This window comes from Vipera berus (assembly GCF_964194415.1).
Source record: "Vipera berus genome assembly, chromosome: 1".
In the NCBI taxonomy this organism is placed as follows: Eukaryota; Metazoa; Chordata; class Lepidosauria; order Squamata; family Viperidae; genus Vipera; species Vipera berus.
The window spans coordinates 145856645-146145002 of NC_138202.1; the positions used below are offsets into that span (position 1 = coordinate 145856645).

At 39.1% G+C, this 288358-nt stretch overlaps 3 protein-coding genes across 4 annotated transcripts; all 3 read left to right on the forward strand.

The window, feature by feature from the left end:
* Positions 1-5575: 5575 nt before the first annotated feature.
* On the forward strand, positions 5576-57217 carry EPC2 (enhancer of polycomb homolog 2). 2 transcript variants are annotated; one of them, XM_081312586.1, is made up of 14 exons: positions 5576-5957; positions 27176-27335; positions 30040-30185; positions 33380-33586; positions 34928-35076; positions 35797-35929; positions 37435-37626; positions 38096-38185; positions 43514-43659; positions 43756-44099; positions 52150-52286; positions 53456-53612; positions 54076-54409; positions 55205-57217. In XM_081312586.1, exons 1-14 carry the CDS (start codon positions 5805-5807, stop codon positions 55275-55277), a joined length of 2421 nt encoding a protein of 806 aa, XP_081168712.1. In that variant the 5' UTR covers positions 5576-5804; the 3' UTR covers positions 55278-57217. The 2 variants fall into 2 exon arrangements, with proteins under 2 accessions (XP_081168712.1, XP_081168713.1); XM_081312587.1 differs by lacking the exon at positions 55205-57217 and having other exon boundaries at positions 54076-54146; positions 54250-54321.
* A 7454-nt stretch (positions 57218-64671) lies between these two features.
* On the forward strand, positions 64672-167388 carry KIF5C (kinesin family member 5C). Its single transcript, XM_081325165.1, has 26 exons — positions 64672-64999; positions 89105-89195; positions 97642-97715; positions 104097-104201; positions 111213-111261; positions 115181-115236; positions 119447-119534; positions 122268-122392; positions 123671-123775; positions 124735-124883; positions 128861-129009; positions 134187-134362; positions 141511-141579; positions 143593-143799; positions 145073-145219; positions 146806-146994; positions 147102-147219; positions 148613-148689; positions 149798-149907; positions 150585-150686; positions 154920-154980; positions 156460-156531; positions 158510-158614; positions 161190-161406; positions 163790-163891; positions 166354-167388. Exons 1-25 carry the CDS (start codon positions 64874-64876, stop codon positions 163882-163884), a joined length of 2862 nt encoding a protein of 953 aa, XP_081181291.1. The 5' UTR covers positions 64672-64873; the 3' UTR covers positions 163885-163891; positions 166354-167388.
* A 5284-nt stretch (positions 167389-172672) lies between these two features.
* Positions 172673-276433, forward strand: LYPD6B (LY6/PLAUR domain containing 6B). Its single transcript, XM_081314894.1, has 6 exons — positions 172673-172770; positions 213790-213848; positions 262617-262767; positions 264230-264328; positions 266985-267115; positions 275857-276433. The coding sequence occupies exons 3-6, from the start codon at positions 262653-262655 to the stop codon at positions 276019-276021; spliced, it is 510 nt and encodes a 169-aa protein (XP_081171020.1). The 5' UTR covers positions 172673-172770; positions 213790-213848; positions 262617-262652; the 3' UTR covers positions 276022-276433.
* The last annotated feature ends 11925 nt before the right edge of the window (positions 276434-288358 follow it).

The window sequence follows — 288358 nt, forward strand, 5'->3', positions numbered from 1 at the left end:
TACCACAGGTCGAATACCAACAAACAAATGGTTCAAATCAAACAAATCAGAGTCCTTACTGGAGGCACAAATGACCAGTTTCAAATGATCACGCTTTGGACATATTATGCAAAAACCTGGCTCTCTGGAAAAGACACTGAAAAGGTGAAAGGAAAAAGAAGAACATGGTCATCAGCAGAATGGTCCTACTTAAAATAGCAATGGGTGTATTGTTGGAAGACCTGAAACACCCAGTTAGACTGTCATGAAGAAAATCTATCTGGTCGCTAAGAACTGACACAGATTTGATGGCACACAATCAATTGGAAAAAATGATATTTTTTATTTTTTATTTTATTTTTATTTTAATTCCATTTATATCCCGCCCTTCTCCAAAGACTCAGGGCGGCTTACAAGCTTAGCAGTAGCCTTCATTCTATGTATATGCCTGCTTATTAGGGCTTTCACACACACACCCCAAGCGGCATTATTACAAAGTCAGCTTAATTGCCCCCAACAATCTGGGTCCTCATTTTACTTACCTCGGAAGGATGGAAGGCTGAGTCAACCTTGAGCCTGGTGGGATGCGAACCTGCACTAATTGCAGGCAGCTGGTGTTACTTAAGGAGGCATTAGCCCACTGCCCCACCAAGGCTCTATATGAGTAGTTTGACAGTAGAATGAACTGCATTGAGCAGTTAGTGACTTGGGCATCCCTGGATTTCTTAAAACAGAGGCTGGAGAATCATCTACCAAGCATACTTTAGATTGGATTTATTATGACCAGAGGTTCGATGGCCTAAATGATCCTTTCCAACATTAAGATTCTATATTAAAATTGCCATTCTATATGGTTCTTCCATATTCCAAAATAGCTCTCAGCAGTAGACTTCAACACAGCCTCTTGTCCAGCTTGATGTGAAAAATATTGTTCCAAGAACTTGCATAATGTTTTTACTTTCCATATTTCCCACTCCAAGTTTATTCGCAATCACCAAAAACTTCATTGTGATTTTATTTAATAATCTATTTTATTTTACGGTGTATTAGAAAGTATTAGGAAAAAGTGAAAGCAATTATGAAATGTGCCATTTCAAAATGTGTGGTGGAAGAATAATGTGGTTCTCAAAAGACTGTTGCGGGTATCAACTGCCCTGAATGTTAAGAAACTAATTTTCTTATCGTGCTTATACAGAATTTAAATCAAAGACTCTATAAATCTCATTCTAAAACAGTTTCAAATGGCTAGTACAAGATGCTTTATAGTTCATTCTTCCTTGCCCATAGAGTTCACCTCTTCCTAAAGGTAGTAACTTGCCACAAGCTATTGAGTGGGTCCACAGTACAGAATAAGGTTCATATGAACTCTAACTACATTTCATTCCAAGGACTGCAGTTTAAGTGATTTGTCCATTGAATGTTAAACATACAGAACCTTTAGCATGTTTTGCCTTCCACAGCAATGCCTCTGGCAAAACCTAAGCAATAATTACACAATATGCGCAGGATACATTGTTCATATTGCTAAACATTGTCCATGTTCTTTATTGTAGTTCATGCAGTTATAGGTATTACAGGTATTATTATTGTAAGCTTTTAAAAACTGAATATACTTTATATACTTTTGCAATCTTTAACTGAAACTAATAATTCACCACTGCTGGTCAAGTAGTATGTTGATAGGTTTTGTATAGTTATTGTCTGACAATATTTATTATTTTGATTCCCATATGTTCATATAAACGTCAGTTGTGCCGCATGTCCATTAAATATAATTTAGGAGATTGTAAACGTGTGTCAAAACATAGTGATTCTAATAGGAAAAGGATACAATATAATAAAGTCGCAAATTATGTACGAACATAAGTGTTATGTCATTTACATTTCAACATTGTATTAATTTAGTTATTTAGGAATTTGTTTTGGATTGGTTGCCATATTGACTTGTGCAGTAGAATAAAGATAATTTTTTTTGATATAGAACACATTTTTGTCTAATAAAGGAATTCATTAGTATAATGAAATTGGTTGAATATTTTTGCTGTTAGACACTATATTTTAGTACTCATCCAAGATGCCATATTGACTTGTGCAATAGAATAAAGGTAATTTTTTTTGATATATTACACATTTTTGTCTAATAAAGAAATTCATTAGTATAATGAAATTGGTTGAATATTTTTGCTGCTGGACAATATATTTTAGTACTCATCCAAGATTACTGTTATTATTTTTTGACATGTAATTATATTCTACCATAATCTGAAAATATAAACATTACGCTTACCATAGTACTAATATGTAACTATTAAATTTATACTATATGATCACATTGCACAATCTTGCTTCCACACATTTTCATACTTAAATCAGCATGTTAGACATGATGCAGTGCCCTTCTATAATTTGAATAATTCAGAGCTGTAGCAAGGAAAACTGGTAGAAAAATTTTGAGACCAAGGGTATTGGTGGCATAAAAAAGTTATCCCATTAGAATACAATGTTTCCCATTAGCTGCTGTTCTGAGGAGCAATAAGACAGTCTTCCCATTGGAATACCGGTATATGTGCAAGTTGGTAATAAAAACTGAAAGATTAGTAGTCTTTGCATGTGAAAAGGGCTACTAAAACCTGGCTACCTCTACATGGCAGCAGAGAGATATGGAAAACGAATTCTTTGCCGCTATCTGCAGGCCATTTACACTTTGCAGCCCAGATCTGATAACTTTAGGGTTTGCAATCAAATATAAAGTTATGCAACCAAAGCACAAGTAGCACAGCTTGGCTAGTCGTTTGTCAATATCTTGGTTTATGCTTTGCCTAATCTGATGCAAATATATGAGTAGGAATATGCCATGGAAGGTATTTATAGAAAAATAACCAAATACATGTTTAATGTGATGTTTAAATTACCGATGAGTTTACTTAATCATGCTGGTCCACCACCAAGGAAAATGCTGGAGGGAGTGTTAAAATTGGTGCACATTATGTCTAACAAAAGTTTTATTTTTAAATTGTATTTCAAGAGTTTTCCCAATAGTAAATATATACAAAGAAGACATAAATGATCCAGTATCTACTGAACATATTTGGAATTTTTATAAAATAGAACACAGTGTCCATTCACACCACACCTACTAAATAATTGTGATTGTGCTCTTGCCAGCTGCACACATATAAAATATAAGACCACAATATAAAATGTATGTACATTTTAAATATCAGCTAAATGAATGCAAACTAATAATTGCTAATTCTTTTAATTTTATCATAGCTATATGTTCATGTTGTCATCTACTTTTTAGCAACCAAACGTGGGTTGTAAATTGAGAACTATGGAGGCCTTGAACAGGCAACTAGTTATTTCTACTCTGCCTGGCTAAGGTGGCCAGTCCAAGGAGCCCAATAACCTAGTCACTCATATCTGATGGAATACTGCTTCTGACATTGGTGTAATGCATTACCACTGATAACCTCATCCTTCAGGAATTTAATCTAACCATCTTCTAAAGCCTTCTATGCTGGTGGCATCGCTCATATCTTTTGCAGCCAATTCCATGTACTGTGTGAAAAAGCACTTTCTATTGTTTGTTGGGCTCTAATATTTCAAGTATCTCCTTGTCTGCTATCTCCACCTCATACCAACTTTCTACTCCCTTTTATTCTCTCACATCCCCCACACTTTGAAAGCTGGAGTCTTCTTCACATCTGGAAGAGATAGTTTGCTCAACCCCTTTGCTTATTTACTGATCGTTGCTCCTTCTCTTAAAGACACTTCAGAGTTCAGAGTGATTCCTGATGAGTCTTTTATTAACATGTATGCAGTCTTGCTGTTTTCTTGGCAATAGTACCCAAGTCACTCCTGCCTTATGAGGTTTTCCATGTTCAGAATCAAGCCTATGATTTTAGTGTTTACTGGATGGTCTGCATCCAAGTGCCAACCAAGTCTGATCTGGCTTAGCTTCAGACATGTTTAGTCAGGTACTGTCACCTGCTAGACAGTATCCTTTTTATCAACATGCACTTGGGGCACATATATTGTGGCGTCCAATTTTTTGTTACCTGATATTTTACTGAATAATCTATAGCAGAGTCCTTGGTGCTCTCTGAGCTTGTCTATAATTTATGTATCCAAATCTTTATCTATAACTGGCTAAGTTCACACTATAGATCCTAGAATCACATTACAGGTAGCCCTTGACTTACAAATTTGTTTAGTGACCATTCAAAGTTACAACGGCACTGAAAATAGTGACTTATGACCATTTTTTTTACATTTACGATCATGGCAGTATCCCCATGATCATGTGATCAAAATTCAGACGCTTGGCAACTGGTTCATATTTATGACGCTTGCAGTGTCCCAAAATCACGTGAACCTCCTTTGTGACCTTGTGACAAGCAAGTCAATGGGGAAGCCAGATTGTTAACAACTTTTGCCAGTAACTTAACAACTACAGTGATTCACTTAACAGCTGTGGCAAGAAAGGTCGTAAAATGGGACAAAATTCACTTAACCAATGTCTCATTTAGCAACAGAAATGCTGGACTCAACTGTGGTGGTAAGTCGAGGACCATCTATATATCCCCATTGCCACTGCCCTCTAAATTTGTACAAATGTCCAGGTCCACTGAAGAATTATAGCTAGCAAATTTAGAATTGATGGCTTGGCTAGTTCAGCAATACCCTGCAGCAAAAAGAGGAATAACTACCTAGTACCTAGGACAGGGGAAACTTGTTCCTTCCCAAAACCTCCTTTTTACAGAGCTACTGCCATTCAGGAGGAACTCCCGTCCTTCAAAGCCGAGACGCCAGTCCATTTTCAGCTTTACTCAGCCACAAGCCCATCCCCGATTTGCACGAGCCCAAACTCTGGCCGACCGCTACCTGAAGCGGGGTGTATATAATGATAATGATAACTTTATTGTCACTTTGAATGTACACCAATCGGCATACATCAAAATGAAATTTCGTTGCATACAGCTCTCAAAGGGTCACCACCTCCGATATATACTTCTATATATATGAGAGAGAGAGAGAGAGAGAGAGAGAGAGAGAGAGAGAGAGAGAGAGAGAGACTGTGTGTGTTGGTGAGGTGGGCGTAGCCTGCTCCAACATCATCCTCAGGACCAGGTGTGCAGTATTTGTGCAAAGACCTTCAGGGCGGGAGGGGGCAAGGCTAGCTGGCGAGGGGAGACGGCCTCTTCCCCTCGGAGGAGCTCAAGTGAGGCGCGTCTGAACGCGCCCTGCAGGTTACGCGCAGGACCGACCGGGCGACGTTTTCGCCTCAGCAGCCGAGCCGGGAGGGGGGGGCAAGGGGGGGGCGCCCGAGAGAAGCAGAGGTCTCGCTCGCCGCTGGTTGCCGGCTGGGAGTGCGCACGCAGCCGCCTCGGCTCCTTCCTCTTCTCTCTCTCTCTCTCTCTCTCTCTCTCTCTCTCTCTCTCCCTCCTCCCTCCCTCCGGCTCGCTCCACCGTCCCCCTCCCGTCCGCCTGCCTGCCTGCTCGCTCGCTCTCCCTCCCTCCCTCCTCTTCTTCCCCCCCCCCACGTTCCCCGCTCTCGCGTTGGTTGCCGGGATCGCTGGCCGCTTTGGTTAATGTCCGCCATGTTTGCCATGGCGCAGGGAGCGGATCGAGCGACCCCGGCGCGGATCTAGGGCTGCGGGCGGCTCTTCGAGGGAGCTGTTCCGGGGCGGCGGGGCTCTCCATGGTGTGTCGGGCCGGGGTCGGGAGCGGCTGGGAGGCGGCGGTGAGGCCGTAGTGAGGGTCCCCCTCGCCCCCCCACCTCCCCCAGCCCGGCCCCGGGGTGTTGTTGTGAGGGGGAGACAATGAGCAAACTCTCCTTCCGAGCCCGGGCGCTAGACGCCGCCAAACCGCTGCCTATCTACCGCGGCAAGGACATGCCCGATCTCAATGACTGCGTCTCCATCAACCGTGCCGTGCCGCAGATGCCCACGGGCATGGAAAAGGAAGAGGAATCGGTAAGGGAGCCGCGCAGGGGGGGCCCACCATTGTTTATCAGACGTCCCCCTCCCCTCACGGGAAATAGGCCATCGGCATTCACTAAGCGCCGCTACGCACGCTTCCCGCCGCAGCGGCCCACGTTCCCGATGGGGCCTACGTAAAAGGCGCAGCGTAAACTCTCCTCCGTCGCCGTAAGCGGGGCCTTGCTCCGCCATCTTCTTGCTTGCCCAGGACTCGCGAAGTGTTTTGATTAGCGGGGGGGGGGGGGAAAAGAGGGGGAGGCCTTACGCTGGCGTAACTGGAGGGAAGCGCAAAAGGCGTCCCTGAATGCAAGAGTGTGCGCGCCGGCCGCTATTGCCGGTACTTGTCTTGTGAGCTGTTACAGGAAGCTTGTCTTTTCGCCGCGGTCGGTTTTCGATTTTGAGCCGTGCCTCTGCGACTTGGACCGGAGGGCTGCTTGAGCTCCTAATTGTCCATTGAAGGAGCGTCCTCGTTTCAAGGCATCAATTCTTCATAAGACAGACTTTGCCCCCTTTTTTTTTTCCCCGGTTCGCTTTGAAGCTGGCGGCTCCTTTAGCAGCCAGTGGGGGTAGCTCTCCGACTGCGTAAAAAGTGGCAATCGTACGTTTGGGGAAAGGGAGCAAAGTCTTGAGCCCGTTACATTTTAATGAAATAGCCCTGTGCCCTTTTGTCTTGGGGCTTAAGCACTTTAAAAAAAAATTTTTTTTTTTAGTCTGACATCTTACGCTTTCCGAGCCATGCTTTAGGGAAATGGGCTTAAGCTGTCAGTTGCTTTAGCTAATGTATAGGTCAGGCTATGCAAAGTAAACATCTTGAATTTCTATATAATCTTACGTCTGTTAACTAACATGTCTGGGGTGTTTTATTTTCACTCGTTCTAATGCAATTCTTTGCTTAGGCATCCGGAAATCTTTATGCATGCTTACAGTAAGGGGGTAAATTTAGCTTTGATTAATTTTGCATAGACCTGTAAATTTCAGTGAGAAATACTTTAAAGGCCAATATGCGTCCATAGAATTATAACTTGAGATCAGTTAGCAGGGGACTAGCTTGTCTGATGTCACTAACAAATGGAAACGAATATTTTCCTTTAAGCTTGGGAAATATCTTTCCTTAAAGATAATTGTAATTACTAAGTCTAATTTGCTGCAAATACATGGTACTAATCTCTGTCACATTTTATCCTATTATGAATTTAATTTTAAAGCTGTATGTGTAATTTTTCCATGGACTGTTGTGCAACGTTTGTATTTAAATATCTCTAAAGAAAATAGCTGCTGTCTGTACTCTTGCTTAGGTAAACAGTGGGTTCTTTGCCCTAAAAACTGGACTTTATATATTCTGTCATTTTATTTTTTTGCTTACTATGCACGAATTGCTTATAACATGGCTATGTTTGCATACAGAATTCATAGTAAATGTCCTTAGGAATTTCTTCAATGAAAAGATATCTCCGCCTTATTGCCAGCCCACATTGTATTTGATTGGATTTTCAGAGGTTGGGGTTGTCAACATCAACAAAGGCTGCACTTCTTTGTGATTGGCTTTCTCATTAGCCTTTTAAAATAGACAGCTTTGTAGTCCTTGATTGGTAGCTTGTAGTTATATCCTAACCTGTGTTCTCTTTTTTTATTATGAATTTTACAGTGGAGCTTTCATGTTGCTAATTCATTACTAGCTTTTTGTTAGAAGTATGTTTGTAAAGCAAACTATAATATTTACACTTTTTGTTGATTTTGTTTTTCACTGTACAGAATAGTTGAAAACAAAATAACATTCAAATGTAAAATTATTAACCTGCAAAAAGTGGAATTGTCTAAATAGCTAGTTTAAATTTGTGTTAAAGGTATCTTAAACTAGATATAAAATGTGATCTATGGATGTAATTTTAATAAATCAATTTAAATAAAATTGCCATAATGTATGCTAACATTTTCTGCTATTTTGAAATGCATACAAACTAATAAATGCATACAAGGACATTTCCATTACAATCCATTAATTTTACTGGAAAGTACTTCCAAGTCATAGGAAGAGAATTTGGAAAATTATAGTAAGATCTAACTATATTTACTAAGAAGTATTCCCAAAGTGTGTGGCGTTTATTTTGAAGTACCCAAAGTATGTGGCATTTATTCTGAGGTATTTTAGCATATTTTTGTTTTAAATACTCTGAACTTATTAAGCAGATTATATAAAGTAAGTAAATACTAAATCAATCATGTTTATTCTCATTGAAAGTTTCTCCAGACGTGACTACTGAGTTCTGTCGACTATTCTGCCTATTCTACTGCAAGTAGTTGTCAGGAAAAAAACACACAACAGGATCAGATGGCAAATTACCAGAGAAAAAGTCTACTTTGCTAGGCTAAAGATTTTAGTGGGGGGTTGTACAAATAGATTTTGGGAAAATCAAACCTTATGTTTTAGTGAAAATGGCTTATATATTCCTTCTGCTATCAAAGCGATCTGCCTCTCAGTACCAGTTTGTAGGAAATAACTGCTCAGTTATTACAGCTTTCATGTCCTACTTCTGGAGTTTCCAAGGGTGTCCAAGTGATTCTTGTGGGGAACCAAATGTATGATTGCATGAGTGGTAGCTGCTTCAGCAGGGTGATTCTTAAAATGCACCTGATCATCTGTAAATAGCTCTCCATCAATGAAAATCATAAGCAAGACAAACTGGTGTCTTTTGGCAGACTTCATTTCTGGTTTGCAGGTTAATCCAGGTAACAGTATGATAGCAGCAAATGAAGGGATTTTTTGTAAAGAGAATCTATACTTATTTTTTTATTTTTTTATTTTAATTCCATTTATATCCCGCCCTTCTCCGAAGACTCAGGGCGGCTTACAAGCTTAGCAGTAGCCTTCATTCTATGTATATGCCTGCTTATTAGGGCTTTTGGCCCCCCCAAGCAGCATTATTACAAAGTCAGCTTAATTGCCCCCAACAATCTGGGTCCTCATTTTACCTACCTCGGAAGGATGGAAGGCTGAGTCAACCTTGAGCCTGGTTGGATGCGAACCTGCACTAATTGCAGGCAGCTGGTGTTACTTAAGGAGGCATTCTATTATTATTATTATTATTATTATTATTATTATTATTATTATTATTATTATTATTATTCTATTATGTTCTCATTGACTTGTTTTGTCTGTTTTTTGAGAAAAATACATGGTGTATCTTACGTATAGTATACTCATAGGCCTGACATGGAGAATATGAAACAGGATTATTATGAAGTAACTGGGAATGTGGCATTGAATTTAACGAAGGCTCATAAATTAGAAGATTTTATTTAGTCAGGATGAATAGATTTGATTCTCCCTGTTTTCTGCTTTTAAACCTTCACAAAATCAGAAAACCATCTGATTTATAGAGTCTAGATGTGTTTCAGAAGGAGATTTTTTTTTAAAAAAAAGCTATAATGGAAAGGAGGGGAATACTGGATTCAGTGACCAACAACTGCTTTCAATTCAGAGTGACCTTGATCTATTACAGTAGTTTGGTTAATTGCCCATAGCATCTTGCAAATTGAAGATCCTTAGTTTTATGACTCATTCCACTTTGTTGTTCGGTCTCATTGTGAGTACTTGTATAAACATAACAGTATTTTGTGAGCTGCTGTTAGTTAGATGATCTAGTTTATTGATGGACTGATTTGATGGAAAACAAAAATCAAACAATAATTTGACTGACATTTCCAGAGCTTCATTGCTTTTAGGAGGGTCATACTCATTTTTTAAATAATTAATTCCTTTGTACAAGTATCACTCAATTATCTGCCCAAAATTTAACACGGACCTTCCCCAATATAGAAACTGTATGTTGGCAAATTTGATGTGTTACTCTAAATAACAAAATTATAGGTATTGTTAGTTTTTATATGAATAAAACTTAAAAAGTGCAGCCTTTTCTAATGAAAAGCTTCACATCCTTTAAAAAACTTATTTGTATTTTTTTCCTTGCTAGACAATAAGGTAAACACTTTTTTTTTGCAAATCCACTGATTTTGATTTATTATCTAAATACTAGCCCCAGCTATGGGTTGTAATCCCAATTAAATTTAAATAAAATCTACATAACCCCAAACTACTACAATCACTTTTTTGTTTTCTTCTATAATATTTTAGTTGTATTTTAAGGTTCTGGTTTAAGATTTTTGTTAAATAAACTTTCAAGTTGTTTGTTATAAATGAATTCTATAGCTGGCTATATTTAGACAGGGGAAGGTTTTTTCAGATGTATTAATGTAATGTGCTATTTTATTGAATAACCTGACTGTACAGATGGGTTCAGCAGTCATTTGAAATTATGACTACTGAACAAGGGGAAATACAACTGTTTCTTGTAGTTGTGACCATCACAGCATACCCATGGTCACTAAATTCTGATTTGGACACTTGACAACTGGCTCATATTTACAGTGACCACAGTGTTCCTCAGTCACATGATCACCATTTGTGGTCTCTGCCTGCTTTCAAACAAGTAAAGTCAATGTGGAAGCTGGCTGGAGCTTCCAAATGGTGATCATGTGTCTGCAAAATGCTGCAGTCATATGGTTTTCATCTAAGAATGACAGGAGGGATTGCTGCAACTGTTGCCGTAAGTCTGTGCAGTAATATATCACATTTTACAACTGTCACTTAGTGTTGGAATTTTTGATCCCAATTACCACTGTTAAATGAGATTATTGTAGCTTGGTTGCCAACCCATTTTGTCAAACATTTTAAAAGTACATACATTCCTATTAATACGTTCAGTAGTTGCCATATATTATTTTAGTAATCTATTTTATTGGTGAAAATCAGTAGTCACACATTTTGTAACCAAAGATTACTTGTTTAGAAAGTTATATAGGTAGTCCTCAATTTATGACTGGTCATTTAACAACTGTTTCAAGTTACGACAGACATTTAAAAAGTTACTTATGACCTATCCTCAAAGTTATGACCTCCCCCCCTCACTCACATGATCTCATTGCCGGCATTTGGCAACCAACTCACATTTACAACCAATTGCAGCATCCCACTGTGACATAACTAATTTGCATTTTTTTTGCTCATTTCTGGCAAAAACTATAATTTGTTGGAATGTGAGTTGCTTAACCACATGATTCACTTAATGACCATGGTGACTTGCTTTACTACCATCATAAAAACAGTCATAAAATTGTAACCAGTCAGTGGTGCCTCACAACCAAAATGTTGGTTTCAGTTGTCATAAATCAAGGGCTATATGAATGCACCAATTGTAGTTATTCAGCACATTGTGATTTAATATATGTAAATTTAGTCAATAAAGTGTAATTCTTAAATCAAATTCAGTTTCCCATTGCATTATAAATTCATCCATTGAATATAAATTCATTGAATATGTACAGTTCGAAAGACAGAATGGAAAAGGCAGTAGCAATAGCACTTAGACTTATATACCACTTCATAGTGCTTTAGAGCCCTCTTTTAAGCAGTTTACAGAATCAGCCTATTGCCCCCAACAATCTGGATCCTCATTTTACTGACCTAGGAAGGATGGAAGGCAGAGTCAATCTTAAGCCCCATCAGGATCAAACTCCTGGCAGTTGAAAGTTTTAGCCTGCAATACTGCATTCTAACCACTGCGCCACCACAGCTCCTAAATGAAACCCTTAAATATATTAAGCGTGTGAATAAGGTTCTAGAAGGCTGTATTTTCAGTGTTGAGCAAAAATTAAAAAACATGGGGGCATAACCTCAAACTACAGGAGAAGTTCAAAAGTAATGTTAGAAAGTATTACTTCACAGAAGGTATTAGAAGATTGGAACCAACTTCCAATGGAGGTAGTGGGACATTCATCAGTAATTGGGTTTAAACATATTTGGGATAAACACACATCTATCATCCAACAAAAATTAACAAAAAATAAAAATATAAAAATGAAATAAAATAATAAAATAATAAATACATTTTTTAAAAACCCTAACAATAGACTTGATGGATCACCGGGTCTTTTTCTGCCATCAGTTTTTTATATTTCTGTTTCTATTTATTTCAAAGGGATATTATGAGCAAAATTACTGGGATAATATAAGTTAGTAAGGATGAATGTCGTAAATAAATACATTATAAAAATATAAAATGGAATAGTAAATTTGTAGTATTGCTTGCAATTTAAGATAAACAGAAAACTCTAAAATTCTGCTCTTGACTAGCCCAATAATTTGATATTATAAGAGTTTTGGGAGGAAAATATTAGTGTCTCTGCTTATATTGATACAATTAGAACAGACATGTGAAACTTGCGACATCACATGATGTCGCGCAACGTATTGGGACGGTTTTGCCATTGCCGGCAATGGGGTGGGAGCAGCTTCCGGATGACGCGTCCGGCCCGCAGGCTGGCAGTTTGACACCCCTGAATTAGAAGGTTAGACAAGTTGATTTATTAACTTAGCAAATGTGTTTTGTATACATTCATTTATTGGGCTCTTAAAATATAGAGGTGATTATATGTCATGTAATATAGGAAAATAATTATTGTAGAGTTTCAGATAAATTGCTGTACCCCTATATAGCCAGTCAGCCAGATCCCAATCATGAGTTCCTTTCAGTTGAGAACTCACCTGATAGAAGAGCTGAAGATCCACGGCTGTCATTATTCCATCCTTAATTACTTCCTAGCTGTCCAAAATGGATTATGGCCCCGGGCACATGTAGAAATAAAGCTTTTCTAATTTCAGTATCTCTTAAAAGCATTCAGGGAGCCATCATAAAATATTCAGTTGTCCCCTTTCTTCCATTGTTTGTTTTAACCAGAATAATGTGTTATGTGTGTACTACAGCTAATCTTAACTGGAATTGGAGCTCCATATTAAACACTAGTTTAAGATTAAAGATATCTGAAAGAATTAGCTAAGCCAGCAAAAAGGAGTATACACTTTGAATTTAAATTTTAGTTTCTGTTTTAGCTAAATTAAATGGGTTAAACTAAAAGTATCCCATAAAATTTAATGTTTGTGCAATATACTGAACCTTAATCCAGCCAATCACACTTGAGCTATACCAGCTTAGTCTATACAATATGTTCCTGATTCAGAAAACAGGATCAAGAAAGGTGGATATTGCAGGCACTATGTGTTATATGAACCTAGACAAAATAAAAAAGTTACATTTGATTTGGCTTAGACTGCAGCATGTAATTTCCAATAAAACATTGTGTGAGTAAGCCATTACTTTGACTATCTGCAACATTTACAATATACAATTTTGCTAGTATATGGCATCTGCCAATCTGTCTATATTATGTCAGAGGTTACTTCTTTTACATGAATGGTATATTATGGAAAAATTTGGTGCATCTTAATGTAACCTAAGTCAACATTCCACTGGAAATGTAGTTCCAATGATTTAATTCAGTTATTTCAGTGGATTGGGTTAAAAGATTTTCATTTTCAATTTTGAAACACAGGAAAAAGCCAATACTCGACATAGAAGCATTCCATATACAATTTCTATAGAAAATAATACTGTTAATCTTAAAGTAATTAGTCAAAAGTATGTGCATATTTTCACAGAAGTTCACTGAATATGGTGGAACCTATTCCTATACAATAATCTGCAGATGATTTAAGATTTGTCTGTTAAAAATAAGGACAGCTGAAAATTGTAATGCAATACAATTGCAAGATTGCAATTTGATATTATTAGGATCTGCTGTAAATTGTTAAATGTCATCATGCTTTTTGAATACATTGATTGTAGTACCATCAAATATGGCATGTAGAAATGAAGCAACTCCAGAAGTCTGTCATTTTAATTTTAGAAGTATTTTTTTGTCTTAAACTCAGGTAAAAAGTATTTGAGAGGAAGAAAGTTTTGACAAACCAAGTGTATTAAAAGTAGATACAAATGAAAGTACACCCCCTGAAAACATGCTGAGGAATAAATTGCTGAAGTTAAGAAATTTGCAAGGAGAGGTCTTGCTCATGTGTTGCAAAAATGTATCTGGATGAAATGTTCCCTATATATTTCAGTTCTTATCCAGGCTCTATTTAAAATTGTAAATATACTGTAGATGCGTATTCATAGTCACAGTCCCTATTTTTACATATTACTAATAATCCTTTGTTTACAACCAAACGCTTGATGTATAATATTAGCATGTTAACTCTTCTGTGACAAAACTCAGTTTGTGTTGACTTGGTTGGGTCTCAGTTTCCTATTTCCCAAGGAATTAAGAAAATAAAACCTTTGCACAGCATGAAATTGTTACAAAGCCAGTGGCAATATTTGGGAACATCTAAATTGATAATATCCTTGAGGATAGAAAATCAAACCTTGGAGATGAAGGGTGTGAGAGAACAGCTGTATCTCATGAAGCTGTCTGGTAATGGGAAACTTCCATCAGGGGAACAAGAATTGACAAATATTAATTTGTCCTATAGTATGCCTTCTGATTGGTTTAAAGTAGATTCGGGCAATGTAAAAATGAGAGAAATATATGAACATTATCTCCCTTTTTCTAGTGAAAAAAGTGCTTATTGGGTTAAAATACTTTGGTAGCAAATATATCATTGAATAGAGCTAATGTGATTTATGCTGCGAAGGAAAGTTGGACTAGAAGGTCTTCAAGGGCTCTTCCAGCACTGTTTATTTTTCATTGTAAAAATTAGATTCCTCTGGAAGATTGCTGTATGATTCCTACATGAGTTTGTGTGTGTGTGTGTGTGTAATACACATTATGTCATAACATGTTCGTTTTGTAGATACATGGTACCATCCCCCATTGTCCCTACCTCCTTTTCCTAACGAGTATATCAGCATGTTTTGAGATACACATTACTCATCCACCCTTTTAAAAACAAAAATGAAATGCTGTGCACAGCACATTATATACTTTTCTTTGGCAATTGTACCCACAAACTGCCCCCTCAAAATGAAAAAAAATAGTCACACAAATATATTTTATAGGATTTTCTTGCTAACATTAGATGAGCTTATTCTAATACTTTAAAGACATCTGCTATAGCAGACATGTCAAACACAAGGCCCGGGGCCAGATCCGGCCCGCGAAGTGGTTTCATGCGGCCCGCGAAGCCATCCTGGAAACAGTGAGGGAACGGCCCCCTCTGCCTTGGCCCTGGCCCAGAGACCCTCCTCCTGCCAGAGACCCTCAGATCTGTCCCACTCCTGCCCAGGCCCCCATAGGCACCCTTGATGCGAATGATGTAGAGCTGGCCATGCCCACCCAGTAGGCCATACGCACTTTAGCCACGCCCACCAAGGCCACACCCACCCGCCCCCCTGAGGGCAACCGCAATGCTGATGCGGCCCTCAATGAAATTGAGTTTGACACCCCTGTGCTATAGTAACTTACATAAGCAAATATCATGATTTTTCTTCACCAAACTCCTTTATATCAGTTTTGAAATGTGATTTAAAATTGTGGCAAAATTCTAGTAGCATTTTGAGGAATATTATTATTTATTTGCCATCTATCTTGCCAGGTGACTACTCTAGGTGTCTCACACCCATTAAAAAATGAAATAAAAAGGAAGTTTAAACAAAGTGAAAATAAAATAGAACAGTAAAATATGAACTATATTCTTTTATATATGAATGTTGAGTCCTAAATCAGCATTGCTATTTACAGGGAGCTTTTAGCAAAAATGTATCATTTAGATTGTAGATATATGCATATTGCTATATTTATGCCATATACAGGTATTTGAAATTTTACATTAATGTTCTCTATGAAAAATAAAGCTTGGGAAGAGAGAATGAAATATAGACATACAAGCTATGGGTAAATGTATGGAAAACACCATTCCTGTAAGAATGAAGTGAGCAACTTCTTTGTAGTAGGAGCTGTACTTTTTTTAAAAAAATAGAAATGTCCTATAAGAGTTGCAATGACAGTAATGTAATGATGTCACTGAATGGACATAAGCAGAATGTTCAGTGTTGGGGGTGTAAGTCATCTATCTGCTTTGCCCTTTAATACTTCAAAAAGGAGCCCCAAATTTAGATCTTGTAGTTGGCATGGGCATCCCCAGAAGGGAGGCAGAAGAGAATAAATAATGAAATCTGTTGCACTACAAATTCCTTTTTGTATGTATATTCCAGTCATTCTTCCTATATTCTTTTTTTATTTATTCCTTTATCTGCTGGTGGTAAAGCATAATTACCTCATGTAGCAAATTCTCATTGCTACAATATACCTTTGCAATGTATGGCAGTGAAAGCTGGACCATAAGAAAGGCTGAGCGCCAAAGAATTGAAGCCTTTGAACTATGGTGCTGGAGAAGACTCCTGCGAGTCCCTTGGACTGCAAGGCGATCAAACCGGTCAGTCCTAGAGGAGATCAACCCTGACTGCTCTTTAGAAGGCCAGATCCTGAAGCTAAAACTCAAATACTTTGGCCACCTAATGAGAAGGAAGGACTCACTGGAGAAGAGCCTAATGCTGGGAAAGGTTGAGGGCAAGAGAAGAAGGGGATGACAGAATGAGGTGGCTGGATGCAGTCAATGAAGCAGTAGGCGTGAGCTTAAATGGACTCCAGAAGATGGTAGAGGACAGGAAGGCCTGGAGGAACATTGTCCATAGGGTCGCGATGGGTCGGACACGACTTCGCAACTAACAACAACAACAATATATCTGATGGTGTTTTTTTTAAAAAAAACCCATGTGTACTTGCTACTTGACCTTCCAGAAATGTCATAGTGACTTAGCAACTTAAAGTGAAAACTGTTATTGTTTAGTCACAGTTGTTTCCTTTATTTTCCTTACCATATTTTATCTATCTAAGTGACAAAGAGGGACGCGGTGGCTCAGTGGGTTAGGATGCTGAGCTTGTCGATCAGAAGGTCGGCAGTTTGGCGGGTCGAATCCTGAGTGCCGCGTAGCAGAGTGAGCACGTTACTCGTCCCAGCTTCTGCCAACCTAGCAGTTCGAAAGCACGTAAAAATGCAAGTAGAAAAATAGGGACCACTACGGTGGGAAGGTAACAGCGTTCTGTGCGCCTTTGGCGTCTAGTTATGCTGGCCACATGACCACGGAGACGTCCTCGGACAAGCGCTGGCTCTTCGGCTTTGAAACGGAGATGAGCACCGGCCCCTAGAGTCGGAAACGACTAGCACGCATGTGCGGGGGAACCTTTACCTTTACCTTTAAGTGACAAAAATCACAGTATACATAAAAAAGTGTGCCTTGAATAGTATCTGAAGCTCTGGTTGGCTGCAAGTCCAGTGGTGTAGTAGTTAGAAAGCCTTCTCCTGAGAGTTGAGAGGATCCCTTGAATACTGGTTGTGTCTGAGGTAACAATTGGTATAAATCATAGTAATTGTCTACACTTTTGGTGATTTTCCCCTTTAACACCTGTGCAACAGCAGATTCTTTGGAGAAGAAGAAAGACTAAGATATTTCCTGCTAACCATAACCACTTTTAATATCCCCATATTTAATGGCTTGCTATAAAACCTAATTTTTATTAGAGACGCTGCAAAACTAGGGTCAAAGATTGTTGGCATCATTCTACACCTGTTTTTTATGTGGGATTTACTATGCCTTATAAAGATTATATGGAATGCTTCAAGAAGCATGTTGGTGCAAGTAAAGCACTCTTCCTTAAACTGTTGAGGCAAGCAAAGCATCCCTTTGTCAGAAGGTTCAGTGCAGTTGCTTCAGGGTTCCTGGATTTACCTGCATTTATGTGCAAGCAGAGACAACACTTTTGTCAGATTTGCTGACCAAGTAAAACAGGTGTGCATACTCATGCAGGTGGAGTTGACCTGGGGAAACTGTCAAACTTTCTTCATTGACTGAAAAACGAATATAGTTGTTCATTCAAAGTATTTTGCTTTCTAATTACCTTTTTCACTGTTTTTGCACAGGCTTAGAATTTACAAGTTAACACACTTTTTTCATTTTATTTCTGTGTTGCATTTCACAGAATTCGTCATTTTCCTGAAGCATAAATGCTACCTTTGGTTGCTATAGTGAACTATAAAAACAGTACTTTTACTGTACTTTGGTGTTGGACTTTGTATATTAGTGGATTTTAATATACTTGTTTTGCATTGAAGAACTGAACTACACTATGAGATATTATTGAAAAGTGAAGATTACATAGCAGGAATAAAATGGCCGTAAAGGATAGATGTTTATAGTAAAGGGACACAAAGGGGAACAAAAATTTAAAAGGACATGAGACAGAGTTCAATATAATTATGGAAACTTGTGAGAAAAATAAGTTCAAACATTTCACTGCTACCTTCTCATTTAAATCTTTTTTATTCTAGAGATAATTTTGCAAATGCAGACATGGTCTCCTCAGATCCCATAAATAAAGACACAGCAAGAATTACCTGGCAGAGGCCAAAATATACCTAGACGTTGTTGGAAGAATAAAAACGGCTCAAAAAAGAGGAAGGACTTATAGAAAAATGAATTGAAATGCTCATACAGAATCAAGACCGCCTATTGGGGTTTGTGTTTACCTAGATGTCTTATGGCAGGGGTGTCAAACTGCCGGCCCGTGGGCTGGATGCGTCATGCGGAAGCCGCGCCCATTGCCGGCAATGGCAAAACCGTCCCGGTACGTTGCGCGACATCATGTGATGTCACGAGTTTGACATATCTGTCTTATGGAGACAGAACAAATAAAAAATTGTATGAGAAAATGGATACAAAAGCTCAAAGAAACAGTCACAATAAACAGTGGGAAAAACTGCAACAAATCTATAAAGTTCAAGAGAAAACTTGTATAATAACCTTCAATAATTGCCAAATAAACAAATCACGTAATAATAGATGCTGGAAATGTCATGACAGAGAAAGAAGATTTTACCATAGGTGATTGACATGTCAAAAAACTCAAAAGTACTGGAAAGAAGCACTAGACAGATATTAGAATTGGAAATGAAACCTCTCTTGTTTTATCTAGGTCTAATTCCACGCTATCCTAATTCCAAGATTTATCAACAACCTCCCCAACCCCGCAACCCCCAATTTATTAAAATGTATGTTCATGGCCGCAAGGATAAACCTAACAACACTAGAAATATTATTGATGATATCAGACTAGGAATTTAAATTTGGAGAATGTGTAGTAATGATAAAATTATCCGCGTATATTCATAGCAAGCTTGATCAAATTTAAGCGAGAATGGCTTCCGTATATATATTATATAGCATGCAGCAAGACAGATTTAAGCATTTAGGAGAAAAAGAATTGACAGATGTGAAATTAGACATGAAAAAATTTAAATGTTTATAAATATTAAATATCAATTGGAGCAAAATAAAGGGACAGTTAGAAATCAAACCTATATCTTGTAGTATTTCTTCTCCCCTCTCTTTTTATAGCATATTTAACAAAATAGCACTCAACTCAGAGACTGAAAAAAGTTCTCTAAATTCTTTTTCCTTGTGTTAAAAATAACTTTTTTGGTTATTTTGGACATAATGAACATTAGCTGCTCAATTCCTTGTAAGTTCTTTCTTCATTTATTGATATATCTTTCCATCAATTATTTTTGTTTACAAAAAGCTATTCCTATTATTCTCTAGTTAACCCTTCTCTTCCTATGTAGAAGCTGACTTTTTACAATAGAAAGTTTTCTCTTTATGAGAGTCTAGAATTCATAAGCTTATTTCCCTAGGAGTTACTCTGTACTTAATAGGTTTTTAATACAAAATTAGGCATGCACACATTTCCTTCTACTTGCAGTTCCTTATTAAGAACTCTTGTCAACCTTTCTTTGCAAACAAGAGAGAAAGGATTTCTAGAATTTCTTTCGGAGTTCTACACCAATTCACATAAGCTGGTTTAAACAGCTCCATCCTCTGTATAGCAGTAATTTATAAATACCGGGCAATAAGACACAGAACTCAGTGGAACTTACTAAGTGATACTTAACAGGTGTAAACTTGTGTTCAAGTTTGTTTGTTTTTTAGTTGCCTGCTAATTGGAAGGAAGGGATCATCTTACATTTCTGGGAAGAACAAAAGAAACAGTTGAAAAGATGAGATGCAGGCATTGCTGCTAAAAAGCAGAGAGGTTTTTAAAATGTTAGTCATGGTTTGGGAAGGATTGCTTGCTTAATTTAATTCTTTTTATTATTTTTATAAAGAGCTTTTCTCCATTCATATCTGGTTCCCTTTTTTTCCTCACCTCATCTCTATCCTGTGTTGTTAGCAGCTTTCTCTTTCTGTGCAGCCTATTGTCCATTTCTTTCACTTCATTCCATTTTATTTATTTTTTGTTACCTCTGCTTGATGAAATGGTAGGTGCGTGCATTTAATGGGTTTGAGAGAGGCTTGTGTATGTTGTATGTATGTATATAAGGTTGGTAGGGCTGTGGAAAACATGCAGAAGGAATGTTTCTCTGTGTGCTGGTTCACATATTAAGCACTCTGATTTTGAATTTTTAAAGCAGTTGCGTTATTTGTAGGGGTTGCACATCTTCTTAGGAAGCTACTCCCGAGTGTTTCTCGTGCAAAGAAGCTGGAGTCAAGTGGCTGTGCATGTGCTTGCATAGTTAATTGCATACCAAGAAATCTCTGGGGTATGATTACTCTACCTCATATTCCTTCTCTTTATAGCTCAGAAAATAAGGTTTTAGATATTTAGGTGCATAAGGATACATATTTCCTTAATGATGTAAAAGGAAAGCAAGCCAGCTTGAAAAGCAAAAATGAAGATTTATTGAAAAAAAGATAAAGTAGGGCAGTGAAGGAAGCATAAAACTCAGTTCCCATATCAGAAATGTAGCTGGATTAGTGTGTTGGATAAATGACTCTAGCCAAATACTTTTATTCTGTTTTAGCATATGCATTGATATTGGAGGATGAATCAAGTTGACCAAGTTAATTTCCTGTATTTGAAGGAGTATTGTCATACCTAAAGTGTATTTATTTTGGTAAAGCAATGATGTTGCTATCATGTTTAATACATTGAACACTGGATAAACAACTGTTTAGGATTGTGAACATACTGTCCTCTCAGTCTAAAATTTTCTACCAGGAATGTTATACGTACTTTCCTTGTAAAATGCTAGTGCTTGGAATTTATAATAATGCCTTATATTGGCGGATTATTTGGTTTGCTAAAAATAGTTTTTATTTTTCTTGAGATTGAGCAAATTAAATAGTATATTATGTGATTAATAATATGTTTCAATCTGTATGGTAGTTGCTTAACTAATACTTATAATTATATTGAGGTTTGGTCTGTGTTACCAAAAATCTTTCAGAATTAAGCACTTTTTAGTCTGTTCTACAATTTTGGATCTATTTAAACTACAATCTTAGCAGATGTCAAGAAAGAACAATAAAACCTTGAAATAAAGCATAGAAATACGCGAGACGTATCGGGACTGTTTTGCCATTGCCGGCAATGGGATGGGTGCGGCTTCCGGAAGATGCGTCCAGCCTGTGGGCTGGCAGTTTGACACCCCTGCAGTAGAGCAATGTTTGTTCATTAGTTGTATGTTTAAAAAGACAATAGCTTTTTACCCAATGTTCTACTTAGTCATGCTTTGTTAGAAATAAGGAAATCTGAGTTGATATTACATTTGTTACAGGTTCTGGAATTGTGTGACAATTTAGATTTGAAGGTGAAAACTTAATTAGGAACACATGTGGGTGATCATTATTGTACCTCTTGGCAACTCCTTAAGAAGCTGACTTCACACAATGGATCCCAGGAAAAGACATGTTTAAGGAGATGTCCTTAACTACATCCACAGCATTCCAAATCACTTTTTTCCCCTTTGAAACTGGACCACTGCGCCAACTTTAATAGATTCTCTTTTGGGAAAGCAATGGGAGAATACAGATTGGCAGCCATATTTTTCACTCTATTCAGCAAATAGCTTTGGCTGTATCATAGGCGTCTCACTGAACTCATTTCATGAACAAAAGGAGGGCCAAGCCTCATTCTAGGCCTTATCATTTTAGCATTCACTTTATTTTAGTCTTCATAAAATCATTATTTTTAAATTAGCTATGCATGTCCCTTGATAGTTCTTTGCTTTGTTTCTGTCTTTGTATTTTGCCGTTAGTAAGGAAGGACATATTTGTCTCGTATATGTTGAACTTTGATGTTGTGTGCGGCCGATCAGATTGCCGTTGAATAGGCTTTCCAGTTTCATATTGGTATAGTTAGGAAAGACCCATATTGTAGAGATACATATCGATGCCATTAATCAGTTTTCTGGGTTTATGTTGTTCCAGAGCTGCATCTTTACAATTCTTTTAATGTGTAGTTGGCTTTTGTAAATGACTACTATGGTAGATATTCAGGTTATAAATGCAAATGTTTACGGTGCATAGAGAAAAAATATAACCAAGATACTATATTGACTAAAAAAAGGGTAGGGCATGTTCAATATCCCAAAGCAGAACAAAAAAAAATATATTTCACTAAAATAATGCTTATAGAAACACACATAAACATGGACACACAGGACACAAACAAAACATGGATATTGTGGAAAACAAGTAGCACATTCAGTTCCTCCATATAAAATGCACACAAAAAGTCACACCAGAAACTTGTTTAATGTTGTCATTTACTTGAAGCATGATATTCTCATAATGAGGGTAAAATGCCGGCAATCTATTTCCCCATCTAGCCTACCATGAAATTCCAATTTTAATTGTCTTTTTCTTTTGAGAAGCTAGGAATGCTTTGATATGAAATTGCTTTCACCAATTGTTTTCACTTTCTAAGAATGCTCAGCTCCATTTAGATTCAGAGCTATTTTTGTAAATACATTTTCAGTCAAAGCTGTGTATAATGCTTACGTGATTGGATGAGGCCTGGAGAAAGCTCAGTTCTAATTTCATTAGATGAATATGAACTATTGGCTCATTAGCAAGAATAGGCTTGTTATATGCTAAACTATAACACATTATGGTTGGCCGCTATAATGAACTGGGCTGTGGGTCTGCATTATTTATGGACTTATTTTATTATTTGATTCTTTTCAGTTACAAGGTGACCTTCCAAACAGAAAATTAAAACAAATATAGAGTTTTAAAGCAATTGTAACTAAAGTTACTGTGCTGGACTTCATTGATTAATGCGAGCATTTTGAATTGAATTAGAAAAGAAATGTTTGGAAGATTATTTATGAATAAGGTCCAGTCAGCCTCATTAATATTTAAGTTGTTCAGAAGATTAGAAAGAGTATAATTCAAGACAAACTTGATCATTGATCATAACTGGTAATAAAACTGGTTTTCTTTTTAAGAAAAAGTATAATTATAATTGATTATTGAACAAGCTGGGTACTTGGATTTCAAGCCTCAAGTCTTATTAAGTGTAGTTTGTGAATAGAATTGTAGGTTTGTACTTTAAGATGAACATGATGACATATTTTGAATGTTTTTTTTTAATATGAAAGGTAAAAAACATAAGGAAATAATTAGAGAATCATTTAAAATTATTGCTAATACTTATATTTTAGAAGTATGTACAAAATTGTGCCACATGATAGCCCAGAGGTTCAGGTAAATGTGACTTGTGATTCAGCCAGACTAAAATCTGGAATATCTTGGGTTGTTCTGAGAAAAATTCCCTTTTAATTGGAGCTTATGTTTCAAATAAATAAAATTAATATCACTAAATTTAACTTCTACATACATTCTGTCTTACTGCTTAATTGTTTACAATTTGATAGAGAAAGAATTTAGTGGAGTCTGCTTTATTTTGAAACTGTTGCACTATTGGGTAGAGTTGAAAATTGTATTGATGAAATTCCTTGAATTATATTCTTCGAAATAGCTCATAAATTGATTATAGGAGATAGTTTTCTGTGAGTTGGTTCATAGTTAGCAATGGTAATTTGCAGCAGAATTACAGTATCTTTTGCAAATCATGAATTTAATCCCTGTTTCATTGTGTAATAAAAGTTTCTAATGTCTACGTTACTTTAAAAATGCTAATTTGTTTGAGGGTTTTACTTTCAACAATCTCATAGATACATATTTTAACCTGTATATATTGTACTGTTTTAATTTGCCCTGTAAACCGCCCTGAGTCCCTCGGGAAAAGGGCGGTATATAAATCGAAATAAATAAATAAATATCCTACTAAATATAGATTACCATATTTTTCGGACCATAAGACGCACCTGACCATAAGACGCACCCAGTTTCTAGAGCAGGCAAACAAGAAAAAAAAATTCTGAACCAAATAGTACTGGTATACTAAAACAGGGCTTTTCAACCTTTTCATCCATTGTACCACTTTTAGGACAAGGCAATGTCCGAGTACCACCAGTCGCCCAGCAAGGTGTCAAAAACTTGACACCCCACCAAAAAAGGAAAAAAAATGATAAAGTACAGGTAGTCCTTGACTTACAATGATTCACTTAGTGACTGTTCAAAGGTACGACAGCACTGTAAAAGTGACACATGACCATTTTTCACACTTATGACTGTTGCAGCATCCCCAGGGTCATGTGATTTACATTCGGATGCTTGGCAATCGATTCATATTTATGATGGTCACATTGTTCCAGGGTCATGTGATCGCCTTTTGCAACCTTCTGAGAAGCAAAGTTAGTGGGGAAACCAGATTCACTTAACAATCATGTTACTAATTTAATTTCTCTCTCTCCTTCTCCTTCTCTCCCTCTCTCCCCCTCCCTCTTTCTTTCTCTCTCCTCTCTCTCTCTCCCTTTCTCTCCATCTCCCTCTTTCTCTCCCTCTTTTTCTCTTTACCTCTATCTCTCCCTTTCTCTCCCTCTATTTCCCTCTCTTTCTTTCTCCTTCTCTCTCCCTCTTTCTCTCCCTATTTTTCTCTTTACCTCTATCCCTTTCTCTCTCTCTCTCTTTCTTTCTCTCCCTCTCTCTTTCCCTCTCCCTCTTTCTCTCCCTTTCTTTCTCCTCTCTCTCCCTCTTTCTCTCCCTCCCTATTTCTCCTCTCTCTCTCCCTCTCTTTCTCTCTCCCTCTCTTTCTCTACCTCCCTCTCCCAATGCCCCTTCCTTCCTTCCTTCCCTCCCTCTTTGTCCTTTCCTCTCTGCATTAGAGCAGTACCCACAGAGGCGGCCCAGCGGCCCGGCTTTCTCTTTCAGAAAGCAAGCTGAAATGGAGCGAGGGAGATTGCCAGAAATACGAATTGGCCGATCTCGCGCTCCTGCAAACTCCCTCGCTCGGTTTCAGCTTCCCTTGCTACAAGAGAAAGCCAGCTGAAACGGAGTGAGGAAGATTGCCAGAAATGCAAATTGGCCGATCTCGAGTTCCTGCAAACTCCCTCGCTCGGTTTCAGCTTCCCTTGCTAAAAGAGAAAGCAGGCTGAAACAAGGCAGATTGCAGCAGCGCGAGATCAGCCGATTCGCATTCCTGGCAATCTGCCTCACTCCGTTTCAGCCTGCTTTCTCTTGTAGCAAGGGAAGCTGAAACCGAGTGAGGGAGAGTGCAGGAGCGTGAGATCGGCGTTTCTCAGCACGTGCCGATTCGTGCTCCTGGCAAGCTCCCTTGCTTTCCACTTGCAGAGGTTGGGGCTGGCCATACGGATCACCTTCGGACCATAAGACGCACCCTCGTTTCCCCCCCCCACTTTTGGGGAAAAAAGTGCGTCTTATGGTCCGAAAAATACGGTATATACTTGGTAGTCCTTGACTTAAACCACAGTTGAGTCCTACATTTCTGTTGCTAAATAAAACAGTTAAGGTTTGCCCCAACTATCTTTCTTGCCACAGTTGTTAAGTGAATCACTGCAGTTGTTAAGTAAGTTAGTAAGATGGTTATTAAATGAATTTGTGTTCCCCATTTGCTTGTCAGAAGGTTGCAAAAGATAATTGCATGAACCTGGTACACTGTAATCATCATAAATATCAACCAGTTACCAAGTATCTAAATTTTGAACAGCTGACTGGGGATGCTGCAATGGTAGTAAGTGTGAAAAATGGTTATAAGTCAATTTTTTCAGTGCTGTTGTAACTGAACGTTTTCACTTAACTAATGGGTGTAAATCGAGGACTACCTTTTATAGCACATATGCTTATCTTTCTTGTGTATACTTTAGGGAATCCTCTCTTGTCTTCATGTGTATTAAAAAGTTTTTATAGAAATATTGTGAGAAGCAGTTTAAATTGGAATGTAAAGAGTGTACAAAGGATTCAAAATAAATTATGTAAGATCTTTTGAGAAACTGAAAAATCTCTTTTTTGCACAGATAGATAATTTATATTTGTGGTATTAGAGTTCATGTCTGATGAAGTGGGGGAAAGGGGTTTGCTTTAAAAACAAATCTTGGAATTATTTTTTTTACTTTGAGAGGGAATAACTTAGTTTCTATGTTATAAGGAGAGAGATTTAGACCTGGTCCTTATTAATATCTTAAAATATTTAAACTTTTCAATATATTGATTACTAGATGTGCTGTTTGAGCTTTAAGTTCTGCAAGAGTTTCTGTTTAAGTCTCTTTTCCCAAAGATGCTTCTTTCAGGAGGCAGCTGGACTTTCTTATGTTTCTTTTGAAGACGTTTTGCTTCTCCTCCAAGAAGCTTCTTCAGCTCTGACTAGATGGTGGAGAGTGAGCAGATATAAATTCTTCCACTCTCCACCATCTAGTCAGAGCTGAAGAAGCTTCTTCGATGAGAAGCAAAACATCTTCAAAAGAAACACAAGAAAGTCCAGTTGCCTCCTGAAAAAAGCACCTTTGGGATAACCATACCTGGATGACTGAGAACATCCATAGACATTAAGTCTGTTTTGTTATTTCTCTCTTACATTGCAGAAAACGAACATGAGCCTTTGCTCTGCTTTCCCCATTCTTCACACATCTTTGTTTTTTGTTCTTCTCACAACATCTGTTCTTGGGAAAAGCTTTACAGTGGCCTGTTGGTCTTAAAACTGCTTTTTAGAATGCCTGTCCACACATACTTATGTTATTTGTGTTTTTAGAAAGGTAGGTAAATAATTTTCCCAGACTTTTTATCTTGAAGATATTTTGAATTAGTGGGACAATCAAGAACTTGGCTCAAGCCTTTGCTGTATATTATCTGGATTCACCCAAGACCCTTCCACCAAATGTAACTTACATCCTCATGTGAAAATACCTAATGAAGATTTTTATTTCTCCAAAATTGTCCCAAATTTAAGGACAAGCATTGTATTTTACTGTCCTAAAAGGAAGCATTCACCAAATTTAGACTTTTTTTCTATTTGGTAGAACAGGATATTGCTTTTATAAAAAAATAGTATGCTTTTTTTTTTAGGAACACCATTTGCAAAGAGCAATCTCAGCACAGCAAGTCTTCAGAGAAAAGAAAGAGAATATGGTTATTCCAGTTCCTGAAGCAGAAAGTAATGTCAACTATTACAGTCGTTTGTACAAAGGAGAATTTAAACAGCCAAAGCAGTTCATTCATATTCAACGTAAGTTCAGCATTAACTACTGTTTGTTTATTTTTTTTAATTGCCTGTCAAAACCACAGAATGGGAAGGAAGGTATTTTCAGAGAGATTTGGGTGTTTGTCTTGGAAGAGAAGGAAGTTATTATTAAATTCACATTGTAAAGGAACAATCTGTTTTCTTATTTTTGTGGACTAAAGTACTTATACATAAAATTTCTAAATTTCATGTTCTGATATTCAGAAAATTGGTTTGTCTTACTGATAACTGCCCTGATCCCAAAAGAAGTGCAAAATAACCTGCTTAAATTTAAGGTCTTTCTGCAGGTTTCCTGTTTGTTATGAGGCAAGTAGGAATTCTTTAAGAAAATTTACCTGACTTCTAGCCTGTTCTCCTTTTAATACTTCTGAAGATCTTTCAGGTCTTTTATATCTTTAAAATTAGTTTTAATATTGACATTTCTGCTCTGCTATCATTTTTATATTATCCTGTCCTGTTACGTTTTGTTTTAAAAGAATTCAAAATACCAAGGTTCATGAACAGGTGTGTGAATTATGTGTGCATATTAATGATGTGTAAAAACAATGTATTTCTTGTCCGCTTATCTTTTATCACTTTTGCTGATGTTAACTATCCATTAGGGAAAGATGGAAAGCCCAAAGCTAAACCTTAATTCTTAAATGGAGGGAAGCAAATACTGAGATTTAAACTGATTATTTCAAGAACATAATTTGCATTCTTCCTTATTTGGAACTCTGCTTGTGTTTAGAAAATTTGATAAGAATAGATTTTATCATGATAGATGTGTGGTGATTAAAGTGTAACTTACTTATTCAGAGGCTTTCTCTCATTGGCAGATATATGAATAGTTTTCATCAAAACTTTATTACGGCTTTCCAAGGAAATTCATAAATTGTCATTTTTTGATACCAATGTAGCTGAATATTTTGCTGATTATGGAAGACAGTTGTGGTATTTTTATGTTTATTTTTCACTCAGAAACTTCTTTTAACATTTTTAATGCAAAAATCATCCATTATATATTTATTTTTAGAGTGGAAATGGATAGAAAGCAGGTCTGTTTTTCTACATAATTACTCCAGTGAACACAAGTTAATGTTTGAAATGCACATCTTTCTGGATATTTGTCTCTTAACAATGCTTGTCTAATGGCTAAGCTTTATGTTATTTTCTTTTGTTTTTCTAACTTCAAGTTTGGTTTGACTAGTTGTTTATTGCAAAACATTGAATTTATAGACAAGTGAAAGGATTATATATGATGTGAAGGGCTAGTGTAATATAAACCTGTCTGCAAAAACCTATAGTTTATTATAATGAAATAAGATATAGCATATCTTCGTAAAATTGAAATATCTTTGTTGTGTCATTCACATAGCATTCACAAAGGGTAGGTCACATGACCACCGGAAAGCCCATTTTTTGTAATTCTGAGAAGAAATATAAAGGTGTATGGGCAAAAATAAAAAATAAAATAGAAATTTGGGGAAGCAAATAAGACTGTCTGGGTTTTTTTTCCTTGATGCCTTGTTTGACTTCATTCCCCCTTCCATTGCAAAAGTTGGGTCATGAAATTCTTACTGCAAAAAAAGAACATGAAATAAGTTGAAATATTTTATTTGTAAATAAGAAAAAGCATTGTTATGAAAGTGTTCATAGAGAATTAATGATTCGGCACTGTTCAGTAAGACTTATTTTAATATTTTAAGCCTTAGAATAGACTTACTTTTAAAACCAAAATAATAATAATAATAATAATGGGGAAAAAAATCTGTAAACTCAAGGTCTCAACACTGGATGAGGTGAGTACCCCCCAGGAATTGGAAGGATATTATCTCTTGCTCTAAAGTTTAAATCATAGCCTAATAAACTTGTCAGATTTCTCTGCTGTCAAGATGCTCCCTAGGCCAGAGAGGCCCTTCTCTGGTGTTGCCTAGCCTATGGCATACACTTCACAAGAAGTATTTGCTTTCAAATATCATAAACTTTAGAAAAGAAGCTGACACGTATCTGTTTCCCAAAGCCTTTGTTAATTTAATGAACTGTATTTTTGTTTTTTATTTTAGTTGCATTGATTTCGTTGTTGTTTTATATTCAAAAATTTTATAAAAATGAAGGCAGGATATTTAACCGTAATATGGGCGCCATTTAATTTAATAGTATATACAATCAGAAATAAATACACATTTTTAAAATCAGTCTTTCATAAATACCAGTAAAGAAATGATAAGTAAAGTCATCATTATAAGGGTCATGGTTGAATTAAAATTATGATATGATTTTCTCTAATCTCTGCTGTAATTTATTGTGTGGTTTTGAAAATGTGTTTACAACAGTCTGCTGACTTAGGGTATTAAGATCCAGTGTCTCACAACTTGGTATGTTGTAAATGTTTTGCAAACTGTACCTTTTTTTCTTTGCATTAATCCTAATGATTCTTTTTTTTCTTTTTTTTTAGTAAAAATGCTATGTTGCTTAATACCTATTTTTCTGCAAGTCAGGTGCTCTGGGGCTCTGACACACATAATCTTTCTTAACTCCTCCTCAGTGGTGGAGGGAATGGCTTGACCAGTAATGAAAATATGTCTTTTGACTCCAATACTTGAACTAAATGGCCAATTCCCCCCCCCTCTACATATAATTTATTAGCATACTTATATCCATTAAAGCATGCCATTTTAAATTAAAATATTTTTTCTCTGTGTTTCAGCCTTTAATCTGGACAATGAACAACCTGATTATGATATGGACTCAGAAGATGAAACATTATTAAATAGGCTTAATCGGAAGATGGAAATCAAACCACTGCAATTTGAAATTATGATAGACAGGCTTGAAAAAGCTAGTTCTAATCAGGTATCATGAATTCAACACCCCCACCCAACTCTTCATTATAGCAGTTGCAGATAAGATTGAATTTTTATAAGTTTTGCGGGTGCCTTTATTTACAATGCATGAATAATTTCTTTTTACTAGAAATGCTAAACATATATCCTTCATATTATATAAAGAAATTAAGAAGAAATATTATGACATAAATTATTCAAGGAGTACTTGTATACATCCATTTGTCTGGGGAGTTTTCCTTTGTTTGCTGCTCTTTTTTAACACTTTGTGTATATCTCTACCATAATATTTAGAGGCCTTGACTTGTGTGTGGAAATTGTTTCACTTTGAGAGCTATTTCCTATACCACATAGTAGCTGTTTCAGACAAGGAGACAAGATGATTTTAGGCAGGTAGTGATTTAGCCTACTATGGCTGTGCTCCAGTTGCAGCTGTGATGAATGCAATGAGAAAGCAATGATGTCCATAAATGTCATATTTGAAGTATTGGGGAAACATTATTTTACCCGTTATTTCCTTCTTTGATTAATACATGTCCATTTCTCCAGTATGAAACATACATATATTACTTAACCCCCAACTTCTGTATTCAAATTTGTCTTGAATTACTTAAATTATTCCAGAATTCAGTGTCTTTTTAATTATTTTAAATAAGTTGATGTAGAAAAATGATCCCTTTTATGAAGCTAAACATTTTTTAGCTGTTACTCTACTTTAAAACGTGAAACCTTTAGATACATTAATCCTCAGCTTGATATTGCCAAGTGGTAAGATTTCAAAATCAGAAAAGCTGGGATCCTTACGTTGTAATTTGTGTAGAAAATGAGACCAGGTAGCGTGAAAGGGAAAGAAGTATGCTGAACTGATTGGCTTATTTGTATTAACATTGCCGCTGCCTTTTACAATATAGATAGCTATAGGTCTCCACTCTTCGGATTGAAAGTTATTTACTTTAATTCAATAGAAAGTCTACTGGTTCATAATAAAAAAAAAATCAAAATATTTGGAATATATATTTGCTTTTAAAAATACCAGAAAGAGAAAGGAATTGAGTTAGGTTTTGTGTAATATTTTCATGGTAAAATGTATATAGCTGTTATAAAGTGAGAAGTCTGGTCTTTCTGCTGTGAAGTGAGTTTTTCATTAAACAAAATTTATATTTGAAAGAACAATTGTTTGTGGTTATGATAGTCAATAGATCTCAAATGCATAAAAAGGTAAAGGTAAAGGTTCCCCCGCACTTGCGTGCTAGTCGTTTCCGACTCTAGGGGCCGGTGCTCATCTCCGTTTCAAAGCCGAAGAGCCAGCGCTTGTCCGAGGACGTCTCCGTGGTCATGTGGCTGGCATGACTAGACGCCAAAGGCGCACGGAACGCTGTTACCTTCCCACCGTAGTGGTCCCTATTTTTCTACTTGCATTTTTTACGTGCTTTCGAACTGCTAGGTTGGCAGAAGCTGGGACGAGTAACAGGCGCTCACTCTGTTACGCGGCACTCGGGATTCGACCCGCCAAACTGCCGACCTTCCGATCGACAAGCTCAGCGTCTTAACCCACTGAGCCACCGCGTCCCTCTCAAATGCATATCGGTACAAAAAAAGAATCATAATTTTTCAGGGATGGGTCTTGAACTTTTAATAGACCTTGTGGCACAAGATACCTAAAATCAATGAATCTGCCATTTGGAAGTTAAGAACCAATTCATACAATTTATTTTTGCATGTAAGAATTCAGAATTTCAGAATTTAGGACCACCCTGAACTGGGTGCTTAATTTTAAAAAGGTAACAAAAATAAGATCAAATTATTTTACTTTATCTAAGAAATATTCTCCTTGAAATAGATAACAAGTTACCTTTAGAAACTTTTGAGGGAGGATGAATGTGAGTTATAATTCATATCGGCTCAGAAATCTGATTTTGGGAATAGATAAGTCTTTAGAAAGAAAGACTAAGATTTGCTAGGTAATTGGCTTGAAAGGTTTTCTGAGTAAATTCCAATCTAACGTTAATTACATTGAAGTCCCATTTAAATCAGTGATATAAATAGGTTGCAACTAACTAAAATCTCATGCATTGTAATGGGACTTAGAAAGGACTAATTGTAGTTTGATCAGGGTACTTTGGGGGTTTCTTCCATTTTTGCCGTAGCGGAAAAGCTTCCTAGAGACCATTTCTCCTGCAGACTTATTTTTATTTCCACAACAGCATAAATACTTCATTCTTTCAGTGTTTTTTTTCCTGTATCTCAGTTTGAACACAGTATGAACATCGTGATTGTCTTTATAATCATTTTACATATAAGTATAAAAGTTTTATCAGTCTAAATATTATAGCCTTAAATTGCAATAACACGCCTATATGTAATGAAGGATTGACATTTCCAGTTCGTTTTTCCTTCAACAAAAAGAAAAAATGATTTAGCTAAAAATAGATTTTAAAATAATCTGAACATTGCAGGCTATTCTGTGTTGAAAGTGAAGTAATATTCATTGAAGGGTTTATGTGTATAGAATTCAGGACAGATCTCATACTGATTAGAAGGCTGGAAGCATATTTGCTGTAAATTGTAAGGCATTCATACATGCACCATTTTTATAATATAATATTCAAAAGTACTTGCTAAGCTCCTAAAAAGAATAAAATAAAAAAAATATGCAATAACTCTTGAAAAACCTTCTTTGACATAGGGAAAATTTAACACCTTAATTTAAATACTTGAGAAGCTGATGGATAAAATTACAGTTATTTGGTGCACATTTAAAATTGTAGACAAGTTAGGTTTTAGTTCTTGATAATTTATACCCTTGTTGATAAGGGTAATTGTATTGTATTCAGTTGTGTCATTCCAATGATTACAGTAGTATTTGCTACTAGAAGTATGACCAATTTCCTTGTGCATTTTTTTTAAAATGCCATGCAAGAGCTGTGGAGGATGCATCTAGGGAATGTATGATATGCTATACATACATAAGCACAGTTAACATAATACATTTCTCTGGATGTGTCCAGAGAATATGATGGAAAAAATAATTGTAAGTACATGAAGAAATTTTGGAGAAATGTATTATGTTAACTGTGTTTATATACATACAGTATTGTTTCTACTTTTCTTCATACAAAATTCACATCTTGAATTATTGTGAAGAACAGCTACTAAAATCTCTAATGTGATTGTTATAGAAATATGTTTTTGTATCTTTTTTAGCTTGTCACACTTCAGGAAGCTAAATTGCTGCTAAATGAGGATGATTATCTTATTAAGGCTGTCTATGACTACTGGGTAAGGAAACGTAAGAACTGCCGAGGGCCATCCCTCATCCCCCAAATAAAACAAGAGAAAAGAGATGGTTCTACCAACAATGATCCCTATGTGGCTTTTCGGAGGAGAACTGAGAAAATGCAGACAAGAAAGGTAATTTTCTCAATTCAGTAGTTTTTCGGTGTGTTGCTATTGAAGAATGGCCCCAAATGTCTACATAGCAATGTGAAAAACTGACTACAAACTTCAGCAACCGTTTGGCTGCAGTTTATTGCTGTAACCGGTTACTGAATTTAGCGGGCATTTCCCCCCATCCCCAGAAAAGTTGCATGTTGTTATAGTTGCTTTGTGTGTGCTTTTTAAATACTGCTTACACAGTAAATTACTATCCATTTTGAAAAATTATATCTTATTAAAAGATGTACAATCTGTATAAAAGTGAATAAATAACACAATATTCCCCAGAAAATAATTTAGTGCTCTTAATATGTGGGTTTTTATAAGGAGCTGCTATGAGAATTGAGTGTCCCTTTATCTAATTGTGAGACATTTACCCTCATATTTTCCTGGTGGATCAGACTGTACATAAAACATTTATTTTATGGATCGCAGACAACTTTATATCCAAACCACTATTTTACCTTTTCTTTGAAAGGCAAATTAATTCATTAAGGCGTGTGTTAAATTATTGTATGCATATACATTCAACAAGCACATACACATATGAATTTTAAGAACATGGATAGCAAACCTTAGTAGGCTGTTTAACATACGCTTTTGCTGAATGGAATTTGTGAGAAAGTGACACAAGAGGGCTTTATTGTGATAGCTGTGGGTGTTGGCTTACCTAGGTCAATTTCTTTAATTGCCCAAAGATTGTGGAAACTCATGAGATACTACATTATAGTACTAAGATACCTCTGTATTTATTGTATTTTCATGATTTTGGAGATATTTGAATTTGGGTATGCATGACTCATATGAATTCATAGGGTGCTTCAGATATTTAATTTTAAAGCAGAATTTTTTTAAATAGCTTCCTTTCTCAAATAAAATGGCAAGTAGAGTATATACATGACACAGAAATCGCTAGAGCGTATGAAAAAGGATACATTAATACAAACAGACATAATATAAACAGATATAATTTAGTATTTATTTAGTATTTAAATTCACCAAATATTTTTACATATTTGTTCATTAAAGATTGGATTTAAAAGTGTGTTCCGCAAAAAGAATATTTCTCTCTTAGGCAAGATGATTCTGGTGATTCCTCCCTCTCTTCTCAGACTGGCATTTCCAATTCTGCATGGTTTTTTATCCCTTAATTGTTCCAGAAGCTGCAGTGAAGAATGACAGTTCGGCTTCAAATAGTCTGGCTTAACCCCTCCAAATATTATTCAGTATTATTAAAAGCTATATAAAGTTAAGTTTAAACTTGGTCTGACTACATGTTCAAGATATATTTTTCATTCAGATACTTCTTTCTAACAGAATCGAAAAAATGATGAAGCCTCTTATGAGAAGATGCTGAAACTAAGACGAGAGTTCAGTAGAGCCATAACAATTTTAGAGATGATTAAGAGACGAGAGAAAACAAAACGAGAGTTACTACATTTGACATTAGAAGTTGTAGAGAAAAGGTAAAACTTTTTCCAAGTTGATCATTCTTATCAAGAAAGATCATCTCGCATTCCAAATAGTATATGGGTGGCTCTCAACTTAAGACCGGTTGCTTAATGATTGTTCAAAATTACAAAAGATCACCAGAGAGCTACTAATGATCTGTTTTCAGAGTTATGGTAGACACCCACACCCTGTGGTCACATGATTACATTTTGAGGTCTTGGTTACTGGCTTGCCTTTATGGCCAGTTGCAGAATTCTGCAGTCATGTGACTGATTTACTGTGTCTTTTTGTTATTTTTGGTGTTTACTTCTGGTTTCTGGCAAAAAACCCCACCCATTGGGGAAAATGATTCATGTAATGACTGCTGTATTTGCTTAACAAAGATAATAAAAATGGTCATAATTTCAAATTCAGGAAAATCTCTTATACCTCAATTTACAGCTATAATTCTGGGTTCAATTATTATCACAAATTGAAGATTATCTGTAGTGTATTTAACCTGTTAAATGCAGTTGCCTTAATTAACAAATATAGCAGCTTGTGTAAAACATTATACCATCTTTCATCAGCCGTAAAATGATCTTAAGCAAAGTAATATTTCTCATCTGCTCTTCTGTTTTTTAAAAGATGATCAGAACATATTGTAGGATTTCTGCAAAATAAAAACATTTTTTAAAAAGATTCATTTATTGTGCTATCTCTATGATCTATAAGCTCTCTCACTCTTTTAAAAGATATCATTTGGGTGATTATGGAGGAGAAATACTTAATGAAGTTAAGCTTAATTCAACTGAGAAAGAGATGAACACCACTCCTGCAGCACTTCATAATGGAAATCATCACAAAGTTCAAGAATGTAAAGTTAAGGTAGGTAAATGACTTTAGTGGTTATATTTATTGCTTAATTAGAGGGATGTTTAGCTAGTTAATGTGGGAAGTATGAGAGGCTTTTCAAACATACAGTTAATGGTTCTTTTCTCCTATCCTGGTATGTTTATTTCCATTGATGAAATCGAAGCAAAATAAAAATAAATTTAAATTGAGCATATTGTACGTTAGACAGTAGATAAATGCAATCAATTATATGATACTAGCTGTTTGAAAATCAACTTTAATTGATCTGGGAAACTGGCAGTTTTTGAATTTAGAGCGTTAACAACTTCAGATTCAGTATTTTTAATGCTAGTGCAGCTTCTACTGTTTGTGCCAATCTCACTGATATCTTTGTAAAAATATCAGTTAGTATATTTAAGCTTGCATATATAACCCATTATACAGCATTTTCACAACTTTATGCTAGATAGTTTTTCTTAATTGCATCTACTTATACAATTGTTAGTGAAAGAGAGGGAAAGTTTTTTTGTAACCAAAGATATCGGGATGGTAGAACAGATAATTTCCAGAGGATGGTGTATGTTTGTGGTGTGTCAGGGTATATGTATTAAGTTTCAATAAAGATTTCATATTTTTGTTAACAGCACAGTATCTAAATGCCACAAAAAATTTTTTTTCGGTGTTTGGAGGCTTTGGATTGCCCACCCTACATTAAACATATCTCTGACAGAATAATATTGCCTCTTACATTTTCCACACTAGTATTTTGATTTAGTTTTGCTTCTAAATATCCTGATCAATGCATCATTAGGATTCTTTAAAAATCATTAAAATATGTTTGTGACAATTTTATGACTACAAAATTTTTTAAATATATGTTAATTATTTGATGATCTATTTAACATTTTTAACAAAATCTTCTGTCATATCCATGTAATGGTGGAATTGTACTTATTTCAAAGATTAATTGCCATGCTTACCAGGATTTAGGTTTCCATTATTTGTAGGAAATATCATTACATTGTTTTTGAAAATTTCCAAATATTTTTTAAAATATTAGATTTGTTTAAATGTTGGTCTTTATTTTTTAACTTTGATGACATCTAGTGGTTATTAGATTGTAGGCATTTATCACTCTTTATTTGGGCTATTTTTATTTTCCATGCTAAGCTCATCTAAATCTTTAAAAAGTAATGTTGCTTTAGCTGTTTTTAAATTACATTTGAAGACAGGAGAAAGATCCTTTTGAAATGATGTTTTTCACTGGAGATAAACAATACATACTAGACACAAATTCTTTAGAAATACTAAATGTTTAAAATGTTAGTTAAAATGATAGTTTAAAATGATACACAAGATAAATACAATAAATAATATGTCTAAATCTTTGGATAATATGTGATCTAAGTACTACTTATTCGGAGTTTGTAAATATAATTGGGGAGCAATTGGAGAAATAGTTGTTTGTTATCTCATGAAAATCATGTAATGATTAACAATGTGGGGGGTTTTGTCCAAAATTTACTGTATACAAACAGCATGCTCACCATTCATCTCTAAAAGAGGAAGTGTCTGATGTTGTCCGTCAAAAGAAGAAATATCCAAAGAAGCCTAAACTTGAGAGTGTAATAAGTCCTCCGCAGTCTACTACTGAGCCCTTGCCTGTGATCAGTAAAAGTGATATCAAACAATATGACTTCCACAGTTCAGATGAAGATGAATTCCCCCAGGTAATACATGTCAGCCACATTATAAAGCAGATCTTTTTCTATATGTAAGTGGAAGAATCCTGATTTATATTTGGATAGAAACATGGGTGGGTTGAGGGGGAAGCAGTGTGAATTTGAAAGGTTTTCTTTCTAAAATTAAAAAAAAAAGGATTTGTGACTAAAGGTACATTTGGATAAAATACCATACATTGTGTTAACATTAATTTTGAATCCAAAGAAAGGTTAGGTTTGTGAAAATAAGTAAAACCTACCTAGCTGAGTTTTTGAAAATTCACTGGGCTCTTTGGGCGTTTAATCTCTCTGAATGTAATACAAACTTATCAAGAAGCCTTTTCAGAAGCTGTTATTTTCACTTTTAAGTTTCTATTTCCTGGGTTTTAAAATATTGAATTGCATAGCGAAGGAAGGAAATATTCACCAGGAATGATAAACTAATCTCGTTTTTAAATTAGTTTTCTTCGGCTTCTAGGTATCCTCACCAATATCTGAGCCAGAAGAAGAAAATGATCCTGATGGAGCCTGTGCATTCAGAAGAAGAGCAGGATGCCAATATTATGCTGTAAGGATTTTTACTTTTTTTAAAAAAATGATAATTTTGTAGCACAAACTATTGATTTTTGGCCGAAAGAGAAACATATTTTTGATCTTTTCTTTGTTAAAATTATCCTTTTTTCTCTACTTCCTTTTTACTCCAGGTATTTAAAAAATATTTTTATTTATGAATGAACTTGCTTCATATCATGTTAGCTGCAGTTTTGTTAGTGAAGGCTATTGAATTTGACAAGTTGTGAACCTGAAGATGTTGTTGAAGTATTTTAAAATACAGTATACTAGAGCAGTGTTTTTCAACCTTTTTTGGGCAAAGGCACACTTGTTTCATGAAAAAAATCACGAGGCACTCCACCATTAGAAAATGTTAAAAAATTTAACTCTGTGCCTATATTGACTATATATAAAGTAATTCTCTTAATTTTATTGAAAAGTTTTAAAATACAATTTTCCTTTAAAAAACCCCCCTTCCCCCTCCCTCCTCCCCCCTACCTCCCTTCCTCCCCCCTCCCTCCTCCCCCCCCTACCTCCCCCCCTCCCCCCCCCTACTTCCCAGAGCTGAATACAAGGTATATATATATAAAAAAAAGCAAACCTAAGCAACCATATACTAACAACTATAAATTCTAAAATCCATCACTCTCTAGCTTATATAGGATAAAACAAACCTTAACAATATTAAATATATATATAAAAAAAACTAGAATAAGAAAAGGACACTCTCTAGCTTATATAGAATGGAACAAACCTTAATAGTATTAAACATATATTAAAGACAAAAAAAAAAGGAAAAAGAAAAAAAAAACCCTTCTCAACCCTATACTTATCCTAAATAAACTCCATCCATTTTATCCATTCCATGATATAACATTCTTACAAATAATTTTCCAAATTAACCAAGGATCCCAAATCAAAAAACTTTAAAGTCAACTCTTCTGTAATCGACCGTTCCTCTTCCAGTACCACATCTATAATTATTCCAAACACAACAAAAAAGAAAAAAGAAAAAAAAAAAGATTGCAAACAAAACTTGAACTTTAGTCCAAAAAAGCTCAGCCTTTCCACAAAACCACCAAATATAAAAATATATTGCGTCTACACCCAAATCTTTTCCCCCCTCCCCTACTTGACTACTTGACTATATCGTAAAAGTTCCAAAGACTTCTGCGATTCCTGCTACTTTCTCTTCTTAGATCGTTTTGCAGCAGCACGCGTCACCCTCTGTTTTATAGATTCATCCGACGAGGTTATATCTTGATCTCCTCCAACACCGTTGTCTTCTATCTGACCATCTTCGGCCTCTTGATGCACTCCTTCTCCAGATCCCTTTCCAGCTTCCAAAAGTGTTAATGGCGTTGCATTTAAAACATTATTGTAGAAATCACGCGCTTGCATCACAGTAACCAAACGGTACTTTTTACCTTCGTGCGTCACCATCAACCCCACTGGGATCTCCCATCTGAACCTTATATCTCGCTGCTTGAGCTCTTGCACAAGAAATGTAAAATCCTTCCTTCTCCTTAGAATCTTTGGAGGAATTTCTTTTAAGACCAAAACTTCTTGATTAGCAATCATAACTTTAGTATCATAAGCAGCTTGTATAACTTCATCTCTAGTTTCCCTTTTTGCAAAATATACCACCACATCTCTAGGCAACTTCCTCTGTCTGGCAATCCATGAATTCACACGAAACACTTTGTCCATGCCTCCTTTTATTTCAGATGCTGGCTGTTTCAACACTATTTCAAAAGCCTCAGAAACCAGCTGCTTTAGATCTTCCTTAGTATTCTCCTTTAAGCCTCTAATTCTAATGGCAAACTGCATCTGGAAATATTGAGCAAGACACAGTTCCTTTTCCATTTTATTTTCATTCTCCAATACTTTTGCTTCTAATATAGCATTCTTTTGAGTCAAGTCTTCTAGCTTTTCCTCCAATTCTTCCACACACCGAGCCACTTTACACACTGAAGTCAAGATGTCTACCCTCATTGCTTTGAGCTTCTGTTCCATCCTCTCCTCCATTCTCTCCTCCAATTTCTCCAATTTCTCCTCCATCTGTGCAAATCTAATATTAATTGATTCCAAAATTACCTGGGTATGTTTTTCAAGAGCATCTTGTAAGTCCTTTGATGTCAATACATCAGGAGGATGCAGCGCCTGCAATAATGATTGTTGCACGGGAGAAGTTCCAGCACTCCGAAGAGTTTTAGGGGGTGGTTTAGCCGCCATCTTTTACCAAATATGACGCACTTTCACTTCAGATTTGTAATCCAAAAAAGTCCATCAAGCTGGAGAGTAAAACATAGTAATCCTCTTTACCATTTCCTCTTGTATCGCTCTGCCTGCTCCTTTAAATCATAGTCATTCCTTCAGGCAGGGGTGGTCGCAGACGGCTGGCTCTGCTCCAAGAAGTCAGGAGCAGAGGCGACGGCCAGCTGGGAGCAGCCCAGGCTACGGGGGAGTTCAATCCTTCAGCCGCCCAAGCCATAAGCTCAGGCGGCCCTGGAGAACTCTACCCCTACCTGGGAGCTCGCCCCCTCCTCTTCTCCCGAGGAGGGGGCTTCGGATTCGCCCGAACAGCTGATCGGCGCTGTTTCGGGCGAAAAAAACAACAGCTGAGCCGCGGGCAGCCCGGGAAGGCTCCCTTCGTCGCCGCGGAGCCACCGGAAGTCCATAAAGTAATTCTCTTGAATAGGAATCAAATAAACACAAAGAAAGTATTTTATAATTACTTTTCAATTTTTCCCACGGCACACCAGGCAACATCTCGCGGCACACTAGTGTGCCGCGGAACAGTGGTTGAAAAACACTGTACTAGAGGACAAAATTGCTGGTTGCTTTTAATTATTGATATAGACTTAATTGAATTACAGGACTAATTGAATTATATCTTGGGCTGTATAGTATCAATGTGTGTGTGAGGTGGGCGGCTATATAAATTTGTTTAATAAAATGAAACAAATAGTTTTCCTAATGTTAATGGATCAGTGCAGTTAGTCATTCTTTCCCTATAAGAATACTGTGTCTATTCTTGGATTGGGATGAAGTAGATGGTGTCCCAGATAAGGACCATGGGGTGCCTTGGAGAGAGACTGGGAGGTTCTATAGCAGGGCTTTTCAACCAGTGGTACACGTACCACTGGTGTTACATTAGTACCAGGCAGGTGGTACGCGGCCCTGCCCAGCCTAGCCAAGTGTTGCGGGGGAGGGAATGAGCCAAAGTGGTGCAGCGCAGGACTTGCTGTGAGAGCTTCCTCAGGAGCTGCAGGGCTGCTGGAGTGAGGCAAAGGTCCCAGGATCGGTACTTCCGGCTCACCTGGAAGAGAAAGGAGGACGAGCGGGGTGGAGACAGGAGAGGCTATAAAAGGAGGCAGTTTGGGCAGGAGAGGGAGAGAAAAAAAAAGATGCAGCCTTGGGAAGAGGAGTCAGCTGGAGCTGCACCGAAGGAAAAAGGAGGAGGGGGGAGAGAGGAGAGGAGATCAAACAGGCTGGCTGGGTGCCGATCTAGAACTTATGTGGCCATCCGTGGACACATGTGGCAGGGACAAACAGGCAAGCAATGCAGCGGGGGAGGGGTTGCCCTCCACGAGGAATGAAGGCGCCATTGGCTGGAGGTGAGGCACGGAGGGAGGAAAGAAGGAAGGAGATGGCAACGAGAAAGAGGGAGATAGTGGGAGGGAGGGAGGGAAACAGAAAGGAAGGAAGTGTTGGAAGAAAAAGCTGGGGGCTTGCTTTCCAGCCAAGAGGCTATACCTTTAAGAGAAAAAAATATATGAAGTACCGCTGTTTGAAATAGAGGAGAGGAAGCCAGCTGCTTAAGAGGAGATGTTTATTGGCAGAAGTGAAGTGCTGTTTCAGCAGTTCGGTTCTGGATCAAGTAAACAACAAATGGAGAGTGGAAGGATTCTTATGTGATTTTATGACTTCGAAGTTCTGGGATTTCTGCAGTGTGTTTGGCAATTTCTATTCTGGCTGATGGCTTATGTCCTGTGTTGGATTTTGGGGTGAGGGGTTACTGGTTCTAATTCTGTTGCTCTGCAATTGTTAGCTCTTAAGTTTGGCTGCAAGGGATTTTGAAGTATTTTTGTCCTGAATGGATTTTGCCTATAGCATTTTTACTTATGAATGGAGCCATCTGGGGAGGCTGATGTTGTGATTCAGGGTCAGCCTGTGGGTTCGGCAGTTGGGTCGGACGACTCAGAGGAGGAGGGGAGTGTTAAAGACCTTGCTGAGGGGGTTGAAGATCTTGCTGATGAGAGCCCTCAGCCAGGCCCCTCCCACTTGGTCACCACGGAGACCCAGCTGTGTGAGCCTGACAGCGTGGATGAAGATGACCCACAGCTGGCCCTGTTCAAGGACACCCGATGCAGGAGGCAGTCAATTAGGAGTAAACAGAGGAAGGCAATGGGGCTCCTCGGAAGGAGGCAGAGAGAAGCCACGCCCTGAACTGTATTTAAGGGGAATGTGTGGGAGGGCTGGTTTGCTGAAGGCAACCGCTTGGATAGTTCCTGTTTCTTAAAGCTCCTGTTTCTTGGTTGTGTCTTGTTTGTTTTTGTAGCTATAAATTTGGCAGGCATAATTCCAGCCTCTTGCCTTCTTGTAAAAGGGGTTGTCCCTGCCTTTTCTGCAGGGCTGGTAGCAGGCTGGTACAGAACAGCTGATTTAGCCAGCAGCCAGTACTTGCTACATTTGGTTTTGCTTTGTTTTTTTCCTTAAGTGTGGGCTGCTGGTTCCTTAACTTTCCTTTCTAGCCACTAGCTAATTCTTAAAGGAATGCGCCTTTTTAAGCTAGTTCCCTCAGCGGCTTGTCTTTTCTGTCTCTGGAGACTTTTCCTTGTTTGATAAATATATGGAAGAGGGAAAATATGGGGGCGGGGGGGGGTTACATGGCATGGGCAAGGTTATTTGCAGGACCAACTCTCACTGAGAATATTTGTCCATTCTACCAGGTCAGATAAGAGTGTGGGCAAACCCCAGGTCCCTTTCCTTAAATGCTGCCTTGTAGCGGTACTCAGAAGTGTGCCTTTTTTCATAGTAGCCCCTACCCTGTGGAACAACCTTTCCCCCCAGATTTTAGCAGGCCTCCACTCATAATCTAGGAGGCTATAAAGAACCAACTCTTCCTCCAAGTGCTAGGATAGGGTGAGCTTGGAGGATGGTTTTGTTGAATGCATTAGAGAAGAACGGCCAAGGTGCCAGGTTTTTGCTTTTTTGCTTTTATTGTTTTTTGGTTTTATTGTTCTGGGTCCCCCAGAACTGTGTTTCTTAAGAAGGGCAGCCACATAATTCTTTTAAATGAAATCAGCCAACAATAAATTTTCACTTCATTCTTCTCTAGGCTCATTTGGACCAAACTAATTATTCTCATGAAAATTCAGAACTGGCAGAATTGGATAAGCTAAGATATAGACATTGTCTCACAACGCTTACAGTTCCAAGAAGATGCATAGGATTTGCAAGAAGACGAGTTGGAAGAGGTGGAAGGTAAAATAAGATATTTTCCTCCAGTTGAATACTTAGTGCAAGTATTTGTATTTTAGGTTGTTGGTAACATTTATTTTTTATTTCTTTTAAAATCAGGGTACTAATGGACCGGATAGGCACAGAAAACGATCCTGTCCTGAAGCAGATTGATCCAGACATGCTGAATAGTTGTTCAAGCTCTTCCCAAAATATAGACATTTCTTCTAATTTTTCACGGACCAGTGCTTCCAATAAACATTGTGGAAATAAACTTTCCCTTTCTGAAATACTAAGCAATATCAGGTCATCTCGACTGCAGTGTTTCCAACCAAGGCTACTAAACGTACAGGACAGCGATAGTGAAGAATGTACCTCAAGGAAACCAGGGCAGGCTGTGAATAATAAAAGAGTTTCTGCACCTTCTGTAGCTTTATTGAACACCAGCAAGAATGGGATTTCAGGTAGGCAAAGATTTACAATATTAACCTTTAAATAGATTTCTTTTTATTTTATATTTGAAACCTGGCTAAAAAAATCTGTCACTAGCATATATGTCTATTACAGCTGTAATAGTGGGGTTCAGGGGAAAAATACTATCACTATGCAGGGTTGTACTCTTAGTCGTATAAAATAGCTTTAATTTTAAAATATAGTACCAGGCATAGTTTTAGTAATGTTTTCATGGGAGTCAGTTTCATCCCACCGCTATGTGCAAGTGTCTATACTGGCCAATCCAATATTACAAGAAGTTTCTGCATCCCCTTCTTTTCAGTTTTCTGTTACTCGAAACTGAATTAGCAATACTCTCTCTTTCAATCTAGTCCTTAACGTAGCTTTTTAAAAAATATTTTTTAAATTAATTTTTAACACTGCTCAACTCCCAGCAACTCTGGTTGTACTCATCTATTGTACTCATCATTCTGTAATAACAACTAAAACCGAAGATAGTAAATAAACGTACACATGGTAAACTGGATTATTAGAGAAAATTCAATCATTAAGATTTTTCCCCTCAGAAAATGTTTTGGAAAGCTTGAAAAAAACAAATGTTTACAGTAACCTTAAACAATTGTGCAGTTATCTATTACCCTCTGTTGCCATATCATTCATATCTTAAGTCTTAAGACATCATTACTGTTTTTAAAAAAGATAAGGGCATCCCCTGCCAGTTGTGTCTAACTCTATTGGGCAGTGCCCATCTCTAATTCACAGCCAAAGCCAGCATTGTCTTGAAGACACTTCTGGCCAGCGTGACTGTACGCTGTGGCACATAGAAAGCAGTTCCCTTCCCACTGAAGTGCTATCTATTTTATCTATTGCATTTGCATGCTTTCAAACTGCTAGGTGGGCAGGAGCTGGGGCAAGTAACGGAAGCTCAGTCCGTCACACTGTGCTTAGGTCTTGAACTGTCAACTTTTGGGTCCACAAGCCCAGCATCCTAACCATTTGGCTCCTGTGCTGTTTGTTTTAGACATACATTTTAGGGAAAATATTAAATCTTTCATACAGTACAACAGTGTGTCAGGTAAAACAGAAAAGTAAGTTAAATACAGTAGATTGAATGTATTTAAGAAATGTATGCAATAAAACTAGACAATGAATCAAGCATGAATGGTGCCGAATGAAATACAGAGGAATGTGTCCAGTATGAAAGAAGTGGTTTAGTCAGATAGAATGAAAATTTGAACTGCAAGACCAATAATGTTGCAATTAGATGGAGTTGATGAGCTCCTCAAAAGGAGAAGAGCTATATATGAAACAGTGTATGAAGGTAGTAGAAGCAAAGATGGTTGCACACAGGAGCATGAAGTATAATGAATGGTGTTGGTGAAAATTCAATTTGGCTATGTGTCTTTTTCTTACGTTGTGCCTCAGTTTTCTCAGCTTACCATTCCTTGCACTTTTTTCTGCACTTGGCATAATGTTCTTTATCCTGAAAGGAAATAATGTGATGGGTGGGCAGGTAGTTAGGTAGACAGATAAAGAGTACAATATGCAATACTTTCTTTTCAAACTTCATTGAAACTTATTTACAGTTTTATCAATACTGGTTACATCTTAATATATCTCAGTTGATAGAATTCTGCCTTCTAACTTTGTATCCTTCATCATAAATTTGGAAGTCCATCAGGGAGAAGGAAATGAAGATAATCTGATATCACAAAACATTTTGCTTTTGTTTCAAATTTTTTGATAGCTTTGTGCTTTATGTAGTAAAAGTTATCTCATGGTAGCTTAAAACCATTATACGATTACTGACACAAAACTAAACACTATTCTATTAATGAAGCTTATTCCTAGATACGTCTATGACATTGTAAACTGCCCAGTAAGTGCTGTAAAACACTGTGGGGCGGTATATAAGTCTTAATGCTATTGCTATTGTAGCCTGAAAGTATAAAACCCTTTCAGGACAATCTGCTCAAAAGTTCTCCTGAGTGAAATGAAACTTGTGATGGACAGTAGCTGATTTTCCCAAGTTATGAAGCAGAGAGTATTAGGTTGGTACATAGGATTACAAATTCAGACTGCAGTCACCTGTTAGGAATTACTTTTGACTAAGCTCACTCATTGAATCTACGATTTCTGTAGTCATTATTCATAAGCTTTAAAAACCTATTCAGAAAGAATTATAAAATGTTTGATAGCATTAATTATCCCCTCCTGCAGTGTTCAAGGCTGTCGAGCACCTGCATTTTTTGATGGAGAGAACAACTTCCATATGCTTGAGAGCTCCAGTAAATCTTCTAGAGCATTTTGAGAACTGTACTCCAAAAAGTGGATACGACCAGTACCTTTTGCTTAATGAGGATTCAGGCTGCTTAAAGCATGAAAGGGTGTGCAAGTTAAAGTACTCGGTTTATCCCTCCTCTTTATTAGTTTATAATATATAATACAAAAATACAAAAGCGAATAATAGGAAAAATAGGGGAGGGAAAAGGGAAGAGAAAAGTGTGGAGAAGAAGGGAAAAAGAAAGGAAAGGCATTGACCTCTGGCTCCCTTTGGTACAGTTGAATAAGAAGTAACATTGAAGCTCAACTTTTTACTTTTACATAATAGTATAAACCTGCCATTTCTATAACAGCAGACTACCTAATCAGTAAAACTGAAAATCAAAGTTTCATTTTTCCCCACCTTAAGCACAAAGTCCAGATGAGTGATTTCCAAGTAGAAACAAAAGTACTTGTGTTTTTTTCCCTTTCCTTTTATCAAAGCAGTCAATTTAGCCATCTTTGCTAATTCCATCAGCTTTTGCAACCATTCATCCATTGTGGGAATTGAAGTGTCCTTCCATTTTTGTGCATAAAATAATCTTGCTACTGTCAACATATATAACATCAAAGTTCCAATTTTTTTCCAAGTCTTTTTCCATTAAACTCCAAAGAAAAGTTTCTGGTTTTGTCTTTATATTCATTTTAAGAATCTTCTGTATTAGAATATGAATCCTACTCCAATATTTCTTTGCTTTATTACATGTCCACCATAAATGATAGAAAGTCCCTTTTTTACATTTGCATTTTCAGCATTCATTTGAAATACCTTTATACATTCTTGATAACTTGGTAACTTATCTGGTGTTAAATGCCAATGATATATTATCTTATAAAATCTTTCTTTTAAATTGTAATTTTAAGCCTTTCGTTCACATATTTTCCCATTGTTCAAGCTTAACATTATATCCAGAGCTCCTTGCCCACTGAATCATACAATGCTTTACATATTCATTTTCAAATTCAATAACATTTTATTGACCTTATCCTTTAAACTAATTAAATAAACAAAAAACACACTTATCGATACCCTAAAAGTAGAAAAACTCAGGTCCTACCTGAGGATGGCTGGAAAGCTGGAAAAGGAATGTTTGCTACTCTGACGTAAGTCTTTATATAGTTTCTTCATACAAATTCAGCCAAGGTGATTTAATGCTGAAATTAAAACTAAATAATAAAGAATAACCTTTTGGCAATACTGTTAAGAACAGAGCTTGGGTTACTTAGCTGGACTTCTTCTCTCCTGTCTTTTTAAATAAGCTTAGAAGAGATGGAGGAGGGCTTCCCCCCAAATGGGCTTTGTAGCATATAGTGCTCTGTTTTATAATCCATACATGTGCACTTGGTCATAATTCAATACTATTTTAAGTATAGGTATTTTACCAATTTGCTTCTTGACTGCTCATCATGTGTTTTGTAAGAATGGTAAAGAGAAATGGCTTGATTTTTTTTAATATATTGCCATGAAGAAAATGTGACTTCATAAAAACAAATCATGGGCTAAGGCTATGCTTTTTGCAATTTATATTTGATGCCAGAAACACATCTTTTGCTCCATGTTGAAAAGAGAGGATGTTAGTTAGCAGATAGCATTTTAAACTGTGATCTGGTATCCAAACAATACATTAGGTAGGTTTTGCATACTAGTTACTAGATAGAATTGTGATAATTACTAATATTACTTGTAAAACTGATCAACCCTGTTCTACACCACAGTCAAAATATCATTATTATTTTTGGGTAACAGAAATAGTAACTTTTGTAGATATGAAAACTTATAGAGATAAGAGTGTGCCACAAGTTAGGGCAAAAAGGTTAGAGCAGAATTTACAATTGGAAGTTAAGTGCAATGCCATTAACAGATGTCTGTCTTTCAAAATGTGAATGGCTTTGTACAGTCAGAAATGTTCATGATCTCCCCTACCAATGGATGTTTTTTCTTAACACCATCTTGATTGGATTGCATTGCTAATTCTATAGTTTTTGTTAATCCTAATGTATATTTGTGTGAGATAAATCTATCTATCTATCTATCTATCTATCTATCTATCTATCTATCTATCTATCTATCTATCTATCTATCTATCTATCTATCTATCTATCTATCTATTTCAGCCTATCTCAGCAAATGACTGGGTGGCTGACAGTTCAGAAACATATATTATAATTAAAATTTAAAAAACATTTTAAAACAATAAAAAACATTCAAACAATAAAAAAACATTAACACATCTAATTTGAGTAAGTATGACATCTGGCCTGTTAACAATAAAGCCAGGAGGTGGGGCCCTTGGCCTTCAAAGCTTTATGGAATGCTAATAGGATTGGGGCTACTTTAATTTCTAAAGAGAAGATGCTTCACAAAGGGGGGGGGGCTGCTGCAGAAAAAGCTTGTTTTCTACTCCCCATCAGCCAACACAGGTGACCGAACTAGCAGCTGAGAGAGCCCTGTCCTCTTCCTCAGGTTCAGTGGGTTTAAACTTCCCAGATTGGTTTGCAAGATGTAGCCCCATCATCTCCATAGACTCTGCTCTAAGGCTGGAGTCCAACATAAAGCAGATGTGACTGATTTTATCTGCCAGATATGCAGCATATTCTTCACAGTGGCCGTTGAGGTAGACTTAACCATGTTACTGACTTAACTGCAGTGATTCACTTAACAATGTGGCAAGAAAGGTCATGAGATGGGGAAAGCTCACTTAATAAATGTCTCACTTAATAACAGAAATTTTGCACTCAATGGTGGCCATACGTTGAGGGCTAAATGTACATTTTGCCCTTTTTCTTCATTCTTGGGTCTTCCTACGCAAAGATCTGAACAAAGATATATACAGTTGAATTGCAACTGCTCTGATCTTGAAATCTTTCCTTTCAAAGGAACATTATCAGGGTGAAGAATGTACTTTACTGTCCCATTCCCATTTTTTAAAAATCACAAGTTTTAATAGATTTTGGAGAAAAAGAATGGTGAAATGACCAGAGTTGCAGGACTATAAGATGGGCAACATGTAAAATAAATATATAAATAAAATACTGCAGGAATGAGTAACCTGAAGCTCCAGAGCTTTTATAGGAACTCCTGTAATTAAAGTAACTAATAAACTAGTTATATTCTAAAATGCCTTACAGTACAAGCTGCAGCAAAGAAGTCCTGGAACATTCTTTCCCCAGCTCATGAAAATAGAAACAATCCTGGCCCTATCCATGCGTATACCTACTTTGGGTCATCTTGCTTTCTTAAAAATATTATGTGCACCCCAATTACTAAAAGATTGCCGAACTCTGATCTAGCGACAGAGAATATTAAAGCAATTTATATCAAAGGAATGGCTTTTTCTGATTTTAGCTTTAACCTTTTTTATTATATGATATATTTTACAACATAGTTGGGCTTCTTTGCCCCTGGTGCTTATATAAAATTATAAGTGACAGAACAGGGTCTGGAGTTGCAAAATATCTGAAATATTTCTGGTGTTGTAAATGGAATTGAAAACTGAATGGAACTGAAATAGTTGAAAACATTTCTGTCATATATTATAGGTATAAATATACTGTATGTAGGTATAAATATACTGTGTGTAGGTATAAATATAGTAATTTAACTGCAACAATAAATGCTTTTGAACCAGTTTTAGCCTCATTAGTTCAGTTCTAGCTTATTTTCATTGATTTGAGTAATTATTTAGAAAGCTGTGGTAACTTCTGGAATAGAATATGTTCTTCATAAGAAAATTATATTGACATAACTGACCAACAAAGCTTATCACTTTCTAAACAAGCTAAACTCAGTTGGATTGCACAAGCTAATTTTATTTATTTATTTATTTATTTATTTATTTATTTATTTATTTATTTATTTATTTATTTATTTATTTATTTATTTATTTATTACTGGGACTTATATGCCGCCCTATCTCCCGAAGGACTCAGGGCGGCTAACAACAATAACATAACATACAATAAATACAGAAGTTAAGATAAAATTAAAATTAAAGGTCCCTGTACAATAAATTAAAATTAAAATTAAAATAAATTAAAAATTAGAGTTAAAAAATTTAAAACATAATTAAAATCCCTGTCAGTCCAGGTCAGCCAGGTGGAAAAGGAGTGTTTTGAGGCCGCGGCGAAAGGACCGAAGATCCGGGGCCATCCGGAGCTCAAGGGGGAGTTGGTTCCACAGGGCTGGCGCTCCCACAGAGAAGGCCCTCCCCCTGGGGGTCGCCAGCCGACATTGTCTAGCCGACGGTACCCTGAGGAGGCCTTCTCTGTGTGAGCGTACTGGGCGATGGGAATTCGTTCCCGGCAGCATATGGTCCTGCAAGTATCCCGGGCCTAAGCCATGTAGGACTTTAAAGGTAAGTACCATCACCTTAAATCTCACCCGGAGGGCAACCGGTAACCAATGCAGCTCACGCAGGAGGGGGGTAATATGGGAGTATCGGGGTGCTCCCATCACTACCCGTGCAGCCGCACTCTGCACCAGCTGAAGCCTCCGGGTGGTCTTCAAGGGCAGCCCCATGTAGAGAGCATTGCAGTAATCTATACTGCTATCCCAAAATTATTTCCAGACTCAATTATACTTGTGGTGTTTTTAAAATATTAAATTGGAATAATCTGAGTGAAAATGAATGTCTGCAGAAATACTCTCATCAAGACAAGTGGGAGTTTGCACGAACTGTCAGCTGTTAAACAAAAAAAGATCAAATGATACAATTTAGCACATAGAGGAAAATGTGAAACTGTATCTCTACTTGTGATGCAGTAGTTATATGTATTAAGAAGTCCATTTGTTGTAGGTATTAATTTCTTAACTGGGCAGGTGTTGTAACTGTGATTTGCCTACATAACATTTTCCTCGGTTATTTTTTTGTGCCTTTATGCATTGTGAATCATAAGCTGGAAAATCTACGTTTAAATCATCAACACAGATAATTGGTACAAGAAAAATAAGTACATTAGATTTTCATACCCATTATTTTTGTGATAGACCTGCTTATAACCTATTCTCTGTTTCCCTGGGTTAAAAGGAGCATGAGCGTACATTCAGACAACATACTAAACCTTGAACTAACTACTGCTATTTGTTGGCTATGGTATTGAGTGGTGGGAGGACTGAAAAAGGACTGAAGATAAACTCAATGCTTAACTATAGGCTTAGGAAAATACAATATGCAAACGAGCCTATTGATAAGGAATGTGAAGGACTTCATTTGCTTTGTCTCATTAAACAATTTACTTTGAAACTACCCTAATTAGTTTTGATGGCCACCAATCCAGTAACTTTAGCAAATACTGCAGTATAAACATCTAAAATATATCCATAGTTTTCAAATCATAGTAAAAAAAAATCTATGTTACTCAAGGAATTCATTGAGTTCCAGGGTACTACAGATATAATAAATCAATTAATGAATGATAATTAGTTGCAGTTGGATCTGCTGGTTTTTTTTTGGTGGTTTGGGTTTTTTAAATAACACTTTACAGATGCTTTTCTTAACCTGTATATTCCTCTTTTTTGGGACACCATCAGCTAGTTAATTTATAAGAAATAGACCTTTAACTAACTACCGGTAAACTACTGAACAAGTTTAAAATGATTGTTCCGTAAATTCATTGTGCTATGTAATGTAGCTATTTAAAAGATGCTTTGCTTCCCAACCCATGTAACTTATACAGTGACTTATATGACTTTGAACCCTTAAATTCAAACATGTTTTCTTTCTTTCTTTCTTTCTACAGTAACGGGGGGTATTACAGAAGAACAATTTCAGACACATCAACAGCAGTTAGTTCAAATGCAAAGGCAGCAACTGGCTCAGCTCCAACAGAAACAGCAGTCTCAGCATCAATCCCAACAGACATATCCAAAAGCACAGGTAACAAATGCCTTTCTTGAAAATAGCTTCTCTTATATTCTAGAAACCCATGTAGAACCAGTTCTGCTTTTTTCCAGTTTTTTTCTCTCCCATTTTTTTTGTCTTCATATCTACTTCAAATAGACCAGTTTATGATATACTTAACATGCAACCTAAATAGAATAGATAAATGCAGTTTTGTGATTGTGACAAAAAAGGACTGCCATAGTCAAATTTGTCTATTGATTATTCCCATATGCTATAGTGCATTGATTATATAAACCAATACCGTTAATGCTCGTGGACCTGTCTTTATCTGTTTTTAGAAAAAAAACCTGTTTTCTTCTAATTCATATAACTAGCCTCATAATTCTTCCAAAGAGTAACTAACATATTGAGTTGGTGGCAGTAAAAAAAACCTTAAAGTGTGAGGGCACCTTAAAGAATAGCAGATTCACAGTGTTATTCTTTAAGGCATGAGCTTCCTTGGGCTACAGTCTGTGGTGAAATAAAATAAATCTACTAATTTGTAATGTAATACCAAACCCTAATGATTTATTTTTTTAATATTTAGAATTCGACATTCATTTCTGAATCAGTTTTCTCCAGCCCCTTTGTAATGTTGATTCAAAATTAATAGTCATAATTAATATATGAATTAATGCCATTCCTATGACACTATTAATATATGAACATAATGGAATATTTTGAATGTTTTGATATTTTTGCATCTATGTTATGGTTGCAGTATAGCATGTTGCTCAGTATCTTTACTTATACTTATCTGGGTTTCTTTACCCCATGTACGCAATTAAAACTTAATCCTCTTTGGAAAGGATGTGAAGACGTTCCCATTTAAATAAAGGTGCTTTTAACATTTCAGCACTGGACCACAACTTTTAAAATGGTAAAGGTAAAAGATAGAAAGCAAAAACTTTTAGCTTATTTAGTGGACAGAACTTAATCTGAAGCCAATGAAAGCCTATTGATTTACTCGAAGCAGCCCCTTCCTCTCCTGCAGCTGCACCGGTACTTGCAGTCTAACTTCATGGGAATTAGAAACAGTTCTGTCATTAAGAGAACATCTCTTGGGTCTGGATAATTTTTTTTACTGTTTATATCAAAAGTTAATTTGATAGTATCTTACAAATAGTCTGTAATTATGAAAACTGTTGTGTAAAATTTCCCAGGGCTCAAGCACTTCTGACTGCATGTCAAAAACGCTTGACTCGGCCAGTGCCCATTTTGCTGCATCTGCAGTGGTGAGTGCACCCGCTCCCAATCGGGGTGAGGCGACAAAGGAACAGAGTGCCAGCCACAATATCAACGGTGTTGTTCAGCCAACAGGTATATTTTTTGTTGCATTATTTTCATGTTAGTTTGTAGCAGGATGTTGCTAATGCTTACTTTCTAGACAAGATCAGTCTGAGAAAATGTTTCATAGGGCAATAATGGCTGTTGTTTTTTTAACTGAAGTCATGGAAGTTTTTGATCTTTTTATTATTTAATAAAAATGATAAAATTCTTGTTGGGCATTTGCATTCTTATATACTTTAATGTATTACAGTGTGTCTTTGAATTTAAGAAATGAGCCCTAATGTTTGGATATAGATCTCTTTCGTTATTGCTTCGTAGCTTGCTCCATCCTGGTGCCCTCCATATGTGTTGCCCTATAACTTACATCCCCCTTAGCCCAACTTCTGGAATATACCATATCCAGAAGGCATTAAGATGGGATGGTGATCTTGGTTTTATTTCATGTTTCATTTTGCTTGAAACCTATTGAGTACATCTGTTTTGTTTTGAACAGCAACATCAAAAACTCTGTATTCCACCAATATGGCTCTGTCATCTAGCCCAGGGATCTCAGCTGTACAACTTGTAAGGACAGTCGGTCACACCACCACAAACCATTTAATCCCAGCATTGTGCACAAACAGCTCTCAGACACTTCCTATGAACAATTCTTGTCTCACCAATGCAGTGCACCTGAACAATGTCAGTGTTGTTTCTCCAGTCAATGTACATATCAATGCAAGGACTTCAGCACCATCGCCAACCGCCTTAAAACTTGCCACAGTTGCTGCCAGTATGGATAGAGTGCCAAAGGTGACTCCAAGCAGTGCCATCAGCAGCATAGCAAGGTGTGTGCCTCTTGCTCCTCCTCCTCCGTGTCCTCCCTTTTTTTTTTAAAAAGAAAAGTGGATTTACCAACAAATCCTAAGCCAAGAAAGGCTGAATTAAGTAATGATATTTGATTTGTGTATCTCAGGGGTCTTCAAACTTATTTATTTTTATTTTAATTCCATTTATATCCCGCCCTTCTCCGAAGACTCAGGGCGGCTTACAAGCTTAGCACGCTTACACGCTGGCTGAGGAATTCTGGGAATTGAAGTCTACAAGTCATAAAAGGGCCAAGTTTGAAAACACCTGTTATATCTTGTTGGGGAAAAATGTGGGTTTTTAAAATTATTTTGCTAGCAAAATGCAAGAAGCTATAATGACATAAAAGATCTACCCTCATAAGTGAAAGGTTAATTCAGCCAATTATTTTATATTACAAATCTCAAGAAAAATCTGAAATCCTATAGGTTATGTATAGGATTTATACATTATTTTATACACTCTATAAATGTATAAATCTTCTACACTTCTATATTTATACATTGTTTTACACTTCTAATGAAAATTAAGATTCTCTGATTTTTCTTTTTTATTCCATTTCTACATGCTGTGAGAGAGACCACTTACCATTTGGGAAATTTGCATAAATTGTCATTTTCTTCCTAGTAAAGTTTTAGCTTGGTTGCGTTTTAAACATTTCTCAGATAATACATATGAGAGATACTAAGTTAACAAAATGTCAAATAATAAGAAATTATACATGTAATTCATTATTAAAACTATATATTTATTTGCCTTTCTCTTTTCACTTTCAGAGAGAACCATGAACCCGAAAGATTGGGTTTGAATGGAATAGCAGAGACGACAGTAGCAATGGAGGTGACATAACCTAGCATAGTAGCTCAATGTATGCTGATGGTGTCATTTATATTCCAGCTGAATGCAAAACAAAACTCTGTGGATCACAGGGGATTAAAATGGACCTAAACGGACTATCATATCGTATATTAAGTCGATATATAATGTACATTTTGTAAAATTGGGAAAATCACTACCTTGTAAAATAGTTTATTTGTATCATCAATATTATTTCTGTTACTTGAATAGTAGATATTCATCATCATGCTTTTGCACTTGAATTTGCAACTGAATGGATTTAAAAATAATTCTTTAAATGGGATCATGAGCATGAAATGGGATCCTGCATCACTTGTTTTAACTATTTATTTTGCCATGTTTACATTTTGTATCTTGTAAAAAAATAAATCCAACTTTGTGTCTAAAAAAAAAGTTAAAGATTCATAGCTAGGAAAAATTCTTGTAATTTTTTTCTAAAGGAAATGTAAAGTTTTCACTTGGTTCATTTTGTTTCACAATTTTAGATGGACTTTTTGGTAAATACTTTAGTGGCATTTCACTGTCAAATATGAAGTTCAAGGCAAAATAGTATTTTCTATTACTGTGCAGGGGAAAGGGATGGATCGATACATGCAAATTTAATGTAGTAACCCACTTTTCCATATATTTTGAATGTATATTTCTATTTATAATACCAATTTATAAAAAATAATTACACAGAAAACCTGACTAGTACAAATTATGCATCTAGCACATATTAAACTGTGCAGATATGAAGAAAATTTTCAACTGATTATATTTTATCTGAAGTCTGCATAATTTAACCGGCTTTTAACTGTAACACACCACATAAATGATATTTTACCAGGTATGTATTGCATTATATATCATTGCAATAATTATTGGATGTCTAGATATCGAGCCATCCCAGGTAATGGGGGAGGGGGGAGGGTCATGGCAGATTGTCTTTCAATTTTGGAAAGTTTTCCTGTGGCTACAAGGCAAGTAACGGGTTGGAAAAAGTCTGACTGTAAGCGTTGGACACCTTCGTAGTGTAGTGTTTTAGTGACTTTTTTTATACGGTTCTTGTAAATTAGATATGTGTAGTGGTGTTTCAGAATGTTTGTTTATGCACTAGTTCAGACAACTTTCCCTGTTACTTGTTCTTGATAAGTGAAAACTGCAGGGAAATAAAAATACATATCAAAACATGGGCATCTTGCATACGTGTTTATTTCACAACATGGAAAACAGTTTGTAATTGTGGGAAGCCAGTAGTTATCAAACTGAGACACCAGCAATTTGGCATGTATAGGTACAGCACTATCTCAATAGAATGATGACTCTAGAAGCAGGCATGTAACCTGCTGGATCAGGAAGGGTGTGTACAAAAACATGACAGATGGAATTGGATGTTTGCATCCAGCACTTGGGCTGCCTGTGTGATTCCCAGCATTGAGACGGGTACTTTGTAAACATCATGGAACACACTGACACTGCTTTCTATGTGATGAGCGCCAGGCATGTACAGAACTCTATGAGCAGCACATGGTGTATCTTGTCAGTTTCTGGACTGGGGCTTGAAGCTGTAAAAATTTGAGTTTTCCTTCATTTGTACTTGATGTACATTAGTGCATATTGCACATATAATCGCTACCTCATAGCTGTAATTTATGCTGTACATGCTTTTGCATAATTATCTGAATGGAAATTTACTATTTGATTATATGTAAGTGGCAAAAGAATCGTAACGATGCTTCACTAATTTTAATCTATCTTCCTCAAGTTATATTTTTGAAGTGAGTCTGAACATATTTAAAGTAAAGAGAAACATGAATTTGGCTTCTTTAGGTTCAATATAATTTTATTATTTTTATGTTGTGCCTCTTTTACAAGGATAAATCGTGTGTATACCATGTTATTAATACTTCCATTGGTCGTTATTATATAAAAATCTATACCTCTTTTAAAGTAAAATGGATTGAGCCTTTTTGCTTTTTGGCTATCAGGGTTTTCCAAAGATTAAAAAAAGTAGCTAGAGAATATTAGCTAGTGAATTTTTTGCTCCATGAAGTCAAAGAGTTAATGATTGCATTTGCATACCAGTCCAGTATGCTTTAACACTTATCCATTTGCTCAGGAAACACAATCTAGGTAACTATTTCTCAGTCACCTTCCTAGAAATTAACCTTTAAAAAGGTTGGGAACCATATATGTGAAGTGAAGCAAAGCTACACAGCATACATTGGATGGAAAAAGTCAAAGACCCTTGGATATTCTTTACCTACAGGTTTACCCATGATCTGATTTGAATCAATAAAAATAATTTACTAATAGCAAATGCTACAGAATGCCAACACATAGTTGTGTCCTTGGCCCTTGATATATCTAACTTTGTAAAATTTTCATAAGACAAGTTTTGTTAAAATTTGTGACACATGTGAAAAACTGAGGAGTCTGCAGAAGTGACTTTGAACTGTTGGGTCGTATAGAGAAGTAACGACCCAGCATAACAGTTGTAAATTAATGCTGCAGTAGATTAACTTGGGATAAGCTCTATTTGTTTCATATTTTTTTGCATCCTGCTCTAATCTAGACATTGGGCAGCACACAACAGAGACTAAACAAAGAAATCCCCTAGAAAATTTAATCCTTGTTAAAAGTACAGTGGAATAGTATTGTTTTAATACCTGTGTGAAATACTACAAAGGAAAAGGCTGCTAAAATTTCCAGAGGCAATGAGTTCCAAAGTACAGGGTCAGAACAGAAAAAGCCCGCTGCCTGGTCCAGGTCTATCTCACCTTACCTAGTGGGAAAACTTGTAACATTTTCATCTTTTTGCAGGATGGATACATTCAGCCTTGACAAATGACATCTGATCCTACACCCCCCCTCCCAGTTCTGAATCAGTGTTTTGAAAGCCCAGCTGGTGGCCGTGAAGCAACTTTAGCAGTAGTGTTATTTTTACTATGGTAGGATCGTACTGTTGGTAATTTAGATACTGCATTTTGGACCAGCTGCAGCTTCAAAGTAATCTCTTGAGGGCTGATCCACATAAAGCATTTACAGCATTCCAATTCAGTGTTGGTTGAAATAGGGTTACATGGCCAGGTAGGATTGTAATTGGCATGCTAGGCAAAGTTTGACTAAATCCCCATAGCCTCCACCTGTTGCTCAAGTAATACCTACAAGTCAAGATCATGAACCAACCCCTTTAGAGACGGGGCCATTCTGTCCTATCCAGTAACTTTCCTGAATGTGTATTGCTGAAAAACATGGCCTTGGATTCAGTCTAACATCGTTTTGCTCCATTAAAACCCTGACAGAAGCCAGGCACCAAGCTTTCTAGGGTATCCTTGCTTTGGCCTGACCTCTCCTAGGGTCTTAGATGTTAAATAGCTTGGGGAAGAGAACTGAACTCCCAGGTACCCTGAATTGAAAGAATTGCTGGGTCAAGTGTTGTCATAATTACTGACTGGAATGACCTCAGGAGCTGAAACTTGAAGCAGTGTTTCTGACTCCTCAGCCTTGTATGCAGCCTGGAAAGATACCACAAGCCAACAGTATCAAATGCCACAGACAGACCTTACAGGACTAATGAGGTGCACTTTCCCATCACAGATCCAGATGACAGTCATCCACCAGGGCAATCAATGCTATTATAACAAGAGAGAATTCATTTCTTGGATTATCTGTAGCTAAGCCACCAGGAAAAATTGGACACCAAGCAGAAATTGTTACAAATAGCCGTTCCACAGAGGCTTCTTCCAGAGAAGGTATACAACCATTTTCCTAATCCAATCACCCTCACTGCCTGGCTCTCCAAGGAAGGCACTGAGGACACTTCCTTAAAGTGCACAGGTGGCAGAGTTTGCACCATAGAGGATCTGAGCCTATTCTCAAGCAAAAACAAATCCCAGATAACAATACAAGACCTTTGCTCTGCTCAACACAGTGGATTCTGTCCACTGGCATCTAGCCCAATGTGGTATCGGCTACATTATTCATCAAAAATCTTTAAAAATAATTTGGCACAACAACAATGCCTTATCTCACTTTTGCTAAATGGGTCCAGGTCATTCTCAACAGGGGCTTCATGAATGTAATAAGTGCAGGAAAAATAATGCTTCACTATTCATCACCATGTATATCCTTATATCTTAAAACTCAACAAGACTGAATGGAGTCAAGCATTTTTCTCACATATCTTCCAGTTTTTATGTCAGTATCTAATGCATATGTCTTTCTGACATCTGAGACACATGGACACACACATACCTTGCAAGAAGTATTTTTGTTTAGTCAACAAGTCACATTTAATTCCTGGTGATTATGTGGACATATGCTTATCAACTTGTCCTGACTTAATAACACAGAGTTCTTCCACATTTGATTGCATCCATCCACCCTATTTTTCATCTTCTCCTTTTCTAAATCTTTCCAAACACAACCATTTATTTTTAGAATTAATCATTTTAGCATAGCTGCTTTAATACAGCAGTATCACAACTCTATAAAGGATCACCACAATAAAAATATGTTTTTATGAACCTGGAAGTTGTGCTTCCAAAATTTTAATTGATTAATAAAAATTAATATAGTTTCAATAATTATTAGTAAATATCCATTAATAAACACTTTTACTTAATCTAAAAATATCTTGCCTCATCTTCAACATGCCATGTAGCTCCAAATATTTTTTAAAAATACTTTGATATGGATTGCAATTTAGAAACAGTCTATAAGTTAAAAACCTAGGAAATCCCTGAGTACAAACCATTCTTTTTGGAAAATCTTATTTTGCATTTGGCCTCAAGTGATTACAATAGGAAATATTGTGAATGTGAAATTTCAACATTTCTTTCCATCTCAAATTTAATGCAGTAAGCAGGTGACAGTTTTGAATAGCTGTGAAGCAAATGATTGGCCAATCATGTAGCAGTGTAATATTCTGAGAATTAAGAAATGTACAAATGTCACCAAATTCCAAAATACTTTAAAACAACCTGTATAATATGATCAGAACAAAGTGTCTTGTTCTTTAGCAGTTATAAATGATCATGGGGAAAATTGGCAATGCAAAACATAAGAGCTTGGCTATTTGCCTTTGAGATTTGGCCCAAAATGAACCAAACTCTTAAACACAATCTTATTTGCACCCTTAAATAATGTGATAAATAAAATCTACAAACTGACATTCAAATAGATGCAGAAACTTATTTATAACACTAATAGAACATTTTTTGTAGGAAATCATTCTGGTTTATCTTGACTTTGTTATATGAAGTCATACAAACTATGGGTTTGTTAAACAATTTTCAATAATTTTGCCTTTCAAGGCAGAGGTTATATGACTATACAAGTAGTCCTTGACTTATTACCGCAAGTAAGCCCAAAATTTGTTGCTAACTGAAACAGTTGTTAAATGACTTTTGCCCAATTTTACAACCTTTTTTGCCACAGTTGTTAAATGAATCACTGTCACTAGTATGCAGTCCTAAGCTTATTTACTTATGAGCCAGCTCTATAGAACTCGTAGAGTTTACTTTTAAATAGAACTGAAGATTCTGGCATTTTCATTTCCCTGGCTGGGTCTTTTGTTCAGCTTTTAACTGCAGACACTTTAAAAACAGATTAAATTTCCTCCTCTTAAATTTGGTTTGGTTTGGATGAGGATAGACAGTTTTGAAATTAAAAATCTCTTTTGAATCCCCTTTTATAATCCAATATGTATAAAACTTCTTTGAAAGCAAATCTTCCTGTGTTCAATGAAGCTCAGTCCTAGATACACTATTAGTGAACTATATTCAAAAAACACATTAATCCTTAGTTAGTTGAATTAGCCTAATTGCTTGGCTTCCCACAATTTAAGAAACCATAAATTGGCCAGCCTAGACTGTTGTTTCAACATAGTAGGCTTGACTGAATATTTCTCAGACTGCAAAAGGATACATTGTTTCTAGTAATTAGTAGACCCCCACATCTCTAGCTTGTTTACCTGTTTTAATTCTATATTCATACATTGTAATAAACCACTGTTTATTTAACCATGATTTATAAAATACTTGGCAGTTCATATAGCATACTAAATCATGAAACATGCTTTACAAGCCATTAATGACTTCATTTTTATGACATGATGAGTCACAAATAAACCCTCTTCTGACTTATGCTGTATGAATCCAGCCTCAGGGCAAAAAGTAATAGTTTATATATTTCAACATGGTACATAACAATTCAAGAGATAATTAAAAGACTAGAACCCGAAAGACAGCCAATCATTGCAAATAATCACATAATAAACTACAATTCCACAAGAACCAATTAAAACTATTTAGTATTAAAATTAATGATACATGGAATCTCCTATCCTAGCAAATAGCTGTACAATGAATAATGAAAAATCCATAATGAAAATAATGAAAAAATCATAAACAATAAACATGTTGTAGTTTAGATTTCACTTGTTTAGGGCCAGATTTTACAATATCATCCTACCTGTGTGGCCACCTTCTGCTGTATTCTGACTGAAATGCCTTTTCAACTCTTATTCAAGATGGGATAATTGATTGTTGTCCAAAGAGCCTTAGGATGCTCATTCCATACTCTAGAGCAGGGGTGTCAAACTCAATTTCACTGAGGGCCGCATCAGCATTGTGGTTGCCCTCAAGGGGCCGGGTGGGTATGGCCAGGGTGGGCGTGGCCTACTGGGTGGGAGTGGCTAGAGTGCGTATGGCCTACTGGGTGGGCGTGGCCAGCTCTACATCGTTCGCATCAAGGGTGCCTATGGGGACCTGGGCAGGAATGGGAGAGATCTGAGGGTCTCTGGCAGAAGGAGGGTCTCTGGGCCAGGGCCAAGGCAGTGGGGGCCGTTCCCTCACTGTTTCCAGGATGGCTTTGCGGGCCGCATGAAACCACTTCACGGGCCGGATCTGGCCCCCGGGCCTTGTGTTTGACATGTCTGCTCTAGAGTCTAGACCAGGGGTAGGCAACCTTGGCTCTTTTATGACTAGTGGACTTCAACTCCCAGAATTCCTGAGCCAGCTGGCTCAGGAATTCTGGGAGTTGAAGTCCATGAGTCATAAAAGAGCCAAAGTTGCCTACCCCTGGTCTAGAAGCAGGTTCTGGAAAACTCCAAGTCACAAGGTCTCAGGGGAAGCAAGTCCCAACCTGAAGCAATTGTGAACCTCCCTGAACCGCCCGAACATGTTATATCAAAAAATAAGAGATGATGCAGGATGGGGTCATAAGACCCTTAGAAATAAAACTAACCATGTGAGTGTGTTGCTCCTTTGCTCTTATAGGAAGCCAATGAATGGAATACTTGCCAAGGAAATCTCTCAAATCAATTGCAGCAATATCACTTGCTTTAGGCCAAATTAATAATCTTTTTTTCTCTGGTTTTTTTTTTGTGGGGGCAGGATTTTTAACTTAAGGAAATTGAAAGAGGAAGAAGGAACAAGGAGAAGGAATAAGCAAGGCGGAGCAAGGAGAGTTAGTTTGGTCTACTATAGGGGTGTCAAATTGGTGGCCCGCGGGCCGGATGTGTTACAAATGTGCCACGCCCACCCCAGCTCTGCAAAGGCAAAAAACGTCATGATACATCATCACATGATGTGATCAAGTTTGACACTCATGGTCCTGAGCCACCCATGCTGGAATTCTGGGAGTTGAAGTCCACGAGCCATAAAAGAGCCAAGGTTGCCTACCCCTGGAAGTTAAGGCATATATACATACATAATTGTCTTTTCAGGAACTGGAGCCAATGCAGTGGGAGGCTAGAGTAAACCTTTGCTCTCATTTTCTTCCAATATGATGGAATGTTAAAGGAAAGAAACAAAATGTGATATGCTGGGGAACTTTATTTCATAATCTGATCCAGTCTCTCATCTTGATATTCCAGAGGCTACAAGGGAGATTAATCTCAAAGTAATCCTCTCTTGGGTTCAGATGAAACAGATCTTCCAGAGACAGCTACCAGTAAGTAGCCCAGTGGCAAATTTGGAAACAAGGTGTGTTATTAACACATTTCACCTCATTTTATCCACAAAAATGGTCCATGACCTGCCTTAGTAAATTGTAGGCACCTGACCTAAGCTTCCAGATCCTGGTTTGTTTGATCATAGTTAACAGAATACATCACAAGTTGCTGGGTTTAACCAGCATGTATTAACCTAGCAAAAAAAGGTATATCTTACAACCCACATTATAGCAGAAAAGTGAGAAACCCATGTCCAAAGTCAACCCCAACCTGAAGGCACCATTTTAAAAAATGGCTGCCGTAATAGGTGTAGCAAGTCATAAAACAACTTATTACTACAAGGTAAGGTCCCCATTAACCCTGTTTAGTGTTACCTGTGCTGGGAAGCCCATTTCCAATCAAAGCATCGGAGCATAGTCACATACTATTTTTTCCCCCCAAGAAATGCCCAGGGCACATTTTGATAAATAAAAAAAGTTAGAGGCTAGTGCAGCACACCTTATTTATTATTATTATTATTATTATTATTATTATTATTATTATTATTATTATTATTATTATTATTATTATTATTATTATTATTATTATTATTTATTATTATTATTATTTATTATTATTATTATTAAACAAAACCTATTTAAAAAAATAAATAAAGAGCACTAGCTCCCAAGAAGTTACCTGGAACTCTTGTCCCCAAGGTGCCCCACGACCCTAGACCAAGGAACAAACTCTGTGGGCTGCTCAAGTCTCCCCCTGCGTTTCCACTCCTATTTTAAAGCCCTTTTTCCGCTCAGCATCCCAAGACGAGCACCTCCAGCGCCCGGCAAGACGCGCCGCTGCAACGGCCAGCCTCCCCTGGCCTCGTGGCCCCGCCCCTCTTTTCCCCCGAGTCCCTACCTGGTGCTTCCCGAACTACAGCTCCCAGGATGCGCCGGTGATTTCTCCCCTCAAGCCAGTGAGCTGGGGGAGAGTTGATGTAATGCGGTGAAGTCACAAAGCCCTTGGGGACGGGGGAAGAGGGCGGAGGGGCGGAGGAGAGAGGGAGAGAGAGATGCAGGATGGTGGCGGCAAGAGCAGAAGCGCCTGCCACGCTCCCGCGGCGCTCGGGAGAGGCGTGAGGGGAGGGGGGAAATAGATAAATAAAACCTGGCTTCGTTTAGCAGCCCCCCCTCCGGCCGCCCGCCCAGCTTCGAAGCAGCGGCAGGTCTCCGGGCGAGGCAGCTGAAGCGCCGGGACCGCGGCCTCTCCCTATTCTTTTCGCCCAAGGACTGGCCCCGGCCCGGAGACGCTCTCTGCCCTCCGCCCAGCCTGGAGGTCGTGAGGAGCCGGGAATGCCTCGGCGCCGCCGCCGCTGCTGCTGCTGCCGCTGCTTTTTCCTTCTCCTTCTCCTCCTCTGACCAGGCTCGGCTCTCTCTCCTTCGGGCCATGCCTCCCCGCCGCTAAAATAACGACGGCCCCCCCTCCCTTTCTCCTCCTCCTCCTCCTCCTCCTCCAAAGGTGGTGGTGTGTGTTTTTGTGTTTGTTTTAAAAAAAAAAATCCCTGAGGTGGGAAGAAAGGTGCCCGCCGCCGCCGCCGCCTCGCCCAACCAGCCGCCCGCCCTCGGTCCGCCGCCGCCGCCGATCCGCCCCGCTCGCCCGCGTCGAGATGGCGGACCCAGCCGAATGCAGCATCAAAGTGATGTGCCGGTTCCGACCCCTCAACGAGGCGGAGATCCTGCGCGGGGACAAATTCATCCCGAAATTTAAAGGCGAGGACACGGTCGTCGTCGGGGTAAGTCTCTCTCTCTCTCCCTCCATCACCCCCCCCCGGACGCCTTTTCGGCGTTGGCTTTTTTTATTCAACCGAACGAGTTGCGTTTTCCTCTTTTTTTTTTTTTTGGCTCGGCTCCGAACTCTCTGCGAAACCTGGCGAATTTGTTGTGTGTGTGTCTCTCTCTCCCCCCACCCCACCTCCAAGTCCCTTTAGGTTTATTTCGGGGGGGGGGCCTGAATGGCGTGCCGCTGCACCGCATTGTACTCCCTCCTCCGTCCATTGTTCCCAACATTAGCTGCTGTAGTGCAGCGTTTCCCAACCTTAGGAACTTGAAGATGCGTGGACTTCAACTCCCAGAATTCCCCAGCCAGCTATGCTGGCTGGGGAATTCTGGGAGTTGAAGTCCACGCATCTTCAAGTTCCTAAGGTTGGGAAACGCTGCTGTAGTGTGTGTGTCTGTGTGTGTGTGTGTGTGTGTGAATGTCGCTTGGAAGTTCTCCAAGACTTCTTTCACCTTGAGCGCCAAATTTGGCTAAGAGAAGGATGGTGGTGGGGGGGGGGGGGGAAAGGAAACTCTCTGTACTGCCTGCCTTCCCATCCCCCCCTCCCCGTCCCGACCCCAAACTTGGAAATTGGGTTTAAACTCACAAAGGACAAGAACCCTTGTTTTCCATAACAGGAATGAAAAGCTTTGGATAAGAAGTGGGTTTACAGTGGCAGGTGATTCTAAAAACAAATGGTTTTTTTTGTGGTGCAGTGTGAAATCACTTTGGTGTTTCGGGATGGGTGCAAAGTTTTCCTTGTTTTGGTGTGAGCGTGGGTCGAGACCGTCACAAAGAGTCATGTGGTGCAAAGAATAATCTTTATTGGGGCCCCAGTATTGTAGTCTGGCAACCACACTGGGAGACGCTCAAAGTATTTTTGGGTTGCTGGCTTTGATGGAGCTGGATATCAGCGGGGGGAATGTGTCACACGAAACGCAAGCTTTTAATGTTAATCTCATTTGCACATTTTACTGAATTATTTAAGGTTTCAGTAAAAGTCCAAAATGAGTTCCACTGAAACTCAGCTTATTTAGGAGTAGACATAGCTTGGGTTGCATTCGTAAACAGCAGGGTGAAGGCTAACGCGTGGGCAAAGTATATTCTACACCTGCCTGATTTGGATGGCTTCTGCAGGGGGTGGGAAGTCTTCCTTGAAAGGTGTTCCAGAGCTGAATTTCCTGCTTTCATAACTGCAGCAAAAGCAATGGTGGGGAACTGAATGGAGTCAGCCTCAATTGACTCTTTCATCTGCCTTCCCTCATTGCTACTGCAGTCTTCCAATCCTGAGCATTGATCAAGCTGATGTCATCTGGATCACTGGGCATGCTCATTTGCTTGTTCCCTGATGTATTTGATGGATTGGCAGGTGGAGAGAAATTGCTAAACAAATTACAAGAGGGTAGAATAATTCCCTCCTTCTCACCTTCATATCCACCTTTCTGCCATTTCAGCTTGATCTGTGTGGCGGATCAGCACTAACTTCAGTTAAAAGCCTGCCAAGCTGCAGTCTCTGCAGATAAAAGCAGGATGTATATACCCTATCCAGTGATAGTCTTTAGTTGTCTGCTGTGTTCATTTCCTTGTCTTGCAGTGCAATCAGTGGAGAATCTCCTTCTCTTAGGAAAAGTTCCACTTCTTATCAGCTCACATAATTTAGATTAACAGCCTTAGCTAATAGTGTTAATTTGTCTGAAATATGCTGATGGAACGTAATTTTGATTTTTAATTTTATTTGTTAGAATTGGCTCCCAGTAGGTAAATAATGGGCTTGTTGTGTGAATGATTTAATCTGCTACTACAAATTAATAACTATAAGTCTCACTTCAAGTTCCAATGAGATGATTAGTAATGGAAAGATTACTTTTTGGAAACTTCTTTGTCTTCTTGGTAATGCATAGTTATATGTGCATAAGAAAATGATTGCTCTCTTAATGTGTTGCGGTATATGCTAGAGATCCTTTAGACTGGTTTCACAGTTTCATTTCAACCTGGATGCGGTTTGCTTTTTCTTGAGCCACTAGTAATTGAGAATTTGTAGCCAACATTTAACCTCTCATTTCAAAGGAACTCTGTAGACTTATAATAAACCACATGGTATTTATTTATTTTTACTTACTATTAAATCTCTTTGCCACCCATCTCACAGTGGGGCTTCTCTGGTCAGTATTGTGAGGGATAGTTTTAAAATGTGCATTCAGGGGCATCAAAAGTATTAGGTATTGTTAAAAGTAATGGCTGTTCCTATCATGCTTAAGAGAGTTTTGTAACCTTTGGCAAAAACTCAGGGCCGATTTAAACAAAAGGAAAAAAAAATCTCCTTGCCTCCCAAAGTAGAATCTGGAGACATTCACTATAGCTATAAATCTGGGAGACTTTGGGCTAACTGTAACATTTTTTATACAAAATGTAATTAAAATGTCTTCACCTGTCATGACAGCTGCCAATTTAAACAGTTTTAACAAGGAACTAAAGAAATGAATGGAAGATAAATTTATCTGGCACTGGTAAGTTTGATAGCTTGCATGTCTTAAATAACAGTTGCTAGAGTTCATCTGTGAAGGGGGATTTATCACTTTTTCTTCCATTCATGAACCCCTGAGACTGAGCTGGCTTCTGAGTGAATCTAAATAATAATAATAATAATAATAATAATAATAATAATAATAATAATAATAATAATAATAATAATAATAATAATAATAATAGTAGTAGTAGTAGTTTAATTTCTATACCGCCCTTCTCCCGAAGGACTCAGGGCGGTGTACAGGGCGGCATATAAGTCCCAAAAATAAATAAATAAATAAATAAATAAATAAATAAATAAATAAATAAATAAATACAATAAAAAATACAGTATACAAAAGTTAAGATAGAATTAAATATTAAGCCCAATTACAATAAATAGGCTTTTGACACATCCGAAGGCTGGTACATTTAAACTGTTTGTTGGATAGTCCTACTGAGTCAGTGATAATGTGTGCAGTAATTTTTTTTTTGCTGATAAAGGACAATATTTGTAGCTCAGGCTTGAAATGAGGGGTCCTTGGTGCTCTGGGTAGTTGGTGGTTTTGTTGAAGTGCACTGATGATGTTCCCTAGTTTGGATAATGAGATGTCTGCAAGAAAACAACCAAGCTCAGAGAGCACCAAGGACATTCAAAGTGTTTTTTGCTTAATCTTATGATGTGAAAACCCTAATTCCTGCCCCATTGAGGGAGTCCTTTTAAACCATCTGTCCAATTCAAGTGTGGTTTGTTTAGAATATATTTGTTATTTTATATTCTGGTTATCTAGTAAAGAGGTAGACTTCTATTCTTTCTGCTAAGCATTTGTTCAGCACAACCAGTATAAACATTTGTATTACGGTAACTCTTCACCTCTCTTTAGTTTACAGTTAATGATCTTTTCGTCCCATCTGCTATCTACACACAAATTCATAAAGCATAATCTTTTCAGTACTACTGTCAGCAGGAAGTCCATTAAGGGATACTAGAAATAAAAACACATTTCAGCCTTCATCAAATAAACCAACTTTATGATCCTTTTTATATTTAACAGTTGCAATCTTTAGTTTGTTCAAATTCTGTAACACCACAGAATTTGATTTCATTTTTTTTGTGCCTTCTCACAAGATTCTTCAAAGCCTTAAGATGAGCCTCTTTTGTAAATCCAATATATAAAATATCCAGGTCAGTTTTTTAGTTTATTATTTCATTTTCCATTTTGATTTTTAAAACATCAGCTAGTTTCTTTTGTATGCTTAGTATGATATCCTTTTGTATGCTTCCATGTAAGCATAGGTTCCATGCTTATAACTTGTCATTTGTAGATTTACTTTTGATGCCATCTCTGCCTTAACAAATAACACTTGATCTTCATCTGCTTTTTCTTTCATTACATCTTTTGGATATAGTCTATCCATAGAAGCAAACATCACTATTGATATTGTTGACACTAAGTTTTAATTCTATTTTTCAAAAGTGTCATTCATTCAAGGTTATGTTTGGTATCATTTTATATATCACAGTTAATTAGCTGTTATTGTATTGTATATTTTTTTCTCCTTTAACTAAAATCTTTAGTTCCTTCTAGTGACCAATTTTTAAAATTACTTACCTTTGTTTTGTCTTGCAAATGTCCAAACAAATATTTTTCCCATGGGAAGGATTCTTTATGATTAATTCCAAAATTTTATTCCTTATTTATCTGGACCTTTAATCCATTTGTAATATTCTAGGATCAAAGTGTTATTTAGCTTTTTGCTGTTTATTTTTCCCCCCAAATTATTATTACAATTTTCTTTCACTAAGGATTGAAGTAAAACCTATTTTTAGACTTTTTGAGCGAAAGCCCTCTCATCTGTTAAAAGTAGCTAGCAAGCAATTTACGAATGTAATTATGGTAGAAGTTTGCGAACTTAATGTCCTTTAGAAAATGCCAACCACAGTTGTGAGTAAGATGGCTATTCCCATCTCCCAGTGCTTGAAACCTGCTGGGGATTGCTGTCTTGCAGTTTACTTGTAAGGAGCATATGTTTGGAGTGCATGTGGGTGATCTCCCATCCTCTCCTTATCCAAAATGATTCAAAATAACTGCTGTTGTCATCTCCACTTTTCACAGAGTTGATTTGTCCTCATTTTCCCCCCCTCTCTTAGGTTCAACTTTTGTGGGATAAAGGAATTTATTTATTCCTCTTCATGGAGTAGATAATAATGTTTGGATTTTCTTTTGCCCTGTTTGCTTTAACCACCTTCCCACTTCTAGCTTTACAAGCAGGCCTGCCATGCTGTATTTAGGAACATGTCACTTTTATTTGGCTCCTTTTTCTGACCTAGTTATCATCCCTGCTTCCTTATCTAACATTTATTGCTGTCTCTTCTTTCTTTAGCATTAATTTTCACTTGCAGCTTCTTCAATTTACAATGTAATTATGCACTTGCCTCTTAATCTATTTCCTGTTTATATATAATTATCTTTTTTCCTGTTAGAACTGTACAATTATTTTGAACTTTGGTTACATCAGAGACAGTTCCTTTTCATACCATTATTTTCTGGCAATGTGTATTGGGTGAATTTGGTGCTCAGTTGCAGAAGTTAAAATCATCTGGTCAGTTCCAGTAAATCAGGGGTGTCAAACTTGCAACATCATGTGACGTGTCGTGACATATCATGACTTTTTTTTTCATTGCCAGCAATGGGCTGGGTGTGGTTTTGCCATGATGCATCTGGCCCGTGGGCCAGCAGTTTGACACCCCTGCAGTAAATGGTCTAATTTTTTTTTAAAAAAAAATTGTTTCAATTGCTAAAGGAAAATAAATTCCCGGTGGTTATTTGAACCATCTTGGGTTGAGGCTCTATTTTTCTTATATTGTATAATAAATACTCACTGGAATACTTGCTGAAATAGTCTATAAACTGTCTAGGACAAAAATGAGATCTAGAAAAATTCTTCAGTACTGACCTAAACAGTAAATATGCCAGATTATTCCATGCTTATCAGCAGCATTAAAATGGAGAGAGACCTTTATAATATATTTATCTTCTTTTATTAATGATTGTTAGATTCTGTGATTGTGCTAATGAGCCATGAATGAAATAAGCTTGCATAGATTGCTCATTATTATTTTTTACTCAAGTTTGTGAGTAATTGTTGATTAACTGCCTTATTAGAAACAGCTTACATTGTATGTTGTTGTTAGCTGCGAAGTCGTGTCCGACCCATCGCGACCCTATGGACAACATTCCTCCAGGCCTTCCTGTCTTCTACCATCTTCTGGAGTCCATTTAAGCTCACGCCTACTGTTTCAGTGACTCCATCCAGCCACCTCATTCTCTGTCGTCCCCTTCTTCTATTGCCCTCGATCTTTCCCAGCATTAGGCTCTTCTCCAGTGAGTCCTTCCTTCTCATTAGGTGGCCAAAGTATTTGAGTTTTAGCTTCAGGATCTGGCCTTCTAAAGAGCAGTCAGGATTGATCTCCTCTAGGACTGACCGGTTTGATCGCCTTGCAGTCCAAGGGACTCGCAGGAGTCTTCTCCAGCACCATAGTTCAAAGGCCTCAATTCTTTGGCGCTCAGCCTTTCTTATGGTCCAACTTTCACTGCCATACATTGCAACTGGGAAGACCATAGCCTTGACTATACGCACTTTTGTTGACAGGGTGATGTCTCTGCTTTTTAGTGTGCTGTCTAGATTTGCCATGGCTTTCCTCCCCAGGAGCAAGCGTCTTTTAATTTCTTGGCTACAGTCCCCATCTGCAGTGATCTTGGAGCCCAGGAAAACAAAATCTGTCACTACCTCCATTTCTTCCCCATCTATTTGCCAAGAATTGAGAGGGCCAGATGCCATGATCTTGGTTTTCTTAATGTTAAGTTTCAACCCAAGTTTTGCACTCTCCTTCTTCACCCGCAACAAGAGGCTCTTTAGTTCTTCTTCACTTTCTGCCATTAGAGTGGTATCATCTGCGTATCTTAGGTTGTTGATATTTCTTCCGGCAATCTTAATTCCAACTTTTGATTCATCTAGCCCTGCCTTTCTCATGATGTGCTCTGCATATAAGTTAAATAGGCAGGGCGACAGTATACAGCCTTGCCGGACTCCTTTCCCAATTTTGAACCAATCAGTGGTTCCGTGTCCAGTTCTCACTGTTGCTTCTTGACCCGCATATAGGTTTCTCAAGAGACAAATAAGATGGTCTGGTACTCCCATCTCTTTAAGAACTTGCCACAGTTTGTTATGATCCACACAATCAAAGGCTTTAGCATAGTCAATGAAGCAGAAGTAGATGTTTTTCTGGAACTCCCTAGCTTTCTCCATGATCCAGCGTATGTTGGCAATTTGATCTCTAGTTCCTCTGCCTCTTCGAAATCCTGCCTGTACTTCTGGTAGTTCTCGATCCACATACTGCTGAAGTCTAGCTTGTAGGATTTTAAGCATGACTTTACTAGCATGAGAAATGAGTGCAATGGTGCGATAGTTTGAACATTCTTTGGCACTGCCTTTCTTTGGAATTGGAATGTAAACTGATCTTTTCCAATCCTGTGGCCACTGTTGAGTTTTCCAAATTTGCTGGCAAATTGAGTGTAGCACTTTTACTGCACTGTCTTTTAAGATTTTGAATAGCTCAGCTGGAATACTGTCACCTCCACTAGCTTTGTTGTTGCTCAGCTTTTCTAAGGCCCACTTCACCTCACATTCTAGGATGTCTGGCTCGAGGTCAGTGACCACCTCATTGTGATTATCTGGGACGTTAAGCTCATTCTTGTATAGTTCTTCTGTGTAATTTTGCCACCTCTTCTTAATCTCTTCTGCCTCTGTTAGGTCCCTGCCATTTTGGTCCTTTATCATGCCCATTTTTGCATGAAACGTTCCCTTCATCTCTCCAATTTTCTTGAAAAGATCTCTTGTCCTCCCTATTCTATTGTTTTCTTCTATTTCTTTGCACTGTTCATTTAAGAAGGCATTCTTATCTCTTCTAGCTATTCTCTGGAATTCTGCATTCAATTGGGCATATCTATGTTTTTCTCCCTTGCCTTTCGCTTCCCTCCTTTCCTCAGCTATTTGCAAAGCTTCCTCAGACAGCCATTTTGCTTTCTTGCATTTCTTTTTCTTTGGGATGGTTTTGGTTGCTACCTGTTGTACAATGTCATGAACCTCTGTCCATAGTTCTTCAGGCACTCTGTCTATCAGATCTAATTCCTTAAATCTATTTGTCACCTCTACTGTATATTCAACAGGGATATGATTTAATTCATACCTGAGTGGCCTAGTGCTTTTCCCTACTTTCTTCAGTTTAAGCCTAAACTTTGCAAGGAGAAGCTCATGGTCTGAGCCACAGTCAGCTCCTGGTCTTGTTTTTACCGACTGTATAGAGCTTCTCCATCTTTGGCTGCAGAGCATATAGTCAATCTGATTTCTGTGTTGACCGTCTGGTGATGTCCATGTGTAGAGCCGTCTCTTGGGTTGTTGGAAAAGAGTGTTTGCTATGATCATCGTATTCTCTTGACAAAATTCTATCAGCCTGTGCCCTGCTTCATTTTGTACTCCAAGGCCAAACTTGCCTGTTATTCCAGTTATCTTTTGGCTTCCTACTTTAGCATTCCAATCCCCCATGATGATAAGGACATCATTTTTGGGTGTTACTTCTATAAGGTGCTGTAGGGCTTCATAGAACCGGTCAATTTCATCCTCTTCAGCACTGGTGGTTGGGGCATAGACTTGGACTACTGTGATATTGAATGGTTTGCCTTGGATTCGAACTGAGATCATTCTGTCATTTTGAGGATTGTATCCCAGTATTGATTTTCCTACTCTTTTATTGACTATGAAGGCTACTCCATTTCTTCTGAGGGATTCTTGCCCGCAGTAGTATACCTGATGGTCATCTGAATTAAATTCACCCATTCCTGTCCATTTTAGTTCGCTGATACCTAAGATGTCGATGTTCAGTCTTGTCATCTCTTGTTTGACCACGTCCAGCTTTCCTTGATTCATGGATCTTACATTCCAGGTTCCTATGGAGAAAAAATCTTTACAGCATCGGACTTTCCTTTCACCACCAGACACATCCACAGCTGAGCGTCCTTTCGGCTTTGGCCCAGTCGCTTCATTCTTTCTGGCGCTACTAGTACTAGCCCTCTGCTCTTCCCCAGTAGCATATTGGACGCCTTCCGACCTGAGGGGCTCATCTTCCAGCGTCATATCGTTTTGCCTTTTGGTACTGTCCATAGGGTTTTCATGGCAAAGATACTGGAGTGGGTTGCCATTTCCTTCTCCAGTGGATCACGTTTTGTCAGAACTCTCGGCTATGACCTGTCCGTCTTGGGTGGCCCTGCACGGCATAGCTCATAGCTTCATTGAATTACGCAAGCCCCTTCGCCACGACAAGGCAGTAATCCATGAAGGGGTTACATTGTATATATTCTTGTATATCCACCAGTTATGAAACTAGTCTGGCACCATGTTACTCTGGCATTATCTAGCCAACATTAGTCAACAATAAAAAAGTAAGCAGGCTCACACTTGGTTGTCCTAAAAGTATTCTGGAAGAAAGTAAAAGCAAGCTACTTTAATATTGTTGCCAAGAATTGCCTCAACCCCACCCCCCACCCCCATGTATGAAAGGAGCATCCTGAGCTCAACTCAACATGAGGAAGTCTTTACTTTTTAAATTGCATTTGATTTTGCCTTTTAATACAGTTACTTTAGGATTACTGTGTGACTGCTGCTGTCACTGGAGGAGGTGATCACAGGAGCAGTTGTATTTTCTCATTAAGCATCCAACTGAATAGATGTATTAACATATTAAGATTTAACATGTTAAAGGAAAGTACACAGTGTTATCTCTTTTGAGAGTGGTCATTATTATAAACCTTAAAAATTAAATGTAAATACTCTGGATGCAACCTATACTTTCAAATTCCTTGTTTTTTGTAACTTTTGTTTTACAGAAGATGCAAAAAAGAAATTCCCAGTAATACTGCTTTCATTGTATCCACTAATTATCTTGGAACATCCAATATTGCAGACTCACCATTGTGACACAAGGGGAACTCTCGCTGAATCTAGTGAAATTTCTGAATAGACATATTCAGTGTTGCATTATAGTGGTGTATCTCATCGTAATTCAAATAAACATATGGGACTCGTTTATATGGATGAGTGATAGCAGCATATTATTGTCTGGAATATATAATTACACCTACCTGGATGCTTGGTCTGATTTAGTCTTACTGTTTCCATGGTTTGGAATGTTGGTGGTTTTACCATATTTTTACTACAGTTCTGAATTTTATAATGTAAGCTTTGGAAGGACATCCTTGCAAGATGGAAATGTAAAACTTTGTGTGTTGAAATATTATACTTTTACATCATTAGTTTTTTTTAAAAAAAGTGATTTTCCATATTTGGTAGCAATTTTGGAGAGAGAGAAAATCTTTTGAATTCATAAGAAATACATTTTATAATATGAAGGCCAAGCTTTAAAAACCCATTTATTAGTGCAAACACATTGAAAAGTAACGTGTATCTTACGGTATACATGCTATCTCCTTAAATGTTGATTTATACATTTGCACATTGATTTATAAATTTGGACAAATGAGTTATTTGTAAAAATAATAAAGGCAGGATACAAATAAATACAGTTTTTGTGGAGAAAAGAGAATAAATAAGTAGTGATCTGAGGAAATACAATATAACTGTTGGAGATAGTCATGGTTTCAGTCTTTCTTGGCACAGCTGGACTGTAATCAAGTAAGCAAGTCCATAATAATCCAGGAACTCCTGCTAAATAATTAAAGAGGCCATTACACAGCAATCCTTGGATTTTTTTTCTGTATCAGAAGTACCTTAAGTTCTATTTATAGTGAAATCAAAGTTAACATTTCTGCATCTCTTTTTGCTGCTTGACCCATGCAGTAGACTGGATGTTATATGAATGGATGCTGTTGTTTTCATTCCTCTCTTTTTTTTTTGGCAATGGCCAATGGCTGGTTTCCCCTGACTGTGTAAGAACTGACTCTGGCTCAGAGCTACCTGTAGATAAGAGAGAGTCACAAAACATATTGTATAGATGCCAGTGAATTTATGTAATATTTATTCATTGCTAGGATGCTACAAAACAGTGTGTCTGGCTGAGGAATTCTGGGAGTTGAAGTCCACAAGTCATAAAAGGGCCAAGTTTGAAGACCCCTGCTACAAAACTTTGATGTTTTTGCTACTCATTTGGAAACTCTGCATTTAAATAGTTGGGTATGATGCATTGCTCTGCTGACTTTTAAAGTTGCCTTTAGGATTTGCATGCTTGTTTGCTTTGTTAAACTTGCATATGAACAAAAAAGGAAAGGATCGGAAAAGTTATTGCATTTCCTTGCATTGAATGTGGTCTCTTTTCTTGCTGTCATATCAGACTAATCTCTATTTGTCCAAGCATCAGTCATGACTTGATATTAATTTACCCAACCGAAAAGCAATGATCTCAATAAGATGTAGCATTATTTCTGCAGTAGTGGATTCCTGCACTGAGCAAATGATTGGATTACGGTAGGTGTTTTCCTAGATCCCTTCCCTTGCAACCATTCTTAAGTAATAGAAAATTATGAACTTTACATTTTTAGATTTGTTTTGCAATTATTAAAACTTCATTTAACCAAAAACAGAGCACATTTAATGAAGGCCACAGTTGGTTTTGAGTACATGTGTGACATTCTCAGAATTTAACAGGAGCCTGTAGAATCCCTTTGGGTAATATATCTCAACAAGAAGACTGAAAACTAAGGTATATACAGATAATCTTTGATTAACAACACATTTGGGACTGGAATTTCCTTTGCTAAATGATGCGGTTGTAAACCTTGGATGTCACATGATTGAGTTGCTTAGCATTGACAGTTCTGGCACTTCTAGTTGCCATTTTTAAGCAATTCCATCCCCCTTTGTTGAGCACAACATCATATGATTGCCATTTATGATCTCCTGCCAGCTTCCCCATTGCCTTTATTTGTCAGAAGCCAGCAGTGAAAGTCGTAAATGGTGGTCACAGGATGCTATAATGTAATTCTGAGCTAGTTACCAACTGGCCAGATTACAGTCACATGACTGCAGGGACACTGCAATGGCCAGAACATACAGGACTGGTTATAAGTACCACTTGTTCAGTACCATCATAAGTTTCGTCCCTGAACAAGTGGTTTTTAAGTGAGGATCACCTCTGTTTTGGAACTCTAATTGATGTTGACTATGCGGTCTTCCCCAATCTAGTACCCTGCAGATATGTTGGGTTTTAGCTGTTTAGGCATTCCTTGCCTCCCTCATTTAAGTAATTAACAAAATTACTATTAAAGAGATTTTCTCTTAATGCTCTATACCCAGGGGTGTCAAACTTGCAACGTCATGTGACATGTCGCAATGTATCGCGACTTTTTTGCCATTGCCGGCAATGGGGTGTATGAATGAATACTGCATTACACTTTTTTCTTCAGCATTTTATTTTTATAGGCAAGTTAAGCATTTTTTTTGCAAAATTTATATGAAATGGCCTTGTCATACTTGTAATAGTATGTACTTTACCTATCTAATATTGTAATTATATTACCTAATATCAACCTAAAAATTCCCTTGTTAGCACAGCAGACAATAACGTCTGGTCTCTCCCCCCCCCCGATGTACGTACAGGCCGGTTACAGTTCTACAATTACAAGTCTGCTTTTGTCCAGTGCTGTACCACAGTGTGCTGGTCCTGGAACTGAGGCAGCAGTTTTTCCTAATTGCATAATCCCCTTCAAACCAAAAGGGAAGTGGAAAATTTGGGCAGTGTTTTTAGGAGAAGTCCTTACAGTAGATTTTTTTAGTATGTCATCCCCCTGCAGAGTGCCGAGATTAGTACACAACTAAGATATAAAATACAGCTCTCTGTTAGGTTAAGAAGCGTAGTATAGTATACGCTTTCCAGTTCTCTTCAGCCCTACAACTGCTGTTAGTAGAGCAAGTGTCTACACAATGAAAAAAAACTGCAGTCCCAGGGTCTTCTATCACTGTGGTAAATCTTTTCTCAGCATGAGAAAACAGAAGCCAAAGCAGAACACTTGCTAGTACAGTATAGCTAAGCAATTTTAGGTCTGACCTAACTCACAGGTCCTATGATTAGTTGGCCATATATGTTAACTTCAGCTGTGAAACATGTTTTTAAAATGTCTTCTTTCACAGGCAGCATTCTATACTTCGAAGCTGCTTCTGTGCAGCAGACATAATAGCATGGACCACCATTGCTACCAGGAAAGATGGAATAACATAGTTCCTTAGGAACAATTATCATTTTCTTTTTCTTTTTTCAAAGGGTGCATGTGAGCCTTCCAGTTAGTTTTTGACTCCTGGAGACTGCCTGGATTAATTCTTAAGAGTTTTCTTAGCAAAGTTTTTTGGAAATCCCTTCCAACTCTGTTATTCTGCTCTACAGTGGTGTACCATTTCCATCTTCCTAGGGCTGAGAAAGAGTGACTGGCTTTGTGCTAACACAGGACTAGAACAAACAATCTTCTGGTTTGTAGCCTGATGCTGTAACCATTATCTTCTAAAATTTTTATTTATTTATTTATTTTGATTTATATACTGCCCTTTTCCTGAGGGACTCAGGGCGGTTTACAGGGCAGATTAAAACAATAAAATATATACAAGTTAAAATAAAAATTAAATTAGATAGCCCCCAAAATAAAAAAAAAACCTTAAAAAACCTCAGTCCAGGCCGGCAAGCTTGAATAGCCAAGTCTTTAGGTCATGGGGAAACGAGTGAAGGTCGGGGGCCATCCGGAGTTCCACCGGCAGCTGATTCCAAAGGGCAGCTGCGCCCACCGAGAATGCTCTCCCCCTGGGGGCTGCCAGCCGGCACTCCCTGACCGGCGGCACCCTGAGGAGACCCTCCCTGTGGGAGCGCACAGGATGATGGGAAATTGATGCTGGCTGCAGGAGCTCCCAAAGATAGTCCGGACCCATGCCACTTAGGGCTTTATAGGTCATCACCAGCAGCTTGAATCTCACCCGGAGGGCAACCAGAAGCCAATGCAGCTCACGGAGAAGAGGTGTTACATGGGAGTATCGAGAAACCCCCATCACAACTCGCGCGACCGCATTCTGCACCAGCTGAAGCCTCCGAGTGGTCCTCAAGGGCAGCCCCATGTAGAGAGCATTGCAGTAGTCTATCCGGGAGGTCACAAGCGCATGAGTGACTGTACATAGGGCATCTCGGTCCAGGTAGGGCCACAACTGGCGCACCAGGCGAACCTGGGCAAAAGCCCCCCTGGCCACGGCTCCTATATGATCTTCCAAACTGAGCCGTGAGTCCAGGAGGACGCCCACGTTGTGGGCCCTATCTATGGGGGGTAGCACCTCATCCCCCATAATTAACGATGGAATAGAATGGTCAATCCGAGATGCCGGTATGCACAGCCACTCAGTCTTGGTGGGGTTAAGTCGAAGCCTGTTTCTCCCCATCCAGACCTGGACCACCTCCAGGCAACAGGACATCACATCAAGGGCATCACTGGGTTGGTTCGGGGTGGAGAGAAAAAGCTGGGTATCATCAGCGTACTGATGATACCCCACCCCAAAACCACGAATGATCTCACCCAGCGGCTTCATATAGATGTTGAACAGGAGGGGAGAGAGGACCGACCCCTGAGGAACTCCACAAACGAGAGGCCTCGGGGCCGACCTCTGCCCTCCTGCCAACACTGACTGTGAGCGGCCCAGGAGGTAGGAGGAGAACCACTGTAGAACAGTGCCCTCCACTCCCAACCCCCTGAGACGCCGCAGCAAGATACCATGGTCGATGGTATCGAAAGCCACTGAGAGGTCTAATAGGACTAGGACAGAGGAACAACCCCTGTCCCGAGCCCGCCAGAGATCATTCACCAGCGCGACCAATGCCATCTCTGTGCTGTACCCGGGCCTGAAGCCCGATTGGTACGGGTCCAGATAATCAGTTTCCTCCAGGAACAGAGGGAGCTGACGTGCCACCACGCTCTCAACAACCTTCGCTACAAAGCGAAGGTTGGAGACAGGACGATAGTTGTTCAAAACAGCTGGATCCAGGACAGGCTTCTTGAGGAGGGGCCTCACCACTGCCTCCTTCAAGGCGGTAGGGAAGCTACCCTCCCTCAAAGAAGCAGTTATTACTGCATGGATCCAGCCTCGTGTCCCCTCCCGAGCTGCATATACCAGCCAGGAGGGGCACGGGTCCAACAAACTCGTGGTGGAACTTAGCCTCCGCATGATCCTGTCCACCTCTTCCAGAGTCACAGGATCGAATTCATCCCAGATAATATTTCCAAGACCGCTCGTCTCACCCCCATCCGACTCTGCCTAGTCGGAGTCCAGACCGGCCCGAATCTGAGCGATTTTATCTGTCAGATGCTGGCTAAACTCCTCGGCCCGCCCCTGCAAGGGCTCCTCCCTCACCTCCTGATTAAGGAGGGAGAGAGTGACCCTAAACAGGGCGGCCAGGCGATTATCTGCGGAAATGATGAGGGCGGCAAAGTAGTCAGACTTCGCCGCCTCCATCGCAGCGAGATAAGACCTCGTTGAGGTTCTTAACCGCAATCGATCAGATTCGGGCCAGCTGGATCTCCAACAGCTCTCCAGACCCCGTCTCCTGCGCTTCATCTCCCAGAGCTCCACAGAAAACCATGGAGCCCAACGGGATCTGCGCTGGGTCAGGGGTCGCAAGGGTACAATACGGTCAAGCGCTTTGGTGGCCGCCCTTTCCCAGGCATCCACCAAGGCGTCGGCCGGGCTGTGAGTGAGGGAGATAGGTATAGACCCAAGCGCCGTCTGGAACCGTTCTGGATCCATTAGGCGCCTGGGGCGGAACCACCTGGTCGGCTCCGCAGCCCAGCGGCGAGGGGTGGCAAAGCGGAAGACCAGCCACAGGAGATAATGATTGGTCCATGACAGGGGAACAATAGTTGGTGTTGTAATGGCAACACAATCGTTTTAGTGACAAAGTGTCTGGCCTAATTAAGAAAGTCCATAAGGATGCATTGCTTTGTGCATCATATTCTTTACTGCATTTTGGAGGATTCTATATGTGTGTACACACACACACACACACACACACACACACACACGTGTGTGTGTGTGTGCGCGCGTGCATGCGTGTGTGTGTGTGTGTGTGCAGCCTTTTGGTCAACAGTCTGACACTCCCTATTCTCCTTCATGCCAAAAAGATTGTCCAACCCCATCATAAATGTAAGTAGCATTTCCTCTTCACAATACATTAGTCAACTTGTGTCATTTGGTAGTGACTGCTGATAGTAACTGATGGATAAAGAGGTCATTATTACTTGCTTATAAAAAAAAGCAAACATGAGAGAATCTGTGGCTAGTTATGCAAGTCATGCTGAGACTACCAACTGTAGCAGCTGAATTCTAAGACTTATTGAAGGCTTTTAAAAAGTCTCTTCACTGAAAAATTACAGAAGTGCATTTTTAGAATTGATCATCATTAGAAGCTCCCTATAACTGGACAGCAAAAGCAGACTATAGACTTCCCTTCAGTGCAATAAAGGGTTAGCTCCTCTTTAAAAGAAGATGGGCCAATGTTATAATACCTGGTGTAATTGCTATGAGATGGTTGTTTGGGAAGTAGTAAAGAAAGCAGTGTAAATAAAAATTAATCGGGAAACATTGCCTTTCATCCCTAATAAAACAAAAATTAACTTCTACTTATTTAGTTACAGAAAATGTTTTTAGTATACAAATAGAGCTTGGGAAGTGTTCGTTGTAATAAGCAAGAAGAAAAAACAGATTTTTGTGACTTTGTGAACATGTTCATAAATTGTTTGTAGAGCTGTAAGTATTTTAAATAACAGATGACAAAATTCAGTTGATTACTAGCTTTTGTCAAAACTGGTAATAGAAAATACCCTATGGGAAATGGGGAGGAGGTTTTTAATCATTTTTAAGACCCTTATTCCTGGTCTTCACACTGGCCATGGATGGAAACTAATCAAGGAGAGTGCAACCTAGGACTAAGGAGAAATTTCCTGACAGTTAGAACAATTAATCAGTGGAACAACTTGTGAATGCTCCAACACTGGAAGTTTTTAAGAAGAGGTTGGACAACCATTTGTTTGAAATGGTATAGGGTTTCCTGCCTGAGCAGGGGTTGGACTAGAAGACCTCCAAGGTCTCTTCCAACTATTATTGTTATTATAACTTTAAAGTTCCAAATTTACAATTTAAAATGAATTTGGAGGTTTTCTAATTCTGGTTTATAAATGGGTGATGATGATGATGATGATAATTGCTTTCTCCTTCAAAGCAAGTAGCCAATTGATTAAGGTGTTTGGCATTTTTTTTTGTTTTTGCTTCAGTGACCTGCCTCAGGACTTAGCCATTGTCCACAGTGCTTTACGACCCTCAGCTGGGTCCCTGCTGCTTCCTCCCTATTTACAATATTGATTTTTCCCCTCCCTCCTAAATGAGAGAACTGACTGAAGGCTGAAAATAACATAGCAGGAATGAAGAATGAATCCCGGTGGTTGAGCTTAGAATAAAACAGGAAGAAATAGCATGCATGCATGCATGCATGCATAAATAATAAATAAATAGAAACTATAATTGATGAAGTCCTGAAAAAAAGAAGATGATGTCCAAACACAATAGGAGGAAAATAGAAGAAAAATAGTTCCTTTAAACAACATGTAATGGACAGGGCTTGCTACTGTGAGGGGGGGGGGGAAGGCACTACATAAATGAAATTGCATCACCATAGATTATTGAAAGAAGACATCTACATTATTCATGAAAAGATCAGTTCATGCTCCGAAGCTTAAGCTTTCTGTGATTGATTATTGAAGAACAGAGGATGTGAAGTCAGTTCTGATCTTCCTGTTATTGGTATAGAAAGACATAAAACTGCATGCTCTCTGTCCTGGCACTGTCTTTCTCCCCCAATTTTATGCTAGCTGCAAAATGCTGCAGGCTGCAGTTCCGCTAATCTGGGTCCTAGGGCGCTAAAAGGATTGGGTTTATTTGGTGTAAGATCAAAATGTAAAAAGGTCTTTGATCTAAAATCATAAACAATTCATTACATGAAAGCAATGTGTCTTGAAGAGCATTCCCCAACTATTCATATCATGTTTTGGGACAGACGGGTCCAGAGCAGGGGTGAGTGCGTATGCGTGTTTGTATCTTCCCTTGTTTGCTAAATTCTGTTATTTAGGTTAAAAAATGCACTTGTTTTATCTAACACTGTATTAATATGACCATTGCTTCCAGGAGCAAGAAACATCTACAAATTTTGGCTGTTTTATGTACTTTTCATTTGTCTTCACTACTTATTTCAATTCCAAATCTTGCTTCTTTCACCCAGTCTTCCGGACTATGCAGAGGACGTCAGGGAGGTGTGGGAAGATTTTTTTTTTGTTCTGAAATGCAAGGAATCTAAGATTTGCAACTTTGTAATGAGTCCGGACCTGAACACTTGAGAAAAATTCCTCTTCTCACGCTACTTAGGCTTGGATATGATAATAGTAAAAAAACAAAACAAAACAGCAAGAGGAACCTCCACAGAAGTGTGAAATGAAATAATTGTTTCTTACCATTCTGAGAAGAAACAGAAATAATACCCTTTCAGAGGTTGCTGAGAACATTTCTTGTTCCCAGCAGCCTCTGATAAATATTTTGAGAACTACACAACTTTCCCTATTAAAGAAAGAAACTGGGGTGGAAGGGGTCCCCAAGACTTGGTCCATAGACCGGCATCAGTTTGTAGGATGCCAGAAACCAGGCCGCGCAAACAAGCAAAGCCCCATCCATGGGATGCATACTGTACACAAAACCACACCCCTTCCGGTCCATGGAAAAATCTCCACGGAACCAATCCCTGGTGCCCAAAAGATTGGAAGCTGCTGGGGTATGTATTTGATAAATTACATGGTGCATCTTGTCTAAATTATCATCCTATACCATAGTTATTTTGACCTCAAGTAGCTATGGTCAGGATTAGTCAATCCATAGATTCCAATAACCATTAGAAAATTGTAAACCCCTTGCTTTAGTTCTGCTACTTGATTGCTTGATAAAGAGAATTTTAATATTTTTGTACAGCACACCTAATAACATATCTGAATCAGAAATAGGAACATGGATGTGGTGGTGCTGGTTGTGCTTCCCCTAACACATTCTGTCAGAACTGTGTCAAAACTAGAAATACATCTAAATCATCAGTAACAACAAAATATTATTTTAGGTAGGGATAGATTGTGTTTTAAGAAGCTTAAGGTGTGTTGTGATTCAGTAATTTAGACTTTTCTGAAAATTCTTTTTTTGTACACCATCCCAAACTCTATCCCTACCATGGCTTTCAGGCACCTTGCAACTAGCAGTTTTGTTACCTTGTGCAAATCCTATAGATCAGGGTCCCCAACCACCGGTCTGCAGACTGGCAACGGGCCACGGCCTGCCAGGAATTGGGCCACGCAAGCAAGCAAAGCCCATCTGCGTACATACGGGATGCAGGCAGCGCATGAAACCATGCCCCCCCACCCAGTCTGCAGAAAAATCATACTCCATGGAACCGGTCCGCAGCACCCAAAAGGTTGGGGGCCGCTGCTACAGATGATTTTTTCCCCAGAATACGTGTAATGAGAATTGTTCCATGTTTATCAGGCTAGATGCGGAGTGTTCCCTCAACTGTTTCTTCTTGCGATGGAGGGTGCATTTTATTTATGTATTTATTAGATTTTTTTGTCCCATCTTTATTACTTTACAAGTAACTCAAGGCAATGAACATGCCTTAATAAACCTTCTTCCTCCTATTTTCCCTACAACAACACTCTGTGCTGAGGAGAGAGTAACTGGCTCATGGTCACCCACTGGCTTTCATGCGTTAGGTGAGACTAGAATTCACAATCTCCTGGTTTCTAAGTCAAACCTACACACCTGTTTACTTTTGTGTTGTTAGAAATGCTCATGTTGTTGGTGAAAAGTTTTTTCTATAGAGTCGTTTGGCAGTTGGACATCCCATCAATTAAAAAAAGAATTTGTTCCCCATACTGAATGCTTTTTTTAAAAAAGATTCCCTACCCTGGCAGTGAAAATTAAAAGATAAAGAAAGCAGATACATTTATTACAGTTTGCTCTTCCACAAGATTTGGAATTGAATTGTTTCCACATTTGATGCCTGGCAAGGATGTTTTGACATATAGATAACAAAAGTTCTTATCCTTCACTGATGGTGGAGAATTAATAATAGAAACAGTACAGTAAGGGCTGCTGTACATGAGGGGGAATAAGAAATTTTTATTTCAGTAGTATTTTTTTAAGACAAACCTTTTAAATGTTTCCTTATTGTAACAGATAAAATCTGACACATACGTTTTCATACATCTTTGTCAAAAACATGTATCTTGTGATATAATTCTATACACTAATGATGAACAACAGTAAAAAGCTGATGACAGCAACTATAGCTGGTTATAATATAGCTCTTTGTTTAATGTATTTGGTTTTTATCCTTTATCTTAGCCTTGAGGAAAAGAAATAGGATGGTAGATAACAATTTATGATTATGAAATTCTTATAATTTGCATTTGCAAAGAAGTGTGTGAGCATCCATTAAATGGATTTTTTTTCAGCTCATCATAGCCTCCAGGGAAGGGATTGTGTCTAAGAGGTGACACAGTTTTAATGACAACCTAAGATGTGAAAACCCAAAAGGAGACTTGAGGGTGACTTATTGATGCTATTAACCTGGTGAAAACCGCTTGAGGAATTATGTTTTATCTTTACAACATCAATCATCTTGAATAGCATGAAAGGTTAACGTGATGTCTTTCCTTGGAGCAACTGACATATTTAATTCAGGAAGCGACCCTTAATCTAGTTTAGAGTTTTAGTTAGTTTCTTAATTAGCATATTATATTTCACCTTTCTTCTGTTGCTCATAAGGCACATAGTAGATGTTTCTCCCTATTTTACTATTCTCAAAAGCAGTCTGGTGAAACAGATTAGGCTAAGAATTGTGTTCCTGTATCAAGCAAATTCAAAGTTTACCAGTAGGCTTGGTTCATGTATCACCAAAAGCCATAAACTGTAGCTTAAGTATTATAGCAGAGTCCATCCATAATACAAAGCATAATACAAGGCCAACACTTACTTTAAAAGTAATGACTGTTAAAGATTTTAACTTGTTCCTACTGACTGAAATTACACACTGTACAAACCCATAATGTGGTTCCTTTGGTTTTGCCTTAATATGCTATGAATCTAATCAGGTTGCCTATTGTGCATGTGTTAGTACAATACATGAATGTGGCCATTGCAGCTAATTATGCAGATCTTGATTAAAACAAACTATAAAGGTGAGCTGAAGTCTGCTGATGAATTAGTGGATACATCAGCAACAATATTGAAAATGTTTGCCATTGCCATTTTACCCTTAGCGCAATACACGCCTCCAGTGGCTGCTTCAACATTACAAAGAAAGAATTCAAAGTTCAATTCCGATTGGAATTCTAGCTGAAAAACTGAGATAGAAGGACCAATGGTCTATCAAGTGTAAGGTAGATTTCCATATTCCTGAGACACAATAAGATTTGTTGCCCAAACTCTACCATCTCACAATTCAAAAACTCAAGTGCTTTTAATAGATCGCCATTCTGGCTGTCTGAACATTTTTCTTATAATGAATCTGTACTGTACTTATTTATGTTTCTTCTGTGACAAGGTCATGTGTGAGCCTTCAGAATAACCAGGGATGGAAAAAAACAAAGGAGGAAGAATTAGGCAAGGACAGTGAAGAGAAATTTTATATACATAGTCTTATTTATTCCCTAGATATAATTCCTAGCTGCGTAATGATATTAATGCTTTGTTCCAGGAGTTGCCTTGACTAAGAAAAGGTGCATTGCATTCTAGCTATCCATTTTCATTTAAAGGTTCCAATCAAAACAAACTTAGTTTTTTTAAAAAACTAAATTAATACAATGAAAGAATGATAAGGAAGAGGGGGGGAACCTCACATTTTTATGTTTCTTACAATTGTGTATCAACTCTTGAGAAGAACCTTAAATAGATGTCAGTGGAAACTGAGAACTGTACAAAAGAGATTTTTAATATTTTGATCAAATCACTTTTCCAAATTTAGGTTTTAAAAGGAGGAGCAAGGGGATGTGAAAAAACAGTGTAATGTTCCTGCTTTCTGCTATCTGATGTTTCTTGCATACAGGTTGAGTCTGATAAATAAGATAAAGTAATCTTTATTGTCATTTTTTACTGTGGGCACAACGGCTCACATCAAAAATGAAATTTAGTTGTGAAGATGAGTAGTGTCCCAGATAATCTTACGGACCCTGTTCAAACAATGCTTCTGTGCTATGTCCTGGATGGGAGGGAGGGAACTGCCAATGATCTTTTCGGCCATCCTCACCACTCTCTGCACCGCCTTCCTGTCTGAAGCAGTGATGCTTCCAAACCAGACTTGTGATGCTGTATGACAGGATGCTCTCAATCGTCCCCCTGTAGAAAGTGGTCAGAACAGGGGAAGGAAGATGAGCTTTTCTCATGTGATGCAGAAAGCATCACATGCGCCCACAGAGATCCTTCTCTGTGGGCGCTCCGGAGCTGTGGAATCAGTTGCCGGTAGAGCTCCGGATGGCGCCCGATCTTCGCTCCTTTCGTCGCGATCTCAAGACGTTTTTGTTTGTACAAGCCGGCCTAACCTGATGGGGATTGGTGGGGTTTTTATTTTTTTGTACTCTTAATTTTATTTTTGGGGTTTTATTATTGTATTAATTGTTTTAACTTGGGCAATTATTTAATCTCTTTTTAATGTTTGTACTTTGTATTTGACTTTTGCCCTGTGAACCGCCCTGAGTCCTCAGGGAGAAGGGCGGTATATAAATATTATTAAATTAAATTAAATTAAATTAAAGTGCAGGCGCTGCTGTGTCCGCTTCACCAGTTTCTCACTGTTGAATGACCAAGCCAGCCTACTCATTAGCTGCACACCCAGGAATTTGATGCTAGTAACCATCTCCACAGGTGAATCATTAATGCACAGAGAAGTGTGGCTGTGCCTGCCTTTTCTGAAATTGACAATGATCTCTTTGGTTTTACCGGTATTTAAAACTAGACTGTTTTCCTTACACCAGTTCACCAACCCCACAACCTCCTTGCTATAAGCTTCCACATTGTCATCATGAATAAGGCCCACTATTGTTGTATCATCTGCAAACTTTACAATATGGTTGGTGGGGAGCCTAGCACAACAGTCATGAGTCAACAGGGTGAACATCAGTGGACTTAGGACGCAGCCTTGAGGAGAACCTGTGCTCAAGAAAATGGTATTAGAGGTATTTGTTCCAGCTCGCACATGTTGGGGCCTGTTGGTAAGAAAATCAAGAATCCAGTTGCACAAAGGGGTGTTTAAGCCTAAAAGGCCCAGTTTGTCTACTAGACGCTGGGGAATGATTGTGTTAAATGCTGAACTGAAGTCGACAAACAACAAATGGACATGAGTATTTCTTTCCTCTAAGTGCTTCAAGCTCGGAGAACAGAAGAAATAGCATCCTCTGGAGAGTGATTTGGTCAGTAGGCAAACTGAAGCGGGTCAAATGCTGGTGGGAGGCTAGATACAATAAAGTCCTTTATCAGCTTCTCAAAGCATTTCATAATGTAGATGTCAGTTCAACCGCACGGTAATCATTGAGGCTTGTAATTGTGGACTTTTTGGGGTCTGGCAAGATGATGGCCATCTTAAAACACGATGGGACCACTGCCTGCTGCAATGAGAGATTGAAAATATCTGTAAGAACACAAGCCAGCTCATCTGCACAATCTCTAAGGACACGTCCAGGGATGTTATCTGGGCCTGCTGCTTTCCAAATGTTAACTTTCCTCAGTGTTTTCCAGACAGAGGTGACATCAAAGCTTAGCACTTGCTCATCAGGATGGGGCACAGCTTTCCTAGCAGGAGTGCTATTTGATGCCTCAAATCTACCAAAAATTGCATTCAGTTTGTTTAGGAAGTCCGTGTCGTCCTTGCATCTCGGTGGATTCACCTTGTAATCTGTAATGGTCTGGATTCCTTTCCACATTCGCCTGGTGTTTGTAGGGTCTTGAAAAAAGTTCTGAATTTTCTGGCAATGGGCTTGCTTTGCACCTTTTATGGCACTTTTCAGATTTGCTCTGGCTGTTCTAAGTGTCAGCATGTTGCCAGATTTAAAAGCCACATTCCGTGCTTTCAGCATCTTGCGGACCTAAGTCATCCACAGTTTATCATTCACCCTCACAACAATGCTTTTCAGGACACAGACATCATCTATGCACTTCTGGATATATGCAGACACTGTGGTGGTATACTCCTCAACATTTGTATGTTGATTATCAGTAGCTGTAAGTCTCTAGAATAGCTGCTAAATACAAAATGTTTCATAAAAATGACCTGTATCGCTAATCATATTTAGTGTATCTCTTAGTAATTTGTAATCCACAATGAGTATGTGTTTGTTTCATACGTATGTTTTGTTTTTAATCATATTTTTGGCTTTTTTCTGAAAATGCCTTTTTTTTTTCATTTCAGCAAGGGAAACCCTATGTTTTTGATAGAGTATTGCCTCCCAATACATCCCAGGAACAAGTTTATAATGCCTGTGCCAAACAAATTGTTAAAGGTAAGAGTTTTTTAAACAACTATTTTTGTGGTAGAGTAGTTGGTGCTGAGCAGAAGTAGGGAATACGTAGAAAGCTCATGTAAAAGGGACGGGCAAATTGTAAAGGGTCTGCTGGTTTTGGGTGTGTGTGTGTGTGGGTTGTTTCTCCTGATGTGTGAGTGTATAAATTTATAGAAATATTTTTAAAAATAAAATTTAGATTCCTCTGGAAGCTGATGGATGTTAACAAGGGTTGATGAGCCTCCTTTTTCTAAGTGGTAGAAGACATGAAAAATCATGCAAATAATTAGAATAATGACACTCTTTTTGATGCCATGTCCAGTTCAAGAAAATTCAGGAGATGACAATGTGACTATTTGCACAGAATAAATGAATGAGCATGCTGGTTTCTGTCAGGGTTTCATCTGTAACACTGATGTATTCTCTTAAAAAAATTGAGTCAATAAACTATCATTTGTTTTCCTTGCTATTATCTGCTCTGGGATAAGATCTCAAGTAAGGGCCATGTTCTGGAGAAGGCTGATTAATTTACATAAACCAGCATTCTCTGGTGTTGATTCTCCTGTGAGATTATAGTAGTGCTTATGACCATGGAGTTTCATGGCTGAATATCTTAAATGTATTACAATTTTAATGTTACAGGCTCTCTCCGAACCTCCTTTTAGCTACATGTATTACCTTTTTTGTTATATTTCTTAATTTATGTAGTATAATTAGCAAGAATATTTTGTATAATAGTGAACAGAAAGTAGCTGAAGCAGTATATTATGCATTAACTTGCAGATTAACCAATATTGAGACAGTTGGTTAGAGCTCTTTATGTAAAATGATTTACTGTAACTTCTCCATTATGCTGTTGACATGATTATAGTTTATCCCTTAGCTATTTATACTGCAGATGTGAAACACTTTTCATAGTTCCAAAAGAAGAGAAAATGTGTAGCTCAGAGCTGAACTATGCAATCCTTGGTGCTCTCTGAATTTGGTTGTTTGCTTGTAGACTTTTCATTACCCACTTAGGTAACATCATCAGTGTGAGTGAGTTTGGGTTTGTTCCCTGTTTACTCTCCCTTTTGTGAATTGGAATTGAGTGAGTGTAATATAAAGTTAGGAAACAAGGCATTACGGATGTATAGCTCATAATTTAGGCCATCTTTTATGAGATAACTCTGCTATTTAGTGTGAATGGTTTATTAAACTGAATGATTAAAAATACTTATTTAATTCTAATTGTCATCCATCAAGTAATTAGCACCACATTAGTGAGCTCTATTAGGGCAGTTCACTGAGGAAAAAATATATTCAAGGTTCGAAGTACGGTTCTTTACAGGATAATTTCTCACTACATAATTTCTCACTACATGATTTCAAATAAGCGTTACTATTTGTGTAATGAGTTTGATTCTGATATGTGTCAAGAGTGACTTTTAAAATTTCCGATAAAATGAAACATTAGTGAGTATTAATCATTGTTAAATGCTGTGGGCATTTAGTATCATTGCAAGGTTTGGTTTGTTCAGATAACAAGATTTACATCTGCAATTTTTCAGACCTGCTTGAAAACGTGAGACAATTCAGTTAATAGCTTTTCCTTTCCCTCCCCATGAATCATTTAACATTTTCTCATATTCTCAGGGAAGCTGGACTCTTGGGTCCATTCTTGTAATTGGTGTGAATCTGGTAACACTTAAAAGTTATGCTCATAATAGAGGGTCTTTTTGTTCAGTAAGTGCATTACTTATTTAAGGTTAAACCAGTACAGGCAGTCCTCGATTTATGACCACAGTTGAGCCCAAAATTTCCATTGCTAAGTGAGACAGTTGTTAAGTGAGTTTTGCCCCATTTTATGACCATCCTTGCCACAGTTGTTAAGTGAATCACTACAGCTGTTAAGTTAGTAACATGGTTGTTAAGTGAATCTACGTTCCCCATTGACTTTGCTTGCCGGAAGGTCGCAAAAGGTGATCACATGACCCCGGGATACTGCAACCATCATAAATATGAGCCAGTTGCCAAGCATCCGAAGTTTGATCAAGGGACCAAAGGGATGCTGCAACGATTGTAAGTGTGAAAAATGGTGATGAATCACTTACAGTATTTTCAATGCCATTGCAACTTTGAACAATCAGTAAATGAATGGATGTAAATCAAGGAATACCTGTGGTATAAGATTGAGGTCAATAGAAGAAGGGGATGACAGAGAATGAGGTGGCTGGATGGAGAAATCTCCAGTATACATAGGCTGATAGCATTTTGTCTTTTTGTTATAGCTGTTTACAGAACATGTAACTATGTTCAATTTTCACTTTCACACACAAACATGGATCTGAAGTAAATCTGGAAACTGAACTTGCTGCAATCTTGAATTTTTTTTGTTAAAAAAGAAGAACTTGGAACAAATTTACAGGTGTAATTGTTTACTGGATTCTTCTCGATCTCAGTGTATAAAATATTAACAACCCAAATAGTTTATTTGCATAGCTAACTCTGTTGAATTGTGAGGGAAATTAGTCTTAAAGTCAAAATTTATTTTACTTTGTCATTGATATGTAGGAGAAAGTCTAGCCAAGTTAGGGAGAGGACTCAAATGGGGAATTAGTTGGGAATCCCTACATGAGCACAAGAAGGTGAAGTTGAACTCCCCTTGAATGCCATTGAACCTTATCTAGTCTCTACCAGGTGCAAAACATCAGTTTGAGAAAATTCCTGTTTGTAGGGTTGAGTAATAAAACAGCTAATTGAACCCTTCATGTGTGGGTCTGGTTGTTTGTGCCTTACAGATAGTAGCTACTGTATATAGCCTTGTATAAGCCCACCAGCAGATAAACGTATCCTTGAATTTTTAACCAAAATTCCATAAAAAATGTGCAACTGACCTGCATTTTTCATAGCATTTTGGTTAAAAATTGGAGGGTTTGCTTAGCCATAGGTAGGCTCATATGGAAATACATGGGTTATATAGGTACTTTAAAAAGATATGGTCAAATATATTCATGGACAAGTCCATCTGTAGATACGCCAGACCCAATTTTTGGAATGTATTTTGGCATCTAAAATTCTCAGTTTATCTGAAAGTACATACAGTAGATACTAATATACTGTATCTGCAGTAGATACTAATATACTGCATCTGCTGCTTTATATAGACATAAAAAAATCTGGACTCGGACCCAAGAAAGTCTATTTTTTAACAAATAAATTAGTTTCCCCCCTAAAAAAATTATTTCCATGACTTCTAATTACTGCTCTTTATGTAGTCTATAGTCCTGCAGGTATAAAGTATGAATTGTCCTTGCCCTGATAAAGAGTCAGGAGGCATTTGGGAAAGCATTAACAACCCCTCGGTTTTGCTCAATTGATTAGGAAATAGGCAGCCAGATCACCAGGTCAGAGAATGGGCATTAGAGAAAAATTAAGGGTTCAGAAGTGGGGCTAGAGTTGCCGGTCCCTTTTCTTCCTGTTCTAAAATAGTGTCTCCTGTTTTTCTTGGTCCAGTGGGGATTTTAAGTGGGCAAGTCCATCTTGGCTAACATAGCTCCACTTTTTTTTACATTAAACTTTAAAAAGTCACAATTTGTAGGAGGTGAACATGCTAGCCTGATGGTGGGGTTAAATGCACCATCAGTTTGGAATCATTACATTCCAATCTAGCACCAATTTGGCTTGATCATTAGTAGATCAGATTCTTCCATTTTAGTTAGCATGTAATAAACTTTTAGTGCTTTGAACCTAACTCCAGTTCCTTATTACTTGGGCCTGACATAATTAACATTCTATATTACTTCATAAAATTATATATAAATTGGGAAAGAACTAGAAAATAAGCAGCCAAAGCACACTTGAAACAAAAAACAAAAAATAACTTCACAAAAGTAAAATTACCCTTCTCTCTCTCTCTCTCTCTCTCTCTCTCTCTCTCTCTCTCTCTCTCTCTCTCTCTCTCTCTCTCTCTCTCTCTCTCTCTCTCTCTCTCTCTCTCCCTCCCTCCCTCCCTCCCTCCCTCTCTCTCCCTGTATTTTAAAGAACAGGAAAAAATATCAGGCTGTTAAAATTATTTAATTGTCCTCAACATTATAATGCAATATTGAAATAATAAATTAGTACAGAATCATATCGGCCAATCTCCTCTCCTCTTTGATACAAAGAAAACTCAGAGGCCGATAATTGATGAATTTTGTTAAGCCTACTTAATAGAATATTGTGCAGAGAAGCTCCAGTGCTCTTCTCAATTTCTTGAGGACAAGAGATGGTAAATACATCTCAGCAGCATTCAAATTATTCAAAGCCATTTTAAATTATTTTAGCCCAGCTCCTCTACAGTGTGCAGCTATGTTTCCCAACTATGTCCCACTGAGATAGAGCCAGTCTAAGTTTCTTCATGCAGCAATGATAATACAACAATAACAATTTGATTTACAGTATAATTTTCAAATTGAAGGAAGTTAACATAATTTTCATAGCTTGAACTATCTTTTCCTGTTCTTTAAATGAATGTAATGTAAAATAACTTAGGAATACAAGTATTTTTCCATGAAGATATAATCATCTTTTTCCAACAATCCCATTTTGATATAGCCAAGGATCTTAATAGACTGAAATACAATCTATGTACATTAAATATAATATATCTAATATAAACTTTTTCTCAATGTAGCTGTTAAAATCTTAGCATCAATAATTAAGAGAGACTTTGGTCAATAGCAGATACACTCATAAGATCATTATCAGACTTCAACATTATGATAATGTAAGCTTTGTTGTATGAAGATGGCATTTTTATAAAAACCTGAAATATCTTTGAAAATATAGGAAATATTTCACCTTGATTTTGTTTATATGGTTATTTCATCTAGTGCACAGATTTCATCGCATCAGTAGTATAACAGATATTTCTGAAATGTTGGGAGTGCAGCCAACTCAGCTGACTGAACATCTAAAATTTCTGGACTTTAAACATGTCTGCTCTCTAGCTATATCTTCCCATGTAGGATATAATCTTATAGAAATTAAAAAGAAAAAATATAAGTAATTGCTTCAGAGGAGGCTGTCAGAACTCTGTATTAATCAGTGAGTAGATGGGATCAACAAGATTGTATGTAGGTATATACAATTATAGATTTCTAATATTTGGTAATTAAAGGTTACTTAGCCTGGGATGCACGAGCAAAAGAAATTAGGGGTAGTATTACACTCCCCGGTCCTGTCTAATGTTGTTGTTTTTGTTTTTTTGGTGTCTAGGATGTTTTGGTGTTTTTCTATTTGATGCACTTTTCAGTATGTTGTAATAATGTTCTTGTTTTTTTAATTTAAAATTTGTTTAATAAAATTAAAAAAAACACAAGATTGTATGTAGGAGTACAGCAGGCTGTTGGGATGATTCCTAAGCAGGATTTTAGTGCTTGGATATTTTTCTATCCATGATATCTATCCATTTTTCTGAATACATCTTTAATTTTTCATTCAGGTTAAAAGGTATTAATTCTGAATTCATAGCTATAAATCTTTCACAAAATTATGCAACTGCAATTTTTATTATTAAATTTATTTGCTGCCCATCTCACAATTTGAGTAACTCTGTGCCTTGTTAATCCAGAGCTGTGTTTTTTTTGAGGGGGAGTGGGGGATTTAAATCTGTTGCTTCATTGAGTTTCCAAATTGCTTAAACTAAACCTGCAGTGCTCTATAGATACATGAAGTAACGTTCTTTGGTTTATAAAAGTTGGCCAGGTCGTGAATAGGAGATAGTGATGGCTATTGAAAAAGAAAAAAAGAGAGCAATTGATTAGAAAACTTTCAAAAGATGACCAGTTTCTTTTCAACATTACCACCTATGTTTCTCTTACTCTTGAATACCTAATCTTTTGGGTTTTAAGGGCTGTACATGGCTGAAAAGAATGCAAGAGCTGTAATCCATTAGGAGGATAGGATGAGGAACAATGGATGAAACCAGAACACAGACTAATTAATTAAATTGAAATGCTATTACTTTGTCTAAATAAAAGGAATTAATTTCCAAATATTTGATAATTTTATTTCTTGGTCACATTCAACACTTCAGTTTTAAAAAGTTTTGAAGATCATACCCTAGAGAGTGAAAAATTGTTAGTTCAACATCTCTGCACAAACTGTTGCTATTCTGTTTGTGTAAAAATCCATTGGGATGAGTAGAAAATAATCTTGCTTAAGTCCAGAATTTGCATTGCTCAGCCAAGGTAACGTTATAGATTCTATTTCACCCTGTTCTCTCTTACACACTTTCTTTCTTCTTGTGTCATCATGAGATAGTGTTTAGAGCCATTACATTCACACAGAGAAGAATATGCATGTGTGCACACTATCCCTATGAATGAATGAAGAAACCCTGCTGAAAATACTGAAATAATTCTAAAAACATATCTCTTCAATGCATTTTAGCTTGGGAGAGTCAGCACCACTTCTTTGGACAGCTCCTCAAATATAAAAAAAACAACACCCAAATCCTGCTTTTAACTGCTTTAAATCATTATTATTTAGCACTACATTTATCCCCAAACAATCTTTGGTTTACTAAAACACACCGGTTAATCAATTTATGCAGAAATTGGAAGAGTTGAACATATTTTATTTCAATAAATATGTCAACAGCTTGTGAAATCAAAGCATCTAGCAGGTTACCAAAATTGTTTAATATGCTTACAGCACATTTTTTGTTTATTTATATTTTGATTTTAAAATATCCTAAGGTTTTTGGATCTAATGAACATGATACTGAATTCCATTTCTCAGAAATTTAAAGGCATAGCACTTTATCTTACTATTAGACTTATTGACAGTTCAAAAATAGATAAGAATAATTTGGGATGTTATTTTACTATTTATAATTAAACACATTCAGCAGAAGGGTAGATGTAAAACTCAGCATATTTTTTTTTGTATTGTAGATCAGTATTTAAAATGGGCAAACTTATTTAAAGCACAAATGTCTAGAATACAGCTGCCCTTCAGTGTTATTTTGATTTGTATGGAAAGCTATGTCAGTTCTTGTTCCCTGTGCATTGCAGAGTACAGCATGAAATTGCTTTCCTTTCCAATTACTTGACTGATGAAATCCCTCTCCATAAACCTGCATGCTTTTTAAAATCAAATTAACTTTCACAAAATAGTGTGTAGCCAAGATAGTGAATATTTGTGAACATTTCCTAATTGTAGGTGTTACAGATATTCGGATTACCACATTTTATCTGAATTATAAGTAACTATTTTTTATCCTCTTATCTACAGTGTTATTGAAATTAAGCTGACAAAACAATTTTAAATGTGGGAGGTAGGGTGGGGTTGTTTTTTTTTTGTAGTACAGGAAGAACAGTACACAGTGTAAGATGTAGATGTGACTGTGTGCATGAATTTGTGGCTTGTCTTCACCAAAAGACATAGGATGTTACAAGGTAAATTATCACTCTCATTTTCTTAGATTATATATATTTTTTCCTATCAGCCATTGTCCTCAAGGATAGACTTTTAGTAACTAAAGCCATAAAGCCAAGGAGCCTTGGTGGAGCAGTGGGCTAATGCCTCCTTAAGTAACACCAGCTGCCTGCAATTATTGCAGGTTCGCATCCCACCAGGCTCAAGGTTGACTCAGCCTTCCATCCTTCCGAGGTAGGTAAAATGAGGACCCAGATTGTTGGGGGCAATAAGCTGACTTTGTAATAATGCCACTGGGGGGGGGCGAAAGCCCTAATAAGCAGGCATATACATAGAATGAAGGCTATTGCTAAGCACATTGGTTTGTGCTTAAATTGTAAGCCGCCCTGAGTCTTCGGAGAAGGGCGGGATATAAATGGGATTAAAATAAAATAAATAAAATAAATATATTCTGGCCAAATTCCATTTCATTTAAATCTGCTTTCATCTTCCAGGATGTAATTAAGACATTCTAACAGTTAAAAAGTAGACATTTTACCAATATCTTTCATGGAGGTAGGGGGAAAAAAGGTGCTGAGATACTTGCTATGTGATCCAGGTTTGTTTCCATTCTCCCTGGAATCTGAGCTGTAGTAAAGTCTCTTCCTTGACCACCAGCCTTTTCCTAACAATCTTTCCTCAATCTTGTCCTTGTTTTCTCAGATCAGGTTTTTCGGGATAGAACTGTGAAGTAGTTTGTCATTGCTTTTTTCCATAGGGAACTTTTTTACCAATGCTTTTTTACTGAAGGGATCATTATTTAGAAAATCATAAAGGCTGTTACTGCCTATATTAGATCTGGATGTTGAGAAATATTTATTTGTGTTTAACTTTCTTGGCAACAGGATACACTTTCCACTAGGTGTCTGTAACTGTTTTCTTAATTCTTTCCTCTTTTCTTATTAAATAATGACTAATTCATATAATACCATTTTTCCTTTGGTGATTTGTACCGGTAGCACTTCATAACAGTAAGAGATTTCTATTGTGTTTTTTTTAACAGATGTTCTTGAAGGCTACAATGGAACTATTTTTGCATATGGTCAAACATCTTCAGGAAAAACACATACTATGGAGGTAAGACTGAAATTTAAAGTTGATGTAAAGTTTAAAGCTGCCTTTCACTGCTGATGTGCTTGTCCCAGGAAAAGATGCAGTTACTTTAAAGAGATGCAGTTAGATGCACAGGTTTAGTTTTCTATGAACTGTGTAAAAATGGAATATCCTAGATCAGAGCTTCCCAACTTTTCTGGGTTGGTGGCCCGGAGGGAAAGGGAGAAGCAGGGAAATATGCTCTCACATTCCCGGGGCCCAGTGGCCAATAGGCCACAGCCCGGTACCAGGCCACGGCCGATAGGTTGGAGACCCCTTTCCTAGATATCAAATCTCTTCCAAATTGAGACGGGTAGAAATAAGGATTTTCCACAGTGGCCAGGCTGCAAACCTGTCTCCTGATCATCTGGATAGCTGCGGGAGGCCATGATAATGTCACCAGAAGAATTGGGAGAATTTGGGAGATGTAAGGGGGAAAAGTAAAGGTGGGAGGCCCCAGGGGACAAAAAAGTTCTATACTTATCTTTATCCCCACAAAAAGGAATGAAATTAGGCAACAATCTTTCACTATCAAAATAATTGGATTATAGTGGTGTGGTTGTGGGGTTTTTTCTAGATTTCCAGGACATGTTACCTCTACTTCCATACTTCCCAAAAAAAGGGCCATTTTGCCACCCAATTGCACCTTCTTAAGATGTGAATGAGTTTCCTGTGGTCCTAGGGCTACATCTTACCTATCCGTTTTTAAACTATATTTTGGTGATTTGTTTGCATTTTACATCATTAAGAAAGAAGCAGTCCCTCAAATTATCTGAAGGAGGGGTGAAATAAAGCCGCGTTAATAAATAGACATTCTGTTTGCCATAAAAGGGAGAACAATCTTTTTTTTAATAAAGCAATTGATTTTCCCAATAGAATGTCTCCAATTCTCATTAACACCTTTCCTTGTTACCTTTCAGAGAACAGATTTGTAGTAGTGTCAGACAAAGGGATTGTCTTCAATTTCTCTATAGGGAAATGACACATAGATCATGTTGGCAGTTACAGGCTCAGATTGCAATAGGGAAAAAAGGAGAAAGGCATCAGTAGCCTCTTTTTATATGTGTCTCATTACAAGGATTTAAATCTATCATTTGGTAGATGCTTTTAAATCCTCTTTTTAATTTAATCCTTCTTATGTAATGTAAAACTTCCTTTTCAGAGGGAAGTCTCTGCAAGGATGGGGAATTACTATGAAATACTTCTTATTTCAAATGTTAATCCTTCAAGATTTTCAAGCAATAAATAGCACATGGGGATTTTGTTTGCCACGTCCTCCAAAAAGACTATAGTAACATAAAAGTAAATCTGACAATCTGCCTCTGAAGGTATTATAAAAGGACCTTCATTTTAAATTATGCACTCATATTCTAAATTGGGCCCTTTTTAGAAATTCTCAAATGGATATAGTCAACAACGAGTCATTTAGTCTTAAGACACTTGGGAAACAGTAGCCAAATCATTTCTTCCTAACCAAGTATATATTGCAGTGTAATATGTAGTGTCATCACAGTCCTCTATCTTGTTAGAGGAATGTTGTCTATTACTGGAATACCCTTTTATTTAAAAATGTTTGCTTCCCACGTCTTCCTTGCAGACAGACAATTTAAAAGACAGTGTCAGAGTCAGACAGCTATTCCATATTCTGTTTTTCGTTTTTAATTTTCTTAATTGATTAGGTTCAAATTCTGTGACTCTCCATGCAAAAAAGAGCTGCAGCTGAGAAATATGAAAGGGATTGATGTGCTAGATTTTTTTGTGAAGTAGTGTAAGGAGCTAGGAATATTACACTGCTCAGGTATTGGCATGCTTCTCCATGTAAAGCACTGAATTGGATCAAAAAAATGTCTCAAAAATAGTTTAAAATAATAAATGCAGTTTTATGTGGCAGCAGCCATTCTAGAGTTAATCTAGAAGATAAAAAAATGGAGTCTACCTAATTGCATTCTTAATTTTACCTCCCCAAATATATTTATAATTATCAGTACTGCTTGACTGGCTTGGTTGATGTTCAACTCAGAGGTTAACATGTTCTGGATGGTATAACTTCTGCCCTTTGATTATCTAAACCAAGGACTATTTTTCATTTTTACCAGCTCTGCATATCTTCCAGTAGTCCAAATATAGTTATAGCATAAGGTCCCACAGAGACCAATTTGGTAGCTACTTTGGTGTTTGAATAATTTTAAATATTTTGGAATTACTATTCCAAGTAAATCTTCTTTATAGAATAACCATTTTAGAAATGTTTTCTAATAAAGATATAAATAGATGGTTAAAAATTGAAATATATGCATGATGTAAGTGAGTAGAATGGAAACTTTATTGATTTAGTCACCTGACCATATCAAAATTATATAACCAATACAAATGTGCAAGAAAATACAACGAAAGCAGAAGATATTTATAATAATTTGTCACCCTTACAATGAGCCCTTTGATTTACAATAAGTCTTACTAGTGACATGCAAGTTTGTCCCTTATAAAAAGTAAGACAGTCTTAGAAATGCTGTAAACATGAATGGCTATTAAGAATATTGATGTTTGAGATCAGGTCAGCCATGGCAAAAGGAATCTGGATTCTCTAAAACTGCAGAAAGAATTTCTGATTAAAATGTATTTTGATTTACAATTTGATCCAGATACATTAGTAGCCTCTAAAACATGTAGATCGCAGTCAGTGTTAAATTGTGTTCTGAATACTAAATCTACAATGTTTTAAATAAGCAATTATACATTGTATTGTCAGGGTGGATATCAATTATTTGCAATAACTTTTGAATTAAAAAAATGGGTTATCCCATATTAAATCAATGATTAAACTCTTAAAGACGATTATCTTAAAGGCATATCTTAAGCTCTCAAAATGTGACTAACAACATTTTTTCATGTTTTTGCACTATCTTAGATAATATTTTAATAGGCTTGTCAACTTCATTATTCTAGAATGGTGATGGCGAACCTTTTAGACACTGAGTGCCCAAAAACCACCACCACCCCTTGCAGGGCCACTTACTGCCTCCATAGCAGACCGCCCATGCGGCCCTGCAGTGCCATGCCGGCCACACCCTCCTCCCGCACCCCTCAGCATCATCTACATGTGATGGGGCGTGAGGGTGGAGTCCTGTCCCTGCTGCCCGGCTGCCATGTCCTTGGCTGCATTGCTCCGCGCAGGCCACGTCCAGGGGCAACTCTCCTCCAGGGGGGCTGCTGGTGAGGAGGGGGCCACGTAGGGAGGTGGGGCTGGGGCAACGGCATGCGTGCCCACAGAGAGAGCTCTTGAGTGCTGCCTCTGGCATGTACAGTCATGCTCAAAATTGTTGGCACCCCAGAAATTTTTCCAGAAAATCAAGTATTTCTCACAGAAAAGTATTGCAGGAACACATGTTTTGCTATACACAGGTTTATTCCCTTTGTGTGTATTGGAACACAACAAAAAAAAGGGAGGAAAGAAAGCAAATTGGACATAATGTCAAACAAAACTCCAAAAATGGGCCGGACAAAATTATTGGCACCCTTTCAAAATTGTGGGTAAACAAAATTGTTTCAAGCATGTGATGCTCCTTTAAACTCACCTTGGGCAAGTAACAGGTGTGGGCAATATAAAAATCACACCTGAAAGCAGATAAAAAGGAGAGAAGTTCACTTAGTCTTTGCATTGTGTGTCTGTGTGTGCCACACTAAGCATGGACAACAGAAAGAGGAGAAGAGAACTGTCTGAGGACTTGAGAACCAAAATTGTGGACAAATATCAACAATCTCAAGGTTACAAGTCCATCTCCAGAGATCTAGATTTGCCTTTGTCCACAGTGTGCAACATTATCAAGAAGTTTGCAACCCATGGCACTGTAGCGAATCTCCCTGGTCATGGACAGAAAAGAAAAATTGATGAAAGGTTGCAACGCAGGATAGTCCAGATGGTGGATAAGCAGCCCCAAACAAGTTCCAAAGGAATGCAAGCTGTCCTGCAGGCTCAGGGAGCATCAGTGTCAGCGCAAACTATCCGTCAACATTTAAATGAAATGAAACGCTATGGCAGGAGACCCAGGAGGACCCCACTGCTGACACAGAGACATAAAAAAGCAAGATTACAGTTTGCTAAAATGTACTTGAGTAAGCCAAAATCCTTCTGGGAAAACGTCTTGTGGACAGATGAGACCAAGATAGAGCTTTTTGGTAAAGCACATCATTCTACTGTTTACCGAAAATGAAATGAGGCCTACAAAGAAAAGAACACAGTACCTACAGTGAAATGTGGTGGAGGTTCAATGATGTTTTGGGGTTGTTTTGCTGCCTCTGGCACTGGGTGCCTTGAATGTGTGCAAGGCATCATGAAATCTGAGGATTACCAAAGGATTTTGGGTCGCACTGTAAAGCCCAGTGTCAGAAAGCTGGGTTTGCATCTGAGATCTTGGGTCTTCCAGCAGGACAATGACCCCAAACATACGTCAAAAAGCACCCAGAAATGGATGGCAAGAAAGCGCTGGAGAGTTCTGAAGTGGCCAGCAATGAGTCCAGATCTGAATCCCATTGAACACCTGTGGAGAGATCTTAAAATTGCTGTTGGGAAAAGGCGCCCTTCCAATAAGAGACCTGGAGCAGTTTGCAAAGGAAGAGGGTGTGCAACCAAATATTAAGTTAAGGGTGCCAATAATTTTGTCCGGCCCATTTTTGGAGTTTTGTTTGACATTATGTCCAATTTGCTTTTTTCCTCCCTTTTTTTGTTGTGTTCCAATACATACAAAGGGAATAAACCTGTGTATAGCAAAACATGTGTTCCTGCAATAGTTTTCTGTGAGAAATACTTGATTTTCTGGAAAAATTTCTGGGGTGGCAACAATTTCGAGCATGACTGTATGCCATAGGATCGCCACCACTGTTCTAGAACTATAAAATAAGAAAGTGGGCACTCAAGATATAATGATATGAAATTGTCTTGCTATTCCTCCATTTTGATTTAATATATGCAAGCTGATTAATTAGGTTTAACAAAAAACCTAATTTGGTTTTGGTTTGAATGTAATTTTGAATCTTATGCAAACATTTTGGAAATTTCTGTTCACATGAAAAACAAGAAATTCTATTGTTCGCAGATGATGATAAAAAAGCTTATTTTTTTACAGTGGAAAACTAGTGCCACCCTAGAATTTCAGGAAATTGCAGGTTATCCAGATAACCCAGATATTTCATTTCTTATCATGATTTTCCCCCCTCTAACCTCCATGTCAGAAAAGAGTTCAATCAATTTTATGTTTTATATTCTTAATTCTGAAACCGAATAAATGTATATTGAATTCCTCACATTGGACTATAATGTGAGGAATTGAGATAGAAATTTCTGAAAATTGGTTTGCATCAATCTGCTTCTTTTGAAATCTGACGTTAGTACTCTTGAGTCCTATGCACTTTATTCCCTGCAATTTGTCTCCATTCATTTTCTCTTATATTCTTTATTACCAAGCACTTTGCGAAGTATTTGAGTCTGCCTGAACATCCTGTATGTGAATATCTTTTCGTAGCCCTGCAGAGTAATAATCAGTGAATTTTTATATCTTTTCAGTTTTAAATTCCATGTGTGCAATGAAAAATATTAGGTTCTGATGTTTGCAGCATTTTTCATTTTGTGGGGAGGATTTGTATGATGTCCTTTGTTCTTGAAATCATTCTGTGTATCCCTGGTTACATGTACATATGTTCAAATTAAGAGCCCGGTATTTCAGCCAGAATGACCACGATCTTAAAATCATGAGGTGAAAGAGGACAAACCACATTTTCCATTTCTTATTTTCATATTACATGCTTTTGGTATGTTTCTACTATTGATGCCAATAGAGTTTCATTATTGTAGCCCTGGCTAATTTCTACTTCTGGGGAAAAATGAAAAAAGGCATGTAGTCAGGAAAAATATTTTTATCTTTTTTTTTCTTTAAAGGTCTGAGTAAAGCAAAGGAAGCTGATTGTGCAGGCAGACGCTGCTGGCATTAAGCCTGACCAAGCAATCAGCAGATTTTATTATACTTCCATCTTCCATTCTTCCATTTCTCATTAATTTCTTACTCTTAAGTAATTCAGTTTTAGTATTTAAGATGGAAGTCTCCCTTTTATTTGTTTTGAATAGCCTGGCTGACATTATTACTCTATGTTAAAAAATAATGACTTGGTTTTGGCTTTGCTAGAGCTGGAGGTGAACAGTGGATTGATATTGGACTCCTTCGTAGAAATTCTGTGGCACTGTTTAATACCAGTATATTAACATCAATATAAATTAGCCATCTTAATTAGGCTTTTGCTTGAATAAGTAGCAGATGACTACTTTAATTTCCACAAAATGATATGATTAACTTCATTTTCTTTTTGCACTTTTAGGGGAAGCTGCATGACCCACAGCTGATGGGAATAATTCCAAGAATTGCACATGACATCTTTGATCACATTTATTCCATGGATGAAAATCTAGAATTCCATATAAAGGTAACATCATATAATGATCAAACTGTGTGTGTGTGTGTGTGTGGGGAAACCCCATTGTGAATGTGGTAACCTCTTTCCTTGACATTTACTATTCTCCTTAGGTATGCATTTTTGTTCCTCAAAGAATAAATTTGGGTTTATGGTTTATCACCACACAGTTGCTAAGAAAAGATTCTTCCCTCCCATGCATCCATTTTTTGGCACAATGACTTTTTATATCTGCATTGTCGGTACTAAAAGTGGATATTGAGTGATTAATTTCCTCAAATGTAGCTTCAAGAAAATTAAACCAAGTAGTGAAATAAAAAAGAAATCTCAATCAGTGCAATATCTGGACATAATATCTCTAGTAACTCAGTTTTCTAGACAAAATGAACACACTTCTTTTGGAGTATAGTAAGCATCAGCAGTATATTTGGAGCTAGTTCAGTCTCTATTTTATTATGGAAAGGAAATAGTTACATGTCACTCCAGAACATGCTATCAAAATTTAGGAGTTTAGTACATTCTGCCTTTCATTGAGCTACTGGATGATCCTGGGATTATGCTTGATTTGATAGAATTAGCATTGCACTGTGTAGATAAAATGTTTTTTGATTGGCATAACATTGAGGTATATTCATAGTAAAATAACAAGCACAATTAAAACAACAAAAAAGCAATTTGTTTTTTTAAAAGAATACACTTTATGTAATAGCAATTATTTGGATTGGGCCATTTTTTTATTGCTTTGCTAGAAAAAATAATGTCCTCATCAATAAGAGTGCACAAAATGTTACTTAGATTACACATTTATGTCAAAAACTTGATCTATATGTATTTTAAGACAGAGTAATATTCAGCATTTTTTCTAAATTATATAAACATTTCTTGATGGATTAGCACCACTAGATTTTGGATTTAAAGAAACAGAACTTCTTTGTAAGATAGTCATTGACTCTAATAATTTTTTATATACCATAGCCTTTTTTAAACTGTCTGGATGTTAAATAAAACACTACACTACATATGTTTTCCATAACCTCTTAAATGCAAAAATAGAAGAGAAATGTATTTCTAATTAGGCTGTTCAGATATTCTTAAATTTATCCTAAGTGAGGTCATATAATAAAATCGACTTAGCTTCATATTGCTAGGACAACATATATAAATGAACATTAGTCAGTAACTGGGCAATCTGAATATACAAAAGGAGTGTCATTTGAAAACAAAGATGTTTTGGCTCTGAAACAAATGTTTATGCAATGTATGCTTTTCTGGATAAAATGTCATTGTTGAAACATTGCTCTTTAAACGAAAATAAATGAATAAGAACTTATTCAGACACGTAGATATCCTTATATGATGAAAAAATGGGAAAGGCAAAAAATTAATTATATGAAAAATATGGATGTGTGTGCGTGCGTGCGTTCTCTCTCTCTCTCTCTCTCTCTCTCTCTCTCTATCTATCTATCTATCATCTAAATTTCTTCCAGGCTCTGTTTTTTGTGGTTTGATTTCTGTTGCCCAAGCATCTTCTTATCTTCCTGTTTTCCTCAAGGGTAAAAGTGACAGATTTAGTTTTTCTCTCAAGCTTTTTAAACAATAACTTTTAAAAATGGACTTACAATTTTGGGAGAACTTTAAATTCAGTTTGCTTAAAGTTTTCATATGATTTCTTGTCATTCTTATACATACTGATATGTAGCTCTTCCTTAATTACTTGAAAAAGAAACCTTAATTAAATTAGGTTCTGTGGTGGGAACGTTCTCTTAGAACAGGGGTCAGCAACCTGAAACAGTGAAAGAACCACTTGGAACCGGTTCCCTCACAAAAGGAAAAACTGGGAGCCGCAAAAAATGTGTGCACATGCGCGTACATGCACACATGCGCAGAACAGGGTTTGACTGAAGAGTGGAGCCAAGGCAAGATATGCACCTACCCTGCATATTTGAATTGGTTGAACTTTTTTAGTCCCACTTTTTTTTTGGACTGCACATGGCAGAGGACTGGGAGCCGCAGGAGACGGCTGAAAGAGCCGTATGCGGCTCCAGAGCCGCGGGTTGCAGACCTGTGTCTTAGAAGAACTATAGGGCTTCCATATTGATATCAACACTTCAATATAAATCAGTATTTTGTCCACATAGTTGTCAAAAAAATGATGTATTACATATATAAAAATCTTAGGCTATTAGGTACATAGTTTCATGCTGGATGAAAGGGGTGGAGGTTTTAGATAAAATGATTACATTAGCTTGCTAGTTATAAATTTCTGATGACAAGACACCTCTGGCAGAAACCCAAAAGTCAAGTAAAAGTGATGATAGTAGACTTATAAGCAAACTTAAAATGCAAGCACTTTGGAGAAATTCCAAGTTAGACTAGGAATCAATAATTATTCATGCTTGTTAATAATTTATACAGAAAGAAGTACAACTGTATAATAATTTATGCAGTTTTTTAAAGAACACAGTGAGATTGTTTTCCAGTCTGAGGCCAACAGGTTTTTTTTCCTAGATCTGATAAAATTTATGAGCATTTATTCACTCCCTGTTTTGTTTTTTAAATACAAGCCAACTGAGCTAGACTCTCAAAGTACAATTATGTGCATGTTTACTTATGAGTAAGTGTCACTAAACACAATAAATTTATTTTCAATAAACCATGGAGTAATGAGCGAAATTCTCATATAATTCCTCCTTCATTCTGCAAAATTTTTCCCAGTTTGCTTTGTATCCATCCCTCTGAAGCTTTGCACGGGTTCGCCACAGGGCTGTGTGCTTAGCCCCTACCTGTACTCACTGTACACATCCACTGCGATCGTTAATTTTGCAGATGATACCACCGTAGTGGGTCTTATTACAGGTGGAGATAAAACAGCATACAGGGGGGAGGTACAAAAACTATCCTTATGTTGTCTAGAGAACAACTTGCACCTGAACATTGGCAAAACAAAGAAGGTGGTGCTAGACTTCAGGAGGAAAAGAGAGGAACCTGCCTCACTTTACATCGGGGGGGGGGATGTGTGGAGAAAGTTTCCTCCTTTAAATTCCTGGGAGTCTACCTCTGTGAAGAGCTTACCTGAAAAGTCAGTACAACCCAGGTGGCCAGAAAGGCCCAACAGAGACACCACTTCCTCAGGGACTAGTGGAAGAACAGGGTAGAACAACGGCTAATGACCTTCTTTTACCGGTCTACTATAGAGTGCCTTCTTGCACTGTATTGTGGTTTGGTATGCTGGCCTGACAGCCGCGGATAGGAAAATATTACAGAGGGTGGTGAGCACAGCACAAAACATCGTGGGCTGTCCCCTGACACCACTGGATGACATCGCCAGGGCTCGCTGCCTTGCAAGAGTGAGGAAAATTCTCAGGGATGATTCACACCCTGGTCGGTACCTCTTTACTCTCCTACCATCAGGTAGGAGATACAGGAGTATAGCCAGCCGTACCAACAGGCTGAAGAACAGCTTCTATCCATGGGCTGTCAGGCTCTTGAACGGGAAATAACTTTATGTATGATTGACTTGCGAGGCTGGTGTATTGTGCAATTAGCTCAAATGGTGTAACAAGATGGTGAGTTTGTTGTCACTGTGAGTTGTGGTGGGGGCACGAAGGGAGGCTCAGCCAATCTCAATGTATACATGGCTGTACTTTGACGGGTCGGACACGACTTCGCAGCTAACAACAACAACAACTTTGACAATAAAGGTTCATTCATTCATACTGGTTGCAAATTATATTTTCTAAGTTGGAAAGAAGCTTTTAAATGACAGTTGTGATCTTTCAAGGTATTCTCAATGCAGTCTCACAATCTTTGTTTGGGGAGATTGACTATTGGAAGATTGTCTGTTTTTATTTGTTGGGTTGTTTTATTGAGCTTGCATATTGGAAGATCTCTTAAAAGATTTCTTCCAAAATATTTATTGTGGGCGTAGGACTTTGAAATATAGAACTAATGTTTTATTTCCAATTTTGGGGTGTTTTTTTTAAAACCCTCTTTTTGCAGTTCCATTCTTGCAGATCTTTCTATATTGAAGTGTTGAATTCTCCTTATCTCATTTAGTAGTATTCTAAATGTTATTGTTGTAGGACACTGTGCCCCTTGTCATGGTTGAACCTCCTTTTACCAGAATGGGATAGCTCGCCATGGCCAACTCACTGCTGCCAGTTCACTATAGTCAACTCACCATGGCCAGCTTGCCATGGGACAATTCAACTATTTTATTTAATTATTTAAAATAATAAAAAAATATTTTAATATTTGTCATTCCCATTTCATTTTGTCCCTCCTTTTGCATCCTTTCTTTAATGATTCTATTTCACTATTTCTTCAATATTATATAACTTTCGTCCTGCGGCGAGTTGACTGTGGTGAGTTGGCCATGGTGCATTGGCTATGGTGAGTTGTCCTAGACCAAGGTTCTTCAAACTTGGCCCTTTTATGACTTGTGGACTTCAACTCCCAGAATTTATCAGCCAGGCATGCTGGCTGAGGAATTCTGGGAGTTGAAGTCCACAAGTCATAAAAGGGCCAGGTTTGAAGACCCCTATCCTAGACCCACTCTTATTGCTGTCCTCATAGCTCCCTAGCCTTTAACTGCCCTCTTCTTAAAATCCTTTCAGTTGATAAGCAAAACAGTCAATAATAATCCTCTCTTGATCCCAAATCTGCTTACGGCTCAAAATTAACAGGCTCTGTTGCTCAAGTCTTCCATTTTGATTGTTCCTAATTCCAGTTACATTGGGGAACTTCTTGTTGAATGATGGGAAACATATTGTGCATGTTTAAAGACACCCTTTGTATTGCTGTGCCTTTTTTTTGCTGTAGTCCTGAGTCCTACAGCAGAAGGAACTATTTAATATGGTAAAGCCCTGATGTATATTGATCCAGTCTTAGGACAATGAACATTTTTTCTGGTGGAACATCCTGTACCTTTTGATGCATGCATAATGTAAAGGAACATAGAGATGAGATCTTTTCCCAAGAGCGTTAAAAAAGTACTTGTGGAGTCAGCCTTTGCTATAATTGCCACCCACAATATATGCAATATAGCTCCAAATAATCTCCATAGACTATACATGTCCTTCCTTGCTCACTGACAGGCAAAAGTCTGAGTTCTTAGTATGCCTTTTCCCCCTCTTCCTTGTAGTGAGACACTGTGAATTTTATAAGAGGAATATATACGGTACTTAATGCTGCATTTAGCTTGCGTATTGTTGGATGCCGCCCAGAGTTGCTTTTGGTGAGATGGGCTGTTATAAAAATTTGATAGATAAATAAATAAAATGTATGGTTTGAACTCTTACCAAGTCAATCCTATTAAGATTTGCAATCTCCTTTAAAAATAATAATTTCACCAGTTATTCCTTTCTGAAGCTTTAATTTTATCTCATAATTCTTTTCTGCTACCTATATACCACTGAAGCTATTATTTTAAAAGGAGACAAAGCTTTGGCAATGTTACAGATAATTTATTAAATCCTTTATATAGCCAACTAGGATAATGCTTTTTTTTTTTAAAAAAGCCTCCCATTTCAATTTTACCCTTAATCAAATTCAGATCAAAATGTAATGAGTATATCCAATCTTAGTTGGATCATATGCCAGAATATATTATGATATAAATCTGCTGTTTGCGATTAGATCAGCTCCTGTCTTTCACAAAGGAACCATTGAAGGGTTATTGGTAGTGAATTCAATCCTTTTCTTGTCCCTACTTTATTTATTTAAAACACTTATATAGCCACCAATCTTTATATATGTTGTCTCTAATTATGCTAAAAATATGAATCCTGGGTATATTCATGCTAGGAATAGAAAGTAATCGAACTCCAGGATAAATGTAAAAAAGTGACTGTTTAACAAGCTAAGCTTTCGTCGGGCCACTGCCAACCTCATCAGAGTGAAATGCCAGGGTGTGAAAGTCTGCTTATAAAGCCAGCCGTTTCAGCGCTCTGCTCATGGAGTGTGTCACTGGTCCACCAGCCCTGGTCGATCGTATTTCTTCTAATTGCCTCGCCTCAGTCTGTGTGTTTTTGGATTTGGACGTCCTTGCCTCTCTCGTCGTTGCCTCCCCTGCCTGCTTTAGCCATGTCCAGATGTATGTTGTTGCCAAGTCATCCTCTAGTTCCTCTTGTCCTATAGCCAGGGTTTTTTTTGTCATAGAACGCTCAGAACGGAGTTCCGGCACCTTTTTTTGGATGGAACCTTGTAGGGTAGGCAAGACGGGTTGTATGACATGTGTGAGTTCCGGCACCTTTTTCTTTTACAAAAAAAGCACTGCCTATAGCCATCCTCTGAATCCAAAAACACGCAGACTGAGGCGAGGCAATTAGAAGAAATATGATCGACCAGGGCCAGTAGACCAGTGACAAGCTCGATGAGCAGAGCGCTGAAATGGCCGGCTTTATAAGCAGACTTTCACACCCTGGCGTTTTACTCTGATGACGTCGGCAGTGGCCTGACAAATGTTTAGCTTATTAAACAGTCATTTTTTACATTTATCATGGAGTTCGATTACTTTGTATTCCTAGCGCACATACACACACACACACATATGTATGTATGTGTATATGTATGTGTGTGTGTATAATTAATGATATAATTAATTATATTATTAATATATAGCTAGATATGATATATAATTATATCTAGCTACTGTATGTCCAAAGGACACCAAACTTTCCAAAGTTACTGGAAACAGTACTGTGATTAATCAGCCTGGATAGTGGCTTTTAGTTGTTACAGCCTTAATATTTTAATGTCCATAACAGCAGAAGAAAAGAGATTGAAAGTAGGACATAAGGTGATGCCTCTTCTATTCTGGCCCATTAAAGAAACATGTTGGTCTATGGAGATGGCATATCCTAATGCCCAGAAGCAATCAACAAAAACTTTTCCTCCGTGCTTTCTCTTAGTTTGAGTGAAACTGCTGAGTAAATATATCCCCTATGTTTTCAAGGAAACTTTAACAATCTATTCTCTTCTTTTTCAAATGAATTTGTAATATTGGCATGCTTTCATATTTAGGTTTCCTACTTTGAGATTTACCTGGACAAAATAAGAGATTTATTGGATGGTAAGTAAAGCAGGATTTTATTATTTTAATGCATCTATTAATAGTTATCTGTGGTAGTTTATTTTGTTTTGTTTTCTAAAATCTGTCCTTAGCCCTCTGTTAAATCTGTCCCTTCTCACAAAAATTGCCATTTCTCCCATATTGAACATTTTAGGATTATTTTAATCACTAAACTCTGGAGACCCTCTTTAAAATGGGCGGTCAGAATTCAGAAAACAGGGTTGCTTGGATGCTTGTGCCTTTCATTGGGATCATCAGAAACTATTACTGAAAAAGAAAGAATTCTTTAAAAAAAGAATTAGAGATAGATGACATTTGTATCTAGAATTAATATCCAATCCTTAATATTACAATTAATATAAAATTACATGTATGATATATTCATATCCTCAACCAACTAACACCCCATGAGTTTCCCTATACATTTGTTCCTTAAACAAAGCGCAGATCACGAATCCTTGTCCTTGTCCATAATTCTTCTTCTATAGATGTACGATGACTTCCCGCCCCACATACATACATATCTCAATGACTTGGCTAAAAAAAAGAACAACCTGTGATACAGATCTATTACATATCCCAAATTTTGCCCATTGTCACCTCTTGAATCTCTCATTAGGAGTTCTGTGCTAAGTGCATGTAATCTAATTCTCCTAAGATTCTACCTTCCCCCTTTAATGTTAAGGAGAATACTATAAGCATAAATAGCATGCTTTCCCTTGTCAAATGCAGGTTTTCACTTCCATATCTTTCTCGTTCTTTTGCAGGAGCCATTCTCAAGGATATATTTCTCATCCACAGTGTCTGTCATTCTGTCATTCTCCCAGTCTCCTTTTCATATTTGTCTTTAGTGTAATTCCACAGTCTTTTGCAATACTCTATAATGTAATTAATTCTATTCTACTTGAAGCAGTTTCCATATCCCCACTTTTTTCTAAAAACTTTCTGTTCCTTCTGTCAGTCTACTTTTGTTTCCCTTTCTGTCCACTTTCCCTAGGATCACTCACAGTGCTACCAAAATGTCTCAAACTAAGAATGTGTGCTCAACTTGTAGTTTCACTAATTCTCTCAATCATTCATCATAATCAACAAAAATGATATCTGTCTATCTAAAGCAGACATGTCAAACACAAGGCCCGGGGGCCAGATCCGGCCCGCAAAGTGGTTTCATGCGTCCCTCGAAGCCATCCTGGAAACAGTGAGGGAACGGCCCCCACTGCCTTGGCCCTGGACCAGAGACCCTCCTTCTGCCAGAGACCCTCAGATCTGTCCCACTCCTGCCCAGGCCCCCATAGGCACCCTTGATGCGAATGATGTAGAGCGGGCCATGCCCACCCAGTAGGCCATACGCACTCTAGCCACACCCACCCAGTAGGCCACACCCACCCAGGCCACATCCACCCGGCCCCCTGAGGGCAACCGCAATGCTGATGCGGCCCTCAATGAAATTGAGTTTGACACCCCTGATCTAAAGTATCTATCTCTATCTGTCTGTGTCTATCTATATCTATCTATCTATCTATCTACTGATCTACGTACCTACCTAATCTATCATGTTTCTATCCTTCATATACATATAGACTTACATTTAAATTGTGTATTTGAAAGAGCTAAGCCATTTTAAGTAGATAGTCCTCAATAATCCTGATCTCCAAACGGTCCAATAATGTGCTGTCTTACTTCATTCTCACCCATCCAGTCATGTGATCTAGCAGAATAACTTTTTCCTATTGACCATTTTTATTCAGAGTGTAGTATTGTTTTCCTGCGCATTCATATTTGCTTTTTCCATTATAATTTCCTGGAGTTTTACATGCATTTATTTACTTATTTTTTTATTTACATCTCGCTGCAATCTATGAATCTTAGCAGCTTCCATAGAATATAATATAGCAAAAAAAAAAACAATCTATGGTTCGACAAGAGACAGCCTAGACATCAAAGAATAGTGTTCCTGTTGCCTGCCAGAAAGCTGTGAAATTCCCCAAGTGCTCTTTAGAAACCATTTGCAACCATGAGAACAAATAAAAATACAACAAATAACTAAAAAAAGCAAAGCCCACACATGATTGGGAGATCCATCTGGATAAACACTTTGGCGATGGGGAAATATCCCAGTCCATGGATTTCTATTGGCATCCATAGTGGATGTCAACATTTCTTATGTTCTGTCACATATTTTAGCCTTTTAGCCTTTTCATTCATAATTAAACTTACATCGTCACTTCTGTGTTTTATCCAGTCCACATCACAAGATCAGATTAGCTTTGTACAAAGCTATTCTCTCCCTCCACTTTCTCTTAATTCTACAATTTTATATCTTATCATTCATTTCCTTCAATATATTTTTAACAGACACTCCCTTTAACAAACATCCATGCATATATTTACTTTCTTTCTTCCATACATTTTTGCAGATTGAGTAGTTTACAATACATCAGATAGTCTGAATATCAGGGTAATTGTCTGTTCCAGTGGAGGGAGATGATCAGTTATCAAGCTTGGTTATGAAGTCCTTGTTAAGAAGACCCCCTCCAAATTGTAATCTTCCATATCTGCTACTTGTCCCCTGATGGATCAATAGATATTGACCTCTGCCACCCTGCTTGGCTTTGGTCAATTAAGATTTTCACATAACACTTTTTTGTAAGATAGAGAATATGTAGACTAAGTTGCCAACCTTAATGAAATCCTTACCATGTGCTATATTCCTATTTAATGATAAGTTAGTTTTGGGCTATTATGTCAGAAATGTTCAGCTAGATTCCAGTTTTGCAGTGGAAACTATGATCTTTAATCTAAAAAAATCTCTTTTCTATATATTGCTACTTTATTATTGAGAGTGATCTCCATAATTGTTTTGCTTTAAATGGATTACTTTCAGAAGCATTTTACAGCTTTATATAATTATCAGCCAGGAGTTGTGGCAGCCATTTAAAAGGAATGCAATGGCATAGTTAATTTGTTTTCCCCCCTATTTTAAATCCCAGTTCTTTGTTCAAGAAGATTCCTGATCTCATATGAATAGCAAAATGCTGTGTTCTTTCAATTTCCAGTTTTGCATTCTGTTTTATGGATTTTTTTTTAAAAAAATGATTGTTTTCCAGGACATCCATTTGGAAAAGCTTGACTTAACTATTTTCTAGAAATCATTATTTCATCCATATTTTCTATTTGCCTGATGTAGCAAGCCTTGGTTTAACATATTGGCAGATTTCTCAGAGGGCAGACATACAAGTGATGATATTTGCGCTGAGAATGAAACATCTGAATAGGATCTAATAGGCACTTAATACAAAAAAAGACCACAACATTATTTTTGTTTGCACTGTGCCTGGAATTCCTGTAACCCTATCTATAGTATCCTGGCATCATTCCAATCAATAGTGGAACTGGTCTGTATCTTGTTTTTGCCTTATATGTGATATGCAATTCTGTATGCATCATAACAAATAAAGCTTATGGCCGTTTGACACTTACCTTAATTTGTTTGTATTTCATGTTTCTGAGCCTTTCCATGTTCCTTAATGTCCGGCCTGGCATGATAGCGTTAATTGGGGTCCCAGTTTGTTTTCACTATTGTTTTTATTATTTTTATTGTTCATCTGTATACCTTCCTTCCTCTGTACACCGCCCCGAGTCCCTCGGGAGAAGGGCGGTTTATAAAAACTAATAAATAAATAAATAAAATAAATAAATATGCAAAATATTACTTATTAAATCATTCCAGTTGTTATTTTGTACCTAAAGCAGCTAATAGGGTAAAGCCCATTTGGTTTGAAATATGCAAATCCTAGATGAAAACACTTATTGGTGATTTCTTATGTGGAACTGTTTGAACTATAATACATTCAGATTTTCTTGCCAGTCATCCAATTTATATGCATCATTAAGTGATGGTCCTTTATGTTTCTTACAGTTTCAAAAACAAATCTTGCAGTACATGAAGACAAGAACAGAGTCCCATATGTCAAGGTAAAAGCACTTCTACCCATAAAAGGAAAAAAAAACCATTTCAAATGCACTTTGAATTAGTTTGTGATCACATTTACTTTCTTTTTAAAATACGTGTGTCATCTTTCTGCAAATACAACCAAGGTGACTTAACACTAAGAACTCAAGGTAGCCATTGAAACAAATAGTAAAATATGCTCAGGGTTGAATAGATTAAGAAATCCTAAATAAGAGAAGCCAAAGCCATAACATGAATAATTCCATAATAAAATTGCCAAAACAATAGTTGCAGTATTATACAAAATAATGTAAATGGAAAAGCATAGTAATTAAGTTTAGGGATGTCTGTCTCTTAAAGGTTAAGTATAATTTTTTACTAGTAGAATATTTCTGTTTCTCTGAATGTCTCTAACAATGCATCAATACGTCATACTGATTCCGGATGAAGGGAAAGAGTAGTTTGTTTTTAATCAACTGGAAAATCTATACTTTAATTTTGTTAACCTCCTAACAGCTCACAAAAGCATGCTAGATTTTCAAGGTCTTATTAGCTAGATTAATGTAAAGGGAAAAGGGTGTTAGGCTATAGAATCCTTGGAATTACTTATTTTATTTTAGCATCCCATTTATCGATAAGTTTGTTAGAGCAAGGATTATTTGATCTTCTTGCTGTTACTTTCTACCCTGGGATGGGAGGAAAGGAGAGATATTACAGCCCTGTAATATTTTGCAAACTACAAACTTCCTTCCTAGGTGCCATTATTCCTTTTGTATAAAAAGTTGTTTGTCTGAAGTATTAATGGACTATGAACAAGTACTCTGTATTGTAGCTTCAAAGGTCTTCGTTTTGATGAAATCTTCAAATGAAGTACTTTCTTGAAACTGCCTCCTAAGCAACATGGTTCCTTTGCAATATTTCTTCAGTGCATACCTTACTGAATTTCTACAGAAGTTTTTTTTAGCCTCTGTATACAGTTTATTGAATTTCTACAAAAATCCTTTGTCATTATTTCTTCGTGAGTCTGCTTTGTAGACCTCTGCAGAGCTCATGCTTGGAAAAAAAAGCTGAGGAAAATGTTTTTATCCTTCTACCAAGAGGAATCCCAGGTTAGTCACCTCTGGTAGGGCTTATCCCACTGCACGCACTGGAGGTGGCCAACCCAACACCCCAGAGTATCTCCATGTTGAACTATTTCCAAGGGTTAGCAAGCAGTTGAAAAAAGACAGTGATGTGATATGACTTGTTCTTTTGTGCTTCTGACATTCTCTCCTTTGTTGACCAGTGGATAAAAGAGGCCAGCAGTGCAGAAAAACTCCTTTCACACTGCTGGGCTCTCGCAATAACTCACTAGTACCGTAGGTCAGTGGTTGTGAAAAGTCATCAGTGTGGAAAAGCTACTTTCATACCAGTCACCTTCTCCTGATTCTAAAGCTACCCAGCCCTAAGCCCTTCAGCCTGTTGAGTTCTTCGATGAAGCAAATCAGTTTGCTTTAATTGTTTCATCAAAATTATTACTTAAGTGTTACTGGACATAATTAAGGGTTTTTTCTTTATTTTATTTTTTCCAGCATGTCGCCAAATGTTCTTTGAGATTAATTTTTCAGGATCCATAGTGCCCTTTATCTTAAAGCATTTTCTGAAACAAAAAGTATTTTTTAAATTAAAACAATTCTATTGGAAGTTAAAATGATAGAATTGTATCAAAAGATTATTGAGTTAGTTTAGTCTGGCATGGCATTCAAGAATAATTCATCCATTGTACAGTGAGGTTTGTAAAGTAAAGTGCTTAGCAGGATTATTTGAATTGCCAATAAATAAGAAGAATCTGAACTGCCTACTTAGGAAAGCTGCAATAGGTCCTTCTTTTTATTCTTTACCTAATTCATGTTTACCTGTTTGCACATAATCTCATATTTGACAGATAATTAAGAGCAGATAACCTGAAATAGCAACTTGTCTCCCAAGTCATAAAGTATTTTAATGTCAAACTGTCCCCATCTATACTCTTGAGACAGAGTTTGATGTGTAAAATCATACTCCAAAACCTGTGGTGTCTTATTTAGCAAAGTTTCTATCATTCTTGAGAAATTTGCCTATCTGTCATGAAGAAGGCTTCCATCACACAAGCTCCCCCCATTTCCTAACCCTTCCCACACCTCCTTGGCATCCTCATGCACCCTCCCCAACCTGCACCACACCTCTCAAGCACTCTTGCACTATCCCCAACCTGTCCAAATTATCAGTGTAAGTCAAGGATTACCTATATTATTTAAAATAAATTTTATTCTTTTTAAAATAAGAGAAAAAGAGAAACAAAACACAGAGACGCTAATGGGCTAATGCCTCCTTAAGTAACACCAGCTGCCTGCAATTAGTGCAGGTTCGAGTCCCACCAGGCTCAAGGTTGACTCAGCCTTCCATCCTTCCGAGGTAGGTAAAATGAGGACCCAGATTGTTGGGGGCAATTAAGCTGACTTTGTAATAATGCGGGCTTGGGGGTATGTGAAAGCCCTAATAAGCAGGCATATACATAGAATGAAGGCTACTGCTAAGCTTGTAAGCCGTCCTGAGTCTTCGGAGAAGGGCGGGATATAAATGGAATTAAAATAAATAAATAAATTATCAAAAAATATACATAACAATTACTTAAAAAGTGAAAAAACCAAACTACGTGTTTTTGCAACGATAAACAGTTACAATTGTATATATATAATTACCTAATGATCTATCTATCTATCTATCTATCTATCTATCTATCTATCTATCTATCCATTGACACTCTTGCTATAGAAGTGAAGACACTCTCCCATTGTGTTAGCAATATAGAAACCTCTAATTCTTTACATCACTCAATTCTTCACATGTGCATATAAAATTGATTTATACATAACAAATAACTTTAGTAACTAAGAGTAGGTTTTTAGTTTTTTTAAAAATAACCAGTTCTGTCTGGGATATCTTGAGAAGCTGAAAAGGCTGCTGGTCCAAATGATATTGTTAACAAATGTAACTATTTCCACTAAGTTACATCTAATAGATATTTGCCTCTTAATGCAGCATATGCTACAAATTAATCCCTATCATCTATCATTTGGTCCAAATTCAGTATTCCTGCTTTCATCCAATTTTTCCAGGTCACCATCTTTCCCCCATTTTTTAAAGATCTGGCTAAGCTTAAGAGTGATTTAAAACAGATGCAACCAAAAAATATATGCTTAGATATGAAGATAGATTGCAAACCCATGAGACTGAAATTCAACCTAGTGACCTTTTGGATAAATGAACTCCTTTTTTTAGAATTATAGTTGTGGAGGAAAAAATCTACATGTGAATGGTATTGAAAATCCCCCAAGTTAGTCCAACCTGGATGCATTTATGGAGGGAGTACCTGTATTTGCTTTTGACTAAATGTGTTTGCTGAGATATTTTCTTCATTTTTCTTCCATAATATTCTCATCAAAATTGTGTGGATAATAGTTCCTTTATCCAAAACTTTTTTTTTGTTTTTTAATAGTCTCATTTTGTTAATCATTCCTTTGAAATTAATTAGTACCATTAATGCAGGCATGTCAAACTCGCAACGTCACGTGATGTTGTGCGACGTATCGCAACTTTTTCCCCATTGCCGGCAATGGGGTGGGTGTGGTTTCGGCATGATACATCCGACCTGCGGGCCGGCAGTTTGAATTGCCTGCATTAATGCATAATGAATATAATGCAAATCATAGGATTTCCCCCCGTTTTTTAGTAGGATAAGCTTCAACATATGTTAGAACCATGCATAAATACCCAAAACAAACTAGAGATGCACAGTGTGCATATAAATCGGATATAAAATATAGTTTCCCAATCACATGATGAAATAGTATTCATTCTCTTGAATGGTGAGAGCCTAAAGTATGCTGTAAGATGGGTCTACAAAAGAATCCGTGGATGCAGGATTAGTTATCCACACAGCTAGGAATTGTTTATCAAGGTCCATACCCGCACGAATCTCTGTGGGCAATCATGTCAATTTTGCAGATTGGTTATAGGTTAATTCTGAGCAATGAAGATATTGGCCATATACTGTACATGGTCCTCTTATATATTTCTGCAGCTGTTTCTGAAGATTTGAGTTCTTTTTTATATAGGCTTATAAATTGAGTTTTTGAGAAGCTGCAATTACTGGTTTAGGTTTGTTTCCAGTGAACATTTTGCCTAAAAAAATGTTGAATTTCACATTTCTAGGGCTGCACAGAGAGATTTGTCTCTAGTCCTGAAGAAGTTATGGATGTCATTGATGAAGGGAAAACAAACCGTCATGTAGCTGTTACCAGTAAGCATTCCTACATTTCTAAGTTGGCAGTTACATTCTAAAAACATAATTTCAATTACTCTCATGCTGAAATTAACAATAATTTTACAATAGTCAAGAAAATATACGTTTTCTTCATCAAATTCATTAGCATCTTCAAGTTTTAACTCTGTAAGAGCAATTAAATAGATTACTAGTTATGTGACTTGAAAGTTTTTTTTTTAAATGATGAGTGACATTTTGAAGCTTAAGAATGTTGGTCTTTGGATTTTAAAATACTTACTGAACAAAGTGCACTGCAGATCCTTGCTTCAAGTGGAGATCAGCATTTTGTTTTAAAATAAACGTTTCATGGAATGTAGCCTTTATTGCTGAGCAACCAGGAATATTAAACCTCAGTAATTGTTTTCAAGGTCAAATATTTAAAAATGTATGGCCATTATTTTCTGAACAGTTAAGTAAGCAATATTCCACAGTTGTATTGGCAAAAGCATTTCTTGCAATGATTAGTGGATGCAACTGTATAAGTGCACTTGATTATAAATCATTGTAATGTTTTACAATTTAGAATGATGATAAAACATTCTAGGTTTTTTTGGAAGTTTTTAACAAGCATGTAAATAGAAGACCCAAAGGTAGAAATGTATAATCAAGTATGCCAGGCTTGAAGGGGTCTCCCTAATACTCGTTGGCTGGCTACTGTAAAGGATGACACTGGAATGAACATGGTGGATCTGAAGGAGGCAGTGTGAGACAGAAGGGCATGTAGAGTGCTGATCCATAGAGGGACCAAAGGTTGTACATGACTGAATAAATGACAAGTTGAATCATTCCTCCCTCTGGGTACTTTGATTCGGACATAGCCTATGTGTGGAGGTGAAATGACTGTAAAATTAGATTCCCTTACTGCCATCAGGCCTCCATTATAAACCAGTTTCTCATTTCTACATCAGATCTTTGGAGGAACCAAAACAGGATTGAAGGGGAAATCTGCATCCTGGCTCTGGCTAATTAAAGAAAGGGAAAAACAAAACTTAGGGAGTTGATAGGTTAGCCATGCTGAATCAGGTGTTATTTATTTATTTATTATTTAAACTTGTATACCGCCCTATTCCCGTAGGACTCAGGGCGGTTTACAGGGAAAAATTAAAAATACATACATACAAAGTTAAAATCGATTAAAACTAAAATTAAATTAAGTCCCTGAATTTAAACTAAAACCCCATTAATAAATAATTAAAACCCCTCAGTCTGGGCCAGACAGCTCAAAAAGCCAAGTTTTCAAATCCCTGAGAAATGAGTGAAGGTCGGGGGCAGTCCTAAGCTCCGTGGGAAGATGGTTCCAAAGGGCCGGCGCGCCCACAGAGAACGCCCTTCCCCTGGGGATAACCTGCCGGCATTCCTTGACCGTCGGTACCCTAAGAGGGCCCTCCCTGTGGGAGCGCACGGGACGATGGGAAGTTGATGCCGGCAGCAGGTGTTCCCTTAGTTGTTAGAAGACAACCAGTAAACTCCAGGATTCATTCAAAATAAGTCAACATCAGGACAGGTAACAAAGGAAGACTAGGTTACACACACTCAGTACAAAAAGAGATATACCCTCCTGACACAATTCTAGCCTTATATTCTAGACGGACCTGGGTTCTATGCTTTAATTATGTACTCAAGTGCCTGTCTGAATTTGAAAACAATAAAAACAACTTATTTTTAACTGTGCTGGAGTTATTCTCATTCAGGAGTCTAACAACTTCATAAACAGCCCCCCCCCCCGCCAAACATGTCCTCTTCTTGCCCTAAACACAACAGGCTACTTCAGTTCTTCCACTATATAGGTTGTCCTTGACGTCTGACCACAGTTGGGATCAGAATATCCATTGCTAAGCAAAGTAGTTATTAGGAGATTTGTCCCTGATTTTATGACCTTTTTTGCCACATTTGTTCAGCAAACTTGTTAAGTGAATCATGTGGTCTTTAAGTGAATCCAACTTGGCTTTGTTTGTTGGAAGCCAGTTGGGAAGGTTACAAATGGTGATCACATGACCCTGTGAGGCTGCAATTGGCATAAATGCATGCCAGTTGCCATGTGCCTAAATTTCGAACATGTGACTAGGGCAGGGGTAGGCAACCTTGGCTCTTTTATGACTCGTGGTCTTCAACTCCCAGAATTCCTGAGCCAGTCTGCTCAGGAATTCTGGGAGTTGAAGTCCACGAGTCATAAAAGAGCCAAGGTTGCCTACCCCTGGACTATAGGGGGATATTGTGATGGTTGTTAAGTGTGAGGACCAGTTGTAACTCACTTTTTTTCCAGTGCCATTGTAACTTCAAAAATGAATGGCTGTAAGTTGAGAACCACCTCTACTTGGATTTTCAAAAGGCTTTTCACAACGTCTCTTAATATAGTGAGCAAGCTGTCCCCGATTATAAGGATAGGTGGTTTAATGCAGAGGTCCCCAACCTTGGGACTGTGGCTCAATACCAGGCCGCAGGCTGTTCAAGACCGGGCCGCAGGAGAAATGGGCAAGTGCAGTTACGTGAAGCTCCACTTGTGCGAGCAGAGGGCGCTTGCACTCACACGGAAGCTCCATTCAGAAATGAATTCTGAAGAACTGCAATGACAGACAAGGGCCAACTTTAGTCTTCGCTGATAAAAAGAAGGAAATCAAATAAGGATGATGGTTTAATGGAATTTAGAAGAGAAAGATTAAAAAAAAACTCAAAAGAGCATGATTAGCTTATTGCATTTTCTCTTCATAGACATGAATGAACACAGTTCTAGAAGTCACAGTATCTTCCTAATTAATATCAAACAAGAAAATGTGGAAACTGAAAAAAAACTCAGCGGGAAGCTTTATCTAGTAGATCTTGCTGGGAGTGAAAAGGTAATGATCCTGTTACTGCTACACATAAAATTCTTGACTACAAGGTAGGACCTTTTGAAATTCATGACTCATAAATTACACTTGAAATGTATAAAGGCTTTAGATTGTATTTATTTCCTTATATTTCCTATTCATAAAGCTTCCATCTCTATCTGGGAGGGGCTAGATGATTGCCTGAGAAGCAAATAGATGGCCTTGGATATAATACGTGCCAATTCAAAACACTGCTTCATTGTGTTTAGATAGGGGATAAGCCACTCCTAAATATCTATTATCCTAAATAAATGAGGTAATATCTAGCAAAAAGGTGACAGCTCAAACTTCAGCTATTGCTGCAAAATTATTTGGTAAAATCTTTTCTGTCAGGATAACTGAAACATACCGGTATCTTTCAATTGCGGTTTCAAATTTATTTTTTAAAATGATTTCTGTTTCTGAATGTTTCTGAACAATGTCACCTCCAGATGTGTTAGATGATCTTTAAAATATAAAGGCCATTATTTTCTTTCTTGTTTAGGCGTTGTTATTCTTTGCTTTTTTTACTTTTTTCCCTAGATCCACTTGTCTAGTAAAAATTTTTAGTTGGCACATCAGCGTATTTGTGTGCATATCCTACTATTTATTTAACTCCAAATCCTCCTGAAAAGAGATGGACATATTTTACACAGGCTTTTCAGTTTTATCTTCAGATATATGAAGTTATTATTGGTTACTATTGTACACAGTGAAATTTCAGTTTAACTGAGTTGACATAATTAACATTTTACTTAATTTGCTTTATTCATATTATTTGCAAATTATGTAAATTGGTGCAGTAGATTTACATGAGATGAAAACAGTTACATATTTAAAATAATGTAAACTGTTGCAAATAACATATGTTACATTAATTGCCCAAACTACTTCAGAAACAATGGACACATTTGGGAATAAACCCTGAAACAAGATCTGCTGAATGGAGGTCTGGAAAATTGAGGTTTTATTGTAAAAATATGAGAATGATCTGAGAATGCAAGCCAGTGTTTAGCTATAGTCAGATAGATTTGGCCTTCTAAGCTGATTTTACGGATATTGGAAATGTAAGTGAAATTCATGAATGTGAGTGAAATGTAGTTAACTTAATGCTGTTTTGGATGAACTGAAAGTATTGTAGATATTTCTGATGTAATGGACAGTGTTATGCATTTCTTCTAAATGTAACCTCATCATTGTTTTTTCCTGTCTTTTGAGAATATGAGCTCAGTTCACTTGGAATGACGTGTTTTCTTTTTCTGATAGGTCAGCAAAACTGGAGCTGAGGGATCTGTTCTTGATGAAGCCAAAAATATTAACAAGTCTTTGTCTGCACTGGGTAATGTGATTTCGGCATTGGCAGAAGGAACTGTAAGTTTCCTTCCTTCCTTCCTTCCTTCCTTCCTTCCTTCCTTCCTTCCTTCCTTCCTTCCTTCCTCCCTCCCTCCCTCCCTCCCTCCCTCCCTCCCTCTTGCAATTTAATCTTAAAATAGATAGAAGAAATAATCAGCATATTATCCAACAGCAAACGGCTGAGCATTGCCTGTGATGAAAGTATATTGGATCCCATTGATAAATACATTCATGCATAACTATTTACTTCTCAAATGCAGGTATTTGCATCGTATTGTTACAGTTGATGCCACTAGGATAGCTAGTCTAAGCAAATGGCTTATGTGGAATTATTTATGCATGGGTTGTGGTGTATGTAGACACCCATCAGGTTGTACAAATAAAACATTTGAACAAACAGAAGATGCAGTTGAATGGAGATGAAAGCATGGGGAGAAAAAACAAAACATGAGGCCCTTTTTCCCCTCAACCAAAATAATGAATGAAAATAATATTGAGCAATTAAAATATTTATGTGTTTTTAAAATTATGTACCAATTGAAAATACCCTGAAAATATATCACACCTACACTCCCACATATATATACCAAGATACATAATTTATATTTTGGACGGTGTTTAGGTACAGAAATCCAAATCATAGTATGGCTAGTTATATATTATTGTGTAAAAGTAAAACGTTGGGGCTGTAATGTTATTAATCTTCTACTGTGCTAAAAAGAATCAGAAGTCAATGACTTTTTCCCCCTTTCCCTACTTCTACCTTATACTTTTTTCTTTTCCTCCTTTCTTCCCCTAGTTTCCCATTATTTTCATTTTGTTTGTATTTTATATTGCGATGAACCAATAAAAGATTTTTTTTTTAAAAAAGAAATCCAAATTACAGCATTGCCAACAAATCTCAGTAACAACCTCTGGGCGTTTGTGTGTGTTTGTGTATGCATGTGTGTTTCAACGTCTTTATCTTTCTTAATTAGAAAACACACGTCCCATATCGAGACAGCAAAATGACCCGAATTCTCCAAGACTCCTTAGGTGGTAACTGTAGAACCACCATTGTCATCTGTTGTTCCCCATCCATTTTCAATGAAGCTGAAACCAAGTCTACTCTAATGTTTGGACAAAGGTGAGCAAGCATATCAGTCTTTTTTTTTAATGCCTTTTATTACTGACCTTTACTTTGTTATCAAAACAGGTTAAAAATCAAAGTAACTGAAACAGATTTTAAATATAAACTTGAATAGAAAGATGCCATGCATTGTATGAATACAAATACAAAGGAACTGTGTTTTAGACTTTAAGAAAGAAAATCAAATCAGCATACACAGAGAAAGAGAGACAAACACTCCTCTATTCTATTTCTTTTGAAAAAGACAATAATGTAATATTTAATTGCTATTTAGCGTGCTGTATTATTTAGTAAAATATGCTGTGAAATATGAAAGAGGGTTGCACAAAGATTTCACAGCAGAAATTACATTCGCCAATTAAAGCTGAATATAAAAATATTGATGGGCCTGAAAAATTCCACCAGCAAGCAGCAATGACATTCTGATAGTTCTGAGAAAGTGGTCAAGAAAAAAAATTGTGCATGCAGCAAAAGAATTTCCGTTGCGATTTAATTTTATGCATCAATGCTTTGCTGGCTCAGGGTCTGATGGGACTGTATTGATTTTTTAGCAATTATGTTGATGTGAGTAGCTATTTCTGCCATAAATTAGATAGGTGAGTATCACTAACATTTTCTAAAACCTGTAAGAATATGCAGACTTCTAATTTTCCAGCCAGCATCAAACCACAATAGCACTGTTAGAACTTAGTTAAATTTCTTTCAGTGGCTTTGGTGGCACAGAGAGTTAAAGGTCTTATATAAAACGGATTATAAATCCAACAAATGAAATGAAACATAGTTCTCCAATAAAATGCAACATAATTAGCATAACTGAGAAAAATGCAAACCACAATTCTATTTATTGTTAAAAATGATGCATTAAATACATTAAATTGATTGAAATTGTTGCAATACTTGCATTTGGAGGGATATGTATATTATCAATATGATAGTATTTAATATGAATTAAATACATATTAATTTAATTTAATACAAAAAAAGTAGAAATGGCTAGAAATGTTTAAAATTGGAAAATTAAATGGAGAAAGCATAATAGATTTGTTTGTCCTTACTCCTGGATGGATATATATGCATATGCAAATATATATACACACAAACATATACGTACACACACACACATATAAAATTTGGATTGCTAACAAAAAAAAATCCTCCCCATATTTGGGTCGACAGGGTACATCAAAAAACATATATATATTAGTTTTCATTCAAAACTAAGCTCAGAAAATTAGTATCAGTTTTCCCAATCATATTCTCATATATATATATGAATGGCTGACTATATATCAGTATGGCTGACTGATGAGAACAAATAAGTTTGAAATGATCATATCGGTCTCCCTTTGTTCTTTGTTAGCAAGCCAAAAAAAACAAAAAAATTACACAAATATGAGCTGCCACTGCTGTGGCTACTGCCTGTAGCCCTTGGGCTAGGCTGAAACAGGAAATAAGATTTGTCCCATGTCTGGGACTAAGCAAGTGTATTCTGAATGCTTAACAAACATTTATCACATATCTTCCTTGCTTCTCAGCTAACGGAGAGAGAGAAAGAGCCTGTGGCCTAGGGGTTAAATAACTGCTTAAGACGCAGTCGGCTGAGGTTCGAATCTCAGAAGGGTATGGCTGACTGATGAGAACAAATAAGTTTGAAATGATCATATCGGTCTCCCTTTTTTCTTTGTTATCAAGCCAAAAAATTTACACACACACACAAACACACACACACACACACATTATAGCTATATATGGTGTGTGTGTGTGTATACACACACCATATATAGCTATAATGTTTATATGACTGTAGATACTAATGAGCAATCAATGAAATGACAAATTCTGGTTAAATCATTTTAGTCCATTGCTTTGGGAGTGAAGAGATAACATAATCTATAGGCTAATTGTCAGGCCTCTGACACTTTTTGAAAATATGTCTTCTTTCATTCCTTGGTGCAGAAGACTGATTTGTTTATTCACCATAAAGGAATAAAGAAGACATTGATATAAGAAGTGGATCTTTTTATTGTGGGGACTTTGAAGAAAAATAAGCCAAGAATCAGCAAAAAGAACATAAGCAAATTCCCCATTCATAGATACTGCTGTGTCTCAAACAAGTTAAATTTGCCTTCTGTTTTTAGCATCTAACAGTTGCTTAATTCTGCATTTCAGCTGGAAACCTTTTGCTTGATCTGTGAAGAAGGGATATATTTAGTTTTTATTTCAGGATGCCTTGGAATTTGAATACTTTAATATAAGCTTCATTTGAGAACCAAAGAGATTAACAGCCTTTGTTCTTGCACATTCTCTGATTTGCTCTTTTTGCAATTTGTGTGTATTTGTCTTGGAATCATAGAGCGATTCCTAAGAGATCATCAAGTCCAACTCCCTACACATTGCAGGATTTATTTTACCATCCCTGATAGATGATTATCCAGTTTTTCAGCAAAGCCTTACTAAATCGTAGTTACTTGACAGCAGAGAGCTGAAAATGGCCATAAATGTGGGCTGATTGCCCAATGCCCAAAGTGCAGTCACAGGAATCTGCCCCCCCCCAACATAGGAACTTAAAATCAGGGTCATAAATAGCTTTTGATAGTCTGTTGTAACTTCAAACAGTTTACAAGCAACCAATCATAAGTCAAGAACTATCTGTATGTTTTCCTTTTAAATTTTTATTTGATTGCCAAATCTTGAGCGTGTGTGTGTGTGTGTGTGTGTGTGTGTGTGTGAGAGAGAGAGAGAGAGAGAGAGAGAGAGAGAGAGAGAGAGAGAGAGAGAGTTATGCAGTTATAGAATTCATAGTATAGATCAAGGGTGTCAAACTGCTGGCCCACGAGCCGGATGCATCATAGTAAAACTGCGCCCACCCCATTGTCGGCAATGGGGAAAAAAGTCACGATATGTTGCGACACATCATGTGACATTGCAAGTTTGGCACCCCTGGCATAGATAAACTTGAGCCTATTCTGTAATTCATAAAAGACTCTAATCCTCATGTACTGTATAGAAGCTCTGATGATGAGGGCCAGGCCAGGTGCCTTCAATCAGTTTCACATTTCCTCCCCTAATTCCCTATTATTGTCATCTAGCCATCTCTTCCTAGATGTTCCTTTTATTGTGCCCTACCTGTCCGGGGCTAAGCTAAGCTTTCTTGTTGGCAGCACTTTTGGGGAAGAGATAATACATGGATGTTCTCGGAAGTCTGCCAGTCTGGAAACCTGTCAAATTAGACCTCACATCATTGCAAGGCAAGCACATATAGGGCTCCCTTACAACAACTTGAATATTTCAGCCAACAGAAGTGACCTGGGTAGTGTTTTCTGTGAGCCTTGTTCACCTGAGAAAGGAGAGATAAAAGCCAGAGAGGATGATATGCAATTGCTTTATTTCAATACCTATAGTAGCCCTATAAAAGGGATGCGGTGGCTCAGTGGGTTAGGATGCTGAGCTTGTCGATCAGAAGGTCAGCAGTTTGGCGAGTCGAATCCCGAGTGCCGTGTAACAGAGTGAGCACCTGTTACTCGTCCCAGCTTCTGCCAACCTAGCAGGTCGAAAGCACGTAAAAATGCAAGTAGAAGAATAGGGACCACTACAGTGGGAAGGTAACAGCATTCCCTGCGCCTTTGGCGTCTAGTCATGCCGGCCACATGACCATAGAGACGTCCTTGGACAAGCGCTGGCTCTTCGGCTTTGAAACGGAGATGAGCACCGGCCCCTAGAATCGGAAACGACTAGCACGCATGTGCGGGGGAACCTTTACCTTTAGTAGCCCTATGGGGTGATCAGAATATTAAGCATTAGGAGATAAATTGAGAGACTATGTCAAATAAATGACAAAATGTGAAACTACTCTACACATTACTGAACCTGGGGACAAATTTGTACTGTAGCCGTAACAGTGGTTTATATCTGAATATTTACTTATTAAACAGAGTGCATTAGCTAAGACTGTGTTCGGTTTGTTTTCTGGACAGAGCGAAAACAATTAAGAATACAGTTTCTGTGAATCTTGAACTGACTGCTGAGGAATGGAAGAAGAAATACGAGAAAGAGAAGGAGAAAAACAAGACATTAAAAAATGTTATCCAGCATCTGGAGATGGAACTAAATAGATGGCGGAATGGTGAGTCACTGCTGAGAATCTACATTAAAAACCAAAGCCAAATATTTGCAATGGTAGAACAATGTTAAGTTTTATCTTTGTATGTCTGGAAATGTATCAGTAAAGCTCATTCCTAGGCAGAGGCCCAGTTCTATTGTGGTGCTTGTTTTCTTCATTAACTGTAAAAGGTAGAACAAACATTGGGTCTGCACTATCCCCTTCTTGTGTGCAGTACAGGCTTGGATTAAACAAGAGCTTTAGATGTAGAAAAGCCTTGGTTAATAAATTAGAATAGTAAGGCAGAAGTTATATTTTAATTTGTCATTAACTTAAAAGCAGAAATGGTCTAGGACTCAAGATTTAGATGAAGGCATGCTCCATACTAAATACATTGCATTATAGTATAGTCTGATTGCTGTTCCTGGGTTTGTAAACCATAATATAACCAAGAAGGTAGCATCTTTTATTTTATTATAATAGATAAGAAGAATACAAGTTACAAATATATGTTCAGAAAACATTATTTCATGATTTAAAAAGCTATAGCTCATCAGCTAAACACTGTAGAACTTATCCTTTCCCAAAGTACGCCTACAGTCTAAGAGCCTGCTACTCCATCACCCTTCATTGGCTATTGGTTTGCCCTTGATAACATGCTAGGTGTGGAATGGATGGTAGCACAGAATTTAGCTATATGGCAAGAAATGTTTAATTTGCGTTACTACAGAAATATAGAATGCAAAACCCAGAAAGAAAATAGGGCCCGATCTGCTAAGGTATTCACTCTGTCAAAGAAGGAGATAAAGTTAGTTTAGCATGGTTGGCTTGGGATAAAGTGCTGTTGGCTTCTGTTAATTGTAGCATGGTTTTCTGAGCACTCACAAGCATTCTGTTTAATGATCTGTTCAAGGACTTTGCTCAGGATAGATGTGAAGCTGCCATATCTGTTATTTCCTGGTTCCTATTCCTTTCCTTTAAGGGATGCGGTGGCTCAGTGGGTTAGGACGCTGAGCTTGTCGATCAGAAGATCGGCAGTTTGGTGGGTCGAATCCCGAGTGCCGCGTAGCAGAGTGAGCGCCTGTTACTCGTCCCAGCTTCTGCCAACCTAGCAGTTCGAAAGCACGTAAAAATGCAAGTAGAAAAATAGGGACCACTACGGTGGGAAGGTAACAGCGTTCCGTGCGCCTTTGGCGTCTAGTCATGCCGGCCACATGACCACGGAGACATCCTTGGACAAGCGCTGGCTCTTCGGCTTTGAAACGGAGATGAGCACCGGCCCCTAGAGTTGGAAACGACTAGCACGCATGTGCGGGGGAACCTTTACCTTTTACCTTTTATTCCTTTCCTTTATTAAAGATAAAGATAACATTTGGAGGATTCTCTGATTTAGTATTCTAAAATAAGTTGTGTTCTATTCAAGTTCATAGACATATTTTTTTTCTAATTTTTTATATTACTGAATAGTTCACCTTTAGTAAAAATGTTATCCTTGTAGTTTACACTTCTGGAATTTGAATATCAGAATCAAACAAGGAGCATGGTGAATGTTGTTAACTTTAAAGTGTACACATACATGTTCATGAATACAGTTAAGGCACCAGGCTACGAAGCAGGAGACTGGCAGTTCTAGTCCCACTAGGCATGTTAGTTTGCTGGGTGACTTTGAGTCATCACTCAAAGAATTAGCTATGTTTCACTGCCTTCACTTTTTATAAAAGAATAATAAAAGGGGCATACAAAATCTACAATAAATAAATTGCAATTCAGCAATTTGGGATACATTATATCCCTTTTTTAAAAATAGAAGTTTTAACATCATCTTTAATGTTCTCTGGTTAAGAGTAATCATCTATTCAGCTCACAATTTCTACCTCCCCCTTTCCTGCTATTTTTAAATAAGAATAATTCCAAAGTTTCAATTTCTCATGAGATCTAGAATTTAATTTCCCCTAATAAGGCTCAAGTATGTCAGTCTTTATTATATGCTAGGACCATCATAAGATTTCTCTTACATTTAGAAGCAAAAATATGTCAGGATTTTAAAAAATACTGGATAATAATGATGAGCTCATGTTCAACTATTAATTGACATTTTCCATATATGTTGGAATATACGTTCTTATGCATCATTTAAATAAAGATCACCTACAGTATGTTTCTAGAGCTATTCATGGAGTTAATGGTGTTTACAGTGCAATCTTTCCCATATGGACTCAGGTTTTGAGTAGGGCTAAATGCCAAATGAACATATAAATATGTACTTCACATGTAGCCTAGTTAAGTCCATTTTAGTCATTATTGTAGCAGACTCTTCAGGCATGGTTATAGTGTGTGTGTGATTTTTCACTAGTCTTTGAAGTTGGCTTTTAAAAGCAAAAAGATGGACTGCTGCCAAATTCTTTCTTTTGATACTGATTATCCCACTCTTTTTTCCATTTGTAATCTTGCTTCTGAAGTTATTTGGGTGTTTGGGTGTTTGCTCTTCACTAATACCAAAAGCTAAAAAAAAATGAACTTGAATAGTACACAAGTAATTTAGAATACTAAATCAGAATATCCTCCAAATGTCATTTTTATCTTTAATAAAAGGAAGGAGAAAGACCCAGGAAACTGCAGACATTGCATTTCCTTTTCTAAGTATTTTTTTCCTCTTAAGTTGGGTTTAGCTGATTCCTAATAACTATCTCTAAATCTATTGACACCACTGAAATCTTACTCCTTTCTGGCGCATGCTGGCCAATCACTTAAAGGAAACCACAATTAGAATATCTTGTGTGTCGTGAGTTCTCAGTTTATCTTATGAATATTGCATCTGCAGAATTGTAATAGTTCTGCACAGTTGGATATCTCACTGTAAATGTTTCGGGTAAATCAGTGGATTACATACGATGTGAAGTCCTAACAAGAAATGCTTACAAATTTACCATGGATTGTAAGAGAAAACGTTCATCCAGGGGGATCTCGTTACCATGGAGATGCCAATGGAAGACATCAATAGGCAGGAGGAAAGTCCTTGCAGGAACTCACCACTGGGAGACATGCACAAGCTAGCCCCTTTCTTGTAATTAATGCCACCCAATTGCTGAACAATTTGGTACCTGTTCAGAATAGTACAGGTGAAACTCGAAAAATTAGAATATCGTCCAAAAGTTCATTTATTTCAGTAATGCAACTTAAAAGGGGAAACTAATATATGAGATAGACTCATTCCATGCAAAGCAAGATAGTTCAAGCCGTGATTTGTCATAATTGTGATGATTATGGCTTACAGCTCATGAAAACCCCAAATCCACAATCTCAGAAAATTAGAATATTGTGAAAAGGTGCAATATTCTAGGCTCAAAGTGTCCCACTCTAATCAGCTAATTAAGCCATAACACCTGCAAAGGGTTCCTGAGCCTTTAAATGGTTTCTCAGTCTGGTTCAGTAAGAATCACAATCATGGGGAAGACTGCTGACCTGACAGTTGTGCAGAAAACCATCATTGACACCCTCCATAAGGAGGGAAAGCCTCAAAAGGTAATTGCAAAAGAAGTTGGATGTTCCCAAAGTGCTGTATCAAAGCACATTAATAGAAAGTTATGTGGAAGAGAAAAGTGTGGAAGAAAAAGGTGCACAAGCAGCAGGAATGACCGCAGCCTGGGGAGGATTGTCAGGAAAAGGCCATTCAAAAGTGTTGGGGACTTTCACAAGGAGTGGACTGAGGCTGGAGTCAGTGTATCAGGAGCCACCACACACAGACGGATCCTGGACATGGGCTTCAAATGTCGTATTCCTCTTGTCAAGCCGCTCCTGAACAACAAACAACGTCAGAAGCGTCTTACCTGGGCTAAAGAAAAACAGACCTGGTCTGTTGCTCAGTGGTCCAAAGTCCTCTTTTCTGATGAGAGCAACTTTTGCATCTCATTTGGAAACCAAGGACCCAGAGTCTGGAGGAAGAATGGAGAGGCACACACTGCAAGATGCTTGAAGTCCAGTGTGAAGTTTCCACAGTCTGTGTTGATTTGGGGAGCCATGTCATCTGCTGGTGTTGGTCCACTGTGCTTCATTAAGTCCAGGGTCAACGCAGCCGTCTACAAGGAGATTTTGGAGCACTTCATGCTTCCTTCCGCAGACGAGCTTTATGGGGATGCTGACTTCATTTTCCAGCAGGACTTGGCACCTGCCCACACTGCCAAAAGCACCAAAACCTGGTTAAATGACCGTGGGATTACTGTGCTTGATTGGCCAGCAAACTCGCCTGACCTGAACCCCGTAGAGAATCTATGGGGCATTGCCAAAAGAAAGATGAGAGACATGAGACTGAACAATGCAGAAGAGCTGAAGGCCGCTATTGAAGCATCCTGGTCTTCCATAACACCTCAGCAGTGCCACAGGCTGATAGCTTCCATGCCACGCCGCATTGAGGCAGTAATTGCTGCAAAAGGGGCCCAAACCACGTACTGAGTACATATGCATGCTTATACTTTTCAGAGGTCCGATATTGTTCTTTGTACACTCCTTGTTTTATTGATTGCATGTAATATTCTAATTTTCTGAGATTGTGGATTTGGGGTTTTCATGGAGCTGTACGCCATAATCATCACAATTATGACAAATCACGGCTTGAACTATCTTGCTTTGCATGTAATGAGTCTATCTCATATATTAGTTTCCCCTTTTAAGTTGCATTACTGAAATAAATGAACTTTTGCACAACATTCTAATTTTTCGAGTTTCACCTGTAGAAGTGATTTTGTATCTGCAGAGAGAAATGACACCTTACAAAAAAAATCATCCCTAACTCAGGCAAGAGGCTGCATCATATTTCTGGAACCAATCCAAAGAGTCAATCTGTCTCTTAATAATGAACAAATCTAGCCAAAAGAGAGAGAGAGAGAGAGAGAGAGAGGGGGGGGGGAGAGGGAGAGGGAGAGGGAGAGGGAGAGAGAGAGAGAGAGAGAGAGAGAGAGAGAGAGAGAGAGAGAGAGAGAGAGAGAGAGAGAGAGAGAGAGAGAGAGTCTTCTGTTTAGAAACATGCTGTAGGGGAACAAATTATGTCCTTGAATAATCCAGCTGTATTTATTTATAGTTCCAGATGTCTAATTGTTCTGACTGGAAAATTAAAATCCTTGAAATTTATCTATAAGTACCAACAGAAATGGTGAAGTAAAGGTAAAGACTGAGGCTTACTTTCTTGGGATCTGATGTGTCTTCAGGAGAGGCGGTACCAGAGGAGGAACAGATCAGTGCAAAAGACCAGAAGAACTTGGAACCATGTGACAATACGCCTATCATTGATAACATCGTTCCTGTTGTTGCCAGCATCTCAACTGAGGAGAAGCGGAAATATGATGAAGAGGTTACTAGTCTCTACAGACAGTTGGATGATAAGGTCCATTCATAATTTTCTTCCAATTGTTTGTTGTCATACACCATTAATGTTATTTCTTCATAACTAAAATCAATGCATGCTTCAAACTGTACAAAATATAGTATATGCCAGGGATAGGCAACCTTGGCCCCTTTATGACTTGTGGACTTCAATACCCAGAATTCCCAAATCAGCCATGCTGACTCAGGAATTCTGGGAGTTGAAGTCCACAAGTCATAAAAGAGCCAAGGTTGCCTACCCCTGGCATATACTATATTATTATATATAAAACACTACCAGTATTTTCATTCTCACAAGCTTTCTATTCAGTTCTCCCAAAACTGATGAAATAAAATGGTATCTTTTTAATCCCAAGTAATCAGTCAAATTATCAAATAATTTCTTACTGAAAGACAAAGAAAGTGATAGATAACCATAAAGCCTATATAACTTGCATAAGGCTGCAATAATATATAAGGAAATCCAGCAACTTTGGTGGATTACAGATCCAAGGTTTGTTTTTCTAAAGTAATACAGTAAAACTACTCCTAGAATGTGTATCTATATCATATCTCATGTCAGTAGAATATTAATTACCTTATCAAAGACTTCCAGTTCAGCTTTCCAGTTTCCTCTATTTACAGATGTTTGTCTTTCCTATTTCCTTGTGAGAATATTTCTTCATGGAAGTCCCTGCACGTAGGCTGAAGCAGCACAATTATATTTAGGTGACTGACTTTCATGATAAATGTGTACATGTCACAATAATGTCCTTTTTAAAAATAAGATTTAAAAATGAAGAGAAACTCCTTAACTGGTGACAGTTCCAATACTTTGAGATTCAGGGGTTAACATGAGCATTTCTCGGCTCATAAAATGTGAAGAATTTCATCTCTTTCTTGCCTTCCGGTATAAGATTAAGATGTAAAGAAATCAGAAAATGTTATATTAAGTTGAATATGAGAAACGGATAAGGAGATAACTCATTCTGCATCCTAATAGTCTTGATAGCACACATTTAAAAATGTTTTGTGGCAGTTCTTTAATTTCACTTAATAAAAAATAAATATTTAATTCTATACATTGGCTGGGATACAGATAAGCTGAAATAACTGCTTTGATTTCATGTGGATTTTTTAAAACAATGGTACACAGCCTCTTTTAGGAGTAGAGTAAGACTTGGAAGAGTGGGTGTGTAACAAAGACTAGACATGGTCAGGTCATAGTAGTAGGAGAGCAAGGACAAAAGCTACGTATAATTTAATTTAGATAGCAATGTAAAGTAATGTCTCCTTCTGACTTCATGTACTTGTCTGTATTTTAGCAACAATGGGAGTATGATTTACCATTGCTTTCTTTGGGACCTTTATTAGCTTGTCACCAAGTCTGCTATTTATTTCTTTTATTTATTTATTTTATTTAATTTGTATACCGCCCTTCTCCCGAAGGACTCAGGGCGGTGAACAGGGCAATAAATACCAAAAATACAAAAATACAAAAATTAAGAACAGATTAAACCATAGTGCCCAAATACAATAAATAAATTACTTAAAAACAATAATTAAAACCCAAACCCATCAGACCAGGCCGGCTTGTTCAAAAAAATAGGTTTTTAGATCACGTCGGAAGGAGCGGAGCTCGGGGGCCATCCGGAGATCAACCGGTAAACGGCTCCACAGGTCAGGTGCACCCACAGAGAACGCCCTCCCCCTGGGGGCCACCAGTCGGCATTCTCTGACCGGTGGCACCCTGAGGAGGTCCTCTCTGTGGGAGCGCACTGGGCAGAGGGAAGTTGATGCTGGCCGCAGGTGCTCCCTAAGGTACTCCGGACCCATGCCATGTAGGGCTTTGTAGGTCATTACCAGCACCTTGAATCTCACCCGGAAGGCAACTGGAAGCCAATGCAGCTCACGGAGCAGAGGTGTAACATGGGAGTATCAGGAGACCCCCAACACAACTCTCCCGGCTGCATTCTGCACCAGTTGGAGCCTCCGAGTGGTCCTCAAGGGCAGCCCCATGTAGAGAGCGTTGCAGTAGTCTAACCGAGAGGTCACGAGCGCATGAGTGACTGTACGCAAGGCATCCCGGTCTAGATAGGGCCGCAACTGGCGCACCAGGCGAACCTGGGCAAAGGCCCCCCTAGTCACAGTTACTATATGGTCTTCTAAAGAAAGCTGTGAATCTAGGAGGACTCCCAAGTTGCGAGCCCTATCTACGGGGGGTAATAACTCACCCCCCATAGTAAGAGATGGAATGATCTGAGTTTCCCGAGATGCCGGCACGCACAGCCACTCAGTCTTGTCAGGGTTGAGCCGAAGCCTGTTATCTTGAAATCTCCTAATGTTCATCCATCCAAACCTACTTACATTTTGGAGATCCAACAAAGGATGCTGCCAGTTGCTATAGGCTACGTAAATGTAGTTGGCTTTAATTAAATATGGGTTAATTTACTTGTAGAATAATTTTCCTATTATACGACATTAAAAATCACAAATTTTGCAAGGTGTTTGGCTACCATGCTCGAGGACTTCAAAATGGGGACCCCCAGCCCTTATAGTTATTTGAAGACAGCCCGCTGTCTTGTGATCAGAAATAATAACCTCTATATAGAAACTCTTGTCCAATATATCCCTACATTTTGGATCTGAAATGTTAATAAAATCATATGAGTATTCAGAAATATACGCAATAGCTTTATTAAAAAGACATGCAAGGGGGATGATTATTTAATTAAATTAAATGGTCTATGCCTATAAAAATGGCTTTCAGATTTATGTACAGGTATTGTGGAGACATCTGGGTATTTTGCTTTCACCAACAATATTTATGTTATGGGACTTTTGTATACTGTTCTACAGGGAGAGAATCTACGTGAAGGTTAGGAGTTAAAAATGACTTGATGACATATAATCAATCAATGCTGCTCTAATAGCCAACCAACCGTGAACATACCCTGACATCAACTGGGAGACAAACTCTGCACCAAGTGGAAGATCAAACAGATTCCTGACAAACCTAGCAGACAACATTGTCACCCAAAAAGTAGAGAAGGGAACTAGGGGATTAGCCATTTTGGATCTAATTCTCACTAACAGAGATAGAAGATGATAGAAGATGTTGAAGCCACAGGAACCTTGGGAGGAAGTGATCATGCAATATTGGAATTCAACTATGGAAGCACAAGCAATAGAACACAGTCAAACTAGAGTCTTGGACTTTAAGAGAGCTAATTTCAATAAACTTAGAGAGGGGTTGGGAAGAATTCCATGGATGAGAATCCTCAAGGGGAAAACAACTCAAGAAGCTTAGGAAATTTTGAAAAGTGAGATAATAAAAGCCCACTCTAGCATAATACCAATTAAGAGGAAAAATAACAGCTCTCAAAAGCAACCAGCATGGCTGCATAAAGAACTCTCTGACAAATTGAAAGATAAAAAGGACAAGTATAGAAAGTGGAAAGAGGGGCACATAACTAAGTCAGAACATCAGCAAATAGTCAGAGCCTGCAAAGATGAAATGAGGAAAGCTAAGGCTCAAAATGAACTAAGGCTTGCGACCAAAGTCAACAATAACAAAAAAAGCTTCTTTCAACATATAAGAAATAAGAAAAAAGTTAAGGAAATGATTGGTCCATTAGTGGTTGAAAGTGGCAAGAAGGTGACAAGCAACAGGGAAAAAGCAGAACTATTTAACTCGTTTTTTGCATCTGTCTTTACACAAAGAAAAAAAACAGACCAACCTATCAAAAATAGTGCCATAAAAAACAGAATAGAAACACAAGTTAAGATAGGCAAGAAAATGATAAGTGAGCACCTGTCCAGTCTAGACGAGTTCAGATCACCAGGACCAGATGGATTACACCCCAAGGTTCTCAAGGAACTGGCAGATGTGATCTCAGAACCACTGAACTATATTTTTCAAAGATCCTGGAGCACTGGGGAACTACCAGAGGATTGGGAAAGAGCTGATGTAGTTCCCATCTTCAAAAAAGGGAAAAGAAATGGATCCAGGAAATTACAGACCTATCAGCCTGACCTCAATACCTGGGAAGATTCTGGAAAAGATAATCAAACAACGAATCAGCGAGCACCTAGAGGCAAACAAAGTCATTACTAAAAGCTAACATGGGTTTGTCAAAAACAGATCATGCCAGACAAATCTTACTGCATGCTTTGACCAAGAGACAAAATTAGTGGATCAGAGGAATGCTGTGGATATAATTTACTTGGACTTCAGTAAGGCATTTGATAAAATAGATCACAACCTTCTACTTGATAAGATAGAAAAATGTGGGTTAAACAGAATCGCCACCGGATGGATTCGTAGCTGGCTGACCAGCCGTACTCAGTGTGTGGTCCTCAATGGAACCACATCTACATGGAGGGAAGTATGTAGTGGGGTGCCCCAGGGCTCTGTTCCGGGCCTGGTGCTCTTCAACATCTTCATCAACGAATTGGACGAAGGGATAAATGGGGAACTCATCAAATTTGCAGACAACACCAAGCTGGTAGGAATAGCCAACACTCCAGAAGACAGGCTTAAGATACAGGAGGATTTGGACAGACTTGAACACTGGGCGCTATCTACCAAAATGAAATTCAATGATGAAAAAAGTAAGGTTCTACATTTAGGCAGGAAAAATCAAATGTACAGGTATAGTATAGGTGGTACCTTGCTCAATAGTAGTAACTGTGAGAGGGATCTCAGAGTCCTAGTGGACAATCACTTAAATATGAGCCAGCAGTGTGCTGCAGCTGCCGAAAAAGCCAACACAGTGCTAAGCTGCATTAACAGAGGAATAGAATCAAGATGACGTGAAGTATTAATACCAGTTTACAATGCCTTGGTAAGGCCCCACTTGGAATACTGCATCCAGTTTTGGTCACCACGATGTAAAAAAGATCTTGAGACTCTAGAAAGAGTACAAAGAACAACAAAGATGATTAGGGGACTGGAGACTAAAACATGTAAGGAACGGCTGCTGGAATTGGGTATGTCTAGTTTAATGAAGAGAAGGATGAGGGGGGGACATGATAGCAGTGTTCCAATATCTCAGGGGCTGCCACAAAGAGGAGGGACTCAAGCTATTCTCCAAAGCGCCCAAAGGCAGGACAAGAAGCAATGGATGGAAACGAATCAAGGAGAGAAGCAACCTAGAACTAAGGAGAAACTTCCTGACAGTTAGAACAATTAACCAGTGGAACAACCTGCCTCCAGAAGTGGTGAATGCTCCAACACTGGAAGTTTTTAAGAAGAGACTGCTCAGCCATTTGTCTGAAATGGTATAGGATTTCCTGCCTGAGCAGGGGGTTGGACTAGATGACCTCCAAGGTCTCTTCCAACTTCATCATCATCATCATCATCATCATCATCATCATCATCATCACCATTATTTTATAGTCCTACCATAGTTAACATCAAAACAGGAACATAAATAAATGATGCTACTATGCTTAATAAATATCCTTATGCAGAGGCGTTATAATTTATGTAATAATCTATTGTCACCCAAGAGTAACCTCTCTCAATTCATCTCCCTTCAAAAGCCTGCCAAAAATATTCAGGTTTTTATTGCCTTCCCGTATCCTAACAAGATCAAGGGAAGTCAAAGTCTAGGTTCTCTAGGGAAGGGGAGCAGCTAGAAAGGAGGCCTGCCTCCAAGAACCTTATACATCAGGGGTCCCCAACCCCCATGCCATGGACGTAACCAGTCCATGGCCTGTTAAGAGCGAAACTGTGCATGTACGGGTTTCTCAGTTGCACGCTGCTCCTCCCTGGGTCCATGGAAAAATTGTCTTCCACGAAACCGGTCCCTGGTGCTGAAAAGGTTGGGGACCACTCTTATACCTGACAGATTATAAATAAAGGATCCTCTCTTCCTGATTGGACGGACAGAAACTATTGGAGATAATTAGTCTCATAAATATCCAGGTATTTAGCTATTCATTCAATGCCCATAAACCCACCAGTGACTCAAAGTCGCAGTATTATATGGCCAAACCAGGTTATTCAGTCTGGTGCATTCTGGAACATTCTTTTAGTTTTGGAGTGGTCCTTGTATAATTCCTTAAGGTTGGAACATTTTGATCTTGCAGCAAATAGTACAGTAAAGAAACATGACACATTTATACCTCCATGTTGAAGTATGGTAAAGTTTTACACCACCAAAGGTTTCATTACATGAAATTTCACAAAGAAAACAAGGAATTCTCAATAATATACATGAAATATATGATTTTTTAAGGTAAGATAGAATTGAGGTGTCTTTGGAACCAGCTGCTGATTTAAAATACCATTAACTAGCAGAATGATGCAGATGATAGAATAAAAATCAGATGACTCCATTGTTATGTCAAATTATGAAAGATATTTTTGTGTTCTGTAGAATTAGTTTTGTATTCATTACACTGGGGAGTAGATAAGATTGATTTATAGTTCTACTGGCTTGCATCTGTTAGAATGATATGTTTTAGTGATAAAGGTTGGAACAAAATTCTATACTCTGCAATTTATGTTTAATGTTTTTTCCCCCTGCTATGCAACAATAGTACATTCGGTTTCCATAGTTTTTTACATTGGGAGGAAATATCGCATCCATTTTTATATTGATATATGAGCTAGTGAGACGGGAATCAGAAATTCTCAGGATGGACATAACCAGTGCTTTTTTTGTAAAAGAAAAAGGTGCCGGAACTCACACATGTCATACAACCCGCCTTGCCTACCCTACAAGTTTCCATCCAAAAAAGGTGCCGGAACTCCGTTCTGAGCGTTCTATGACAAAAAAAGCCCTGGATATAACTGTTATATAAATACTGAAGATATTTGCCTCAGTCTTAATGTTAGGGACAGAATGGCCAAATTTCCATTGGCTTGAAAAAAGGCCTAGAATTTAGTACCCTGGAGGAAAGGGAAAGAGAGAGGGGGAGATGAAAAGAAATAGCTTGGCTTCTGTGTTTTCCATATTTATGGCTTTTCTGTTGTCTGCAATAAAGCAATTAAATTAGCTGAGTTTGTTCTCTGAGCTTCTGCTAGAAGCACATTCCTGAATACGGAGTGAAGTATCTGGAAAGTGAAGATTTATTGCCATGTCTACTGTGAAAGCTAGCTGATTTCAAGGCATAAAAATGGTAGAAATAGAAAAAGTAACCCTTTTTTGTCCATTGCAGGATGATGAAATTAACCAGCAGAGTCAATTGGCTGAGAAACTAAAACAACAGATGTTGGATCAAGATGAAGTACGTATTTTATTTATTTACTTATGCATCCCCCCCCAGACTAATACAACACAAATACAAAATTTAAAACACAAAATAAAGCCAAAAACACCTGAAAAGGTTAATAATAAGAAGAAAGTATCGATGACTTTAACCAAACCATAACTATTGCTAGAAACCTGGGAACCTTTATAGTGCCTGATCAAATTAGGTTTAACAGAGTAACAAAATAATAGAGTTGGAAGGCATTTTGGAGGTCTTCTAGTCCAAACCCCTATATAGGCAAGAAACCCTGTACTATTTTATCATTTTTGCAGATGACACCAAACTGACAGGAATAGCCAAAACCCAGAAGACAAACTCAGGATCCAAAAAGATCTAGACAAACATGAACAATGGGCATAATCCAACAAAATGAGTTTCAATGTGAAGAAAAGCAAAGTTTACTTTTAGGTAGGAAAAACCAAAGGCACAAATACAGATTGGGTAAAACCTGGCTCAAAAACAGTAACTGTGAGTGGGACCTTGAAGTCCCAGTGGAGGATCACTTAACTCGTGAGCCAGCAGTGTGCAGCAGCAGCCAAAAGAGCTAATACAATCCTGGGTTGTATAAACAGAGGCATAGAATCAAGATCACGCAAAGTATTAGTACCACTTCCTAGTGAGGCCACACCTGGAATACTCTAGCCAATTTTGGTCACCATATCACAAAAAAAAAGATGTTGAGAGTTTGGAAAAAATTCAGAGAAGAGCAACTAAGATGATCAAAGGCCTGGAGACTAAAACATACGAAGAATGACTGCAAGACTTGGGTTTGGCTAGTCTAAAGGAGAAGAAATAAGGGAGACATGATAGCAATATTCCAGTATTTGAGGGGCTGCCAGAAAGAAGAGGGGGTCACGTTATTCACCAAAGCACCAGAGGGCAGGACAAGAAACAATGGTTGGAAACTGATCAAAGAGAGAAGCAACCTGGAATTAAGGAGAAACTTCCTGACAGTGAGGAAATTAACCAGTGGAATAGCTTGCCCCCCAGAAATCATGGGCCCTCCATCACTGAAGATTTTTAAAAAGAGGCTAGACAGTCACTTGTCTGAGATGGTATAGGTTCTCCTGTTTGAGCAGGGGGCTGGACTAGAAGACCTCCAAGGTCCCTTCCAGCTCTATTCTATTCTATTTCAGATAAATGGTTGTTCAATCTCTACTTAAAAACTTCCCATGATGGAGCACCCACAACCTTTGAAGACAAGCTGTTCCATTGATTAATTGTTCTGTCAGGAAATTTTTTCTTAGTTCTAAGTTGCTTCTCTCCTTGAGAAAGAAGACTGTAGCGCCTTGATCCTAAAGACAACAACATTTCTAACAATCAGGTTTATGAGTGCCAGATACTAGGATGGATATAAAATGGGCAATGTGACAATATGTTTTATATAAAGATTGGCTGTTCTCTATAATCTAACGTTTTGTCAGTTCACTAATGGGTGGATTTCTGGAGTTTTCCTTATAGCTATGTTTTTCTTAATTAGGCCTGGTATTTATTTCTGAACAATGAAAAAGCCAATGTGTTGCCAACATAAGTAATACAGAGAGGAAACAGATTGTCCTAGTATTCTTAGTTTTTTTTATCATGGATGAATTTTTTTGTGGATATAATAAAAACATTTGTCAGCATGGTACATGTTATGTTGAGTCTGAATTCTTTCAGAATTTAATTACTAAATTATGAATTTAGTTACTAAATTACTAAATAATTAGTTGCTAAATTAATTGCTATATTATGAAGGTGAAATTTTGAGTATATTTATTTGGTTAATATCAAAAACCTATTGGGGAAAGGTTTTTAGCTTCTAATAGAATTTTTCCCCCAATCAGGTGTATGTTACTACATTATCTGTCAGATTACTGGAAAATCTTTTTTAAAAGGTCATTTAGCATTTGTATCCTTCCTGATTTGAAATAAAATTGAATGTAGCACTTTGGAATTATTTTAATTTTCTCGACCATTTTTGCTACTTAATCTCATTTTCCGTTTCAGCTCTTGGCTTCTACCAGGAGAGATTATGACAAAATCCAAGAGGAACTCACTCGCCTTCAGATGGAAAATGAAGCTGCAAAAGAGGAAGTTAAAGAAGTTCTCCAGGCTTTGGAGGAACTTGCTGTTAATTATGACCAGAAATCACAAGAAGTAGAGGACAAGATGAGAGCTAATGAACAGCTGACAGATGAACTTGCACTGAAAACAGTAGGAACAATCCTTATTAATCTTCATTCCTAGATACATTTATACTAATTTATATATGCCTTCTATGAATCCCAGCTAAGACCTCATTAAATACCCTCAGAGAAACTCAGCTGTTTGAAGCGTTCTTAAAGTAAAAAAGAGAATTTTCTTTAGCAAACAGCTAAAGAATCAGGGTTGTGAAAATTGTTAGCAGGTCACTTGTTATTTTGCCATATTGTCGTTGCAGTGAATCAGGGGTCTTCAAACTTGGCCCTTTTATGACTTGTGGACTTCAACTCTCAAAATTCCTCAGCCAAGTTTGAAGACCCCTGTACTGAATGTTAAAATGGTGAATGCTGAATTCTTTAAAACATGTGTAGTATAATAATTTTCTGCTGGAAAATATATGAGAAGATCACTATTATTACCTTGTTTCCCATTGCAAGCTCAACATTTAACAGCAGAAGAATTTGGATGCAGAAATGGCATTCTGTTTCCTTCTAGTGCAGGCGTGTCAAACTCGCAATGTCATGTGACGTCGGGACTTTTTCCCCATTGCCGGCAATGGGGTGGGTGCAGTTTCGGCATGACACATCCGGCCCGTGGCCCGGCAGTTTGACATGCCTGTTCTAGTGGCTTGATCTGCTTCAGCTACTAGCAGGCTAGCAATTTCTGTATGTGTACCTCCATGCAAGTTTTAAAATGAAAGCTATTTCTACTTCCACTGATTCTACCTTGAGTTTCCAGAAGATGTTGCTGGGAATTATTTCTCTGCCACATAATAGCTAGGTTATGGTTTTTTTTCATTTAATGCCTGTAATGCTTACCTTAAACTGGGGCTTATAGAGTAAGGGCATAGTTCTGGATACTCCATCTCTGTCAAGCTTCTATAAGACATTAAATAAATATAATTAAACAATTGAACATAAATATAAACCCAACTATCTGATCTAGAATTCTGGGGTTACTCTTAATTTAATGAAAGCAAAAATGAATGAATGTTAACAAAATGAATGAAGGTACCAAAAATTGAATGTTTTTGGTATAATAGTAGAGAGCTTTATTGTTTATATCCCAGGTGAAATGTGATGTTCAGTTTGAGGCTTCTTTATAAAATAGGCTGTGAGTGTTTGATTCATAGCCTTAAGATTTTAGGAAATAGTGTCTGTCCAAATACATCCAATGTAGAAATCATAGCATAACCTTCAAAAACAAATTTTTTTAAAGTGTGACATGCAGTTGATTTTCATCATAGTTCACTATGTAAGCTCTTCTTATTCGTATTATTTTGCAGTCTGCTCTGTCAAGTACACAAAGAGAGCTGGGACAGTTGCAAGAACTTAGTAATCATCAGAAAAAGAGAGCTACTGAAATATTGAATTTATTGCTTAAGGACCTGGGAGAGATTGGCGGAATCATTGGTACTAATGATGTGAAAACTGTAAGTTGCTGGTATTGCAGGAAAAAATACAACAATACAGAAATATTTCAACTTCAAAAGTAATGACTAAATTAAAAATAATCCTTGAGGATAGTAAACCAGGTAGCGAACCACAGGGAAAGGGATATGAAAATGAACAAGATGATGTCTGTGACATTGTGTTCTAAGCCCCCCCTTTTTTGTAGATGCATTGATGTTATTTGATATTTTATAGTTGTTACTCATTAGTTGGGCATCTCCCAGATGTGTAGATTTCAGTTTTTCAAATATTTAGTACAGGCTGAAAATTCTGGGATGTTCACATATCAGAAATATGCAAAGGCTGGAGAAGACTATATATAGAGTATGCAGCTCTCAGTCCTTACAACTAAATCAGATCTAAGTATAAAGCTATCAGATTTGATCCCAGTGAGGGATAAGCAGGTTATATGGAGTGCATTTGATTGATACAGCCAATATTTAGTCAGTGCAATACTTTTTATTTTTTACTATTGCATTCTCTTTCTAAATAAGCCCTCTTTATTGGAAATAGGCACTTTTGGCACCAAAGGCTGGTAAGTTTATTTCAGGGTATGCTTTTATGGGACTAGAGGCAAAGAGTTGAAGGGAGAGAGAAAAATAATGGAATTGTATACAACAGAACCAATAGTCATGGCTGTATAAAAAAAAGTTCCATATTTTAATGTGAATAAAAATAAAAATACTTTCACTATCAGATGAGCAAGGTTCGAGAACTTACTATTATTATTATTATTATTATTATTGTTGTTGTTGTTGTTGTTGTTGTTATTATTATTATTATTATTATTATTATTATTATTTTATCATATGGCGTTGTTATGTTAGCCAGGAGACCACAGTGCTATTGCAGAGTAGTAGTTTGGCTTGCCAAGGTACCAGCCCTGTTATAGGAAACGCTGGTGCACTTCCCAAGGTGTGCCACAGGAGGGTGAGCTGATTTCCCACCAGAACGATGAGCGGCTCTTCCTGCAGCATTACTCAAAGCCCCCTCACTTCCTGGAGCTGCCTCGCAAATGGGCACTGCAACCGGAAAAGTACAGAGCTATCAGGAATCTGACTGCTGTCAGAGAGCACCAGCCCATCCCCCCACTGAAGTGGTACCTATCTATCTACTTGCATAGAACATGCTTTTGAACTGTTAAAGATAGACAGAAACTGAGGTGAGTGAAAAAAGCTCACCCTGCTTCACTGTGCTAGGGCTCGAACTTCTGGAGCTGAGACCATTTCCAGAGTTATTAAGCCACTGAGTCACCGGGCCTCAGAATTCATGATGTAATAAAAGGGTAGAGCTATGGCATCACAGTGCAGACAGAAAGGGATGTAAAGCTATAAGGAATGCTAAGAAGCATTACTCAGATTCAAAAACTTGTAATAGCAATTTAATACCTATTTCTACCCGCAGATAAGTGGGATGGGGATCCACAAGTATGAGAGATGTTAGGGAAGAACAGTATATATCACGCCAATTTCAGTAACAAGTACAGACATCTACATCTCTATTAAGATAGTGAGAAGTGGAAATTTGCCCATAAAAGATTAATAATGCAGTTATTTTGTGTGTTCAGTTAGCTGACGTGAACGGTGTGATTGAAGAAGAGTTTACCATGGCACGGCTGTACATCAGTAAGATGAAGTCTGAAGTGAAATCTCTGGTGAACCGCAGCAAACAGCTGGAGAGTGCCCAGATAGATTCTAATAGGAAAATAAATGCCAGCGAGAGGGAACTTGCTGCCTGTCAGTTCCTCATCTCTCAGGTTAGTAAGCTGTTTATTTGTTATTTTTTTCAAAATTCAGTTTCTCATAGTTTTTGATCTACATTAAACATACAATTTTCTGTTTGGTTTCTTTTCAACTTCCAAAGCATGAAGCAAAGATCAAGTCTCTTACAGATTATATGCAGAATATGGAGCAGAAGCGAAGGCAGTTGGAAGAACTGCAGGACTCTCTTAATGAAGAGCTGGCCAAATTGCGGGCACAAGGTACTATAATTTCAGGAATTCAGGACTTTACATATTTCCTGTTCCAGATCCTCAATAGCTGCTTTGAATTTTATTTTTTCTAACATATGTTGAGTTCCTTTCCATTGCCACCTTCCTTTCTGAGATAAAAATTCACCAAGTTCTTTCAAACTGGTTAAAGGTAAAGGTAAAAGATCCCCCGCACATGTGTGCTAGTTGTTTCCGACTCTAGGGGCCGGTGCTCATCTCCATTTCAAAGCCAAAGAGCCAGAGTTTGTCCGAGGACGTCTCCGTGGTCATGTGGCTGGCATGACTAGACGCCAAAGGTGCACGGAATGCTGTTACCTTCCCACTGTAGTGGTCCCTATTTTTCTACTTGCATTTTTACGTGCTTTCGAACTACTAGGTTGGCAGAAGCTGGGATGAGTAACAGGCGCTAACTGTTACGCGGCACTCGGGATTCGACCCGCCAAACTGCCGACCTTCTGATCGACAAGCTCAGCGTCCTAACCCACTGAGCCACCGCGTCCCATTCAAACTGGTTAATGCTGTCTAAATTAGGAGAACTAATACTGCTTTGGCAACATTTATTATGTCAGTACAATCTATCAATTTTACACAGGAAATAACCGTTGTACAAGTAGTCCTCGACTTACAAACAATTGAGCCCAAAATTTCTGTTGCTAAGTGAGACATTTGTTGAGTGAGTTTGGCTTCCTGCCACAGTTGTTAAGTGAATCACTACAGTTGTTAATTTAGTAACACGATTGTTAAGTGAATCCGACTTCCCCATTGACTTTGCTTGTCAGAATTTTGCAAAAGGTGATCACATGATCCCAAGATACTGCAACTGTCATAAACATTACTCAGTTGCCAAGTGCCTGAATTTGGACCGGTCATAAGTGTGAGAAACGGTCATAAGTCACTTTTTTCACATGGTCACAAAATGAACTGTTGTAAGTTGAGGACTACCTTACTTTGCTAGTTGCAATACCGCATGAATCAAAATTCAACTCATGCTGATTGGCATATTTTTCTATACAAGGGCAAATGTTCACATGCTAGAATGCTGCAAATCCACTTAACTGAGGCTTCTGATCTTCTGGTCACAGGGATGGGCTTTAAAGATTACAGCTGGCATGACAACAGATGGGGGAAAGTGTGCAACACATGGAATGTGATATTTTTAGGAGCACAAATGGAATTGGCTTTTGTTGGAAGAAAGTATTTCTTAAAAACCATGGGCTAAAAGTAGCTTGACACAAATTGTTCTGCTGAAACACCTGTTAATGTTTCTTTGTCCTGCAGGGTAATAAAAGTAGAAAGTTATCTTTTGCATAAGGAAAGCTTGATTAATACTTCTTAAACTATATCCCATTAAAAGGTTGCTCAACTGTCCTCTTCATTTGAACAGAAAAAATGCATGAAGTCAGTTTCAAAGATAAAGAGAAGGAACATCTGACTTTGCTACAGGATGCAGAAGAAATGAAGGTAATTTCAGATGACCCCCAACTTTCAGCTTCTTTTATTCCACATATTTAATCTTACCTATACATTGGCATTTATGATGTCAGTTTCTCACTACAAATGTTTTTCAAAAGGATGATCCAGGTCAAATTATGTCTTCCAAGTCAAATCTAACATTATTCTATAATTAGAAACAAAATTCAGTTGCTTGGTGTGTTAAAAATATTACATGTATTTGTAAAAATATATTTCTAGAGCATTTGATACTAACATAAACCATCCATTATACCTTTGCTCACATAAGGGAATTGCTTTGAGAATTATTTTGTTTTATAACTAGATATTGATGATATATTGCTGGCATGTTACATAATTGTGCGTGTGTGTATGTGTCTTATGTGTATGTGAGTGAGTGAATGAATACAGTATATGCAGGTGTACATGCAATATACTGATTGTGTATCGGGCTGACAGCACTCAGTGAAAAATTCAGCAACCATTTTTAAAGTATCAATGCGCAGAGGAGTACGAATGGAACTGAAGTCATCAGGTTTCAGGAATTATTGAATTGGTACTATGACATTTAGTTCATATAATTTGGATTCTGAGATAGAGTACTATCCTGCTACAAAAGAGAAAAATTTACTTTAGGCCTAAAAATTAGGCCTTAACCTTTGAATTACTAACTTTGTAGCATAATTCTTTGTTCTGCCTTAGTGCCGCAAAGAAACCACAGGGTAGAGTCAAAAGCACTGTGAGTTTCTTCAATGAAGCCGATCAAGAATCTGATCTACTAACAATCAAGACATGAGTAAAAGGTCTTCAAGGGGGGCTGGACTTAGGTTTCTTTTGTGGATGTTGGGATTCCAGACTGATAAAACATGATCCAGATTTTACTCAACTCCTCACATACTCCAACACAAGATCAGCATTTTTTCTGTATCTGTATATCTGTCTGTCTATCTCTCTCTATACACACACACACACACACACACACACACACACACACAAGAAAAAAATGGTATATACAAGAATCTCAGCAGTTTCTAAGATGTGCAGGTTGTGTTTGATGTAGTAGGAAAAACAATGAGTAAAATATTAAATTATTGTAATTTATCCCTTCTATGAACAGAAGACCTTGGAGCAACAGATGGAGAGTCACAGGGAAGCTCATCAGAAGCAGCTCTCTCGATTACGAGATGAGATTGAGGAGAAACAAAAAATTATTGATGATATAAGAGAGTATGTTCATTTTCTCATTCCCCAGTACAGGTTTTGAATAATTTTGCAGGTGTATATACATCCATACACAGATTGTTGCTGATGACATATTTGATGTATGTTTGATGATGTATTGCTTATATTTATTGGCAAAACCCTAAAGAAAATTAGATGAGAACTGCTGCGGATATGTTTCTTTAGAATCTTCTTGTGGTGATTTTAACAAAAAAATAAACCCAGAAAAAATAAAGAACAATCCATAAAGTGCTTCTGCTTTGTAATAATAAAAAATACAGCAGACAAAGTGTCTCTGTCCAAGGCATACATATAACTCTGGATTTCAAAACCTGTAACAATATCAGAAATATAGTATTAAAGTAATTAATGATCAATACCTTGGCATGCATTTAGAATACTGTTTGTGACAAACTGTTCCAGTAGTTACTACAGATAAAAGTGTAGAATGATAACAAATGGAACGGAATAATATCCCATTTCTCTTCAATATTACATAGAATAGGGTAACAGCTATGTCAGTAACAACATTGATTTGAGATTTAAGATGATTATGAGAAAATTTTCCAAAAGTTTGAAATGAAAGTATACTGGATAATTGTGATCTTAAGACAAATGCATAATGGCTTGTATTTATCTCCCTGAAGTACCACTTTTAATTTAAGTTATTTTATTTTCTTCAGTATGAATCAGAAGATGCAGCTGGAACAAGAAAAACTGACTTCAGACTATGAAAAATTAAAAATGGAAGACCAAGAACGGGAAAATAAATTGGAAAAACTTATGTAAGTTAGATGGGTTGCTTTTCCTGTTATGAACATTTACATTCCTAAAATAATATTTATTTATTTATTTATAATGAGACTTGTATGCCGCCCTATCTCCCGAAGGACTCAGGACGGCTAACAACAATAAAATACAAATAAATACAAATATTAAAAAAGAATTAAATTGTGTCAAAGTCCCACTAAAACCAATAAAAACATTTTAAATCATAATTAAAAACCCCATTATCATCAGTCCAGGTCGGCCTGTTGGAAAAGATATGTCTTAAGGTCACTGCGAAAGGACCAAAGGTCTGGGGCCATCCGGAGCTCCCGGTGGAGTTGATTCCACCAAGCAGGTGCCCCGACAGAGAAGGCCCTCCCCCTGGGGGTCGCCAGCCGACATTGTCTGGCCGACGGCACCCTGAGGAGGCCCTCTCTATGTGAGCGCACAGGGTGATGGGAAAACGTTCCTGGCAGCAGATGGTCCTGCAAATATCCCGGGCCTAAGTCATGTAGGGCTTTATAGATAAGAACCAGCACCTTGAATCTCACCTGGAGGGCAACCGGTAGCCAATGCAGCTCACGCAGGAGGGGTGTAATATGGGAGTATCGGGATGCTCCCATCACAACCCGCGCAGCCGCATTCTGCACCAGCTGAAGCCTCCGGGTGGTCTTCAAGGGCAGCCCCATGTAGAGAGCATTGCAGTAATCACCCGGGAGGTGACAAGCGCATGAGTGACTGTACGTAAAGCATCTCGGTCCAGATAGGGTCGCAACTGGCGCACCAGGCGAACCTGTGCAAATGCCCCCCTGTTCACGACTCCAACATGATCTTCTAAACTGAGTCGTGCATCCAGGAGGACGCCTAAGTTGCGCGCCCTATCAACGGGAGGCAACACCTCTCTCCCCATAACCAAAGATGGAAGATCTTGGACTACACGAGATGCCGATACGTAAAGCCACTCGGTCTTGGCCGGGTTGAGCTGGAGCCTGTTCTTTCCCATCCAGATTCGTACCGCTTCCAGGCACCGGGACATCACGTTGAGGGCATCACTGGGTTGGTTCGGGGTGGAGATGAAAAGCTGGGTATCATCCGCATATGTGCAGGATGCCATCCTGGCCAAGGACAGAAATCTCTGGATATCCAGATGTTATTAGAAGGTGATCTCTGTGAGACTCTATTAGCATATCTAGTGCTATAACTTAGAAGAATTAGCATTTCTCAACATTTGCAGGATCTAGAATGGAAAAGAATTAACAGATCTATAAGACCATGGTCTTGATTATACCTATCCCAACCCATTGCAATTTTATGGATAGTTCTTAATACTTGCAAGGACAGGAGTGTTGTTAAAACATCTGATCTTAATTGAGTGGCCCAATGTAAGTGTAAATAGTAAGTATATATCCACTTAGCAATCCTTACAAAGATGGCACCTGCAGCTGGTTAGTCATAATCTACTGAAGCCTTAATATTTTAAACTGCCTAAAAGAATCTCAGCAGGTCTTAAGCCAATAAGGCGAAGAGAGACGTTTTATACATGCTTCTAAAAATATGGGTACAGGATTTTAAATATGTCAGGATTTTATTAGTACCCCAGGGTCAAGTCTGGAAGTTCATTGGAGCAGGAATTTAATTTTAACTATCCTCATCAACGTATAGATTTACCATCTTGGAGATTCAAATTAAACTCGAAACTCTTAGAAATCGTCTTTCAGACCCCAAAGTGTTGCTCTCTTAACATAGTACAAATAGTCCTCAACTTAACAACTATTGGTTTAGTAACAGTTCAAAGTTACAATGGCACTGAGAAAAATGACTTATGACTTTCACACTTACGTACAACCATTTCAGCATCCCCATCAAAATTCAAGGGCTTGGCAACTGGCATGTACTTATGAAAGTTGCACTGTCCTGGGATCATGTCATCACCATTTGTAACCTTCCCAGCTGGCTTCCAACAAGCAAAGCCAATGGGGGAAGCCAGATTGGCAACAACTGCATGATTGGTTTAACTGCAATGATTCACTTAACAACTGTGGCAAAATAAGGCCATAAAATGAGGTGCAACTCACTTAAGAAACATCTTGCTTAACCACAGAAATGTCGGGCTTAATTGTCTTCTTTTTTTCCTTCCATTTTCCCAACATTATGTAGTTCCCAAGATCCGAGGCCTTTGCATAACGTGTCCAAAATATGATAATGTGAGGCTGGTTATTTGTGCCTCACATGATTTGTTCATTTTCTTGGTATCCATGGTATTCTCAGGACTCTTCTGCAACAGCAAATTTCTAAAGTCAGTACTCTTTATCTGTCCTGCTGCTTCATGTTCTAACTTTTGCTTCCATAAGTAGTGTTAACAGATAAAAGTCATTGCTTGCACAATTCTGATCTCATGGCTGCATCATGGCATCTGAATATCTTTTGCAAGGTCTTCATTACCAGGTGCTAATCTATGTTGTAATTCTTGACTGCTGGTTCCCTTACTGTTCATGGTCAATCCTAAACATCAGAGCCTGTCGACCACTTCAGTTATTTTCACTGCCAGTTTTATGTCTGGTTGCTGTCCCTGTTGTTATTACTTTGGTTTTCTTTATATTTAAACTTAAGCCCTTTCTTCTTCTTGTACTTCTCAACTTTCATTACTTCCAGATCGTTTGTATTTTCAGCTCTCAGAAGTGAGTCGTCAGCATAGTGGAGATTATTGATATTTTATCCTGGGACTGATTGGGGTAGATTGTAAGGGCGACTCTGAAATATAATGTTTCCATATTTTATCTATATCTTAAATTTGCATTTTATTACTATTTTAACTTAAATTGTATTTTAATTCCATTTTAAATTGTATTTTATCAAATTCCATTTCGGATTGCTTTTATCTAGTTTTGGTGACGTTTGTTGCTGGAACTTTGTACTTTGATATGGCCCAAGGGCTAATCAATAAAGTTGTTGTTGTTGATATTTTATCCTCCTTTTAGATCCAGGCTTGTCTTCCAATCCATCCTCCCTCAATATTCTGTATGTAGGTTGAACAAATTAGATGTTGGATTTTGCATTGTGCCAAAATGTTCAGGGGTGACCTCTCCATTTGAGAAATCAACATGCTATTCATAAAGGAAAATAGTACTTTTCTCATTTGGATCCTAGTCTTCATTGCTCCCACCCAAATAAAGAATTACTTCCCTAAATAGCTGCAGGACCGTGAAATATTTTTGCCTAAGAAAATCACAGAAATCTGTACTTGACATATTGTCTTGGAAGATAGAAATGTTCCTGTCTCCAAAAATATAGGAAACTATATGGCATATAAGCCTTAAAGAAGGAACAAAAGAAATCTTGTGTTCTGTTATTCCGTTATTTTACATATCTAATTCTGTGAAAATTGGACAAAACTGGATTTGATTTATATTATCTGCCTTACATGATGTGGCAGTAAATATGCGTAGGATTGCTAAAAAGTAAATTTCTTTTTAATTGAGTGTGAATATAAGCAAGATGTACCTCTTAAGATAAGTTTTGTTTCCTGTTAAAATTTGTGTAAGCTAATATCAGATAGATTTTTATTGAGTTTTCTGGTTACATTGTAAACTGAGTTCATCCATGAATTTCCTATGATCATGAAGCACTGGACGAATTTGTCAAAATGGTTTGTTGTTGTTGTTAGCTGCGAAGTCATGTCCGACCCATCGCAACCCTATGGACAATGTTCCTCCAGGCCTTCCTGTCCTCTACCATCTTCTGGAGTCCATTTAGGCTCACGCCTACTGCTTCAGTGACTCCATCCAGCCACCTCATTCTCTGTCGTCCCCTTCTTCTATTGCCCTCAATCTTTCCCAGCATTAGGCTCTTCTCCAGTGAGTCCTTCCTTCTCATTAGGTGGCCAAAGTATTTGAGTTTTAGCTTCAGGATCTGGCCTTCTAAAGAGCAGTCAGGGTTGATTGGTTACAGTGTTAAAAAATCCTTTAGATCAAGTGTGTACAACCCACAACTCATGGGCCGCATGCAGCTATGGACAGCTGGCAATTATGAACTTTTAGCATTATTATGTGATTTATATACATTTTATTATATATTTTATATGCAGCCCAAAACAATTCCTCTTCACTCAGTGTGGCCCAGGTAAGCCAAAAGGTTGTACGCCCATGCTTTAGACACTAGAAGGTGATCTTGCTTCAGGTTTTGCACTTTTGGGACTCTCAATGATATATTTGCATTTTCTGAGTTGTGCCATTGTTTGTTTTTTTATCTAGATTGCTTAATGATAAGAGGGAACAAGCAAGGGAGGATCTTAAGGTACTGGAAGAAACTGTGGTATGTATTAAATAAATCATAGTTATATTTCTGAAATGACTTTCCAAAAAAGATACTATAATTTGAGGGAGGAGGGCATTGTGTCAAAAATACCCATTGCCAGTCATTCTGATAGATGATCCTGGCATGGCGGGGACATTCACTTTTTGCATGTTTCCTCTACTTTGTTTGTATCTCATAACTTAAGAACTGATTCAGGTTGCTACAGACGGTACAAAATTCAACAACTCATTGGTTGACATGCACTAGTCACTAAAATCAAATTATACATAATTTGTAGGCCCTGCAGTGCTAAATATACTTCAGGGTGCTAGGTTTGTCCTAGAACACCCTGTATGGCTTTTTTACTAAGGTATTTGCAGGATTGCCTATTGAACCCCTTGGAGAACCCATGTGAGGAAGGCCTTGGAGAAGCTGTTGCTGAAGAGAAATGGGGGGGGGCTGTTCTGTTAAATCCCTCAGCTGATTCTGATAATCACAGATTGTGGTATCTTCCTCAGTTGCCTATGGGGGTTAGGAGTTCCAGAGGTGAAGAGGTGGCAAGGAAACAGTTCTCCATTGCTATCCCATCCCTGTAAAATAATCCGTAACCACCAAAATCCAGATAGTCCTCATCCTTGTCATCTCCTAGAAAGCAGTTAAAATATTTATGTATGCTATACGGTGTGCATGTGCGGGGGAACCTTTACCTTTACCTTTATACGGTGTGCAGGAAAGAGCAATTAATATATTAAAAACTTTAAAAAATGGTTGTCCCTCAATAATCATTAAAAATGGTTATAATTGGTTAATAGATATCTGTGAACAATTATCTGTGAAAATCTGTGAATTTGTCAATTGTTTGCAGTTGTTCACAGTTAACTGTTAACCAATTGAGAGATAACCACTTTTTTGCTTCACTTTGGCTGCTCTGATAGCACAGTAGTTTATTTATTTATATCTCACCTTTATTATTTTTACAAATAACTCATGATGGAGAACATGTCTAATACACCTTCCTTCTCCTCCTATCTTCTTCACAACAACAGGCCTGTGAGGTGAGTTGGGCTAGAGTGTGTGACAGGCCTAAAGTCACCCAGCTGGCTTCCATGCTAAAGCAGGACTTGAACTCATTGTCTCCCACTTTCTAGCCTGATGTCTTAACCACTAGACTAAATTGTTTCTGCAGGGGACTTGTAGTACAGTATGATTTATCTGTAGTTAAAGTACTATTATTGGTGTGCTTGGATAACTTTGTGTTTCTGTTTAAAGTAGTTTCTATTAAGTAGTGGTGTCCAGAGTGGGAGTCAAATGGGAAAAAATAGCATCATGCTTTGTGATGCAATCTCCACTACTCTTGAACATACATTGTGACATTTCACAGATGCACACAAGGGGCAGAAATTGCCACAATCATTACATCATTCTGAAGAAATGCTAAGATTCTGTGGAGGGCTCTGATTTCCCCCCCCCCAAATTTATGTATATGTCTGTTTATAGGCTCGAGAACTTCAAACTCTTCACAACTTACGTAAACTCTTTGTTCAAGACCTCACCACCAGAGTAAAAAAAGTAAGATAAAACCTTTGGCTGAAAGATTTGAATTATGCTAAAAACGTCATTTTGCTTTGGTGAAAATATTTGTCAAACTATGTGGCGCTCTGTTGAAGTATAATTGCTTAATATATTTTGCTTGCTTTTGAATATCTGAGAATTGCATGCACAGATAGACTAAATATCATTACCAAATAATTCCAAAAGCTTGAATTATAAACATGACTAGAATGAGTATATAATACTAACTTTACACATAGGCGTATCATTGTGATTCATTTATTCATTAAAGGCAGTCTAAATCCAGGCACACTGTACTTTTAAAAATATATTGATACCAAGATGAAAATAATAAAAATATTAAAGATGTATTTCATGGGAAATTGTGATGACTTTGAAAAAAAATATGTTTTTGCTTCCACTGAAGAAGCTAAAATTAATTCAGAGGATGAAGTCTAATTTAGAATAATAGAATAGAATAAAATAATTTTTATTTTGACTTCATACTATTGGCTAAACTAGTATAACTTGTGGCTGTATTTTGGACCATAGTTCCTATAGTTATGAAAGAGTGGAGCAAGAAAGATTAAAGAAAAAGTGGCTCATATTGTAATACAGTATTAAAATCTCTTAATACTTCATGAAGTATTAAGGTCATGAAGTGAGATCAATTTAGTATTAAGGTCATGAAGTGAGACCAATTTAAATTTTTTTTAAAAAAAATCTTACTATTTTCATTATAAAATAGTCTTTGCATGAACATTTCCACTTTGTTCCAAATTTATTTACAATGCTTTTCACTATCTTTTAAACTTTCCTTTAAAAAAGATAAACTTTTATGACTGAGGAATAGATACCAATTATTTCAGAATGTGAAAACTTTTGCTTGAGGAACATTTGGAAGAAGTTAAAAGCATTATTTCAATAAATATTTTTAAAAAACTAGCCATCGTTTTGCCAGTCTGGTGTTTAATTATTGCATTAGTCTAGAAGCATTTCATAATTTCTACTTATTTGACCTTAACTGTAACTCCCCAAATCTCTCCTCACGTCTCCGCAAGTACTCTTATTCAGTTAAGAATTCTGTTAGAATAGAAAACAGATGAGGACTGATACGTATGAAAAGTTTAAAAATTACTAGGCAACCTGTGACCACCGTTTCAGAGAAATTTCCTTACCAGAGTCCTCAATGTCTTTTACAATGACAGGACTTCTGATTTACTGCCTTCACTGTTAAAATTGGGATGTGTCCAAAGAAGCATTTGCCTTGAAAATGGCCCATGTTGAACTACATAGCAGTCAAAAATCAGCCCAAGAAATGTCTTACAACATTTTTTTTAATCCCATTTATATCTCGCCCTTCTCCGAAGACTCAGGGCGGCTTACAATCTAAGAAGCACAAACCAATGTGCTTAGCAATAGCCTTCATTCTATGTATATGCCTGCTTATTAGGGCTTTCGCCCCCCCCCAGTGGCATTATTACAAAGTCAGCTTATTGCCCCCAACAAACCTGGGTCCTCATTTTACTTACCTCGGAAGGATGGAACTGTTTTATGATTATTTTTATGTCATAAAATGTTTTATAAAATTAGCTAAATTTCCATACTAGGGGAGTTATGGGTCCAGGATTTTGGACCTTTTCTTTAAGTTAGCCCATTTGAGATACCTTGGTTTAAAAACTGCTGCATTGGTTCATTCAGTTAAAGGTTAAGGAATAAAAGTATGTAGATACATAGAATCATTTTAAAGAATTAACTTGGGACTGTGTAACCTTTCTTACAAGATTTCCCTGTTGTCTTGAACCATGTACATTATAACAGCATCAATGTAAATTATATTCAGAAATCTAAGAACAAGATTTCCAGTTGAATGCTTCATGCTTAGCATTATTCCAAGCTTAAATTTCATAGGCTGTAATGTATTTTTATGCAAGGTAAGTTTTTTGTTCTGAACCATCGTTTAATTTCTGCATTGTAATTTGTTTGCTTTGCATAGAGTGTTGAACTGGACAGTGATGATGGAGGTGGAAGTGCTGCCCAGAAGCAGAAAATTTCCTTCTTGGAAAACAACCTGGAACAACTTACAAAAGTTCACAAACAGGTAAGATTATCATTATGTAGGTCATTGCTATCTTGTGGTTTTCCTAATTTGTTTAAATTCAACAGCTGTAGAATAAGGAGAAGAGAAAAACAAACCTTAAATAATTATGTGACGTAGTCTCACAGCAGTTGAGATACTCACAGCTCTTTCCAGGAGACATTTGAGCACACTTGTTTAAAATAAAAACAGATATTCAGTCAGTTTATAGGAGCCTTGCCAGCTGAGCCAAAAGGAGGCTATTGGAAATCTGATAAGAAAAAAAAATGCTAGTTGCATGTTATGTTGAATCCTCAGTTTTACAACAGAGACTTTCAACTTTCTTTTAATTCAAATTGGATTTTTAGAAGAGTTTCCACCTTGGAGAATACAGACAAATGGAGCAATGTGCCTGACAATTAATATCAAAATTAACTAGAATCTGGTACTTCTCAGCATCCCTGACAATCATGTTAGCTGAGGCTTTTGAGAATTGAATGTTAGCAACATCTGGAGAGCCCCAAACTCCTTGTTCCCTTTCAGTCTTTAAGAATTTGGGTGATTTGATGGGGCATGTACTAATGAACAATGGTCAATGTGAAAAGCAGGGTGCTGGTTAGCTTGCGTCACTGATTTACAGTGTTTGTGTCACATCCAATGCATAAAGATTGCCAAAAATGTTCTGTGTGGTGGAAGTTTGAGTGGTAAGCAGAAAATTTGAAATTCGTTTACCGTAGGCCTGATAATGAGTATGCACAACGGAGCTATCAAATTTGAGCTTTCCTGAAGTTTCAGAGATGATCTCCCATTATCCCTGGAAGCACAGCCAGTGGCAAAGAACTCTAGGAACTGTAGTCTAGACCAGGGATCTGTGGACCAGGGCCTTTTCAGAAGTGGGCCGCACGAAAGGCGGGCCACTGTACACGCATGTGTGCACGTGCAGCTCCACTTGTGTGAGCGGCACCCCAAAGGCTTCTCGTTTCTGTTGTGTGAGTGGAAGTGCGCATGCACCCCTACTCACTGCCCCACCATTCACACAGCCCAGTTCTCCTCTTCCCCCTCATCTTGGCTACCAAGCCACCTGTGCGTCCTGCTCAGCTTCGTTGACTCGAAGCTGCCTTTGCAGGACACCCGATCCACTTTTGGAGTGTAAGGCAAGCCTCAGTGAACTTGAAGGAGAACGAGACTGTACCCCCAAAGGCTTCTCTTCTTTTGGCACGGAGAAGCCTGAAGGAGTGCGAAACTCCATCCCAAAGGCTTCTCTCTTGCGTGAGTGGAGCTGCGTGCATGCGCTGGCCCACCACTTTGTGTGGTCTGATTCCTCTCTCCCCCCTCCTTCAGCCAGACTGCCAAGCTGCAAAGGCACATTGTCACCTGGCAGGTGGTACGTGACCATCCTAGAAAAGTGGTAGCGGGGGAGGGGAATGAGCTGAACCGGTGGCAGCACTGCACAAGCCTGAGCGAGAGACGGCTGGAGCTGCAGGGCTGTCAGGGCTCAACGGAAGCGCCAGGATCAGTGCCAGGCTCCAGCTGGGGCTCGGTGCTGATCCTGGAGCTTCTGCTGAGCCCAGAAGAAGCACCAATCAGCTGGAATGTTGCAGCATCTCCAGGGTCTTGTGATTTACATTCAGATGCTTGGCAACTGATTCATATTTATGACGGTCACAGTGTCCCAGGGTCATGTGAAGTGACTAAAACCTGCTGTAACCACCCAGCAGACGGGGGGAATAAAAACCAAACACCCCACCCCACCACCCCCGCTGCCAATCCTCAACAGAAATGCTCACAACAATGAAAACCTTGGATAGGAGGAAGAGTGCCACCGGGCAGGCAGGCAGGTGTCTTGCTTGGCTGTGGCTTGGGCACTTTTTTCAGTGCCATTGTAACTTCGAACAATCACTAAGCTAACTTTTGTAAGTTGAGGACTACCTGTACTTCATCACTTTTTCCGTTTTTTTTGGGGGGGGGTCATCAAGTTTTTGACACCTTGCTAGGTGACCGGTGATACTCAGATGTTGCCATATGCTAAAAGTGGTACAATGGGTGAAAAGGTTGAAAAGCCCTGGTCTAGACTTACCTAGAAGTTCTGCTTTTCCTTATTATGCAGCAATTTATTGGCCCAAATATCACTGCTCCTTTTGTCTTAATGGAAGCCTCATATGTAGGTTGCAATGTTTAAATTAGTGTTTTTCCTCTCTCTATCCCATCTTTCTTTTCTTTTCCTCTTCTTTATGTTCTGTTGAAATTACAGTGCTGAATAAAACTGTTCACAAGTAAAATCAAGGCAGACAGTACTAAAAATAGTACAAAGGGAGGACTGACATTAATTTTTCATAGGCTTTTATATACAAGTTGATCAGTACGGTTCACATGGCTGTGTTTCCCAATGCCCTTTTTTAAAAGTGAGGTAAACTGCAAAATGTACATTCATTTGAAACATTTCCCCGGGAAACACCATCCAAACTGGCTCTGCATCTTTTAAAATATTATTTATGGAAAATAATAAGTATTTTTTTAGGTTCTTATGTGTATGATATTATAAAAAATTTACGTGTGTGATATTGTAAAAAAAAAAGATGAGTTTTCCCATCTTTTGTAGTTGGTACGTGACAACGCGGATCTTCGCTGTGAACTCCCAAAGCTGGAAAAACGACTTCGAGCCACAGCAGAAAGAGTGAAGGCCTTGGAAAGTGCTCTGAAGGAGGCCAAGGAGAACGCCATGCGGGATCGGAAACGGTACCAGCAAGAAGTGGACCGCATCAAGGAGGCTGTGAGAGCCAAGAACATGGCAAGACGAGCACACTCTGCTCAGATTGGTACGGATTCTGCTTCCTAACGCAGACAGTCCTTGACTTACCACAGTTGCGGCCAGAATTTTGGATGATAAGCAAGGCCGTTATTAAATGTTTCATGTCTGATTTTACAGTTTTTGCCATGGTTGTTAAATGAATCGTCGTAGTTGTTAAGTGAATCAAATGGTCATTAAGCAAATTCAGCTCCCCTTCCCCCATTGACTTTGCTTGTCAGAAGCTGTCTGAAAAGGGCACAGGTGATGATCACGTGTCTGTATAGGATGCGGCAACCACTATAAATGCACGCCGGTTGCCGAGTGCCCAAATTTTGTTCACGTGACCATGGGGATGCCGCAGCAATTGTAAATGGTTATGTCACTTTTTTCAGTGCCGCTGTAACTTCGAACAGTCACTAAACAAATGGCTGTGAGACCCCAGGACTACTTATAAAATACTCTTTAATCTCACAATAAATTCAGCAAATACCATGGGTTCATAGATTTTTCCTGCAGAAAGTATTTCTGTTTTTAGGTATAAATGGCTATGGGTTTTAGAAGAGCATTCCTGAACTGTGACTTCAGGAGTCTTGTTACTTTGCATATATTAACTTGAACCAAATTTGATGAGCTTCAAAGCAGTTGAGTACAAAGTAGCATCGTCACATTGCAAAGTACTATGTGCTCAGTTGTTTTGCTTAGTACTCAGTGCATTTTGATGCAAAACGTTTGTCCCTGTACTCATTGTTTGTTACTCAACACACAAGCTAGAACTTTTTGTTTTCAGCTGCTTTGTGACTCACTACATTATTCGTTGTGGGGAAAAATTGTTTGGTATTCCTCATTTTTGGTACTCGTCATGCCTCCTGGAACCAATTAATGATGAGTACCGAGATACCACTGTAAGGTAAAGGTAAAGGTAAAGGTTCCCCCGCACATGCGTGCTAGTTGTTTCCGACTCTAGGGGCCGGTGCTCATCTCCGTTTCAAAGCCGAAGAGCCAGCGCTTGTCCGAGGACGTCTCCGTGGTCACGTGGCCGGCATGACTAGACGCCAAAGGCGCACAGAACGCTGTTACCTTCCCACCGTAGTGGTCCCTATTTTTCTACTTGCATTTTTACGTGCTTTCGAACTGCTAGGTTGGCAGAAGCTGGGACGAGTAACAGGCGCTCACTCTGTTATGTGGCACTTGTGATTTGATCCGCCAAACTGCCGACCTTCTGATCGACAAGCTCAGCGTCCTAACCCACTGAGCCACCGCATCCCTACCACTGTACATAAATGCAACAATTTTTTGAAGCAGCTTAGTGAGACTTGAAGAAAGATGTGGCTGCTTTACACGATAGAGAGGTGTTTGGTTCTCAGTCCCACTTATTGTGAAGGATTATAGTCTAATGCTTTGCATGACCCTCAACTAATTGTCAATCTTCACTTTATAAATAAAAAAGCAACAGAAGACCTCACTTCACTAGATATTTTAGTTTTTTATTCATAGACAAACATACACATTATTTCTCATTCATACTCTTATTGGAGCATTAACCACCAAACACAACACCTTTAATACCTCTGCCCTTACCCCGAGCCCAAAATACAGTTTTCATCTAATTTCACCTAATTCATTTAGCTATATCTAACCAAGCAGTTTCTGTGGATACTTGGACTTGATTATTCCTACCATCTACTCACTTACTGTGTTCTGTCACCTTGATGATATTAATATTTAAGTCAAAAGCTTAATTTACGCTATTGGTTATTACACTTGTAATTTTGCTATAGTACTTGAAGTGGTAGAGGGGAATTCGTATAACTGAATGTTAAAATACTTATGAGAGAAATAATTGATTTTAAAGTAATTTCTAATTCCTCCTGCTCCAGAAGCCAAGAGATGGGAACACCAAACTTTTGAAGGCAGATAAAAAGGCAAAGTCAATTTGAGAACAAAAACAAAGGAATCTATTGTATTTTGCAATGGAAAGGAATTTATGAATTGAATATCATTGTTAGAGATATTTTTTGTATTAACACTTTAGGCTTCCCATAGAGCAGAGGTCACCAACAGCCCGGAGGGAAAGGGAGCAGCTGTGAAATGTGCATGTGCACACAAACAGGGCCGCATGCAAACAGGGCTGCGTGCACCCGTATGGGGCTAGCAGCCTCCATTTGTGCATGCACACAGGTGCTAGTCGCCACCACTGCTAGCCCCACGTGCATGCGTGAATGGGCCGCGCAACCCTCATGGCGCTGGCAGCCCCGTTTGTGCAGCCTGGTGGCCAATGGGCCATGGACCATAGGTTATGGGACCCCTGCCATAGAGGGAAAAATGGGGGTTATGATTATTTCAAAAAGGAGTAGTCCATTCCTTGGCTTAAAACAAAATTTTTCCTCGACTTTGCTTTTTTCTCTTTGCAGCCAAGCCTATTCGCCCTGGTCATTATCCAGCATCTTCTCCCACAGCCATTCATGCCGTTCGTGGAGGTGGTGCATATTACCAAAATATGAAGTAAATAACAGGTAAGCTCATGGCCATTCATAAGTTACTGTACTGTACAAACATCACAGTCTACAGATACAAGTTCAGAAAGGTTTTGTAGTTCATTCATAATAGGAAACTGCTGTTCACCAACCCTGGAGTTCTTGAAGAGGGACTTGCTAAGATAAGAACAGCCAGATTGAAGACCAGCCTGCACAGCATAAGGCTTGCAAATAACTTAACTTGAACTAGAATATGTTTGTTTGTATGTATTCTATGCCCAAGTAGACATCCCTATCTCTCTAAACCAGAGATGGGGAAGTAAGACCCATTTACGACTTGTGGACACCAACTCCCAGAATTCCTGAGCCAGCATGGCTGGCTCAGAAATTCTGGGAGTTGATTTCTACAAGTCATAAAAGGGCCATTGTTCCCCACCCCTGCTCTAAAGCATTAAACCAATTTTGTTGTTTTAACTACATTAATGGGCAATGCTACAATTGTTGTACCTATGGTTCCCTTTATTCACCTGAATCAGTGAACAGCTTCTGATTCTGAGGCTAAAACAGTTCCTATAGATATTTCAGAAACATAGAACAACCTATTTTGTTCCTAATGGAAAGAAACTTTAGTACGTTAAACCAAAATGCATGTTGCATGAATCAAGAATGTGCCACTGTTTTGTGATGGCTACATTTACCAGTAGGATAGTGACCATGACCTGCCATTTTAATAGCATAGTTTCTTCCACCCTTTCAATGAAATGCTGGAATGTTTGTGTCCTTCTTCTGCCCCTTAAAAAAAAGGTGGAACAGTATGTTGTGCTGGAACAACACTCTCCTTAGTAATCCATTTATCCAAGTATATTATTTCAGAAGTAGCCACTATGTTCAGCATTGTCCCCAAAAAATCTTCTCTATTGTGTAACATTATTAGCAATGTCCTTACATTGCTGATCTGCGCTGCGAAAGATTTCTCTGAATGTTTTTTCAAGTATTGACCTTATAGCAAGAAGTTAATTACAGATAATCCTTGTTTAGTGCCGTTCTCATTTAGGAGACCATTTTCAGTTACAATGGTAATAAAAAAGTAACTTTACAACCAATGTTTGCAGTTATGACCTTTGCAGCTCTGTAAAGAACAAAAAATCTAAAGTAAGATTGTAAGCACAGTTGTGTTTTCACTTAGCAACTGCTTTTTTTAACGACTCAGTTGCAGGTCCCAAATTCTGGTTGCTAAATGATCACCTATACATTTACTGTAATTCAGAATTTATTCTGTTGATGGTATCAGTGTAGTGGCAAGGTGTAAGGACAAACGTGTTCCGGGAGGAAAAATTAAGAAGTTTAGTAATTTCACTGCAGTTTTTGGAAGATCTGCCATTCTGTGAAAAGAGTGCTGCAAAGCATGCTTGAATAACCAGGGAAAACCAATGGTAGCTATTCCGTCTTTATTCACATTTTCCCAGGCAACTAATAAAAAGTAATTAAGTAACTAAGAAATCGAAATACAATTACTTTTCCAAGACAATCCATTGAATAGCAGACTGAGGATGAATCTGAATTTAGTTTTTTCCAGTTCTAACTCAATGTCCTTATTTTAGTACTTAGTATCCTGATATAAGTAGCCAATTTGAGTGCAATCCAAAATGAAAATAATTGTTTTTATAAAGCTTGGGACAGTTTAGGTCAAACACACGCTTAGAACTGTTGTCTCCCCTCTTCTGATCTTAAGGAACATTTGCCTCATTTTTGGGGGCACCTGATTGATAGCTACACAGAACAGACAACTCCTCTCTGCAGTAGTCCCAAAATCACTGCTTGGTGCAACTTCTAGTATTCTCCCCTACACCTATTCCCGAAAACTTGACTCGTTCTGCCATACATTTGATTGAGCTTTTTGTTCAATATAACAATATATTCTCATGTTGCATTTCAAGTCTTGGTTCATGGCTGGATTACTGTTGGATTATCAGATTTTGAGTTAATTTTGTAAGAAAAAAATGGAAAACTCTTTGGATTGATTTGTAGATCTTAGAAGTGTTTTACAAATAAAAACACACAAAACAATTTCCAAAGCATGTTTTCCTCCCTCACCCCCAATCTGAACCTGGATGACGGTTTCTGTTCTGCAGCACGACATTTATTTGGATTTTTAAAAAAACAATCCTGCCTTTATTATTTTTTATAAATAACTCAAAGCAGTGAACATACTTAACATTCCTTCCTCCTATTTTCCCCACAACAACCCTGTGAGTTGAGTTGGGATGAGAGAGAATGAGTGGCCCAAGGTCACCCAACTGGCTTTCATGGCTAAAGGAAGGACTAGAACTCACAGTCTCCTGGTTTCTAGCCTGGTGCCTTCACCAGTATACCAAACTGGTTCTCTCCATATGATGATTATATGTTTTCTGCAAATAAATTAATGCTCCGAAAGTTATTCTGCTCCTGAAAATGTGATGTGTACTAACACATTTTATTTTTGTCTGTTGTTGTTTTTTCAGGCTGACCAGATGGTACTTGGCACGTGGAAGGCTATCATCAATTCACTACTACTTTTTTTTACAGAGAACTGAAACTATATTTCTGTTCGTTGTACATGTTCTAGAGCCATCGGCAATGCACCGGTTTCAAATGTTTCAGCTTTGCCCAATCCCCATGTGTACAGAAGTGTGTCCAATGCACTTTTTTCTTTCCAAACCTTGTACAGTGTATCTAACACGTTATCCTAGGGTAATAATACACCGAGTCTGCTCCTCAACCCTGTCGTTAACTGACTGCCTTTTACCCCTCTGTGCCACTTCTGTGGAAGATCCTGTGCTTGCACTGATGCTGTTTTGTTCTGTTTTAAGTACTCTGGTGCATCAGTAAAACTGTGACATCCAAGAATTAGCCATCGAACAACCATAGCAACAAACCAGATAATTGGATTCCCTCACGAATTTTTGATTTTCTGTTTAATATGTGTATCATTTTATATTTTTGGAAACTGACAGGGTGCAGCTATATAGTTTAAAAATAGCCTCCCCTCTCCAATCTGCTTTCAGAAAAATAAAGTACCTCAAATAATGCATTTTTATTACCCTGGTGAAATGTTGATATTTTTTTTAAGGGTAGGAAGGAAAAGCTAAATTATGAGTACATTTGCTTGGTAGAGATCAGATAACAGTAGAGATATAGGATGAAAAAGAACATGGTTAGCATAGTTTTAGTCTTAAAATCCAATGATCATGTGGGTACATAATAACCTCAAAGTTTAGGATTTGACCTATAATGTCCCTTACATTGGTTGGATCTTCAATTGATTATGCAGAAGCAATGGTTTTGAGGAATATGAATATTAAAAGAAAATTTGGAACAGCAGGTGAAAGCTTAATCTCTCCTTGATTTTCAGAGATCACAGTACAAGTCAGATATGTGGGGAAAATTCTGCTCTAATAAGATAATTTTTCCCCCAAAAGATTGACTAGGAATAGGTATGCATGTTTAGAGTGCAGAGCAAAAAAAAAAAAGAATGATTGAAATAATCTTATCAAAATCCTGAGCATTTATAGCATTAGATGCTAGTACTGAACCTTAGGGCAGTCTGCCCAAGTGAATGGTGTAGTACACTCTCATTGTATTCTTACTTAATGACAGACATGAGGTATTAAATTGTATTTTAAGTGGAAGACATGGATAACCATAGAACAGGTAGATAAACAAGTGTTACATCTGTAGTTTAATGTGCCAGTTGTATTTATTTTGCATATGCTTCATATATACGTTGAAAATCATGCATATGAACATGTGTTATCTCAAAAAATTATGAGGTTCAAAATGACTGAATTTCAATTTACATTTATTCCATTCTGTAGCTGTGGCTTTCACTAAAATTAACAGTAAATTGGGGGCTGCTAATTTTTTTGGGGAGGGAATACTTTTGCCTAAAAAGCTATTCTGCTATAAAGACTTTAGAAAGATGGTTATCAGATATTTTATCACAACATAGGTTAGGTATTCTCAACAGTAGCGAGGATTGATTGGTCTTATTTAATTTATTAAGGATTGCACTAATTATGAGGGAAGGGAGAAACTTTTGTGACGTGTTTAGTGAAAGATCTTATTTTGGGTTTATTTTGTTATTTTTTTGTAAATGTTTGTGTTTTTAAATATTACACATGTATATACACTGTCCACCACTTGAAGTGTGAATTTGCCATATACATTCCTTTTTCTGGGATTAATAAGGCCATCTTTTTAGTTGTAAATTGTTGAACACCAAGATACATGCACACACAAGAAGTTTACATGCATATACACATAGAGCTCCCAGTTAGTAAAAAAGAAAAACCTGGAACAATATTTTAAGAAATCCCAGTCAGGACATCCCAGTAAGATACATTCTAAATATTCCAACTAGAACGTGTAACATGTTTCAAGCAATCTCACTATAACTATTTTCATAGGCAAATGAGCTCTTAGAACGTACATGTTTAGTTTTAAAATATAATTTTAAATGACCCCCTTTTGTGCATTTAAATAATATGGCTTAAGATGTTTTGATACTGTGAATGCAAGCACTATCCCTGATCAATCCCCACTGATAGGAATGAGAACTAGATACTATAGTTTGACATTAAGCACTTTTGAAATTAAAAATTGTGAGGTTAATAGGGTGCTTATATTAGGATGTAAGGAAAAGTTAGCTTTGATGCCCCAGAACTGTTAGTTGCTGATCAGCCAGTCAGTTCTTCTAACTTAAGTCTCTGACTGAGGCCTCAGAACTAATTTTTTCACTTTGGTCAAAGATGGCAGATTGAATTCTGAAGTGGGACAGAAAGACACAGTATATTGCAATGGTTAGGAATGTATTTTGAAAATGATCCACACACATTTATTATGTCACTGGCTCATTGCTTTTAGAATTGTTTTGTGTGATATTTCTAAACCATTCTTTTGAGTTTTTGATACTAATTTTACAGTTTGTTTGTATTGCTTCCAAAATGCCAGAGATGTGATTTACTCTTTAAAATGTCCATTTCCCCTTCGCTTATTTTACAGTTACAGTTTGACTGACATTCTTTAAATGATAGGAAGGTTTTGAGTTTAATTCTTGAAAACTCAAAAACTATGTTACATACTTATAAAATTTTCTGACTGAAAGTGAAGCTTGCTTCTAATTTCAATCATACTTTCTTTAGAGTCATAGTTTTTATTTATGTACATCCTTGGGATAACTTTTTAATTTAGCCTTCTGGCACTGAGAGAATGGAAAGATTCTGACCATACTTGCTAAAATTACATTTTGCTGAATTAAGTTAAGAATGGATTATTCTGAATTAATTAGCTTGAAATAATGTAAACTCTACTAATATCTAAAAACTGGCTTTTTAAAATCTGATCCCCTAGTCAATGAATGAAAAAAGAGGAAACAACATATTTTGTTACTTCATTTATAAATGAAAATACTTCCTTTATTAAAAACAACACAGCCCCAAAGCTTATCTTTCATATAGCAAATATATTTCTTGTTTATTAGGTTTATTCCACAAAGGACTACTGCAATTTTTGTGGGTTCTTTGGGTGTCTCTACCCCCATCATAGGCTGTGTTGAAAAACAGGTGGTGCAGTATAAGCTGTAGCTTACTGGTGATGAATTGGTCCCCTAAGCCTTTATAGTCTGAGGCAAGAATATGAACACAGCAGAATTTTGGGATGATGCCTTATTGGAAAGCAATTTGTTATGGTTTCCTATAATGCCTTTTTGAACCAGGAACACAAAGGATAATTGTCTTCTTAGGCACCCATACAAAACTATTTCTAAGATTGTGTCTTACACCTAAATAATTGTGTCTGTCATTTTTTTTAACTTCTTTTAATAGTGGAAGATGTGAAGGAAGAATAGGGATTGAGGCATTTTGTAGAAGTATACATGTCTAGTTTATAAAGTTTGTAGCGTGTATTCCAAATGTGTATTCTCTGGGACCTATGTATCTGTACAATAGCTTGTTTTAGGGAAAAATGAAATGTGGATCCTTTTTTCTGATGGTTACAATCTCCGGGGAAATTTCCACATAAAAGATGCTGTAATGAATTTAGCTCTATAACAGCAAACCTAAATCTCCCCTTCCTTCTCTATAGTTAAGTCTTTGGATTTTGGTTCTAAAATACTATCTATAAAACTGTATGGATACACTCGCAGACTGCATGATGTATCATCCAAAACCTGTTTAAGTAGAAATAAAATTTAAGTAAACTCTTTTGTGGCCTGTGTTTAACAGCAGTGATAATTTTGGTATTTTTGCCTTTTCAACACTGTGTTCTTGGTGTCTTCTATGGAAATCTTTTGGTTTGACAAAGGAACGGAACAGCTAAGCGGATACATTAAATATTTTTACACTGCTTATTCCTGACTATATCTCAAGTGCCACAACCTTGACAAGTCAGTTTTTATATAAGTTTTTTTCACATTAGCTGAGTAAAAGTCTTGTTCACTTAACTGAGTATTAATAAAGATTGGGGATTTCGATATTAGAGTAAACTTAAGAGGCAAGTAACTGAGTATTGGCTTGCCTAGAACTTCTCCAATTCATCTTAAGTTAAATCAAAAATCAAATGCACAGGTATAGTATAGGTGGTACCTTGCTCAATAGTAGTAACTGTGAGAGGGCTCTCGGAGTCCTAGTAGACAATCACTTCAATATGAGCCAGCAGTGTGCTGCAGCTGCCAAAAAAGCCAACACAGTGCTAGGCTGTATTAACAGAGGGATAGAATAAAGATCAAGTGAAGTACTAATATCACTTTACAATGCTTTGGTAAGGCCACACCTGGAATACTGCATCCAGTTTTGGTCACCACAATGTAAAAAAGATGTCGAGACTCTAGAAAGGGTACAGAGAAGAGCAACAAAGATGATTGGGAGACTGGAGGCTAAAAGATATAGGGAACGGTTGCTGGAATTGGGTATGTGTAGTTTAACGAAGAGAAGGGTGAGGGGTGACATGATAGCAGTGTTCCAATATCTCAGGGGCTGCCACAAAGAAGAGGAAGTCAAGCTATTCTCCAAAGCACCTGAAAGCAGGACAAGAAGCAATGGATGGAAACTAGTCAAGGAGAGAAGCAACCTAGAACTAAGGAGAAACTTCCTGACAGTTAGAACAATTAACCAGTGGAACAACCTGCCTCCAGAAGCTGTAAATGCTCCAACACTGGAAGTTTTTAAGAAGAGACTGGACAGCCATTTGCCTGAAATGGTATAGGGTTTCCTGCCTGAGCAGGGGGTTGGACTAGATGACCTCCAAGGTCCCTTCCAACTTATTATTTAGAAAGTGTGAGACCATTAAAAAAATCTGGGCTTTATTATGTTTATAAATAACTCAAGGTGGTGAACACGCATAATATATCCTGTTTTCCCACAACAACAACAACAACAACCCTGTGAGGTAGGTTGGGCTGAGGGTGACTGGCTCAAAGTCATCCATCCAGCTTTCATGCCTAAGGTGACACCAGAACTCACAGTCTCCTGGTTTCTTAACTGGTTCTTTAGCCATTAGACCATCTTTCAGATTGAAGCCTACCCACGTCTTTCAGATTAAATATACCACTCTCCAAAATTCAAGCAGAGGCATTTTCAATATGAACATTAGCAACACAGATACCTAAAGAGCAGGTGCTATACAGAACCATGCCTACCCTGTTCAACATTTATTAGTCTGCTTGTGTCCTGTAATTTCTAGCGCTCCATATTCCACTAGGTGGCAGGCTGTTGACAATTTAATCCAAGTGTTCTGGGATTAATCCTTAGATTAGGGGAAAGCCCCATACGAAAAATTAAATTTATTAACAATTATAACTCTGCACTGCTGCTAAAGTATGCCTTCATTTTTCATAGATGAAACAATTTTTAACTTTTCTTTCTTACATTTTTTCCTGTGTACTAGTACATATACTGTATGTTTAAATTCTCACTGAAGAACTATTATGGGACTTACCTCTATGTCATGTTTTACACGTTATTGCTATTTTGTTATCAACATTAAATTAGAAAATGGGGGGGAACTCAGAAAAACACGTTAAACAAGAGCAGATTAAATGGTCTAAGCCACTAAAAATACATTTGGCTGGCGAAGGATGGGGTGCAACGTCTAACTACAGTAGACCCATTTCTGGCAAATCGTGTTCAGGTTTGGCAGAAGTTACTGGAGGAAAAAAACTAAAAAGAATTGGGGGAATGACCACCTTCCCGAGCTAGTCTGAACCTTGCTATTAGCTTTGAGCAGGGCTTTTTTTCTCATAGAACGCTCAGAACGGAGTTCCGGCACCTTTTTTGGATGGAACCTTGTAGGGTAGGCAAGGCTCATTGTATGATATGTGTGAGTTCCGGCACCTTTTTCTTTTACAAAAAAAGCACTGGCTTTGAGTAAATTCCACTGTCTTGTAATGCCAGCCAGCTCCTTCCTTCCTCCCTCTCTCTCTCTCTCTCTCTCTCTCTCTCTCTCTCTCCCTCCCTCCCTCCCTCCCTCCCTCTCCCTCCCTCCCTCCCTCCCTCCCTCCCTCCCTCTCCCTCCCTCCCTCCCTCCCTCTCTCTCTCTCTCTCTCTCCTGCCGTGCTTAGAGACCACGGCCAAGACAGTTTTTAAGAGCCGGCTCAAGTTTGGGACCGGGACGAGCTCGACAGGGGACAGGGTGGGGAGTGTGGGTGGGTGCCCCCTACCGTTCTTCCAGTGCGCGGATTTCTTCGCCAGGGAGGAGAGCCGCCTCGCAGGTTTCACTCACTCCCGGCCAGGTAAAACCCCGCCCCAGCAGCGCGCGAGGCGTAAGCGCCTTCCGAGTCCCTCCGCCTCGGCCCTCCCTGGCGGCGGAAGGGTTGCGGGGTCCCGCGTTTCTGAGGCGCTGCCTCGGCTGAGGAGAGGCGTCGACAGCCGGCGGAACGAGCGCGGGTGAGTGGGGGGGGGGGGCGGACGCTGGGCGCGAACTCGCGAGGAAAGTTGTCCGCCCGAACTCTTTCGGGACCGGGGCCTCTTGGGGCTCCGCGGACCGGGAAAGAAAAAAAGGAACCCTCGGCCGTCCCGAGCTTGATCGTGTGGGGTCCGTATTCCCCCAGCCTTGTTGGCTCTGGCGGGGCGGCGGGAGCCAAAAAATCTTGCAAAACTGTTGAGACGGGCGGGAATCCTAACTTTTAATGAAGTTCCTCTCGGGAGCTGATGCATCAAGGAGGGATCGGAAGCTGCTTGGCAGGAGGCACGTGCCAGGTTGAGGCTTCTGGCATCTCCGGTTGAAGAGGATGAGGCGGGAGGGAACCACTGCCTGGGTCCGCTTTTCCCCCAGCATTTTGTCTCCACGGGCAAGAAATGTGGGGTTGAACAGGCTTCCCTTTTCCAAAGTTAAGCTGGTGTAGAGTTGGTTGTTGTTCAGTTGCTAAGTCGTGCCCAACTCTCTGCCACCCCATGGACCACAACATGCAACGTCCCTCTCTCCTCCACAAAGTTGCAAGGGACCTTGGAGGTCATCTAGTCCGACCCCCTGCTCAGGCAGGAAACCCTATACCATTTCAGACAAACGGTTGTCCAGTCTCTTCTTAAAAACGTCCAGTGTTGGAGCACCCACCACTTCTGGAGGCAGGTTGTTCCACACAGTCTCCCTGAGTCTGCCCAAACTCATGCCCACTGTGTTGATGACACTAACCATCTCATCCTGGTCTTCCGTCTCCTTCTTTTGCCTTCAATCTTTCCCAACATCAGGGACTTTTCCTCGGAGTCCTCTCTTCCCATTAGGTGGCCAAAGTATTAGAGCTTCAGTAGAGTTGGTACCCTTCCACAGTTCTGCTGCCCTTAACTTAGTGCTCTCCAGATGCCTCAGACCTCCACTCCCACCCGCCAACTCTCCTTTTGCAACTAGTTTGGGAAAGGCTGGCCCATGCCTGCAGCATGTAGCTAATTGGAGAAAGGCTAGGTGTGGTGAGGGAGAGCCGATGTGACCCTGGTGCCTTCTGCTGGGTTCATCCTGAATGTGTGTGAGAAGCGTGTGGACTTGTAAAGTGGGCTGGAAATAATTTTTAATATGCATCCATTGAATTTAATTCCATCTTCAGGGTGGAGAAGGTGTGTCAATATTATTTCGACTACCGACTGTGTGTCTGTCCTCACCTCCTTTGTTCCTCCTAATTCTTCATCTGGCATCTATACCAGGTAGCTTTACCTTGGTCTATTGGGGCAGGAAAGACTTACTTTTCTATAACATGAGACTTGTCTTCTTCATGTTGGTTTTGAGCAAAGTTCATCCCTAGTTCAACCAAGAGTATTCTTCAATTGGTGCCCTCTTAGACGTGTTCCATTTTCCCCTTAACTGTACAGTTAGGCCAGCCCGTCTGGAGAACATCAGATTGAAGAAATCTAGTTTAGTATCATATATTCACAAAATAGGCTCATACAACACCAAGATTTAATGTGATACTTGGTTTTGACTTAACACATATTAATGCAGCCAGTTATTTGATGTACTGTGGTTAAGCAAACAATGACTCAGTGTGGACACAACCAGAATTACAGTGTTAAGTCAATGATGTGAAAGTGATAGTTGTCTTATCTGTCTAAGGATTTGTTAAAAAGAGATGCAACTTAGCTAATTGTGGTGGAGAAATGTTGGTTATGACTGTTCAGTGTAGGGAATGCTTAGTTTAGCATCTAGTGCATTTAACCCTTGCACAATAGCTTAGAATTCAACAGGTGAAGCTAATCCCATGACTGCAGCTTCATTCCAGAAAAGCTCTACGAATGGAATTATGCTTGTGTGTGTATAGGTCTAGAAAAGGTATAGGAGCCTGGCCAATTAATTAATAAGGTAACCATATTTCAAACAGGATCTTATTTGAATAGGGTGGATTCAAGTTCTAAATAATTGCTAAATTCTATTAGGACAACTCAAAGACCACCAATAATGTGGATTGTTTAGAAAGTTCCAGTGAAGGCAAAATGGAATGTGTTTGCACTTATTACCAGAGACTTTACTGGAATTAGCTTTGAGGGCTACCATTAAAAATTAATGAGATATTACCAAACTGTGGAATTGTATAAATATAAAGAAAAATAGGAAATTAGATTCATAATGTCGAACTAACATTTTATTTCTTTTAGTTTTAGAAAAACCTACTGAAAAAAATATTCTGGATCTTTTATTCTTTTTCATAGTTAAAAATTGTGAACCAGAAATATTACTTATACGATTTTCCAGTGCTTTTGATTTTGGAATGCCATAGACAAATAGATGATGGACAGACAGACAGACAGACAGACAGACAGACAGACAGACAGACAGACAGACAGACAGATAGATAGATAGATAGATAGCAATAGCAATAGCAATAAGCACATAGAGTTATATATCGCTTCACAGTGCTTTACAGCCCTCTCTAAGTGGTCAGCCTATTGCCCCCCAACAATATGGGTCATTTTACTGACCTTGGAAGGATGGAAGGCTGAGTCAGCCTTAAACCCTAACTTTTTTGAAATGTGTTTTTCTGGATTTTTTTTGTTGTTGTTCTATCTCTCACTGTTAAAATAAACTACCATTAAAATTATAGACTGATCAATGGGCACGCATACAAAATCAGCAGGGGATCAAATGCTAAGCTTGTAAGCCGCCCTGAGTCTTCGGAGAAGGGCGGGATATAAATGGAATTAAAATTAAAAATTAAAATTAATTAAAATTAAAATAATTTTTTTCCAAAGGCTTAATTTTTTTATAGGTGATAACCAATACTTTGCATTGTCCCCTGACTCATATAGGTAATCAGTCCTCAAAAGAAATTACTTTCACATGTCTATACCAGTTGAAGTTTCTTTGAAAGCAGCTCCAAGTAGGACATGTTATCTTGGTCCAAGCAGAATGTGATGAAGGCATGAATGATTGTTGCTAAGATATTTTACTACTTTACGGGTCATAAGAATTCTGACTGCATGACTTACTTCTTTAGGAGGAATATTGGGTAACCCAATTCTAGGAATATTAATGGATTACAACAGAACATGAGCAAGCAGCAGGATGCTGCAACTAAAAAAATCAAGACAATATTGAGCTATGTTACCAGAAGCCTTGCATCAAGTGTCATGGTTCCGACAGATGAAACCCTACAAAAGAACTTCGAGGCATTGTTTACCTTAAAGAATCTTTTATTTGAGAAACAAAGTATTGGCACTACATAATTGAAACCCAAAACTAAATTCCCCTCCTCTGGATACAAAGTAACAAAGCACAATTCCCTCCTACAATAAACAGTCATAAATCACATTCCCCAATTAGCTTGAAGTGCCAGCTTTCTCCCCAGCTCTCCAGTCGCCAAAACTCTTATCAACTCTGGGCACAATGACCTTGGGTTCCCAGGCTGAGTTATTATTGTTATGACTAGCTGGATTCTCATCCACATTCCCTCTCCCAGTATCAACTAATTCTAAAAGCAATAGAGAAAAATGGCTGCATTTCCATCTGTTGTCAAAGCAAGAATATCCAATGTTAGTAGCGTTGACATCAAGATTATGAAGGGTTAATAGTACTTAGTGCTGCTTGAATGGATTCCAGCACTGAGATGTGGCTTGAACTACATATCCTAAAAGCTTGGTCATGGCTATAGGTTTGGCCTGGAACTGCTTTTTAAAATTGTTTGGCACACATTTTCTGGTGCAAGAGAATAATTCTGGTTCTCAAAAAGCTAGTTAATTAAATTATGAAATGCCCCAGCCTGTTTTTTTTTAAGAACTTCATGTCCTGTATACAGGCGGTGATCTTACAGAACCGAAAGTAAGATTTTGTTCTGGGTTCTCCCTGGTTAAAGAAATGATACTATTATGGGCCTGGGTCAGAGCATTCCTAGGGATTATGCTGTAACTCCAGAACTTTCCTGAAAAGGTTTCCATAAATGGAGTCTGAAATTTCCAAGATTAAGTAAAGAATCTGATTTACTCAGTCTCTTAGCCAAATACTGGTCTGGGATGAGAAAGCAAATTTAGACTTAAAGCCCTTCCCCTGCTCCAAAAAAAAAGAAAAGAAAATCCTATTTTATTTGCCTATTTGAAACATAAAGTAAAAACAATGTAAATTATACTTCTGTTCAATTCAGTGCTGAAGGATGTACACAAAAAAAAATGGTTTCCCTCTTCCTCCACAAAGCCTTATTTATTTATTTTAGTGCCAATGACTAAAAAAAGACATTTTGATGTATTTAATGAACCGTACTGGGTATTCCACTGAATCTCTGAGGAAATTGACAGCAGGAATAAGTGGATCCTTTCCAATCTGTTATCCTTTTTGCCTTCTCTTACCAATTTTATCTGATATTGGAAAAACTCACATATTTTTCCAAGTAGAAGAATATTTATTTAATTTGTATATCACTATTATTTTTACAAATAACTCAAGGTGGCAAACATATCCAGCACCGCTTCCTCTTCCTATTTTCCCCACAACAACAACAACAACAACCCTGTGATGTGGGTTAGCCAAGTGAGAGTGACTGGCCCAAAGTAACCGAGTTGCCTTTCATGGCTAAGGTGGGACTTGAACTCACAGTCTTAACCACTAGACCAAAGTGGCTGGGTTTTTTGTTTTTTTTAATAAGGAAGCAATTGCCTCAGATCCCATGTTTGAATAAAGGCCTCCACCTGATAATAATACAGTATTTGAAATAAGCTGGATCATTTAAAAATGGAATTAAATATAATTGGCAGAAGTTCAGATTTGTGTATGTTCATGTTCCCCTCACACTTCCAATTAGCAGGGATTTTTTTTACTTCAGTGGACAAAAAGTAATAATAATAATAATAATAATAATAATAATAATAATAATAATAATAATAATAATAATAATAATAATAATAATAATAATAATAATAATGAAGAAGAAGAAGAAGAAGAAGAAGAAGAAGAAGAAGAAGAAGAAGAAGAAGAAGAAGAAGAAGAAGAAGAAGTAGTAGTTGGAGGTCATCTAGTCCAACCCCCTGCTCAGGCAGGAAACCTTATACCATTTCAGGCAAATGGCTGTCCAATCTCTTCTTAAGAACCTCCAGTGTTGGAGCATTCATCACCTCTGGAGGCAGGTTGTTCCACTGGTTAATTGTTCTAACTGTCAGGAAGTTTCTCCTTAGTTCTAGGTTGCTTCTCTCCTTGACTAGTTTCCATCCGTTGCTTCTTGTCCTGCTTTCAGGTGCTTTGGAGAACAGCTTGACTCCCTCTTCTTTGTAGCAGAAGCAAATAGTGGCCTGTCAAAGGATGGCTCAGGAAAGAAGAAAGTCTTCTGGAATTGGCTGATTTATGCATACTAATCACGGTTTACAATAAAACTAAATAAGTTGTCCGTTGTAATTAAAAACAAAACAAAGTCATACCAGTTTATGATACATCTTGACTAGATTCCTGAAACGTATGGTTTTTGACTTGGTTATTTTTACCATCTTTTAAGACAAATGTGTTGGCAGAATAAGTTCCCTTAGTGATATTTTTAAATACTCTACAGTAGCATCTGTTGTGCATACATCAAAACAGGAGTTACTTCAAAGTGACAGATGAGATGTAAATCTTCCCAGTTAATGAAAAGGAAATGCTAACATTCCTTCTGGGAGTATGAAAACCTGGAAGGGACCAGCTTTATCAGATGTTTTGGATTGAACGTTCAGACTAACATAAATTTAGACCTGTAGAAAGGGGCGGCTGGTCTCTGCATTTGAAAGTGACTCATACACTTATTAAGAGGATCATTATATTCTGAAACAAAAATCCTGAAGGCAAACTATAAATCAGTTATGATAGACTAGTAAAGTAATATCTGGATGTGGGAAGATACATTATCTTATGGAGTACTGGAGAAATATTTATCTCAAAATCAGTCCTTCAGAAAATGGGTTTCTTGTTGATTTCCACAAGGAAATATGATTGTGCAATCTCATGCTTTTGTTTTGGTTCAGTTCATAATATACTTGGCCAGGATCCCAAAACTATGCATTTCCACATATCTTCTTTCCTATGCCACATGGAAATCTGCCATTGAACCTGGTGCTTTAGAAAATATGATAGGGAATATATATGTGTCTGAAAAAAAGACAAAGTGAAGAGTTATTAAAACAAAACTTTACTATGTGCTAAAAGTAGCTATTTGAATCCCTCCCTTCATTAGAAGTGCATCTGTAGTTTATCTCTTGGGTGTAGCCCTTGTACCTGGGTATGTAATTAATATTACCTCTTTGTGAAACAGCACCACTTTTTAGGGCCTTGTCAGATCAAAGGTTGCAATGCAGCACTTTGACTAAGCAAAAAAACACAAAACCAAATAAACAAACCGAGGTAGAAATGCCAATTGAAATGCAGGCATGTAGTAAAAGCCCCATAAATGGTTTTATTGAGTCTTGGCTGGGCTGAGTCTTGAATAAATGCTAAGTGTCTGTTTGCTTAAATCAGATTGTAGTGCCCTGTCAAATATTTGATTTGATCATGTACCGTCATATCAGTGTTAACTCTTAGCAAGTACATAGACCTTCTCTGGAATGAACTCTCCTTCACTTCTGTCCTTTGTGAGAGGTGTTGCATGAGGACAACGAGATGATCCAATATTCCCATTTCTCTAAGGATATTCCACAGCTTGCCATGATCAATTGAATTAATGTTGCTCCTGAGGTTGCTGTCACTTGGCACCACTACATCTATCACCACTGCTATCTTCTGATCCTGGTCTACCACCATAATGTCTGTTTAATTGACCAATATCTGCCTCTCCATCTGGATCTGGAAGTCCCATGGGATATTAGCTCTCTTGTACTCCATGACTTTCTATGAGATCTCCATCTGACATGGGAAGGTGTAGTCCATACTCTGTGCACACAATGCCAATCATTTGGTTGTGCCATTCAATGTATGCTGTTCCTGTTTGCATCATACATCCTGTCACTATGTGTTGAACTGTCTGAGGCCTATTTGATCAATGTGCACCGTGTGTGTGTGTGTGTGTGTGTGTGATTCTGGTGCAGCTTTTCATTTTAAAGTTATTTATAACTATAAATGTCTAGTTCTTGTCAATATTAAATTTTAAAAAGATTGGGGTGGTTACTTATTTAGCAGATTATAATTCTGCTCAACGAATTGGTTTGTATCTGGCTTCCCTGATATATGTTACTATACAACTGATTGCACACACACACTGAAATGAATCCTAATTTGTGCAAAACCTCAGTGATAACATTTTGGCAAAGATACATTAGCTGCATAACTGTTCTGAACCAGCCTGCTACCGGCCTTGCAATAAGGCAAACCCCTGTTCAAACAGTAGAGACTGGAGAGCGTCTGAGGCTGAAAAGCGTCTGCCAAGATTTATTACTCAAACAACAGAACAAGAAACAAAAACACTGGAACTTGAATCCTCAAACGGAAGGGTTGCTTTCAGCAACCAGCCCTTCCCCAAACACTCCTTTTATTTAGAGATCAGGGCGTGGCCTCCCTGTGCCTCCTCCCGAGGAGTCCCACAGCCTTTCTCTGTTTGTTCCTGCTCGACTGCCTCCTGCGTCGGGCGTCCTTGAACAGGGCCAGCTGTGGGTCATCATCCTCCGCACTATCGGGCTCACGCAGCTGAGAAGAGGGCCCCGGCTGGGGGCTCTGCGAAGCCTCCAAACCATCATCAGCCGGTTCGTCTTCCACACACTCCTCCTCCCCCTCATCCGAGTCATCCGAGACATCTGAGCCGGCTGCCGGACCCACAGGCTGGCCCTGAGTCACAACAATAACCTCATATTTCTGGAAGCACTGCGATCTTCATACAACTGTTATGTTTTTGTACAGTGAATCAGGGCATTTCATTTGATGATTGGTTCCCATTTCATATATGATTGTAAATAGGGGCAATGGCTTTTAAGCAAGGCAAAATACAAATACGTTGCTTAAAGTTGGTTTAGTCTCTTTGTTCAGAAAATATTAAGCATAATGATTTGATGGCAAAGGGAGGTATAAAGAGATTTGATATGGAGACTTAGTATAGTAATAGTAATAAATAGTAATAATACAGAGCAATCCAAATATAGTTAACACTGGAAATTCATCTGGGTTGCTTTTGAATGTCACATGGACTGAAATGTTCCTTTATCACCTTAGTTGGATTGTTCTCAGTTTCAGGGACTTAAAACATTGCTAATCAAGCAAATTTTATAATATTGTTACACAAGGAATATAAAATGAGTAAAATATATTCATTCCTGTTTCTACTTTCCTTGATCTTTCTAGACAGATCTTTCACATCTATCTGAGAAGAGTTTAATCCTGAATGTTACTTTGCTCTTTGACCATAAATTCATGAATGAAACTTTAAACAAAAGAGGTGCAAAAAATGTCATCAAAGCTGGATTGCATACAGCCCAACAATATTCCTTCAGCAGCACCCCAGAATAGGTAGAATTAAACAGTTCAGCCTCCCTTTTGGGAAAATTTTGTTGGTATTTAAGGAGCAAAATGAATGCCTTAAACATTGCAGATGCTCTATCAGGGGTGTCAAACTCGCAATGTCACGTGACGTGTCGTGACGTATCGTGACTTTTTCCCCCCATTGCCGGTAATCGGGTGGGCGTGGTTTCAGCATGACGCATCCAGCCCACGGGCCAGCAGTTTGACACCCCTGCTCTAGGTGCTCTTCTTCCCCGTAAAGCCCTTTGGAGCCCCACAAAATTCAGTCACAGCTCTGCCCACTTACAGAATGTGGCTCTCAACATGCCATAGAACAGGGGTCTTTAAACTTGGCAACTTTAAAACTTGTGGACTTCAACTCCCAAAATTCCTCAGCCAGCCAGAGCTGGCTGAGGAATTCTAAGAGTTGAAGTCCACAAGTCTTAAAGTTGCCAAGTTTGAAGACCCCTGCCATAGAACATCTGCTGTATCCTTCATGTCAACATAAGTTATACACATTTGCCCTAGCAGCTTCTTGGAATGCATTTATTTAAACAATTATTTGTAAACAAAGTTGATCAAAACCTCAGAAATAAAGACCACAGGTGAACAGACTGTGTACAGACTGTGAGAGCAGTCACAAAGATTTTGGGTTTGACCCTTTCAAGGGCAACATCCAAATAATCTCAACATGACATTGGAAAGTTTCTGCTTTTCCTCCTTCAGTAAAATATCTCTGATGTGGGGACCTTGGTGCTCTCTGAGCTTGCTTGTTTCCTGGCAGACGTTTCATCACCCTAACTAGGTAACATCATCAGTGCTAGTAAGCAGTGCTGTTTGCTATTGGTTTAATATTCTGATGTCTTGCTTGTGGGGGTGGGTCGGGGTGGTCTTAGGCATTCTTTGGGCTGTTTACTAAGAGCTCGTTGTGTTTCTTGATTGGGGTATTGCTTACTTGATTGTTGGTCTGAAGTTGACCTTGGAGATAATCAGTACTGATCTGAGTGTTGATTACTGGTGGATTTTTCCATTTGCCATCAGAACTGGGACCAGAATTTCTATTGCCTAGCAAGGCAGTTCTTAAGTAAGTTGTCCCTGATTTTACAATTTTTTTTGCCACGGTTGTTAATAAAATCACTGCATTATTAAGTGAATCATGCAGTTGTTAAGTGAATCCAAGTTCTCCCATTGGAAGCTGGCTGGAAAGGTTCCAAATGATGATCACATGACCCCAGGTGCTGCAACTATTGTAAATATTTGCTGATGGCTAAATGCCTGAATTTTGATTATGTGATCCTGAGGAGGCTGCAACAGTCATACATGCAAGGACTTGTTGTGAGTCATTTTGAATTGTCGCTAAACAAATGGCGGTAAGTTGAGAATCAGCTGTACACCCAGTCATTACAAGATTAAATGGCACATCTGCCCTTTCCTGAAACAACCAGGCATAATGTTAGGACCCAGGCTTGTAGATTCATAAGAGAGAGAGCAGAGAGAAACAAAGAATTTTGTAAAATGGTAGGGGTCCTGTTTACAATTATAGAGTGTTTCTGGTAAATTACATAACGTGTATAATGTATCATGCAACTCAAAATATGAGGATAATTCCTTTTTGCCCAAAAAGAAGAACCTCTTTGAAAAAGGGAGTACAGTAATCAGGCCAATCCTGAAGAAACTTCACTTAGACTAAAAAGTAATAGAAATAAGAGGATCGCTTTTAATAGCCATGTTCTTGAATAAGAATGGTTGCTAACCAATGTAGGCACTTTTGGATATCAATAAAGGAGAATATTTGCAGCTCAGAGTTGAAATAAGGGGTCCCTGGTGCTCTCTGAGCTCTCTTGTTTTCTTGCACGTGTTTCATTACCCAAACTGGCACTGATGATGTTACCTAGTTTGGGTAATGAAATGTCTGCAAGAAAACAGCCAAGCTCAGAGAGCACCAAGGAACCCTCGGTTTTGGATACAGTTCATTTTCTGGAGCTTTGTGCCTGATTTTGGACCAGAACTGCCTTGATAACCCTTTGAGATGACCTTTGCAAAAAGAGGGGAGAAAAGTGTAATTTTTTTTAAAAAAAAATCTTTTAGACTTTAGTGACTGTAGATATAAGGATATACCCTTTTGGTTTGGTTGTCTCAGTTGAGGTCATAGGTTTACTGTATATCCCACCCACCCACCCACCCCCAAGCCTGAACACTTCAGTCTCTTTGAAAGTTCTCCTTGAGGCATGGCAACCAAATGAAGTTAAACAGATGCCTTCAAGGGAGAGAGAGGTCTTTCTCAATGGCAGGGCACCATTTATGGATTATTTATTTATTTATTTATTTATTTATTTATTTATTTATTTATTTTATTCCATTTATATCCCGCCCTTCTCCGAAGACTGAGGGCAGCTTACAAGCTTAGCAGTAGCCTTCATTCTATGTATATGCCTGCTTATTAGGGCTTTCACACCCCCCCCAAGCGGCATTATTACAAAGTCAGCTTCATTGCCCCCAACAATCTGGGTCCTCATTTTGCCTACCTCGGAAGGATGGAAGGCTGAGTCAACCTTGAGCCTGGTGGGATGCGAACCTGCACTAATTGCAGGCAGCTGGTGTTACTTAAGGAGGCATTAGCCCACTGCTCCACCAAGGCTCTCTTAGGATTGATGTCCTAAGGCACAGGTCGGCAACCTGCGGCTCCGGAGCCGCATGCGGCTCTTTGAGCCGTCTCTTGCGGCTCCCAGCCGCCCGGTGCGCGCGCACCTCTTCCAACGGGCAGTGGTGCGCGCGCACCTCTCCAAATGGAGAGTGGCACCGCCCGTTTGGAGAGGTGCGCGCGCACCTCCCCGAATGGGCGGAGGTGCGCGCGCACCTCCCCAAACCTTTGGAGAGGTGCGCGCGTACCTCCGCGCGAACGGGCAGCGGTGCCGCTCTTTCAGGAAGCTGCCGCGGCCCGTCTGTGAAGCTGCCGAAAGCGGCAGCTTAGCAGACGGGCCGCGGCAGCTTCCTGAAAGAGCGGCGCCCCTGCCCATTCCGAGAGGTGCGCGCGCACCTCTCCGAACGACCGGAGGTGCGCGCGCACCTCCCCAAACCTTTGGGGAGGTGCGCGCGTACCTCCGCGCGAACGGGCAGCGGTGCCGCTCTTTCAGGAAGCTGCCGAAAGCGGCAGCTTAGCAGACGGGCCGCGGCAGCTTCCGGAAAGAGCGGCGCCCCTGCCCATTCCGAGAGGTGCGCGCGCACCTCTCCGAACGACCGGAGGTGCGCGCGCACCTCCCCAAACCTTTGGGGAGGTGCGCGCGTACCTCCGCGCGAACGGGCAGCGGTGCCGCTCTTTCAGGAAGCTGCCGCGGCCCGTCTGTGAAGCTGCCGAAAGCGGCAGCTTAGCAGACGGGCCGCGGCAGCTTCCTGAAAGAGCGGCGCCCCTGCCCATTCCGAGAGGTGCGCGCGCACCTCTCCGAACGACCGGAGGTGCGCGCGCACCTCCCCAAACCTTTGGGGAGGTGCGCGCGTACCTCCGCGCGAACGGGCAGCGGTGCCGCTCTTTCAGGAAGCTGCCGAAAGCGGCAGCTTAGCAGACGGGCCGCGGCAGCTTCCAGAAAGAGCGGCGCCCCTGCCCATTCCGAGTGGTGCGCGCGCACCTCTCCGAACGACCGGAGGTGCGCGCGCACCTCCCCAAACCTTTGGGGAGGTGCGCGCGTACCTCCGCGCGAACGGGCAGCGGTGCCGCTCTTTCAGGAAGCTGCCGCTTTCGGCAGCTTCCTCAAAGAGCGGCGCCGTTTGCCCCTTCGCACGGAGGTACGCGCGCACCTCCCCAAAGGTTTGGGGAGGTGCGCGCGCAACTCCAGTCGTTCGGAGAGGTGCGCGCGCACCTCTCGGAATGGGCAGGGGCGCCGCTCTTTGAGGAAGCTGCCACGGCCCGTCTGCAAAGCTGCCGAAAGCGGCAGCTTTGCAGACGGGCCGTCGCCATCGGGCAACCGGGAACCGGTTCCATCTCATTTTTTAAAAAATGGCAGCCGCGTGCGTCCGCGCATGCGCAAAAAAACCTTTTTGCGCATGCGCATGCATGGACACACGCACGCGGCTCCCTCTTTTTTTAATTTGTGATGGAACCGGTTCCCAGTGGCTCTTTTTCTTTTTTAGGTTGCCGACCCCTGTCCTAAGGCAAACATTCCTGTTGCCCACATAGCTATGATTCTGATCATAAATGAAACATTGCTTTTCACATTTTTATATAGCTTGTGATATTTATTATTGTAGTCTTTATTTATTTTTTTAAAATTCTTTAGATATGTTTGTAATCCACTAGCAGAAAATTATTTTTGGACAAAACAACAGCGTAATAACAATGCTTCCCAACTCAATTTTCCCTACAATAAAAAATTAAATCGAAGCTAATTATGTTGCATACATATTCATCTGTAATTTGAATTTTCATGGGCAACTACATCATTTGTGTTTTGTGTGCTTTTTATTATCTATGCACGCATGTCCAGCGTATAGTAGTGTGGTACATTATGAATTAATTCTACAGCAGAACACAAATATTCAGTTCTCATCTACTATATCCCTCTTCATTGAGAATCTGCTTTTTTTTCCTCCTAATAATTGCGATAAATATGCATCTTAAGACTCTGTTCTGCATGTGTATATTCAGCATTAATCCTACTCCAGTTGGAAAAGCATAGTAAACAGTAACAGAAAATCTGGAATTGCTTTCATTATCATTTCTATTTACGGTTATTCTCAATCTACAACCATTCAGTTGGTGATCACTCTAAGCTGGACCAGCACTGGGCCACGCAAACAAGCGAAGCCCCATCAACGGGATGCAGGCAGCATGCGAAACCACGCCCTCTCCGGTCCGTGGTAAAACCTTTCTCCATGGAACCAGTCCCTGGTGCCCAAGAGGTTGGGTGCCACTGCCCACAGTGTGATCACCATTAGCAACCTTCCCTGCCTGTTCTCCACTAAGTCATGCACCTTCTCCAGTCCTTCGGTACTCGTGCCATGTGTTGGCCATTTGTGCACCTGCTTGCACTTTCGCATCCTTGTGTACCTCCTTGCACCCTCCCCGACCCACAACATACTTCTTGAACCCTCATTGACCTACACAGCAACTCTTGCACATACCCTTGCATATCCTGCCTGATTGCCCCTAATCCATGTGGGCACCTCTCATGCACCTCTTCACACCCTTTACCATATTTCACTTTGTTAAATCATTTTTTAAAATGTTTTTCCCTCCTCCTTGGCAACGTACCACCATCATCATTATTTTTGTGCTTTGCTCTTTTTTCTTTTTGTTACTAATTTTTTTTTTAAAAAAAAAGAATTAAAAACTTTCCCTTTATACCCTCTCCTACTTATGCAGCGCCTTTTGCACACTCTCCCCAACTCACATGGTGCCTCCCCACAACCTCCCCACCCTCATTCACATCTGCACATCCTTGTGCACCCTCCCCAAACTGCCCAGCACATCTTGCACACACTTTTACACCCTCTCGGACCTACATGGCCCATATACCCACCCTGCATGCTACCTTTCACACACTTTTTGTATCCTCACACACCCTTTCACAACCTCCCCAACCCAGATTTTTGCGCACCCTCCCTGATCCGCCCAGTGTCTCTCATGTACCCCCTCACACTCTTGCATATCTCCCTGACCCTCTCTCAGCCCTGGCGTACCTCCCCATACTGGACTTCTTGCAGACCTTCCCTGACCCTCCTCCACACTCTTCCGCCCTTCCTCCCCCATCCAGGAAGCCTCCAGTCTGTCACTTGCAACTTCCTGCCAGCTCTCCCCCCCACCCCAATTTCAGTTGCAAGAAGTGATAGGCAGTTGCCTCACCTAATGAACAATAGCACAATTGCTGTTAAAATTCAAGGATTACCTGTAATGCAAAGCTACTTATTTATGAATATATATTTTGTTTAAATACAGGTAGTCCTTGCTTAGCAACCATAATTGGGATCAACAACTCTATTGCCAAGTGCTGTGGTTGCCAAGTAGAAATATTATGTGCCTCAGATGGCATTATGACATCACTTCCCATTTGGTTGTTAAGTGAGTCACCACAGTCATTAAGTGATTCGTGTGATTGTACTTTCACACTCTCCACTAACTTTGCTTTTTTGCAAGCTAGTTGCAAAGTGCTCAGAAGACAATTGTGTTACTGCAGGATGTTGCCGCAACAGTTGTTAATGTGAGAATTGGTTACAGGGTTGGGTTTTTATCACATTGCAGTTTTGAACTGTCGCTAAACGAGTCAGTCAGTAAGCGAGGGCTACCTGTGAGTTTTAACATACTGATGCACCCTTCTGTATGGGATATGTGTATTTTCTTAGAAATGCTATTCCTGAAATCTATAGTCAACTTCTGCAATTAATTCACATGACATCACATTGCATCCTGCTGTTCAGGCTTGCAAAATCTTGCCTGTGTACACCGTGCAAGACTATTTGTCATAGAAACGGCTGTTTTCTGTTAAGTAGACGTTAGACTTGATCAGAATGCATTTGACACTTTGATAAAACCTATTTTAAAGTCTTCCAGGATGGACAGAAACAAATATTTGATCACCTGATGAATAACAAAGAGATCTTCTCTGTTTAGTTTGCTCTCATACCACCTACCTAGGCAATTCGTAGATTTGCACCTGAATAGGAAGTGGGTCGCTATACCACAAAAGTGAAGGTTTCCAGGTGTTAGTGTGACTGCAACGCTTTTCTGAATGGCCAACTAGCAGTTTTATTTAGGTAACTTTATTTTAAACGATCTACTTTATTCGTTGTAGCCCATTAATGCTCACAATTCCAGATATAAAATACTTACAGCCAGTGCTTTTTTTTTTTATTGAAAAGTTTTACGGTACATTTTTAAATACAAAACCCCTCCCCTCCCCCTCCCCTCTCCCCAAACCTCCCCAACTCTCCCCTCCCCTCCCCCCCTCCCCGACTTCCCAGAGCTAAATACAGGGTATAAAAATACAAACAAACATAATCTAAAATATGCAAACAACAATAAAATATTAAATTCTATCGCACTTTAACTCTTAATAAAATAACTACAAGCTAGTTATACATCATATAAATCCACTACTTATTCAAATGCTAAGTGAAACTTTTAAGTCCCATATTTATTCTGGATATAATCAATCCATCTTCGCCACTCCACAATATATCTCTGTTGCGATTGGTCTTTCAGATACACTGAAATCTTTGCCATTTCCGCCAAATTGGAAACTTTTTTTCAAGTGCTTTTTTTGTAAAAGAAAAAGGTGCCGGAACTCACACATGTCATACAACCCGCCTTACCTACCCTACAAGGTTCCATCCAAAAAAGGTGCCGTTCTGAGCATTCTATGAGGAAAAAAGCCCTGCTTACAGCTATATATATCCATCCACTGCAAGAATTAGCCCTTCTATTTTGCTCATCTAATTTTCACTGGGGAAACAGAGGCTTCTTCCACTCGCAAGCAGTGGTGGGATTCAACAGGTTCGCACCACTTCGGCAGAACCGGTAGCGACCGTAATTTTTTGTTGCCCAGGCCCAGGATGGACTTCCAGAAGCAGCATCCACACAGAGAACCGGCTGTTCACCTATTTGAATCCCGCCACTGCTCTCAAGGCCTGAGCCAGCTGAAACTCGCAAAGCCCTTCCTTATCCACGCCATTTTATGGAGCTTGCAGAAGTCTTTGCAAGCTGAAACTTTTGGCTCAGCTGGTGCTCCAGAGGAAATGCCGCAAAGACAACTTCGCAAGTGTTTTCCTTAAAGCTCTGGGGCAGGTAGATTTTCCCATTGGCGGAAAGCTCCCACCTTGTTTTGTTTCCTGGCTACTTACTGGGGGTTCTCTCCCCCAAAACCAAAATACCATTTTATCACAATTCTCACTCTTTTTTTTAATTTATTTACCTGAGTTGGAGAGTGAAGTGTTCTGTGTGTGCCGCACGTGAGTGCTCCTGCATCTGACTTGAAGAATGAACAGCGGGGAACAGATTTTATAGCAAAAAGGAGATTTATTGTCAGAACGTGCATTATTGGGATGGGCAAAGACAACACCTATTAAAGTATTGTGTAGTAGAAGAATAGAATCAGAGCATGTGTTAGGTGCTTGTATGCCTGGAAGAAGACAAAAGGAAGCAACGTGTGTGTGTGTGTGTGTGCGCGTGCGCGTTTGAATTAGCGTTGACTCCTGGCAACTCCTTGAACAAATCCCTCCAGTTTTCTTGACAACATTTCAAAGATAGTTTGCCATTACCTGCTTCGTAGGGCTGAAAGAGGATAACTGGCCTAAGGTCACCCAGCTATCTTTGTGGCTAAGGAGAGACTAGAATTTACAGTCTACTGGTATCTATCTAGCCCACTGTCACTATGCCAAACTAGCTTTCTTGATTTGTGATTAGTAATTACTTAAGACAGTGATCAAGCAAAGTAATAGACTAGGTTCTTGGATGACAAGCGAATCATCTTTAAAGAGAAACAGGAAAGTACAGTTGCCTCTTGAAAAAAAGCACCTTTGGGACAAGCCCTTGAAATGTTTTCCCATCAACCCTGGTGGTCCCATGGGAAGCTGGCAAGATAGATGTGTCATGTCAAGTGACTGTTGCTATCTTGGGTTTTCCTGTTTTTTTATTTACGTATGAATGTTATATGGTTTTTATTGTTTTGATGCATAATATGCCACCCAGATTCATGTTTTGTGAGATGGGTGTCTATATAGACTTTCCAGCTAGCTAGCTAGCTAGCCAACTAACTAAATACTATCCTTTCTTTCCAATGCTGAGCTGATTTATTTCTTGAAAGTCGGTTCTTACAGTAACTTCTAGTAAGGTTGTCAGATCTTGATGGAAAAAATGTAAGTGACTTTTAGATAACGTCAAGGAGCAAATAATTTCTTTGTCTCTCTCTTTTTCTACCTAGCAATTGTCTGGAGATTTGCAGGCAGGATCTAGTAACCCTAGGTAAGATTAATATGTTCTATGTTCTGGAATGATTTATGCCAGGGTGGGGGAATGATGGCCTTTTTAAGTCATGTGGACGAACTTCCAGAATACATAGTCATAAAGGGGACATGGTTCTTCACCTCTGATTTATACAATTAAAGATTTTGCTGTAGTCCGTAAAGCAAATATAAAACTATTGCTCTGTTTTACATTACTGATCAGATTTGCTCTCTTTACCTTTTCTGTAGCATTTCTCTTTCTATATCTGGTTCTAGTCTTCATACAAACACAAACAATTCTTTATTTTTCTGAGTAATGGTGTAGTTCTTCAATAATTTGCATATATTTTGCTGCTTCAGTATAAGTATCCAATACAAGAGATTCTATATAGCTCAGGGTTGAACTGTGGAGATTTGGTGTTCGCTCGGTTGTTTGCTTTGCAGACACTAATAATTACCCATGCTGCTGGTGTTACCTAGTTGGTAATGAAACATCTGAATGCAAACTACCAAGCTCAGAATGCATCAAGGATTCCTCAGTAAAGTATATACAGGTAGTCCTCAATTTACAACCATCCCATTTAGTGACCGTTCAAAGTTACAACGGCGCTGGAAAAAGTGACATGACTGTTTTTCACATTTAGAATCATTGCAGTATCCCTGTGGTCATGTGATCAAAATTTAGACGTTTGGCAACTGGCATGGTTTTATAACAGTTGCAGTATCTTGGGAGGTCATGTGATCATCTTTTGGAACCTTCTGAGAAGCAAAGTCAATAAGGAAACCAGATTCATTTAACAGCCATGTTATTAATTTAACAACTTCAGTGAATCATTAACAACTTATTTTATTTATTTTTTAATTTTAATCCCATTTATATCCCGCCCTTCTCCGAAGACTCAGGGCGGCTTATAATCTAAGCACAAATCAAATGTGCTTAGCAATAGCCTTCATTCTATGTATATGCCTGCTTATTAGGGCTTTTGCCCCCCCCCAAGGCGGCATTATTACAAAGTCAGCTTATTGCCCCCAACAATCTGGGTCCTCATTTTACCTACCTCGGAAGGATGGAAGGCTGAGTCAACCTTGAGCCTGGTGGGATGCGAACCTGCAATAATTGCAGGCAGCTGGTGTTACTTAAGGAGGCATTAGCCCACTGCTCCACCAAGGCTCTACGGCAAGACGTCACAAAAGGGGGTAAAACTCACTTAAGGATTGTCTTGCTTAGCAACAGAAATGTTGGGCTGTGATCATTGTGATCATATGTTGAGGACTACCGGTACACTATTTTTTTTCTAATCTCTAAGTTATACAGTCTTGCTACTGTGTATATTGGCAAAAAAAAGGTGAACCGTGGTGGCGCAGTAGTTAGAATGCAGTACTGCTGGCTATTTCTGCTGACTGCTGGCTGCCTGCAGTTTGGCAGTTCAATTCTCCCCTGCTCAGGGTTGACTCAGCCTTCCATCCTTCCGAGGATGGAGGACCCCAGATTGTTTGGGGCAATATGCTGACTCTGTAAACCGCTTAGACAGGCTATAAAGCGCTTCCAAGCGGTGTATAACTCTAAGTGCTATTGCTATTTTATCTGTCTCATCTGCAATCCAATGTTCATGTATGCTTGCTACTTTTATAGTTGACAACTGGTTTGTTGTCTTAGAGGAGACTGTTCCTGAATGTATTGTGCCTATATAAATGTTTCTGTCATTCCATGATGCCATTTTTATTAGAATTCAGTGTTGTTTTTCCTTTTCTCCTTAATCTTATTTTCCTCTATCAGAACTCTTTCAGAAGAGTTGACAAATCCTATTTTAGATGTAAATTTTCCTTTGATTGCTCTGGTCTTAAAAACATCTTTCACTTCCGTCTTAAGATAGCCTTCTTGTCCTTTTTTGCTTGATATTGAAATCACCATTCAGCTGTCATTCATTCTAGTTGCTCAAGGCTTTCTTCTTCCATCTTTTCCTAATTATCATGACAGCTTGTACTGAAAGCCACCTAGATAATTTCTTGCATGGAATGTATTTATGTCATCATTAATTCACTTTGGGGCCACCTGACTCCATAACAATTCTCAGCAACTTACATTTAAAGTTTTAAAAGAAATGTGTATATGTATATGTATATATTACATCCGCCGATCTCCCTCAGAGAGAGACTCTAGGCCAGACATGTCAAACACAAGGCCCAGGGGCCAGATCCGGCCCGCGAAGTGGTTTCATGTGGCCCGTGAAGCCATCCTGGAAACATTGAGGGAACGCCCCCCACTGCCTTGGCCCTGGCCCAGAGACCCTCCTTCTGCCAGAGACCCTCAGATCTGTCCCACTCCTATCCAGGCCCCCATAGGCACCCTTGATGCGAACGATGTAGAGCTGGCCACGCCCACCCAGTAGGCCATATGCACTCTAGCCACGCCCACCCAGTAGGCCACGCCCACCCAGCCCCCTGAGGGCAACCGCAATGCTGATGCGGCCCTCAATGAAATTGAATTTGACACCCCTGCTCTAGGCCACTGTACAGTAAAATGGTAAAATATAAGAACAGGCTTATAAAAATTAATTTTTAAAAAATTTAGAAAGAGGCAAGGATGATTAAATCATGTTTAAAATTAGTAATAACGGTGAAGGGAGGGCTCTCAGGGGACCAACCAGCCTCATGGCTGCCTGCTCCTTTAGGTTCCTTAAGCGAGGCACAGAGCCTTGCTTAACTCATTGTCAGAAGGGCAGGAAGTTCATGTACAGTGGATATACAAAGTCTGCACACCCTTATTAAAATGCCATGTAAAAAAATCAGGCCAAGATAAATTACCTCAGGTTTTTTCTCTCTCCACCTTTAATATAACATATAAGCTGTAAAATTCAATTGAAAAACAAAACTGAAATCTTTTAGGGGGGGAAATTAACAATTAAGAAGCTAGAATAACGTGACTGTGTTTAAGTATGCACACCCTTAAATGAATGCTCCGTCGAAGCACCTTTTGATTTTATGACAGCATTCAGTCTTTTGGGTAGGAGCCCATCAGCCTGGCACATCTTGCCTGGGGAGTCTTAGCCCACTCTTCCTTGCAAAAGTGCTCCAAATCTTATCACATTGCAAGGGCATCTCCTGTGCAGGTCAGCCCACAGATTTTCACTTGGATTCAGGTCTGGGCTCTGTGGCTGGGCCATTCCAAAACTTTGATTTTTTTTTCTGGTGAAGAAGCCATTTCTTTTGTTTATTTGGAGGTATGCGTTGAGCCGTAGTCGTGTTGAAAGGTGAGACCCTCTTCCTCTTCAACATTTCAGCAGAGGCCTGAAGGTTTTCTGTCAAAATTGACTGATATTTGGAACTGTTCATAATTCCCCCCACTTTTACTAAATCCTCAGTTCCAGCTGAAGAAAAGAGCCCCAAAGCATAATGCTGTCACCGCCATGGGTATGGTATACTTTTGGTGATGTGGAGTGATGTTTTTGTTCCAAACATACTTTTTGGAATTATGGCCAAAATGTTCGACCTTGAGTTTGCATTGTTTTTTATCTGAATGATATCTGCTACTGTATATTAAATGTCCATTGATTTTACTTTACAGTATTCTGGATTCTGACTGGAAACCGTTCTTCAGATGAAATCTTAGTAGCACACCACTCGTTTTAGTTTCTAAGAGCTTCCAGATGTGGGTTACAAACAACTGGATCATCACTAAATAGCAAGAAAAAGATGCAGAACACTAACTCTTTGCTTTCATCTAGTGATCATCCAAACTTTTGCAATCCATATCTGGTAGTCCCATTCTAACTAACTCATATATTTGCTTCAGCCTGGAAATATTTTGATTGATTAGATTGTACTTCTTTCTCTTGTGTTTCCTATAATGTAATTGATTTTATTCCAGTGTTCTTCATCCAGGGATATTCAGGTCTGAGATGATATTGCTTAAAACAAAACTGGTGTGGATAATGTACAAAGAACAAAGAATACTCTTAGGAAAAGTCTATTAATCTGTCTCTTGCAGGTTTGGTTAGTACTATATTTCAAATATTGCAATTAGCACCCTTTACAATTGGTTATAGAATGCTTGGTGCCTTTCATCTTTGTGTTTACAATAAGGGTGTATACATATCTCCACTTATTCCATTAATTCTAATAGATATTATTATTTTCATTTGTTCATAGCTGAGAATTTACTTAGTGTGGTTCCTTTTGAATATTATATTTCATAGCCTCTCGTGCTTTGAGTACTATATTGCGTACAGTAATTACAGTACCTCAGTTAAAGTGGTCTATTTTGATCTATTGACATTTAGCATATTTCATTTCCACGCTCTGGATTTCTTCTTTGATTTCAAGTTTTCCTTTTGTCAGTCTTCTCGTATTCCATGTTCCAATTGTACAAGGAGTTTGCGAAATGAGCAACTACTCTTTTTTTAAATTGGGGTCAGACTGACTGACCAACCAAAACCATATCATTACCTCAGATCTACTTGCAAAAGTTCAGCATCTTTCCCTGATTGTTAAAGGAATGGCTTCCACCCTGGTGGCCTCATCATTGGGATCTAAACTAATCCAAACATCATTCATTCATTCATTCATTCCTTCATTCATTCATTCATTCTGTGGCTGCTTACCTCAAACAATGTGACTCAGAGCAGTGTATAATAAATCTGGAAGTAAAACCCCATGTACATTAGAATATGTACAATATATAAATATAAAATACAAAATATAAATGATGAACAAGCACCATAACAAAACTAAAAGAGAATCCTATTCCTAAATAGCCCCTAAAGTCTAGGCAGGGGTGTCCAACCTTGGCAACTTTAAGACTTGTGGACTTCAACTCCCAGAATTCCTCAGCCAGCCAGGCTGGCTTGGGACTTCCGGGAACTGAAGTCCACAACTCTTAATGTTGCCAAGGTTGGGCACCCCTGGCCTAGGGGAAAATCCAGGACTTAATGGCTTTCCTAAAGGCAAACAGAGTTGGGGCCTGACCTATACAGGTAGTTTTTGACTTACAACAGTTCATTTAGTGACTGTTCAAAGTTACAACAGCAGTGAAAAAGGGACTTTTTCATAATTGCTAAGCACATTGGTTTGTGCTTAAATTGTAAGCCACCCTGAGTCTTCGGAGAAGGGCGGGATATAAATGGGATTAAAATAAAATAAAATAAATAAATAATTACAATTTTTGCAGCATCCCCATGGTCACATGTGATCAAAATACAGATGCTTGGCAACTGGTTCATATTTATGATCATTACTGTGTTCTGGGGTCACTTGATCCCCTTTGCTACCTTCTGACAAGCAAAGTCAGTGGGGAAACCAGATTCACTTAACAACCGAGTTACTAACTTTACAACTGCAGTGATTCACTTAACAATTGTGGCAAGAAATATTGTAAAATGGAGCAAAACTCACTTATAACAAACCCCCACCCCACCCCAAAGGTATTTATGATCTGATTCTAGAGGCCTGACAACTGCATACAAACACACACACACACACACACGCCCCATGGTCCCCATATCTGTGATTTATGATGAGTTTTGCTGGTTTTCTGCAAAAAATATTCATAGGAATGAAGAGACTCACTTTATGATCATGATGTTCGCTTTACGACTATAGCATTTGCTACACAGCTACGGTGTTCACTTTACAACCTCTGGGAAAATAAAAATTGGGTTGATCATGAGGGTGCCTCAACTTACTTCTCTCATGACTTAAATTGATGTAAATTTTGGATTCCATTATTGTCATATGTTCAGGACTATATGTATTTCATATTGTAGATTCAGGCATTCCAACATTTTCTCCTATTATACAGTTGCTATGACCATGTTCATGTTGTTCAATCACATCACATATTTGCCATAATATAATAATGAGCCCTTTCTTTTTATGTTCATAATGTTCATCTGAAGGAATCTTCCTTCTGTCCATTTTTCATAGGTGAAGAAAACAAGTGCCAATGTCTGAAACCCCAACAGTAACCCAATAATCCCAATTGCACACATAAAAAGGTAAAGGTAAAGGTTCCCCCGCACATGCATGCTAGTCGTTTCCAACTCTAGGGGCCGGTGCTCATCTCTGTTTCAAAGCCGAAGAGCCAGCGCTTGTCCAAGGATGTCTCCGTGGTCATGTGGCCGGCATGACTAGATGCCAAAGGCGCATGGAACGCTGTTACCTTCCCACCATAGTGGTCCCTATTTTTCTACTTGCATTTTTACGTGCTTTCGAACTGCTAGGTTGGCAGAAGCTGGGACGAGTAACAGGCGCTCACTCTGCTACGCGGCACTCGGGATTTCACCCGCCAAACTGCTGACCTTCTGATCGACAAGCTCAGCATCCTAACCCACTGAGCCACCACGTCCCTAATTGCACACATACCAACCTCATATAAACTTAATTTTGGTTTGCACAAGGAATAGGTAATTCTCTACCTCTATCATAGGTAGAGAAGTTGGGTGCCGGGAGTAAAAATAAAACACAAATAAGGTAAAGGTAAAGGTTCCCCCGCACATGCGTGCTAGTCGTTTCTGACTCTAGGGGCCGGTGCTCATCTCTGTTTCAAAGCCGAAGAGCCAGCGCTTGTCCGAGGACGTCTCCGTGGTCATGTGGCCAGCATGACTAGACGCCAAAGGCGCACAGAACACTGTTACCTTCCCACCGTAGTGGTCCCTATTTTTCTACTTGCATTTTTACATGCTTTCGAACTGCTAGGTTGGCAGAAGCTAGGACGAGTAACAGGCGCTCACTCTGTTACGCGGCACTTGGGATTAGACCCGCCAAGCTGCCGACCTTCTGATCAACAAGCTCAGCGTCCTAACCCACTGAGCCACCGCATCCCTTACAAAAACACAAAACAAACAAAACACAAATAGAAGGAGTCAATTAGGCCTTAGCAACGCCAAAAACATTTCTGAGATTCTGTGCATTGTTCTTTTTAAAGTTTGCATAAAGCAAGGGTGAAGATTTCTGAGCATAAGTTGGATATCATTCTCAAGACATTCATAATTGCCCTGCATAGTAAATTACCATATAATGAACATGCTGTCAAGAGATTTGGAATTGGGAAGTCTTCTTCCCTTCATAAATTACTCTGAAGCTTCTGTTCCTGAAACAATACGTAGACTCCAAAACTTAAGTGTCCTTCCCATGCTAAAAATATTTTATGCAGTTGTTAATTAAAACCTTATTTATCAGGATATTGCTGTATAATTGTACAAGTAGTCCTCAAGATAGGATCGATCTACAAACAGCTGTACAATGTTTCACCAGCCCCCCCCCTCCAAAAGCTACTTATAATCCTGTTTCATAGTTTTGGCCCCAGAAGCGCCCCAGCTGTCATTCACTGTTACAACTGACTGCAGGAATGTCTCAGGGCCTCCCAGCCCTCTCCTTGCATCCTGCCCCACCAATACCCCACAGTGTTTGCATCTGTTCCCCACATGCCCATCACCTATCCCACACTTATCTTTTGAAGATCTCTGGACCTCATGTTGCTGAAGAAGGACAGGCCACATGTACCCGGGTCAGGCAGGGCAACCCAGAAACAATTGCAATGTTGACCCATCCACTTGGGAGTGGAGCAAAATGGCAGCCACAGGACAAATTGCTCCATTTTGCTGCCTTAATGTAGTCTGCACAGTACAACAGAAGCTTTTATGCCATTATTCTAATGGCAAAAATTCAACATAGAAAGACAATCAGCTGATGCCTTTTATGCCTGTACGTGGCTGTAGTTTTTTTCTTCTTTAACTATTGTCCCATAATATTCTTGTATAGTTATAGACATCATTACCATATCTTTGTTTAGTGCATAGTCATAATTATATTTAGGGGCGCAGTGAATTTTTGTTTGAAAAAACATACCGTACATAAAATTATATTAAAAAGTTTGACAGTCTACATATATGTGACCATTGTATGTGTTTTATATTTCATCACTCAACCTTTATATTAGGAATATATTCACAGTGGGAGTTACTCCAAGATCTGTACTTTTATTCAAGATACATTTGTCCCCCACGCCCTGTTAAGTGCACACAACACTTACTAATAAAAGAACAATAAATACACATATGCTAATGATGCTTTAGGAAGACTTTCCTTCAAATGAAGATCAAGTAGAGAGCTAAGAATTGAATGCTTATTGTGAAAGAATGAGTGACGACCAGAGGAATCTGACACCTCGGTAAAAAAAACTACCTTTTAGGAAAATGGTGTTATCTAAATTCATCTGCCAACTGAATGTGCTGAGTTTAATCTTTCTGAAGGACATTTGAATTCTACTGTTAGTGACAGGTAGAAAGGTCTCTCCTCAGGAAGAAAAATGTTGTAAAAATTTCCCCAGGAGAAATCAATAAAGCATGAGCCATGAAGCTTCACTGGGAAGAATGAAAGGATTATTTAAAAATAGATAGAGCTGCTGCTTTTGTTTTGTCTTATGAAGTTCATTGTTGTCACCTGGATTCCAGACATATTTTTTGACATGAACTTTAGGAGTTCGTCTGCCTCTGTATTTCTATGCTGACAGTGATTGATAGTAGTCTATTGTTTCAGCCAGGGATTTTTTTACAGCTGGAGAAGCTAAGGCATTCAACCTGGCTGGGATCTTCTATATGAACTTCAAATCTTTATGCAAATATGAGTTTCAATAATATTCCAGATGTGGGTTTCAACAAACATGAGTTTCAGCAAAGTTAGCAACAATAGCTTTCTCATCTTTAAGCATCAACATTCTCAGTGTTATCTCTAACCATTGCAACCATTTGACCTCATCCTTTGAATGCCCTAAAGTAGGGAGGGGTCTTCAAACTTGGCAACTTTAAGACTTGCTCTCATCCTTTGAATGCCCTAAAGCAGGGGTCTTCAAACTTGGCAACTTTAAGACTTGTGGACTTCAACTCCCAGAATTCCTCAGCCAGCCAGGACTGGCTGAGGAATTCTGGGAATTGAAGTCCACAAGTCTTAAAGTTGCCAAGTTTGAAGACCCCTGCCCTAAAGCTGTGCTTTTCAAACTTGGCGACGTGAAGATGTGTGGACTTCAACTCCCAGAATTCCCCAGGCAGCATCCTGGGAGTTGAAGTCCACATATCTTTTAAGTTGCCAAGGTTGAGAAACACTGCTCTAAAGAAATCTCAGAAATCATCTGTTATAACCAAGGAAGGCAGATTACTACCTTACTAGCTTACGCCAGCACTTATTTCTTCTCTTGAATTAAATTAATAGTCAATCTCTCTCTCTCTCTCTCTCTCTCTTTCTTTCTCTCCCTCCCTCCCTCCCTCCCTTCCCCCCTCTCTCTTTCACACACACACACACACACACACACTTCTTTCCTCCAAGATATCAGTATACGGTTGGTTTGTTTTTTGATGAATCCCAGTTTTCTGGAGAAGATTTGGATGTCAACTCTCTCTATTTCATTGATGTACATAGACCATTGGATTGTTTTACTGAGAAAGCATTTACTTACCAGTCTTCCGATTGTAGATGGAATGGCAACTCACCCCTGTGAGGAAGTAAAGTAGGGATGGCTGTGTCCGCATTTGGGAAAAGAAACCTGCAGCCAGGTGGAAAGGCTTTCCACTGCACGTCCCCGAGGCTCAGCACAGCTCATGCTTTTTCCCCAAAGGGAAACCTAAGAGATGGGCTCATGCATTCACTCACTCACAAATTTACTCACAAGCATCCACACCATTTTTAAGCATGTTGTGATGTCCAGAAGAAGCCTCACCCCACTCAAGCGCTTAGCTTACAAAAGCAAAGGCCAAGATGGATTGAGTGTGGGTGTATAGGGAAAAAAGGAGACAGGAAAAAGCAAGCAGGCAAGCAAGAAGGAGAGAATGTCTGGAGACTGACAACTATTACAGGCATGCAAGACAACCACCAGAACACTCAGGATCCCAACCTACAGTAAGCCGCCTATCCTAGTGGGATTCCTGCCCGAAACTTGGCTTGACTGTTCAAAAGCAACACTGTCTACGGGCAGAGCAGAGTCTGGAGCTCAGCAGCAACCAGAAAAGGAGCAACCACACTGAGGCAGCATCTCATCCCAACTAGTGCAAGAAGTTTTTGAAGGAGGCAAAGTTTGTGTTGTCACTAGATTTGGAGACCCTTGCTTGGACTGTGTATTAAAAAGACGTATTTAGGTGACAACATCAACTTGCAAAGCCTAGAAAGGAGGAGTTAACCCAGAGCAGTAGCCTTATCGTTGAGGAAGGCATGTGCCATAATAAAGCATTGTGTTCAGATCTTTTACACTGTGGTGTGTCCAGTCCTTGGACAGCAAAGAATCTTCACAACCCTCACTCATATTCTGCAGCAGTGTTTTTCAACCTTGACAGCTTGAAGATCTGTGGACTTCAGCTCCCAGAATTCCCCAGCCAACATGGCTGACTGGGGAGCTCTGGGAGTTGAAGTCCATATGTCTTCAAGATGCCAAGGTTGAGAAATAATGCCCTCTACAGCACTAGGAGCTGAGTGAATTGCATGTTTAGTGTTCTAGCACAGGCTAAGGCAGGGGTCTTCAAACCTGGCCCTTTTAAGACTTGTGGACTTCAACTCCCAGAATTCCTCAGCCAGTGTGCCTGGCTGGGAGTTGAAGTCCATGAGTCATAAAAGAGCCGAGGTTGCCTACCCCTGTGCTAGGCTGTGTTGAGGTAGCTGTGACCTTGCTGCAGCTTCACTGTACTTTAGGGGCTTCTTGCAGCCCCACAACTGCAATGTGCAGTGTGCTGGCCTTGCTGTGCTCCCACTGTACTGCAGTACCTCCATTCCTGCCAATTTGTACACAGGCTGTGATCAGTGTGCCTGGCTGAGGAATTCTGGGAGTTGAAGTCCACAAGTCATAAAAGGGCCAGGTTTGAAGACTCCTGGGCTAAGGTTTCTCACATTCTCAGTTTGAGAACAAGGTTTTTGTGTGGCAAATATTGTCTTACCAACCCATAGAGCATTTCTGTTAATTTTTTATGCTCAATTCTGATTTTATTATTGGAATAGTAGATGCTTTTTAGATAGTCTACCCTTCTTTTCCTTAATTTAATTTAATTTTCTTACACCAGATTCCTGAACAGGTCATCTGCAAATGCACTGGGCTATAACCCCAGCATTCTTTGCCAGCATGTCACCCAACCTGCCTGTTGCGAAGGGTTGGGGTTGATTTCTTTTCCTGCCTGGTTCTGGCAGTTGTGAGGAAAATTCAGTAGGAGTGTAAACATCATTGCAATATTTCAGAACCTTATTGTACTGATTACATGTGCCTAGAATATAGAATTATCCATGCTGAGACTCTTGCACAGTATTTCTAGGCGCGGGGTGATTTTAATTTACAGGTTGGTGTCCTGCATTTATATAGGAGAGAATAAATGCACACTTCTTTTATCCTGATTATTCGAGGGTTTTCCATCTCTTTTCTGTACCTAAGAAATCTCCCTAAGATTTTGGATTAGATGCATACTCATCTAGTAATAGAGAATTCTATTACTATTTTGAAATAATTTTCATGAGTGAGGAAGGGTAGATCACGAAGGGGGAACAGCACCCAAAAGCCTTGCAGGTAAGTTCTGAGTTGGCATAGAGGAACCTTCCCCTCCCCCCCCCATCTCTGCCCACTAGATTAAAGCAAATTTAGCTATGCTCTATGTATTAGGGCTGGGGTCTTCAAACTTGGCCCTTTTATGACTTGTGGACTTCAAGCCCCAGAATTCCTCAGCCAGGCACGCTGGCTGAGGAATTCTGGGAGTTGAAGTCCACAAGTCATAAAAGGACCAAGTTTGAAGACCCCTGTATTAGGGTAATAATTATTTTGGCAATGTGGGGAGTGGTTTTTAACAGTGATAATACTGTTGAATATTCTGAATTTCTGTTCTGATTTAAACCGGACTACAGCATAAAATAGTAAATCTTCCCTTGTTCCCATGCTGTTCCCTTTGACTAAAACTGCTATACCATTAATTTATTATAGCGTGCAAACTTGCATGCTTGGTAGCACTCTTAAAATCTTTCTCTGTTTGCTTCTAAAATAGAGAACTTTTTTTGGTGCCAGTGTTTTCCTCTTCTTCTTTGATTTATGCTTCTGGCAGACTTACAGATAGTCCTCAATGTATGTGTCACTGCGTTTTTTCTGTTTGTCAGCTACGCAGGTCTCACCCTGTTCTTTCTGCCAGCTGCATTGTAATCTTATCATTGTAACCAGGGTGATTGTCACATGTCCAGCCATGTTTTGGTTTCAATCTGTTTTTACTATTAAGTGCGCATGTCAAAACAAACCTTTCTCACTTTACTTTCTTCTTCTCTCTGTGCTGTCTGGTGAGAGAGCATGTAGTCAGTTAGGAGTCTTTCTTTGTTTCTTCTGATTAAAGTTTTTACAGTAGAATACATGCTTCGGGGTTTCTTTATTTTTACCTGATGTTCACCATGCATCAAATGAACCACGGTTCATTGCCCTCTGATAGGGAGGTTTTGATTTACCCCCCCGACAGTATGACATAGTGAAGCCTGCCTATTACAGTTGTAAGTCATGATGATTGTAAAGGGGGTCATTACAGCCTTTTTTTGTGGTGGTTGTTATGTGAATCACCATGTTCGCTCTGAATCTGCAGTGGTTAAGTGACCTCATTGTTTGCTATGGGGCAATTTTGCTGAAAACTGAGAGTAAACACTGGTTTTCAGCAAATCACTGTAAATTGTGATCCTGTGACCATGGGATCTACAAACAATTGTAAATGTGGGCTGGTTAAGTACCTGAAATGGGATCATTAGAATTTTGGAACCTGGTTATAAGTATAAGTTATAAGTACCTTGGGAAAGTCCATTGTAACTTCAAACAATTGCCAAGGTCATAATTTGGGGACTGCCTGTATATCCCTAGGGTGAGAGATAGTGATTGACCCAAAGACATTCAGTTTCCCTTTTATATTATTGGCTTCCTAAAAATGTGGAGACTGTTCTCATTTCAAACCGCATTTGTTTTATGAATGCCATTATATGTTGCTTTAATTTTTGCTGGTTTAATATGTGTTTTCTGATGTACTTTTATTAATATGAACCTATATGATTTTATCAGAATCTGTGTTGAGAGAGTTTTTTTCCAGGAGCACCTCAATCTTTTAAGTTTAAAGAAATATCTTTCATAGAAGAAGATTGAAATGATTAAGTCTAAATGGCCGTTTCCATTTCCAAGGATGAAAGTGAAATATAATGTATTTTTCAGTGCATTGAAACATTGGGAATTTAGAATGACACAAGGTAGAAATTCTGACACTGGAGGTGAAGGTGAGGGTACCTTCAGTTTTCTTTATGAGGGTGTCAGGTTGGGTGTCTGATAATTACTGTGGTGCCAGATAATCAGGGGGAAATGTCAAAAAAGCGAGGTTTTCTGCTTCATCAGTTTGACAAAATGAAAGAGTTGGTATGTGGAATTGATACCTACTGCTTGGCAAAATTAGGTTATGTTTGGACAGAAATTTGATCTAGCTATACAATAGATGCTTGCAGTGCCCTGTTGGCTCATGCAACTGCTAATTTTGTGTTTGATTATTAATTCTTCTGAAATAAAAGAAGCTTTTACTTTCTGCTCAGTAATTCGAAGCAAAGCCTATTGTGAATGCCATTACAAACTCCAAATTGCAAAGCTCCTGTTGAAGGTGGCAGACCTTCCAACCAAATGCAAACAGCGACTTAGAAAAAAACAACCACCCTAAAACTGAAGTAAAGGTAGTCCTCATCTTATGACCATTTGTTCAATGATAGTTCAAAGTTATGGCAACATTGAAGAAAGGGACTGAGGGCCAGTCCCCAAAGTTATAGTGACTGCAGTGCCGCATGGTGATGTGATCAAAATTTGGGTTCTTGGCTACCTGCCCAAACCTAGGACGACCCACACACCTGCTTATTTCCATTTCCATCAATGTCCTTTTGGCCTCCTGCATTCCATGGCCTCTGCCGTCCTAGCTGACCTCCATGTTTTCTTTCTCCTGCGGTTGACCAAGCACATCTGGATTGGCTCTTCATGAGTTGCTACTGACCACACAAAGTTTATTTTCCCGGGTCATATACCACAGTTTCCTCGTGAGAACACGAGGGAAATGGCTTCATGAAGCCAGCAGCTGCTTCATGAAGGATCAGGCCAAGCATGCCTTATCAACTGTGGGAGCAATAAGAAGGTCAGTTAAAGGGCTGATGGTCTGCAGGGCTCTCGACAGTTGTGGCTGGGACTAGTCTGGGCCAACTGTGGCTTTTCAGGGCACTAAGAAGTTCCTTTGCACCACCTTGCTGGGCTGGAGCTAGGCTTTGCACTGCATCACCCTGTGGCTTTTTGTTATCCCAGAGCTGTGATGCACAAAAAGACCTCTTTGCAGTGTGCTGCTAGGCCAGGGGTAGGCAACCTCGGCTCTTTTATGACTCATGGACTTCAACTCCCAGAATTCCTGAGCCAGATGGCTCAGGAATTCTGGGAGTTGAAGTCCATGAGTCATAAAAGAGCCGAGGTTACCTACCCCTGTGCTAGGCTGTGTTGAGGTAGCTGTGACCTTGCTGCAGCTTCACTGTACTTTAGGGGCTTCTTGCAGCCCCACAACTGCAATGTGCAGTGTGCTGGCCTTGCTGTGCTCCCACTGTACTGCAGTACCTCCGTTCCTGCCAATTTGTACACAGGCTGTGATCAGTCATTCAGGGCCTTCCCCAGCCCCTCTGTGGTGGCCTCACTCCCCTCACCTGGGACTCCTTTCCCCTTCCACTTAAGGACCCATGCATCTGGAGTTACTATGACAACCAATATATTTGCTGTTGTTAAACAAGGACTACAACTACATCTCTTTGTGATGGAAATTCCACTGCCAGTTGTGACTGTAAGCCGGGGTCTATCTGCAAAGTCAAAGAGGCAGCGAAAGCAGTCAGAACTCTTACGAGTTTGGTAAAAGGAAAGGTTGCAGCTGAGTGGTAGGGCATCTTTGAAGATCTACTTTCAACAAATGCTGACAATACTGGATTGGAAAAACCAGTCTCTGATAAAGTGACAAAGTGCTAGGCACGTTTTCTGTGATTCTACATAATCCTTCCACCATTTTTTTTAGCATTATTTCACTTGCATCTGTACCATATTTTTCCAGATCTTGGGAAATGACAGACTCAGCAGAGAACTTATGTATTCTATCTAGTGGATAAAAATTAAAAGACATCTTGAGAAATAAATTCTATCCTACACCAATAGGATGTCCCAAGATGTCTTTCAATTTTTAGTGTGTCCCTAGCTAAATATGATTCATTCATCTATTTAAAACATTATTCCAGTTAATGTGGATAGGGCATGATTCGTAATAAATTGTATTGCCTGCAACCACGCAAACAATAGAATATATGTTGGTATTCATTATTATTATAGGAAGGAAAATCAGGTCCAGTTCCAAACCGGGAGTAAGACACTGGGAATAAAATGGAGGCTAAGATGCTGGAAATAAAATGGAGGCAGGTTGCTTAGGAAAGAAGGTTTGATGATGAGCAGAATCAACAACAGCATGTAGTTCTGGGACAGCTGACAAAATGGAGTTGAGAGTAGGTGGGATTTATTTGAGATGCCTGTTCCTGTGCAAAGACATGTTCTTTAATATTCTAATGGCTATTGCCAGATTCCTACGGGGTCACGTAGGGATCATGGTTGGCTCTATAGGCAAATCCTAGGTATTTGTCTGAGCTAATCTTGTCAACCTTTGGTTTGCCTAATTGTGTTGCTCATTTGGAGCCTCTGTTTGCTCTTTGCTTATGAGAAGAGTGGCCTAATGTTTCTGAATGGATACATCCAGACTGGCCTCTTCATCTTTTGCTTGAAGCTGGGACTGCTTTCTGCCTTGTTAAGATTTTTCTCCATTTCTCCGTTAGGGGAAATATTCTATCCTGCCTCTTTTAATATTCTCCAAAACATTTCATTCTCTAAGGGTTCTCTCTCTCTCTCTCTCTCTCTCTCTCTCTCTCTCTCTCTCTCTCTCTCTCTCTCTCTCTCTCTCTCTCTCTCTCTCTCTCTCTCTCTCTCTCCCTCTCCCTCTCCCTCTCCCTCTCCCTCTCCCTCTCTCTCTCTGTGTGTGTGTGTGTGTGTGTGTACTGATTTACTACACTAGAACATAATTTCACTTCATTTCTTGATCTTCACCATTTCTTGATTGTGCTTTGCAAATCTGCTAGTTTTTTTTAAAGAATATATTCAAGCCCTGTTGTGTTCTCTTTCTGCATAGCTTTCAGGAACTATAAATGAAACTTACAGTGATTATTTTAAGCATCCTTCTGTGCTTGTTTATAATACTAAGATTATTTTCTTTCCCTAGTAGTTGAACTGTAAGTTTGGGGGTTTTGTATTTTGCCACAAATCAGGTACTAAGTTGCGGTTTACACTGTATTGCAGTTTCCATTATAGTCAAGTTTCAAAGAGGAGTACATATATCTCGCAGCAAAAAACAACACAAAACCCTGTAATTCCTTAATAACTAACACTCTGATCTTTCTCTAAGTGCTTTTGAGTGGATCTTTTGTATAATTTTAAAGGTTTAAGACCTATGACATCCTGATACTTCTGACAGCATTGTAATAATTTCATTTTCAACCAAATCATTTCTGATTTTTAAGGTTTCCCTAAAGATAGCTGTGTTATTTTGTTGGAGCCAAGTTGTAATAAATCTTGAGATAGTTTAGAAACTTAATGTATTTATTATGGCCTATGTTTTCATGGACTGCAATCTGGTTTTTAATGATGACATTGTGCAGTATCAGATGCCATGGTGTTCCAGTTCTTTATTTATCTATTTGTAATTTTGTGAGTTTATATTTTTATATTTTATATTCTTTAATATTCATTTTGAGCCATCCACAAACTAGAGTTCAGTTTGTCTAAAATGAAGGCAATACAGCGCTTGGTTTCAGGAAGATACTGTACCTAGCTTTTTCCACATGTGGCTGTCATCCATTTATCTCTCTGTTTATTTAAATATATATTTATGAGATTTATAACTTGTTCTTTCCACTAGCAAAGGTTACTCGAGGAAATTCCTTGGCTATCCTGCAAGATGGCTATCTGAATTTCATGGTAATTAATCTTATTTCATATGCTTTGAGCCTGAAGACAGCTTTGGTATTCTTTGGGAAATCATGAATTTCCCTTAGAGGAGTTTAAATATTCTTAAACCACATTTTTGTCCAAATCTCTTAAGGCAAGATTTCAGGAGACAGGATAAAAACAGATATGGCAAACAGCAACAATATAGGCAATAAAGTGAAGCAGTTGGTTCAGAAATAAAGAAATGTCCTATAAATCCAATAACAAAATGTTGCTTTTTTAAACTACCAGACTAAATTTAGAGTATATTGTTTTGAAAAATCATTTGATACATCCTCGGTGTAATACATGTCTGTTTTTCATATAAATATATTTTCGAGAAGAAATTGTTTCAGAAATTATGAAAAGTCTATAGTAAAAATGGATAGTACCGTATATACTTGAGTATAAGCCGAATTTTTCAGCCCACTTTTTGGGCTGAAAAATTCCACTTCGGCTTATACTCCAGTCAACAAAAAAACTTACCGAGGACTTGTGCGCGGCCGAGGCTTTGGAGCTTCCGGGATCGCGCTCACCTCTCCCAAGCCACCGCCGTCCGGAGACCTGCCGAAGTTTGGGGAGGTTTGGGGAGGTGCGCGCGCACCTCCCCAAACCTCCCCAAACGAAGCCGGGTCTCCGTTCCTCTGCGCCCTGCCTGCCTGCTTCTTTCCACAGCGGAAAGAAGCAGGCAGGCAGGGGGCGGAGGAACGGAGACCCGGCGACGTTTGGGGAGGTTTGGGCGCCTCTCCAAATATCCCCAAACGTCGCCGGGTCTCCGTTCCTCTGTGCCCTGCCTGCCTGCTTCTTTCCACAGCGGAAAGAAGCAGGCAGGCAGGGGGCGGAGGAACGGAGACCCGGCGACGTTTGGGGAGGTTTGGGCGCCTCTCCAAACCTCCTCAAACGTCGCCGGGTCTCCGTTCCTCCGCCCCCTGCCTGCCTGCTTCTTTCCGCTGTGGAAAGAAGCAGGCAGGCAGGGCACAGAGGAACGGAGACCCGGCGACGTTTGGGGATATTTGGAGAGGCGCCCCAAACCTCCCCAAACGTCGCCGGGTCTCCGTTCCTCCGCCCCCTGCCTGCCTGCTTCTTTCCGCTGTGGAAAGAAGCAGGCAGGCAGGGCACAGAGGAACGGAGACCCGGCGACGTTTGGGGATATTTGGAGAGGCGCCCAAACCTCCCCAAACGTCGCCGGGTCTCCGTTCCTCCGCCCCCTGCCTGCCTGCTTCTTTCCGCTGTGGAAAGAAGCAGGCAGGCAGGGCACAGAGGAACGGAGACCCGGCGACGTTTGGGGATATTTGGAGAGGCGCCCAAACCTCCCCAAACGTCGCCGGGTCTCCGTTCCTCCGCCCCCTGCCTGCCTGCTTCTTTCCGCTGTGGAAAGAAGCAGGCAGGCAGGGCACAGAGGAACGGAGACCCGGCGACGTTTGGGGATATTTGGAGAGGCGCCCAAACCTCCCCAAACGTCGCCGGGTCTCCGTTCCTCCGCCCCCTGCCTGCCTGCTTCTTTCCGCTGTGGAAAGAAGCAGGCAGGCAGGGCACAGAGGAACGGAGACCCGGCGACGTTTGGGGATATTTGGAGAGGCGCCCAAACCTCCCCAAACGTCGCCGGGTCTCCGTTCCTCCGCCCCCTGCCTGCCTGCTTCTTTCCGCTGTGGAAAGAAGCAGGCAGGCAGGGCACAGAGGAACGGAGACCCGGCGACGTTTGGGGATATTTGGAGAGGCGCCCAAACCTCCCCAAACGTCGCCGGGTCTCCGTTCCTCCGCCCCCTGCCTGCCTGCTTCTTTCCGCTGTGGAACGAAGCAGCCTGAACGAAGCAGGCTGCTTCTTTCCACTGCGGAACGAAGCAGCCTGCCTGCTTCTTTCCGCTGCGGAACGAAGCAGCCGGCGGCGGAGGCTTGCAGAACGGCGGATCGGCTTATACTCAAGTCACCAACTTTTTCCAGTTTTTGGGGGTGAAATTGGGGGTCTCGGCTTATACTCGAGTCGGCTTATACTCAAGTATATACGGTAATTTAATTATAGTTTTAACTTTGTATGCTATGTATTTTAATTTTCCCTGTAAACCGCCCTGAGTCCTATGGGAATAGGGCGGTATATAAATTTAAATAATAAATAAATAAATAAATAAATAAATAAATAAATAAATAAATAAATAAATAAATAAATAGTATAGTTCAAATGCCATACTATTAAATTCTACTTTTTTCCTTCATACCAGGACTATGATTCTGTAATCGCTAAAAGGATGTCTCAGCAGCTGGAAGATTTAATCATAATCTATCTCTCTTTCTTTGTCATTACCATCAAAACTCTTAAAGTAACAGTTATTTTTGCCTGGTGGAATGGAATGAAATCACACAGCCACCTCTTTTTCATTTAATAATTTCTTTATTTTTTAAATTATGAAATGGCAATTCATACAGGGTTCTTTTTTAATCATAGTAATTTTTAAGATTGTTATTTGCTGTTAAGACATACATTTTTTTGAAATTTGAGATTATTGCTGCCTTATTGATCTGTGGGCAGGCAGAATGGGAAGTCAGATAATTTTCAGTGCATCCCAGCCCAAATGTTCAGTGCTCTTTATTGTGAAATAAACATAACTTAAATAAAAACATCAGTAGATTGTTTGATTCCTGGTGACTGCATTCTTCCAGGCTTCTTTGCTGCATTATGGTAGAAGCTTTGCCATTGCCTTCTTCAAGAATTGGGTGTGGAATTGGCTATGAATTGGGTATTTGGAATTGGGCAGGAATTGGGTATATTGGGTGTATCCAGTCTAGGGGTGACATGATAGCAGCGTTCCAATATTTGCGGGGCTGCCACAAAGAAGAGGGGGTCAAACTATTTTCCAAAGCACCAGAAGGCAAGACAAGAAACAATGGGTGGAAACTAATCAAGGAGAGAAGCAACCTAGAACTAAGGAGAAACTCCTAACAGTAAGAACAATTAACCAGTGGAATGGCTTGCCTTCAGAATTTGTGGGTGCTCCATTACTGGAGGCTTTAAGAAGAGACTGGACAGCCACTTATCTGAAATGGTATAAGGCAGGGGTAGGCAACCTTGGCTCTTTTATGACTCGTGGACTTCAACTCCTAGAACTCAGGAATTCTGGGAGTTGAAGTCTACAAGTCATAAAAGAGCTAAGGTTGCCTACCCCTGGTATAAGGTCACCTGCTTAAGTAGGGGGTTGGACGAAAAGACCTCCAAGATCCCTTCCAACTCTGTTCTTCTGTTTTTCTCTTAAGGACGTGTTGTCTCTCAACCTCTCATCTAGCTTTCAACCCTATTGGTTTCAAGGAGGTATCCCATCCAAATAATAACCAGAGCTATACTTGCTTAGCCTATATATAAATTTTCATGTAAGAAGAAAAAAGTTGGCTGTGGAGACCAAAGGAGATTCTGATGTCTAGACTCTGCTATGATGTGATGGTCTGGATCCCCAGGAGAGAGGGGTGCCTTTCAGAGGAGTAAGAGACATCTCATTCAGATAGTTTGTGTGAGAGAAAGAGGATGAAGACAGCCCCTCCCTAATAGTTCCCAAAGTATATGCTTCATGTAGCATGTTTTTCTCTCATCCCTTTCATTGTGCAAATTACTACAGTTGTACTGTGACACAGTGGCTCAGTGGGTTAGGATGCTGAGCTTGTCGATCAGAAGGTCGGCAGTTTGGCGGGTCGAATCCCGAATGCCGCGTAACAGAGTGAGCGCCTGTTACTCGTCCTAGCTTCTGCCAACCTAGCAGTTCGAAAGCACGTAAAAATGCAAGTAGAAAAATAGGGACCACTATGGTGGGAAGGTAGCAGTGTTCCATGCGCCTTTGGCGTCTAGTCATGCTGGCCACATGACCACAGAGACGTCCTCGGACAAGCGCTGGCTCTTCAGCTTTGAAATGGAGATGAGCACTGGCCCCTAGAGTTGGAAACGACTAGCACGCATGTGCGGGGGAACCTCTACCTTTACCTTTACTGTGACACTGGGCAATTAGGAATTATATGACAGAAGATCTAATGGAAAATACTGTACTGAAGAGAACAAATTCATTGTGATAATCCTCATAGTTATACCTCTAAGGAAAGGAGGGAAAGTATGCATATTCTATATATTCCATGCCACATACATTAAAGTATATCATTACCTAACCTCTGTTTTCAAGATATCAATGGAACACTGCAGAACACTGCTTTGTACATTTTTTCTGTATTACAAATGGTAGTAAATTACTCCATTACTCTTCTACTCATACTGTTGACTTTATTGTGTGTTCCTTGAAGAAATGGTCCCAGAAGTGATTTATACAATGTAGAAGTATAATCTGTAGCAGCTGGAAGAAACAGGAAGTGAGATGAGAGCAACAGCATGGTTAGTTATGGAGGCCCAAACACTGTGTAAAAGTCTAGATTAATAAAATACAATAATTTGATTTGTAAACTCGGCCCATGGAAACCTGCCTGTTGTAACAGAGACCCAAATGGGAAAAGCCTTTTAATAAAATGGAGAACTGATAGCTCTAGATATTTGACCTTTAGGACAAGGAGTCTCTATAGCCTGGGAACAATAGAACCAAGAGTTTAGGCTATCTATGAACCTCCTTATACAGGGATTTTTTTTCCAGCTAGAAAAAAACAACACTCTTTGATAATGTTTATCCAGAGACACATAGCTTCCTGTGCCCTTACCCCTTTCTTCTAGTCTATCCTTTTCTTTTTCAAACAACAATGGATCTAAACCACAATGAAATTAAAAACAACTTTGATGACATAAATGAACATATCTTTATGTTAACCTCACAACATAAGAATTTTCAGAAAATGAGAGAATCTACCAATAGAAGGGATTGTAATTTTATGCAGATGGAGGAAAACACACAAGACGTGACTGAAGCACCAGAACTGGAAGAAATAGTCCATATCCCAGAATCACAAAACAAAGCCGAAGATAAGAAGAAAAGTCTGATAAAATAAATTACAGAGATACTAAAAAATCTACGAATTGAGAGACAAAAAATAATAATAAAGGAAACCAAATCTTACCTGATTTGTCTCTCCCATTCTTAACAACATCCACAAGAAAATGTCAAGACTTTTTAACTACCGGTAAGTGGAATAGATGGATGAGAAAAGCTGCTTGGTGAAAGAAAAAGACTAAAATCAGATCCAAGGGATTAGAGGCAATTTTTAAAGATTAAGCATTTGTTTGAATATGGCTAAAATACAATATGGTCTGCTCAATCAGTTATTGAATGGAATAGAGTTAAAAGATATATATATATATGTAGATATATTATGATATGAGAAATGTAACTGTCTTATCAGATACAATTTTTAAAGATTATTTGTTTGAATATGGTTAAAATATAACATGGATTACTTAATAAATATCAAATGGAATCAAATGAAAAAAATGGGGGATATAAATGAATTTTAGTTTGAGAGATGTGTTTCTTCTTTCTTATTCTGAGTAGTATTGTATTTTTTTATGATATGAGAAATGTAATTGTTGGGAGGATTATTGTGAGGGAAACAGCTTAGATATTCAACTTTGAATATAATTTTGAGAAAATCTTAACAGATAAAAATGATTTTGTGGGGAAGAGGTCTAAATGAGAATGTTGAAAACAGGACATATAATGCAGCCAAGAGGATTAACTAGAAAAGAAGTTCTATACTGATGCTATTGCTAATTAGATAAATGTTAGAAAAATGTTTATATTTAACCTCTTTGTTACTTAAATACTAAGAACTGTATTAACCTGCTGTTTACTAAGCACCAGGTTGCTAGTTTTATATATATATATACACACACACACACACACACTTCCATTACAGAAATTTTAAAAAGGGTGGGAGGAAGTAGGGGATGAGAGGAGAAGTTGGATGGACATGGTTGTTCAATCAAAATGAACACGGCCCAGATAGACTATGCAATCCCTGTTCTGTATGTCAGGATCCCTCATTTTGCTATCATAACTATTCTGTGACCTCTGTTTTAAAATTATGCATCCAAGCTGGTGTTTGACTTGTTACAACGGGGTGGGGAGAGGTTGTGGCTCTGGGGAAGTTTATGTCTAGTCAAAAAAAGTTAAGAATGTAATTAACATATGTCAGTCCTCCTCTAAAGCCTGCTTAATTTTCCCTATGCGCCCTGCATTTGTGATGACCCAGCATCCTTTCCTCATGGTAAATCTTCCAGAGAAGCTTGTCTTGTCATGGCACCGTGATCACTAGCTTAGGCAATCTCCTGGATTTCCAAGAGAAGGTTTAACAGAAGTGGCTTTGGCAGGATACTCATTTCCTGCAGGGTGTTCATTTCCTATAACACAAAGGCTAACTATGTATCTGACATGCAAGGGCAGTTCCTTGAGGTGGTAGTTATAATGGCTTTTTAAACACTTGCATAGAGCAAATAAATCTTCTCTTTGCCCCAAGATGCATGTGCCACACCATTTACTAATGTGGTTTTCCTGCATTTTGATCTCAGCATGGAATACTTCAGACAGAAGTAAATCATTTGATTATGTGTCATGCGATTTCATGCTCATTTCCATGCTTTCTGTTTTCTTTCTTCCAGCCTACCCACCCGTAACAACCAGCACATTTATCTCCATAAACAGAATTTACTATATCCAGGTAAGACAGTAACTACGTGCTCTATAAACATGGACCACATTCTGCTGCATGCATTCCTTCCTTCTCTATTATCAAAAATATACTGCTCCAGGTCCTTGGGAGACAAACTACAAGAGTTTAATGAGCATTATTTCCTTGAATAAAAAAATTGCCACCTCTGCAGATTACGGTAAGATTATCTGCAGTCTGATATACGCATACGCTAATGAACTTTCAGATATAATATTGCTTTGAATTTTGTGGGTTTAACATTGCTGTGAATTTTTTGATGCTGTTCTTGGCCCAGAGTCACTTGATGGTGAGATGGGTGGCATGTAAATGTAATAAATAAATAATATTGAGATGTGCTTAAAAATGGATGATTTGATTGAGATAAAATACATTCATAAGTAGATTTTTAAAGTATATCGGAATGGATTTATTTGTAAAACATTGTCAGGTAATATGGAAACGGGATAGTAGACTAAACAGTGAACACAAGGTAATATGATGAAGATTGGGGGAAAAAATCTTAGGAAGCTATGCAGATTCATATTGCGTTGCATCATGACTGGAGTCAGGGGTGTTATTTCTTTCTAAGATTCATGGCTTGGAGCTTTCCTTCAGACATTTGAGGCAGAGTGTATAGTATTCCTCCCTCTAAGTGTATATTCCTATTGCAACCCCATGGGCTGAAAGATGCTGATTGGCCCAAAGTTGTTCAATGAGCCTTGAATGAGGAATTGAATCTGGGTTTCTCGTGTACTTATTAATCCACAGTACATTTGAAGTGATCAAATTACCAAAATAAGAAAATAATAATATAGTAGCCTTTCTAGGAATCCTTTTTCATTATTATATTTTATTGATTGTTTATAATAACAATCCCTAGTGCTTAGCAAACAGTGTGCTGTCTGGGTTCATATATTTAAAAACAATCAATAATAATTAATTTCTATAATTAATTAATATGTTAGTCAATGATATATTTCCTTGCTCTTCTCTTCTTCCAGCAGTATTCTCCTTTTGTCTGCATTAAACAACTATAATTCTTAATATTTTTGATACATACAAGGTTGAGTATAAACATTTTTCTAGTATTTGTACAACTAACAATAACATCAACATATATTTTTAAAATCAACTTATATTTCAATTGTATTTATAAAAGTGATCTTATTAAGTCATTGTGTGTCCTGTTTTCAAGATTCTTATTTAAGCTTAATTTCTCCACTGAATTCAAACCACTCTTAGCCATAATTTTCTCAAAATTAATTACCTTTAAATATCCAAACTTTTCATTCATATACACTATCCCAATATTTTTACATTTCAGGTATTTTGAAAAGTATTATACTACTTATATATCTTATCCCTCTTACTATAGGGCCCCTTTATATCTAAACTTTATTCTTTTAACTGTATTCAAACAAGTATTTAATCATGTAGTACTCCATCTGGTAAGTCGAATCAAGTCTCTTAAATCTGACTCTAACCAGGTCGCTTTCCAATTCAGTATGTTCAGCTTGCCAGGGGATTTTTCCTGTATTTTTGTAGATATTGTTGGGGATAGAAAAGACAAATTAAGTAGGATGCTCATTTTTTGTCTCCCATACTTTAATGATTTTCCTGATAGCTCTTTAATCCATTTTGTTCGATCTTCTTTCTTGTCCTCAAGTTTGTTTTGAAGTCCTGGAAGATAAAACATCTTTCTTATTTCCTTTGTTGTAGTAAAATATCTTTCTTATTTCCTTTGTTGTAGTAAAATGATTTTCTTTTGTTTGTGTTAAGTTGTAATTCTCTTCATTTGTAGCTTCCATATTTAAATCACTTTCCTCTAGTTTGTGTTCTATTATCTGATTTGTTTGTTTATTCTTTATTGTCATTTTTGAGTATTTTGTCAGTTTAAATTGGAGATAAGCTCATTTATGTCATAAAAGTTGTTTTTGATCTCCTCATGATTTGAAACAATTGTCATTCAAATCTGTTGCAGCATTGCATAGATTTTCTCCTGAAATGTGTTTGCTTTGTCTTGATTCATTGCTCCTGCAGATCTCTGATATTCCAGGCTGAGGTCTTCAGGAGGGAGTATGTGGTTTCATGTTACTTTTAGATAGATGTACAACATCCATTTTGTCACCCCCCTCCAGATAATTTTTCACCGGTACCATAGTCTCTTTGATTAGCCTCGTCAAACCAGCCACTTTTTAACTTTTGTATTCTGTTTTGTATTTATTGCCCTGTACACCGCTCTGAGTCCTTCGGGAGAAGGGCGGTATAAAAATATAATAAATAAATAAATAAATAAATAAAATCCAAACAACCAAATCTTATGTAGTTCTTATCTTTATATATAGTTTTTATAGTCTAATACATTTCCAATTATCAAAGCACCATTGAAAGCAGTATTTTGTAACAGTTCTTCTATTCAGGGGTCTTACTATTATCAGCCAGCCAAGATTTCAGTTCAGAATGTTTAATCACCTGAAAGCTTTCCAGTAGCTTCCCCCTTAGAAGATTAGCAAAAAGTCAAGGTTTTTCTTTTTCCGCAAACAGTTCTTGGGCTTGAAAATCACAGTTCAGAAGGTCAACAGTTTCCAAACAAATATAGTTCTTACTCTGTAGTAGATAGCTCAGTATATTTTCTTTCCTTTGTTTCCAGCTGTTTTCTGTTTATTTAGAAGTCACTGTAGTTCAAAGGAACAAGTTGGTCTCTATTTCTGGGCATCTTGCCAATTTCAAGTCAATGCAGCTATAGTTTTATACTCTAATTCTCCTCTAGATGTCAGTATCTATTCATTTTCCAACTTTTAAAGCAGAGAAATATTTTCTTATAATTTCATCAATACTGTTTCAGATGTGAAATTTTAACAGTTTTCATGGTTTTCAGATTTATCCAGTCTAGTATTATTAACCTCATTTCATTAAATTTCTGTTCCCTAAAAAAATTTAATTCGTCTATTCCATCTATGGGAGGGTGGGGGTGTAGTCCCCTCTCTTCTCACTTTTGGAGGATTTTTTGTTTCTTGGGGATCTTTTCCAGGGAATCAAATGCAAAATAGAAGAGAGGAGATTGAATTTCTCACCCAGTTCCAAGCACACTGTTCACCATTGTTCTGGTTAATGCCTTTGGACTTTGGCTATTGGTAGCTTGGGCTGGTCACCTGGTGTGGCCAGCCTTTTTCCTGTCGGGGTTTGGAGGGCTTCCCCTGGATCGAGCAGATCGACCGCCATCGTTCCCCAATCATTAGGGTGCCCCTCATTCGTCGCCTCTCCAGGGCAATGTTAGACCTATTTTAGGGTCCACAGGCAGGGCGAAATCAGCTGTGAGGTATGGAACTCCACGATCCCGCAGATGCATCACTACAACACAAGATTGGAAGTCTGCCTTTCTAGGAATTCTTACCCACTGAACACCTGACATTTTCCTCCTCTCTAGCTCTGGTCACTTTCCTTACAAAGCCATTTCAGCTGAGCTGCTGGGTCACAATGTTCTGCTCATGTTTAGTAGCCTTGTGGTTGATCCAATGATGGTCCACTCAGTCAATGAACTCTCCTCAACCTTTCATGACCTCAGCATAACAAGAACTAGATAACAAAATCACACTGAAAACAACAATCCCCAACAACACCTTTCACTAAACCATACTCAAGGCTGGTGTATTATATACAATGTTCCCTAGGTATCAAGCTTCATTTCTCCAAGATCATAGTACTGAGGGTGTTCTTTAGGTGCCTACTTAAACATCGAAAATGAAAAAGAAATCTCAAGAGAACTCCTGCATCTCAAAAGAGAAGGAATGAGAAGGAACGAAGAATACATGGAGGAGAATTCCAGGGCATTCTGAGATTTAAGAAGGCTGCCTATTTGTCATAGATGCAGGCAGATCTTTCAGCCTCATCAATGGTTATTGTGCCTCTTCCAACCTCACCCAGGTCCTTTGTGTGCAGTTAATACATTGACAAAAGGTTAACAAAAACTAAAAATGAAAGATAAACCATAGCATTATCCCTAGGGTTTGGGCTATCTGCCATCAAAAAGTCTAGGAGCAATAACTTGATTTTAGTTAAACAGATCTGAGTTGGGTGCTTGTTGTCTTTGTAACAGTCTAATTACTGAAATATTGGCTAAGAATATAACATTGCAATGTTCATGGTGATTTGAAGGTCATCCAAATTAAGAGTTATAAGAACATTTTCATATTCTAGTCTAGTATGATATGATAATGAATAGAGTTGACAATATACATGAAATATGTAATATGATATTACAATATTGTAACATGACAGTCATTTTTGTATTCAAGGTGAAAAATCTTTAAGCTATCATCCAGTATGGTTTATGGGAATTAGCAGTTGGGTAACTAGGAAGGCGAAACTTGTGAGAGCACAGTGATTCTTCTAATGTTGGGGAATATATGTTTGTATCAATCAGCATTAAAGAACATGATAAAAAACTGAGGCGGCAGATTGATATGATGTGGAGAAAATGGAGGTAAATCTAGGGAGAAAGAAATTATAGTGGCAGGAAGTGGCATTTGGTGCTATTGGAAAGAAGAATGGCAGCAGGTGGACAGATAGTCTTCCACCTACAACATATTGTACCTGCCCCCCCCCAACATACTTACAATCAATTTCTGGAGTTCCAAGAGTCACCCCTGGTGATCATGTGACCAGATTTCAGGTGCTCAGCAACCAGCCCGCATTTATGACCATTATGATCACTTGACTTTGATTTACGACTTTTTGCTGAAAATACTTCTGGTTTTCTGCAAAAATGCCCCATAGCAAACAGTGGATTTGCTTAATGACTGCAGAGTTCACTTAATGACTTCCACAAGAAAAGGTTGTAAAATCGAGTCCGTATGTGAGTGACCCTCCTTTATGACTATGATCATAATGGGCAGCCTCCATTACTACTGTAAGTCGAGGATTTCCTGTATCTGTTGGGTTATGGCTTCTGGCTTTGTCCATTATGGTAATTAAAATGGTCAAGGAATAGCCCTGATTCCTATTCTTCAGACATATTCCTTTAAGCAGACTTAAGGTCAGTACACACTTCATACTCCTTTTCATAAAATCTAAAATATTGAAATTCTGAAATACTGAAATGTCTTAAATCTCAGTTGGCTCATAGCTATGGAAATACATTTTTGTTTTACTGGCAATAAAAGGGAAGGCATCTTAGTACATCAGCAGAAACACTGCAACACCTTTACACACGTGGGTAGAGAAGCTTGATGCCTCTAGACACTTCAACCTGCATGCATGAAGTATGTGCTGCTACTTGTGTTGCTGTGGTGTGCATTTCTTCATAATCTTGCTTTTAAAATAGGAGTTAGGTACATACCTCTCCAATTTTACTTCCCTGGTGAGGAAGATTGGTCTGAGCGATCCTACTTTGTCATGAGAGCTATGGTTGATGGCAAATCTGATCCATTTTTTTTTATCCTAGTCCAACAGGATAACTATGTGACTGTATTACATAGAACTCTAAAATGCTTTTTGAATGCCCAGGACCATTTGAAAACAAAGTGCTGGTCACTAATTATGCACCAGGAAACCTACCTAGTAACCAGCAACTTACTTCCCAGCCTTTGTAAGGAAAAGGAAAAAAATAAATGAAATGAACTCTACTCCCTCCCCCTTTTTTGTGCCTTCAAGTCACTTTTGGACTCCTGGTGATTAGTGTCTGAAGTTTTCTTGGAAAAGTGTTTCGGAAGTGGTTCGCCATCATCTCCTTCCTAGGACTGGAAGAAAATGACTGGCCCCAGATCACCCTACTGATGACGTGCCTAAGATGGGACTACTATAGAACTCTTTTGACTAGAATTAGTTTGTAGCCTGGTGCTTCTAACCACTGTCCCAAACTGGCTCTCCCATTTCCACTGACCACCAGTAATTCAACTAGGGCAGGACTGGGGTGACCATGTCTAGTGAGAAAAGAGCATAGGAGACTATGTGGAATGTCATGGTTTGGGCAACAGCCCTAAAATGGGAGGGGAAAGAAAGAGAACAATGAGAACAGTCAACACCTATAATTGTTCTGTGCATGCAGGGCACAATTTTTTTAAAAAAAAAATCCAATACAAAGATTATTTTAATAAAACAAAAAGTAATTTACAAGGTTCACAAAATATTTAATGTTGAAAATATTTTCCCTAACCGAATCAGAAGAGATACACTGTTTTCATTTTTATGTCAGTTTTTATTTGCACCCTTTCTTTTTAACACAAGCAGCAATCTCATGCATACTTCCAAATTCTGATATAATTTCTTAGGCAGTTACAGAAAACTCACCATTTGCAATAATTCATTTCCAACATACAATTTATTATTGTCTGCACAGCTAGATTCTCCTAAAAAACCCCACACATCTGTTCCTGTGAGTCCAGTATTTATCACTCAGTCCAGATTCAGAAAGGTTACTTTTCTGTTTTATTTAAATTCTGCATATCCCCAGCCCACCTCCTTGCAGAGTATTTTATAATGAAACACAAATGCTTCATATTTTAGTTTGGATCTAGCATTCCTCTTCCAGTTGCAACAGATCAAAGTTACACCATGCAGATCCTTGCACTGTTTTTCTCCTCCACCTGTGAAAGCTACTCTTGCATGCTTTTTTCAAAGAAACATGAATACTGTTTTTGTTGCTACCTTTTATAGCTTGATTTCTGTAACTGAAACCTAGTCTCTATTCTAACTCCTGCTAAAGTGCCACTGTTGAGAGAGGCTTCTAGTTACCAAATACCCCCCCCCCCGTGAGCTTCATGCCTGCAGATTTCTGTACCTCCCATTGAAAGTTACCAAAAATCCTTATGTTAATGGGTAGCAGGAGAGGCAGAGTGCATGGACCGTACAGTAAATGAAGTAGCAGAAAATTCCATGAATCCAGAAGAAGAGAAAATGGATGAGTAACTAGCAGCCGACTGAGTCATAGTGCAAGCTCAGGAACCAGCAAGGTATAGGACTAATGTGGGAATAAGGTACAGGAACACAAGATTTGTAATGGATCCATAATATCTTTGATACGGAATCAAATGAATATATTTTATTATTTCTTGGGCTAGCTTTAAAAAGCCACACCTAAGGGAATCATTTGGCAGCTTTGCAATATAATGGCACCCTCCTATCTTGTGATTCTTTTCAGATATGCTTGAGTTAGGATGGAATATGCTATTTTTCAAGCCTATCTATAGAAAAATACCACTTGGTAAGACAGAAAAATGTGGGTTAGACAGCATCACCACCAGATGGATTCACAGCTGGCTGACCGGCTGTACTCAGCGTGTGGTCCTCAATGGAACTGCATCTACATGGAGGGAAGTGTCTAGTGGGGTGCCCCAGGGCTCTATTCTGTGCTCTTCAACATCTTCATCAATGGTTTGGATGAGGGGATAGATGGGGAACTTATCAAATTTGCAGATGACACCAAGCTGGCAGGAATACCCAATACTCCAGAAGATAGCCTTAAGATACAGAAGGATGTTGACAGGCACAAACATTGGGAGCTATCTAACAGAATGAAATTCAATGGTGAAAAAAGTAAGGCTCTACATTTAGGCAAGAAAAACCAAATGCACAGGAACAGAATTGGCGGTACCTTGCTCAGTGTTAGTAACTGTGAGAGGGATCTTGGAGTCCTAATGGACAATCATTTAAATATGAGCCAGCAGTGTGCTGCAGCTGCCAAAAAAAATCAACACAGTGCTAGGCTGCATTAAGAGAGGGATAGAATCAAGATAACGTCAAGTGTTAATACCACTTTATAATGCCTTGGTAAGGCCACACTTGGAATACTGCATTCAGTTTTTGTCACCACCATGTAGAAAAGATGTTGAGACTCTAGAAAGAGTACAGAGAACAGCAACAAAAATGATTAGGGGACTGGAGGCTAATGGTTGCTGGAATTGGGTATGTCTAATTTAATGAAAAGAAGGATGAGGGGGAACATGATAGCAGTGTTCCAGTATCTCAGGGGTTGCCACAAAGAAGAGGGAGTCAGGCTATTCACCAAAGCACATGAAGGTAGGACAAGAAGCAATGAATGTAAAATAACCAAAGAGAGAAGCAACCTAGAACTAGGAGAAATTCCATGACAGTTAGAAACAATTAATCAGTGGAACAATCTGCCTCCAGAAGTTGTGAATGCTCCAACACTGGAAGTTTTTAAGAAGAGACTGGACAGCCATTTGTCTGAAATGGTATAGGGTTGGACTAGATGAACTCCAAGGTCCCTTCCACCATCATCATCATTATCGTTGTTGTTAAAAATAAAAGTAAAAATAGGTTCATGTTTAATCTTAAACATCCACAAAATAGTCCACTAATTAGTAAAATAATCCAATTTTTCCAAAACATCCAATTATTTAGATATATTCTTTTTGCTTTACTTCCATTTGGTTAAGGTGTACTTTTGAGGGCAGGGTAATTTTCATTTTTGGGAGTCTATGCAATCTTTGTATTAATAAAATCATGGTAAAGATTTTATTAAGAGTTTAATTGTATTGGGCATCTCTTCTCTTGGAATGGATACTAATGTTAGGCCTCTAGTAATCAAAAACTGTTTGAAAAAGATTCTCCAAAAGACATTTTAGCATTTAAATTGTGCTGTTGAATATTCACTGTTGTTATTAATCTAATAGCCTAATACCTGTTGACACTATGAAATAATTTTCTATTTCCTACATATATAATCTTATGATACCATTTTCATCAAATAAGGAATTATCTTTAAGTTTTCTTTTAACATGGTACTAATCCCTCTCTCAGATTTTATATTTAATTTAATTTCTTAGATCAAGCATTTCATTTCTTCTTCACATACGACTCGATCTTCCCAAGGTGTGAATTTCCCAGATATAAGTAGAGATATAAGTTCTCTAAAGGAAATATGGTATTTGCATGTCTTCACACTGAAGGAGAAATCCCTCTTAGTGCCTCACTTTTAATATTACTACAGTAATGGTGTCAGAATGTATACAGTACTAATTAAAGCACTGAAGTCTTGCAGTTGATAGCAGATAGTGAAAAGTACATGCCATTTCCACCAAAAATGTTGCTTACAGAATACAGAATTCTTTTAACCTATACCTTGCAAGCTTTCCATTCTTTAAAAGGTTTGTTTTCTCTCCCTTCCTCAGCAAACATTCCAACATGCAGTGCCTCCATCATTACGTTACCATCAATGTGCTTTCTGTGAAAATGGCCTTCTTGCCAGCCACTTGCCCTAACGTGCTTCCAAATTCTTTCTCACACCTTTTTGGAACCACATTCACTATTGAAGGAGTAATTAATCATAATTGAAATGGAATGTTCAAAGCTTCAGAAAATATTCTGAACACAAACCGTAGGACTGTTAGAGTTTTAAAGCTTTCATCTATAGAAGCAAGCTAAGCTTGATTAACATTCTGCGTTTCATTCCTTCTAACAACAAATCACAGCTAGTTTTCAAAGATGCTGAGTTGAGTCAAATGAGTATCTTTCACCTTTTATGCACAGATTTTTTTTCATTGGATCAGATCTTAAATGTACAGATAATCCTCAACTTATAACAGTTCCTTTAGTGATTGTTCACAGTTATAGCAGCACTGAAAAAAAGAGACTTATGACCATTTTTCACACTTATGACTGTTGCAGCATCCCCGTGGTCACGTGATCAAAATTCAGGCACTTGTCAACTGACTCATTTATCAGGGTTGCAGTGTCCTAGGTTTATATGATCATCTTTTGGGACCTTCTGACATGGAAAGGCAATGGGGAAGCCAGATTCCCTTAACAACCATGTTATTAACTTAAGAACTGCAGTGATTCACTTAACAACTGTGGCAACTGTGGCAAGTCATAAAATGGGTCAAAATTCACTTAACAAGAATAGTTGGCAACAGAAATTTTGGGCTCAGTTATAGTTGTACATTGAGGATTTACCATTTCTTTCTCTCCTTTTGGTTGGAGAACAAGCGCACAGCACTAAGTCAGCTTTTATGCATGCTGAATTCTGTTAACAATGAAATAGTTATTATTATCTAAAGACGTCTGCTCCAAATAAAGTTGTTTTTGTTAAATGAGAAGTCTTTGCAGATACCTAGGATTCCTGCTGTCATAATTCAGATATTTGTATGCCAATCAATTATAAGTAAAAGTCTAGCTGTTGAAATGGACTTAATGTTTCCTTATTCATTTTATGACATATAACAGTAGATCATAGAATACATGACTAGAATGCTGTGGAGTATTATAAATAATTGGAACACAGATGTAAGCTTAATATATAGCTGTATTTCCATATGCATACATAAACATATGCTGGGTTCTTCTTCCAAGTGGATAATCTTGCATTTTAAAATGAAATGGCAAAACTGTGCTTGCTGTTTTCCCCAGGAAAAGATCAATTAATATGTCAATTATTTTTGGATTTACTTCTGTTGGAGATTTTTGTCTTGATGCCACTGATTAGCCAAAAACAATACCAACACATGCATGCACAAATTAAAACAGCCTCACATTTCAATATGATTATAAAAAAGGCTATACATTTAAATTAAAAGCAAATGTGTAACATAAAAGCTAATCCAATTTCATTGAACTTTGGGAGATGAACAGGCTGTGCCTGAGGGTGGGATCAAAGGCTCCATCAGTTTGGAGTCACCATGCTCCCACAAGAGATCTAAATCCAGCCTCCCTGTGAATTCCGTTGACTCTTATCTAGCGCCAGTTTGCCTTGACTATTAGTAGACCGGATTCTTATGGATATTCAGCATGTAAAGTATCGTGGTACTTTTGAACTCTATCCCGGCTCCTGATTTCTTTTACCTGACATTAATCACATGTTTGACCCTGCCCTCTGGCTCAGCCTGGTAATCTACATCAACAGACAAAGCATAAAAGCCCTTTTCAATATGCATATGATATGCTCGTTGTAGTATACTTCATTATTTTCCCTCTGCTGCTGAAAAATCAGCCTAAATAAGTGGGATTTCCAACAGAATGCTACAGTATTAATATTTTTTGTCACGCCTTTCTGCATCAGGTTTAACTTAATGCCCTCCTGGAGGCATTCTGGCTGAGAGAGCATGCTCAGCCTGATTACGTTGCTTTTGATATTTAGATTTATATTTTTCTGGTGAATGGGGCTCCTTTTTGCCTGGAAACTTTTTTGAGGAAGTTTATGGATACCTGATGCATTTCTTGGGTAAAGTGAGAAAAGGCAATTTATAAACGTTTAAATCAAACCATTAAGATGTAGCATACCTGCAGGTCTGTGGCTGTCCAGTGATTCTGTTCTAGTTGATAACTTGCAATGGTGAATTTGGCCTGTTAAGCATCAACTTTATTTTGATAGGGTGGGTGTACCTAAGATTCTACAAAGACTTCGCATTTAGTGTGTTATTCTTCTAGATTAGGAATCAGTAATGATGTCAGCAATGAGGCAGATGAAACAAAAAATAAAGGAGAATGTTTGTAGCTCATGGTTGAAATGAAGGGTCCTTGCTGCTCTCTGAGCTTGGTTGTTTTCCTGTAGAATGTTTCATTACCCAAACTAGGTAACATCATCAGTGCTAGACTAACCAAGCTCAGAGAGCACCAACGACCCCTCAAAACAAAACAAAAAATGTGGGATTAGTGTCTGCAACTTCCCCAGCTTGAGGTTTATAGGACTGCAGGTTTTGCCTTCCCCTTTCATTCCTTTATTTGCTGTAAAAAGAAGACCAGGGAGGGTAGAAGAAGAAGGGATGGTTGTTGTTGTGGAGGTGGCACAGTCCTGTGTAAGTGTGGCAACCTCATGCTACAATTGAGATGAAAGAGGACTAATTGAGAGCCACACACATTAGAAAACTAGATATAATTTAAATGTAAATGAGTGTTTATTCAATCTTACTGTTTGTAGTTACAACTATGTCAACATATAATAGTGTATTAAGTGTCCTTTGGGGAGACCAGCACAGCTGCAACCCTCTGAAATGACTATAATTTGATAAAATTAAGCCAATCCCATCTTAATTAACTCTATATTAGGCACATAACAATGTTTTCCACTCAGTTTAGCAAGTTCTAAGCTCCCCCTTCTCCTTTGCTAGTGTTGGAAATAACTTAAAAATGATGAGAGAAAAGCACAGTAGCCACAGTGGCTTTGGATGGCTGTGAGTTGGCAAAGAAAAAGATTTTCTAAAGAAAGAGAAGCATTGATCCGTTATCATTTCTATTGGGGCCTATGAAAGCTAGCATGCAGGTGTCTCATTTTCTGTCAAGTGTACACAAAGCTGTAGTTGGAATTTTAAGCCAGCAATTGGCCCGGTTAGGCTTTCAGAGGCAGCCAAAGAAAGTGCCATCTCATTAAGGTTGACCTGATTTTTACCCCTACTTGTAATCATGTTAGAGGAATGTTTAGAGATGCTATGCAAACATATCCCCCAGGTCTTGTCACGAAAGTGCCAAGTTAGGTGTAACAGCATGTACCCATTGGCGGTTCGTCCCCCCCCACTCTGCAACTTCAGCCTTCAGCATGAACCAATCAACATAGCATTTGCAGCCCATTATTTCTTTCACAGTAGGCATGGCATAGGGCCAAGAGCCCTTGTTTATTAGTTTGAGGAGACTTTTCTATCTTTTCGCAGCTGCTTTCACACTGCAGGGAACCAACTAGGCAACACACCACCAAGAACTGACGAGTAAGTAGTATAAAAGTATTGAATGTCTATGTGTGTAAGAAAGAGTGAGTTAGCATGCAGAGGACATTCATGGTGCCAGAGGGTGAGAATAACTCTAACCCCTGACTGCTGCTGAAAGATTAAATAGGCAGCCTGAGATCAGGAGACATTCTGATGTAGGTGAACAGATGTTGAATCTTTGAAGTGGATGTACCTCTGCGCAGTGGTGGGATTCAAATATGTGAACAACCGGTTCTCAATAAAACAATTATCTACCAGTTCTACCGAACTGGTGCGAACCGGCTGAGCCCCACCACTGCCTCTGTGCCAGGCAGAATCAGGATATTAGTAAAAATGCAGTTGCTGGATTCTGTATTGCCTCTACAGATAAGTCCTAGACTAACAACAGTTCATTTAGTGACCGTCTGAAGTTACAATGGCACTGGAAAAAGTGACTTATGACCGTTTTTCACACTTAGGACCATTGCAGTATGTGTACGGTCACGTGATCAAAATTTAGACACTTGGCAACTGACTCATATTTATGACGGTTGCAGTGTACTGGGGAGCTTTTGCAACCTTCTGACAAGCAAAGTCACCAGGGAAGCCAAATTCCCTTAATAGCTGTGTTACTAGCTTAGCAACGGCAGTGATTCACTTAACAACTGTGGCAAGATAGCTCGTAAAATGAGGTAAAAATTCATTTAACAATTGTCTCGCTTAGCAACAGAAATTTTGCGCTCAGTTGTGGTCGTAAGTCAAGGACAACCTGTAATCTCTCGTGGAGCTTAATTCTAGAGCAGCGTTTAATTTTTATGCTTTAGTTTTGTACTTGTGATACACTCATTCTTTCTCCAGCATGTTCTTATAAAATTAAGCTGTTCTTCACAGAAGAAGCCTGTATACCTCTGGGATTTGGGGAAGGGCATTTAGGCAACAGATGTAGCCATCGACCATGGTATCCTGCTGCGGCGTCTCAGGGGGTTGGGAGTGGGTGGCACCATTTTACGGTGGTTCTCCTCCTACCTCCAGGGCCGCTCGCAGTCGGTGTTGACGGGAGGGCAGAGATCCGCCCTGAGGTCTCTCATTTGTGGAGTCCCTCAGGGGTCGGTTCTCTCGCCTCTCCTCTTCAACATCTATATGAAGCCGCTGGGCGAGATCATTCGTGGTTTCGGGGTGGGGTATCATCAGTACGCTGATGATACCCAACTTTTCCTTTCCACCCCGAACCAACCCAGTGATGCCCTCGCCGTGATGTCCCGGTGCCTGGAGGCGGTTCAGGTCTGGATGGGGAGAAACAGGCTTCGTCTCAATCCCGCCAAGACTGAGTGGCTGTGCATATCGGCATCTCGGGCTAACCAGACTATTCCATCTCTAACGATGGGGGGTGAGGTGTTACCCCCCGTTGATAGGGCTCACAACTTGGGCGTCCTCCTGGATTCACGACTCAATTTTGAAGACCACATAGGAGCCGTGACCAGGGGGGCTTTTGCACAGGTTCGCCTGGTGCGCCAATTGCGTCCCTATCTGGACCGAGACGCCCTACGCACAGTTACCCATGCGCTCGTGACCTCCCGTTTGGACTACTGTAACGCTCTCTACATGGGGCTGCCCTTGAAGACCACTCGGAGGCTTCAACTGGTGCAGAATGCGGCCGCGCGAGTTGTAATGGGGGTCTCCCGATACTCCCATGTAACACCTCTACTCCGCGAGCTGCATTGGCTTCCGGTTGCCCTCTGGGTGAAATTCAAGGTGCTGGTTATCACCTATAAAGCCCTACATGGCCTGGGTCCGGGATATTTGAGGGAACACCTGCTGCCGGCATCAAATGCCCTTTGCCCAGTGCGCTCCCACAGGGAGGGTCTGCTCAGGGTCCCACCGGTAAGAGATTGCCAGCGGGTGACACCCAGGGATAGGGCCTTCTCAGTGGGGGCGCCTGCCCTCTGGAACCAGCTGCCAGTGGAGCTGAGGACTGCCCCCGACCTCCGGTCATTCCGCCGGGGCCTGAAGACCTGGCTCTTTGAGCTCTCGGGCCCAGGCTGAGGAGTAATTTATTTTAATCGGGGTTTTAAATGCACAGGGTTAGTTTAATCTTTTTAAAATGGTTTTTAACTTTTGTATTGCTGGTTTTTTAACTCCCTGTAAACCGCCCTGAGTCCTCAGGGAAAGGGCAGTATATAAATGGAATAAAATAAATAAAATAAATAAATAAATTTGCATCAGCATGTCTTTTTAGAAATAAAGCAAAGGAATGTGTGTATACACAAACACAAGCTACTCTCCTTGGGTGCCTTTAATGGGTTGCATTAAAGGTACCATTAGCAAACACTGAATGAATTACTTTGGTGCCAACTTGGAAAAGTTCCTAGGAGATATGGAAAGAATAATTGTGCTGGAGTGGTATCACTTGGAGAAACGAAGAGGTGGGTCTGTTGACAGCATAATGAGGAATTGATTCCTGGTTATATAAAGGGACCATTGCTGCACAGCGGTTTCCTAGCTGCTGAGGAATTTTGTTGAGATAGTAAAGCTCTCAAAACCTGTGTTCAGCATTTTTTTAAGCAAAGAACTTTGCTTAAAGTGGACTAGCTGCCAATAGGCACACTTTTGTCAATAAAGATATGACTAAAGTACACATACCGTCTGTTGAGTTTTCTGTTATCTCTCAAATGCCTTGTGAACTTTTTAATACTCCTTGTTAAGCAAACGTTTAGGCCAGCTTCAGAGAAGCATAGATTCTCGAGCTCTTCGGAAAGGCACACGATTGAAATTAACACTATGCAAAGAACATGTGAAAAATTAAGGCAAGCTTCTGTTTAATTATGTCTTCTCTGGTCACTTTTGGGGAAGAATAGAAGGAATGTTTGCATTTATGTCTATGTGGGTTCTGATTCAATGACATTCTAGGCCAGGGTTGTCAAACTCAATTTTATTGATGGCCGCATCAGGGTTGTGGTTGACCTTGGGGGACTGGGGTGGGCCTAGTGGGGGTGGGGGTGGCCACCTCAACATTGCTCTTGTTGGGTGGCACCTGTGGTGGGTGGGGCTGGGGGGATCCATTGTCTCCAGCTGAGGAAGGCGAGACCAGGGCAAGCACTATACCCTTGTCCACCAGAGGAGCCTTGCTGTCCCTCTCAGGCCATACAAAGGACCCCCAGTGATGGAGGCTGCCCAGAGCCCTGGGCACTGGAGGGCAAGCACCCAGTCCAGCCTTTCCCAAGGGGGCGCCCAGCTGCACTTACCTCCTCAAGGCTGCTGCTGATTGGCTCGCTCTCCTTGGTCAAGTTGCTCATGGTGTGTGCAGGAGGGCAAAATGTGTGGGTCAGAGGGAGGCCTACTCCCTCTCCCTGTGAGACCTGGCTTTGTAACTAAAGCATCCTCAGCGATAGGATGGGAGACCACCAGGAGAAGTCAGGAGGAGGGGACAAGGGGATGGTGAAAGGACAGCAGGGCTGCTCGTGGCCAAGGCAGAACTTCCCTCAGATCCTTCCTCCCTCTGATAATCTTCCTTCCTTCCTTCCTTCCTTCCTTCCTTCCTTCCTTCCTTCCTTCCTTCCTTCCTTCCTTCCTCCCTCCCTCCCTCCCTCCCTCCCTCCCTTCCCCCCTTTTCTTCATTCTCATTTCCCTCTTCATTCTCCTTTCCTTCTTCTTCCTTCCCCTCTTTCCTTCTTTTTGTTTGTCTTTCCTCTTTCCCTTTCTCCTTTCCCGTCCCTTCTTGGATGCTCACATGCAAAAGGGGAAACATTTCTCGATGCCTCCTTGCCCTGTGATCAAATGCCACTTTTGCTAGTAGTTTCACGGCCACTTAAAAGACTGAGACCAAACCAGGCTCAGTTTATCCCATGCTTGCATTTAGTGGGGGCCTCCACACACAACAGTACAGCAAAACTGTCAAAATGGTGGCCGTGATAGTTGATCAGAGCTCCTCTGTTTTTTATGTGCAACAGCTTTAGCATTTAGGAACAGAGGTAAGCTAATTGCTTTTCTATTAATACATAATCCTTAAAAGAGCTCTCCTGAAGGGATTCTGCCATGGTCTAATTCAAACTGGAAATATAGCAAAGGAAAAGATTTCTCCCCCACTTTGTCCTGTTTTTCCCACTGGAAATGGATGTTTGCAACACACAAGGAGGGGATACTTTCCTAAGAGTTCACAATTCAAGAATACCAATCTTAACTTGGATTGCCAATAAAGTCCTGCCTGTGACAAAAGAGAACACAAAATTGCTTTCACCTTCAAGCCCAAGTCTCAATGGATCCAGGATCCCAAGCAGAACTGCTTGAACTGGGGCATCTCCAACCAAGGTGCCTTTCCTTCCTTCCTTCCTTCCTTCCTTCCTTCCTTCCTTCCTTCCTTCCTTCCTTCCTTCCTTCCTTCCTTCCTTCCTTCCTTCCTTCCTTCCTTCCTTCCTTCTTTCCTTCTTTCCTTCCTTCCTCCCTCCCTCCCTCCCTTCTCCTTCTCATCTCTTTCCTTCCTCCATGCTCAGAAAGGGGTGATGGGAGGGGGAGAGATTGCCAGCGTTCCTGGTTTCCATGCTACCGCTGGCTGTCGCTATCCCACGCAGGCAGGCAGGGCCGGTCCCAGTGAAAGGGAAGCCTCGTAGCTGTGAGGCTAGGTCAGCAAGGGGGGCATAGAGGTGCTGGGAGGACGGGGGTGGCGCTGATCTACAACCTGGTTGTGTCCATCAAAGCCAGAATGCGCTCAGCCTTAGATCCATGAGACAGCCCTGGAATCAACGAGGGACCGCCCCCCGCCTCTGCCCCGCCCCCTACGTGTGCGCACAGGTGAGTCTGTGGGGCAAGACAGCCAGCAGGGACGCTGGATTCCACTTGCACGCGTGCCCAGGGGCCAGGGCAAGGGCACCCGTCACTGGTTCCAAGGCTGCCCAGTGGATCTAAGGCTGAGCACATTCTGGCTTTGATGGCTGGCACCGGGTTGTAGATCAGTGCCTGGTTGGGCTGGGCTGGGCTGAGGTGCCACAGGTCGGTCCTTTGCTGTTTCCAGAGCAGGTCCCCGGGCCAGATAGAACCACATGGCAGGCCAAATCTGGTCCGCAGGCCTTGTGTTTGACATGTCTGTTCTAGGCGCTGAAGAAGAAAACAGCTAAGAGCTGTTCAAGAAAAGGAAAAAAAGCTGCCTTGGGAGCTAGTGGCTTTTTCCCCACTGGAGATGTTTAGAATAGGCTGAATGGTGCTCTGTTAGGAATATTGTGGTAATGGATTCTGCATGGATGACAGATTGGACAGGATGGTCTTCAAGATTCTTTCTGTATTGTAAAGTTAACATCATAGCAGCCTCCTCAGACTTTTCTGCTGCTGAAGCCAGATATACCAGCTGTATCTTTAAACCAACTTGACTTCTGGAGTCATATTTTTGTTTCTTTTTTAATTTTGAAAATAAGTATAGCCCAAGCAGATGAGATCCTCCACTATCCTCTCTCTTTGATTTATAAACTTGTCCTATTCAACACTGATTCTGAGCACTGTACAGATTAAAAACAGATACACTTTTTAAAGCAAAACAAAAAAGTTAAATAAATAAATAAAGAGGGGACATATTCTAAATGAAACAGACCCTGGCTCCTAGGTGAACACATCCTGACTCATTCCAGAGCTTGGGGGAGAAAACAGGTTTTCAGAGATTTTTGTGTAAAGTCCAAATTACTTGTCTCAAAAGTTAACTGTACTGTAGTTCTAGGTACCACATAAAATATTTTGTGGATGCTTGCACAATGCATGTGCGCTTGGAGAAAGAAATGTAACATAAAAATGAGCAAGTGTCTGCTAATTCAATACTGATTTGGGAAAAAAGATCTTCACTTAAAGACAATGCGATATGGACCTAAATGCATCCATTTTTATTTTTGACTGTGGAATAGTTGTTAAAGGCTCTTATTTTTCTTCTCTAACCATGATCAGTCAAATCCTGTATTTTATGCCCAACCTATAAGCTACATCTTATCTCTTCCTGCTGATTTTGAGTGTCTTCAAGAGTCTGAACAATGAGCTGGTGACAGTTCATTTTAGTTTATGACTGGTTTTCCCCACAACTGTGTAGTTTCAGTAATCACAGGGGGATGTTTGAACTGATTCTTGCTGCAGGCTAAAGGACGAATAAATGGAAATTCAAACAGTGCCTGAATTTGACACATTTACCTTTGCCGTGTTTGTTTTCATATATAGATGGCAGGAGGTCAGTCACTCCTAAATATCTGCAAAGTTAAGCAAGAAAAATGTGACTGCAGCTTTTTCACTAGTCTGAACCAATTCTCTTCAGAAAGGCTGACTGAAAATTGCACAGCACTGCACACAATTAACCAGCAATTTTTATGTTAGTGGAGAAAAATATTAGAATAACATTTTTAACTTTTAAACAGAAATTCAGTTTGAAATTACAGGTTTTCACGTACTGCTATGTCACTAAGTAGTATATTAGTTTTTTTTATTAAAGAGTTTTACAGATACATTTTAAACATAAAAAACATAAAAACCCATCCCCCCACCCCCACCCAATTCCCCCTCCCTCTCCCTCCCCCCCCCCGACTTCCAAAAGCAAATACAGGGTATTGACCCTATCAATCTTAAACTATAATATGCAAACTAACTATAATAACACTTTAAGTCCTATCACACTTTAACTCTCCTTAAAAATAACTAAATAATAACAAATCTTCTAAATCTAATACTCATTCAAATGCTAAATGAAACTTTTTGGTCCCATATTTATTCTGGATATAATCAATCCATCTTCTCCATTCCAAAATATATCTTTGTTGCGAATGGTCTTTCAAATATGCTGAGATTTTCGCCATTTCTGCCAGGTTCGAAACTTTTAAAGTCCATTCTTCTATAGTAGGTAAATCCTCCTTCTTCCAATATTGCACAACTAAAAGTCTTGCTGCCGTTATTAAATTCAGCATCAATTTAGTTTCTATAGCGGTAGAGTCAATAGTAATACCCAGCAAAAATAATTGTGGAGAAAATTTTATCTTTTTCTTAAATATCTTCTGCATATTCCACCAAATTTTAATCCAAAAAGCTTTTACTTTTTTACAAGTCCACCATATATGATAATACATTGCATCATCACAACCACACCTCCAGCATTGAGGCTGATAATTTGAATACATAAATGCCAATTTCTTAGGATCTAAATGCCATCTATAAAACATCTTATAAAAATTCTCTCTCAAATTTTGTGCCTGTGTAAATTTTACATTTCTGACCCATATTATTTCCCAAGTATCCATCATTATTGGTTCTTGAATATTCTGGGCCCATTTTATCATACAATCTTTAACAAGTTCTGTTTCTGAATCTAACTCTATCAATGCATTATATATCCTTCTTATACAGTATGTGCAGGACCTTGATCTCTAATTTGTTTAACCAAATTTTCATCTACTATAGAAATACCAATTTTCTGATCCTGTTTCCATCTAGCTTGTAACTGCCCATACTGAAACCAAGTTTGTACTATCTTTTCTTCTTTTAAAATATCAAATGGCTTTAAATTGCCAGACATTTCTTTCCAATCTAAGAATTTCTTTATACGTAGTCACATCATGCTTGAATCTCACATTTATATTTTCTATCGCATGTTTAGGTATTGCCCAAATTGGAATTTTAAAGTTCAACTTATAACGATATTTTTTCCACACTCGCAACAGGGCATATCTTAATATACCGTATGTGTCCTAAAAGTATATTAATATATTAGTTTTTGACTTACAGGTAGTCCTCAACTTACAAAGATTCAGTTAGCCACTTTCTGAATTTACACTGGCACTGGAGAAAAGGTGACTTATGACTAGTTCTTGCACTTAACAACCATTGCAGCATCAATTGTAAGTTGTAAAACCCATGTTCAAAACCTGCTTGCATGAGAACTGGCATATATCGATGCTGTTTGCAGCATTCCAGGTTCACGTGATCATCATTTGCAATCTTCCCAGCCAGCGTCTAACAGGCAAAATCAATGGGGCAAACTGGTTTCTCTTAACAGCTGCGGTGATGGGCTTAACAATCATGGCAAAAGAAAAAATGTTGTAAAATCAGGTGTAACTTACCCAACAACCACCTTACTTAGCAATGGAAGTTCTGGCCCTATTTGTGGTTGTAAGTTGACAATTACTCGTAGTGTGATGAGGAGAACTCATCACATAAAGAACCCATGTCTTTTTTTTATAACAGGCCACAGTTTGATTCCAGTGTGCATTGACTGTTTAACCCACGGGTGTCAAACTTGCCAAGTCACATGACGTGTCGCAACGTATCGTGACTCTTTTTGCATTGCTGGCAATGGGGTGGGCACGGCTTTGGCATGATGAAACCGGCCCACGGGCCGGCAGTTTGACACCCCTGGTTTAACCTATCTGATTGTCATCTTGTTATGATCACTTTCTGGGTTTAAAGCTCACAAATTCAAATTTATTATTTTAAGTGAGAAGTACCAGGAAACTATAGATCACCAAATGAGCACAAGTTTAACATTTCCACCACCAGTTCTGACAAAGATAAAAGAGAATTGTAGCAGCAAATAATAAAGCTTCTTATTAGATTTAGATTTTTTAAATATATTGCAGAGTAATAATTCCAGATTTGTCATGAAGTATATACTTAGTGCTTAGGAAACTACCAGCAATGCTTCATCACTGACAAGTGTAGTTTTTATGTATTAAATTTACATCTTGGTTTTTGTCCATTAATATTGCTCAGTACAGCTGAATCATTCACTATGGATAAAAACACAATTCAAAACTTAAAACATATCAGAAAAGCAATGTCAATTAAAATCTGCACAGCATATCAGTACAATCTAATCTAGTGGAAAGCACCCCTCTGGTAGAACAAAGGAAAAAAGCTCTAAATAATAATGTTGAGCTTATACACATACATAAAAGAAATATGTAATAATGGAACTACAAAACACTGGAGAAAGAAGATGGAGAATACTACCTAGAGAGGTTCATTTTTTATTAATTAGATTTTTTATTCTTTACCAACAGGACCTTGGCATAAATAGTACTAGCTTATACAATTTTGTCAGCCCTGGCGATCAATAGGGTGACAAATGTTGCAGCCAGTTTCATCATTTCATATCCTGCGTGACAATTATTTTAAATGGGGATTTTTTTAAAAAAATAGTGCGAGTGCTTTGATTTAATCTTCCATTCCCTTTTACATTGTTGTATCCTTCAGTTGCAGTCTTTTGAAATCTCTTGTTTCTGGGCATCTTTGTTGTCTTGGAACTGTCGCAAACCAGCAACAGGAATAGTTGCCAATAAATAAGATTAAGTTTGTCTTGCAGCACTTCCTCTTCTCTAAAAGGTAAAGGTAAAGGTTCCCCCGCACATGCGTGCTAGTCGTTTCCAACTCTAGGGGCCGGTGCTCATCTCCATTTCAAAGCCGAAGAGCCAGCGCTTGTCCGAGGACGTCTCCGTGGTCATGTGGCCGGCATGACTAGACGCCAAAGGCGCACGGAACGCTGCTACCTTCCCACCGTAATGGTCCCTATTTTTCTACTTGCATTTTTTTTTTACGTGCTTTCGAACTGCTAGGTTGGCAGAAGCTGGGACGAGTAACAGGCGCTCACTCTGCTACGCGGCACTCGGGATTCGACCCGCCAAACTGCCGACCTTCTGATCGACAAGCTCCGCGTCCTAACCCACTGAGCCTGCCCCAAATCTTGTCCCTCCCAGCTCTTTCACAGTGACATGATTCCAGTGTTATTTCAGTTGGCTCTTATGCCTATCTCTTCCTATGTCATTAGATTGCAATTGTAATAAACCAAAGAAACTGTTAAAGTTAGAGTAAATCTGAAGTCTGTCTTTTAAAAGTGACTTTGGGGTTGAACTCTCACAAACATCATAATTATCTCATAAGATTTATAATAATAATGTTATAAGATTTATATCTAGCCTTTGTACTAACAGACAGCACTCAGGGCAATTTATGAACAAGCAAAAGCAATACCAATTAAAACAATATAGTTGGAACAAACTGACCAGCATACTTAAAGACATAGTTAAAAATATAATGTCCTTGGAGGAGAGGGTTTTTTTTTTTTGGGGGGGGGACTTTTCTAAAATCAACTTGAACATCTGGCATCTTCCTTTCTAAGTAGGGCTGTAATCAGTGTTGGATGTTCCTAAGCATTATTTTACTAACATATGAAATTAAGGATACTGAGCGATAGTTTGCGCCCTCTGTTAAGGCTCCCTTCTTGGGTATGTGGACTGACTTCCTTGAGCAGGGGGCTGGACTGGAAGACCGCCAAGGTCCCTTCCAACTCTGTTATTCTATTTCTTCTTCCAATCTGTTTGACCACTATGTAGTTCTCCAGACTTGGTGGCATAACTTTACATAATCTTTACTGATTCTCCTGTTGCTTGTCCTATTTCTGTGGATATTCCATCACTTCCTGACCCGTTCCAAATCCAAATGACAAGAGCACTGATCTAACTTCTCGCCCTAGTGTTCTTTTACACCCTTCATAGTATCTTGGGTGTTGACAACTCTACTGTTCAATGCTTCAGTATACTTCTTCAAAGATCAACTTCATTTGATCTTCTTTGAATCAGTTACTGTCTATCCATTGGCGTCTTTTAGCATACCCGTTCGAGGTTGGAATTTCCTTCTTAGTTTAGAAATCTTGTTTTTCTGTGTCTGTTTCCACCTTTGAAGTCATTTCAGTGGTTGTTATGTTTCTTCTTGTTTCCCCTAACAGCTCTCTGAAATTCTTTAAGTGCTTTCCCAAGACCTTTGTCCTTGACTTCTCTTGTTTGCAGCCTTTACTGTTTGTTCTGACATCTAGTTTCCTTCCTTTTTTGTCTTTGGCAATCTCTTTTCATATTTATCCTTAAGGTTTTTGATTTCATTTCACTTACTGGCTTTGTTTATTCACATTAGCTTGATATGGAACTTACACACAAGGAGTTGTTGCTCTGTTCCACAACCACTCCCTGACCACATTTTTACTGTTATAACGGGGCTCTTCCTCTCTTCCTGTCACCTCCTCATTCCACTAATTTCTGCATATTATATTTGGTGGTGTCCATGTATTATTGTTATTGTTGTTGTTATTATTATTTAAATTTGTTTGCTGACCATCTTGCCACCAACATATAGACTGGGTTCATTTTGATGGATGTGTTAGTAATGAAGAAATACAGGTAGTCCTCAACTTATGTCCACAATTGAGCCCAAAATTTATGTTGCCAAGTGAGACATTTGTCCCATGTTACAACCTTTCTTGCCACTGTTGTTAAGTGAACCACTGCAATGGTTAAGTTAGTCACATGGTTGTTAAGTGAATCTGGCTTCTCCATTGACTTTGCTTGTCAGAAGGTTGCAAAAGTGGATCCCATGACCCCTGCAGCCATCATAAATGTGAAATAGTTCTAAGCGTCCAAAGTTTGATGATGTGACCATGGGGATGCTGCAACGGTTGTAAGTGTGAAAAACTGTCATAAGTCCTTTTTTCAGTGCCGTTGTAACTTTGAACGATCACTAAATGAACTGTTGTAAGTCAAGAACTATCTGTAATTGGACTGACAGAAAATTACAAATGATTCTCCTTCTTAGTTTCTTTCTGTAGGCCATACAGTCCAACTACATCAGACATGTCAAACACAAGGCCCGAGGGCCAGATCCGGCCCGCAAAGTGGTTTCATGCGGCCCGCGAAGCCATCCTGGAAACAGTGAGGGAACGGCCCCCACTGCCTTGGCCCTAGCCCTGAGACCCTCCGTCTGCCAGAGACCCTCAGATCTGTCCCACTCCTGCCCAGGCCCCTATAGGCACCCTTGATGCGAACGATGTAGAGCTGGCCACGCCCACCCAGTAGGCCATACGCACTCTAGCCACGCCCACCCAATAGGCCACACCCACCCAGGCCACACCCACCCGGCCCCCTGAGGGCAACCGCAATGCTGATGCGGCCCTCAATGAAATTGAGTTTGACACCCCTGAACTACATTTTCTTTGTTATTTCCTGCTTCAGTATTCTAGTTCCCATGTCTTGCTTACCTGCTCTGTTGATTTCAGATTGGACTTGACTATAAAACAACCTTTTCTCCTCTTCTGCATCACCATCAGTGGTTGGAAAAACATAAACTTGGACAGCCATCATATTAAAGAAAATCTACAAGGTCCAATTGATCTTATTCAGTCAGTGACTACATTGTAACCAAGTAGTGTCTTTAATATATCCTTCTTGACCGTAAAAGCAGTTTTTTAAAACATTTTTTTCTTCATGTCCGGTACAATAAACAGTATCATCTTCTGAAAGCATCCAATTGTAGTTCATTTTAGTTGACTGATGTCTAGGATGTCATTATATCATCAGTTCATTTCACCTTTCATTGTTTGTATTTCTTATGTTCCCTGTTCCCTTTGTAACTCTGCTTTTGCAGCTTTGGGATTTTCTTTACCTGCAGGGCAACATTAGCAGGTAGATGTCCCCAAAATACTAATCAGCCCATGTCATAAACTTAGAACTCTGAGAGATTATCAGTTTGTTCCCCCATAGAATGTTAAGTGCCATTCAAGCTGAGTTGCCCCATCCCTTGTCACCATATCATCAATCACTTTATTTTTTATGCTGATATGGTTTCCTTGATAAAATGCAGGATTGATTTTGTATTGTTTCTCCTATGCAATTTGAATTCATGCCTCTGAAGTTGTCAGTAAAGTGATCGCCTGTGTCCTGTATCTTTCTGTATCACTGTTGCCTGGTATTTATTAAATTTATTTGCCGTATGTCTTGTTGTGTCTGGGGAGGGGGGGAGAACTCACAAATAGATAGAGGGGCCTGTTTGCTTTAGATGGGCAACTAGATAACCTCCATGCCAAAGGTGACCCTGGTGGGATTATATACTCTTGGTATACACCCTAAGGTTCTTCACTCATCCCTCCCAGGAATATTCCTTCCCACCATCATGGTCAGGCACAAGAAACCAGGAACAGGAGTTGACATCAAAACACTTTATTACATGCTAACTAAACACAAGAATCTGATCTGCTAATGGTCAAGGCAAATTGGTGCTAGATAAGGTCAACAGAATTCACTGAGGGTGGTGGTGGCTGGACTTGGATCTCTTGTCGCTGTGCAAAGATTCCAAATTGATGACTCATTTGACCCTACCCTCCCACCTAACCGTGGTTCTGAATATTACAGAATCAAAATATATGGCAATAGAGAAGGTAGACTGCTTTAATAAGAACTTTCTTACTTTCTGGAACTAGTTGACTCATTTAAACTCCTTCTATGATAGTGACAATAAAATTTTGCAGAAATTATACTATATTGGAACAACAAATTGTGGTAAATTTTGCATTTAAATAAAGTAATTTATTTAGTTTTTCAGAACTGGGATGATTGGAGTAACTAATACATATTAATTAGGTACAGTAATTTAAATTTAAAATACATTTTTATGTTGCTAAACATAATAGCAATTTGTACTTTTTTTTGCCAAGCTATGTTCCTGCAAATTTGGTCTCATAAAGCTGCCAAACTTAAATCTGGGTGACCCATCTCGTCATCATCTGATTTTCCTGCCAATTTGCAGTGCATTTCTGGAAAACAATGAAACAGTGCAAAGTAAAATTATGTGTCATCATGCATTTGTATAGTCTTAATTACATTAATTTTCTTGTCATTGGTTTTTAGTGTCTTTTGTTATGCACCTTACTGTTGTCATCAGTCTGCCCATGTCTCATGTTACAATTAATCTATTGGCCTATTTAAAGACAAGATAATATATTTGGATCTGAAGGAATAAAATGACAAATTCTTTAAGTTTATTTAACAGCATAAAGAAGCAGCAGCTAGGCCTTCACCCAAACTATATTATTTAAATTATTCTAGTTGGTGGAGCAGTTAGCCAGATGTTTAGATAGGATTTGTCATTTTTGTCCAGCTATTGCTACCTCCCAAGGACCTGGGATAGACAGATGCTGTTTAGTAATATTGCACAATGTAAGCTCTTCGAAGTAAATCTGCCTTTTGCAATTGACTGATAGTAATTTTGTCAATGCCGGTGGCATTCAAGTACTGCTCCAAATGTTTTGGAATTGCCACCCAAGGAACCTATTACTATTGGTCTTATTTTTATTTTCTTTTTTTTAAATTTTAATTCCATTTATATCCCGCCCTTCTCCGAAGACTCAGGGCGGCTTACAAGCTTAGCAGTAGCCTTCATTCTATGTATATGCCTGCTTATTAGGGCTTTCACACACCCCCAAGCGGCATTATTACAAAGTCAGCTTAATTGCCCCCAACAATCTGGGTCCTCATTTTACCTACCTCGGAAGGATGGAAGGCTGAGTCAACCTTGAGCCTGGTGGGATGCGAACCTGCACTAATTGCAGGCAGCTGGTGTTACTTAAGGAGGCATTAGCCCGCTGCTCCACAGTCGTTCTACTTCTATCTGCAGGTCTCTGTATCTTGTGATTTTCTCCAGGTTGGTTTTTTTTGTCTTCTATTCTGCTGTCTCCATATTGTTATTATTATTATTATATTCTGCCAATCTAGAGAGATAATGTAACTTTGTGTGATTTTTATGCCTTTATTACTTTTTATGCAACATGTAAAGAAAATGGGAAAATTGTTCCATATTGAATGAAATTTGATCAGACGTGAATGCCAATTTTGAATGATTGACACGAAGGGATGGCAGTTTAAGAAATTTCAGAGCAAGGTTTTCATTTTTTTATTTTTAGTAATCAGAAATATGATTTAATCAAAGTCAGCCCTGATGGTGCCACTCCCAAAGTGAGTAATTCTTAAGTAAATACACAGTTGAATCCAGCAACCATTTAGGTAAATTGAGACATGAGATATGAACAAGTAGTGGCATTAGTTTTGATTAGTTTGAAACCAATTACATGCCCAAAGCCATCTTAAAATATACGTAAGCCATAACAATATAACCATAACAACTACAACTAAATATTCCTTTGTAGCACAAGCACAGAGACACTTGTAGCATGTGTTGTACTGTCCTGGGAGCCAAAGATGACATGATGTGAATGGCCACTGATATGCTGAACAAATTGGTTAAATGTATACCTGTGAGCAATTTTAAAATGTAAGGAAGTAAATGTCACCCCCCACCCCTTACTCTTCAGGGAAGTGAGCAAACAAGTAGAAATACAAAGAAAAGAAAGATTTTTTTGAGGTACCACTGTTAGTGGTGGTCCTTTCTCATCTTCAAAACTGCAACATCAAAGAAGCAACTAGCAGCAGTGTCTAAATTGCAGGAAATTATACATGCCTAATAACCAAGAATTAAAGGCTCAGCCTCTTTAAGTGCTAGTCATTTTGCTCACTCTTTTGTGTAAACCAGCAAGGATTTAGTATGGTAGTAGATTGTGAAAGGGAAGGAAAGGGAAGGGAAGGGAAGGACTACTAGCTTATTGTTGAAAGAAATGTATACATCTAACATTTGACATTTGTTATATATGCTACTTACATACTTAAATAATTCTTTCTGTTAAGTAGCTCTTCAGTTTTTAGAAAAACTTCATAGAAATTATTTGACAGTGATTACAGTGGGCAGAGAATACCTTCCCACGAACAATGATTATTCTGTTTACTGAAAAATACTATTTAAATATGGTTATTTTTGGGATTGAATTTGAATATCATTTTATTTCAATGAGTGAAAATGTTTCTGTTTTTTTTTAAGTTGTGAGGAGGTTTTATACTTAGAAGGAATATTAGGTCCTTGTTTGCCACAAGTCAACAGCCTGCCATTATCACAATATTCCAGTTTATAATGGTGTAGGAACCAGAGCCAGTGAATAATTATGGTTGCACAAAGATCAAAGGGATCTGATTTATAGCCACAGTGCAGACTTCTTGAATATTTGTGCTATAGTTTCATACCTAAGGAATTCTTGCTGATTTAATCTTTCAGAGGCTGAATGTAGAGCTTTTATAGTTTTCTGACTAAGTCTTTTTTAAAAAAAAACAGTAGTAATTAAGATAGTTTGTCAGTAGAGAGATCCATTATATACCCCTCCTTGTTTTGAAGAGTGAATGCTATAACTCACCCATAAAAATTTGCCCCAGGCTAACTCTTGGCATAAAAGGTTTTATGAGCATGGGAGAATCTTGTGCATGATTATATTGGTACACAGCAGTCCTGTTATGTCATCTCTTATACAAACCTTCATCATCCCAATTTCTCTTAAGCAGAAATCAGAGAATTGTGCAATATTGAAATATCAATGAACTCAGTTTTAAACAAGGGAAAGATTAAACCTTAGATCTATGAGGAAATTGCATTTCACTGTTTTGGATGTCTGTGGGTCAAAAGCTACAGAAAAGTACAAAAATGCAGAGTAATACAAGCCAAAGATTTTCTGCATATAATAACACATTAAGGCACTACAGGATTCTCTTTTTTAATATTCTGAGGGAAATTTGGTAGGCACATGTGCATGTGTGCTTGTGCACATCTTCAAATCAGTGTTGACTCCTGGCAACTGTCTGGATTAGTCCCTGCAATTTTCATTGCAAAATTTCAGAAGTGATTTGTCCTGGCCTGCTTCCTAGGGCTGAGAGAGAATGACAGGCCCAAGGTCACTCAGCTGGGTTTCTGCTTAATTCAGGACTAGAACTCAGTCTCCTGGTTTCTAACTTAATGTCCTAACCACTACACTAAACCGATTTTATTGATCTTCCTACCATTTAGTTTTAACTGACAACTAGAGAATCTGTGAGCGGTTGGGTCATTGTTTCAGAGATATCTCCTTACCTAAGTAGAAAAAAGGTGGGAGATAGAGAGAGAGAAAGAGAGATCGGTCTCAAATTGTTGCCTTATGCACTGTTTCACCCAGCTAAAAGTTACAGACATGAAGATTTTTATTTATTTGCATCCTGCCTTTATTACTTTTTACAAATAAGTCAAGACAGCAAACATATCCAATATATCTTCTTCTTCCTTGTTTTTTCCACAAAAACAACCCTATAAGGTGAGTTTGTATTGCTGAAAAACAGTGACTCTCCTAAAGTCTCTTAGTCAACTTTCATGGTTAAGGCGGAACTAGAACTCACAGTCTCCCACTTTCTAGCCTGATGTCTTAACCTCTAGACCACAGGTGTCATACTCGCTGTGTCACGTGACGTGTCATGGCGTAGCGTAACTTTTTCCACATTGCCGGAGCTGGGGTGGGTGCGGCATCTGTATGATGCAACTGACCTGCGAGCCAGCAGTTTGACACCCCTGCTCTAGACAAAACTGTCTCTCTCTTTAATAGTAGATAGTTCGAAGAAATGCTTCTTTATCCAGAGTAACCACTGATTAAACTTTTAAAAATAAATTTATTTTTCAATTATTGCACTTACATTGCCTTTTTATGCTAGATTTATTATTACCTTTATCCAATTTTTCGTGGTTTTTTTAAGAGTTCTTTCTGTTGTTGTTTTTTTCACATTGGTTTCAGTTTTCAGAACAAAAATAAAATAAATGAACACACAAAGATTTCTTGTTGTTGTTAGTTGCGAAGTCGTGTCCAACCCATCGCAACCCCATGGACAACATTCCTCCAGGCCTTCCTGTCCTCTACCATCTTCTGGAGTCCATTTAAGCTCACGCCTACTGCTTCAGTGACTCCATCCAGCCACCTCATTCTCTGTCGTCCCCTTTTTCTATTATAAAGATTTCTAGAATGGGATAAAAACGCAACTACTACAGAAAGAGTGGAAGAAGGGGAGTTATCATAATAAATCATAGTATTTTTTCTTCTACAATAATAGGAAGGAACTTAGAAGAGGGAAGCTCTTAATTTTTAACACTTGGTATAAAACAGGGCAAGTAAAATTTTATCTGAATAATCTGTGTTCAGAAGCAGGTCGTAAACTGCAAAGTATGTTCCAATTTTAGAGTTATGATTTGATGGTCCTATTGCTGCATCTATACCTCAAAAGGCCAATTGAAGATGCCAGAAAATATCAGACATGTCAGATGTGTGAAATGAATTTTGATTAAGGTATTATAATAGTTAAAATATTGGATGGCTATCAGGGAGAACCATGATAAAGTCACCTTCAGCCACAGAAGCTTATAGGGTGAGTGACTTGGGCCCAGTTACTCTCATAGAGCCCAACCTACCTAACAGAGTAGTTGTCATGGGGGAAAATATGGGAAGAAGAAAATGGAAAATGCCCTGAGCTCCTGAAAGGGAGGCAGGATGAAAATCAAATTAAGAAAATCAATTAAATTTGTTTGGAGGCAATGTAAACATATTGGTCGACAGCAGTGGTGGGATTCAAATATGTGAACAGCCAGTTCTCTGTGTGGATACCCCTTCCGGAAGTCCATCCTGGGCCTGGACAACGAAAAATTAGCTACCAGTTCTACCGAAATGGTGCAACCTGGATGAATCCCACCACAGGTTGACAGGCATGTAAGCTTATTACAAATAATAGTGATGGTGATCTTTTGTAAACCAGGGATTCTTAGAAATATACTTGAAATCGTTGACTCCAGAGGCACTGAAACTCTCTTCAAAAGCCAAGGAGGAGTCAAGAGGTTACATGGCAAGAATTTTAGGGCTGGTTTGGTAGTGCTTTGAAAGCAGTGACGATGGAGGAAGAAGACAGGGGAAGAGTTATCCAAAGGCAAAGGCAAAGAAGCACGGCAGCAAAATCTCCTTCCTGTGAAGCATCAACATTCCATGGCATTTACAGGTAGTCCTCGATTTAGTGACTCTTCAAATTTACAATGACACTGGAAAAAATGACTTATGACCGTTTTTCATACTTATGACCGTTGCAGCATCCCCATGGCCAAGTGATCAAAATCCAGACACTTGGCAACTGGTATGTATTTATTTGACGGTTGCAGTGTCCCAGGTTCATGTGATCACCTTTTGCGACCTTCTGACAAGCAAAGTCAATGGGGAAGCCAGATTCCCTTAACAACAATGTTATTAACAACTGTAGTGATTCACTGAACAACTGTGGCAGGAAAGGTTGTAAAATGTGACAGAGTTCACTTAACAACTGTCTTGCTTAGCAGCAAAAATGTTGGGCACAGTTGTGGCTGTAAGCTGAGGACCACCTGTATTCTCTTAATAGTGCAGAAAACAACTCAACAGAAAGTCTTGGCATCCAGAGTTGAAGAGTGATTCCAAAAATGTTGCCAAGAAAACTGCTTGGACTTGCCCCCGTAGTCATCAGAAATCGAGACTGACTGGAAGGCACAAAAATGCTAAAGGTCGTGACCCAGCATCATGATATATTGAGATGATGTTATCTTATCTAGCTTATTTCCATATTAGCCATAGGCTAGAACAAGAAATACAGAAGCACAGATTCCTACAATGAATAAACTGGTAGGTCAATCAAGATTGCTCCTGATTGTAGTATCTTTTCAGCCAGTTTATCTTTAGACATTAATTTGCCAACTCCTTTTAAATCAAAGTTTGAATGATTGCTGCAGGTAACAGACACTCCAATTGGGAAATGAAATATATTGTGAACAGAACAATATAGAACTGGAAATTAATTGCTTTCAGGCACAGTACAATTCTCCTGGCTTTCTTTCTTTCTTTCTTTCTTTCTTTCTTTCTTTCTTTCTTTCTTTCTTTCTTTCTTTCTTTCTTTCTTTCTTTCTTTCTTTCTTTCTTTCTTTCTTTCTCTCTCTTTCTCTCCCTCCCTCCCTCCCTTCCTTCCTTCCTTTCTCTTTCTTTCTCTTTCTCTTTGATTTAAAGGTAAAAGGTAAAAGGTAAAGGTTCCCCCGCACATGCGTGCTAGTCGTTTCCAACTCTAGGGGCCAGTGCTCATCTCTGTTTCAAAGCCGAAGAGCCAGCGCTTGTCCGAGGATGTCTCCGTGGTCATGTGGCCGATATGATTAGACGCCAAAGGCACACGGAACGCTGTTACCTTCCCACCGTAGTGGTCCCTATTTTTCTACTTGCATTTTTATGTGCTTTCGAACTGCTAGGTTGGCAGAAGCTGGGACGAGTAACTGGCGCTCACTCTGTTATGCGGCACTCGGGATTCAACCCGCCAAACTGCCGACCATCTGATCGACAAGCTCAGCATCCTAACCCACTGAGCCACTGCGTCTCCTCTGTTTGATTTATAACTCAGTAAAAAGAATGGTGGAGATAAAATTCCACACTGGAAGGCAACACATTCTTTTATATAAGCACCCACAAATGTTTCCCAGTTGTCCTGGTTTCCTGATGGGAAGCTGTGGGGGGAGGGGGGCTCTTTAGTAGGAAGTGGTCATTGGAAAGAGAGCATAAAAACATGGGGGAACAGAGACTCTGGAATGGAGCATCCATCGATTTGCTGCATTGCTAGTTGAGGGAAGCTTTTGGTGGCACTCATGATTCTTTCTCCTTGCCTTCTTGTACTTGGAGCAGTTACTTCTGGGATCCCAGGTAAGTGGTACGTCTTGAGAGAAAGGGAGAGGGAGAAATGTATTTGACCTGTAGCTGTTGACTTGGATTTCCCCTCCTTCCTGAGAGATGATGAATATCACCAATGAGAGGAGTCTTTTCCCCATCACCACAAAAGAAGCTATTAATGAAATGTCAAGGTTGAGTTCCATTCAGAAATGGGTGGCATGTTAGAAAGGGGAATATTGGTATTATTTATACCATAGTGTTATGACCACAGCTGTCAAAACATAATGCAGCTTTCCACCACCGTGAAGGAGAATAATCAGTAAATAAGTAAGGGAGGAGGAATAAAAAGCTGGGGCTGGAGAAAACCATGCAAAATAAATCTACCTTGAAGAAAGAAATGCTTGAAAGAGGAGGCTGCAAAGAAGTGAGAACAAAGAAGGCTTTCTGAAGAGCAGGTGCTTGCTTTTCCAGTCACCTGCAATGGAATAGCAAATAGGGGGAAAGAAATTTGTTTTTGTTGTGAGTTCCCATGCAGGGAGACAATTTTACCTGTTGATCTTATGACCTTCTGTTAATCAGTGGCATAATAGTAGTACAGTATACGTAGGGTAGATTAAAAAACTTTCGGGTTGGCCAAGATGTCCCTGCATTCTGTGCTTTACTCACCTGTTGGGCATTCATTCCATAGAACAAACGATGAGAATATATTAATATTATATAGGATGGGTGTAAATATTCAGCAGTTTGAGGCTGTGGAGTCAGAAGGAGTCCTCACTAAACGATCGCAATTGGGACCAACAATTCTGTCACTAAGCAGTGTGGTTGTTAAGCAAGATGTCATGTGAACATGACTTGCGATTTTACTGGTGGCTTCTTTGGGAACTCTATTTGCCAGAAGACGGCTGTGAAGCACACAAATGCTAGTCACATGGCCACAGGTTGCTGTGATGGTTGTAAGCGTGAGGAATAGTTATAAAATTACTTTTTCAGTGTCCTCGTAGCTTTGAACAGCTGTTAAACTGGACAACATTGAGCAAGGCCTACCTGTAAAATCAGAATCCATCTATCATGCAGGCACGATTGAAGCAAAGGTATGGTATTGTATGGTATGCTCCTTATATAAGTAAAGATAAAGGTTCCCCCGCACATGCGTGTTAGTCGTTTCCAACTCTAGGGGCCAGTGCTCATCTCCGTTTCAAAGCCGAAGAGCCAGCGCTTGTCCGAGGACGTCTCCGTGGTCATGTGGCCGGCATGACTAGACACCAAAGGCGCACGGAACGCTGTTACCTTCCCACCGTAGTGGTCCCTATTTTTCTACCTGCATTTTTACATGCTTTCGAACTGCTAGGTTGGCAGAAGCTGGGATGAGTAACAGGTGCTCACTCTGCTACGTGGCACTCAGGATTCGACCCGCCAAACTGCCGACCTTCTGATCGACAAGCTCAGCGTCCTAACCCACTGAGCCACCGCGTCCCTTATATAGCCATATCCAAATGCACAAAAGGTCAACATTTATGGCTTCAGCCCCTCTGAAAGTGTTTGGGGGCAAGAAAAGGATAGTGGCAGATATATTTGGACCTGAACCATGAGTTTTGCATCACTGGTGCACTGAAATCTTCCGCTACAATTTAATTTACATTATTTTGCAAGAAATACGTTATCATGTCTGCAGGTAGCCTCAGTTTTATGAAAACGTGAAGCATTTAAGATATTTGCAGTAATTCTGTAATGTACAATGTTGCAAGAATTGTGAGAGAATTAGTTTTTTGGGGTTTATAATTCCCCTCTCTCCCCCAAGATGATATATTCCCTTTCAGGTCAGAGGAGAAGGAAGAGAAGGATAGTATGTCAAAAGCTTTCTTGCAGATCAGTTAGAACTTTCAGCTCTCGTTACTAACTTTAGTCTTGCAGGTTTTGTAAGAAGAAAAGAAAAGAAAAGAAAAGGAGACAATCAATAATAACAATTCTTATCTGTGGTTTGGATCCACCCTAGGATATTTGGCCTTATTGAATGGAGTCTGCTTTCTACAGAACATGGACTCTTGACTGTAAAACTGATGAGGGCATTAGCTGATCCTAATAACTGATCAACTCCAAATGATAATAAACCATATTTTAAGACTGTAAGAGAGCTGTGGTGTGCCCAAAGGAACTCCTTTGAGTGTTACACTCAGTATGGCTTACCTTTTGCTGATAATATACCATACAGTGTTTGCTTTTCTCCCTGCCAGGAGTTTTATTACAGGTAGTCCTCAACTTACAACCATTCATTTAGTGACCTTTCGAAATTAAAATGGCACTGAAAAAAGTGATTTATGACCATTTTTCATACTTGCAACCATTGCAGGATCCCCATGGTCATGTGATCAAAATTTGGGTGCTTGGCAACTGGCCTGTATTTATGACGGTTGCAGTGTCCCGGGATCACGTTGACCCCCTCTTGCAACCTTCTGACAAGCAAATCAATAGGGAAGCCAGATTCATTTAACAACCGGGTTACTAATTTGACAACCACAATGGTTCACTTAACTGTGGCAGGAAAGATAATAAAATGGGGCAAAACTCACTTATCTGTCTTGCTCAGCAAAGGAAATTTTGGGTTCAGTTGTGGTTGTAAATTAACAACTATCTGTATTCATTTAAAAAATGAAAATGCCTACTGATGGATATTGTTTCTGACTAATAAACTTTTGTTTAAAGGTATAGGTTTTTGTGAGCTACAGCTCACTTTATCAGATGTGACAGAGATCCTATGGAATTAGTGTCAACTCAACTCTTTGGTGTTGTTGTTGTTGTTATACATTTACCTGCATTGAAATCCAAAACAATACATAGAAAAACAACACAAAGAGTTGCAGACTGAATAGTTTTCTGTATATGAATGCTGGTTCCAGTTCAGTTCTCTTTTCATATATTTGGTACTACTTTTGCTCATAAAGTGCCATGCCAGAATTACTGGGGTAACAGAGTGTTATTGATTTTTCCCCCAACCAGCATATAATTTGGATTGTTGTAATAAAGTAAGGGACGCGGTGGCTCAGTGGGTTAGGACACTGAGCTTGTTGATCAGAAGGTCGGCAGCTTGGCGGTTCGAATCCCGAGTGCCGCGTAACAGAGTGAGCGCCTGTTACTCGTCCCAGCTTCTGCCAACCTAGCAGTTCGAAAGCACGTAAAAATGCAAGTAGAAAAATAGGGACCACTACGGTGGGAAGGAAACAGTGTTCCGTGCGCCTTTGGCATCTAGTCATGCTGGCCACATGACTACGGAGACGTCCTCGGACAAGCGCTGGCTCTTCGGCTTTAAAACGGAGATGAGCACCGGTCCCTAGAGTCGGAAACGACTAGCACGCATGTGTGGGGGAACCTTTACCTTTACCAAAGTATCACGAACAATAACTAAAAAACACATTCAATTAGTTTCTTTGCTGAATATTCTTTGCATGAAGAAAAAAATATGGTATATTTCACAGTCAGTTGCTCTACTGAGTTTTTTTTTAAATTTCATTTAGCAGATGAAACAAATGGAAATGTTTCAATTTTTGGTTTCAAATAAATGTTAGATTTCAGAAATAATTTAAAAAATGAACAGAACATTAGTTTAAGTGGTTTTCTAGAAGAATTATTTCACAGGCTGTTGGACACAATTCATCATACAAAAAGTAATTAATGAAGCTATGAATGTTGGGTAAAATATTTAGAAACATCCAAACTGTTTCACTTTTCAATATTTGCAAGGTAAATATTTGAAATGCAGAGGCTTTATTTGCCCGTAGAATTTATTAACTTATCTCTCTTTTAATATATAACCCAGGGCTGGAAGATGTTAAATGGAGAAGTCTGTCTGACAAGGATAAATAGCTATTCACATTGTGGTATTTAGGCTGAGGGAAAAAAAAACTTTATAATGAACAAAAGCATACAATTTTGAAAGAAGTCTCTAGAAAATTGCCCAGGTGTGTATATTTACGTAAGCAAGCAACCATGTCATTTTTAAAACTTGAAGATCAAGAAATTGAAATTGTGCATGTAAGTCATGGAGTTTTCATCATCATTGTCATCATCACTGTTACCCACACAAACTCAGGTGATTAAGTGTTTACTAAAAAAAAAAACCCTCTACCATTTTTACATAGTCCAAGGATTCATTAAGGGCTTTCCATAAAGCAGGGGTGTCAAACTCAATTTCATTGAGGGCCGCATCAGCATTGCGGTTGCCCTCAGGGGGCCGGGTGGGTATGGCCAGGGTAGGCGTGGCCTACTGGGTGGGCGTGGCTAGAGTGCGTATGGCCTACTGGGTGGGCGTGGCCAGCTCTACATCGTTCGCATCAAGGGTGCCTATGGGGGCCTGGGCAGGAGTGGGACAGATCTGGGGGTCTCTGGCAGAAGGAGGGTCTCTGGGCCAGGGCCAGGGCAGTGGGGGCCGTTCCCTCACTGTTTCCAGGATGGCTTCGCGGGCCGCATGAAACCACTTCGCGGGCCGGATCCGGCCCCCGGGCCTTGTGTTTGACATGTCTGCCATAAAGGGTTTTGGTACCATTCCCAAAACAGTCCCGTGCCCCAACAATCACATAGCATCTTCCACCTGGGGCAGCTAAAGCAATTTTCTTTTCAATAGAAGAGAACATTTGTAGTTCAGGGTTGGACTGTGGAGTCCTTGCTGCTCCTTCAGCTTGGCTCTCATTACCCATCTAGGTAACAGCTTCAGTGCTAGAAGGTAGTAGGATTTGCTGTTAATACGAGGGCAGTTTGGAAATAAGCCCCCATTTGGTTATCAGTGGCAGTCGCTCGCAGATGCAGAACTTTTATTATACACATTAGAAAACTACAACATTACATTACTTTTCGACATAATCGCCACTCAAATTGAAGCACTTGTCGTAACGTCTTACAAGGTTTGAAATTCCTTAGTAGTAGTCGCTCGGTGCCAAATCTAGACTGTAGAGGGGGTGATCAAAAACATCCCAACGGAACTGCTTCAAAAGTTCTTGGGTGCGTCTGGCAGTGTGCGGGCAAGCATTATTGTGAACCAACACCCCACCAGAAGTCAGCATGCCCCGACACTTGCTATATATGCCTCTTCTGAGTTTTTGTAATGTTTCACAGTAGACGTCTGAATTGATGGTCGAACCACGGTGCATGAACTTCACTAGCAGTACTCCTTTGGCATCTTCACATTTGGCGGGATTTTCTATAGCACCACTTCCAGTGTGGTGTTAGTTCATGATAATGCTCGCCTGCACACTGCTAGATGCACCCAAGAACTTTTGAAGCAGTTCCATTGGGATGTTTTTGATCAACCCCCCCCCCCAGCCTAAATTTGGTGCCGAGTGATTACTTCTAAGGAATTTCAAACCTTGTAAGACGTTATGACAAGTGCCTCAATTTAAATGGCAATTATGTCAAAAAGTAATGTAATGTTGTAGTTTTCTAATGTGTATAATAAAAGTTCTGTATCTGGGAGTGTCTGTCATTGATAACCAAATGGAGGTTTATTTCCAAATTGCCCTCGTATACTGTGTTGGGGGTTTATTTCCAAATTGCCCTGTCAGTGTTGGGGGAGGAATTTTTGCTTTCTTCTTGATAATGCTTGATTTTTGGTCTGGTATTGTTCCTGGTGTTAATCCCTGATTATCTGGGAATTGATTACTGGTAAGGAGATATTTGGTCTTTTTGTTTCTTTCTTTTTTTTAAATTGTCTCTTTTGAATGGTGTGCAACTGTTATTTATCTCTATGTGCCTGATGATTTGTCTGAGTGCCAGGCTTCTCTAACACTTTTGGACTTAGCTTGGTCAAAGTATGCTCAATTTCCCAGTTAAAACTATGATTAAATCCATGTGTTTTGCAATGAAGGAGTTTTCATCATATCTTCTGATTGTTAGTTGTTATTCATGGGTGCCCTCTGCTAGTCTTCTGTCTGTTTGTCCTGCATAGTGACTGCTACAGTCCACTGTACAAATAATGAAATGTTTGCAAGAAAAGAACCAAGCTCAGAGGAAACTGAGGGCTGCACAATTTTCTTTTCACTTGCAATCTGAAATGCTGAATTTGTATTTCAGGGACTAGGGATTGACAGCTTTCCCATTGGTAGGGAGTCCCACCCAAATCTGCCACTGATTTCTTGGCTAGTATCACTCCCAACTGTAAAGTATACTTCCCTACTTACTTGTTCTGGTCTCTGAGTGTTTTTTTCCCCTCAGCCAGTCAGACTGGTTTTTATTTTTTCTCTTTCATGTAAGTTAGCCTAGCAAGATGGAGAGGGGGAGGGACTTTCGCTGGAGGCCAGTTTCTGTGCTCCCTAATTGGTTGGCTCTGGATCTTCTCAAACAGCTGTAGTGAGAATAGGCCATTGTGACAGTGATTAGACATCTGTGGACATGTTGTATATGGGCTGAAGTCTATACATTGGCAAATGATCTAGCAAGTCCTTTTGAGAGTTTAGGATGTGTCGCATGTTTAGGTATCAGTAGGAGGGATGTTACTCAGATGTGTGGAAGGGCAGCAAAGAGGAAATTGCCTACTCAGCTCTCTAATTGCTCTTAATAAGTATCCTGGAGAGGAGGTTGCCCTTGCAGAGATGCATACCATAGAGTTAACACTTTCCTTTCCTGGGTTATGCACTTTTTGAGAGGAAGAAAAGAAAGCCATCTCCTCCAGGATAACTTTTCTGCTAGTTCACTAACAAACAAACAGCCCTACCGGCTTCATATTTGCATCTCAAAAGTTAGCATTATCAGTTCAATGCAGAGAAAGAGAATTAGAGCCTTGAGGGAATCTCTCTGGCTTTGACTGATCACAGTCAGGAGGAGATTAAACAATTATCACAGTTCTAGTTAAGGAAACCGGTTTATGATAGATACCTAATCTGATTTGTTAAACAAATTCACAGATCATGTTCTCTCTGAGGTAACTTGTGGTCAGAATTAAATGATGTGTGTGTGGGGGGGGGAGAAAAATACTTTAGTTTGCATTTGAGTGTGAATTGATCTGATTTCTCATTTTCAAAACAATACAGAAAGTAATACACTAAACAGAGGCCTTCAAATTCTGCAATGTGGTTTAAATATATAGATATTTGTGTGTGTCGGTGTGTGTGTGCTTATGGAAGTTTGTACAGTGGTGCATATTTCTTAAAAGTAAGAAATCATATTATATCGCAAAATGTCTGTGTACATTAAGAAAGCAGTAATAGAAAATATTTGGAGAACTATGCATCAAAATAATTTTGAATACGCACAAATTCCAATGGAAACTTGAAAAAGAAAACAGGTTCAAAGAACCAAATTTGACATTCTTATAAAAAAAATGAGGAATGGAAAATCACAGATTTGCATAGCCCAGGGCCATCTAGGTTTTCTTTCGTTTTCTGATGTCTCCTTCATTCTCTTTCAAGTTGCAGAAAAAGTGCAGATCTCCTGCCATCCAGAAATCCAATCTGATCTATTGTTCTAATATGGGCCCAAAAGCCTCAAATGAACTCAGAAAACACCATGTGTGAGTCTTGCACATGGGCTGGAGTTTAATTTTGGTTTTAAATTATTCTGGCATCATAGATTAGTTCAGCAGGAAAATACAGGGAGGACTGCAAAAGATCTGAATTCATATTTTGACCGGTTGTAACGCTACAACTTCCCTCCGCCCTGTGCGTTCCCACATAGAGGGCCTCCTCAGGGTGCCACCGGTCAGAGAATGTTGTCTGGTGGCCCCCAGGGGGAGGGCCTTCTCTGTGGGCGCCTCGGACTTATGGAATCAGTTGCTGGTTGAGCTCTGGACGGCGCCTGACCTTCGCTCCTTCCGACGCGATCTGAAGACCTATTTATTTGAACGAGCCGGCCTGGCCTGATGGGGGATGTGTTGGGGTTTTTTATTGTGGTTTTACATTATTATTTATTGTTTTAGCTCGGGCTTTATATTTAATTCTCTTTTTAATTTTTGTACTTTGTATTTTATATGTGCCCTGTTCACCGCCCTGAGTCCTTCGGGAGAAGGGCGGTATACAAATATAATAAACTTAAACTTAAACTTAAACTTACATTATATTGCTAGTGTAATGTGTGAAATACATTTACCTTGTGTACTTGCTTTTGCCTCAGGCAATTCATATTTAAGCATCAACATTTGGGGGAAAAAATCGTATGTGGTATGGGTTCAGTTTTGTGGTTTTGCTGTGTATATTGGGCTGTTAGAGGCACCCATTCTTGTTTGATATAAATGGAAGCAGTGTTCAGTGTTCAGATTGTTGGGGGCAATTAAGCTGACTTTGTAATAATGCCGCTGGGGGGGGCGAAAGCCCTAACAAGCAGGCATATACATAGAATGAAGGCTACTGCTAAGCTTGTAAGCCGCCCTGAGTCTTCGGAGAAGGGCGGGATATAAATGGAATTTTAAAAAAAAAATGTGGTGGACAAACATTGAATGTGTAATGTATTGGGCTTGCTTGTAACGCCACGTGGTAACAGCTGGTAGGCTGGGAGCTACCTAACGGCTCCCAGCACCTCAGACAACCCGTCTCCAGCGCTGCTATTGGTTGCCCCTAGGCGGCAATGGGTTGCTTCAAACCTATTGGCTGCCGCCTAGGGGCCAGGGTATAAATTGCTGCATCTGCAGCCCAGCTCTCTAGTTCAGATCCTGCAAGAAATAAACCATGCTCTTTGCTGAACTCACTCGCCTCATCTTCATTCCTGCGCAACGAACCCAGTACACAACACTGGCAACGAGGATGGGATCCTGCTTCTCCGTCGGAGCTGAAAGTCACTAGGGGAGAGGCAGCACACGCCTGGTGGGAAAAGCAAATCCCCCCCTACAGTTGGCTAGCTAAGTCACGCTAGTGACCACACGCTCAGAGGACCAGTCCCTGGGCAACGGAGATGCAGGATTCGAAGACACTGAGATCCAGCCGTGAAGACCAGCAGAATGCCCAAGGTTGGAAGGCTGTGAGAGTTCGACATCAAGAAACCAGAAGGATGGCCCTCGTACCTGTCCCAGGTCGAGAACTACCTTCAGGCAAACCAGGTCGCAGAGGACAGACTAAAGGCCGCCACACTGCTCTCTATGTGCGGCCCAGCGACGTTCGATCTGGCTGAAAACCTGTTCACACCCATGCCATTGTAATCCGTCTCCTACGCCGAACTGAAGAAGCTCGGAGAACACTTCCAACCGAAGATGTCGGTGATTGCATGGCACTACACCTTCGAACAACGAATACAGCAGCTGGGAGAAACCGCATCTGAATACATTGTGGCCTTGAGGCAGGCCACACACCTATGCTGATTTTCAGACGTTGAAGAGTACTTCGAGACCGGCTCGTCTGTGGCCTCCACAATCGAGAGCTGCAGCAAAAACTTTTTGCGAGAGAGGTCTTGTCGTTCGCAGATGCCCAGAACGAGGTCATGGCAGACGAAGCTGCTGGTGGAGCCGTCCGAACAATCCGGCCTGCCAAAATGATGCAACGTGAACAAAACGTCCACCATGAGGATGCCGATCTCACCGAGGTGTCAGGAGAAGACGCTGAAGTCGACAGGCTGCACAGACAGCCTGACCCACAGCACCGCAACAGCAAGCAGCAAGAGACTAATTACAAGGCAGATCCCTTGCCTAGATGTCCAGGTTGTGGCAGCCACCACCAACGCTCGGACTGCAGGTTCCAGACAGCCATGTGCCGGGCCTGTGGGAAAACCGGCAAATCGCAGCAGTTTGCAGAGGTCACCAGAGGGATCGGCCATTGCATTGCCAGTTGGACGATCCGACTAGGAGAGGTACCAGGGCCCCGGGGCCATTCAGCGTGGGTTTTTGCTCAAGCCGCAGAAGTGTATGTCGCACCGGGGCCCGACGCCCCCTTAAACCCAAGTATAGACTCCAGGTGGAGCTGCAACGGGTCTCCTGTAAGATGGAGCTGGACACTTTTGCAAAATTAGATTTGGCGCAGGCCTATCAGCAACTACCTGTTGATGAGGCCACGGCCACAGCACAGACAATTGTGACCCACAGGGGGGCTTTCAGAGTAAAGCGCATGCAATTTGGAATCAGTGTAGCCCCGGGCATTTTTCAGGGAATCATGGAACGCACACTCAAGGGCATTCCAGGAGCTTGCCCCTATTATGACAACATGCTTATTACTGGAGAATCCACAGAGGTGCTAGCAAGGATGCTCAGAGCCGTCCTGCAGAGGCTGCACGAAGCAGGCCTCAAACTAAAAAAGAGCAAATGCAGTATTGGGGTTCCCTCAACTGAATTTTTGGGTTTTCACATTGATGCTAATGGCATCCACCCAGCTGAGTCCAAAGTGAAGGCCATTCAGATGGCACCTAGCCCTAAAACAAATGGAGAGCTGCAAGCATTCTTGGGCCTCCTCAACTTCTACCACACGTTCCTTCCTAACAAGGCCTCAGTGGCAGAGCCGCTTCACAGGCTCTTAGATAAAAAAGCTTCTTGGAAGTGGACGAGCATTCACGAAAAATGTTTTCAGGACCTGAAGGCACTTATGTCGGTCAGTTCCACTATCACTCATTTCAGGGAGTCTAAACCAGTCTGTTTAGCATGTGATGCATACCCATATGGGGTGGGGGCAGTCTTGAGTCACTTAGAGAAAGATGGAACCCAGGTTCCCATTGCATTTTATTCAAGGATACTGTCCTCTGCTGAGCGTAACTACACTCAAATTGACAAAGAGGCATTGGCCATTGTAGCTGGAGTTAAAAAATTCCATGACTACTTATATGGCAGGGACTTCATGGTCTTCACAGACCACAAACCATTATTGGGGTTATTCACCACAGACAAACACCCCACATATTATCTCCTAGAATGCTGAGATACACGTTTAAGCTGATTCACAAACCAGGCAAAGAAATGAGCCATGCAGACGGCCTGAGTAGGCTTCCACTGCCACAGATTGAACCAGATCCGGCCCCAGCGGCCCGCATATTGGTGTTCAAAGCCCTTCATGGCATGGGGCCGGAGTACCTTAGGGAACATCTGCTGCCGGCATCAAGCTCCCTGCGCCCTGTGCGTTCCCACAGAGAGGGCCTCCTCAGGGTGCCACCGATCAGAGAATGTCGATTGGTGGCGCCCAGGGGGAGGGCCTTCTCTGTGGGCGCTCCGGAGCTGTGGAATCAGTTGCCGGTAGAGCTCCGGATGGCGCCCGATCTTCGCTCCTTTCGTCGCGATCTCAAGACGTTTTTGTTTGTACAAGCCGGCCTAGCCTGATGGGGATTGGTGGGGTTTTTATTTTTTTGTATTCTTAATTTTATTTTTGGGGTTTTATTATTGTATTAATTGTTTTAACTTGGGCAATTATTTAATCTCTTTTTAATGGTTGTACTTTGTATTTGACTTTTGCCCTGTGAACCGCCCTGAGTCCTCAGGGAGAAGGGCGGTATATAAATATTATTAAATTAAATTAAAATTAAATATTATCCATTCAGGATTTGCCAGAGTTTCCCCTCCACGCTGGGGACATAGCTGCAGAAACAACAGCTGATAAGACACTAAGTAGAGTGCTTTCTTGGGTGCACACAGGGTGGCTAGATAAGAGCCCAGGCCCTGAATTTCAGAGTTATTTTACTAGAAGACATGAGCTATCAGCTCACAAGGGTTGTATCCTATGGGGGAACAGGGTCTTAGTCCCCACCTCACTAAGAGACAGGGTCTTACAATCACTGCATGAAGGTCATCCGGGTATTGTCCGTATGAAAGCTTTAGCTAGAAGCTACTTATGGTGGCCACATTTAGACAAGGCCATTGAAGCCCAGGTGCATGGATGTTACACATGCCAGCAATCAAGGCCTGAAATGCCACATGCCCCAATTCACAGGTGGGAGGAGACTCACACTCCCTGGTCTAGAATTCACGTAGACTTCGCTGAGCCCTTTTAGGGACAGCTCTTCCTCATAGTGGTCGACAGCCACTCTAAATGGCTTGAAGTAATTTCAGTTGCTAACATGACTACTGCTAGGACCATCCAGGTGCTTAGGAAACTCTTTGCCAAACATGGGCTGCCAGACATCATAGTATCTGACAATGGAGCCCAATTTACAGCGGCAGAATTTCAGGCATTCCTGAGAGCAAACCTCATCAGGCACGCAACGTCGGCCCCGTTTCACCCTTCTTCTTAATGGTCAAGCCAAATGGATGGTCCGGACCACAAAAGAGTCACTGAAGCATATAGTGACTGGGGACTGGCATCACAGATTGGCAGATTTTTTTTACTTTGCCATCATTCCACGCCCTGCATGGCTACAGGGAAAAGCCCAGCAGAGCTGCGCTGGGGGAGGCGGCTGATCACGAAACTGGATAGGTTACAACCAGATAGGGTGGCAGCAGAAGCTTTGTGTCCCAAACCCCTGAGGGGGCTGCGAGTGGGCGATGCAGTCTGGGCCAGGAACTATGGGCATGGGAATCTGTGGGTACCAGGAAAAATTACTAAAACTTCAGGCCCCCTCTCTTACGAAGTGGTGCTGGAGGGCGGGTGAGTTGTCAGGCGCCACATCGACCAACTCAGGAAGCATTTTCCAGTACGGCCACTAAGCGAGGACTATGTCATTAGTCCTTACCAAGGCCCACAAACCGGCAGCCAAGCCGGCCCATGCATAGACGCTGAAGGCTCACACAGCCCAAGCAACGAGGAGTTGGCCATAGAGGAGGGGAGTCCGGAAGTGCAACATGGGTCTCCTGACGGAAAAAGCCAACCAGACTTTTACAGCTGCTGTGCTAACTCTGCTGAACAAACTGACTCTGGGGTGGGCCAACCTGGAAAGGCCAACCAGAGAAACCCAAGCCAGCCTGAATCAATTGAACTGAGGGCACGCAAACCTCCTTCTTATTTGCAAGATTATGTGCTGAAACAATAAAGCTATAATGTTGTATGTACTTGTGTTAACTGTTGACCTACAAGATTGTATTGAACAATGGAGCTATAATGTTGTTAAGTATTGTATTATGCTGCTAAGTGGAACCTATTCACACCGGGGTTAAGTCTTTGTAATTGTATTACTGTAATCACTTTCTGTGTTGCTATAATGTTGTTCGTTCTAAGGGGGGAGGGGTGTAATGTATTGGGCTTGCTTGTAACACCATGTGTTAACGGCTGGTAGGCTGTTTAAGCTGGGAGCTAGCTAACGGCTCCCAGCACCTCAGACAGCCCATCTCCAGCGCTGCTATTGGCTGCCGCCTAGGGGCCAGGGTATAAATTGCTGCATCTGCAGCCCAGCTCTCTAGTTCAGATCCTGCAAGAAATAAACCATGCTCTTTGCTGAACTCACTCGCCTCATCTTCATTCCTGCGCAACGAAGCCAGTACACAACAGAATGCTCCCAAAGTAGACAGAAGTTGAGACAAGTATGAGTTGTACTAGATTGTGAACTATTTAGCTAATGGGATGCTTGAACTGTATAGTGTGATACAGTTTAAGACCAAATTGGTGGAAAATGCAGGGAGTTTTAGCAGCATATACAGCCAACGTTTACAACATTTTTAGAATCTTTTAAAGGTAACCTACTCTTGCTATCTGACTTTGTTGGTTAGCAATAGCAATAGCACGTAGACTTATATACCGCTTCACAGTGCTTTACAGCCCTCTCTAAGCAAATTACAGAGTCAGCCTATTGCCCCCAACAATCTGGGTCCTCATTTTACCGACCTCAGAAGGATGGAAGGCTGAGTCAACCTTGAGCTGGTGAGACTCAAACTGCTGAACTGCTGGCAGCCAGCAATCAGCAGAAGTAACCACAGTACTGCATTCTAACCACTGAGCCACCCAAATATCACTAAAATGGAATAATCCACAGTGTTCTGTGGGCAAAAATCCCTGTGAAGAATTTAATTGCTGTGTGCCTCTTTCCAACAGCCTTGTGCTACTTGGAAGCAAAAGAATTTCAGCAGAGCAAAACACACACACACACACACACACACACACACACACACAAAGCCAAGCCAATTCTCATCTGCTTGGTGACAAACAGATGCAAAGATCTTTAAGATGGCGGTACTGTATTCTGGAAGCAGTATTCGTCCTATGAAACTATTACGGTATTTATATGCAAGGATCCTCAGGGATGCAGCTGTGCCAGAAGTGAGCCCAATGGAAATTCTCAGCCATGTCTTCTGAATTCTAGTAGCAGGTGCCACGGAATAATACTGTTTCAGAAAATGACTGGGTTTCCTTTTAGCAGCAAGGGTCTTCGGATGGACATGGGAGATATAGAAGTTTGCTTTGTAGCAACAAAAACTGGAGGAGAAATTTCCCTAAGTCTAAGAAGAATGCTCATGTTCCCTGGATGGTTGGATGTGATGAGAAACCGGTTAGACATTTCCTGGAAATGTTTTAATTTGGATTCCTGCACTGACCAGGACTTCAGTACAGGCATCCAAAGTAAATGGACTTTTCCAATTCTGTGATTGACTGGTATTAGGAAAAATCCTTCTTTCTATCTGGATACTGGTAATAGGAACTATCGCAAAGAAATCACAATAGTACAGGTAGTGTTCGAACTATTCAGCTCAAAATTTCCATCGCCAAGCAAAATGGTTGTTAAGTCAGTTTAGCCCCTTTTTGCAACCTTTCTTGCCACAGTTGTTAAGAGAATCAGTGCAGCTGTTAAGGTAGTAACACGGTTGTTAAGTGAATCTGGCTGCCCCATTGACTTGGCTTGTCAAAAGTTCTCTAAAGGTGATCACATGACCCGGGGACATGTAATTTCCTGGCAGGGAGAACAATTAATCAATGGAACAGCTTGCCTTCAGAAGTTGTGGATGCTCCAACACTGGAGGTTTTTAGGAAGAGGTTGGACAACTATTTGTCTGAAATGGTACAAGGTTTCCTGCTTGGGCAAAGGGTTGGACTAGAAGACCTCCAAGGTCCCTTCCAGCTCTGTTATTCTGTTATTCTGACTGGTGGAAGTTAAACAGCACAGTATCCTATTATTTTAGACTAATTAATGAAGAGTAAAAGAAGATGACTTGAGCAGAAATAAACATTTTTCTAGAGCCCAAGATCAGAACATAAAACGTAGAACAACTAAATACACTTTGAGAATACAATACAATCTCATTAAGTATGCCACTACTTTTCTTTGTCAGCTCTGAACATAGTGAAGCCTTCAGGATTAGGCATGGGATTTAGCTATCCTATAGGTGATTTCTTTTAGGAAAAATTCTGGATTGGTCTGAATGGCCAGCCAGTCCAGCGGTTGAATTAATTGGGGGTGCAGTTCTTTGTAAAATCTACATCCCAGTGAGATGTGCTCTAAGCTTTCAGTTTCATCGGAAGCACAGGAGCAGCCTCTGTGTGAAAAAGCTGACAATGTCTACTATTCACAATGATGATCCGACTATTCATTTTGGGACAATTACCCGTTCATAAACATGTCAAGACTGTTCCTTAATTTAGAGACGTCACCTAATGAAGGATAAATTGCCTGTGAACTCTGTCATGTACTTTCTAAATCTCTTGATTTGATCCATTCAAGCTTAGAACCCAGTTGGTGGTGTGTGTGTGTGTGGGGGGGGGGGGGGGTGTTGTTTGTTGTTTTTTTAAAATTTCCTTTGCTGCCCCTGCCTGCCCAGGGTATTTTGCTCTCCTGTATAGCCCAAACGTCTCCAGTAGGAGGCAGGAACAGCTTAGCTTTGCAGTGCTGATATTTCCTCTAGTTATCTTGATTCCATCAACTGTGTTATGAGGCTAATATTGTAGAGATTATGCTAAATATACTCGGTCCTCTTGCTCTTATTATAACAAAGTGGCATTTCCTTTTCTCACTCCCCCTCCCCCCTTATAGGTATGAGAGCATTAAGCTCTGAGCTACATTGACGGTATGCCATTACTCTGTCACATGCTGGCGGTAGCTTTTGTTCAGATCCTCCTAATTTCAGGCAACTGGATTTTAGCCGAAAACATCAACTTCTATAACGTGAGGCTTCCAGTTGACCGTAAGTAGCCCGTTCCTCGGCATCGGTAAATAACTCCTTTCCAAACCTTTCCAGCCATTTTATGTTGAGCCCTTCAAACCTTTTTAAAAGGTTATTTTATATTGCAATTATGCATGGGCCTAAAAGCAAAACATTAATTTGACCGTCTTCGATGATAGTTAATTATTAGGTGGAATGCCTGATTAATGGCCTAAAATGTGCACCTGGGTGTTCATCTGATTAAGTTATAATACCTTTTTATTGCCTTCCCTATGTGCTTCTAATACTTTTGCTGTGTGCATAGTTCACAAAGGTTCTGCAGCATTCCTTGAGCACTGTAGTTTTCAATGTTTATTCTGTTTGAGGGAAGGTGCATCAGAAAAAAAACACCAGTGCATGCTGCTTCAAGTTTAGGCATCTGATCTGTTTATTGGCAAATGTGGCAGCAACATTAGTATTTTTATTCAGTAGGCATCAGTTTAGGTGCAGATCCAGATCAATTCTCCCCCACACACACACACGAGAGCAGAATTGCAAGGTAGGTTGAGTAGAAAGAGAGCAATTGGACTGAAGTCACAGGGTGAGCTTCTATGGCCTAGAGACCCTGCCTCTAATCCAACACGTTCACCAGTGGTATGTAGGAAGTTGTGCCAAAGTTACAAAGAGCCACATGTCTCATATAATTTACCGCAAAGGGAAAGATGTCCCAACAATGAAGTAAGCCAGGACTTCCCAATCTCGACAACTTTAAGAGGCCATGATGGCTGAGGAATTCTGGGAGTTGAGGTCTATGTGCCTTAAAGTGGCCAAGACTATTGGATAGTCTTGGACTTAATATTGGACTTAGCTGCTCTCCCCTTGCATCAGATGCTCAGAGCTTGTTAATGTTGCATATCAATGGACCATTTGGGCATGGCACATATTTACTTTCTAGGTCAATTCAAAAGGCAACTGTCCTTTCTTGGTTCTTTTCCTTTTTTTGGGGGGGGAGGGGAAAGCACCTTTGGGACAATCATGACTTTGATGATTGAGAATCTCCATAGAGATTTCTAGGTCAACCTTTTCCAACTTAGATACTTTCCTGAGGTGTAGTCTTTACATCCCAGAATGTTCAGTTGTGGCTTTCCTGTCAGGAATTCTGGGAATTGAAGTCCACACATCTGGACAAGGTTCATGTTGTGGATCTGTTCTAGGTTCACTTGAAACAGTCTTCTAACATGATGTAAAGTTAAAATCAAGCTAAGCAGATTTTGCACCTTTTAAAAGAATGATTTTGCTTAATCACTTGGGGAGTAAATCCAAGTGAACTTAATGGGGCTTAGCTCTAATATGCTTACGCTTGGGTTAGGGGAAAAAAAGTTAATTGAACATAGTATATTGTAAAATAATTCCCTCCCTTTTGGGGACTAATTGAGGGGAATAGGAGAATTTAGTCATCAGAATAAAGTATTTAACATTTCCCTCCTTTCATTTAATTTTAAAGCTACTCCATTTCCAAGCAGCTTCAAGTGCTTTACTTGTGACAATGTTATTGACAATTACAACTGTAACAGATGGGCTGAAGATAAATGGTGTCCTCAGAGTAAGTATATGGAAAGCATTTATTTTAACTTTTCCAATTAACTCAGTCATATTAAGAGTGTCAGATGGTTAGCAGGATTTAGCAGTCCAAAGGACTAATGGCTTCTGGAATCTATAGCTATTTTCCTGGATTCACTTCAGTGTTACACGAGATTAACAGTAAAGGTAAAGTCTAAGTGTACTTCCACCTGTCAGAGTTATAGCTGACCATGTGCTTATCTATAGTATCCTTTTGATGTGTCAGTATAAAGTTTAACGGCCAGTTTCTATCTCATATGACACCAAGCTGGCAGGAATAGCCAATGCTCCAGAAGACAGGCTTAAGATACAGAAGGATCTTGACAGACTTGAACATTGGGCACTATCTAACAAAATGAAATTCAATGGTGAAAAAACTAAGGTTCTACATTTAGGCAAGAAAAGCGAAATGCACAGGTATAGTTTAGGTGGTACCTTGCTCAATAGTAGTAACTGTGAGAGGGATCTCAGAGTCCTAGTGGACAATCACTTAAATATGAGCCAGCAGTGTGCTGCAGCTGCCAAAAACGTCAACACAGTGCTAGGTTGCATTAATATAGGGAAGTATTAATACCATTTTACAATGCCTTGGTAAGGCCACACTTGGAATACTGCAACCAGTTTTGGTCACCACGATGTAAAAAAGATGTTGGGACTCTAGAAAGAGTACAGAGAAGAGCAACAAAGATGATTAGGGGACTGGAGGCTAAAACTTACAAGGAATGGTTGCTGGAATTGGGTATGTCTAATTTAATGAAGAAAAGGATGGGGGGGGGGACATAATAGCAGTGTTCCAGTATCTCAGGGGTTCCAACAAAGAAGAGGGAGTCAAGCTATTCTCCAAAGCACCTGAAGGCAGGACAAGAAGCAACAGATGGAAACTAATCAAGGAGAGAAGCAATCTAGAACTAAGGAGAAACTTCCTGATAGTTAGAACAATTAATCATTGGAACAACGTGCCTCCAGAAGCTGTGAATGCTTCAACACTGGAAGTCTTTAAGAAGAGATTGGACAGCCATGTGTCTGAAATGGTATAGGGTTTCCTGCCTGGGCAGTTGGTTGGACTAGATGACCTTCCAACATCATCATCATCATCATCATCATCATCATCATCATCATCATCATAATCATTATTGCTGTTCCCTTTCTCCTTGTTTTGTTCGGTTGCACGGGAAAAGTTCGCTCATATAAAAGTTTTCTCATATAATCCAGAGCAAGCAAACATTAAACAGAAATTTATTTACCAATAAAGGAGAATATTTGTAGCTCAGGATTGGAATGAGAGGGCCTTGGTGTTCTTGTTTGTTTCCTTGCTTGATGAAAGGTCCTTGGTGCTCTTATTTATTTTTTGTTTGTTTTTTTGCTTGTTTGCACATGTTTCATTACCCAAACTATTTAACATCATCAGCACTAGTAAGAAGTGGGGTTTGCCCTGTCAGTGTTGGTGGGTGAAGACCAAAACACTTTCCCACCAGCAATCAGCATCCAGATGAGCATAGATTAACTCCAAGATTAACATCAGAGCAGCAATCAAATAAACAATACCCCAATAAAGGAACTGCCAAATTAGCTAGCATTAAATAGCCCAACCAAAGAACCTCCAAAATCACCCCCACCAACACTCACAGGGCAAGCCAATAGACTAGAACATAAACTGAGAACAACCCTCATTCCTTACTAGCACTGATGACGTTACTTGGTTTGGGTAATGAAACGTCTGCAAGAAAACAACCCTCAGAGAGCACCAAGGACCCCTCAGAAATAAATTTATGTATGTATGAATGTATGCATTAGGTATGTATGTATGCAGTGGTGGGATTCAAATATGTGAACAACTGGTTCTCTGTGTGGATGCGGCTTCTGGAAGTTAGTTCTGGGCCTGGGCAACAAAAAATTAGCTACCGGTTCTGCCAAACTGGTGCGAACTGGCTGAATCCCACCACTGTATGTATGGATTGGTTTATTTAATTTATGTGCTGCCCAACTTGTCTAAAGGGAATCCTGGGCAGCATATAAATTTAATACATAAATTCTGACATGGATATAATATAAACTTCCCTATCTTAAGCCCAACAGACTTGAGAAGTTGAATCCCAGAATTCCCAGCTATTAGGACTATTGGCTTCTCCTCCACCATCTGCCCACTGTATGGAGCGGCATCATAGCTGCTTTTCCTTCTGGGTAGGAAGGATTTTTGCCAAGAGAATGTAGGAAGGGTGGATTACACATGTTTTCCAACCATTAGGGGAAAAAAATCACTTGGGGCCATCATGTGGTAGAATCCCCATCAGCAATATGGTGGGTGGTTGTACTGTATATCATTTCCACAATTTGGAAAAATCTGAAGCCAGTGGAAAGCAAAGCCATATGTTGATGTGTGGACAGTCATCGTTTTAAAAAAAGGAAAAGGATCAGGAAATGTACACCCTAAGGTTAGAGAATACAGGAAAATAATATGTGAAATGTTCCAATCAAGCAAAATTTGGTTTATGTGTCAATAATTTTAGGGCAAGTGTTCAGACGTTAATAGGATTTTGATTTTTAAGTCAGCATACCTGAGCTTATAAAATATATTGGTAAAAGAATCCTGATGTTGTCTTTTTCTTTCTTTTTTCTCTTTCTCCTTTTTGATTGTTTAGACACTCAGTACTGTTTAACAGCCCATCACTTTACTAGTCATGGAAGAAGCCTCTCTGTCACAAAGAAATGTGCTACCAGGGAAGAATGCCATTTTGTTGGCTGCCATCACCACAGAGAAACTAGTCATACAGTAAGCATTACATTTTGGTATAAAATTAGCCCTTAGAACAAGAGAGCCCTTTCTATGCAGTAGATGGATTCTCCCCATAGAATACCTGGCAATGTTGACAGAGGGCAAAAGAGAAGGTGGAGTTTCTGCCTGAGAATTATGATGGATCCAGATGAGTTTGGGGTTTCTTCCTGCATATCTCTCTCTCTCTCTCTCTCTCTCTCTCTCTCTCTCTCTCTCTCTCTCTCTCTCTCTCTCTCTCTCTCTCTCTCTCTCTCTCTCTCTCTCTCTCTCTCTCTCTCTCTCTCTCTCTCTCTCCCTCCCTCCCTCCCTCCCTCCCTCCCTCCCTCCCTCCCTCTCTCTCTCTCTCTCTCTCTCTCTCTCTCTCTCTCTCTCTCTCTCTCTCTCTCATTTCTCCTAGCTCTTAGTGTAAGAGGGGCTAGGAGAAATGGATCGCTTTCCGGATATGGAATTAAAGCTGCTTCATTTCGTAGTTTCTTGACTCATTTAGAATACTGATTCTCATGTGGTTCAAAGATGACTATTTAAACTAAAGGCATTTTACTCGTTGAGTAAATTATTAGGGTGAAGTACTAGCCTTGAGGATAAACATCGTGACTTCCTTTCAGTACATAACATTTGTTACCTCAAATAGGCCAACAAAATATAAGTATACCTACAACAGTGATAATAATATAATGTGGTTTCAAAAGTCTTAAGAGGGGGAAGGAAAAGCCCAGAAATACATATTGTAAATTAAAACTACTCAATTAAAAATCACTAATGCATTATTAATAAGCTACAATCCATATTGAGAGCCAGTTTGGTTAAGGTACCAAGTTAGAAATGTGGAGACATGAAGTCCTTGGTGCTCTCTGAGCTCAGTTGTTTTCTTCCAGATGTTTCTTTACCCAACTAGATAACATCATCAGTGAGAGATGTGAGTTCTAATCCCAGCTAAGGCACACAGCTAGTTCAGTGTCCTTGGGCCAGTAAATTACTTCTCAAACCTATACAGAAAGCAGTAGCAAACTATTTCCAAAAAAATCTTACCAAGAAAATGACAAGAACTTGTCTAGAGAGTTGCCAGGAGTCAAGACTAAGTTGAAGGCACAAAGCCCTCCCTCCCTTAGCTGATACTTGATGATGGGGCACTTTTCCAGCACTGGGTGGCAGGCCCCTCCTTGCATAGGCATCCAAGCTGAAGCAGATTCTCAAGAAGAATAAGAAATGACAGAACAATGATGCTAACACTGCAACCAGATCTTACAATAATTCCAGATACCTATTTTGCTACCACATTTGCATCAATAGCACCACCACAGGCTCCAACAACTTCACACACAAGATTAGAGGTGCTCTTCTTCTGATGTGAGATATGCCTTGATCTGCCAGCAATGTTCCTCAGGATTCACCGTAAAACAATTGGGACAAGCTTTACACAGAAGAATTAATGGACACAGATATGATATCGGAACTCAAAACTAATAATGTCAGAGCATTTCAGCCTTCCGTGATCCTCCATTATAGATCTCAAAGTAACCAATTTGGAAAAAACGCACACTATGCCAGCTGAATTGAACAAGACATAGCTGAATTCATATACATCAAAAGTATTCTGGCTGACTCAGAAGGCTTTTAATATATTACAGATTGTTACATTTGATAAGGTACATGTAATGCATCTCACATATAACCTGTGTCTATCGTCCTCTCATTTTTCCTCATTTCACTTTAAATCCTACTGATGTCTAGACACTATTGCATCTGCTAAATGAGCTGCAGTTTATGAAAGCTTATGCCTTTTAATAAATTTGGTAGTCTGAAAAGGTGCTACCTGACGCCATCTGAATTTTGGTTGCTGTAGACTAACATGGCTTTCCTCTCACAATGCCTGCTTTTTATATCTTAGGGATTAAAATTTGGGATATTTGCCAGTACTGTTGCTAAGAAATTTCCCTAAGTTATCTCCACCATCTACAATACCACAAAGTTCTCCTATCTACTGCAATCTTGTTAGTGATTTCACAGTTCTAATGGCATAAGCAAGTGGTTCTAAAACCAAAGAGAAAAAGGAAAGAAAAGTAAAATTAGGGCATCCTCAACTGGTGTTATAAATTTAAAATAGGGAGAAACACGCTATTGATTTGTGATCTTGGGAGTTGAATAAAACAAGCTAAATACAACCCAAAATAATTTAAGAAATCACTTCAGAAATCTTCAAGAAATTATACTATTTTTTAAATCTGTATTTAAATAAAAATGCTGATTCATTTTCTCTATTTTGAACAAAACCAATTACTTAAAAACCTAATATTATCAGCTTGGTGGCCCTGAATTCACAGATGTCAGAGTAAGAAAAAACTACGATCTCTAAGATAGATAGATAGATAGATAGATAGATAGATAGATAGATAGATAGATAGATAGATAGATAGATAGATAGATGATAGATAGATAGATAGATGATAGAGATAGATAGATAGATAGATAGATAGATAGATAGATAGATAGATAGATAGATAGATAGATAGATGATAGATAGATGATAGAGATGATAGATAGATAGATAGATAGATAGATAGATAGATAGATAGATAGATAGATAAGAGAGACAGAGACAGAGAGATAGATAATGTGCCATTAAGTTGTGAAGATTGTCGTGTTTCTCCATGACAATCTATCCCTAACCTGGTCCTACAGGTCTTCCAATGTTACAGTCATCACCCTGTAACTGAGTCCAAACCCATTGCTGCTAGTCATCCTCTTCTCTTTCCTTCCATCTTTTCCACCATTGGATCCTTTTCCAGAAAGATAGATCTTCCCATAATATTCCAAAGTAGAATAATTTGAACCCGGTTGTTTGTTTTTGAAATGAGAACTGGGTTGATTTGCTCAATGACCTACTCACTGGTTTATTTTCTTGGCTATTCATGGTGTTCTCAGGAGTCTTCTCCAAAACTCAAGTTCAGAGGCTTCAATACGCTTCCTATCCTGCTTCTTCAAAACCCAACTTTCACTTCCAGAGTGTCGTAGGGCTCTCAAGGTTCTGATCTTTGTAGGTAGAAACACATCACGGCATTTGATTATTTTTTCCCCCAAGGCCTTCATGGCTGCCCTAACTGGGGCAAATTTTCTGAGTGCTTGTTTCTTTATTCTTGAGGGTTGATCCTAGAAAATAGAAGCTATTCACTCCTTCAGTATCTTCATTGCCAATTCTAAGGCTGGTTGTTCTACCCGTAGTTATTAGATTTGTCTTCCTTATACTTCATTTAGTCCCATTGTTTCCACTTAGCTCCTTAACTTTTATTATTACAGCTTGCAGATTCTTTGCATTTTCAGCTATCAAGGTATGTCATCAGCATAATTCAGGTTGTCAATTTTTCTTCCTCCAATTTTAAAACCATGCTACTGTAATCTTTTTCCAATCCAGCTTCCCTTAATATATATTTAGCATATAGTTTAAATAAATAAGGAGAGGGTATGCAGTCTTATCACACTTGCTTGCCAACCACGAACCAGTTTGTTTCACACTGTTAATATTCATACTATGGCTTCCTGACCTGTATATAGGTTTCTGATGAATACAATCTGAGAGTCCCATTTTTTGAAGTCATTTTCCATAGCTTGATGTGATAGACACAATTGAAGGCCTTGAGACCCTCACTTAAAATCTTACATCCCTATTTTTCAAAGAAATAAATTGTAACATAAAAGGTTTCCTGCCCTGCTTGGAAATATTGCAGAATAAGTTTTATTTAAACTGGAGGATAAGAATCTATACACCACCAATAAAATAGAAAAATAAGAACTCAATATTATAGAATATTTTCCTGGACCTATCAGGGTCATTAACCTTCTCTAACCGTGTAGATTAATTTTAGTCACAATTTCGTGAAGAGAAAAAGGTGAGGTAAGGTTAGTAATTTAATTTTGTGAGCTGTGGTAATTTTATATTTTGTAAAAAGAAGTCTACCTCATATGCTGGTAAGAAATTGGAACTTACATAATTTGAAATAGTTTATGAACAAGTCTAAAATGTATATCCACTTTCTGAGAAATATCATAAATCAAAGATTTGCTTAAATTTGTTTTAAGAAAAATACCAATAGCTTACTCTCCCCTTTCCCTTTATTATTGCCTTGTACAAAATAATATAATTTCCATTTTGGAAGCTTAAAGTTTGTTGAATTTATATTTTGCAGAAACCAGAGTCCCATATTGTTTTAGGAGATGGATGAGGAGCAGAAATGTTTAACTTTATCAGAAGCATTTGCAATAATATGACCTCAAATGAGGTCATATGCTTTAGCACTATCACATAACCAATTACAGTCATGAAATCCAACCCCTGTTAAATAAGGAAAAAAATCTACCATTTCCTGTTCTATCTGCTTAAATTATCATTCCACAGAGCTCTGTTGAGAAGCCATTAAAAGAAAAATCTCAATTGCTGTCACCTAAGGCAACTTGCTTCATAATAGTATGATTTGAAACAATTATGACAACTCTGGACAGTCCACACTTTTTTTTAGATTTTTATCCCATGTTTTTTCCCCACATTTGACTCAAGATGGTAAATCCACCTAATGCTCTTTCTTACTCTATTTTCTCTGCAGAAACACCCCCATGTGAGGTAAATTGGGTTGAGCCAAAGGGACTGGCCCAAAAGTCACCCAGCTGCCTTTTCATGCCTAAGGTGGGACTAGAACTCACAGTGTCTTGATTTTTAGATCAACACCTTAAACACCACACCAAAACAACTCTCCTGGCCAAATAAAGGCCACCTACTGCTCTTTAAGAGCAGAAGTGGACAATACCAATCTTCTCCCACTCACAGCCCAGCAAATGATTCCCACACTCGTGTTTTCCGATACTGATTCAGAGCTGCTGTTTTCCAACTGCAACCATCTTAGGCCCTTCAGAGGGGATGGCCTCTGTTGCCTTGTTCCAGTCTAGTAACAGCTCCAATGTTGTGTCTAACACACCCTGCTTCTCCAGGGGCTGATCTTTGCCTTCTGAAGTTCTTTCATCCTGGACTGCTGGGCTCTGCATTTTTTAAAATAATCTAGCAGCGATCCAATGATGGAAGGTTAAGTCCGTGAATTAACTTCCCTACTAAAAGTTCATGTATGCCTTCATTTGTGAGTTCATGTTGCATTCACCCTTTTCCAACTGCAGTGGGAACCCTTTCATTTTTTGTCTAGATTAGAGGAAGCATGTTGCCTTTGATTTTCCCTTCTGCACGTTGTACTGCAAAGCTTCTCTTCCTAGCCTTTTGAAATATATTTAAGAAATACTCCTATTGCATTTTGCTTCCATGAGGCTGAACTGCCTTGATGTAACATTTCTATGGACCTACAGAAGAACATTGGATCAAAAGAGCCACCTCTTCTTTATTGCCTTAACTACTGTAGCATGGGAGTCACAATAGTACCATAAGGTGGAGGGGACAAAAGTTCTAATTTAGTGGCAAAAGAAATAATGTGGGAAGGAGACATGCATCTAGCTATTGACACAGATCTCTGGAAGAAGTCAAGGAAAGGCATGGAGACTAGTGAGAGGGGAATACTCCCTTAAAGCAGGGGTCCTCAACCCTTGGGCTGCGGACTGATACCGAGGCATGGCTCGTTCAAACAAGATCCGGGCAAGCACGTGAGTATACTCTACTGCTGCATACATGGAATCATCCCCTCTCCCCCCCCTCCACCTCTGGCACTTCCAATCTCCAAAGCCAAAAAGGTTGGGGACTGCTGCCTTAAAGGAGATGACAGGTGGGATGGTCCACATGGAAGCCAGCCGATATGAAGAAGGAGCAGGAAAATGACCATTCAGGGGCCTTGCTTGACTGACTATCAGCCCAACCCAGGGCCAAGCCACTGCAATCCAGGTTAACATTGTTGAAGAACTTAAGAAGCCTCTGGGAAGATTCTGGTAGACAAACAGCTTAGGCTGTCATGTAGAATTACTTTATGTCACACAAAACTTCCAACGTTAGATGGAAGGAATGAGAGATTTCCCACAATTTCATTACGCTTCAATCTGCAGAAGAATGGCCAAGTGTATTTTATGATTCCATACAAGTGCAAAGCAAACATAAAAATGTACACTTTAAGCTCTTTAATTTCTATCTTTTCTCCCCTTTTCTTTCACATTTCTAGTCCTGAAATTTGCAGCAGTACACATAATGAAATATGAGCTTTGCTTTATACAGTCTCGGAAGCAAGGCAGGGATGAATAACAGTTATTAAGATTCATAGCACAAAATCAGGCTTCAGTGTTCAACATGGCTATCATGAGTTCTTCATAATCAGTAAATGCAGGATTTATTACGCTGAATATGTGCTTTGCTGAATTATAAATAATTCAAGATTCAGATTTTCATCTATATAGAATTTAGATTTTTTTTTAAGTACAGCTCTGATAATGCGGGTTCTGGCATCTGTATGATTAGTTTGCTAAAAGAATATTTACATATGCCTAAGTATGTTTTGATCTGTACAACTTATGAGCGAGGGCACTAGCCATTATGTATCAAGGCATTATATAATTGAGAAGATGCTGTGTTTGGGCACTGCTCTAACTGTGGATCAAAGACCTCATTGCCCAATTTTGGAATATCATTCTTGATTAAATTGTCTCTCATAACATGATAATTATGGTTACTTTCATGATCATCTTGATGTAAAAGATGATCTAGATGACTCTAGAAAGAGTACAGAGAAGAGCAACAAAGATGATTAGGGGACTGGAGGCTAAAACATATAGGGAATGGTTGCTGGAATTGGGTATGTCTAGTTTAATGAAGAGAAGGACAAGGGGAGACATGATAGCAGTGTTCCAATATCTCAGGGGCTGCCACAAAGAAGAGGGAGTCCAGCTATTCTCCAAAGCACCTGAAGGGAGGATAAGAAACAAAGGAAGGAAACTAACTAAAGAGAGAAGCAACCTAGAACTAGAAGAAATTTATTTATTTAATTAATTAGTTTTATATACTGCCCTATTCCCGAAGGACTCAGGGCGGTTTACAGGGCAAAGTTTAAAAAACAATATAAAAGTTAAAATAGAAATAGAATTAAAATAAATTAAATTAATTACTAGCCCAACAAATTAAAACAAAGTTTAAAACTTAAAACCCCTAAGTCCAGGCCAGATAGATCAAAGAGCCAGGTTTTTAGGTCCCGACGAAACGAACGAAGGTTGGGGGCGGTCCGGAGTTCCACAGGTAAGTCATTCCATAGGGCAGGCGTGCCCACAGAGAACGCCCTCCCTCTGGGGATCACCCGCTGGCACTCCCTGACCGGCGGCACCCTAAGGAGGCCCTCCCTATGGGAGCGCACAGGATGATGGGAAATTGATGCTGGCAGCAGGTGCTCCCTAAGATAATCCGGACCCATGCCATTTAGGGATTTATAGGTCATCACCAGCACCTTGAATCTCACCCGGAGGGCAACTGGAAGCCAATGCACCTCGCGGAGAAGAGGCGTTACACGAGAGTATCGGGAGACTCCCATCACAACTCGAGCGGCTGCATTCTGCACCAGCTGAAGCCTCCGAGTGGTCCTCAAGGGCAGCCCCATGTAGAGAGCGTTGCAGTAGTCTAACCGGGAGGTCACGAAATTCCCTGACAATTAGAACAATTAGAACAATTAATCGATGGAACAACCTGCCTCCAGAAGTTCTGAATGCTCCAACATTGGAAGTTTTTAAGAAGTGACTGGACAACCATTTGTCTGAAATGGTATAGGGTTTCATGCCTGAGCAGGGGGTTGGACTAGATGACCTCCAAGGTCCCTTCCAACTGTTTATTCTATTCTATTCTATTCTATTCTATTCTATTCTATTCTATTCTATTCTATTCTATTCTATTCTATTCTATTCTATTCTATTCTATTCTATTCTATCATTCCTCACTGCTGCTCAGAAATGCAGATTTTTCTTTTCTGAGCACAAAGGCAGACTTCTGTATTATGACTGGGAAGCATGCAGCATGTTAATAGTGTTGAATTATGTTGCATCGTATTGGTTAGACTGCAGCATTGAGATTTGTTTCCGCTTCAGATTTTTTCTTGGGAATAGACAACTGTTGCTTATTCATTTTTCTGCAAGAATAACAAACATCCAGCAATTTGCCAAATTGTCAGTATTCCAATATTTTCTCTTATCCTCCTTTATGCGTTTTTTTTATTGATCTGAGAACCAGGATCACAATAAAACTGAAGTGTCAGTATGTGGAGGATTTTATAGTTTATTACATATTTTAGTTATAAGTGTCCTCGTAGCTTCTGTCTCCTTTATTTCTTTGAATAGTGAAGGATAGTGACAGCGCTCTTTCTTTCAAGGCTAGCAATCTCTTTACATATGCATTTCTTTTCTGAGGCAAAGGTGGTGTTAGGTAATACAGCAGTAGGATATGCTACATATAACCTGCGTTTTAATTCCATTTGATTAGCAAAATTATTATGTAGATTTTTAAAAGTTTGATTATTCTTTGAAAAGTTTCCCAAGGAATCTAGAAGCAGCCCTTTTAATACATTATTGTTTGTAGATGGTAAATATATTGTATTTCATAAGGTGATGTTTTCTGTTGAAGGTTTTTATTTTTAAATGGAGCATGCGCTCCATCTAAAAAGAGAGCATCTCTTTTCTTCAAAGAGGGTTATAATTTCCATGTGCAAATTGATGCAGATTTACTGATTGATTCTTTTAATCAAGAAGCACTAAGGCTTCCATATAATAACATTATCCATTACAATTTACAGGAGTGCATTTCCTGCTGCGAAGGGATGATCTGCAATGTAGACATACCCACAAATCACACCAATGCTGTTTTTGCGATACTGCATGCCCGGAGGACATCAGGAGGTAGCAGACAAACTATTAGCATCTTCTTGCTGGTCATACTCATCATAGTTTTCAGGTTATGACATGACTCTCCTCAGGCAGAAGGAATTTGTTGTCTGGAGTTACATGAAGACAATCTCTGAGGAAGAAGGAGTTCTAAGAAGCCTGTTGTATGGATAAAAGCACTGCTGGGTATTTGAAGACTGCTGGCCATAACACGGTAACAAAGACTCAGATATTGGTGCCAAGAAAACCCAAGCATGATGGCCAGATATTATGTCAACATGACCAGTTACCAAAAATCTCAAGACTTCTTTATGTGGAGCTTAGAACAATTTGTGCTTTGGCACATTATTGTAGCAAGTTATTCCTGTACAATTTTGAAGTATTAAAATTCTTCCTCAGCTGAAATAATAGGTTTTCTGAAGTGGTGATACAATATTCTTATTTTATATCAAAATTCTTCCTAGTTTTGAGGGGTTCCCTACCTAGCTGTAATCCAAACCCATTTCTGATGTTGTTCCGACTTTTTGCTGTCCTTACTGTGGTCTCCTGTATTCTAATACTACAGTAGCCGCTGTAGTAGCATCATCGGATTGAGGGGGAAATGGATGGAAATGGTAATAGTTTGGTAATAGTCCATTTTGGGAATGGAGAAACCAGCATGTGTCTGACTATGCAAGTTTGGCTTGATGCAGTTACTATTAGGAGTTCTTCAAAAAGGTCGAACAGTTAGTTCCTGACCTCAAATGTCTATAACGAGACTGTGCCTTTTCTCCACGTTGCCCTTGCTGGCCATGATTTCCAAACAGTATCAGTATAGTAGGATTACCTCTTCCTGATGAGTTGCACTTATGCTGGAGGAGTGGGCACTTAACCAAACCATCTAGAGAAGTAGAGAATTCAGAACAACTGGTTGGTTTGCTCCCCACTGAGAAATATAAACAGGAAAGAGTTATGATAGGTAAACACAGAGTAATGGACTTCCAACTCTGTTTAAAGGGCACAACATTAAAAAACTTGTTTCCTAAGTGATCCAAGACAATTTAATGTGAATCGCCCTTGAGCTGTAGCTCAGTCTGTGAGGGAAACAACATGTGTGAAACTGATTTCAAAAGCCATGGAATTTAACGTTCTATTCTGTTAAGACTTGAAACTGTACAAAAAAAAACCAGTTGAGACTTGCACTGCAGTGGGTGTTGAATCAATTTTAAATAACAAACTGAGGTTGATGGAATTTCATGAATTCATGGAAACAGAATGTGGACAGATAGAAATAAGAATGGATACAAATAATAGAAATAAAGAAGGCTGGAATGACTGTTTACTGCAAGTCTTTTAGATGATAAGCCGTGTGCTCGTGTGTTTATAAATATTCTTGTTTTTTTTCTCTGTCTTCAGGAATTCAAGTTTACAAATTTGTTTTATGCATAATAAGTATGACATTAAACTAATAACTTTTCATTGGCAATCAGTGTTACATGTTCCTTTAACCATAACATCTGGGGGGGAAACTTTTAATTTTACCTCATTCTAAACTTTCACCAATTTCCTCAAATTGTTAAGCAGCCAAGGGTTATTGTTTTTCTTCCACTATCTAGATATCTGCCCAAGATATCTCAGTACATTTCTTGCATCATGTAGGAGCAAGCATGCAGGCAAAATGTTGCTTAGAGTAGGCAGTGTATTCTGTTCCTTGGCTGTCTCAACTGGGTCCAGTAGTCTTGAAGTTTAACAATAGCTTTAAGCCAAATGAAAGTATAAAGAAAGGAATTCATTTAGAGGTAGAACTGCAGCTTTGGGTTGAAAACAAACCTGGTTTGTTGGTAGCACCTCCAGGTAGGTTTAAGACTTACATGAAACCTGTGGATTTACTAACAGTAATTATAACGCCAAGTTAAGACTTGAGGTCTTAAGTTAGTGCAAGGCAATATTCCATGTTCCTTCCTAGAATTTTGATTTGTAAGGTCAATGTCATTCCAACTCAGTATCAGTTAGTTAAATTGATTTCAAATTAACATTATTAGCAAATTGCCTATTATGGCATCGTTGTTTGAATTTTTCTTGACCCACAGTTTAGAATCATATCTAAATTAAATCTAAAGGAGTGCAAATTAATTTCTGGAACTGCAGGGTTTTTGCTCAGCCCAATATCTGAATCCTAGATCTTCAGGAACATCAATTTATTCAGCCCAACAAGCTGAAGAGGGATAGCTTTGTATTACATAGGAGAGATTGAGTATTTTGAAGGATCTCTCAACAAAAGCAACAGTTGCAAATCATCTAGATTCTTGAAAGTGTTGTGATTTTCATTGGAGTCTTAAAAAGAAGTCATTTTTAGAGATATATTGTCTTCATCCTCGTGAGCTGGTTTTCCATACAAAACTAAGTTCCCTCAATTAATTAAACATGCTAAGTTATAAACCATGACTGATCAAAAACAGTGATTACTTCATATATGAAACCAACATCAAACAGTGTTATGACTTAGCTTGATATATTGACTCAGCCTATTTTTTTCTGAATACGGGTTTTTATTAACATTTTAATGGGGAAATTGTTTAACTTTATATAAAACCCAAATGAAAATGAAGTCTCCAAACCAGCAGGAAGTATTCAGCATAGAACCTCTTGAATTTTACACCTTTGTCAAATAGCCAAATTATTTATTTTCCTTGTCCTATTTTCAAAGAGCAAATTAAGATGGCTCTACTTGGGCATTAGCATTGCATTGCCATGTCATAAGTTGTCTATATGCAAGGATTCATCTGCATAGTCTTTGTTATTAAGTGAAAATGGACCATGTGTTTGTTTGTGAATGCACTTATGATACGTTTAAACTTGACACCATACATTTTTCTCAAGTGAATAATTCTGCAATATGAAATAAACCTTGAAATAAGATCTTTCTTTGCAATAAGCCATATTCATTGATGTTCCCCACCATGACTGTTGCTAAAAGATGAAAGCTTATATTTTTAAAAAGAATGTTCCTAGCATAATTGATAAAAAATATAGACAAGAGCTTTACCTACTACTGTATTTTTAGAACAGTTCTTTCTGAACAAGTTCACTAAATATGGGCACAGTAATTGCTGATAAGCAATTTTATCCATTTATATCAGTGGACTCATCAAGGTGAAGTGAAACTCAAAGACTGTATGACAAATTATTTTTCAATTAGTGTTCCAGTTCAGTAGAAATTAAGTCTATTAGTGTAGTAATTACATTCAGGCAGGATTGCTATATGGTTTATTGCAATTATTTCCTTTTTAGTTCAGAAATTTTCAAGCAGCAAAATATCTAAATTGTTAGCTGTCTGCTGAATAAACCCATTGAGTGAAACACTCAAATCCTGGTGTAATCCAAGATACTCATAGTTAAATCTTTTGAAGCTGCAAACCTACATGTCCATGGCGGGGGAAAAATATTTTTGAGAATCGGTAACCATGGAAAGTGGGATTATTATTAGTTTTTCGAACCCTACAGGAGAAAGCAGCTAAACTGGTCATCAATTCCAACCTCCAGGGTTCTAAATTTAAGCAAAAGTGCTACAGCTTGCTAAAAATGTCTCTGACTTTTGTCATGTGTTTGATGTGAGTGTGGGAGATGTGGAATAATGGATCCCTGAAGATGCAGAACTGAGTCTGCACACATACTTGCCATAGGTAACCACAAGAGACTATATCTATCACCCGGTCTTTAAGTGAAAAAAATAAAATACAATATTGCTAACAACAAATGGCTTTCTTGGGTCCAGAATGAGTGCTACATCTCCAAAAAAAAAAAAAAAAAACCAACAACTGGCAGATTAAATCATCAGATTAACAGCTGAGCCCAGAAACCAAACTCAAAGTTCTGCTTCATTTCCGCCTTTCCGTCTTCCCTAGTCCAATATATCTTATAGAAATGATTTGGAGATCATGCTGCACAAGCAAGAATGAGAAAATGCTGACCCACAACCTAGATCCTGCCTGTGTTGGGTTTCTATTAAGTCCGTGGCTTCTTGGTTATGATTCTGCTGAAATCTGCCTCGAAGTTACTCAAAACTCAAAAGAAATTTCAAAATTGTAAACTTCCATCAAGCTGATAGAAAACAAAACAAAACAAAAACCCGTATTGCTCTGGGCTACTCTAGATATCAACTCCTTTCACCTCTACCCTTGGCATGACATGTAACAGCTTCCAGAGCAAAAAAAGACAATTTGTCCTAGCTCAGATTCACTTTGTCCAGTGCAAAAGCCAGGCCAGTAACTGCCGTAGGATTGAGTTACTTTGTTACTATCTCTTTGTCAGGTGAGATTCATTGGGGAGTAGAGAGCAAAAGAAAACATTTGGTACCAACCAACAAGAAATTAAAGCAAGCTGTCAGAAGATAATTCATCTCACTGTCCCTGTTCTGGCTGCAACAAAGAAGTGGGGGTGGTGGTGGTTTTTCAACCTATTCTCCAAAGCATCAGAAGGCAAGACAAGAAGCAATGGATGGAAACTAATCCAGGAGAGAACCAAACTAGAACTAAGGAGAAATTTCCTGACTGTTAAAACAATTAACCACTGGAACGGCTTGCCTTCAGAAGTTGTGGTTGTTCCAACACTGGAGGTTTTTTTTAAAAAAGATTGGACAACCATTTGTCTGAAATGGTATAGGGTCACCTGCATGAGCAAGGGGCTGGACTAGAAGACCTTCAGGGTCCCTTCCAACTCTGTTGTTCTGTTATATATGTGAAGGATATGGTTGAATAAGGCATTGTTCTAAGGTGTAATGTGATTTTTTTTCTTTTGTCTTAGTGTGAGAAGTCATCCCAATCATTGCATTTTGCAAACCATTTCTCTTTGTTTAGCTTCAGTCATGAGTAACCATGACTGATTTAATGAAATACATCTTGGAATGTGTGAAGAAGAGAAAGTGGTATAGTAATCTAAAGGACTATTTCTGGCATCAGTCTTAAAAATGTAATATTTCCTTTGTACCGAGTGCAGTTCTTGGTGACTTTATGGCAACAATGTCCACAGAGGTGGTGGTCATTTTTTTTAATTCTCCTGCCTCATAAGATATATCCATGTGGTTTTCTTGGTCACAGTGGAAAAGTGTTTTGTCACTGCTTTCTCCTAAGATGTTCTTCAACCTCCATTAAGTATAACTCTGATATTTACTAGAATTCTCCTAGTCATCTTTAAGCTGAGTCAATCCTCTTTTGCTTCCCTAGATGAGATACCCAGATCTAGCTGGTCCAGATCAGTCCATCCATTTATGAAACAAAATTTTCTGAGGCCCGCCTTCAGGTCTCTGTTGAAAATAAGGCCCAGATCTTTCGCTTATAGGTCACTGTTCTGTGAGCTTGCATTGAAAATCTTTAACATTAGACCAAAAGGGGGGGGGAGGGAAGACACCCTCACATTTTAATGCACAATTTATTATGTACTGTACATATTTAAATAGACCAAAGTATAACAGTGGTAGAGCTTTGAACTGTAATGAAAACAGCATTGTCTTGTGAAGAGGGAGAAAGAGAAGACAGCCTTAACTGTCATATAACAGTATTTTGTGAAACCAAATAGACAGATAAGAACCTTAGAAATAAGTCATGATGCGTAAGATAGAAATTAAAAAAAAGTATTTGAAATGTAAGCATTCCCAGGTTCTTCCTCTGCCCCCTCCACTTAAGGATCTTGATTTGTGAGGCTGCTTCCAAAAAGCCCTGTGATCATAGAATATGACTTAAATGAATAATTGGTTAGGATATTTATGGAGAATCTCAGTCATCCAGGTCATGGTTATCCCAATGGTGTTTTTTTCCCCAAAAAACAACTGAACTTTATTGGTGCTTGCTTTGAAAATGTTTTGCTTCTCATCCAAGCGGTTTCTTCAGTTATTTGGTTAGGTTCAAAATAAATATAAAAGAAAAAAAAGGGTACTTCCAAAACGTTTCTAGGATTAAAAATGGTCGTTCTTTCTCGTTTTTGTACCCTTACATGGATTTTTCTTGAAAGACAGAGAAAGTGGCAAATTGCAAATGGAAATTCCACATTTACAGATTGAGATTCCACAACTCAGGCAGAGTGATTGCTTAATTAAAGCTTTCTATGAAAGATTTCACATTGGAATAAGGTGGGGGGTGGGATACTGGTTCCTTTTCTTATTTTTGTTGGGAAGATATGAAATCATGACAGAGTGATTTGACTGTGCACTGTTTTGTGAGCTTTTGGGAGATCACACATCTTCCTTCTGGCAGTTCCTTTATTTATTGGTCACATTAATATAGTCACCCATCTCATGAGTGTGACTCTGGGTGGTATAATAAAACAGAACAATTAAAAATAAAACTTAAAAAAGCTATTAAACAGTTAAAATATAAATACAATAAAGCCATGCCTGCTGACAAACCACACTTTCCAGAAATTTCTGGAAAAATCAGTAGCATTGGGGAGATATAATATTCCATATATAGGAGGAGGATTTCCTTCCTTTCATTTTACCCCTATCATAGCAACCCCAAAGGAAATTAGGTTGAAAGAATGCCAGGCATGTCAAACCAGTGACGTTACGTGATGTTGCATGACATAGCGCGACTTTTTCCCCATTGACGGCAATGGGGTGGGCATGGTTTTGGTGTGACGCATCCGGCCCGCGGGCCAGGAGTTTGACACGCCTGCCCTAGACTCTAGAGACATTCATCACTTGTTTGCGAAATAGTGCAGTTATGACTCCTCCATGCAGCATTTTAATAGAGCACAAGAGACAATATTAGAAGCTGCTGTGTGAAAACAAGAGTTGATCAGAGAACTTGGCTATGTATCAGATGCTCTCGTCTGAAAGCTTTATGAGCATTTTATACTTTCACGTAAAATGTCAACTAATTGGAGGTAATTCTCCTGAATAAAATCAAAGTAAAATTAAAATAAGGTCACAGCCATACTTTCAACAGCAGTGACAAATTTCTGAATGGGAAATTGTTTCCACTGATGGAAGAGCTATTTTTTTTCTGGGTGAGTGAACTTGAACAAAGCACCCATCTCTGCGAGGGAGGTGCAATATCTTTGGGCTCTGCAGGGCTGCACCAGGTGTTTGGAGAGAAATTGGAGGTCATGTCGCAAAAGTAGGTAAGTTGTAGAGAGCAGAGGGAAGGGCCATAAAGCTGCTACCCAGGCAAGAGTCAGATAAAAGGGGCCAGAGTCTAGACCAAAAAAGTAACATGCGTAAACATCTCAGTCAAGTATCTCCCTAATTCATGCAAAGAAGGGTAGGGAGTACATTTAGCCTTGCAAGATTCTGTTAATAATGTACAATGGTACCTCGGTACTCATCCTTAATTGGTTCCAGGAGGCGTGATGACTACCAAAAACGACAAGAACCAAAATTTTCCCATAAGAAATAATGTAGTGAGTCACAAGACAGCTGACACTGACAAGTTCTAGCTTGTTTGTTGAGTACCAAACAAACAATGAGTACCTGGACAAAATTTTCCCATCAAAATGCGTTGAGTAATAAGTTCGATGAGTTTCAAAGCAGTTGCTTACCAAGATACCACTATATAGCTTTGCAATAAAAGTACTGATTTATACTGTATGGAATTGGTTTCCTAGTCTGGTCTAATTTGAAGCGATGGCATAAATTGAGTGCCCATTTGGGAAGAGAGATGTCTGGGTTTATCCTTACGCTAAAGGGTAAAATGGTGCTTAGATCCTCCTTCTGTGGGTAAAAAAGAGCTACCAAAGGAATGCTGATATGCAGCCTTGTTTTTCCAGCCTTGATCTAGAGCAGGGGTCCCCAACCCCCGGTCCGTGGACCAGTACCGGGCCGCGGCATGCCAGCAACTGGTCCGCACAAATAAGGAAAGACTCATCCACAAGATGCAGGCAGCACACAAAACCACGCACCCTCCGGTCCATGGGAAAACCTCTCTCCACGGAACCGGTCCCTGGTGCCCAAAAGGTTGGAGATCTCTGATCTAGAGAACCACATTAGGCATACAATTTCTATTGGAGAAATTGTGAGTTTACTGCAGCAAAAGCAAGGCTTAAGATAGCTTAAACAGTCAGTTTCAAATGCTGCAGTCTGCTTTCCATATGTCATCGTGTATTTTTAGTCTTCACGGGTATCTGTTATTCCTGATGGGCCATTTTCCCCTCAGAGGTAATTACTTCTTTTTGTATCTACTTGTTTCAAAGATGTGCAGGCTGTTTCTTCTAGCCCTCTGTGGTGGGAGAAGCATGCCTCTCTTGAAGAAGATTAAAAGGACAAAAGATGCTATTCCTTTAATATCCTGAAGGTAGATAAGGTAGCTATGATTGATATAACAGATTACTGAAAACCACTGCATGAGACATCACTTAGTTTTTGCCCAGTGTAATATTTAAAAGTGAAAAGGGAGCTCAATGGTATAGAAGGATTTGGAGATGTTGTTAATTACACATAGGAATGGAACCTGCCAAACATTAAGCCAAAAATATCTCCTGGAACTGAAGACAGACACAGATATGTGAAAACATTTTAAGGGGGAAAAATGATCTTTAACAGTTAACGTTCCTTCCCTTTTCCTGAAATACAAACCTATAAACTAGCAATGGGGGACAAGACAGAAAAGAACTCACAAAATTTAATGTAAATGCAAGCAAAACAGGCCATTTGAGAAGAAGTTTCAAGAGTTCTTATTGCCTCTTCTCTTGAAAGCTGTGAGTTGAAGACTACCTGTACAAGGATGTGGGACTTCATCTCCTGCCCACAATCACCACCGTGATTTTTTCTGATGCCCTATTCCTTCCCCCTCAGCTGACAATTCTGCTATTTTTTTCTTTAGAAAGAAATTCTGAAAGCAAATTCTTCTTCACCAAATCAAACCAAAAACTGATGGAAAAAATATATACATATTTTCCTCCCATGACAAAAATCCTCCTGCCTGTTTCCAAAGTTCCCGATTAGTGTTGGGGAAGTGTTGCCTTCTGCTGTCCCTTTTGCTATCACTTTGTGTATCCTGAAAGTCTCTTGTTTCTCAGTCTGAAAGTCTCTTGAGGTTTATCTGAAAAGGGAAGCTGCAGAGGCAGGCATATTTATTAATTTCTTTAGCATAGAGGACTTCAAAGTTGACAACTTTTAAGACTTATGGACTTCAACTCCCAGAATTCATCAGCCAGAAGAATTCTGGGAGTTGAAGTCCATAAGTCTTAAAGTTGCCAACTTTGAAGACCACTGGTTTAGCATATGGTGATGTTACATTAGCCAAGAGGCTACAGTGCTAACGCAGAGTAGTAGCTTGGCTGCCTGTTTGCTAGCCCTGTTTGGTACACACTCATATACTTTCCAAGGTGTGCCACACTAGAAAGAAAGATGAGCAGCTTTTCCTGAAGCGTCATCCAAGGCCCTCTTTTTCCACCTCACAAACAGGCATTGCAACTGGGAAGGTTCAGCACTGTCAGGAGTGTAACCATCCACACAAAGTGCCAGCTTATCTCCCCACCAAAGCGGTACCTATCTACTAGCATATATAGTAACATGCTTTCATACTGCTAGGTGGGCAGAAGGTGAGCTGAGTAATGGGAGCTCACCCCACCATGCAGTGCTAGGACTCAAACTGCTGGAGCAAAGGCCATCTCTAGCATCATTAAGCCACTGAACCACTGCACCTTTCTAGGCAGGGGTAATGGTGCTATACTAAAACACAGAAGATGGTCATCAATCTTTCCATCAAGTTAAATGAGAACGCAGAATAGTTTTTTTGCCATAGCTACTCATAACTGCATGTGCATAGGCACACCAAATATATCCTGAGGTTGCAGTTCTTCACTCACTTTCTGAGCCAGAAAACGCGACCATGAAAACATCCTGGGTGGTTTTGCATCACTCTCTCTTAGACCAACTTACTTGTTCTTGTGGAGATAAAATGGAAAGTGGTCCTCATTTAAGCCACTTTGAAATGCGGGTGAAAGGGGGGGATACAAGGTAACAAATATATTAAATAAACATAGACTATACAATAATTTGAATTTAACAGACCATCTACAAAAAAGTTGAATTAAGTATGCCTCTTCATATAGCAATAATTATTGTAAATTCTCTCTCCTACAATTTAGGAATTGCCCCCTTGGGCCAATGCTTAGAATATCTAGTGAAGTAGTTTTCAAATTCTGCAGAGCCTCATCCCACCGAAATGAACTTGTGTTGTAACACTCTCCTCTCCAACAAATAAAGCTAAGAAGCATATTGGTGTTAGAGCTGGTCAATAAATAAATGCATCATTTTTAAGGACATTTTTATCTACCATATGTGTGATCATATATATTATCATACATGTTAGCCTTTGTGATGCTATTGTTCCTACTGAAAACCCTAAAATTTGGACAATGCTGCTGCTTCCCCTAATCAGGTTGTTTCCCTTTAAATGTTAGGTCTCCCTCTAAGCTGTTCATGACCCCCTGGGTGTCCTGACCCCCCCCTCCCCCCCAGTTGAAGAGCCCATGACCTAACAGCCATAAATATTTAATATATTTTAGGTCAATTCTTTATCCCATCAGGGGTTGATTAGCACAAAGCCTTTCTCGGTGGTCTATTTACAATCCTGAGGCTCTAATAAGGAAAACATGTGCTAGATAGATAAGCATTCTGTTGACACTCCTTAAACAGCCATGAACTGCCTTACAAGATCAAACCACTCTTCTAACTACTGAAGAATTCTCACCTGTTCTTGTTGAAGGCTACAGATAAGATGAAAATTTACAATTGCACCCCTATCTTTTCAGTTTCTGGGAGAGCAAAACCATGGTGGTGATCTAGCAGGAACCTCAGTGGATGAGGGTATGATATTCTAAACTTTTGCATTAATAGACAGAGATGCTTCAAACTTTTAAGTGTCAGCACCAGGGCTTTTTTTCTCATAGAACGCTCAGAACGGAGTTCCGGCACCTTTTTTGGATGGAACTTTGTAGGGTAGGCAAGGCAGGTTGTATGACATGTGTGAGTTCCGGCACCTTTTTCTTTTACAAAAAAAGCACTGGTCAGCAGGAACCATTTTTTGAAAAAACTCCCATGTAACAACTAGGCAAACACCTTCCTGAAGCTTCTCAGTGTTGTGATATATTTGCACAGAGGACATAATCTCTGTTATTACAGGATACAGTTTAAAAGGTCACCTCACAGTGTTCCTTTGTTCCACTCTGCACTGCTGTTATTGTGCTTATCACGGGCATTTCTAAAACGCCACCCTTTATTTTTTGTTCCATTCTTAACCGGACAGAGAATTCAGCTCTAGAGCAGTCACAACATCGTCTTTCCTTTACTGCTATTCAGCATTCAATAGCAAGACAGAATAACATCACATGTAAATATACTTACTATAGAGCTAGCCCCATAGAGCACTCAGAACCAAGATCCCGACTCATATTCCCATTCTGCTATAAATTTTGGGGGTGATTTTGGATCATGTATTATCACTATCCCTACTGTGAGAGAAGATCCATGTATACTATCATAAAGCTCTCCAGCAAAGACAGGAATTAAATATATGGAAATTTATTGACATGGGAACATGTCCCTTTTAGGTCTAATGCACACCCTTGGCGCACTACAGAAACCAGTTTCCTGAGTTTGTGTTGTAAAGAGGAAACACAGCATTTAGTTGGCTCATATTTTTCTCCACTAGTGTCATTTTGGATTGAACCACCAGAACATTTGGTGAGAACTATTATAGATAGTCACAGTGACCTCTGGTCACTGTAATCATCATAAATATGAGTTAGTTGCTGGATTTTGATCATGTGACCATGGGGATGCTGTAATGGTCGTAAGTGTGAAAAACTGTCATAAGTCACTTTTTTCAGTGACGTAATTTTGAACGGTCACTTAAATGAATTGTTGTAAGTCAATGACCACCTTTATTCTTCCCTCTGTTATTGGATGGTGTCAATAATGCCATGCTTTAGCTTCTACTAAAATCCCTATGTTCAGCCAGGTAATCCTTGCTTGAGTATATTTTTTAACTTGGCTTCATATTGGGATTGGAATAGTCTAAGTGGAAATATCTCAAATTGGGCCACTTCTTTAAAGAGTTCCTGCATGAGCATCCATGCCTGTTCAGAAGCACTTTGGCTATCCAAACTTCAGCATGTTCCTGCTAGTTACACTAAGCAGTTACAGTTTTTAAGATTATTCATTTTTAAGTTTATAAACATAAACAGTCATACTACTGACAGTAACTACCATGCTGAAACTGAAACAACAAAGAGAATTCATCTCAAAACCAAGACAGTGGGGATAATAATTAATTAAAATTCATTAATGAAGGAATCTGTGGTTGCATTAGCTGAGTAGCCTCTTGGTCAAAAGAAAATAACATCTCTTCTTATGTTAAGATTATACCAGGTTTATCTTAATCAAAGAAGACACAATCAAACAGAGTCAAGTGTAGATTTGCCACAACACACATGCTC

Excerpts from the sequence above, each read along its gene's own strand:
- EPC2 (XM_081312586.1), top strand. The coding sequence starts at position 5,805 with ATGAGCAAACTCTCCTTCCGAGCCCGGGCGCTAGACGCCGCCAAACCG. Across the intron at positions 5,958-27,175 it reads TGGAAAAGGAAGAGGAATCG|GAACACCATTTGCAAAGAGC; the intron begins GTAAGGGAGCCG and ends TTTTTTTTTTAG. Across the intron at positions 35,077-35,796 it reads TTAGAAGTTGTAGAGAAAAG|ATATCATTTGGGTGATTATG; the intron begins GTAAAACTTTTT and ends CTCTTTTAAAAG.
- KIF5C (XM_081325165.1), top strand. The coding sequence starts at position 64,874 with ATGGCGGACCCAGCCGAATGCAGCATCAAAGTGATGTGCCGGTTCCGA. Across the intron at positions 89,196-97,641 it reads TGCCAAACAAATTGTTAAAG|ATGTTCTTGAAGGCTACAAT; the intron begins GTAAGAGTTTTT and ends TTTTTTTAACAG. Across the intron at positions 149,908-150,584 it reads ATTATTGATGATATAAGAGA|TATGAATCAGAAGATGCAGC; the intron begins GTATGTTCATTT and ends TATTTTCTTCAG.
- LYPD6B (XM_081314894.1), top strand. The coding sequence starts at position 262,653 with ATGCCATTACTCTGTCACATGCTGGCGGTAGCTTTTGTTCAGATCCTC. Across the intron at positions 264,329-266,984 it reads AGATAAATGGTGTCCTCAGA|ACACTCAGTACTGTTTAACA; the intron begins GTAAGTATATGG and ends TTGATTGTTTAG. Across the intron at positions 267,116-275,856 it reads ACAGAGAAACTAGTCATACA|GAGTGCATTTCCTGCTGCGA; the intron begins GTAAGCATTACA and ends TACAATTTACAG.